At 46.0% G+C, this 286,247-nt stretch overlaps 7 protein-coding genes across 13 annotated transcripts; 5 read left to right on the top strand and 2 right to left on the bottom strand.

Moving 5' to 3' along the window:
- Positions 1 to 2,396: 2,396 nt before the first annotated feature.
- LOC136644709 (deoxyribodipyrimidine photo-lyase-like) lies at positions 2,397 to 17,455 on the top strand. 2 transcript variants are annotated; one of them, XM_066620792.1, is made up of 10 exons: positions 2,397 to 2,468; positions 3,704 to 4,142; positions 4,751 to 4,896; positions 6,372 to 6,554; positions 7,175 to 7,333; positions 7,878 to 8,076; positions 9,446 to 9,598; positions 11,311 to 11,432; positions 13,541 to 13,700; positions 15,211 to 17,455. In XM_066620792.1, exons 2-10 carry the CDS (start codon positions 3,815 to 3,817, stop codon positions 15,348 to 15,350), a joined length of 1,590 nt encoding a protein of 529 aa, XP_066476889.1. In that variant the 5' UTR covers positions 2,397 to 2,468; positions 3,704 to 3,814; the 3' UTR covers positions 15,351 to 17,455. The 2 variants fall into 2 exon arrangements, with proteins under 2 accessions (XP_066476889.1, XP_066476890.1); XM_066620793.1 differs by having other exon boundaries at positions 2,429 to 2,491.
- Positions 17,456 to 18,207: 752 nt separating this feature from the next.
- On the bottom strand, positions 18,208 to 74,341 carry RUBCN (rubicon autophagy regulator). Of its 4 annotated transcripts, none has more exons than XM_066621682.1 (21): positions 74,222 to 74,341; positions 64,663 to 64,816; positions 60,276 to 60,359; positions 57,461 to 57,620; positions 50,124 to 50,230; positions 49,016 to 49,163; positions 47,717 to 48,286; positions 44,042 to 44,137; positions 42,478 to 42,593; positions 40,777 to 40,978; positions 40,214 to 40,315; positions 36,540 to 36,614; positions 33,482 to 33,542; positions 32,344 to 32,479; positions 29,132 to 29,277; positions 28,373 to 28,437; positions 27,901 to 28,139; positions 27,474 to 27,535; positions 23,561 to 23,714; positions 22,322 to 22,415; positions 18,208 to 21,505 (listed from the first exon to the last, which is right to left on the bottom strand). In XM_066621682.1, exons 1-21 carry the CDS (start codon positions 74,248 to 74,250, stop codon positions 21,333 to 21,335), a joined length of 2,973 nt encoding a protein of 990 aa, XP_066477779.1. In that variant the 5' UTR covers positions 74,251 to 74,341; the 3' UTR covers positions 18,208 to 21,332. The 4 variants fall into 4 exon arrangements, with proteins under 4 accessions (XP_066477779.1, XP_066477780.1, XP_066477781.1 ...); XM_066621683.1 differs by having other exon boundaries at positions 32,344 to 32,476; XM_066621684.1 differs by lacking the exon at positions 36,540 to 36,614.
- A 14,116-nt stretch (positions 74,342 to 88,457) lies between these two features.
- On the top strand, positions 88,458 to 115,692 carry FYTTD1 (forty-two-three domain containing 1). The gene is made up of 9 exons (XM_066620865.1): positions 88,458 to 88,577; positions 97,979 to 98,110; positions 99,306 to 99,451; positions 105,616 to 105,728; positions 107,359 to 107,455; positions 109,952 to 110,013; positions 110,807 to 110,881; positions 111,164 to 111,287; positions 113,970 to 115,692. The coding sequence occupies exons 1-9, from the start codon at positions 88,511 to 88,513 to the stop codon at positions 114,063 to 114,065; spliced, it is 912 nt and encodes a 303-aa protein (XP_066476962.1). The 5' UTR covers positions 88,458 to 88,510; the 3' UTR covers positions 114,066 to 115,692.
- Positions 115,693 to 159,455: 43,763 nt separating this feature from the next.
- Positions 159,456 to 238,304, top strand: LRCH3 (leucine rich repeats and calponin homology domain containing 3). Of its 3 annotated transcripts, none has more exons than XM_066622611.1 (19): positions 159,456 to 159,538; positions 163,113 to 163,218; positions 163,348 to 163,484; positions 164,222 to 164,331; positions 177,735 to 177,828; positions 179,898 to 180,018; positions 181,625 to 181,689; positions 191,104 to 191,180; positions 197,704 to 197,799; positions 198,446 to 198,497; positions 198,608 to 198,757; positions 201,868 to 201,915; positions 203,853 to 203,906; positions 213,525 to 213,573; positions 215,788 to 215,901; positions 217,584 to 217,702; positions 219,378 to 219,515; positions 220,407 to 220,484; positions 235,170 to 238,304. In XM_066622611.1, the coding sequence occupies exons 1-19, from the start codon at positions 159,530 to 159,532 to the stop codon at positions 235,323 to 235,325; spliced, it is 1,773 nt and encodes a 590-aa protein (XP_066478708.1). In that variant the 5' UTR covers positions 159,456 to 159,529; the 3' UTR covers positions 235,326 to 238,304. The 3 variants fall into 3 exon arrangements, with proteins under 3 accessions (XP_066478708.1, XP_066478706.1, XP_066478707.1); XM_066622609.1 differs by having other exon boundaries at positions 181,625 to 181,773; XM_066622610.1 differs by lacking the exon at positions 203,853 to 203,906 and having other exon boundaries at positions 181,625 to 181,773.
- Positions 238,305 to 241,326: 3,022 nt separating this feature from the next.
- Positions 241,327 to 258,050, bottom strand: IQCG (IQ motif containing G). Its single transcript, XM_066622613.1, has 10 exons — positions 257,950 to 258,050; positions 256,775 to 256,907; positions 255,919 to 256,166; positions 255,256 to 255,384; positions 251,891 to 251,972; positions 249,058 to 249,219; positions 246,678 to 246,752; positions 245,812 to 245,943; positions 244,155 to 244,256; positions 241,327 to 242,732 (listed from the first exon to the last, which is right to left on the bottom strand). Exons 1-10 carry the CDS (start codon positions 257,982 to 257,984, stop codon positions 242,586 to 242,588), a joined length of 1,245 nt encoding a protein of 414 aa, XP_066478710.1. The 5' UTR covers positions 257,985 to 258,050; the 3' UTR covers positions 241,327 to 242,585.
- Positions 258,051 to 258,084: 34 nt separating this feature from the next.
- On the top strand, positions 258,085 to 264,586 carry RPL35A (ribosomal protein L35a). Its single transcript, XM_066622614.1, has 5 exons — positions 258,085 to 258,149; positions 260,108 to 260,150; positions 261,466 to 261,618; positions 262,990 to 263,134; positions 264,528 to 264,586. The coding sequence occupies exons 2-5, from the start codon at positions 260,140 to 260,142 to the stop codon at positions 264,549 to 264,551; spliced, it is 333 nt and encodes a 110-aa protein (XP_066478711.1). The 5' UTR covers positions 258,085 to 258,149; positions 260,108 to 260,139; the 3' UTR covers positions 264,552 to 264,586.
- A 6,816-nt stretch (positions 264,587 to 271,402) lies between these two features.
- C3H2orf72 (chromosome 3 C2orf72 homolog) lies at positions 271,403 to 280,323 on the top strand. The gene is made up of 3 exons (XM_066621578.1): positions 271,403 to 271,982; positions 275,037 to 275,177; positions 278,552 to 280,323. The coding sequence occupies exons 1-3, from the start codon at positions 271,403 to 271,405 to the stop codon at positions 278,614 to 278,616; spliced, it is 786 nt and encodes a 261-aa protein (XP_066477675.1). The 3' UTR covers positions 278,617 to 280,323.
- Positions 280,324 to 286,247: the final 5,924 nt, after the last annotated feature.

The following is a 286,247-nucleotide window of genomic DNA, read 5'->3' as shown; positions in this document are numbered from 1 at the left end:
ATTTGCAAAGCTGTCTAACTGGTGGCCATCACGACATCTTGTGGTGGTGAGTTCCAAAAGTTCGTTATAGAGCGTCCCTTCACTGTCTGGAGTTCTTCTGTTTCTGGCCATTCTAACAATGCATAATGATGATGTGAAGGTCTGTGGGCAGGCCCCAGCGTACATTTTGCCTGCCAGCCTTTCACTGGCAAGCATGGCACAGATCAGGACAGTATTTATTTATTGAACTAATTATGTCTCACCTTTTCTGCCAAACCACTCCAAGGTGGCTCACAACATGGAAAAAACTATACTAAAAACAATGCTTTAGCCTCTCCCCACAAGCAGTAAAACCACAACACAGTCAACCCACATGGGGGCTCCCTTTTCTAACATACAGTATTCTCTGACACTGTGGTCATAAGAACATAAGAACAGCCCCACTGGATCAGGCCATAGGCCCATCTAGTCCAGCTTCTTATATCTCACAGCGGCCCACCAAATGCCCCAGGGAGCACACCAGATAACAAGAGACCTCATCCTGGTGCCCTCCCGTCCATCTGGCCTTCTGACATAATCCATAACATGGTCACATGTTAGTCCTCCACTTCTGCACTCTGGTTACAACACACTTTAACCTAAATTAAGTAACAAGGCTTGGGAAGTCCATGGAGAGCTGCTTGCAGTGCCCCTGGCCTGTGCAGACTGCATGCACTCAGTCATGCCCTGACAGAGCACAGCTTGGGCTGGAGGAGCATCATCCACCTTGCAGTCCACATGGCAGCAGAACAGGGGCCAGAGAAGGCCTGCAGTCAGCTGCACCAGCGCCAAGAGTGGCACAGTAGCATCCTCTGCACTGCAAAAGGGACCATTCAGTACTGCATAATTAAGCTCCACTGAGCAGAGCAGCACTTACTTCTGATCAGGAGCTGTGCATAGGATCAGGCTAGGGGGCTGCAACCCTATGCACACATTCTTAGGGTAGGATAGGAGTATAGCCATAGACCTATTAAATCTAAAGGGATAGGTGTGGATGAGTCAAAGGAGGGAATAAATTTAAATGGATCCTTTGGAAGCAGCCAAGCCAGTTGCCAGATTATCAATAAAGAATCCTCCAATTCCTGGTTTTCCTTGGAAGTCCTCACCATGTGGGCACCTGAGGGGGGACATGACTGAGACATACAAAATTGTGCAGGGGCTGGACAGAGCGGAGAGAGATGTTCTTTTCCCTGTCACATTACACCAGAACCAGGGGACATCCACTAAAGCTGAGTGTTGGGAGAGTTAGGACAACATATTTCTTTAACAGCTTGTAAACTCCTGCCACAGGAAGTAGTGATGGCAACTTACCTTTAAAAGGGTTTTGAACAAATTTCTGGAGGAAAAGTTCAGCACGGGTTACAAATTATGGTAGGTATGTGCAAGGTAGAGGTAGGCTGCCTCTGATTGCCAGATGCAGGGGAGGGCACCAGGACGCAGGTTGTGTCTGTTGTCTAGTGTGGTCCTTGAAGCATTTGGTGGGCCACTGTGAGATACAGGAAGCTGGACTAGATGGGTCTTTGGCCTGATCCAACAAGGGTCTTCTTTTGTTCTTATGTTTGTTCCTTGAATGGGGCTGGAGGATGTGGGGTGGAGAGGAACCCCACCCATTGCAGCCTCCAACACTTTCACCCACCCCTCTTTCAAGAGACTGCCAGGCCTCTGCACTGAATGAGGTTTCTAGGCGCAGACAGAGACCCTTCGCTGCTCCCACGCTTGCAAACATGAAAGATGCCCGGTAAGCATCACTCCCCCCCTTGAGTCTGTTTCAGACCCACCTCCCCAGAAAAAAGGAAGCTGCATTGCCAGAGATTGTCCTTGCAAGCCACCTGAGAGGGAGGGGGGGGGGACTTAGCACCACCATCATTTTTTTGGTAGGAAGAGCAGAGCCCCCCTATCCCCCCCCCCGGTCCTTCTGCACATTCACTCTCTTGCTTGGAACTGGCTGGCTGGTTGCACCAGGAGAGGCTGCCCTGTGGCAGCCCCAGTGTTGCGAAGGAGCCCCGTGGCGTAGCTGGAGGGGGGCCTCCCCTTCGGAGCCATTCAGGGACGCCTCCGCTTTGCTCCCTCCTCCCTGAATGGCTCCGAAGGGGAGGGGCCGTTTGCACGCCCTGATGCAAAACTGAGGCTCCCCGCAAAACTTAGTGCTTTGCTCCCCCTCTAGCTACGCCACTGCTCCACAGTCCCAGACCCCGGGCTTTCCCCTGGCAGAGGCGGGGCTGCAGCTGGGTCCTTCCCCTGAGCATCCTCTGGGCTGGCCGCACCAGGATCGGGCCCGGGCGACTCTCCCACGGCTGCCAGCCGGCCGCCTGCGGAGCGCTCCTTCCGGAGGGAGGGCTGGAGGAGGAGCTGTGCTGGTCCCCGCCCGCCCTCCTGCCCGGCGTTGTGTAAGCGGGGCCTGGCGAGCAGCGGGCCGCCTCCGGAGCAGACCTCTGCGCTCTCCACCGCTGGTGCGCAACACTGCAGGGCTGTCGTGAGGCTCAGTGAGGGCAGCTGGGCGGAGGGGCTCTGGGGAGGGGGGAGCCCGCTGCTCGGAGACGCAGCAGCCCGGGACGCACCTCTCGCAGCTCCCTGGCCAGAGGTCTCCTCGGTCCGCCGCCGCCTGCAGGCGAAGCGCGGAGCGGCCCCCTTGGCTTCACCCGCAGCATCCTTCCTCTCCGTCGCCCCGCGCAGAACCCACACCCCCTTCTGGCCTCTCTGCCGCCTCTCTGGAGGCTCCCAGCACAACCCTATGCGGGTCTACTCAGAAGTAAGTCCCATTGTGTTCAATAAGGCCTACTCCTGGGAAAGGGTGCATAGGATTGTAGCCTGACAGCCCAGTCCTAGCCACACTTTCCTGGGAGTAAGCCCCATCGATTCTAATGGGACTTACTTCTGAGTAGACATGTGTAGGATGGAACTGACAGTGGCATAAGAACTTTTATCTCAGCCATTCCCCCCCCCCCCCAAAAAACCAAGCAGGAAGGAGGTGATGCCTTGATGCACAGTAGCAGGTAGAGAAACCATGGGGCAAGCACCTTGGGGCGTGTGTAGAGCGCCTTTCCTGCAACAGAGCTGATGCTACATCGATCCCAATGTTTCCAATAAATCAGTCCAAAAGGCTGCACATTTTAAGTGGTCAGTCGCGTGGATTGGCCTTTTAATGCAACCCTTTTAAAGAGTGCGATACCATAGTCTTTCGAGACTGAAGGTTGCCAATACAATTTAAAGAGCAGCTCTTCAAGTGTGAGCTTAGGTTGGTATCCCCTCTCTAATCCTATTCTCCATAAGCAGAGGTTGTTAGTCAAGGTAACGAAATGGAACCTGCCTGCAGTGTCATAGCTAGAGGGGGTGCTAAGCACTAAGTTGTGCAGGGAGCCTCACTGCAGTGTGTAAGGCCTCCCCCCCCCCAGCCAGGTGTCTGCCTCTGTTTTGCTCCCACTGCCTGGAATGACTCCATAGGGGAGGGGCCCCTTGCACGCTGCAGGGTGGCTCCCTGCAAAACTTAGTGCTTTGCACCCCCCTCTAACTATGCCACTGCCCGTCCGTTTACCAGTGTATCACTGAGTACCATTTGCTAGGGAAAACAAGGGGGGGTTGCCTCATGCCTTGCTTGTGGGTTTACTGGCTGACGACTGTTGGAAACAGGATGCTAGGCTGGATGGACGCCGGGCCTCCCCTAATGGATTTCTTCTTATAATTATAGGCTGCTTCCTGCTCCCAAAGAGCTGCATCAAAGGTTTGCAGTTATTTCCAGTTCCATTTGGGTTTGTGCTCACTGCGCACACTCTTTGGAATCCAAGGGGTGGCACTGACCATGCCTCTGAAGAAGCAGAAGCGGAAGACACCTGGGGCCGTGGACTCCAAAAACCAAGCTGCAGAAGATGGAGCTGCGTCTGATGGGTCAAAAAGCAATGGAGAGGCGTTGGGTGGAGAAAAAAGGAAGAAGATGGAAGAGGCAGCTGGGAGCAGGGGTCCTGGGGTCCTGGCTGAGGCCCTGAAGCAAGCCCGCCTGAAGGCAGCGCTATCCGTGGCAGAGTTCAAGTACAACAAGAGACGGGTCCGCCTGATCTCGAATGACTCTGATCTCAAGGAGGGGGCTCAGGGCATCCTCTACTGGATGTCACGAGATCAGAGAGTGCAAGGTGAGAGGTTGCCTGGGAGACCTGCCTGCAGCAGGTTCATGCCCTCATCTACTTGTTTGGGAAAGATAGCCAAGCACATGTGTAGTGTTATGGGTGAAGCAGACAATGTTTAGGACAGCCGTTTTCAACCACTGTGCCGTGGCACATTGGTGTGCTGTGAGTGACTCACAGCTGTGCCACAGGAATTTGGGGGAAGGTCATTTGTTAGATGGGCCAATGGGGGATATGAACCTCCACTGGCAGCATGGTGTGCCTTGGCAATTTTAATGCCTTGTCAGTGTGCCGTGAAATGAAAAAGGTTGAAAATCACTGGTTTAGGAGGAGTGTGGCTGACTTGAAGGTTCTTTCACTGCATTTAGCCCAAATGCACCATTTTCCTCTCCCATAACATGCTCTGAAAATCAGTTCTGCAAAGTTTGAGCTAAGGGCAACCAGCAGCCAGTCAGCTGATGTGACGCGTCTCGCCTGCTCCAGTAAGTAACTAAGATGTTACGTTTTGTACCGGCTGACGCTTCCAGGTAGCCTTCAAGGGCAGAACCTCTGACTTGGTCCTTGCAGCCACTGGCTCCCTGCTGCCTCTTATGTCTTGTCCATTGTTTTCTTTCCAGATAATTGGGCCTTTCTGTACGCCCAGCGTCTGGCCTTGAAACAGAAGCTCCCACTACATGTCTGCTTCTGCCTGGTGCCCAAGTTCCTGGAGGCCACCATCCGCCATTTTGGTTTCATGCTTGGAGGTCTGAAGGAAGTGGCCGAGGTACTGGTGTGGGGGGTTGCCTTACCTGCTTCCTTGCCTGGAAGTAGCTACTTCTCTGGCCTTGCCTCCTTCCAACATGCTTCTACTGGGGACGGGAAATGCTGCCAGATCTCTGCATTGGGTGTGATGGGATTCTTCAGTCACTACAGAGATTTGGTAGAACTGTCTGCCCTCCACAGAGGTCTCTACATGTGCTGGGTTTGACTCCATGCAGCCAGGAAGCCTACTTCTAAGGTCATTCTTGGCCTCTTTTTGCTGTTACCTGCTCTAAAAGTCTGAGTGGGGAAGGCTGAATGTGCAGACCAGTTTAATTTAAAACTAAAGTGTACTTCTACAGTCGGCAGTTTTGGAAACGCTGGTAAGAAGCTTCTAGGAAGCTTTATTTGGGTGTTGAGAGGAGCACAGCAAATTACTACATGCAGTTGTAGCAATGGGAACAATTCTGAGGAGAGTGTTGGTGGGTGGAGAGCGGTGGATCATTGTTTCCATGATCATAGCCCAGGCCAGCATTTGTAGTGAGTTTGGGGAGCAATCGTAGCTCAGCATCAGAGACCTTGCTTTGCCTACAGAATGTCCCAGGTTCAGTCCCTGGAAGCACTTGCAGAGATTCCCACTGCTCCCAGCCTCTGTTGTCAGTCCTGAACCAGATGGGCAGCTGGTCCGATTTGCTGTAAGGCACCTTTCCGTGTTCCTGGTGCCTCCTTTGCACATTTATTGGTTATTTATTATTAAGAAGACTATTTTTATACTGCTTTTCAACAAAAAAGTAGTTTACGTAGCTGAATAAATCAATGAATGGTTTCCTGTCCCCAGAGAGCTTACAATCTAAAAATAAAAATAAAAAGACACCATGCTGGACCAAAGGAGGACAAGTGTTCTCCCCTTGTTAAATGTAAGAGGAGAAAGCCCCTTGGAAAGGTGCCTCCACCCACCGTGTTCCATGTGGCTTCTTCTCAGCTAAGTGCGTGTAGGGCTGCTGCATCCGTAGTTTCTACCCTGGCACTGTTCTCCCCGCACAACCAGGGGCAATGCACTGGGGTGGGGGTTGATCCTGCCACTCTCTGAGCTGCAGAGGATATCAGAGTGCCACTGTGGGGGTGACCTCCCCCGCTCTTCTCCAGTTCTAGATTTGGAGGCAGAGGGAAAGAGTGGGATTCCTTCAGGAGAGGGCAATCCAAATACTGCTGCCACCCATCGCCAAGATGGGCAACCTTAGCCTTCCTCTCCGGTCTGGAGCTGGTGAGTGGGTGAGGATTTTCCACTGCACAGTGGGTGAACAATTTCAATTCCAAGGTGGAGAGAGAGGCCAAGGCTCCTCTGGTCACCCTTGCCAGAGGGACACTTGCCATGTGGAAGGTGATATGTGTGGAACCTGGCACAGGCTGGGTGTCTGTAGGTCATCTGAAGTGTCTGCCCCAGAACAGGTTCTGCCCTGAGCCAGCTAGGCCAGAATTTTCTCTCCTTTCTTCCTCTAGGAGTGTCAGGAGCTCAACATCCCCTTCCACTTACTCATCGGCTTTGCCAAAGACACACTGCCCCCCTTCGTGATGAAGCATAGCATTGGCGGGGTGGTGACAGACTTTGCCCCCCTCCGTGTTCCCCAGCAGTGGGTGCAAGATGTCCGGGAAAGACTGCCACCAGATGTTCCCTTTGCCCAGGTGAGAGGCCCTGCATGCTCCGAGGGTGGAGGTGGAATCCATGCAGAGTAGGACTTCTGACTTCCTTATTTCTGCTCCCAGGTATTCCTTTTCAGAAGGCAGAGACGAGGGAGCAGGACAACCATCCAGGTTGTGGAGGGCATGAGCAGCTCTGGTCCTGCCCCCATCCACCACCTGAACTGACAGCCTCACCTGGCTGTCACCTGATGGGTTGAAGCCCATCCCAGGCTGGCACTGGGCTAGAACACTGCTGTGCCCTCCTGAATGATGTCAGTTGTAAAGAAGGACAATCTCTGCATCCCTGTTCTTTTGCTAACTGAATTACCCATTGGGGGGGAGGGGGGGAGACCACCTGACAATAATAAAGAAGTCTCCTGAAGTCACTTTAGCACAATGGATCCTCTTTGTCATATTGCAACTGTGTTCTTAGCTGAGAAAACACCAAAATCTGCAGTGGTAGAGACACAAATAAAATGAAGGGACTGGGCCCCCCTTTCTTCAGGGGTTTGAAAATCTGTCTTATCAGCATGGGAGTCAGTTGGACTTGCTCAGAAGGTGTGTAGAAGTTTATGAAATCCATCTCATTTTCTTTTCCATTTCCGTTTTCTCTTTTGTGCCAGGTCGATGCCCACAATATTGTGCCTTGCTGGGTTGCCTCAGACAAGCAAGAGTATGGCGCGAGGACAATTCGCCGGAAGATTCATGACCTTCTGCCAGAGTTTCTCACTGACTTTCCCCCTGTGGTTCAGCACCCCTATCCTGCTGCATGTCAGGCAGAGGTAGCAGTTTCCATTACGAAGGGAGGGAGGTACCAAAGGCCTTAGCAAATGTTGCCAAAGGGCTGGAGAAATTCTGAGCAGTTGCCCCAGGCTCCCCTCTGCCACCAGGGAGAACCAGCATTTGTCCTGGGCCACTGGATGATTTCCCCAAGTAATTGCTTTACTGGATAAAAGCAAATGGTGTATCTCGTCCACCATCTTGTGGCCAACATTGGCTGTTCAGATACCTCTGCGTAGCTTACTGGCAAGGCATAAATGCAAAATACACTTTCAAAATTCCTTGATGGAGTTTGCTGACACAAGACGCTCACATAGAACACACAGGCCAGTGGACACATCCCCTTTGGAGGTTCAGCATGACCAAGAGATAGGAGCATCACACTATAACACAACCATGTGGTGCTTCCATCTCTTGGTCATGCTGAACCTCCAAAGGTAGGTGCACACATACATCTATGTGCTTGAGCATCAAAGGACTCAGGATTTGCATGCCTTGGGGAGCCATTCCTTACCCTTAGAATTGCTCTTTTCTCTATTTCTCCAGCCCATCAACTGGGACAGCTGCTCTGCCAGCCTGCAAGTTGACCGCACAGTGAAGGAGGTGGATTGGGCAAAGCCAGGCACAACCTCCGGCCTGAGAGTGTTGGAAGAGTTCATCCAGGAACGGCTGAAGTTCTTTGGCACCGACAGAAACAACCCCAACAAGGCGGCTCTGAGCAACCTCTCGCCCTGGTTCCACTTTGGTGAGCAGGCAGTGGAGTGCAGCTGGCAGCTCCTGGAGGATGGCTGCAAGGGCCATCCTTTCCCCCTCTTTTCCCAACCAGGGGACATCCACTTGAGTTGAGTGTTGGGAGAGTTAGGACAGACAGAAGAAAATATTTCTTGACTCAGCGTGTAATTAGTCTGTGGAACTCCTTGCCACAGGAAGTAGTGATGGCATCTTGCCTAGATGCCTTTAAGAGGGGATTGGATAATTTTTTGGAGGAATTCATTACGGGTTACAAGCCACAGTAGGTCTGTGCAAGCTCTTGGTTTTAGAAGCAGGCTGCCTCTGATTGCCAGATGCAGGGGAGGGCACCGGGACACAGGTTGTGTCGGTTGTCTTGTGTGCTCCCTGGGGCATTTGGTGGGACACTATGAAATACAAGAAGCTGGACTAGATGGGCCTTTGGCCTGATCCAGCGGGGCTCTTCTTATGTCCTTATTCAGGCTGGCATGTTTACCTTTTGGGGGCTGGGGACCATCTGACCCTAAATGGGTCAAGCAGCTGAGCCCTTAAACATTTGGGGTCAGGCAGCTTCATCCCTACACTTTAAAACTTAATGTTTTAATTGCTTTTAATACATATTGTTTTATTTTATGTTGATATTGTTAGCTGCCTTGAGTTCCCTTTGGTGTGGAAGAAAGGCAGGATAAAAATCCTATAAATAAATAAATACTTGAATGCTCTAGTTGAGACATTCACTTTAAAAAGTGAGTAAGGAACCAGTTCACTTTTGAACCAATTTATATCTATTCCATACAAAATGATATCAACCTGTTGCTTGCACCATACCTCTATGAAATGAATGCAGTGAGGACTATTTAACTTCGAAAAACCTTTTAAGACTGTTTTTGAATTTCAAAGAGGTTTTTACAGGGAAAAAATAATAGCACAGGGTTTTTAAACTCCTGGAAATGCAGGAAAATAAAACTTTAATCATCCAGTGGAAAGATGAGTCCATTTTTCAGCCACTTACTTGGAAGCTCAGTTCAGGTTCAAGGCAACCTGCAGATATTAGGTTTGGGTTCCATTCTGGTTCAGTAAAATCTCTCTCTGATGAACCAGTTTTTGGGGTTCAGTTCAGCTCTCTTGCACAGAGATAAAGTGTTCACTCCATCCTCAAGATTTTAGGGCTGGTAGCCATCTTCACATATACAAAAAGTGCAATACTTAAGATACCTAATATTAAAAATCATGATGGAAGAGGAGATGAAGACATACAGAGCCCAAGGATTTGTAGACTTCAGGAGTCCAAAGCTGTGGGTCAGTCTAATCGGTGTGTGCTGGCTGCAGGGAGGTCAGAAGGTCTTTGGGGAGGCAAGTAGTGATGCCGGTCCCTCCTCCCACAGGTCAGGTTTCCGTTCAGCGAGCCATCTTGGAAGTGCGGAAGCACCGCAGCAGATATAAGGAGTCAGTCGAAGCCTTCATTGAGGAGGCCGTGGTACGGAGAGAGCTGGCAGACAACTTTTGCTATTACAACCAGAACTATGACAAGGTTGAAGGTAACAGATCCCCTGAGTGGCCTTGCTTTCCTTGCATGGAAGTAGCAGTAGTTGTTGTGCGGAGCACTTTGCAAAATAATTTTATTTCTAATTTATTTTATTTATTTGTAATCCCACTCTTGTACAAACAGATGCTCTCAAAACAAATATTAAAAAGTATCACTAGATAGCAGTCAGCAGAGCAGCAGTAAAATAGCAGAAGTCTTGTTTATATTCTTATGGGGTTCCTCTGTAGCAAGGCAGTTCCAGTGATGTGGCTAGAGGAGGTACAATGCGCTAAGCTTTTCAGGGACCTCACCGCAGTGTGCAAGCGGCCCCTCCCCTTCGGAGCCATTTCAGGCAGTGGGTGCAAACCCGAGGCGTATGCCTGACTCCAAAGGGGAAGGGGACGAGCTCCTTGCACGCTGCAGTGAGGCTCGCTGCAAAACTTAGTGCTTTGCACCCCCTCTAGCTATGCCACTGGACAGTCCTTAAAGCAAATGATTGTTTGCATCAGTGCCATCACTGCACATGTCCTTTACAGGGTGGCTTTAGTGAGAGGCAGGTCCTGGCTCAAGATCTTTACAGTAGGAGGGCCAAACTGTGTTGTGTGGCTGTATTAATCTTGTCTGATCTCGGAAGCTAAGCAGGGTCAGGCCTGGTTAGTACTTGGATGGGAGACTGCCTGGGAATACCGGGTGCTGTAGGCTTATACCATGATCTCGGAAGCTAAGCAGGGTCAGGCCTGGTTAGTACTTGGATGGGAGACCGCCTGGGAATACCGGGTGCTGTAGGCTTATACCATGATCTCGGAAGCTAAGCAGGGTCAGGCCTGGTTAGTACTTGGATGGGAGACCGCCTGGGAATACCGGGTGCTGTAGCTTATACCATGATCTCGGAAGCTAAGCAGGGTCAGGCCTGGTTAGTACTTGGATGGGAGACCGCCTGGGAATACCGGGTACTGTAGGCTTATACCATAGTCTTTCGAGACTGAAGGTTGTCAACTAGGAAGCTGCTGATAGGATTGCCTGACACTTGCAATGAAGTGGGGCAGGTGCTACCAATTTGATTGGAGCTTAGGGAGGGGGGTGTTGACCCTTTCTTACCACTCTGTTTTCAGTCTTAAAATTGTACTCTCCAAGCTGCAATTTGCCCCCTACTGGTATTTTTCCCCATGGGCAAACTACGGCTTCGGGGTGGGGAAAGGCTTTTGATCAGGAAAATATAGCAGAAGGAAGAGGTTAAACATCCCCCCTTCAGCTGTGATTGGCAACTCCACCCACCTGCATTTAATAAAAGAAAAGCAAGACAGAATGTCAGGAGATCTAGTCATGGATCTGGTGCAGAAGAACTTCCTGCTGGGCTGTGACACCTGTTAACTCATGTACGGTGTGGGTAGGGGGGCTTTTGAGGATGTCTGCTTCATGCCAGCCTCCAGCACAGCTTGGGGTGGTCCTTGCCATGACACCATCACTTCAACGCTTTCTTACTTTGAAAGAACTCAAGGATTGGCTCCTGGGTTTTAAGTGTGCAGCTGCAGCTTATTGGAACACCTTCATTCCTGTGAGAGATCTAGACTCTACAGTGAGCTCCAGGTTGGGTTCCTGATGTGCAACTTCTCTGTTGCTTTCGTTTCTAGTGGGATTTCTTTTCTCTCATTTCCTTTTGGGGTCTTTTATTAAGTAGTTCTCTGTGTAAACTATGCTGCTAAACCTGGTCATTGCCTCTTGTAGGTGCTTATGATTGGGCTAAGACCACCCTCAAGCTCCACGCTAAGGACAAGAGGCCTCATCTGTACACACTGAAGCAGCTGGAAGAAGGGAAGACGCATGACCCTCTTTGGAATGCTGCACAGGTAGCCAGAGCATCAAAGTCCTTGTCTTCATGGTGGGCATCTGTTGGTGAGGTGTCTTTTGGCTAAGGCCTTCAGCCAGTACATGCCCACTGCGTCATTGAAGATATTTGCCTCCTCTTCAGAGAGGTTACATCTTTATCTTCTCCTATAATACTAGAACCCAGGATCACACAATTAATTGATTGGCCATAGGAACAAAATAAAACACTGTCTCACAAAATAAACTAACTTTTTGAAATCATTGCTGTGGCATGTGCTATCAACAGCCAGGAGCTTAGATGGCTTAAAAGAGGTTTAGACAAATTCATGAATAATCTTAGCACTGTGATCATTAAATGGAAGCTCCAGGTTCAAAGGCAGTACATATCTGACCACTTATGGGTGAGGGCTTCTTACTTCATGTTCACCTGGTAGGTTTCACAGACAAACCTGGCTGAACATTGTTGGAGACAGGATGCTGGGCTGGGTTGCCTCTTCTGTTCTGACATGTTCGCTACAGTAAATAGCAATAAGAACATAAGAACATAAGAACAGCCCCACTGGATCAGGCCATAGGCCCATCTAGTCCAGCTTCCTGTATCTCTCAGCGGCCCACCAAATGCCCCAGGGAAAACACCAGATAACAAGAGACCTCATCCTGGTGCTCTCCCCTACATCTGGCATTCTGACTTAACCCATTCCTAAAATCAGGAGGTTGCGCATACACATCATCGCTTGTACCCCATAATGGATTTTTCCTCCAGAAACTCGTCCAATCCCCTTTTAAAGGCGTCTAGGCTAGACGCCAGCACCACATCCTGTGGCAAGGAGTTCCACAGACCGACCACGCGCTGAGTAAAGAAATATTTTCTTTTGTCTGTCCTAACCCACCCAACACTCAATTTTAGTGGATGTCCCCTGGTTCTGGTATTATGTGAGAGTGTAAAGAGCATCTCCCTATCCACTCTGTCCATCCCCTGCATAATTTTGTATGTCTCAATCATGTCCCCCCTCAGGCGTCTCTTTTCTAGGCTGAAGAGGCCCAAACGCCGTAGCCTTTCCTCATAAGGAAGGTGCCCCAGCCCCGTAATCATCTTAGTTGCTCTCTTTTGCACCTTTTCCATTTCCACTATGTCTTTTTTGAGATGCGGCGACCAGAACTGGACACAATACTCCAGGTGTGGCCTTACCATAGATTTGTACAACGGCATTATAATATTAGCTGTTTTGTTCTCAATACCCTTCCTAATGATCCCAAGCATAGAATTGGCCTTCTTCACTGCCACCGCACATTGGGTCGACACTTTCATCGACCTGTCCACCACCACCCCAAGATCTCTCTCCTGATCTGTCACAGACAGCTCAGAACCCATCAGCCTATATCGAAAGTTTTGATTTTTTGCCCCAATGTGCATGACTTTACACTTACTGACATTGAAGCGCATCTGCCATTTTGCTGCCCATTCTGCCAGTCTGGAGAGATCCTTCTGGAGCTCCTCACAATCACTTCTGGTCTTTACGACTCGGAAAAGTTTGGTGTCGTCTGCAAACTTAGCCACTTCACTGCTCAACCCTGTCTCTAGGTCATTTATGAAGAGGTTGAAAAGCACCGGTCCCAGGACAGATCCTTGGGGCACACCGCTTTTCACCTCTCTCCATTGTGAAAATTGCCCATTGACACCCACTCTCTGCTTCCTGGCCTCCAACCAGTTCTCAATCCACGAGAGGACCTGTCCTCTAATTCCCTGACTATGGAGTTTTTTCAGTAGCCTTTGGTGAGGGACCGGGTAGATCTACGGGGATCTACGGTAGATCTACGGTAGATCTACGGGGCCATGCAGAGTTGACACAGTCCTCAGAAACATGCTGTCTTAGTAGCATGGCCTTTCCCAGTTTGAAGAGACACTTGGCCAACAGGCTGAGGCAAAGAAGGAAGGCCCATAGCCAGGGAGACAGACCAGGGACAGACTGCACTTGCTCCCAGTGTGGAAGGGATTGTCACTCCTGAATCGGCCTTTTCAGCCACACTAGACGCTGTGCCAGAACCACCATCCAGAGCGCGATACCAGAGTCTTCCGAGACTGAAGGTTGCCAACTTATGAGTAACTTTTCCACTTTCTCCCCCTCAGCTCCAGATGGTTCGTGAAGGGAAGATGCATGGCTTTCTGCGAATGTATTGGGCCAAGAAAATCCTGGAATGGACCAGTTCCCCTGATGAGGCCTTGAAATTTGCCATCTACCTCAACGATCGCTATGAACTGGATGGCAGGGATCCCAACGGCTATGTGGGTCAGTAACAGGGGGAGTCTGAAAAGTAATCTAAAGAGCTGGTGTATTCATCAGGGACATGCATGAATGGGGAGGCAGAGCCTCCCCACCCACCACACATCCCTGGGATTCATTGATGGCCAGTCACCACCAGAGTATGGCTGTTGGCCCTCCATGGGTTCTTGGGTGGAGCCATCATTGTAGCCAACACTTTCATATTTTGGTCTTTGGTTCGTCAGGAGGGATCAGTCCCGCAGAAGCTGCCTTCCCCTACCCATATTAGGAAGTATACTATGCTGAGCTTAGTATATGCTAAGCTGAGTATGCTTAGCTCAGCTTAGCTTAGCTGAGTATGTAAACTGAGCTATGCTGAGTATAGCTATGCTGAGCTGGAACAAGCTGGAATCTCTAGCATGTATGCACTGCTGAAACAGACACTTGTGTTGGCTTGGTCATGTCGTGAGAATGGATGATGGGCGGATCCAAAAGGATCTCCTCTATGGAGAACTCGTGCAAGGAAAGTGCCCTACAGGTAGACCACAACTGCGATACAAAGACATCCGCAAGAGGGATCTGAAGGCCTTAGGAGTGGACCTCAACAGGTGGGAAACCCTGGCCTCTGAGTGGCCCGCTTGGAGGCAGGCTGTGCAGCATGGCCTTTCCCACTTTGAAGAGACACTTGGCCAACAGTCTGAGGCTAAGAGGCAAAGAAGGAAGGCCCATAGCCAGGGAGACAGACCAGGGACAGACTGCACTTGCTCCCAGTGTGGAAGGGATTGTCACTCCCGAATTGGCCTCTTCAGCCACACTAGACGCTGTTCCAGAACCACCATTCAGAGTGTGATACCATAGTCTTTCGAGACTGAAGGTTTCCAACTATGCTGAGCTTACAGCAGCAAGCCTACTCCAAAGCTCAGCACAAAGGAGCAAGCCTTCTCTTCCCCCTGCCCAAGGTTATTAGTGCACATAAATTTTAAAGGGCATCTATGCAACCATAAAGGCTAGAAACTTTAAAAAAGAAAATGGAAATTCTTAGGAAGTAGAATTAATGCACCCAGCACTACAAGCTGTGGTTCTTTTCTGCACCCATTAGAATGCATACTCATAATTACTTAATTTTGAGAATGAGAGTGTATGAGTAGTAGCAGATAAAGAAACCAAAGATGGTTGGACAAGAATTCTTCTCAAACCAAAGGGTGGAAATTCTAGATCCTGGTCAGCTCCCTTCTATTCATCCAGGCTTTCATCTTTTGGCCAGTGTTCCTTTAAGTCCGGGGCCTCCAAACTATGGGGTTTCTGCAAAGACAGGAGGTGACAGGGCACACTGCAGCCCTGAGAGGATTTTCTCCATGCACCACAGGCCATAGCTTGGAGGCCCCTACTTTAAGCTATCTTTTTCCCTTTATGACATCTGCCCCCACCCCATTTGTCTTTTTCCATTAGCTAGCTTGGTTGACCACATCTATGCTTGTGCACTGCAATGAGGAAAGGAAATCCAAGACCTTTGTGTTTGTTTTTGTGTGTCCACCAGGTTGCATGTGGTCCATTTGTGGTATCCATGATCAAGGCTGGGCTGAACGGGCTGTGTTTGGTAAAATCCGCTACATGAACTACGCCGGCTGCAAGAGGAAGTTTGATGTTGGCCAGTTTGAGCACAAGTTCTCTCAGTAGCCACTACAGACAGAAATCCAAAGCTGGAAATGCTACTCTAAATCCAGGGACACTGTGGATTTAACTGTATGCAACTGCTTTCTTTGACCCTCTTAAATATTGAGGAAAAAACCCCTACCATTGTGCCTTGCTAGATGCATCTGAACTAAGGGCAACCACTTCAGAAAAACCTACCCTTCATAGAGTTTTGTTGGGGGGCAGGCAGGATGGATGTGTATTTCTGACTGCTGCCTGGCTCTCAGATATTATTGACCATCTAACTGGGGCAGTGCTCTTCACATACTCATGATCTGTTCAGCACAGGATTGGGCAATAGGCTCATGTTGTCTGGATTGACCCAAAGAACCAACATTTCAACTGGCTGCTGGTTTAAGCAGTGATCAGTGTATGCCAGGTGGCAATTTTAGCTGCCAAAAGTGCCTGCGCTACAGAAGCTTAATTCATTTTTGCCTGGCCCACAAGTGTACACATTTGGTTGCTGTCGCATATAATGCAACATTGGGCAGAAATGGCTTAAACCAGTGTTTCTCAAACTGTGGGTCGAGACCCAGTAGGTGGGTCATGATCTAATTTCAGGTGGGTCCCCATTCATCTCAATATTTTATTTTTAATGTATTTGATTTGATGCTACCATGGAATGTGACTGCATTTGGGGAAATGTTACAGACCCGTACTTTTAACAAGCTACTATGTATATTCTTTTAACATGATAGTAAATGGGACTTACCCCTGAATAAATGTGGGTAGGATTGCAGGCTAGGGTTGTTAAAACATTTTCTGCTTGATGATGTCACTTCTGGTCATGAAATCACTTCCAATGGGTCCTGACAGGTTCTCACTCTAAATAGTGGGTCCTGATGCAAAATGTGCGAGAACCACTGGTATAAACCAATATAAATATCATGGCCTCTTCCAGGAAGCCTGGGAACTGCAGTGATGCTATGTCATCTCACTTCTTAGTGAGATGGCTCTGGTTGCGAACAGAAGGTGAGCCAGTTAAGTCTGTCACTCAGGTGTGTGATATGGTCCAGTCTGTGCTAGCCTCCCCTTGGTTAATAGCCTTTAGGGAAGCAGCATCTCAGGTACAGTCCCACCTGGTTGGCCTCCTGTACTGAAAAAGGTGCATCCCTATTTCTCTGTGTAAACCGTGGTCTGGCAGTTACTGACAAAACTGCAGTTTCCCAGAACAGCATGGCACTCCAACCTGTATATACACTGTATGTATTACACTGAACTAAGATTCAAGCCCCCCTGCTTCCATCGCTCTGCTCCAAAGGAATTTCACCCTACCTCACTTCCTCCAGGTTTTTTGGGGGGAAAGTAGTTAATAGCAGCTCAGCCTGGTGGTCCAATTGCTTCGGAATTTCTTTTAAGGGAAGGGTCCACTTTGAGATCCTTTGACCCAAATCTTAACCAACTTTCCAGCACTGGCATAGCAGTGCCAATGGGACACGTGCTGCATGCTGCAGTTGGGTGGCACTCACAGAGGCGTCCTCAAAGTAAGGGAATGTTTGTGCCCTTACCTCAGAGCTGCATTGCCCACATTCCAGTGCTGGAAAGTGGGTTAGGATTGTGCCCTTTGCCACCTCCAGCACTAGCCACAGGGTCCTACACCCACCCACACTTTGGTTCCCAGGATAGATGTTGCTTGCAAGGAGAGGATGCTAGTTACAATCCTTGCATTAGCTCCACAGGAGAGCCCATGGCAGGGATCAAAGAGGTAAGCAGCTCCAGGCACCAGGATGTTAAGCTGGAAACAAGGACAGAGGGTAGCTGCTTGCTTTAGAGAGTGAGCAAAGGGGCTTTGCACGTGGAAGGCTGCTGGTTTCAGGGTTTAAGAAACATCAGGCTATCACGCCTTATTTCTTGAAGGGAAGAAGAGGTGTTGCCACTCCCACCTGCCCCAAAAGGCTGCACAGTTGTTTTTTTACTTACTGTTTTCCACGTTCCTGAATTTGGGGGCTAGCATTTGAGGGTCCCAGCCTCTGCCAGTGGCAGAAGCAGCAGGATGAGACTGTTACAGAACTGCCTTTTTCTATGAATTTGTGGTATTTTGTAGTAAAACATTTCAGTAAAAAAAAATAAAACACTGTTGTGAATCCGTATCTTTGAGAGCACCTCACACTTTGGCAGCTTCACATCACATAATGGGAGTGGGGTGCAAAATGTCGTGTTCACTTTCAGGCCAAACTACAGACAATTTATGGATGCTGAGTGTGCTTGGCAGAGGATGCTTTACACCAAAGATGAGGTGGTATGACAAGGCTCTTGGCCTTGCATTATGTGCCCCCTGCAGCGTGGCTCTTGCTAGTGTGTTAGAAGAGACAGAAGCCAGAAGCCTTACTATATACACACCAACTCCAAAAATGGCTACCATTACAATTCAGAACAGTATGCCAAGTGACAGGGCCTGAGGAAATGAAATGCTGGTGCCTACGCATTTAAGGAAGACTTGTACAGACAAGTGTTGGATTAACTTCTAAAAAACACCTTGATATCTCCCTCCCACCCTCCCTGCAAATGTTCCAACTAAGGGTCAAAACTTCTTGACCTCGTGTACGCAGAGTGCTAATAATTGTACCAATTTTCATACAAGTCAGATAGCACAAGTGTTATCCTTATATTGCAGCTGAGACTTGAGAGGAAGCAACTTGCCTAAGGCTACCTAATAAGTTCTTCAGAGTCAAGATTTGAAGTAGGGAAGTCCTGATTCACAGCTGAGTTTTAGCCACTACCAGCTCTAAATAATAATAAAAAATAAACACACCTGGGCAAAACCATGTGTATCTCGTGTGGCGGCTAGTTTGGCCCCAAGGCTAGCGCCTCAGAATGGAGAGATTATTCAAACACAACAGCATGCTTATTAATGTGATTTATTTTGGACGGCATTTCCAATGTTCTGCTGTGCAATGGAACAGCAAAAGGCTCTTCAGTTCCAATACTCTTCTTGTACAAAGCACTTCCGCAAACCATTCACAACATTACAGAGAGCAGCCCTTCTGCAGCACCCTGGCAAACTGAGCAGCGACAGCTTCATCGGTGTTGGCCACAGTTTGGCTTTGTAACCCCTCGGCTGTACACAAGTCTCCCTGTTGGGGCTTTCTGGCTGGCCAAGAAAAGTCCCTCCAGAATGCAACACAAAACAATCTGCAGGCTCTTCCCAAAATTAAATCAGTGCTTCTAGAAAACAGCTTTTACCAGGGCTTTGCCAGCAAACAAAAGGGGTATTCTGGAATCCCCAAAGTGCTTACAAAAGTACTTAAACTCCTTGAAAAGGCAGCGCCAGAGGCAGCACACTGGAGGGAATCAGTTAAATGGCTGCCGGGCAGACTTACAATCTTCTGAACATTTTAAACACAAATCTCAAAAGGAGGAAAGTCTGAAACAAACGAGAGATTTCTCAGGGGAGGGGAGGGGAACTCACCCACCCAGCACACAACACACACACACACACACACACAACTGTCCTTGTTTTTGTCAGTTATACGAGCCAATGAACATTATCAGGAAAACGGACACCATTTTGAGACAAATGGAAAGCGCTTGGGTGAAGTGGTGGGAGACTGGAGGAAAGAGAGGGAGGGGCCCTGGTAGAAAACCAAGGAATCCATAACCGCCGCAAGCTGTTCACTATCTGGGCTTTTTCTAAAAGCCGTAGACATCTGGGAAACCGGCTTTTTAACACTTCCATTCAGACCACACATTTTGATCTCTAGGGAACAGCCACAGGAATCTTGGAAGACACAGAAGCAATGGGCTGCAGAGTGAACGGTCCCCTCAAAGGCAAAGGTTGTCTCTCTCAGAGGCAAAGAAGATCCTGCATTTGAGGGGGGGGGGTGGACTGATCACTCTGCTGCCATCGAAGCACAAATACCAAGGATCATCTCACAAGAACACCCAACACACATACCCAAAGTGCTCCACCAGCATTGCTCGCCTCCATCCCCATCAAGCAAGTGTCTCTCCTGCTGAGAGTTTCATTTGCACCAGTGTCTCTAGCTCTTTGTTCCTCTGCCATAGCCAGCTATTTCAGCTCTTCTAATTCTGGATGTAGACATCATAGACTCTGCATTTCTCTGAGCCACACCACTTGTTGAATGAGGACACAGTAGATCTCTTAGTCCTACCAAAAGCACCAATTATGGCCAAGATGGAAAAGTTCCAGTGCAGCAGCAGCATCTTCCAAGGAGAAAGCAGAAAGGGACAGCTTCCCTAAGGAGTTAAAGCAACAGCTCTTGTCCTCAAAAAGACCCCCTTTCCCTTCAGATTCCATTCACCAATTAGCACAAGTGTCAAGATCCCACCTATGTCACTTTTGCATGGCTAACTGACACTTCTACTGGACCTCAGTCAAAGGGTTTCCTGCTGTGCCCTGTGTCATAAAACAGAATGTCAAAAGTTACAAAGCCACTGATCTTTAGAAACAGGTTTTGCCATTTGTGCCAATGACACACAAGCCAAAGAAGCCTTCAGTAGATTCCTGTTTTGTACACCAGACATTCCACCCTCCTCTGGTCTTTTGTACATATGGAGCATGGCATGTTCACCTTCAGCCCACACGCTGACCTTTCCACACCTCCACAAACCCTCTCTTCCTTCCCGCAGAGACTCTAGGGGTTGGCTCAGGTGTTCGCATCTGGCTGTATTCCAAGAGACACACCCCAAGCCTCTGAAAAGCACAACATAAACAAGTACCCTGAAGAGGTGATAAAAAAAGAACACACAGTCCATCATGGTGCTGTCTGCTCCTTAGAGCATGAACAGTCAGAAGACACCCTCAGATGTCCATTCTCTCCCAACTCTGGAACTAGAAACACACCTACTGCAGGGTGACTAAATGGGATCAGGTCGTTCAGTCAATCACACAGCTCACCTCTAGTGCAAGGAACATCTTCGGCAAGCAAAGTCAAAGCACTTTTCACCAAGACAAAAGGCCAAGACTTGCAAAAGAGAAGAACAATCCCCTAAAGCAGCACAACGCAAGAACTGTGGACAGGCCAGCCTGCCCCATCCCTGATCTCTCTGCTTCAGCAACCAGCACCGGCCTGCTTCTGCTCCCAGGGCTGCTGGCATCTTTCACTGATGCAAGGAAGCATCTAAAAGCATCTAATTGTCTACCACAATGCAAGATCCAGGATTTATTTCTACAGGGTCAAGGTCAGAACCAGGGCCTGAGAAAAGGGGTGTCTAGCCTGCAGGGTGCCAACCAATGCTTCTTTTGCTAGAAACAAGACAGTCCAGGCAGCTGGGAAAGTGAGAAAGAGACCTGGAAGAAGCTGGGGAGGATGAAAGGGCTGCAGGGTCTCCAATGTATGTGTATTGTAGGCAAATCATCTGGATCCATCAAACCCTTTCCACAGGAGTTTTTCTGGAAGGCCATCAGCTCCCAACAGAGGAAGGGCAAGGTGTCCACTGCTTCCTGTTCCCTCTCTTCCCCACCTTCTGCATGCATCCTTTAGGCACTAAACAAGGGTTGAAGGACTGAAGTTCAGCAGTAAGCTATTCAGGATTCTAGGCATGGTTTTGGGTGAATAAAAACCAAAGCAGCTGCCTCTGCTGGCACTCAGCAGCCAAACAGTGGATAGGAGTGTTTTGGTACTTCTCTGGGAAGCCCACCAGGTAGTCTCAACTCGCGAGTCACCATCGTTGTCCTACAGCTACTCCAAGACGGAACAGAGCAAGGTTCAGGCATGTAAGTCTGAATACAGACAAAACCTGCTCTTCTAACCTTCATGGTGGTGGGGAAGCTTAGCTTTGCAGTGCGCCAAAGCTGGTGGGAGAAGTAGCAACCAAACCATTTTGCTCCCCAGTGCTGTGACTCAAACAGAAAGGAACGCTGCATCTTCTGAGCCAAGTGCAGCAGACCCCAGTGGGCTCCCACCATCTCATAGGCGTCACGGCTACAGAAGAATCAGTTTAAGTCCACTGTCAGTTCAGACTCTTGAGGCAGAGGCCATGCACCAAAGTGCAGCCAGTCACCTGTCACGTGGCAGCTGCCACCTCCTCCTCTTCCTCCTGCTCCTCCTCTTCATCATAATCCGAGATGTCAGCTTCCATACTCTGCTTTGCCAGCAACTCTCTCCGTGCTTGCAAACGCTCACACTTGGGACAGGGTCCTGACCGGAAACAGGTCTTGTGATAACAAGCTTTGCATTCTGTGTGGGGAAAGACAAACCACAGCTAAGAACTGAAATTCAGGAAGATGCAAACTGCACTGACCTCAAAGTCTCCATCGGTTTCACAGCAGCTGCATGTTTAAAGAACAGGGGAAGCGCTCTGGACAAACCCAGACCACACACACCGCATAATCAAACCAAGCGGTCCCACTGGTGGCAGACGAGCACATGACCAGGGAGGTAATCCAGGATCTCTTGCAAGATCACAGAAGATGCTCATGCAATTCAAGAGCTCGATTACAGCGTCCGCTGGTCTGCAATACTGCAAGAGAGCCTCTCAGCCTGTGCAATGCCACCACTAGGAGTAGCAGCAAAGCAAGAGACAAAAAGATGGCTTCACAGTTATGTCTTCTTTTCAGGAAAGTCTGAGGCTGGGGGAGGCAAGGTCTAGGGATGGCTGCAGAAATGTTAACACCCGTTTTGGTGAGGCTTCATTTAACGCCATACAGACGTGGCCATGAGTTACATCTGCCTGCAGTTCTGGCCACAAGGCCTCTAAGGAGCACAGAGCCATCAATGACTGGGAGTTACCACAGCTAGATGTAGCTTTCATTTTCAGAAGCAGCCTACCTCCGATTACCAGGCACTACAGGCAGTCAACAGGGGACGGCTCTTGCATTCATGCCCCTGCTTGTGGCTTTCCAACAGGCACTGATCCCCAATAGGATTCTTCTTATGCCAGAATCAAGCCTCAACATCCCACTCCAGATTCCCAAAATCAGGAGACTATTTCCCCCAACCTGAACTACCCGGCATCCTGCCATGGGTAACCGTGGCTCCTGCTCAACGGCCTACCTTCGCATGTCCTGCATTTGTTCAGCTCAAAGGGGAAGATGATGTCCTCCTCGTTTTGGCAGAATTCACAGATGAAGCCCTTGGCCTGGCACAGCTGTGAAAAACAAAAGCAATGGAAGGAAGTAACCAAAAGAGGGCCAGTCAAAGCTGCCGTCACTCTTGTGCTCCACCTCTGAAGAGTCCAGCAGCCCTCAATCCAAAAGAACACTCACCTTCCTTCGGTCCCCAGGCCTTGTGGGAGATTTTCTCCTCTTGTGTCCTTGATGCCCCAGCTGCCCAAACAGCCACCACCCTCAGCTCATCCCTCTCCTTGTTTAACTGCCATGGGCTTCTAAGTAAGGAACTCAGTAGTTTCATAAAAGAGACTAGAAATCTCTAGTAAGAGTCTCATCAGCCTCAGTAATTATCACTGCCATTGGTGTGCTGCACAGCACAGTGGTCAAGGCTGCATTCCTATACACACTTTCGACCGTAATTCCCATTGAACTCATGGGACTTACTTCCAAGTAGACACACATAAGATTGCGCTGCAAGAAACTGGACTACCAATCAGGGAGTCCTCAGCCATGAACTCAGCTGGCAGCCTGAGGCAAACCTTCTCCCTGCTTCTCCCCTTCAGTCTCAGTAACTGCAATATGGGAATAGCAGCACTGGTAACTCTACAAGGCTGTTAAGATTACCCAAAAAACTACCCATGTCGTTCAGGACATCCATCATTTTGTCATTCTTACAACCACCTTGTAAGTCTAATAAGGCTTTGTAATTCAAATCACTATTGATACAATTCCCAGAGTTCTTTGCAGGAAAGCTGCAACTGTCTTGTTTCAGACTGACCAATTTTTAAAAGTCACTACTAATAAGGTAGCTTACTATTGGTGATGGCGTTTGTGTTTTTTTTAAACTTGTACAGCTGATTCCAGGACCTTTGGCTGAAAAGCAGTGAATAAAATTGTAAATAAATAGAATAAAAAACATGCAGCTACCTTTCACCCCCTGGTGCAGAATCAAAGCCTGTAGGACTCTCAATGAGATCTGATCCAAGATGCTGAACAACAAGGAAGGGCTCAGTTATCCCAGGATATTCACACACACACACATCCCACCCAGCTGACTTTCTAGTGCTCAGATCTTCTTATGTGTAGCACATGCATCTTCTGCATTACAATCTGGCCTCACTGAGAGAGAAATAAAAGTAATACAAACAGAAGAACTGAAAGGAGACAAAAAAAGATTACCCACCATGCATTTCTCCACGTGCAGGGTGCCTGCCCTGAGGAGCTCCGTCAAGCGGGGAACGATCTCTCCCTTCTTGGTGGCACTCAGGTCATTTAGGGAGTAGAGGTGGAGATCCTCCGTCAGGTGGCCTGGCACAGCGTCGAAGGCATCCAGAAGCCTGTAGGGACAAAAGAATTGTTCCATCGATGTGCATGGCGCTTTACAGAGAGTGGAAACTTTTACAGGGCGCTTTATAGGGAGTGGACCTCCCTTGGAGGTCTCTGCTCCAAGGGACTTGCAATCTAAACTGACGCAAGGGAGACAGTAGAGGGAGGGAAGAGGGATGGAGACAGGCTAGGCAGAAGAAGCACATACACCTCTTTCAATCACACCAAGCTGAATTACAGCAAGGAATGGGGACTGTGGCACAGTGCCTGGAACTCAGAACTCTGATAAAGCTGCCTGCATTCTGTGTTAAACATCCCTTGTCTCCGTAAGTTCTGCAGCCAGAATCACTTATGCAAACATAAGGAGTCTGCAGAACACTGAATGCTTTTCACACCTCCCCAAACATGATCCTGCTGACTGGTCTTCCATTCCTTTCCTCCCAACAGCTGCTGTTTTTCATTTATCTACAATCCTCTCCAAACGCTTTAAAAGTTTTCTTCGCCTTCGTCCTCACAACAACTCCAGTCAGGCTCCTGTTCTGCCCACTTGTCCCCGAGACCGTGTGTTTCACTTGTAAAGCGACCCTGGCTGCCTGGCACTGGATATGTGTCTCCTTTTGCCTTTGCTTTCATTTGCACACTAGGATGGGGCGGGGAGGGGATTTCTGCCATACAGAAGTCCATTTTGGCTACAGTACACTTGCTAGGAAACAGCTGGCAGCTTAATTTCTCTAGCTGTTTTTCAGACAAAGCTCTCAAAACCTTTCAAATACAAGGGACATGACAGAACAACAGACAAAAATTCCAAATCAAAGCCACATGCTCTAAGAAATATAGATGGCACCAGGCAAACTTCTTTGGGGGAGAAATTCCAAAGGCGGGCACCACAATTCAGTCCTGTTTCTCGTCACCACACATCTCAACTTAGACACCTGCATGAACTCATGTTGTTGGCAACCTTCAGTCTCGAAAGACTCTGGTTATCGCGCTCTGAATGGTGGTTCTGGCACAGCATCTAGTGTGGCTGTAAAGCCCAATTCGGGAGTGACAATCCCTTCCACACCGGGAGCAAGTGCAGTCTGTCCCTGGTCTGTCTCCCTGGCTATGGGCCTTCCTTCTTTGCCTCAGTCTGTTGGCCAAGTGTCTCTTCAAAGTGGGAAAGGCCATGCTGCACAGCCTGCCTCCAAGCGGGCCACTCAGAGGCCAGGGTTTCCCACTTGTTGAGGTCCATTCCTAAGGCCTTCAGATCCCTCTTGCAGATGTCCTTGTATCGCAGCTGTGGTCTACCTGTAGGGCACTTTCCTTGCACGAGTTCTCCATAGAGGAGATCCTTTGGGATCCAACCATCGCCCATTCTCATGACATGACCAAGCCAACACAGGCGTCTCTGTTTCAGCAGTGCATACACATTGGGGATTCCAGCTCATTCCAGGACCGTGCTGTTTGGAACTTTGTCCTGCCAGGTGATACCGAGGATGCGTTGGAGGCAGCGCATGTGGAAAGCATTCAGCTTCTTCTCCTGTTGTGTGCGAAGAGTCCATGACTCACTGCAGTACAGAAGTGTGCTCAGGACGCAAGCTCTGTAGACCTGGATCTTGGTATGTTCCGTCAGTTTCTTGTTGGACCAGACTCTCTTTGCAAGTCTGGAAAACGTGGTAGCTGCTTTACCAATGCGTTTGTTTAGCTCGGTATCGAGAGAAAGAGTGTCGGAGTTAGTTGAGCCAAGGTACACAAAGTCATGGACAACCTCCAGTTCATGTGCAGAAATTGTAATGCAGGGAGGCGAGTCCACATCCTGAACCATGACCTGTGTTTTCTTCAGGCTGATTGTCAGTCCAAAGTCTTGGCAGGCCTTGCTAAAATGAATCATGAGCTGCTGGATATCTTTGGGAGAGTGGGCGGTGACAGCTGCATCGTCAGCAAAGAGGAAGTCACACAGACATTTCAGCTGGACTTTGGACTTTGCTCTCAGTCTGGAGAGGTTGAAGAGCTTTCTGTCTGATCTGGTCCGGAGATAGATGCCTTCTGTTGCAGTTCCAAAGGCCTGCTTCAGCAGGACTGCGAAGAAAATCCCAAACAAAGTTGGCGCAAGAACACAGCCCTACTTCACTCCACTTTGGATGTCAAAGGGGTCTGATGTGGAGCCATCAAAGACAACAGTGCCCTTCATGTCCTCGTGGAAAGACCTAATGATGCTGAGGAGCCTGGGTGGACATCCGATCTTGGGGAGAATCTTGAAGAGGCCGTCCCTGCTGACCAGGTCGAAAGCCTTTGTGAGATCTATGAAGGCTATAAAGAGTGGCAGTCGTTCTCTGCATTTCTCCTGCAGCTGTCTAAGGGAGAATACCAAATCGGTGGTGGACCTGTTGGCTTGGAATCCGCACTGCGATTCTGGATAGACACTCTCTCTAAGTACCTGGAGCCTCTTCAGTGCAACTCGGGCAGCTTTCCTACAACGCTAAGGAGAGAGATGCCGTGGTAGTTATTGCAGTCACCTGTCGCCTTTGTTCTTGTACAGCGTGACAATGTTTGCATCCCTCATGTCCTGTGGTACTCCACCTTCTCTCCAGCAGAGGATTTCATGCAGCTCAGGGGCAATGATCTCTCTGCAGCACTTTAGGACTTCAGCAGGGATGCTGTCTTTCCCAGGTGCCTTGCCAGAGGCAAGGGAGTCCAGGGCCACGCGAAGTTCTGCTAGGGTTGGTTCACTGTCAAGCTCCTCCAACATAGGCAGGCACTCAATGTTGTTCAGTGCTTTCTCGGTTACTACATTTTCTTGGGAATACAGCTCAGAGTAGTGCTGCACCCAGTCCTGGATGACCTCGCCTGTGGCAGGCTTCAGAGGGGCAATTTTCTTCTGCGCTGGATCTAGGGCCTGCTTGATACCGTCATACATCCCCTTGATGTTGCCCGTGTCAGCTGCTATCTGTATCTGGGAGCAGAGCTGGAGCCAGTTGTCGTTAGCACATCTCCTGGCAGTCTGCTGGACTTTGCTGCAAGCAGCTTGGAGGACCTGCAGGTTGTGCTCACTGAGATAGGCTTTGTATGCTGCTAGAGCTCTCCTCTTTTCCTCAATGACTTGCGTCAACTGCTCAGAGTGGGCTTCAAACCAGTCTGCCGTCTTGTTGGTCTTCTTGTCTTAGACACCTGCATGAACTACACACATGACAACATGCACACATACCCATGGCATGCTAGTGCATAGAAAATACTTCCTACTGCCAGGACAGTAGAGGCTGGGGGAAAGGAGAGTTTCAACACTTGAAACTTGACACTTGAGTGTCCTGGCTTGAAAGCTCAAGACTTTACCCAGAGACAGCTGCTAAACATGGCCAGAAGAGCACGCCTTCTAGTCAGTATCAGAAGGATGGGGCATCCAACAGACTGAAAGCAGGAAGTCTGACATGCTCAATGATGACAGATGCCCAATGATGGGCTTGCTCATCATGCCCATGATGAGAGGCTGCTGTCGGGATGGATTGTGTCAAACGATGAGCTGCTGCTTCTAGTCTGCCCAGAGGTCATGAAACTGAAAGTGCAGATTAGGTTATGTGCCTGAAGGATTAAACAAACTGCCACTTGGTGGGGGGGAGACACTGCTGCCTAATCACCATTATAGCCACACCCCTTGGCATTTATAAATCAGGCAGCAGCCCCTAGGGCCTCTAAAAAGTTTGGGAACTGCTGGCCTGTCCAAACTAGACAACCCATCTGCCTCTTCTGCCCTTATTAGACCTTGGTAACCCTGCTGGCAGACCTATAGTACTTACGCTTTAGCTAAGCGGCAGGTCTTGAACATGTTCTTCATGTGGTACAACTGGATTCTCAACAGCTGGAAAAGATGATCCAGGAGATAATATTCAGGTTGGAAGATTTATTTCACAGCAGACTGATTATTTCAAAAGATTGGATATGTACATTCCAGTATAGAGAGAGAGAGAGACAGACAGACAGACAGACAGGACCCTCCCTCAAAAGAAACTCTTGGTCTTCACAACTCAGTGGAATAGATAGTTACAAAGGAAAGGGAAATACTTGGCACTGATTGCAGGAAAAGATCCTAATTCAGAATACCCGACGTTACAGATCCCACAACCGTTTGGGACAAACCACGGTAGCAAAATGGTATAAAACCCACATCCACCTGTAGGGCAGAAAGGGTCACAATGGAAGTCCAGGACTGACACGCTGACTTACCCTGACTTGGTTGAGAGGCTTGACCTTGCGGTAGAGGGCAGCATTGATGTCCTGCATGTTGAACAGAGGGTCGCTCCAGATCTTGCTCAGCAGATCCTTGGAGAAATTGCTGACGTAGTATTTGCTGAAGTCCCATTTGCGCAAGATGCGGCTGGGGATGACCATCTGAGAGTTCTCATGGCAGCACTGACAAAAGTATTTGCCCAGGTACTCACAGTAGCGCATGCGCTTGATGTAGTCTGAAGACCGCAGGGGAAGACAGAGAAGGGAATGTTTAGCCTCCTCCAGGGATGTACGGCCAAGAAAAATGCAACACCCAAGAAAGCTATGTCCAAATCCCCATTCCAAACAGTGCATGTACAGAAAGAGATGGACTCGTCAGGTTGTCCCTGCCTGCTCAGACCTGAGACATGTATAAACCTTGAAGCTGAGAGCAAGCCCTGAATCTTCAAGACAAGTCTACAGCACTCACCAGGATCTGTCCTGATACCACAACCTGCACAGCGGTAGTTCTGCTTGGCCACTGCCACCTTCCTCCTGCAAAGAGACAAAACCAGGAGGAAAAAACACAAACACGGACCCCACTACCAGTCACTTCCTTCAATACTCTCCTATCCAAGCACGCAAGGAAACTAATATAAGGACTTCAGTCCACATAGCATCTGAATTCATACTCAGAAATCCCCTAAGACATGGTCTCCACGCAGGCAGGCAAACACTGTCAATGGGGAGACACCATCGACAGCTGCCGTATTCCAGCTCAATTCTAAACAGCAGCAGCTTGGATTATGACATCCCCCATATGACAAAGAAAAAGCAGAACTCCTGAGAGCCAATGTAGCACCTTAACTAAATCTGCTCAGCTGGGAGGCCCTCCACATGGAGAACACATGGGCAGAATCTGGGGCTCGACCACAATGACTCAGTGCCACGGAGATAGCTGGGGATCACAACATTTCCAACCCAAGGGCTATGGATGAGAGCCACCACATCGTTTTGACTACAGGAACGAACTATCAGGAGTCACCACCTTCTCTGACCCTCTAATTCACAGGCAGAAGGAACAGCCCTTCCATTCTTATCTCCACCTTCCAGGTGGCACTTAAGCCTTTGACCAGATAACTATTCCACCTGCTGGTGACAGTTTCCGGAAAGGCATGTTCAGACAACTTGGAGCAGAGGAGGAGATGTACACAGAACACTGAAGGCTTGAAACAGTCCATCTCCTTACGTTGGTGCTGGATGGATATTGAAGATGATCTGCGGCCGTGGTGGTGCCCATTCCAGGTTCCCACGGACCCGGATGCGAAGTTTGTAGATATCTGCATGTTCCCCATCATCTGGGGAGATGGGCACAGAATCTGGAATTGGCAACAGCTACAAGAGAAGAACAAGGCAGAGACAATGCAGTGTGTAAAAGGATGACTTCAAGTGGGACCAGAGGGTCTCCTTCCCCCTCCCCCACCAGACCCAAAGCCTTTTGCAAAGCATTTTTCCATTTCAGATCCTCCAAGAAGGAAAAAGGAAGAACAGTTCCTCATATAAAGCTTGAAATAGCTGCACAGCAACATTTATTTAAAATAAATAAAAATACGGCCCACATTTCCATCAACATCTAAAGTCATGTACAGCAATTTTTAAAAGGCACATTCCACAACTAAAATATACTAAAAACAGAGGAAAAACAAGCCAACCTGACTTGGTAGTAAAACATGCAGGAGTCTCCAACTGACCTCAAAGTGTGGACAGACTCCGATGGTGGTGGTGGGGGAGCAGTCCTTCAGGTACTTTGGGCCCTGGTCATCTAGGGTCTAACAAATAACCAGGACACATGGACAGCCAGTGCAGCTGGTGCAGTCTTGTTCACTTGACCAGCCTTGTGCACTATGCTTTATATAGATTTTTTAAAACGCACTATCCCCTCAAGTTATGACTGAATTAGTGCTGTTCTTCTCTGCTGTGGTACAATGGCTGAGAAGTGAAGGTGCGGCCCTTGCCCATGTTCCATCATGCAATGCCAGGTGGCATGGAGGATATTGCCTTTGAATACAGGCCAGCTCTTTCTGCCAAGTGCACTGTGATCCTCACTATCCACACTCCTGGCCCATAAACTGCCTTTAGAGGGGGACCATTCTGAGGAGGGAACGCAGCATAGGGGTTGCACTCTTCTCACATCCTGGCAGGAAAGCAAGCTATCAGCATCTCCCACGGTTAGATCTGGTCCATGCATGCAGTTGATGATTCCTCCTTTACATTTCCTTGTTCAAGTGTCCAAAGGGAAACAGCAGCTGCAGCAGGGGATGCTTGTGGTACCCAATGACCACACTGCGCAGGCACAAGAAGGTGCTGTTAGTCACTTTCAGCAATCCTGAAACAAATTCCTCTTCTCGGCAAACAGCTCTCCTTATGGGTGGGTCCTTATAAACAGCCTCCTGATTTTTGGCAGCCCCACACCGCTGGTGCATTCCGCAATGGCCTGCATTCCTAGCAGGGACATCCGGTGGGTGGGGAGGCAGGTGCGGTGCAGTCTCTCCACCGAGTCCTTTGAAAAGCTCCATCTTCATATGAGGCACACAAGCACTCACAACCCATGCGCTCCCATGCATGGATTGCAAGCGCTTGTGCACCTCACACTGCAGTGGTGCTTTCCGAAAGACTTCAGTGGAGAGGGTCTGCCTGCCTCCCCACCCACCACACATCCCTGCTTTCTAGAGGGACCTGCACTCAGGGGTACTCTGCAGCACTGAAATCAAACTATACATTTTAAAAATGTATCTTTGCTTGCTTTGCATAAATTTATTCCATGTCTGTTAACAGCAGGGGGAGGGGCAAAGAGCTATGCTAAACTCAACCCCCTGATCACACTGAGCTCAGCCTCTGCCTAACTTCTGACACTTCTCCAAACTTGGCCTGCACAGTTAAGTCTATTTCTGCAGCCATAAGGGCTGAAAATCTGCCTGATAAACAACAACAAAAATCCTATCCTGTACTAAGTATCATGCTCTGTAGCTGGAATGTAAGCATGCCAAATACACACAAGCCCATAATCTAACTATAACCCCCACCTTTCTTTCTACCATTGCACAACAAATGGTACCCCTCGTAATCCTCAAAGATGCAGTGGAGGCTGAAGTGGGCTACTTGAACCGATTCAAGAGTCACTGTACATCACTCATCCTGGATTGTCCTTGCAGTATTTTGGCTTCAGGCAGAAACAGCCTTGGCTACAAATCCAATTTCCTACCGACTTCTGTACTGGAGTTCTCTATACTCCAAACCAAGCCCTTCCACCCAGGGAGGGCAGCCACATGCATCCTTTGGCATTCCAGCTGGGCAGCTCATAAAGGTTGTTAGAGCACACAGTAAACACACACACACTGTGTACACTCGCAGCTTGGGACATACCAGCAATAGTTTTTTTGAAAGCTGCTTTTTCTTATACCAGTTGGGCCTCTTAAGGAGTTTTTTAAGAGACAGTCTTGAGCCCTGCAAACCAACAGCAAATCAAGGGGGCTTTTTAAGCTACTGAATTTGCTACAGAGATGTGTGCTGGTGAAAACAACAGGGTGTCAACACTACTGGGGCTGTGAATTCAGGCTTCCAAGTCCCACAAAGCTCCTCTGGCCTTTCAGTCATGCAGGCACAGAACCACTTATTGCACAGGTGGCATTAAAACAAGTTCGTGGGAGATAAATCCAACAAGGACTACTAGTCAGGACGGTTGCTTAGGTACTACCCCTGGGTTCAGCTGGAGTCTGCTTCTGAATATCAGATGTAGGAGAGCTGTGTACTGTTCCCCCTGCTTGTGAACTCCCCAGAGGCCAATGGTGGATCATTGTGGGTAACAAAGTGCTGGGCCAGGTAGGCCTTTGGCTTGATCTGGCAGAGCTTTTTTTGTGTCCTAGTGCCCTGTGGCCCCTCACCTACCCCTTTAAAATGTGCCCTGTAAAGCTGAGTACACCTCCTGCTCCATCCTGCAAGAAGTCCAGGTATCTTGGTACCCTGGAGAGCTTTTGCAGTTCCTTGGCTCCTGCTCACCCATGGATCCCAGGACCAGCAAGAGAGCACATCCCCATCTCCAGGACAGCAAGGCAATCCCACCCTGCTTGAAGCCATCGCTCTACTGCCACCATCAGACAGGCCCATGACGACTCAGGCAGCCAGGTCACCTTGCCCTCCTGTTCCAAAACATCACAATCACCACCCCACAAGGGTCCCTCCCCATTCCTCACTTAGGCCAAGCAACCTGTTCAATACCATGACATGCCAGTCATCACCAGCCTCCATGACAGGAACCACTACTAAAATAGCAGCAAGAGCAGGAGGAAGGAGAGGATGGCCTGTATCTCAACCATTCTGCTCTCTGGGGAGAGGCTTCTACTCAGAGTAAGGAAGGTTGCACTCAGAGCTGGTCAGACAGGAGAAGCTTAGCAGAAATCCTACCTTCTGTGGGGCATCGTGCTCTGCCACCAGCCACTCCAGTTCCGAGGCGGCAGGCAGCTGCATCCCTTCAAACTGCTTCAGCAAGCCCATGGCCACAGCCTCTGCTGAGGTGGAGTGGAGAAAGGAGTGGAAGCTGCTAAACAGAGCGGGAGAGATGGGTTCCAACACAGAGAAATGAATCCTTTTCCCCTTCCTTCAAACCTCCCCTGGAAACCCACCTATTCTGTGAAGTTTTTAGCGGAACACCCCACACCACATCATCCCTGCTGAAATGAAGCCTCCAAGGCATGCAACTGCATCTGCTCACATTCATCCCATGCTACTGTTCTCTCCCTCTAGGAGAGAGGCTAGAGAGGCTCCCTCTAGGATCTAGGCTTAGAACTACTGAGTGTGTGTGTGTGGGGAGGAGCTTATGTTTCTATGTAGATGGCACCGAGTAAATAATAAGTAGGGTGTCAGTTCCTTCAACACTGTCAGGAGATCATGCAATTTGTGGCTGCGTGACCTAAACCTCCACCCACTCCTGAGTGCAGACACTTGCTGTCTCAAGCCCTGTGAGTTTGCTCTGCTGCTTAAAAATGCGCAGTATAAAAAATGGGTAGTATAAAATGTGAACACGAACGAACGAACTACCTTGCTAGGACGCTCCAATCAGTTCTGCCCCACGAGGGCTCTTTATCAGAGCAGTCAGTCTCTCAGCAAGTCTTTGCTGAAGGACCTGAGCCCACACCTTCCACCTGCTGGCTTCTGATTTTGATTCACTTTCCTGTCCAGGCCACTCACTCCATTTACAGGCAGCCAGTCTACTTTGAACCAGTCACTGGACCCCAAGAACGAGACTTAACCCTGCCAGGATCTCTACAACCTGCTGTCTGCCCCTAACTTTCTTCACACTTCTGGGCTGCCCTTTTAGGAAGTCAACCTGGAAAATAAGTCTGAGACCTGATCCTGCCTGAACTGATCCAAATGGTCCAGATTTTGGCTCTCCCTTAGCCCTTAACAGCTTTTAGGTGCATCACTGACAGGTGAAGCCTACTGAAGCCTTCATTAAAGCCACAGACCTTCTCCTGCCCCAACTACTGCTGCTCTCCTTCCAGCTTAAAGTTTCCCAGTATTGGGGGGGGGGGCAGGTACATACGTGGAGCCAGAAGAGAGGAAGGACTTCTTGCTGGGAGTTGCATTCCTCTTGATGTCTGCATCTGTTACAGTGTGGGGAGGAAGGGGGGGAAAAACAAATGTAGCAATTACCTTCTCGGACAGGCACTGATTGGGATGCACACACACCATGCTGTTTCAGCAAGGAATTGGTCTAGAATTGGAAAAGGCAACTTTGGCAGTAAGCCAGGGGCGCTGCTTCTTCTTCTTCTACTTAACATAACAGGTCAACAGAAAGACTGCACAAAACTCTGTCCACTGTCGGTGTCACCCCTAATGAGTTCCTCGACAAGGATGCCAGAGTGTGGTTCAAGGTTTCCAGCAGAAAGTGGGTGGCACAATAGTGGAGGCCTTACATGAGAAGTAGGTAAGTGGTGCCCCTTGGGTCTCACCAGCTCCTGCCTCCAATTTTATCTTCTCAGCCTGCCCCAACTTGTACCAGGTTGCAAGTTGAGGCACCATTTCTTAGCGGGTACTTTGAAAATTTTTGGCCAGTGCAAAGGCCTCATCAGGCAGTGCAGAGGCCTCCCAGATCACCCAGTGACTCTATGGGAGTGGCAACTCCCAGGTACAGAGTGGTGCTTATGGTCTGGGTGGTGCTATTTTCTGGACAGACCAAAAGAAGTGAGTGGGTCCTGCCCTTCTTTTCTCACTGGTAGGAGCCACTCTCACTGGGAAATGAGCAAGTCACTTCCTGAAAGGAAGAGCGAATGCCAGATCCATCAGCTATGATGTAAGGAGCATTCTGACCTCTCCCTGACTAAACTTTTTGGCTTCTGTCCCCCAAGCTGCTTGAACAGGCAGAGCCTGGATCAGTTGCCTCTTACTGGTTTAAGTCACAATGCAGTCACATCAAACTCCATTTTGCAGTAGTCGCTAGGATAAATGGCTTTTTAAAAACCACATGGATGACAGGACAACTGATAGCCAGAACCACCACCTCCATTTGAACAATGCAGAATCACTGACTGCAGGATACTGTGGGAGAGCAAAGTGGAACAGAATCACAGTTTTGCCCTGCTTGTCACAGTGCCTGAGCACTGCTGGCAGACAAGATGCTGAGCAAGCCACGTCATCAGTCTGACCTCACATGCTAATTCTTAAGGTCTAAGGTGGCTTTGTTGTCCTCTAGTTGTTCACCCTGAACAATGCCATCTATTGCTACCAGCAATGAGCAGCTAAGAGGCCTAGAGCCACAGGAAATAAGCAAGACTACAGGAGCATTAGGATAGCAAGCTTACAAGCCACACCAGGGTCTAGTCACTAAATTGTTACTCACTGCAAAAAGCACAGACATGCGGATATAAGTTAGTTACATAGAATTAGTAAAGAGGTTTAGTCAGTGTGTGAGAAAATATTTCAGCATGACTAGGCCATTCTGTACTCAAGTGTGACAACTCACCAGGTACTCAATAATACACCTTGATTTTAAGGCTTTGGATGAACTTATGATGAAGTACCTGGTGGGCTGCAACACATCACAGCACTTTCCTAATGGACCCCATGGAGTAGGTGTGCCTTCCTGGCTGGCATGAATGTGCTGCAGGACACGGGATGGAAAACAGACTTCTCTCTCTCTCACCCACTTCCCTCTACAAGCCCTCACTGTACCTATGAAGAGGAAGCAAGGAAAGCCAGCTCTTAAAGGGTCATATCACCTGGGTGGCCAAACCATCTGAAGCCAGCAGTTGCGGCATCAGTCTCCCCAAGACTATAAGGGAGAAAAACCCAGACTACACAAGACACCTGCATTCCACTCACAAGACAAATTCTTGAGGGAACACAGCAAGCAGAGATGAAATCATTTGCAAGACTGAAAACTGAAGGCCCACACTGGACATGCCAAGTCTTGGCTTCATTTCCCCACCCCACCCCCCACAGCACGCTCATGGCATCATGAGAGAATATGGCAGCGTGGAACTCCAGCAGCCACTGATTGTAAAAGCCCACAGCCTAAGGAAAGGTACTTATGGCCACAGATGAGGGTGTGGATGGCGTTTCTGTCATTTGTGAGTGAGCTTGTATCACCACAGTATAAGTGCTCATGAGATTTAGGCCTCATTCTCTCAGAGGTGGCAAACCTAAACCTGGGTTAGATTTTTACTGTGGGTGGGAACTCAAGTGACTGAAAGCTCTTCCATGCCAAAAACAAATTTTTCCACATAGAAACTGCCATGGTAGCCTAGCCTCTTCCATTACATGCTAGTTAGTGCACTTGGTGGGGGGGGGGAGTATGGAAAAGCCTTCCAGTCCATCAGTTGCCACCTGCAGTCTGAAATGGTACAGCCCAAACGTAGTTATGACCTCAGTAAGAACTAGACAGAATGAAACTCACTAGTAAGGCAGCTGGGTCTTCAGTGACACATACAGGCACATGCTTCCAGATGTGTACACTCTCAGCAAAACAAACATTCATGTTACGTTTATATGAGGAAAGTGTATGCCACCCTGTCCCCCTTATATTAACACGTACACCCATCTGGGAAATGTGCCACATGTGAAATGGACATGATCTCCTCAAGTCATGGGTAGCGAGTTTCTCAGAGGCACCTGGCTGACCACTCTTGGAGACAGAATTCTGGATTAGGTGGACCCTCATGGCTGAATGCAGCAAGGAAATTGTTACTCAAACTTGGAAGGCCACTAAACCTGAGCAACTACTGAGGCAACAGGGGAAGCTGAAACAAAGGCATTCTCTACTATACCTTTGCCAAAGGACTAGCCATAAAGTTGAGATTTGCGTAAGCAACAAACTTAAAATGGAGGTTTACAATAGTTGCACCTTCATACTGATGCTGTACTATTTGTGATGTTCCTATGAGAACTCATGCTAAAACTACAGAAGCTCCTTGCAGTCCTGTAGGGCTGGCCTTTATAATGACAGAAGGGAGAGAAGCCAGGGGAATTCTGTAATGTGAACACTACAGGAAAGCTTTGAGGTTAAATGCGGCATATCCCAAAAGGGATCTAACCAGATGTGCCCGGAGGACGCACAGACTGACTGACACGCACATGTACACACTTGGGAGTTGTGTTACTACCTGAAAACAAGGAAGCCATTGAGACGGACAGGCCGTTCTTGGACATTTGAATCAGGTTAGATCCATCGTTACCATCTGCATGATACGGTGATGACAAAATATGGCATGTCAGCAGGAGGAGGGGGGGTACAAGCACAACACAAGTGAGGATAGGAGAGCCCCAAGAGCACGGGACCATCCTTCCGCCAGACCAGTGGTTTTCAAACTCTCTGCCTTGAGGGAACCCTTTCTGTGTTGACTTGTATGCCAGATGTCTGTGCATTGCAGAGGATTCTGGGGCATATTCTCAGGTCCACACAGGGCACTGGCCAGGCCAGCAGGGTCTCATCTTGTCATCCTGTGTACACTATATGTGCACCCTAACACAACCAACACCCCCCACAGTTGTACATTATAGGGGAATATCAGCAGTGGTAGGCAAGGTGCCCTTCAAAAAGCTTATTTGCCATTACTGATCTTAAGAAGGGGGCCCCAAAATACGTTTGTAAACCACTGATCTAGGTGGGGGAAGAAGAGTCCACTCACCTGCAGCTCTTGACACTCCCCAAAACACAGTATTCCAGAAACAACCTGACACCTCACAGCTTCCCTCTTTGTGGCTCTTGAAATACTTAGACATTTGGTTGGCTTAAAAATGATGTTGAAACATCAAGTCAACTTTTTGAAGTGGCTCAATGCTAAAAAAAGACCAATCCCAACACCTCTGGTTCTCTAAACATTTGACAAAGCAGAACCAAAAGCATGAAAACCTGCACTTCTGACACACTCAGAGGAATGGAGCCACTGCAAGACAGTTGCAAAGTTGAGACACCCCTCCTAGAGGTCTCTGCTTCTGATGATGCCACACCAGCCCCTTCTGTTCTTGGCAGAGCACATCATGGAGTGTGAGAGAGTGAGGGTGAGGCAAGGAGAGAAGAGCAAAGAAAAGGCAGCCTCTGCAGCCAATAGCAGCACATCTTCTCATTGCTCAGACCAGGGAATAGCACCTGACCCGTTCTGGGCCATTAGTGCAAGGTGGCTTCCTCAGGTGATGTCTGTGCAGCTCTTTTCTTTGGCCAGAGACAGGGCACACAGGTTAAATCTCTGAAGTCACCAATTCAACATCCACTGCAGGTTCCAGTCCCAATAAGCTTGTTTGGTCATATGGAACCTATGTTCTTACCTTTCACTTGAGCCAGACCCTTGGTCCATCTGGTTCAATGATGTCTACACTGACTGGCACTGCCTCGCCAAGACAGGGAGAGACAGGGTTCTGTTTCAGAAAGGGGTCTTTCCCACCATACCTAGAGACGCCAGGGATGGAACTTGGGACCTCCTGAACGCAAAGCAGGTGCTGTACCCACTGAGTTACACTCTAGCCTTTCCAGTGCTGGCACTGGCTGAGTGGTCCACATCAGCATCCAATTTTTGACAAGAGGAAAAGTGTGGATCTCCATACTTCCAACTTTTTAAATTTACATTCCATCTTTCTTTTTGGAGGCTATCACATTTCCTCCCCCCCCCACACACACACACAAAACCTGTCTTTAAAGGGGCTGCATTACAACAGCTTCAAGATGTAATAAGCTTGCCACAAGCAAGTCTGTTTTCAAATTTGACAAGGTTTGACATCACTGAAAAGAACCAATTCATGATGGAAACTTTGGTACATCAATAAAATTCACAATCACACTGCAAAAAAAAAAAACAACCCACCTCTGAAACCATCACTTGCTCCTTCCCATTTTGCCTGCTACTTTGGCAGCCAAGGACCAAAATACTGCTAGTCAGTGAAGGCAGGTAAAGACACCTCTATCAGTGGCATAGCTAGAGGGGAGGTAAAGCACTAAGTTTTGCAGGGAGCCTCACTACAGCATGCAAGCAATCCCTCCCCCTGACCTTTGGAGCCATTCTGGGCAGGGGAGTGTCATGGATATGTACATGTTAGGCCTTGGTTAGCATGTGGAGCCTGAACCAAACCAAGTCAGTAACGGAGAAGCGGCTTGCAGCTCGTAGCTGCAAGAATGTGAGTAAACAAACAAAAAGATTATTGTCTCTCCTTTGCTGGCCAGAAAGGACAGACAAGAATTACAACCCATTGGAATGTTAGCACCGCTGCAGACAGAAAGGCACCTTATCAAGCTGGTGAAGTGCAGCTGTGGATCTCCAGTTTGGGGGGGGGGGGTAAGAACTAGGAGGGCTAGCAACCAAGCCAACTTCGGGAAGTTTCTGTCCTCAAAAGTTTCTGATTGGACAGTCTAAATAAGTATGAAGTCACCTCAGTGCTATTAGCATAAGAAGTATAATAATGAGTGCCCCAAAGGGTGTGTCTGCTCCTTCTTAGACAGAGGTTTTGGGTGCAACATCCTGCACGCTGGAGCTCCATTGTCCACCGTGGGCATCTGGCCTCACCGGTAGCCTGGAGCTAAAAGATCTACAAGAGAAGCTGACCCAGGTGAGAGTTAGGAATTAATAATGATAGCCAGCTAGCTTTATTATTTTGTTGCTGATATGTTTCCTAGATGTTTATGCCTCTAGCATTTGCTGCCTTATGTAACTGTATGTACTTAATAAACTGAAACCTCTTTTACCAAGTTGTTTCATTGTCTGTTGGAGACAAAGGTTCAGAATCCTGCCTAGCTGTTCAGCAAGCTACCAAGTGCTCATTGAGGTCTAGTAACTTGAGGACTGAAGCTTTAATTGGAGAAGGAGCTCAGTGCCTGCAAGGGATAGAGTTAAGCCTAGAGGGTCTCAGTGTCCCTGGACTGAGGCACTGGCACATACAGGGTGGTGGCAGTACTACTGGACAGGGGGGCCTTGAGGGCTTTAGGGTTCGAGAACCAATAACTCTGAGCACCCCAAACCCCCCTAAGTTTGCGACAGGGAGCAAAACAGAGGCATACAACTCCGTTTTGCTCCCCTCACCCAGAATGGCTCTGAAGGGCAGGGCCACTTGTACGCTGCAGTGAGGCTCCCTGCAAAACTTAGTGATTTGCACCCCCTCTAGCTACGCCACTGACCTCTTGTTGTTGGCAACCTTCAGTCTTGAAAGACTCTGATACCGCGCTCTGAATGGTGGTTCTGGCACAGCGTCTAGTGTGGCTGAAAAGGCCGATTTGGGAGTGACAATCCCTTCCACACTGGGAGCAAGTGCAGTCTGTCCCTGGTCTGTCTCCCTGGCTATGGGCCTTCCTTCTTTGCCTCTTAGCCTCAGACTGCTGGCCAAGTGTCTCTTCAAACTGGGAAAGGCCATGCTACTAAGACAGCATGTTTCTGAGGGCTGTGTCAACTCTGCCTGGCCCCGTAGGTCTACTGCTATTTACTGTAGCGAACATGTCAGAACAAAAGAGGCAACCCAGCCTAGCATCCTGTCTCCAACAAGTGTCTCTTCAAACTGGGAGAGGCCATGCTGCACAGCCTGCCTCCAAGTGGCATGCTCAGAGGCCCCTTCAGAACTGTATAGAGGCCTACCAACAAGGGGGTCACAGCTCAGTGCCAGAACATACAGTAGGTAGAAAGTTCTAAGTTCAGCCTCCAGTATCTCCAGTTACTCAGACAGCAGGGCCTTTGAGATACACTACCAGTCTGAGTGGGTAATCCCAGCGAGATGAAATAATGACCTAAGTACAAGGCAGCTTCATACATTCAGAGGAAGAAGCAGAAGCTGAGGACTCACTCTAGCTATTCCGACTTACCTCGAATCTCATATTCATCCACCTCTTCTGCAGAACCCGAATCAGACAGGTGTGTTGAGTCTCGAGAGCTGAAATGGGACCCACTGTCTGTTGCCATAAGACCTGAGAGAACAGGGCAGAGTGAGAAACGCTGTAGGACCCAATCATGAAGGTTCCCCAACTACATCACTGAGAATTCAAAATCAATGAAAAAAAACAAGTGAGGATCCTTCAAGTTTCTCTGACTTCCATACTGAGGGCCCAACTTTTCAGAATCCCTCCTCGTGAGACATATTTAAAGGTAAGTCACCCTCAGATAATTCATCAGTACACAACACTTTCCAACAGATAAGTGTTAATGACAGAGACAAGGAAAGCACACAGACTCAACAGAGCCCATGTCAGGTTCACAGCCCACCTTTTTATAAGCTGATTGCTAGAATAGGACAATCATAGCAGCATTTGCATTTGTTGTGCTCTTTACTTTGAGGCCAAGCGCAAGATGACAAGACACAAATCTTACAAACAGACATGCAGCAAGAGGGACGCACGGTAGGCAGCCTGCTCTAGAAGGAAGCACTCACTGTCCAAGCCCATCTCCCGGTACGCTGGGTGAAGGTGCCGGGTCCTGATCTGCTGCCGCCGGATGCGGATCTTTTGCTTGAGCTCCTGGATCTCCTTGTCGCTGTCCTCTTCCTCCTCATCCAACTGCCGGCTCATCATGTTGCACTTCATTAGTTCAATGGCCGCGATGAGCGACTCGGAGATACTGAAGTGAGCATTTTCCTGGGGTGGAAAAAGAGGACAAGCCAAATCAAAGCTTTGCGCAGGAGGCAGCAGCAAAGAGGGACTCTCTATTTACCAAGGAAGCAGTTACGCATTTGCCAAGAAATTGACAAGGGATTTTAGCAGAGGCTGGGTGAAGCGACAGCCATCTTGATCTCCTTCATCCCTCCAGCCCAACAAAACTCATGAAGCCCTATCAGCAGAATTTGGTATCCAGCACAGAAATCAGTATCCTCACAAAGTGTTACTGTTTTTCCTAAAAGAGCACCCCCGCTAAGCCAAAGACCCATCTAGTCCAACACTGTGTTTCCCAAAGAGACCTACCAGTTACCCTCTGGGAAGCCCACAACCAGGAGGGAAAGGCACAATTCTTCACCATCACTGCTCCCCTGCAACTGGTACTGATAAGCTTTTGGAGGTTTGAACTTTGTCCAGTCAGACGACAGACTATTTGTCCCCAACAGTACTTAGAGGCATACTTCCTCTGGACTTTAAGGTAGCATACAGCCATCATGACTAGTAGCCAGTGATAATTTCCATGAATTTGTCCAATTTCTTTTTAAATTAGTCTTCCAAACTAATTGCTATCACCACATCTTGTGATGGAGAATTCCATAGGTTAATTACACAACTACTTCTACCTCCTATGGTTGGGGACATGTTAAAAGATACAAAGGTTTTAGAACACACACATCAAAGGAGAGCCCGGTGGCTTTTATCTTTGTAATTTTGGGCAGATCAATCCTCTTCTTCGGACCACTTCTATAATGTACACCAATACCCCCCTCGTTCATGATCCTCATTTTGCTCCTTCCATCTCAAAGCTAAACTAGACATGACAGAATTTCCCAGAGGTTTTTCTTTTAGATGAAAACAGTTGCACGCAACATCTCACCCCCCCTCCCAATCTGAATCAGGACGGTGGTGCTAGCTGAGGAGGTGGGAGAAAGATACACGTAGCAAACTGGCACCTCTGTTCCACCCCCACAAGGCAACCAGCAGTTGTGAGTGGGGGGAAGGCAGGATTTCACAGCAAAACACACTTCTACAATGCAAGATACGCATCCTATCAAACTGTTCTCACTTGGGAAACAACTGGAAAATGCAGACAGCGCATGGCTCAGTCTCAGGATAAAAAATACAGCTGGAGGCTGAGCAGGATTTTATCTGCTGGGGGTGGGTTCCCCATCTCACACAATGATCACCCCAAACAGAGCAAATTATGCAAATAAGTAGATGTATGCAAAGTGGCATAATGTAATCAAAGCACACATTTCATGTTACTGCAACACAGAATTTGGAGGGTGTTTAATGCAGAATACATTCAGACTTGCTTTAAGGTGAAGGTATTTCTAAAACAGAGCAAAAACATGTAAAGAATTGCTGGGAAAGGTAAGCATGTTGTGAGCCCTTTTCCATCCTTGCTTGCGCTGCTTAACCTTTAGTAGATACAGTGGGCACATTCATGCAGGTTAAGTTTAATTCCTTCCAACACCTACCTTTTCCAAGTCTGCGCAGCTGCCAAAATCTTGCTCTGACAAGTAACTTATCAGAGACTGGCCTTCTGAGGGTCTCCGGAACATCCCTTCACCAGAGTTCAGATACTGCCCGGTATCTGGAGAAAAGAAAATTGTTCTTCAAACTGCAACAACTTTATGCCAGGAATAAAGTGTCAGGAATGGACTCCTGCAAACATGGAGGAACCAGAGCTCAAGCACCTGGTGGCAGAAGCAACAAGTCAGCTGAAAAGATTTGCAAGGACCACTGAGTACTGGCCTTGGCAAGTGCTTCTCTGCCATTCTACAGGGCATAACAGATCTCAATTGGCTGAAAGAGAGGTCATATGGGTAGAGAGTTACAGGTTCAATCCCTTGCACTTCTAGTTAAAAGGATCTCAAGAAGCAGAACTGGGAAAGTCCTCTGCTTGTGGTTTTGAACAGCCAGCTTCACACAGAGAAGACAGTATTGGGCTGGGAGGACCAAGGGAACTTCTCTATATTATCCCATTGCAACCAGTAGGTAATTGGGCCCCATGTCTCAACAGGAAAAAAACACCAGTTTGGCTCCTGACATCCAGTTCCTTCCAATGCACTTCTTGTGCTCAGTATTTGTTTTCCCCCTTGTTGTGTTGCAGTTTGGCTCATCCGCCGTTCTCCCTACATTCTTGGCCTGTACTCATTTTTGCCTTGGTTAGAAGGGTGTTTTAATGCCTTTTTTCTTAAAAGACTTGCATGCAGAGAGGCTCCTGTCAGATTTGGCACTCTTAACATTGTTGGAGAAAATGACTCCAACATGACATCTCCAAATGTCATGTTTTAGAACTTTCTGGTCACCACGCAAAGCCCCACATTCTGTCACTTGTACACATTCCCAACTTTAGCATCAGGTTCTAGCAACTCCTACAAAGTCACGCAATACTTCTACTCAAAACCTGCAGATCCAAAGAATGGTTTTCATTGGACTTAAACTGGTGGCTGAGTTTGAAGTTGCTTCTTGTGATACTTTGGGTCTAGGGCTGCAGAATTCATAGGTGACAAGTTCCCTATTGAGCAGGACCCTTAACTGTTACAAACAGGTGGGCTTCTTTAGGTTTTTCTTGCCTGGAACCCAGCAGCCTGCAGTGATCCTGCAGTCACACACACCCCTTGTTGTTGGCAGGGTAGGACCAAGGCAACATTTGATGCATTACATTTGATCTGAAAAGATCTTTGCAGACACATTAAGCAGAGTGCTCAAGCACCATTCCACTCCCAGGAGCTTCTGGCGTTCATAGCTGCCCTGAAGCCTGAGCTCTGGTCTTGCTTTTGTGCCATGACCCCCTTGAGCCCCAGAATCTTTATCAGAGCTCTGCTGAATCTTATTTTTAGCAAAGTATTTAGCTTTGGTGACAGTTCTAGTGTCTGGCTCTGACAGCTAGTAGTCACTGACAACACATCTCCAACCAAGACTGTCTGCTACAGCTACACAACCTCTTATTTCTCCATGCTGCCAGCCTCAACATGGATGGCTGGATGAATTTGTTAACCCCACAAACCAGGCATGTAAAAGACCTACTGTGCTCACCATATTCCATGTAGACAGAACCAGGTGTGGTCACTTCACTGCTCTGCACTGAGTATGTCATGCTGCCTTTCAGCCTGGAGAGGTCTCCATTAGACTCTAAGCAAAAATGAATGGAGGTCATCAACTGCTGTGATCAGAAACACCCTCAAACAAGAGACAACAAAGCTTCATGAAATAAAATTATGCATCATGGAAAGTTATGAAAAAAAACATCAACAGGCAGGAGGGAACAAGAACATTTAGGCCACCAGGTAGTGAAAAAGAAACATGGCAAACACCAGCACTGTGGGGCAAACTTCCAAGGAGATGAGGGAAATCATGCAGAAGAGATACTCAGAACGCTACTCCAGCTGTCATTCTACAAGTTGTAACCGTGGAGCTTGGGACTGGGAAAGTAAACTTTCAGCCTAGAGAGTCACAGGTAAGTTGCCCTCTCGGCCTCTGTGGTGTCCACTGTAGAAGAGCAATGGCATCGACCCTTCCAAACAAACAAGGCAAAGGACAGAAGCAACAGGTTGGAAGCATTATATGGCTAGTGGCTGCCTGCTGGTAGTCATTTGCATCTTTTTAGATTGTGAGCCCTTTTGGGACAGGGAGCCATTGAGTTATTTGATTTTTCTCTGTAAACCGCTTTGTGAACTTTTAGTTGAAAAGCGGTATATAAATACTGTTAATAATAATAATTATTATTATATAAAATGATTCTCAGCCAGTGGCGCTGGCTGAAAAATGGCTACACCCAATGAGGAAACCAGAATCCCTTGATCCACTATTAAGAATCCATCTACAGATGTAGCAGGAATATGTGATGCTGGTTTTCCTGAACTGGACCACATCACTCTCCAGGTGGGGAAACAATATGTAAACACCTACCCTAGAACCCTTCTTGACAAGCCAGTTTCCTATCTGTAGTTCCCCCTCACCCCACAAAGGAGCTCAACGTCCCTGCCAACAGCATAACAGTATGCTCCAAGAAAAACAGCACCATGAGATACTTCTGCAGGGGTAGACTGGCTTGATAAAGGGGGGCCCAAACCAAGTCAGCTTAGAGGAGCTTATGCAGCTGAAAGGAGCAAGCTTAATTTAGGCTCCATAAGAAAAACCTCAGTAATGCACTCTTAGTATGGAGCTTCTCTTGATAACTGTGATGAAACTTCTGCTAGTACAGCAGTATTAAACTACAAAGTCCTAAATGGTTTGAAACCAACAAACCAAAGATTGCCTTCTCTCTTCCTGAAACATCTAGACCAAGTCACTGCTAGAGCTCTAACCCAGTTGGACCATAGAGTGGCTGGTCTCCAGCATTCTCCTAGCACACAAGATTTGCCCTGAGTATGGACTACTATGGAACAAATATGAAAACAAAGCTGTCTTTGAGGTACACTGGGAAAGCATCACAGTCAGATCTGAGCATGAACTAGGCCTCCATCATACCCCATGTTCCAAGAATAACAGATTCTACTGGAAAGCAGTTGGTTTTAGCCCTTTAACACAGCTGCTGTTTGAATGACGAGGAGGAGGAGGGGAACGAGGAGGAGGTGATGGTGAAAAACCAAGATGAGTCAGAATATGCATCTAGAACATGCAATGGCAATCAAGAGTAGAGAACAAGGCAATGGGGACACTGGTGTCAACTCCAAGAACTCATAACATCAGGCTCAAGTAAGGCCCAATTCATGGGTTAAATTTTTCCCACATGGGAAGGCTCCTCTCTGCAAACTACATGCAATAACTACATGTGTGTGTATTTTGCTGTGTGTACATGTAGTATGCATGTACTGGGAAACAGTGATCAATTGCAATACCCCAAGGTGTACAAACACACGCAAGTGTTAGACTCAATAGTCTTTGTAGGAAGTTGCAAGTGATAATCTATACGGAATTGCTTTTTATGTAGGAAAAACCTAATGGATAAAGCAGCCTTTACAGCAAAGAGAAACCAATACAGTAAGCTGACATTTTTTGATGTTGTAACCAGTCTTGTGAATACTCCAAGATGGGTCAAGATTTTGTTACTGCAAAATCTTTGCCATAAAGATTATGTAAAGGAGTGATAGGACATGGTCTTTGAACTTGTTGAGATGCACATTGGAGCATTTCCTGTACCAGAAAACCAAGTTATGATGGCTTCATATGTCAAGGTGATTGTAGGGACCAACTCAAAAAGTAGCACACAAATACTCTTCCCTCCTTTACTATATATTACTGTTCCTCTCCTGTTTGTGGAAGCCTCAACCTCTCCAAGTGAGGAAGGCCAGCATGCAATGTCTTGCCAGCAGGCCTGAAGTCACTGAGTTGGAATTTAATGTTTGCTGCTGCTCAAATCAAGGACGGCAGATCTCTTCCAAATTCGACAACTCAAAAGGCCTTGAGGAAGGCCACTGGGCTGAGCATTCTCAACATGCAAATTCTCAATTTTTCCAGCAGATGCTTTTTGGTCTTGACACCAGAGTTCTCATGGAAGGCCTTGAGCTCAGCGCGGCAGATGTAGATGAGGGGAGTTTGCAACAGCTGCCTCCCAAACCTGCTATGGGCTCTTCCATTATAATGCTGATGTCCCTGTGCTCTCCTGAGAGCAGGCAGCAAAGCAGAAGAGAAGGGAAGGAAATTAGAGAGGATAGTTATTTACCAAAGGAGAACCCCACTCATTCCCTGGGGGAGACAATACCTTTGCCTCACCTTTCTAAGACCCAGCCATTGCCCAAACCTCAGAGAACACTTAGGATGGAAATTCCCAGATCCTTAGAGCACTTTCCTTCAAAGGGAAGTTGTGTTCAAGAGCTAGAGGACTCCAGGCAGACTGGTGAGAGTGGTGGAACTAGAGGACCAAGGGCAGAATGGCTGTGAATCAGCCAATGGTTGAAATCTCATCTCTGCCTAGAGCTCTCTAGGTGGTCTCAGACAAGCCACTCTCCTCAGCTGTGCTATAAACAACACCATAAGGAAACCATGCCCAAGGAAGCATTACGAGAGCCACTGCTGCATATAAATGCTAACTGGTATTATTAGTAAGGGGAAACAAAGATAGAAAAATAGGATAAGCAGGTGCTATGGAGAGCTTTAAAAAGAACAGCCAAAGAGGTTATATGAGACACGGAATAGGATGGGAAGCCAGCAAAGGCATTTGAGGAGTGGCACCCTGTAATCTGAATGGTGGGAGAAATGAATTATTTTGGCGAATATCAGAGAGAACAGAGTCAAGATATAGCTCAACTTGGGGCCCCACAACTTTTTAGTCAACATCAACTCTGCGTTTTAGCCAACAGTTCTGGAGGTCCAGCTTTTCTGATCTTTTCGCTTGCATTGCTTTCACCCCTCCTCAGTCTGTATACAATCTCAGCTCTTAAACAATCTCCTCCTACCACACTGTTTCTTAAGGCCTGCTTGTAAAATACATCCACGCATCAAGGAAGCGGGATCACCAAGTTGGGTACCAGTTAAAGGGGGAAACTTGGGACACTTCTGCTACCCATTATGACCTCTCCCACGCAACTCCTATCTTCTGGGTCAGTCCCCTGCACAGGCACCCTATTCCACATGACACAGGCAGCACCTAATACAGTGCGGGGGCTATCAATGGTTTCAGCACTGGCAGCTAAACCCACGGTCCATAATAGCAGTGCCTACCATAGCAGGTGAAAGCTTAAATTCACATTACCCCCACGCCAGCCTTACCGTGAGATTTCCCAAAAGCCACATTGGTGTCTGAGTGGGAGCGCACGTGACTCCCCTTGAGCATCCTTTGGGGGGCTGACGTTTGTCCCTCTGAAAAACTGGATCTGCGCAAGAGGCCCATTCCTCGGGCGCTCCCACCGTGACCACCATCGCCACTTGTTCCCGGTTCCCCCAAGGAGGAAACAGACCCCTGCTTCTGAGAGCTGCTGGATGAGAACAGATTGGAGGTGCTGCTCTCAACACTGTTGGTGGTGGTCGTGCTGGATCCGCTCTGGCTGCTGCAGGTTCGGCTGGGCCGGCCCAAGTTCCCAATTGCCAGGTACTCTGGGCCGTCCGTGTCATCCTGGCCGGTTGCCCAGGGGTCACTGGCTTGGTCACCTGATGCGCCGGCACTCATCTCATCAGCAGGAGAAGAGGAGTCTTTTGGGCAAGAGACAGTGAGGTGAGGAAGAGGGGTGGCGAGGCATTGGGGGAACCTGCCCTCCAGCTGCCAATGGGATGAGGCACACAGGGCATTTTCCTGAGGCTGGTTGGCACTGCTGCAAACCAAAGTGCTTGACAGTCTCCTGTCTGGAAAGAGGCAGAGAAAGAAAAGTTTAGAAACCTCAGGGGTGAAATGGGACACAAAAGCCTGACTTGACCAGTGCAAGCTCTGGAGCTCTTAGGAATCTGTGATGTTCCAAATTTCAGACTACCACACAAGCTACGATTTTTAAAAATTTATCTTAGTATATACTTTTTTCCCATTCCCTCCAATATTTCAATCCCATGTCAGGGAAATCAGTCTGCCCCCAATCGGCCAGCCCTACTATATCAACCCACCTAGCCTAGTGATTTTCAACCCTTTTTATTTCAAGGCGCACTGACAAGGTGCCAGAACTGTCAAGACACGCCATCAATTTTTTTGACACTTATTTTGACTAATAAATGACCCTCCTTCAAACTCCTACAGCACACTTGCATACCATTTGCGGCACACCAATGTGCCGCAGCACATGGGTTGAAAATTGCTGATCTAGCCCTTCATCCTGTTTCCAGCAGAGGTAAGTGACTGGTCCTCCTCTAGGAAACACACAAGTAGACCATGAAGGCAACAACCCTCTCCTTGTGTGGCCCTTCAGCAAATGGCATTCAGCAACTGTGCATGGCTTCTGAAGACCAAGTCAAACACACAGCTGAGGTCTTATGGAAACAATTCATATTGAAACCGGCTTTGCAAGACCACAATTAAAGTAAACACCTTCTCTTTGGGGAACATTTCCCCCCCAGCAAAGAAGGAGGCAGCTTGTCTCTTTTTACCTTGGATACTGGCAGATGCTGAGCGAAGACCTGAGAAGGAGCCAAAATACCGGTGGGTTGTGCACTCAGCAGGAGGGGTGCATACAGGCCCAGGAAGCGCAGTGAGACTTTGGCTCTTTGTCACAGGAGCCTCGCTTTTCCTGGCAAACTGAAGCAAGAAAGACCTGGTCAACATGACAGACGGGAACCAAGTCATGGAACCAGAGCCAGAGGGTATCCAAAGCATCATCTGAACCTATCGAGGAACATCTTCTGCACTGTCTGCCTGGGAACTCCAGAGCATCTGCCAAAGAAGCCTCCTGCGTTAGCAGAGGATTCCAAGGAATATTCAAGCACCCCAATCCCAGGGGCATGCCTCAGTGGCCACAAGTACTGGAGAACACTCCCCGTCATCTGTGCTGTGGGGGAAGGGGAGCAGGGGTGGGCAGGCTGCCTTTCAAGTAAGAGATCGCTGGTCATTATTGATCTTCTCAGTGAAGAAACCTAAATAAGCGTCTGAGGAATTTCAGAGTTCCCCATCACACAGTTTGAAACGCACCAGTTAAATCTACATCCCCAGAGATTGTGTGTCTAAAGAATCCCTGACATCAATCCAAGTTTCTTTTTAAAAACTCCAAGGAAACAGCAGCCTTCCCAGCTCACCAAGGGGCAAGTTTAGCTTATTCCACTGCTTTTCTGAAGGGTTAGCCTATCAGCCTCTTTGCAGATTAACGGCCTCTTGTCTGATCCTCAGTAAACAGCATGAACAAGGACACCTTCTTTTCCACCTGAAAATGGGTTTAGCAAGTAACTCACCCTGGAGGCATTTTTACATGTCATAGGCATGTGGCTAACTGCAAGGCTAGAGACAATTGAAGAAAGCTCCCTGGGCTCCATCTGCAGGACCAACACTTCTAACCCCTTTGCAGCTAGCTAAGCAGTTCCTCCAAGCCAGATGTTTTGCCATGCTCTCCCCAACTGCTCTGGGGCATTTAGCTTCCAAACAATCAGACAGCTTCTTCAGAAGGAGATACTATGTGAAGGCCTACCAGAAAGCAACACCGGGCAAAAGGAGGGAAGAAGTGTCCAGCAAGAGACACAGACTAATAAGAGAGAAGGACACTCTCACCATCGATGTATCTATTTGAGCCAGCAGCCGGGGATTGTTCTGTTCCACAGACTCCAAGCACTGTAGCATGACTGCAACGTGGGCATCACTAAGTAGAAAAGCTGAGTCTGCAAAAGAAAAGGGGGGAAGGGAGGGAAACTCAGATACAGTCTATGGTTTTCAGAGTGACCCACTGAATGTTTTCCAGTGATCCAATCCTCTGAGCTTGTATTGGAGAATGCAAGGGAGGGGGTCAGAAGAGAACAGCAGTACAGGAGACTTTCAGGGGGAAGAAGGGCTCTTGCTAAAGGTCGCAGATCTACTTATTCAGATTGCCACCCTGATCTATAAAAAAAATGTTTGCTAAGACCACAAGTTTTGTTTAAACCTTTGCAAAAATAGGAAATACTGAATTGGAATCTAAAGAGTCGCTGCAACTGCTCAACTCTGGATGCAAAGCCAGTCACACACTACACATTCCAGGTGTTGGAGTCTCCAGCAAGAAACAGACCCATCACAGCAAACAGCCTACCAGATCCCCTCTTTCTGAGTGATCAGCAGGAGATTCAAAGCAGATAAAAGAAAGCCTTCCTCCGGACCATGCATAATTCATTTACGGAATTCACCCCCAATGACTGCACGGTTTTAAAAAGGAATGAGACAGGTTCTTGGAGGAGAGGTCTACCAGTGGCTGCCAGCTATGAACGTTCTGTAAAGCCTCCAGGTTCAAGAGCAGACTAGATTGGACTAGATGGACCTATGCCCTGATCCAGTGGGGCTGTTCTTATGTTCTTAGATTCGTGGGAAGACAGACTGCCTCCATCAATTGCTTGTGGGCTTTCTAGAGACAACCATCTGGCCACCTGAAAAACCAAATGCTGGACAAGGTAGGCCTTAGGCTGGATAACAGGATGGCGTAATGCAGAGAAATTCCCTTTTGCTTAAAGAGGAGACTGAGAGAAAGAAAACTTTCAATAAGAGGTTATGGTTTTATTACAAAGGAACAAAGGTAAAAATAATGCACAAGGAGAAATAATAAAGGTATGTTTCCTGGTCCTAATGACTGGATACAGTGTACCTAGCTTTCATGGCGGCTGCATGTGAAGAGTATTTGGTGCTTCCAAGGAAATCAGAAAAAGGAAGGGGGTTGTAGGGAAGGATATTAGGGGTCCCTGCTGTGCCAACCCCATAGCTAAAGATGGGAAGAGAAGGGGAGAAAGGGGAGGGAGAAATGAAAGAGTTCAAGGCGCAAGATAGTTACTTGTCCTGTAGAGCAGTTGGGGGGGAAGTCCCGTGGAGAGGACCTTCTGACACAACATACTGTAGATACTCGCCTATAGGGCAATAAATTTGTCCCAGCAGATCGCTCCTGAATCTACCCTTTGCCTTATCTGCGGGGCCACTAGGGGTCAGGGCTGTTTCAGGCACACTGCTGAGCAGCTGCGGTGCTGCTGGGGAGGGTGACGTGCCACCCACTCCCCCACCCCCACTATGCGGGGAGCCTGATGGAGCTGCTGCTCGCACCTCAAGCGCCTCTCCCTCCTTCCCACCTCCTTCCCACCTGGAGCAGGGAGACTGACAGAACTGCTCCACTCGCCTGCTGCTCCCTCCTTCCCAAGTGGAGTGGGGAGCTTGCCCGTTGCTGCTCCTGGGCATTGCAGTCCCACCAGCTCAGGCTCCCCAGCCTGGTCTCCTTGGCTCTGACTTCCTCCTCCTCCACCCCTGCTCATCTTCACAAGGACAGGAAAAGGGAACAGGAGTCTGGAGCATGTCCCATGCGTGCCCTCAGTGGGGCTTACTCCCAGGAAAGTGCGCATAGGATGGCAGCCTTTGAGCCCAAGCCAGTGCATGCCTACTCAGAAGTAAGTTCCATTATTGTCAATGGAGCTTACTCCCAGGAAAAGATTGTAGCTTGAAGATGGGGAGAGAAATGGGAGGGCTGCTTCTTCCTGCAGAGTCTACAGCTCTGCATCTGCTTCTTCCAAGCAAAAGGGAGGAGGGGAGCCCCCCACATAGCCAGCCAGCCTCCCGCCCGCCCACCCCCACTCCAGCACTGCCTGCTTCTCTCTGCCCTTCAGCCCCAGCCCCTCTCTTCCCTCCATCAGCCTTCACTCTGTTGTACTGTTTTCTCCCCCTTCTCTTCTCCCTTCCCCACTATCTCTGCCCCCTATTTACAAGCCATGCAATCAGGGAAACTGACCAGGAAACCCCCTGACAGCCTTGATCCTGCTGTAAATCAAGAGGAGGAAACAGCCCTCAGACCAGGTGAGGGTGGGCTTGTTGCAGCTTCAGGATGCACCTTCCCTGAAAGTGGGAACACTCCCATCAGATGTCTCACAAACTACAATTCAGAGCACCATTACTTAGGAATAACACCCAGGAAAGCAATGGGTCTGCTTCTGAGTAAATAGGGTTTCAGCTGTGTGCAGCTGCACTTGGTCACAGCCATTTGCTGTTGCTTGTCTCTGCTGTGAATTGAATTGCACACTCCCAGTTGTGTTCTGAGTTGTATGTTATATGTAGAGCTTCTGGCTTAAGAGCAGAACACTCTGCATTGTTTTGCATCAGAAGTGTCCTGAGAAATTCGAGTGATAGCTCACTTTTTTATGTTTTAGTTTTTTTCCTGTGCTGGTCTTCAATCACTGGTTCAAACATGAATTGATCACCAAAAATTAGCTATTGGTGGGGCTTTCACAGTCAACTAGCTGCCTCCCTTCCTGCCTTGCTGGCCCTGCAAGGCATTTTGGAGCACTGCCATTATTCCATCCTCTTTCAAGTACCCCTAAAGGTCCTGTTGAGTGCCCCTGGGGGTACATGAACGCCAGGTTGGGAACCACTGTTCTATTAGTATGTTGTTTACAGTGCAGTTACTCTTTGATAGTGTTTACAAAAAGATGGTGAAGACCAGAATTTAAAAGTTCATGAATAAAAATGAATCTTATGATCTGTTACTATATTTTTAATAAATTAGAGACTGTCAGTTCTTAGGTAACAATTACTGGGAGGTTATTTTTCAGGATCTGGCCTAGGGTAAAATCAGACAAAACTATAATCAGACACACACACCCCAAGTTAATGACCCCGACTTATCCGAGGGTCATAGAAAATTCTATGATTCTTGCCTCAAAACCTGCCCTGGAGTTATCTGTGAGATCGACTTATAGGCGGGTGCCTGCAGTAGATGGGCCTTGGAGAGAGAGGGAGAGAGGAAGACCTCTCTTATAAGGGCTTGGGAGATAAGTGCCTATGTGCTGAGCTGGAAGGTAGCTTTATTGCTGGTTGCTTAACACAATGCTGGGTGCTTGGAGTACTGCTTTCATATGTACAAGCATCCTGAAGTTTGAATGGGGATCAGGTATCAGTTATCAGCAAAAATCAATCAGGCGGTTGATGACTGGCTTCCTAGAAATGGGAACTTAACAAAGACTGTGTGGAAAAAATACAGGATGCGTTATTAATTATATTATATTATTATTATTATTAACTTTATTTATATCCCGCCTTTCTCCTCAAAGGGACCCAAGGCGGCTTACAACAATAATTTAAAACACACATTAAAAACAGAATTTAAAACTAGGTAAAAACATTAACAAACATGTTAATATGTAGGTACAATACGATGAATCAGAAAGAGAATTTCAACACTAAAATCATGGAAGGCAGTTCAAGTTTGCATACAGTAATGTAGGAGATGCTTAAACAGTGATTGGATTAACACAAGAATTCCTCCCATAAGGTGTGACTATGGAGGTTGTGTAAACTAACAATGAGCTTGTGGCTTGTCCAAAGTCCTGGAAATGTGGCCTGTATGCTGGAAGAACAGTTTAGCTTGCACGAAATTATAGTCCATAATAGAGCATAATCAGGTATAGAAAAAGAGAATCAAAGCTAAGAGACAAAGGGGGCATTTTCACATAACAGAGGCACACTCTGGCCTCTGGACCAGTGTCCTGCTCTGCTCTAGGCCAAGCACCAGTACAGGCTGCTCCTCCTCCACTGCTTGCCTGCCCGCCCCCACTCAGTTTTGCATAGCAGTTTACATTATTGTGGGGACTTGCCCTTGTCCAAGTCACTTGCGCCATATCGATTACATTCATTGTGTGTTTTGGATTTTTCAATCGCAATTTCACAGTTTTTGCGTGAGACACCATGGGGCAAAAGGCAAGTTACACACTGAAAAATACGTACCCACAGACGCATAAGCATTTCCCTGGAAAACGCAATGAGACAGTCTCATTTACTTTTGAAGGAACATGTCTCTAGTACGTTCTATGAATAGGGACAACACACACATCCCATCTCAACAGAGTAGTAGCAAAACAGACTCCACAGCTGTCTTCTGACAACAAAGGGGCTCTCAGACATGACCCTTCAGGGCGTGCCGGTTGGGCAGGGAACCCTAGCCAATTATGGTACCAGCTCCAGACACTGGAGGCTTTATACTCCAAGAATCAACAGCCTGTGATCATTAGAATACAAGAACAAAGAAGTTTTTTAATCTGCAAGAGTCAAGTAATAAACACCAAAAGGACACTTATTGTACTCCTTGCCATAAAGGCAGGATACTACAGAACTGGTTCTCACTAAGGCAGCAAACTTTGCCTGGACTATACCATGTTGGACTACAAGTGGAGGTTCATGACTGAAAGCTCCTCCATTATTTATTTTTAAAAATTCTTTCTCCTGCTCCCCCTCCTATTAGGGAGGCAGTACAAAGCAGCTAAAACAAATACTAACAATAAAGTACAAAGATTAAAACACAGAGATAAAGCAGAAAAATGGTGTCTAAAAGCAAGCAAAAACTGCAGCGACAAAACAGAAACACCCAACAGCGCCAGAAATCATGGAGGGGGCTAATGGAAATAAAAAGATTTCCAGCCAACGCCTGAACGGCAACAGTGACGGGCTGACCTCACCTCCTGGGGGAGGGAATTCCATAGTCTGGGGGCAACAGTCCTTTCATGCACCACCACTAGACCAGTAGTATTTCCATCAGTGGAGGGACACACAAGATGCCAGATCATAAGAACATAAGAGCCCTGCTGGATCAGGCCAAAGGCCCATCTAGTCTATCTTCCTGTGTCTCACAGTGGCCCACCAAGGTCACTTGGTCAATTTTGGGACAGACAGTTTCACATGAAGTTTCACATATGCCCCATCTCAACAGAATAAATTGCAAAATAAATTCTGCAGCTGTCTTATGATAACAAAGAGCTCTCCGATTTCAGTCTTATAAATAAACTAACACCCTCCATGTAGAAAACAAGCATGTCTAGGAGAAGGTGGGATAACAGTCCTTCTCACCAACATGCTAGTTTTCCATGCAAAAGCAGTAGGTGTTTTAATGGCGGCATATGCCCATCACACAAGCCCCACCTACCGCAGCCTCAGGGATTAGGCTCAAGTCCCTATGAGAAGTTCAACAGGGAAGACACATCCTTTCTTGCCTGAGATATGGCTATATCTAAGAAACGCATATTAAGTAAATGTTTTTAACTGTAGCTTTGCACCTCATGGGGAGTGAGTGAGCATTCACATACACGCCCACTGAACCCTCAATTTAACAGACTTCAGAAACAACCAGTGTTTTCTACTCCATTAAAAACCAGTCATATACGTTTTGAGCATGCACACCTACCTGCATTGACTTGAATGCATTCAGATTTAACGTGCTCTTGGCATTAATGGACAGCCCTTCCACCCATCTGAGGATTCACTGTGTACATGCATATAAAAATTACATGGTTTTTTCCCCAGTGTTACCTGGATAATGTGCTCTGTACAGTGGTTCTTTGTTGTAAAAGATACATTGCATTTTGACATGGCCAATGGCTGAAGTCTGTTATGTTACATAACCCCGCATGGCTCAGGTGACTGCACAGGGAAATAGAGAAGGAGCTTCCCTTCCTTCTTGCCCCAGGGAACTCAGCGTGCCAGACAGTCAGTCTCCCTACAGGCTCCAGTGTCCGCCAAACCAAGCCACTAGAAAGGGCAGCTCGGCTGCCATTCATCAGAGAGGTTACTACAGGATGCTTCACACTGCCAATTTCAACTTGACATTCAAAACTTAGAGAGCAGCATGAGCACTCCCCTGGTGGCTTTCTCCCTGGTGATGTCAAGCTTCCCAAAAGATGCTTCCCTACATCATCCTTTTGTTTCAAGCAACTGTCCAGACCTTTTACTGTTGAAGCTCTTCTGCACTTTCATTGTCATCACTGAAGACAGTTGCTTGGCGTTTTATAATCATTTATTTCTTTTATCCTTAAAACTGTTTTTGAATATTTGTATTGTCCGGAAAGACAGATGTTTGAGTTTATAAACAAATTGTACTCCTAAGCATGAAACCATCAAGGCGTTTGACTACAATTGTGCCACAACAGTCAAAGCTAAACAACAGGGGAACCCAGGATCGGCCTGTGAATCAGAAAACAGCGAGGCCTATTGGACTGACTTAACACACACGCATTCTGTGCAGTTCTCTGTGTCCTACATTCCTAAAGCCTGCCAAGGCCAAAGCAGTAGCTGGCAACAATGAGTGGCCAGGGGGACAAGGACTCCAGCCCCCTATTTCAGAAAAGAGCCCCTGCACTTAGTATCTTGCTAACCATTCCAGTCTAAGCCAGTTGAGGCATGAAGTACCAGATCAACCTGCTGCTTAGTTTGTGCAGCAGGATAGGGAGGACAAAAGAAAAGAGATTGCAGGGAGACACCTGGCTGGCACCATCCAACACCGCTGCCCCACTGCAACCACAGAGAACAGGCACCTTCAAAAATATTTCTCTAAGGATTCATACACTGCCCTTCAATAGAAATGCTTCTAGGGCAGCTGGAAACACACCACACAGTCATTAACAAACAAGGAGACCCTCTCCCTGTTCACCACCTGTCTCACATCAGGCAGTGGGGCACCCACAGAAGGGCCTCCAGAGAGTATCTCTGCACATGACCAGCTTGGCAAGGAATAGGTGCCCCACCCCACAGCCCAGCGCAAGCCATTTAGGCTTTCAAAAAGTACCAGTGCTGTGAATTGTGCTCAGAAATGGATGGGTGGTCCGTGAAGCTGCCTGAGCACAGGTCAGATACATTTCAGTTAATAGCCTAACGGCTGTGTTTTGATACATGATCAGTCTGGGGCTTTTAGCCTCGGCTGGCCAGAAACAGGCCCACAGAGCATGTGGGGGGAGGGGAGGGGAGAGACGCAAGCTGCGGTTGCCTGCAAACCATATTTGCCAGCAAGTGGCCAGTTGCTTACTGAGCGTATACAACATCTCAAAGCAGATTTCCTAACAGGAGAGAAGAGTGCCCAAATCATACGGATGGTAGAGGGGAAGAACAGCCGAGTGCCGCTTCTTTCTCACCTGCATAGAATTTCCGGATGTGCTGCTTGTTCCCCAGCAGCGGCTTCAGTTGAGCAGATAGGCAGTGGAACTGCAGGCTGTGCTGGAGCCACAGCTCTGCAACGGCTCGATTGTTGATGCCATCGGTGCCACACTGTCCATTCTCATGCAGGCTGATAAACTGGAAGACAGACGGCACTTCTGTGACAAAACAGGCAGCAACAGGCAGCAGTGTACACAGAACATGGTTGATAAACGCCCCTCACCTAGTAGCCTCTCACAGGCTCTCAGAAAGGATTAGCAGAAAACATCGCCTGAACATGCTGCTTCAGGCGACGTCTGACAAACCAGAGGCAGGGTGGTCTAAGCTGCCGGAAGCCACCATCTTTCAGTTTTAGTTCCCCATCTGTCAAATGGAGGGGAAATGATGATCTCATCTCACAGGGATGGTCTGACTTTGGAAGACACGGCCTCCTTTGTCTTTGGCCAGGTCCAAGCAACTCTCCAGCATGCTGCTTGGGAAGGCTAGTACTCGGTCTAAGCTGAGCCTATGTTCCACAGAAGCAGAGCTGTGCCAGAGAAATGGAGCGCACTGACAACACACTGCTGCTCCAGTTTGCAGGCAGCCCAGAAAGGTCTGGCCACCTCCAAAGTGGTCACAGGCACCCGAAGGGCCAGGCTTCTGCTGAAGCTCACGTTGGAGCTGCCTGTGTCATATACCAGCAGCAGCCGCTGGCCAGAAGGAGGAGCACCTTAGGGAGTGAACTTGGAGGGCACCCATCAATTTGCCCATTCCTCAATAGCCAGCTGCTGTGCTGTTTTTTTTTTCACTATTGTTTCCACTTGTTGGGCTACTTGTCAGGCCACCCATCTCTATTTAAGGGGGAGGGGGAGGGCCAGAGGTCTTGGAGTACAGCACCAGATACCCCCAACCAGTAACCATCTAAAATGGGGCAGAGGCACTAGCAGTTTGGGCAATAACACAGCAGCAGTAGGCACATTGTTGCCAGCAGCACAGGAGGAGAGCTCAGTCACTGGCAAGGGAACCTTACCCCTTCCAGGAGTGTTTCTGAGGTCGTGGGTGCCTGCAGGGGTGGGTCATCACCAAGGGGGACAACACCAAAGAGGTGGACTTTGGTGGCGAATGAAGGAGAGAACCATTTTTTCCCCTTATTGGTTACCCTTGCTGAGAGCTGGGCAGTGACCTGCTTTGGGAGGGGTGCCTTTTGGGTGGAAGTTCATTGGTGGATGGTGGCCTAGGTGAGAGCCACTCCACCTGAAAGTTAGAATTTTCTTTGGCTATTTTCTTTCCCTTGCTATTTTTGGCAAAATAGTGGGTAAAGGCAGAGTGGGAGAGTAGAAGGGGGCTAGGAAGGCAGGTGGGGCTTGAATGTGACAGTAGTGAGTGAGTGGGTGGCTCAAAATATTTGTGGAATAGGTCCCTGCTGGTGATGGGGTGGGGAGGAGAAAGCCATCAAGAGGGTGATGGGCCAAGAACCATATGAAGATTGGACTGGCTGTTACAGGCAAAGAAGGGCTAGTCATAGACAGACTAGCCCTTCTTTCAACCCTAGGGCCACTAGTAGCTCTAGCTGTGACTGCTCCAGCTTGAAAATACTGCTGTGAAATGCCAGGTAAGTTAATGATAAGATCACCTTGATTCAGGATTTAATCCAAGAGGCGGGCACTGACCTGGCACGTATCACAGAATCCTGGCTGGAGTAGGAGAGAGGAGTTGGCCACTCCCCAACCATGTCCCACCAGATCTCTGTGGCCAGCAGCAGTCATGGTTACAGGAGCAGGGAGGCAGAACTGCAACCGTCCGTCTATCAGAAGAACAGCCCCCTTGCCAGGTACCCTGTCCAAGTTGCAAGGTTAATTGATTTATGTGGGTTCTGACTTAGTAGTTACATTGCTGTTTTAATTATAATTGGTCTATGCTGCTAAGGGGTGAGTGGGGCTCAGGTTAGGTTCTGTGCATTGGTGGTTTGTGAATGTTAGCGATTATGTGACTTTTATTGTAATACATTTTCATATGTACTGATAATTTCATTCTTTGACATTATGAATTTTGTTAGCTACCTTGAGCTTTTGGAAAGGTGGAATATAAATCTTGAAATAAATGCTTGTCAGGCAAAACTCCTCAGAATCATCCCCCATGGTACGTGAAAGGACAAATCTGGAACGGATTGGGATCTAGAGGAGTGTCAGCTGGGGGCTCAGTCTGTGTTTCACCCTCTAGCTGAAGCCATTGGGTGGGGGGGGGAACTACAGGAAGACCCACCAGACAGGTTCGTAACAAGAGGCGGCACCTATTAAAGCTTAGAGGCCAAAGGGCTGAGCAACACCGATTTTGACTGCTGAGGGAAACCATGCTCCCTTCTGCCACTGCAACTACCGCCACCCCCCACCATCACCACTTGAGAGAAGCTGGGTGCAGCACCCAACTGAAAACAGCTGTCTCCCCTCCCCAGCATCCCCAAGGGTCTTCATTCCCTGAGGGTAAGTGAGTAGCTGCAGCCAAAGCTGTCAGGATAAGGTCTGCTTTCAAGTTCCTCTGGAGATTGCCTGCTGCTCTCTCTTCCTGGCTGCAACACCGGAGTCAAGAGACAGCCGGGAGCTTTCCTCGGCTCCCCTCTGCATCCCTTCATCCCCTTTTCCTCTGAACTTCCCATCCCTGCACAGTTTGCCTTTTAGACCCAGCATAAAGATTAAGCAAACAGAGAGGCAACTGCCCCAGCTCACCAAACCAATTTCAGCAGCCCAGCTTCACCACTGTTCCTTCATGTCGTCCTCCCTCACACCCCCAACCAGATCCAAGCTTTGCTTCTCTCACCTTCTCAACATGCTGGGCAGCATGTGGACTCAGCCGGCGGACGTCCTTCACAAACTGCCAGTAATCCTTCTGCCTGCAGCAAACCTGCCCAGAAAACACATAATCAAAACCCTCCTAGCAGCAGAAGAGACTGAAGGGAGCTCAATCATCCCAGCTCCACCCAAACCCACAGAGGGAGGAGTCAGCTCATGAAAGCATTCTCACAGCCAGCTTTGCACTACTTAACGGGTGTTGTACAGACAACAATTAAAAGCACATGGATTCTACTGGTTATATTTCAAGACAAAGTGATACAACTCCATAGGCACAGGCAAGGAGAAAATGCCAAGGGAGAAATACTGCAAAAATAGTCACGCAACAAGGAGTTCCCTGGGTTATCCCAATCCAAGATAGGTTCAAAGTGTACATACCTGGAAATTGGCTGCTGGGCTATATATATGCGCAAGCCAAAACACAACACATACTGTGAGTGCAAGAGAGGACTGGGGGCCATTATACTATCGCCTTCTGGACATGAGTTTGCCCCAGGCCTATTCCAAAGCCCTTATTACGCTGGTGTCTAACAGAATCAAAGCAACACCTTATGCTCAGATTGTTTTCTTTCTAACCACAGCATTTCTCTCGGCAAGACTGCACAGACAACTTGCATTCAGGTTAAACAACAGCATATTTAACACGCCTACAGAGACACAGAATGGGTTCATGGCCATTGCACTTGGGCTGGCAGCATCTCCTGCAAGGCAGGCTGCCAGAGGAGGACAACAACTGAACAGCTGAGAAATTTTGCACTGCAGCAGGATGCCCCAAAGCAGACCAGCAACAACCCCTTTCGTATAAAAAGGACTGTCCAAAGAAGAAACAGGTTGGGGTCTGAAGCTTCAGTAAAACTCAGTCACCCCCAAGTAGCAAGCATGGTGGAGGAGGTCCCACAACCTCACTCTTGCTGGAAGCAACTGGGACAGAATCAAGAGCAGACTTCTGAGCCACCAGCCCTCCTGACTCCTCGCCACCATTCTACAAGGCAGAATACTGCCTCACAGAGCTAACCGGCTCATCTGTAGTTCTTGACAAGGGAGGCAGTTTGAGGAATCCTGCTTCACTAGCGGAGACTGAGCATCATCAAGCAGGGGCTGTCTCGTGGACTCATCAACTGGGAAATGGTCACTCCCCACCTCCCTCTTCTGCTGGGTTTAGGACAGAACTTTCCGTGCCCCAGTGCAAGCAAGAGATGATTTCCTTGGGTCTTTTCCTCTCAGACAAGCTGGACAGGCACAGACAGGAGTTGTCAGGGCTGAAGAAACAGCACTCACCCCCCACCCACCTTCTCCTGGAACTCTTTTCTCAGACTGAAGCAGTCAGTGCGCATTCCCCTTGGCCCTCTGCTCAGCCCCAGGAAGTGACACACAACCTTCAGTCTGCATTCTGTCTGTCCAGGAAGGCACATTTTGTTTCCCAAGACAGCCGCAGCCTACTTCCCTTCTTAGTCCTTCAACTTGAAGCTAAGCTCCACCTTTGGGACAGCCATGAGTTCACACTTGTAGGGTTAAATTTTTGAACCCAAGGCCACCAATTGCTTGGCTGCCAAAGACTAAACTGTCATAGGCAAAAGCAAGTCACTTCTGTTCTCTCTGGTCACTGACCTAAAGGCTCACCTGGTGCTGCCTGGGGATTCCTTCTGGACAGAATCACAATACTTGCAGAACCCCAACAGTTGCTGTAGGGGTTTGTGCCCAAAAGCAACTCCGGGAACACGACTTATGAGATGCCCCTCCAGCACCTTGCAGAGTCAATTTAATCTCTTTTTACAGGCTTGTTGCATTAAAAAGTTATTTCTGGAATTGAGACCTCTGGCTGCTTTTCTACGTGTAGATGTGAAGGGGTGTGGCATGCCTGCTTGGGTGACTGCCTCCAGGTGCCAGCTTTGGGGCATGATTCTATGCCTGCTTGCTCAGAAGGAAGCCCCAAGGAGTGGCCAGAGATTTGCTTCTGCACAAGTGGGTCAGCCCTCCATGCAGGCTGGCACTGGAAACAAACACAGAAAACCAGAGACACATGGATCCTGCAGTCACTTGCAGGAGCAGAAAACGTACTGCCCTCAGAAGGGCAAATCCTCAGGGGGAATTCCCACGCAGTTGGCAAGTGCTGATGGGATACAAGCATGCAGACACAGAACGTCTACCGAAGCACGACGGATGGTACTGGAGGAAGGCCTGGCAAGGCTTCCTCCAACTAAAACCCCTGGGACTGTGGCGAACACATGGTTGCAAATCCCACATGAGCTGAAACTCATAGATATGTTCACAGATGTCATTTCCCACAGATTAACTGTACATCTGGTAGGGGCCTAAGAAGGTCCAGAATGTCTGCTCCAGAAGAGTTGCTGTGCTGGGCTGTAGCAGATCCCTTGCAGCCCTTACACATTTTATCACGTGTCAAACTTTCACAGGCCAAGCCTACATTACATAGACTGAGAAGGTTGACAGGACACACAGGTGTGCGGTGTCTAAGTCCTGTATTAAGTTGAGGTGATTGTGTTTCTGTGACAGAGGAAGACTCCATTTCAGTTCATTATTTAATGCTTGGCCACTTAGGATACTTTGTTATGGTTTTTATTATGTTGTATTTAGTGAGATAAAAACGTTTTTACTGCCCTTCCTCTTCCCTCTTCTCTAGAATGTTACTGATTAGTGGACTGAAAGGGAGCAAAACTGTGCCTGGCCAGCTGGCTGGCTAGAGAAAAGATTAAGTGCTGACCAAGGACAACAGAAGGCAGATAAAGCAGGGCTCCTCTACTGGGAGAACAAAGGGATCCCTGAAGAAACAGGAGGAGAAGCACTTCCTTATCAGTTCCTTGTGTGGAGCTGGGAGGCCCGGAGTGCAGCTCTGGCAACTGGGCACTCCTTGCACCTCTCCTGTTGGGAGCAAACAAGCCGAGATGAGATTTCCAGCCCAGGAGACAAAGACATGGGGCAGAAGCAGCCCACCCCACGGGGAAAACTCTTCAGGAGAAAAAGCCCCAAGGGGTGAACACTGCCACAGAGTGGCTCCACTCAGGATATGGGAGCCTGACATACTCAGCTGAGTCAAAACAATTTGCCCTTGTAGCATCTCATCATTACATCCCATCATTACAGCCTGAAAATCCTAATTATCATAAAATTAAGACAATTAATCTACCTGCAGGAATTTGACAAGGACATCCTACCTTGTGAAGATATCATCTGACCAAATTTCAAGAAGTTTTGATGAGAAATGGCTGAGTTATAGCATCCTCACTTTTAATTACAAGCATTTTTGGTCCTTCAAAAACATACTTTAAAATTTATCCTTTCGGCAGTTCAGAAGTCAAAAATTCAAGTATAATATAAGGGTGCACTTTTAGCTTGGAGAAAATTTTTCAGAGATTGCAAGATTTTAAACTTTCAATTTTAAATCATTCATTTAACTAAGGACACAATCTTGTATCTTGTGCCTGTTTGGTAGATTGCATCTGCCCAGGTAAATCCAGCTTCCCAGAACAAAAATGGCTGCTGAACTTTTTATTTTAATGCATCCAGAATACACAAATGTGCACACATGTGTGTCTGCCAGAAGACAATGGTCCAGGCCAGTAATGTGATACTAGTTCCAGATGCTGCACCCAATGACTCTGTGCCAAGAAAAGTGGAGTCAATCTACAATCTAGGGCGAAAAATGACTGATTTGTGTTCTTTGCATGATTTACTATTTTCCTGCCAGTTACAGAAAAGGTAAAAGACGTATAAGAATACTCAAGTCCAATCTGTTCAGTGCTGAAAATCACCCTCAGTCTTCTCCCACTTCTCCAAATGTGCAAAGATGGAAAAATCCCTGCTTGTTTTAACCATTGCTACAAACAAGTCAGGGTATGAAACTGAGATCCAATGATTCCCCCTGACATCTGAACCAGGATAGGAAAGCCCTGCAACATAAATATCAACTCTTATCTCAAAAGGACAATATTCCAGCCACAAGATGATCACGGCAAGTTAATGATTTATTCTTGTGGCCCACAAAGGCAAAGAGAAACTGAATGTTGTAGGAAAGAAGAAATTTTAGCTATTCAACATCGAAATTTAAAATCATGACTGGCACAGAGAGACTCAGTCGCTACACTACATCTGCTCTCATTTTTAAAAACTAGTTGGGACCAAGTCTCAGGTGCTCCATGCGTCTCGTCCTAGTACCTTGCTGATTAAAATTGTAACCTACCATCTCTCAGTACAACTGCAGTAAAGGGCTGGACTAGGTGATCTAGGAGTTCCTTTCTGTTCTGCCATTATATGATTATCCCAGGTTATAAGGATGCCACCTACTGGACCAGCAACATGAGCATGAATACCAGAGCAAGCCACTCAGGGAAACCTACCTTATCAGGGATGAGTCCATGGTACAGGATACTGTGCATGTCCCTGGAGATTCGTTCCAAGCCACCATACTTAGACCAGACATTGGGATTGTTGATCGACACCAGACCCTCCACAGTAGTCTTCAGGTTACCCAGCAGCTTCCAGTGCTCCTTCCTGAAAGTGCAAACAAGCACCCAAGCAAGCCATTAGTTACACAGCACAAATGACGCTTCCATTGACCAAAGGTCTGGTTGTCCTGGACAGTTGAGCAACATAAGCAGAGTGCAGTCTTGTTCATTCACTTTCAAGGGAAACCACATCCATGCTGCACCTCCTCACTGTCAGTATTCAGCACACATTTCCTTCTGTGATCTTCACTCACCCAGCTCTACCACCTTCAGCAGCCCAAGGATGTCCTGCTCCCTCACTCCATCCTTTATTCTTGCCATCCCTTATACCTGGAAGCCCTTCCCAGAATCCTTCCATGGTGCAAGCCCTCCTCAAAACCAAGTACCCTTTGACCCAACCCCCTGGCTCTGTTCTATAGTGCAAAGAAACCCAGGGAAGTATACAGTCAACTGCATCGTCTGCTTCAGTCTTTCCCCTTGTCTGTCTCTCTATTGCCTCTTTTTGACTCCAAGCCCTTCAGGACCTTGTCTTCTCGCCATATGCAAACTGCCATGCATATGGAAGGTGTTAGATAGCAACAGCAGCTAACATGCTGTGGTCTTGATTACCAAGCTTCCCCACAAAAATTTTCCTCACTCATTCAGCCTTTAAATTAGAAGCTCCTATTTAAGACCAACAAGCAAAAATTACTAAGCGGGAGGGAATGAAAGAGGGTTATAAAAATTGGTCTGAAGAAAACACAGAGGAAAATTGGCTCTCTCAGGACACAAGAATCAATTAAATTTATGGGCAGCAGATTCAGGGCAGCCACAAGAATGAATTTAAGCACACAACACAGAATGTACGAAATTCCCTGCCACCAACCTAAAAGGAGAGTAGCCAGATTGGTGGAAGGGGGGACAAGCAAGCAAGGACTACAAGCCTTGTTCAGCAGCTCTGAATACTCGCTGCTGGAGGGGGTCACCAGTCAAGGGCTGCTGCCATTATGCCTTGCTTACAGGCTTCTCTACAGGATCCAGTTGGACACTCTGGAAACAGGATGCTACAGTAAATGAAACTTAAGTCTGATTCAGCAAAAGTCAAAGACTTCTTGCTCCTTAAGATAGTTTGTCCAACTTGCCAAAAGGAGGAATAGTTCACAGAATCCTAGACTAAAGATGATCTCCAAAGGTTTTTAATAAAAGGGTTGTGATTCAGAGAGCTCCTGCAAAGGCTTGTGTATTAAGTGATTACTACATCAAGACTACCACTCATTTACGTGGCACTTCACAAAATAAGCAAAAGACGGGTCTGTGCCTAAAGACGCTTGCGGTCTACATTTTGCTAGCAGAAGAGACAGACAGAGGGAGGAAAGGCTCATGCTGATAAACATTCACAAGTACCATTGCTGGCATATAAGGTTTTGTTTAAATTGGCATGAGAAGTTAAGGCAAAGGTTTGACAGGAGGCAAACGACTGGAAGTGAGCAGGGGGCACACATGTGGTATTCTAGGAATTTCCAGGCATAGTGGACAGAAAAGAAGAATGGATGAAAGTTTAGGAAAGCAGGAGAGTTTGAGCAGCAGAGGATAGTATAGCCTGTTGTTGAGGTCTTAAGCCTGAGAACAGAAACAAAGGCCGGCAGGCTGCGAGCCCAGACTTATATTTAGAAGCCTCTTCTTGTTTCCGTGCACATCAGAGAAACAGCTTTGCATATCAAGACAGAACTGCACCCTCATGGCCATCAAAACCAGAGGATACTGGAGGATCTAGCAGCTGTCTTTGTTCACTGCCTTTAAGAACACAGAAGCTGATCAAAGTCTGAGCAAATGCCCAGCTGCAGGGAAAGTCCTCTCGCCTCTCTGTCAAGCTCTCTCTCTCTTTCTTAAGGACATTTCACAAAGACACTGAAGGAAAAACCTTTTTTAAATAGTATCTACAGCACATTTTGAGATTCTTGTAATGACATCCCATGTCTTGTGAATAACATTCTTTACCTGGAGGCAGCTGCCATCAACCCCACTGATTTACTGCTATGAATGCAGCACTATTGCGGCTTTGTGAGTTCCCCAATCCCTATCCCCAACAGCAAGAAGCAGAGCAGCACAGAAAACCTGGACAACACCATGTCATATGATGTACAAATGTGCATGAGGGCAGCCATGAGCTGGATACAGGTGAGTTCATCTTCTGTGCCTGGTCAGTCTCCCTGGCTATGGGCCTTCCTTCCTTGCCTCGGTCTGTTGGCCAATATCTCTTCAAACTGGGAGAGGCCATGCTGCACAGCCTGCCTCCAAGCGGGCCGCTCAGAGGCCAGGGTTTCCCAACTGTTGAGGTCCATCCCTAAGGCCTTCAAGTCCCCCTTGCAGATATTCTTGTATCGCAGCTGTGATCTACCTGTAGGGCGCTTTCCCTGCACTAGTTCTCCATTTTGTTTTCTGTTGCATGGTGCAGAGTTGTTGACCAGCTTATCGGTTTTCACTCTAAACCCCACGCACCCCATGAGGTTAACGGACTGTGGCAAGGCAGCACCTTACTGGCTGGGGACTGCCCAGCTTAAGGTGGGCAGTAGCTGCCCAATGAGATGCAATGATCTCTCCCACTGTCGGAAACAGCCCCTGACGTCACGCTCTACGCCAATTGAGCGAAGACTTATAACTGGTAAACTGCTGCTTCCCGTGTTGTGCTCACACCGTATGGCAAAGTTGGAGTGTCCTCTCCAGGGCATGAAGCCTGGGTAAAGTAGGTATGGAGGGCAGGCTGTTACCCATGCAGCAAATCCCCCCTCTCCACGTCACTGGAATAGTCCAATGGAAAGGCAGAACCCAATATGGTTGGTTCCAGCGGTGTCACAGGAGTTGCCAGAGCGTGACTGTATACAGCATATGAACATATGATGCTAATTATACTGTCAGGCCATTCACTGGTCCATCTAACCCATTATTTATCTTCTCCAACAACTCTGTGGCCAGGATCTTTCCTAACTCTGCTACCAAAGAGCCTTTAAACAGGAGATACAAAAAACTGAACCTGGAAGCTTGTGAACGCAAAGCACATGCTCTACTGCTAAGTTATGAACCCTCCGACAATTAATGGATCCCTAGCAACTGAGACAGCAGGGTAAAAACCCTACAAAACCCTTTGCCCAATTCCCCACCCCCTGCCATTGTTTTCCAAAGCCAGAGGCAGAAGCCCTGTTCAACAATACTAGCCAAGATTCTTTCAACAGAAGATCTTTCAATAGAAGATCCTTCCAATGTCAAGAGAATGCATCTGGAACCTTCTGCACATGTAGCTACAGTCTGCTCCCAAAATGGAGGTGGCCAGTGGAAGCAATAAGCGACCCCATTGGTTCCTCCTACTGACTGCGATGACTGCACTGCCACAGGCACAGGTGCTAGATTACGCAGCCTCAGTTACCAGAAGCAAGAGGAATGAAGCCCAGCATCTTAGGCTCATGTAGCACATGCCATTCCTCCTGTGCAAATAGTTCCTCCTATTTAAATTCAAAGTGGGGACGCCCACAATGAACACTTAAATAAATGCACAGTTAAATAAATACGGCACTGCATGAAAACAATTTGAGAGGCACCCTCTTTTCAGGAACATGCCAGATATTCTCCAGCTCCCATCAGGAGAAACACAATTAAGTTAGCCACAGTGACTCACAACACACCCAGGATGCGTTGCTACCAGAAACAAAACTTTGTCTGAGAAGCAATTCCTCTTTCAAAACCTAAAGTGCCAAAATAAAATACAAAGTGAGACTCAGCTTTCCAAGTAAGCAACCCATTAGAAAAAACCCCAAATAAGCAGAACTGGCTCTGAAAGTAAAAAACCAGCAGGGGTGGGTACTTTTCCAGCAATACCGCACAGAGTGCCATGTATAGGACCATCAGACTGGGGCAGAAGTCATGGGCGTGCCCATGGCAGAGTGAGTTCCTGGCGTGTGGGGAACAGGTTCATTCTGTTGAAGACAATGTCGCTGACCTGGAGAAGTATGTGGGCGAGACCTTCACAGACACGAGAGAGACATCGCACACCCAGGCTGACAATTCTGCTGTTGCCACAGAGAGTGAGAGCGCCAAGAAAGGAAACTTTCTGAGGACGTGATAAATTATCCTTTAAAAAGCGACCCATTCCCTGGACTAATCCATGCCCTCTCAAACCAAGGACAGTCCTCTGCAGTTGGGGGGCTCCTAGTAATGAGCGATGGGTTTGTGAGGGGCCATAATCTTCTCCTGTATGCAGGGATTCCACAGCGAGCAAATGGATGCAGGTGGGGTCTCTGAAGATAGAACATTTGAAGACCACTGCGTCAGGTGAATGAAACAGGTATTTTAGGAAGACGGTGCTTTTCATGGGCCTTGCAACCAGCTCAGAGTCCTTAAAACGTTGAAGCTTGGTGGGGTCTATGCTATCCACTGAGGGCTAGCTAGTCAGCAACAGGCAGGGGGGGGGGAGAACAACTCATTCCATCCAGTTTTCCTCCTTGCTAGAGAGGTTCCTCCTGCTTCTTGTCCTGCAACACCTGAAACGTGTTTGGGCATGCAGACCAAATTCACATTCAGAACATCCCAATGCCTACTCTCAGCACTGAAAAGGCTCTTTCTGCACTGAAAAATAAGTGTGTCCTCCTTGGTTCATTTAATGGAAGCAGAAAAGGCATCCATCAGTCACTGTTGTGGGCTACCTGCTAGGAATTCTGAAAAGCCCTTTCCTCTGCTTGCTTCCCAACTTAAGAACATAAGAACAGCCCCACTGGATCAGGCCATAGGCCCATCTAGTCCAACTTCCTGTATCTCACAACGGCCCACCAAATGCCTCAGGGAGCACACCAGATAACAAGAGACCTGCATCCTGGTGCCCTCCCCTGCATCTGGCATTCTGACATAACCCATTTCTAAAATCAGGAGGTTGCACATACACAACATGACTTGTAACCTGTAATGGATTTTTCCTCCAGAAACTTGTCCAATCCCCTTTTAAAGGCGTCCAGGCCAGACACCATCACCACATCCTGTGGCAAGGAGTTCCACAGAGCAACCACAGGCTGAGTAAAGAAATATTTTCTTTTGTCTGTCCTAACCCTCCCAACACTCAATTTTAGTGGATGTTGCCTGGTTCAGGTGTTATGTGAGAGTGTAAAGAGCATCTCTCTATCCACTTGAAAAGGTGTTCTGGGAAACAGTGACTTCAATGTAGACTGCTCTGAAGGCAAAGAACTGTTTCCTAGAACACACACAGCAAATTGGCTTATGTCATCAGCCTTGTTGTTCCTGACATAAAGTTGTCTCTCCTGGGAAACTGAAACTGTAGCCCCAAGCAAAGGATCTCAAGTGACATGAATCAGGGTAGAGGCCTTTTTTGCTGCAGAAGTTGCCAGGGAAGGAAGGCAGTTGGTTGGCAGAACCCAGTCCCTAAACCAGGCTGTACAAAGCCTAGGCTCAGGCCTGCGCAAAGAGGCAACATCCAGCTACTGGCTTCTGGTTGGTTCCAATCTAGGTAGAAGCTGCACAGAACAGGAGGGGATGTGTGAATGTGCTCCTCTCTGACTTTAAAACTTTTGGTGCTAAAGCCTGCTGCTTGAACTGGGCGCTTTTCACTTCTTGGGATATAACTGCTCATTAAGAAAACAAAAAATCACCAGGAAAGTTTCATGTCATCAGCTTCCTCAAGGAGAAAGAATGGGGAGCTGTCTGGGCAGGTTAAGGAGCTTGGCAGGATTAAGTTCCCAGCAATAAACTGGGTCAGGCCTAGACAGAAGCCAAGCCAAGCACTAACCCATGGCTCTGTACCAGACTAATAGCCCACTGACTTGCAACACTGTCAGCAGGGCCAACATGGGAGCGCAGCTGAGGAATTGCCAGAGAAAGAAACCAGAAAAGCAGGCTGTGGGGCACAAAATAGAAGGACAAGCCAAGAAGGGCTGCTACCAGGAAGAGCATCATTCAGAGGCCTCAGGGTCACCTGGTCCAGCCACAGGAAGAGGCAGCCTAAGGAAGAAAACTGTCCTTCACCAGATGCTGCCACCAGCCCAGATAGCCACAGTGCAAGATTGCTTGGCCCTGTACGTGAAGAACTTGTGAGCGCTAAAGAAACAAAGCATCTGCTCGTGAACCTTGCCAGCAGCAGATTCCAAGCCAAGGTCCTTGATCTAAGACTACAACCCTTCTTCAGCCTTGAACAAGAGGGGAAGACCAAAGCAGCATGCAAGAAAATGGTCCTAAGTTCAGTTCCCAGCATCTCCAGTTAAAGGACTAGGATAGGGAGGAATAGTACAGTGAACAGAACCAAGAGCCTCAAACCAAGAACTCCGGCAGCAGTACTCAAGCGCTCTACTCTTTAGTACTACCAAGACAGCTTGTAGGGAGAGCTTTGCTGCTACACTGCACCCCATACACTGCACTGGGTCCCTTTAGGGAGAAGGGCGGGATATAAATAAAGTTTATTGTTATTATTATTATTGTTATTATTATTCACGACAGCAGCCAGGAGGAAAAGTATACCCAGCAACCCAAAAGGAATCAGGTGACCTGGGGAGCTAACAGGGACCTAAATAATAACTTTGATCAGCTCAGATCCCCAATCTGGGCTTCTTGCCTAAGAGAGAAGGTGCTGAACGCAGTCTGCCTTGCCTTGCGCTTTCTGACTGACCATTCTGGAACCTGATCTGCACCTTGTTCTTGAGCCTCTGGCCCTTAGATCTCTATTAGCCTGTAACAGAACCTGACACAAGCACCTTAGACGGCACCATCTGTCTGCTCTGAAACTACCAGTCCATTTTCCCACAGTCAGATCACAGTAGGCCTTGACAGGAGATCTGCCAGAGGAAACACTACAGGGCTAGATGGACCTAGGGCCTGACTCTGAATAAGAGCGCTTCCTATTGTCATTATTTGCCACATTCAAGCAGTTGAAGTGCATTAAGAAAAAAGCCACAATCCCTAGCCAAGATCAGGGATTTGACTCTCCTCTCGACGTTTCAAGATAAAATCACCAACACAATACAAAGGTTGTTTGTCCTGGTGGGCAAAGTCAGCAGGACATCATGGTTTCTCCTAACCAGATTCAGGGTGTGGGCAGCAACGTGCTCTGTTTTGATCAACCAGGTGCTCTGTTGTGTCCATGCCACCGTCCCAGATCTCCCACACCATTTGTTTTCCTGCTGCCAAGGTGCCACTTCTTCAGAGTCATTGCTTGCATTTACTACTAGCTTCTGGCCCAGCAAATGACTCAGCCAAGCCACAGCCATCAGGGTCACCTGATGCAAAACAACTTCCAGGACAAAACAGGCAGTGTTTCAGGAGAGCTGCAACCAGGTAACAGATTCAGGCTAAAAATATACTACTCTGAACAGCTATCCTGTATACAGTACAGTATATAAGCAGTGCTAAGCTGGTCAACAAATTGTCCAGGTTCATCCTTTAGACCAGGGGTCTCTAAACTTTTCAGCCAAAGGGCTGCATCAAATACCTGGCACAGTGGTGAGGGCCGGAAAAAAAATTAAATAAAAAATTTAAATAAATGCATTAGAGATGGAACTTAGATGAATGAATAAATGAATGGGCTCAAATGTCCAGAACTTCTCCAAGCACGAACACAGCCCAAGAAATAAAGCACACACTTAAATGGACCCCCATTCCCCCACCCCCAAAAGCACAACTCTGGTTCTGTTTGGTCAACTCGGCCAGAGGCTCTCAGGGGATCAGAGGCAGGCTGCAGCCGGACAGAGGCTCTCTGCAGGCCGCATCTGGCCCCAAGGCCGGGGTTGGGAGACCCCTGCTTTAGGCAGAGGCTGCAACAAGGAGTATCAGACCTTGGCAGCAGCTGAAGTGAGTGGAAGACAACACACCACCACTCAGGCATGGAGAGCGTTTTGTTTCCACTTGCTTGGTTTGTGCCTGATGCTGTCAAAGCAGCTAGAAATGTCAGTAGCTTTGCAATGCAAATCAAGCGGGTTTGAAATATTGGAAAGTCTATGAACAGCTACTTACAAAATAAGGAAGTCGAGGGGAGATCTCAGCTAGGCCCACCTGCTTTCCTATCATGCCCCTGCCATGCCCAATCAATCACACAAACCAGGTAAGGTGTACTAGAGTAACATCTACTAGTATAATAGCGAGCAAATTTTGAGGTACACAGAACTATTCAGCAGAGGTGTGAGGGTTACACAAACTATCCAAAAAGACTTTAAATATATATATACATGTATTAACATTGCCCACTTGTGGCTGAGAATTACAAGTGCTCACATTTCAGGGTGTATATGAAACACACAGTACGTTCACACTCCTAAAGCTGTAACACTTGAAACACATAAGCACATCAAACACACATCCCTGCGGGGAAGGAAATGATGATCATTATAGCCATCATTCAGTTTTGTCCGATGATGTGTTCTGCGTACCTCAGAAACTGACATCATGCTGCCTGACTTCACATGCTCCTGAAAAATGGATTTCCACCACAGCCATCTCCACACACAACTAGTTAGCAGCCTGCCATTTCCCAATTCAGCCAGCTAGCCCTTATGAATCTTCCAAAGGGACACCATTCTGTCCAGTACCAAGCCCAAGGAAGAGTCCAGTGTGACTTGAAGCATGACACTCCTCGCCTCCAGGGGTGGTGAGTTCGGGGCTACCCACCACTGTTCTTGTTTGGTGGTCTCTCTCTTGGGTATCCAGAGAGGCAAACCCCCGCTGGCACCAGCAAGGCCCTTCAGCTGCCCAGCCCCATAAGAACATCAGCCCTGCTGGAGCAGGATAAGGGGGCACATCTAGTCCAGCTTCCTGTATCTTACAATGTCCTGCTAGATGTCTCAGGGAGCACACAAGACAACAACAGGGATGTGCGGCGGATGGGGAGGTGGGTGAGGCAGAGCCTCCCTGCCGGAGCCCTTTGAAAAGTGCCCCCAGGTGTGAGGTGTGCAAGCTGTGCGCCTGGGTTGTGAGTGCTTGCACACCTCACACGCACTTTTCAAAGGGCTCCAGCAGGGAGGCTCTGCCTCACATGTCTCCCCTGGACAACAAGACACATCCCTGGACAACAAGACACCTGCATCCCGGTGCTCTGCCTTGCCTGGCATTCAGCCTACATCTAAAACCAGGTGGTGGCACAGGCCCATCCCGCCTTGTAACCTGTGATGGACTTTCCCCCCCGGAAATCTGTCCCATCTCTTTCTCAAGGCATCCAGGCCAGGTGCCATCTCCACATCCAGTGGCAGGGAGTTCCACAGAGTATCAACACGCTGGGACAATAAATATTTTTCCTCTATCAGTCTTTCAAAGGCGCCAGACCAGATGCCACCCCACATCCAGTGGCAGGGAGTTACACAAGCTAATGACATGCTGGGTCAGGAAATGGTCTGTGTGCCTGCCCTCACCCCCCAGCCCTCAACGGTGGTGGCTATGGGGCTATGGGGGGGGGGGAAGGCCTCCCCCCCTGCATGGGGGCCCCCCCAGCGCTGACCTGCTCTCCTCCAGCTCCCCGACCTCCATCCCTGGAGGGGGAGCGGCAGTCAGAGGGCCGCGGCGGCCTCCATCCACGCCCCGTCGACGCCCACTTCCGGCGCAGCCCCTCCGCTGTCCATCACCCGAGCGAAGCGTGACCAGAACCGGCGCCGCCTACCGCCCACTTCGCCCTCCCCCTTCCTTCCTTCCGCGCCTTGAACTACAACTCCCGAAATCCTCCGCCCCAAAACTACAACTCCCAGCAGGCACCCCACCAAACCCGCACACTCTCCGAGTTCTGCCTCTCGCGCAACCAAGGCACTACGACTCCCAAGATGCACAGCGAGGCAGGCGTGGCAACCATTTCCTCCTCCCATTCGTTTCAGCTCCTCTGGGAACTACAGTCCCCAGCATGCAAGAGCATTGAGTTAATCAACCCCTGTATTGCCAGATAGATTTTTGAGGGGTGTTTCCACCTTCTGGGCCAGTCTTTTGATGGTAGTGCTTTGCAAACACGGAATGCAAATTTATATTGCAAATATATTTTGATGACAGCGTTTTGCAAATATTATATATAGAGAGATAAAATTGTGTGTGTATTGGCAACCTTCAGTCTCGAAAGACTATGGTATCGCGCTCTGAAAGGTGGTTCTGGCACAGCGTCTAGTGTGGCTGAAAAGGCCAATCCGGGAGTGACAATCCCTTCCACACCGGGAGCAAGTGCAGTCTGTCCCTGGTCTGTCTCCCTGGCTATGGGCCTTCCTTCTTTGCCTCTTAGCCTCAGACTGTTGGCAAAGTGTCTCTTCAAACTGGGAAAGGCCATGCTGCACAGCCTGCCTCCAAGCGGGCCGCTCAGAGGCCAGGGTTTCCCACTTGTTGAGGTCCATCCCTAAGGCCTTCAGATCCCTCTTGCAGATGTCCTTGTATCGCAGCTGTGGTCTACCTGTAGGGCGCTTTCCTTGCACGAGTTCTCCATAGAGGAGATCCTTTGGGATCCGGCCATCATCCATTCTCACGACATGACCAAGCCAACGCAGGCGTCTCTGTTTCAGCAGTGAATACATGCTAGGGATTCCAGCACGTTCCAGGACTGTGTTGTTTGGAACTTTGTCCTGCCAGGTGATGCCGAGGATGCGTCGGAGGCAGCGCATGTGGAAAGCGCTCAGTTTCCTCTCCTGTTGTGAGCGAAGAGTCCATGACTCGCTGCAGTACAGAAGTGTACTCAGGACGCAAGCTCTGTAGACCTGGATCTTGGTATGTTCCGTCAGCTTCTTGTTGGACCAGACTCTCTTTGTGAGTCTGGAAAACGTGGTAGCTGCTTTACCGATGCGCTTGTTTAGCTCGGTATCGAGAGAATGAGTGTCGGAGATCGTTGAGCCAAGGTACACAAAGTCATGGACAACCTCCAGTTCATGCTCAGAGATTGTAATGCAGGGAGGTGAGTCCACATCCTGAACCATGACCTGTGTTTTCTTCAGGCTGATTGTCAGTCCAAAATCTTGGCAGGCCTTGCTAAAACGATCCATGAGCTGCTGGAGATCTTTGGCAGAGTGGGTAGTGACAGCTGCATCGTCGGCAAAGAGGAAGTCACGCAGACATTTCAGCTGGACTTTGGATTTTGCTCTCAGTCTGGAGAGGTTGAAGAGCTTTCCGTCTGATCTGGTCCGGAGATAGATGCCTTCTGTTGCAGTTCCAAAGGCCTGCTTCAGCAGGACAGCGAAGAAAATCCCAAACAAGGTTGGTGCAAGAACACAGCCCTGCTTCACTCCGCTTCGGATGTCAAAAGGGTCTGATGTGGAGCCATCGAAGACAACAGTGCCCTTCATGTCCTTGTGGAAAGATCTGATGATGCTGAGGAGCCTGGGTGGACATCCAATCTTGGGGAGAATCTTGAAGAGGCCGTCTCTGCTGACCAGGTCGAAAGCCTTTGTGAGATCTATGAAGGCTATAAAGAGTGGCTGTCGTTGTTCCCTGCATTTCTCCTGCAGTTGTCTAAGGGAGAATACCATATCAGTGGTGGACCTGTTGGCTTGGAATCCACACTGCGATTCTGGATAGACGCTCTCTGCAAGTACCTGGAGCCTCTTTAGTACAACTTGGGCAAACAGCTTTCCTACAACGCTAAGGAGAGAGATGCCGAGGTAGTTGTTGCAGTCACCCCTGTCACCTTTGTTCTTGTACAGCGTGATGATGTTTGCATCCCTCATGTCTTGAGGTACTCCACCTTCTCTCCAGCAGAGACAGAGGATTTCATGCAGCTCAGTGATGATTCTCAGTGATGATTCTCAGTGATGATCTTTTCTCAGCTCAGCTCGGAAAAGACCAACAAGGCGGCAGACTGGTTTGAAGCCCACTCTGAGGAGTTGACACCAGTCATTGAGGAAAAGAGGAGAGCTCAAGCAGCATACAAGGCCTGTCCCAGTGAGCGCAACCTGCAGGTCCTCCGAACTGCTCGCAGCAAAGTCCAACAGACTGCCAGGAGATGTGCTAACGACTACTGGCTCCAGCTCTGTTCCGAGATACAGATAGCAGCTGACACGGGCAACATCAAGGGGATGTATGATGGTATCAAGCAGGCCCTAGGTCCAACACAGAAGAAAATTGCCCCTCTGAAGTCTGCCACAGGCGAGGTCATCCAGGATCGGGCGCAGCAGATGGAACGCTGGGTGCAGCACTACTCTGAGCTATATTCCAGAGAAAATGTAGTCACCGAAGAAGCACTGAACAACATTGAGTGCCTGCCTGTGCTGGAAGAGCTTGACAGTGAACCAACCCTAGAAGAACTTCACGTGGCCCTGGACTCCCTTGCCTTTGGCAAGGCACCTGGAAAAGACAGCATCCCTGCTGAAGTCCTAAAATGCTGCAAAGAGATCATCATCACTGAGCTGCAATTGTGTGTGTATGTATATTATATTATTATGTATATTATATATATAGATAGATGTTAATGGATAATGTTAAGAATAGAGAGAGAAAAATACAGTATATATATATACAGTATATATTAATATATGTATTATATAGATAGATAATTTATAGATGATAGATAATGTTAAGAATATATAGATAGATAAAAATACAGTATATGCAGTGTATATGCATAAGTATATGGAGGAGGTCTGGTCTAGAGGGCAGGAGGTCTGGTCTAGAGGGTAGAGCCTCCGTCTGCCTGAAGATAACATCCACAAGGTCGCCAGTTCGTCGCCAGTTCGAGGCCATCGGCACCGTGCGACCTTGAAGCAGCTGACAAGCTGAAGCTGAGCCATTCCATCTGCTCTGAGCATGGGAGGATGGAGGCCAGAATGTGAAGCCAGATCGGAACGAAACACCTTGAATGTAGTCGTTCTTGAAAGAAAGAACCTTCTTTGAAATTGTAAAAATCCCTATTTAATAAGGAATTTAAATAAAAGCCTGCCTATGTAAACCGCCTTGAATAAAGTCTTGAATAAAGACCAAGAAAGGCGGTATATAAATACCTGTTATTATTATTATTATTATTATTATATACTGTATGTGTGTATATATAATATATTACCTAAAGTATAAAATATATATATATATTTTATGTATTATATAAATTTAAATTTATTAAATAAATATATATAATATATAATTTTCCTTTTTCTAATAATAATTATATTATTTTATTTTTATGAAATATATATGTATATTTCCTAACAACAATAATAATAATAGTAATAGTAAATAGTATTTAGATTCCACTTTTCAGTGAAAAGTTCACAGAGATAAGTTAACAAAGTGGTTTACAGAGAAAATCAGATATCTAATGGCTCTTTGTTCCTTAAAGGGCTCACAATCTAAAAAGATGACAAAGAAAACCAGCAAACAGAAAGTAGATAAGACACTGCTGGGGTGCCTTTGAAAGTGAATTGGACAGATTGATGGAGCAAAAATATTGCTTGATCCAGCGTGTTGATAACTCCTTGCCATTGGATGTGGAGATTGCACCAGGCCTGGATGCCTTTAAAAGCAGATTGGACAAATTTCTGGGGGGGGAAGTCTATCGAAGGTTACAAGCCGGGATGGGCATGTGCCACCACCTAACATAAGAACATAAGAACACCCCACTGGATCAGGCCATAGGCCCATCTAGTCCAGCTTCCTGTATCTCACAGCGGCCCACCAAATGCCCCAGGGAGCACACCAGATAACAAGAGACCTCATCCTGGTGCCCTCCCTTGCATCTGGCATTCTGACATAACCCATTTCTAAAATCAGGAGGTTGCACATGCACATCATGGCTTGTACCCCATAATGGATTTTTCCTCCAGAAACTTGTCCAATCCCCTTTTAAAGGTATCTAGGGTAGACGCCAGCACCCCATCCTGTGGCAAGGAGTTCCACAGACTGACCACACACTGAGTAAAAAAATGTTTTCTTTTGTCTGTCCTAACCCGCCCAACACTCAATTTTAGTGGATGTCCCCTGGTTCTGGTATTATGTGAGAGTGTAAAGAGCATCTCCCTATCCACTCTGTCCATCCCCTGCATAATTTTGTATGTCTCAATCATGTCCCCCCTCAGGCGTCTCTTTTCTAGACTGAAGAAGCCCAAACGCCGTAGCCTTTCCTCATAAGGAAGGTGCCCCAGCCCCGTAATCATCTTAGTCGCTCTCTTTTGCACCTTTTCCATTTCCACTATGTCTTTTTTGAGATGCGGCGACCAGAACTGGACACAATACTCCAGGTGTGGCCTTACCATCGATTTGTACAACGGCATTATAATACTAGCTGTTTTGTTCTCAATACCCTTCCTAATGATCCCAAGCATAGAATTGGCCTTCTTCACTGCCGCCGCACATTGGGTCGACACTTTCATCGACCTGTCCACCACCACCCCAAGATCTCTCTCCTGATCTGTAACAGACAGCTCAGAACCCATCAGCCTATATCTAAAGTTTTGATTTTTTGCCCCAATGTGCATGACTTTACACTTACTGACATTGAAGCGCATCTGCCATTTTGCTGCCCATTCTGCCAGTCTGGAGAGATCCTTCTGGAGCTCCTCACAATCACTTCTGGTCTTCACCACTCGGAAAAGTTTGGTGTCGTCTGCAAACTTAGCCACTTCACTGCTCAACCCTGTCTCCAGGTCATTTATGAAGAGGTTGAAAAGCACCGGACCCAGGACAGATCCTTGGGGCACACCGCTTTTCACCTCTCTCCATTGTGAAAATTGCCCATTGACACCCACTCTCTGCTTTCTGGCCTCCAACCAGTTCTCAATCCATGAGAGGACCTGTCCTCTAATTCCCTGACTGTGGAGTTTTTTCAGTAGCCTTTGGTGAGGGACCGTGTCAAATGCCTTCTGAAAGTCCAGATTCATAATGTCCACGGGTTCTCCCGCATCCACATGCCTGTTGACCTTTTCAAAGAATTCTATAAGGTTCGTGAGGCAAGACTTACCCTTACAGAAGCCATGCTGACTCTCCCTCAGCAAGGCCTGTTCGTCTATGTGTTTTGAGATCCTATCTTTGATGAGGCATTCCACCATCTTACCCGGTATGGATGTTAGGCTGACCGGCCTATAGTTTCCCGGGTCCCCCCCTTTCCCTTTTTAAAGATAGGTGTGACATTTGCTATCCTCCAATCTTCTGGCACCGTGGCCGTTTTGAGGGACAAGTTGCATACCTTAGTCAAGAGATCTGCAACTTCATTCTTCAATTTCTTAATAACCCTTGGGTGGATGCCATCAGGGCCCGGTGACTTATTGATCTTTAATTTATCAATGAGGTCTGAAACATCTTCTCTTTTAACCTCTATCTGACTTAACTCCTCGGTCAGGAGGGGCCGTTCGGGCAGCGGTATCTGCCCGAGGTCTTCTGCCGTGAAGACAGATGCAAAGAACTCATTTAATTTCTCTGCCATCTCTAAGTCTCCTTTTATCTTCCCTTTCCCTCCCTCACCATCCAGGGGGCCAACCGCTTCTCTGGCGGGTTTCCTGCTTCTAACATATTTGAAGAAGCTTTTATTATTCCCCTTAATGTTGCTGGCCATGCGTTCCTCATAGTCTCGCTTGGCCTCCCGTATCACCCTCTTACATTTCTTTTGCCACAGTTTATGTTCCTTTTTATTCTCCTCATTAGGGCAAGACTTCCATTTATGGAAGGAAGCTTCCTTGCCCTTCACAGCCTCTCTAATTTGGCTGGTTAGCCATGCGGGCACCCTCCTGGATTTAGTGGAACCCTTCTTTCTTTGCGGTATACACCTCTGCTGGGCCTCTATTACTGTTGTTTTAAGCAGCCTCCATGCACTCTGGAGAGATTGGACTCTTTTTACCCTCCCTTTCAACCTCCTTCTAACCAGCCTCCTCATTTGGGGGAAATCTGCCCGTCGGAAGTCAAGGGTTTTTGTGAGAGATTTGCCTGGTATTCTTCCCCCAACGTGCATGTCAAAACGGATCGCAGCATGATCACTGTTCCCCAATGGCTCAGTAAAGTTTACTTCTCTAACCAGGTCCTGCATACCGCACAATATTAAATCCAGAGTCACCTATCCTCTGGTGGGCTCCGTGACTAGCTGCTCTAAGCCACAGCCATTTAGCACGTCAAGAAATCCGGTTTCCTTATCGTGACCAGAACACAAATTGACCCAGTCTATATGAGGATAATTGAAGTCCCCCATGATTACAACCCTGTCCCTCCTTGTCACCTCCCTGATCTGTTTCCTCATTTCAAGGTCCCCATCCGATTTCTGGTCTGGAGGACGATAGCACGCCCCCAGTATTACATCGCTGCACAAGCCTGGTAATTTAACCCACAGAGATTCTACGGTGGAGTCGGACCCACCTTCAATCTCTACTTTGCTGGATTCTATCCCTTCCTTAACATAAAGGGCCACCCCACCTCCAACACGCCCCTGCCTGTCCCTCCTGTAGAGTTTATAGCCCGGGATTGCGGTATCCCACTGATTCTCCGCATTCCACTAGGTTTTCGTTATGCCCACTATGTCAATGTTTTCCCTTGTCACCAAACATTCCAGTTCTCCCATCTTTGCTCAGAGACTTCGGGCATTTGCATAGAAGCATTTGTACATGGAATGCTTATTTGCTCCTTTGTCCCTGCATCCTCTCATTGTGCCCAACCATCTATCACATTCCATCATGCTACCATTCCCAATTTCTTCTCCAACTCTGCTTTTACCTTGTTGTTATCTAACCTCCCCATCCTTGTCCCATAGGAATGAGGAGTCCCAAACCGGATGCCCCTCGGCTCCTGTTGGCCTTCCCCCAGGGATCAGTTTAAAAGCTGCTCTGCCACCTTTTTAATGTTATGCGCCAGCAGTCTGGTTCCATTCTGGTTCAAGTGGAGCCCGTCCCTCTTGTACAGGCCCCGCTTGTCCCAAAACGTTCCCCAGTGCCTAACGAATCTAAACCCCTCCTCCCCACACCACCGTCTCATCCACGCATTGAGACCCCTGATCTCCGCCTGCCTAGCTGGTTTTAAATGTAGGCTGTCTCTGAATGCCAGGTGCAGGGCAGAGCACCGGGATGCAGGTGTCTTGTTGTCCAGGGATGGGCGGTAGGTGGGGAGGCAGGTGAGGCAGAGCCTCCCCACCGGAGTCCTTCGAAAAGTGCTGCCACTAAGTAAAAGAGGGGCACCCACTTGAAAAGGTGCCTCTTGCCCAGTTCGCAGGGAAAATTACTAATATTAGCATAAATTGGCAAGAACGTGTTTCATTCGCATGTAAATACATTAATTTTACATCTGGAAAAATCAAACACGGGCAATATTAAGGCAATTAAATATAAACCAATAACTGAGCTGAGGTGCTGTTCTAACTCAGTCATGATTGTGAACAGGGCCACCCCCCCATGACAGCAACTTAGGGCCCAATCCTATCCAACTGTCCAGCACCGGTGCAGCTGCAATGCAGCCGCGAGGTAAGGGAATAAATGTTCCCCTACCTTGAGGAGGCCTCTGTGACTGCATCCCCACCATAGGATGCAGCACACACCCCATCAGCAGGGTTGCACCGGCACTGGAAAACTGGATAGGACTGGGCCCTGAAGGGCTCGTATCGAGCAGTGAGTTAAGCATGGCAAACCGAAGAGGGTGCATTGTACCCCACATCTGCTCCCCATTCAATCGGCTTCTCACTATCCCTGCTCTTTAGGGGGTTCCTACCATTCCTTTAATGCTGATCAGGGGGTGCCATTGGGCTAGACTGCCCTTGGAAGACTTCATCCCACTCACTTCAGTCCAGGTCCAACATTTACCACCTTCAAAAGTAAGTGACAGTTGCTGAATGATCTCCTTTCTGACCTCAGGGGAGGGCAAGTGCTCTCGAAATCCTCAGCATAGTGAGCAATTTGTCCTCCAGACCAGTGTTTTTCAATTTGTGGGTTGGGACCCCAATGGGGTCACGAAGTCTCATTTGGGGGTCCTGGCAACCTTTCAAAGCCTGTGCAAGAGAGCGCAAAATCTGGGCTTGGTCAAGGACTTTCTAATCAACAAATGTGCATTTTCCTGTCCATTGTGGGTCTCAGCAATTGCAAGGCCATTTCCCTCACTAGAGCATGAGGCCAAACCGGCCCTTGTATTGCAGGGACCTACATTTGTAGGGCAGGAGGTCTGCTCTAGAGGGTTGAGCCTCCATTTGCCTGAAGATAACATCTGCAGGTCGCCAGTTTGAGGCCACCGGCACCGTGTGACCTTGAAGTAGCTGACAAGTTGAGCCGAGCTATTCCATCTGCTCTGAGCGCAGGAGGATGGAGGCCAGAATGTGCAACCAGATCAAGAAAGAAACATCTGAATGTTGTGGTTTCTTGAAAGATAGAAACCTTCTTTCAAATTGTAAAAATCCCTACGGGGATTTAAATTGCCTGCCTATGTAAACCGCCTTGAATAAAGTCTAAGGAGAAATCTGAGGACCAAGAAAGGCGGTATAGAAATACCTGTATTATTATTATTATTATTTGTGGTAGTTCAAGCTTTTGCTTATTTTGCAATGGTCAAGACAGCTTTCTTTAACTCATCATAGGCCATCACATCCCCTCACTAAACTCTGTTGCCATCTTTGTCTGACCATCTTGCTGTTGCTGCATCACATACTTGATGAGTGTTTGACCAACCACAGACCAAACTGTGACAGACCCATCATATTGGATATTTCAAACAATCACTTTGTGAGGCCAGGTTCTGCCTGCATTCCCCACCACTGTAAATGGCTCTCTGCCCCATGGCCTGTTCACAGGGAACAGTGTTGGGATGGCTCAGACTCAACATCTTGGAAGACAAAAAGAACAGTGTTATCCCATAGCACTCTTTGTCTCTGTCCCCAGGACCTCAGACATGGATATGAGGAGAGGGGGTTAACAGTCCCACCCAGCCTCACCTCCTTTTCTTCTGGCAGCCTCCCAGAATCTGTGATCTGCTGACCAACAGAGCTCTGAGCCATCAGCCTTCCTCATTAGCAATCATTCTGGAGTTTTTCAGCCTAGGCCTAGGGTGACAGTGGCCGCAATCCTAACCCGCTTTCCAGCACTGACATAAGGGCAATGCAACTCCAGGGTCAGGGAACAAACATTGCCCCACCTTGAGGAGGCCTCCATGACTGCCCCCCAACTGCAGGATGCAGCACATGCCCCACTGACACAGCTATGCCCCTGCTGGAAAGTTGGTTAGGACTGCACCCAGTAGCACATTGCACATGCCCCAATGTTCCCTCCTCTCCCATGAGGATCTAGATCTGATATATCACATTTGTTATCACATCTGTTGCTCTGCCAGCAATTTTTATAATATGTGAGACCTCGAACAGTGGCTGAAACAACCAGGGGTTTTATCTCCAGAGTTTGTCTCCCTGCTTCACCTCAATAGGGTCACAGCCAGATCACTGCTGCCTAGATGGTGATGGTGGACAGTTGCTTTGTGTATTCAGTGACCTCTGAGTGACTTTTGCCATTTGGGGGCACAGAGAGAATATTGCTTCTATCTCTCTGTAGATCCTATCTTTTGTTCATTCTTGTGTGTGTGTGTGTGTGTGTGTGTGTGTGTGTGTGTGTTTTGTGGAAGTCCAGTGGCAAGCAGCTGGCTTCTTGGCCTGAATAAAAAAATAGCTACAGGCATACAGCATCTGCCACCCTTAAATTCTGACAAATTTATCCAGAGATTTAAAAAAGTACTTAAGCTCCTGTGTCAGTATGATGTTGATATACAAATCAGAGCTCCAAATATCAGCAAGACCCTATTCCCATAAATTATGCCTTAGGTAATATTATTTTTAAAGGTAATATTTTTATTTTATAGCCCTTTTTTCTCTCTAAAGGAGACCAAAGGCAGCTACTGGTAAAAATAAGAACAAAATGAATTGAACATGACTTTTAAATATATGTTTATCATATATAAAATGCTGCTTTTTATACAGATACAATCTATGATGAATATCTATCTATTTTAACCATCTTCCATACAAGAAACTTGCAGCCCAGGCCAGTTCTATCCACCACCAGTCAGTGTTCCCTGTAAGTGATTCATGCCACTGCAAAGACCCCTTCTGCTGTTGCACAGCATCGTGACTGCATCACAGTGCCATCTCTGGACACTTGCTGATGATGTCATGAGTCGCTGTCAAAGTTTGAGCTGCATGTAGCTTAGTGAGAACAGTGCTGCCAGCCCAGAGCATGCAGCACCGTTGACAGAGCATATGCTGCATTTGGGGGGGGGGGGAACCACCGGCCCAGGAGAGGTAAGTAAACGTATTTTTTACTTACCTCTCCATAGACCATCTGGCCTCCAATAGGTCTCCTCAGACCTACACCAGCTCTTTTCTCAGGGACAGGTCCAGTCCAGGAAGGGGCATCTTGGCATGTTCAGCTGCTCCTCTCCCTCGTGCCTGGCCTGCTTCCCGCCCTAATTCATTATTCTCCCTCACTGCTGAATTTACCAGTGACCGCGAGGGATGCAGGAGTTTCAGTGGGCCCATGACTCACCCACACGTGGCCTCTGGCTGTTTGTGCTGGTGGCCATGGCCCGCTAAACCACAGAGTGGCCGCTCCACCACCACCTAGGGACAGACTGTGGCAGTGGCAGATCATGAGATCCACCACCATAAATCTATCATAGGATTGGCCTGCTGGACTACAACTAGTCATGTGAAATAGACATGCATTTTGTTCCTCTGCAGGTTTGCCCCACAGAGTTCCATAAGACTTATTCCCAAGCTCTGCAGGTTTTCCACACACTCTTATGGGAGTTGCTGCTTGCATGGTACATTCACGCACCTGCAAAACTTAGTGCTTTGCATCCCCTCTAGCTGCGCCACTGGTATAAGGGCTATATGAAACATAACATGAAACATAAAAGATCTTGTTTTTAAGACTTGGGCCCCATCCATTATGAAGCCCTTTATGTATATATTCCAAAATATGGAAAAATCTGATATCCAGAATGCTTCTGGTCCCTCCCAAGTGCTTTGGGTAAGGGATGCCCAACATCCCTCCAGTGATTCTCACGCATTTAACACTGGGGCCCACTTTGTAGAATGAGAATTCGTCAGGACCTACCAGAAGTGATGTCATGACCAGAAGTAACATCACCAGGCAGGGAAATTTTGAACAATCCTAGGCTGCAATCCTACCCACACTTACCCAGGAGTAAGTCCCATTGACTGTAATTGTTAAAAAGTATATACATAGTAGTGACAGCTGCATCGTCAGCAAAGAGGAAGTCACGCAGACATTTCAGCTGGACTTTGGATTTTGCTCTCAGTCTGGAGAGGTTGAAGAGCTTTCCGTCTGATCTGGTCCAGAGATAGATGCCTTCTGTTGCAGCAAAGGCATGCTTCAGCAGGACAGCGAAGAAAATCCCAAACAAGGTTGGCACAAGAACACAGCCCTGCTTCACTCCGCTTCAGATGTCAAAGGGGTCTGATATGGAGCCGTAGAAGACAATAGTGCCCTTCATGTCCTCGTGGAAAGATCTGATGATGCTGAGGAGCCTGGGTGGACATCCAATCTTGGGGAGAATCTTGAAGAGGCCATCCCTGCTGACCAGGTCGAAAGACTTCGTGAGATCTATGAAGGCTATAAAGAGTGGTGTCGTCGTTCCCTGCAATTCTCCTGCAGCGGTCTAAGGGAGAATACCATATCAGTGGTGGACCTGTTGGCTCGGAATCCGCACTGCGATTCTGGATAGACGCTCTCTGCAAGTACCTGGAGCCTCTTTAGTGCAACTCTGGCAAACAGCTTTCCTACAACGCTAAGGAGAGAGATGCCGCGGTAGTTGTTGCAGTCACCCCTGTCGCCTTTGTTCTTGTACAGCGTGATGTTTGCATCCCTCATGTCTTGAGGTACTCCACCTTCTCTCCAGCAGAGACAGAGGATTTCATGCAGCTCAGTTACAATGATCTCTTTGCAACACTTTAGGACTTCACTACCCACTCTCTACCCACTCTGCCAAAGATCTCCAGCAGCTCATGGATCGTTTTAGCAAGGCCTGCCAAGATTGTGGACTGACGATCAGCCTTAAGAAAACACAGGTCATGGTTCAGGATGTGGACTCACCTCCCTGCATTACAATCTCTGCGCATGAACTGGAAGTTGTCCATGACTTTGTGTACCTCGGCTCAACGATCTCCAACACTCTTTCTCTCGATACCGAGCTAAACAAACGCATTGGTAAAGCAGCTACCACGTTTTCCAGACTCACAAAGAGAGTCTGGTCCAACAAGAAGCTGACGGAACATACCAAGATCCAGGTCTACAGAGCTTGCGCCCTGAGCACACTTCTGTACTGCAGCGAGTCATGGACTCTTCGCTCACAACAGGAGAGGAAACTGAACACTTTCCACATGTGCTGCCTCTGATGCATCCTCGGCATCATCTGGCAGGACAAAGTTCCAAACAACACAATCCTGGAATGAGCTGGAATCGCTAGCACGTATGCACTGCTGAAACAGAGACGCCTGCGTTGGCTCAGTCATGTCGTGAGAATGGATGATGGCCGGATCTCAAAGGATCTCCTCTATGGAGAACTCGTACAAGGAAAGCGCCCTATAGGTAGACCACAGCTGCAATACAAAGCCATCTGCAAGAGGGATCTGAAGGCCTTAGGAGTGGACCTCAACAGGTGGGAAACCCTGGCCTCTGAGCGGCCCGCTTGGAAGCAGGCTGTGCAGCATGGCCTTTCCCAGTTTGAAGAGACACTTGTCCAACAGACTGAGGCAAAGAGGCAAAGAAGGAAGGCCCATAGCCAGGAAGACAGACCAGGGACAGACTGCACTTGCTCCCGGTGTGGAAGGGATTGTCACTCCCGGATTGGCCTTTTCAGCCACACTAGACGCTGTGCCAGAACCACCTTTCAGAGCGCGATACCATAGTCTTTCGAGACTGAAGGTTGCCAATACAACATACACTGCATATACTGTATTTTTATCTATTTATATATTCTTATTCCCCTGGGGGCTGGGGATAAGAATAGGCCCTCAGTTTGGCTGTACTTGTCGTAAGAGGTGACTAAACAGCCACCGGGTAGATGGGACTCGTCAGCCTGGGAAGGCAGCTCATCTGAGAGAAGGAAAACTGATCCCAAACCTCCACTCCTTGTGGCTACATCCAGTTATGGAAAAGGCTTCAGGAGTCAACCTGAATTGGACTGGCCTTTTCAGCCACACTAGACGCTGTTCCAGGACCACCATTCAGAGTGCGATACCATAGTCTTTCGAGACTGAAGATTGCCAATTACTACTACACAGTAGCCTGTTCAAAGTACAGGTCTATAACTTTCCCCAAATGCTGTCACATACTATGGTAGAATCAAGTCTAATATATCAAAAATAAAATATTGAAATTAATGGGGACCCACCTGAAATGGGCTTGCGACCCACCTAGTGGGTCCCAACCCACAGTTTGAAAGATACTGAAGCCTGTTCAAAGTACAGATCTGTAACGTGTCCCCAAATGCAGTCACACACCACGCAAGCATCAAGTCTAACAGATTAAAAATAATATATTTAAATGAATGGGGTCCCACCTGAAATGGGCTCGCGACCCACAGTTTGAGAAACAGCGCCAGACACTATTTAGTCCCTGGTGTTCTCTCTACCCACTCCAGGTAGCTAGGAAGGCAGCAGCGGAGGACGCCGCCATACCTCCTCCGCGCCTGCAGGGGGCGCGCGAGAGCGACTGATAGAGCGCTGGGGAGGAAGGAAGAAGCGACGTTCAGGAAGGTGCGCGTGCGCAGAAGATGTCGGTGGCTCACTGAGGCGAGGCAGGCGCATGCGCAGTAGGAAGAGCGTTCTCCTGTGTCTGTGAGGGGAGGTGGCGGCGATAGCGAGCGAGCAGCGGCCATGAACGGCTTTGGTGCCGTCCTCAGGAGCGGCGGCGAGACGCTGGAGAAGATCGACATGTCGCTCGGTGAGGGACGGGCGGGGGGCGTGTGGGCCCGACCGGGGTTAGGCGACCGCGGGAGCGCGCGCGTTCATTCGTTCGTTGGAGTCCGCGAGGAGGGGGGAGGAGCCTCGGCCGGGAGGAGCGGTGGAGAATCCACTCTCAGGTGCAGTCTACCGCTCCAGGCTCCGCCTCTGAGGGTGGGCGAGGAGGGCTGCCGCCGTCCCCCCCCTCCCTTCCTGGGGGCGTTGGGCTGAGCGGACGCCTCAGTGGCAGGGGACTGTAGCAACCGAGTGGAGCCTCCAGGGTGAGGCACAGTCTATCTGCAAGCAGCAAAGATGGGGAAAAACATGGTCTGTGGCTGGTTTGTGACAGGGACGTGTGGCGGGTGGGGAGGCAGGTGAGGCAGAGCCTCCCCACTGGAGCCCTTTGAAAAGCGCTGCCACCGTGTCAGGTGCGTTGTGTTGTGCATGGGTTGAGCGTACTTGAGCACCTGACGCGGCGGCGGCAGGGCTTTTTGAAGGGCTCCAGTGGGAAGGCTCTGCCTCACCTGCTTCCCCACCCGCCGCACGTCCCTACCTCCTTCAGTCAGTTTATCTGCAGGCCGGGAGGCTGTGCCTCACCTGCTTCCCCACTCGCCACACATCGCTGCCTTCTTCAGTCAGTGTATCTACAGTCTGGGAGGCTGTGCCTCACCTGTCTCTCCACCCGCCACACATCCCTGGTTTGTCAATATCCTAGAAAGAGGATTGTTTCTCAGCCAGTGGTGCTTGTGGTGGTGTCTGTGTGACTTGCAGGACCCCTGGATGCCTGCCACCCGGCAGTGAGCGACTTGGCAAGACAGCGATTGGAGGCTCTTCCATCGAAGTGTGCTCTTCCATGCTCGAGGAAGCTGTCTCATCCATCCTGAGCCTCTTACTGATGTTGATTGTGTCGCATCTAGCCAAGGAACACAACAGTGGTCAGAGGCTCCAAAGCATGCTTTTCCACTCTCAAAAAAGCCCTCCTGCCCACCCTGAGCCTCTTGCTGGTGTTAATCACATTGGCCTGTAAATCAGGCCAACACAGAAGTAACTGGCGATGATGTCGTCACCAGTTATTTCCAGGTACAGAAATTATAGGAAGGGTCTCCAACAGTGAGGCTAGGAGAGGTTGTAAGAAGAAGAGTCCCACTGGATCAGACCAAGGGCCCATCTAATCTAGCTTCCTGTAGCTCACAGTGGCCCACCAAATGCCCTAGGGAACACACAAGACACAGACACAACCTGCATCCTGGTGTCCTCCCCTGCATCTGGCAGTCAGAGGCAGCTTGCCTCTAAATCCAAGAGCTTGCACATACCTACTATGACTTGTGACCTGTAATGAACTTTTCCTCCATAAATTTGTTCAATCTCCTCTTAAAGGCATCCAGACAAGCCTTTGACCCTTGAAAGCTGCTGTCAGTTAGAATGCACTGTTAAGAACATAAGAACATAAGAACAGCCCCACTGGATCAGGCCATAGGCCCATCTAGTCCAGCTTCCTGTATCTCACAGCGGCCCACCAAATGCCCCAGGGAGCACACCAGATAACAAGAGACCTCATCCTGGTGCTCTCCCCTACATCTGGCATTCTGACTTAACCCATTCCTAAAATCAGGAGGTTGCGCATACACATCATGGCTTGTACCCCATAATGGATTTTTCCTCCAGAAACTCGTCCAATCCCCTTTTAAAGGCGTCTAGGCTAGACGCCAGCACCACATCCTGTGGCAAGGAGTTCCACAGACCGACCACGCGCTGAGTAAAGAAATATTTTCTTTTGTCTGTCCTAACCCGCCCAACACTCAATTTTAGTGGATGTCCCCTGGTTCTGGTATTATGTGAGAGTGTAAAGAGCATCTCCCTATCCACTCTGTCCATCCCCTGCATAATTTTGTATGTCTCAATCATGTCCCCCCTCAAGCGTCTCTTCTCTAGGCTGAAGAGGCCCAAACGCCGTAGCCTTTCCTCATAAGGAAGGTGCCCCAGCCCCGTAATCATCTTAGTCGCTCTCTTTTGCACCTTTTCCATTTCCACTATGTCTTTTTTGAGATGCGGCGACCAGAACTGGACACAATACTCCAGGTGTGGCCTTACCATAGATTTGTACAACGGCATTATAATACTAACCGTTTTGTTCTCAATACCCTTCCTAATGATCCCAAGCATAGAATTGGCCTTCTTCACTGCCGCCGCACATTGGGTCGACACTTTCATCGACCTGTCCACCACCACCCCAAGATCTCTCTCCTGATCTGTCACAGACAGCTCAGAACCCATCAGCCTATATCTAAAGTTTTGATTTTTTGCCCCAATGTGCATGACTTTACACTTACTGACATTGAAGCGCATCTGCCATTTTGCTGCCCATTCTGCCAGTCTGGAGAGATCCTTCTGGAGCTGCTCACAATCACTTCTGGCCTTTACCACTCGGAAAAGTTTGGTGTCGTCTGCAAACTTAGCCACTTCACTGCTCAACCCTGTCTCCAGGTCATTTATGAAGAGGTTGAAAAGCACCGGTCCCAGGACAGATCCTTGGGGCACACCGCTTTTCACCTCTCTCCATTGTGAAAATTGCCCATTGACACCCACTCTCTGCTTCCTGGCCTCCAACCAGTTCTCAATCCACGAGAGGACCTGTCTTCTAATTCCCTGACTGTGGAGTTTTTTCAGTAGCCTTTGGTGAGGGACCGTGTTCTGGGCTAGATCAGGGGTGTCCAAACATTTTAACAAGAGGGCCACATCATCTCTCTGACACTGTGTCGGGACGAGGAAAAAAAAATTAATTCACATTTAAAATTTGAATAAATTTGCATAAATGAATTTATTAGAGATGCAACTTATATGAATGAATGAAGGTTTTGCAGTAGCTCAAGGCCTATAAATGCTTTGCACAAAGCAAGGCCAGCCTTTCCTTCACTGCTGTTGCTACACCAAGATGTGAAACACTAGGTAGTGGAGAGAGCCCTTGTCCCACAGCTCATGCAAGAGATCAAACAGTTGTCATCATGCTGAGAGCAGTTGCGTCGGGCCAGCACAAGCTCCACCAAGTCTCTGAAGGGCCAGAAGCTCATTGGAGACTGGGGGCTCCCCGAGGGCCAGATTGAGAGCCCCTGAGGGCCGCAAGTGGCCCCTGGGCCGGAGTTTGGACACCCCTAGGCTAGATGAACTAATGGTTTGACTCAATATAAGGTAACCTTATATGTTTAATTTACAGCTCTTTTTGCGTGAAATACATGTTTGTACTCGGGAACCTCATTCACTGTAAATTTCCATAAACGTGTAGTCCCAACATTGATCTTTCTTGACCTACTCTGTCCCCTGTATTGCAGTAGAGGAAAAGTAGCTCCAGAGACTGTAGAAGAGAGCAACCAAAATGATTAGTGGGCTAGGGCACCTCCTTTATAAAGAAAGGCTACAATGTTTGGGGGTTTTCAGGCTAGAAAGAAGGTGCCTGAGAGGGATCATGATTAAGGCATATAAAATTATGCAAGGGATGGATTTCACACAACACCAGAACCAGAGGACATTCACTAAATTTGACTGGTGGGAGAGTTAGAAAGGAGAAAAGGAAATGTTTCCTCACCCAGTGAGGTTAATATGTGGAACTCCTTGCTACATGATTTTGTGCTGGCACCTGGCCTAGATGCCTTTAAAAGGGAATTAGATAAATTTATGGAGTAAAGTCCATCATGGGTTACAAGCCACAAAAACTTTGTGTAGTCTCTTAGAAGTAGCCTGTCTCTGAATACCAGGTGCAAGGGAGTGGCAACAGGATGCAGGTATTTTGTTGTCTTACATGCTCCTTGAGGCATCTGGTGGGCCCTTGTGAAATGCCAGAAGCTGGACTAGATGGGCCTCAGCCTGTTCCAACCAGGCTCTTCTTATGTTTGGTCACTTCTGGCAGCATGCATTTCCAGCTGCCTTGCAGTGCTTTACTCCAGCCTATTCCCTGGCTCAGTAACCCAGAGACAAAGCAACACAAGGCATGAAGGACTGAACAGGTAGTGTAGCAGCCTATAGACTGGCACCTCCTTGTACTTTAGATTTGTAGCACGCTTGCCCAAAAAGCTGGTTAATAGGAATATGAGATTGTTGTACAAGTTCATGCAACAGTAAAAAGAAGGCTACACCTTTAGGAAGGTAGTCTACATTTGGCACATAGAATATCCTTGGTTCAATTTCTGACGACTTCGGTTGCAAGGACAGGAGAAGAATGTGGAGGCTTGACAGAAGGCTGCCCTGAACTAGATGAATGAGTTGTCTAGCTTGTTTTGAGACAGCAGCTCCTTGTAGCCCAAGGGGTAGCCCATAGGAGATGCTTGTTTCCTCTCTTAGGGAGTGGATTGGTTTGTGTGGGAGAGAAATGCATGACTTCTTCATGGTACAGATTTGCATGTTTTAAAGTCAAAGTGGGTCAGATTCCTTCAGTGTCAAATAAATCTTCATTTAGTTCAGTAGAACTGTGGATTGGCCAATCATTAACCTCATTGGGCTTTAGGCTGCAATCCTATATCCACTTTCCTGGGAGTAAACTCTACTGAACGCAGTGGGACTTCTGAGTATAACTTATATAGGATTGCCCTGGTTACAGCCATGTGAGTAACTTGTGTTAATGGAGTAACTAATCCTCGTTACATATACAGGATACATAGACATCATGCTAAACCACATAGCACTAAACCAAGGGTGGCAAAGTTTGCTTAATGCATGCACCAATTTAAATTCTTAAATATATTTAGTCACTGTGACTATTACGCTTTAACTAACTGGACTCTCAGTTTATACCTGGTAAATAATTATAAAGCTTGAATAATTTTTATTTGCTTTTTATATTAATAGTGATCCAAAAAGGAGTTCAGCCAACATGATTCTGCAAGCCGCACATTAGATGTCAAAGAGCTTCATGTGGCTCACGAACCATGGTTTGGCCACCTCTGTGCTAAAGTATCACAGTTTTCAGACTGTGCACTTCTCCCTTGTGTGCAAGTAGAGGAAATTTGCAGTTTTTTGTTCCTACTTTAAAGCAAACTGGGACTTCCACTAAAACTGAGTGTTGAGAGAGTTGGACAGATAAAAGAAAATACAGGTTGGGTCTCGTTATTTGTGAAGATTCTGTTCCCAGAACTTATGTGAATGGCAAAAATCTCATTAAAGCAAATCCATTTAAAAAGCAATGTTCCTTTGCTAGGCGATTTAAAAACAGCCTTGCTGACCTCTGTGATGTAAGATGGCGTCATTAAGCAGACAGTCCATCAATCAGCCTCTCTCCAGGTGCTTAGAAAGGCTTCACTCCACACCAGCGACCCCTCCCTTCACCCAGGGAGGGATCGCTTGCCTTGGAGTGAAGCTGTTTTAAGTGCCTGGAGAAAGAATGATTGATGGATTGTCAGCTGGCTGCCCTCTCTTGCATTAACAAGGCTATTGTTAAACAACTTTTTCCTTTAATTTAAAGGACCCTTCTCATTGTGTTGTGATAAAACTGCAGGTAAAAAATCCATGGATAATTAGGTTATACCTGTATTTCTTTACCCAGCGTGTGGCTAGTCTGTGGAACTCCTTGCCACAGGATGTGGTGATGGTATCTGGCCTTGATGCCTTTAAAAAGGAATTAGACAAATTTCTGTAGGAAAAGTCCATCACAGATTACAAGCTGTGATGGGTATGTGCAACCTCCTGATTTTAGAAGTAGACTAGCTCAGAATGCCAGATGCAGGGGAGGGCACAGGGTGCAGACCTCTTGTTTTCTTGTGTGTTCCCTGAGGCATCTGGTGGGCCACTGTGAGATACAGGAATCTGAACTAGATGGACCTATGGCCTGATCCCTCTTTTTCTTATGTTTTTATTACTTAATCCTGGTGTGATATCCAGATTTGTGATTAAAATAAACTGTGGCTGGAACAAAACAAGATTTACTGGATTTGGACACAGTGGCAAACTTCAGTTTGTTTAAAATCAGAAATAGAAACTTCCTCCCGCACACAGGAAGGGGAAATTGGCGTATGCAAATCCAAGGTTTGTGATAAGAATATTAAACCATGGTTTAGCGGGAGACCTGAAGCTGCCCATGGTATTGAGTGAATACCCAAATAGTGAAACCCAAATAGTCTTGTTGGGTGCTGATGGAAATTATGGATGCTGGGGTGGAGGGAGATATCTGTCAGTAGCTTCACCTGCTATTCCTTTCATGAGTCAGATAGCATGTAGAAGATTTGGAGTTGATCCTCTCTGGTAAGTGTGCGCGCTGACTACTTGTACTTAGAGGACTGATCAGGATAAAACAGTATTCTAGCCATTTGTGTCCCAGTGTTTGGACAGGAACAATTTCCCAACTATAAATCCACCGAGCAAAATTTCAATCCCATTGTTCAGCAGACCTTCCAAAATTGCAGAAGCCATATCTGGTCTCCATTCTTTGATTGTCTTTTCTTCTGCCCTGCCCAATGTTAGTTGTCTTGACGGGTGAATCCTGGCTGTCATACTTTTGTCAGGCCCACATTAGCTTGCCACAGTCATGCTTTAAGTAACCTTAAATGTGCAGTCTTCATGAGACCCAGCACGCAGTGTTGATATTATCTGATGTATATGCTGGATTATCTGATGTATATGCTTGAAATAAGAAGAGAGCACTGTAAGCTGTGGGGCAGATGGTGGCTTGTGGAAGGTCACCCACCAAGTTCTGCTGAACTAGCTCTACTGCTAGGATGTTTTCAGCTACCACTTTGACTCAGTCTTGGCTAAGTTCTTATTAATCATATTCTAATGTGGAATTACCAGTGGGATCACACAAAACTGTTTTGTGAGGGTTTTGTCAGACTTCCTTTGTTAAGGCGGTAGAGAAACTCTAGTTGAGGTATTATGTGATGTGAGCTAGGAGTTTGGCTCATTTGCAAGGTGTTTTCTGGAGTCATGATGCTGTGCTGTGCCCATGAGGAGTCCACAGGTCTGAATAGGGATAACTTTTCTTTTGTGCACTGAAATGTGTGCTAAACTTATTCAGTTTATGTTGGCTAGATTTCCAGCTTCCATGTTGTGTTGTGTCTTTCCAGGGTCCTTTCTTAGATCTGGTACCCAGTAGTGCTTTCCTGTTGGTTTTAATGTGGCTAATCAGCCATTTGTCGCTGAGAAACTTTGATCAGAAATTATTAGGGAAGTTGCATAAATGTAACATTTCTTTAAAATCTGGAATGATCATAAACGGTGGCCTATTGTCAAACAAATTGCAGGTTTGTAATACAGTCTGTAACAGCACAATTGCCTGTTCTATAAATAGTGGACTTTCTAGGTTAGAATAGGTTTTTTTCTCACTGAATAACATTCTGCCAGATTCAGGGCAGCAAGACATAAAGACCCCATAGCCTGGAATGGTGTCCTTTCTTGACTGCCAGGCATAAGCATGCATTATTTTGAACTTGCTTGTCAGTATGAATTTGACAACCAGTGGAAGATCTACAAAGCCTAATTTGGTTGTGAAAAATTTTCTTTTGTGTTCTAAAACTATTACTGTATGTTAAAAAAAATACTATACCATTTTTACCATGCCACAGGCTTATTTACAGATTTACAGATTGGTATGCCAGAGGCTTCCTGGAATATTTGGAGTGTTGAGAAGGCTGTTGAAATTACTGGTGCAATGACTCTTGCAGAATTTCTTCTGGCATTTGTGTCTGTGCTTGCAATAGAGCAGCCATTTTCAACCACTGTGCTGTGGCACACTGGTGTGCCGTGAATGGTCCCCAGGTGTGCCGTGGGAATTTGGTAGAGGGTCATTGATCAATAAGACCATTGGGGGATGTAAGCCCCCATTGACAGCACAGTGTGCTTTGTCGATTGTCAGAGAGCTGATGGTGTGCCTTGCCAGTGTGCCGTGAGATATAAAAGGTTGAAAATCACTGCAATAGAGAGAAGCATCAGTAAAAAAGATCTGCAGGAATGAAGTGATGGAACTGGATGAACCATAACAACTTCTATCAAATTGGGGTACTCTGAATTACTGACAGAGCTCAGGATCTTCATGGTTGTAGAAGCAATGCTGGCTTTCAGAAGACTAAGCAGAAGAAAGAAAAAATACAACAAAAACAGCCTCTGTTTAACCCTTTTCTGCCCAGCCCACAGTTGTACACATTTGATCCCTGTTGCGTATATGCAACGCTGGGCAGAAATGGCTTAAGAACATTTAACTTAAGCACTTTCAAGATACAAACATGCCTGGCCATATGTCCATAGATGGTGTTAGTGCACTATGTATGTCCTGGTTCTCTCCAAAGGTAGCTTACATAAATATTTAAAGAGATAACTATACAGAACATAATAATAAACATAAATATACATAATACAATATTATAGTACATTACTAAACATTGAATCTCTTAATCTGGCCAGCCCCAGCAAGCCCTGTCAGCCCAGTTTTCAGGGTAAGACCACACAATGTATGTGGGTGTACTGTAAATTTCATATTTCACAATGTGTTTGCAATCAGCTGTTATAGTGATGTTGTACTTAAGAATAAAACAACATACAGACAGATTGCAGGAGCCTAACCTTTCTTAAGTAGGACAGCTTCTGTTGCAAGTGTTCACAGGGACTTGCAAGCCTTTGCATGAACTGCACTTAGCCACCAATCTGAAATTGACTTTTAACAGCCCAATCCCACCCACTGCTGCCTCAGAGCATACAGCACCACCAAGAGAGCATGAGCTGTCCAGGACCACATAGCCCAAGAGAGGTAAGTATTTGCCCATAGGCTTCCTGGTCCCCACTGGGTCTCCTCAGATCTTCACAAGCTGGTGTTAAGTCTGAGGAGATTCCTGGGGGTAGGTCTGGGCCAGGAAAGGAGGTTAGGGTCTCAGTGTGCATGGCTGCCACTGACATCCTCCTACTCCCAGCTTGGTCCAATCTGCTCCCTGCTCCACCCTCACCACTGATATACCAATGATGGTGGGGGTACAGCTGGCCACTGTCACCCATGTGTGGACTCTTCATTTCTGCAGGCTGTGGCCGACCACATGGCACAGTGACTTTTGCAGTGTCAACCTGGGACTTGCGGTGGCACCGTAAGGGATTTACAGAGATCTGCCACTGGAAGGACTGGATGGGATTGGGCCATGAATACAGCTTGATTTTCCCTGCACAGTATTTGTCATTTGGGGAAATAGCTGTATGCCAGTGAGAACTTCTGGATCACTACCTGGTTGTGAACTCCTACATGATGCATAACCAGTGCTGGGGATCACCTAACTAGGATCAGAAAATGTATGAAACTGCCTTGAAGCAATGACTTGGGCAGAGTATCTTGCGTGTCTTGGAATTGTTTTAACTGGAGATGCCAAGAACTGAACCTGGGACTTCCTGTAGTGTGCCACTGAGTTATGATTCCTACTAAAGCAGCATATGCAACTTGTTCCACAGATGATATCATTAAACTGAATAAGAAAGAAGAGAGGAAGCAATATTCTCCCAGAATGAAGAAGGGCGTTCAACAGAATGGTGCGCGGCAGTTCAGAATGAGGAGAACCAAATGGGGACTCCAAGAGTACACAGGTAGGCTGGAAACATCCTCAGTGGGCCTCAGCAATGAGCAGGAAAGTTGTTCAAATCCTTTCTTTGCTAATAGTAAAAATGAGGGTTACTGAAGAGTCCTTAATTCCGGAGCTCTTTAAATAGTTATATTTACACAGGCAAATTGTCACAAAATTAGAACTCTTCCTTTCTTGCATATGACATTCCATGTGAAAGTAGATGTCACATATAGGAGTACAGTTTCAGAGAATATCTACTTTTATTGTTTAGAAAGCAAGTTGCTAAACCTCATTGTACAGGTGATAAATTACAATGCAGTCATTGTGCAGTTCTAAAGTGCTTACCAAGAAGGTGTGCTCCATCTAGAGCAGGGGTTCTTAACTTTTTTTACCTTTACAGACCACTCCAATGGATTGCCCAATATGTTCTCACACAACCCGTTTCCCAGATTGTTGAAATCAACATCACTAGTCCTATTAGGTATCAGTATGACTTCAAAAGTTGTCCGTAGCTTGGTTTTACTTTACATAAAGAAGGAACAGAATACCTCAATTCATACTGATAATGGTGATAGTTAATTTATCTAATCTAACAACCTTTTTTTTTTTAGTGCAGAGATCAAGTCCCGTATCCCATCATTTGGTTTCCATACCCCCAGGGAATATGAGTACCCTTGGTTAAGAATCCTTGTTCTAGAGAGGAAGCATATATAAAAATAGAACCTACCAGTCCTTCAAACAGATGCCTATTCACACACATCAATCTTACCTAGGTTATGTGTGGTAAAAGTCCACCAAATTCTAGAGAAGTAACTGTGAGTTAAGGCAGAGGAAGGAAAAAAGAAGCATTTTTGGGGGGGGGGGGAAGAACCCTTCCATTTGGGGGAATTCTTTTCCCATCTTTTCAATGAATTTGCTTCAGTAACACTTGGTATATGTGTAACTATTGCTTGAATAAATAGCTATTGCACTTATACCAAACCGTACAATTTTATGTGCTAAGTTATATATTATATCTTCTATGCTTTTAATGTAGTAAAATAGATTTAGATCTTATAAGAAAAGAAATATGTTCCAAGAATTGTGACGTTTTCAAAAACCAAAGCAAGAAATAAAATTCTGGCAATGTATTGTGGCTAGTTGAAGACTGAGTCTCTAATCGGGCACGTCCTCAGTGTCGTCAATTTCCATAGTGTTGCTTATTTCTCCTATTGCAGGTTTTGGTAAGAACCGGTTGGGACGCAGAAAGCGAGTGGCGGGAAAGAGGCGTCCCTACAGTGTTAAAACTGGATTGGCAGCAAGGAAAGCCTTCGGAGCTCACAAAGGCATCAGCCCTCTGAACAGACCACCTCTCAGTGAAAAGGTGTGTGTGGGATTTGTTGCATTTTATTAGTTTGGTTTTTCTCCACAGTTGTGGGCAAGGGAAGAGAATTGGCCCATCCTGTTTTGTGTTGCATTTTGACAATGTCCTTGCTTGCACCATGAGTTTCTTGGGTGGTATTACTACCTCTCAGAGGGCAAAGTACTTTCCGATCAATTGCATTCATCCCTTATAATTTTGAGGTTACTGCTTCTTGGAACTGCAGGACTGTTGTGTACGACTGAGCTAGAATTTACACCTATATTTCCACAGGCCAAGGCTAGTATTCTGTGACTTGTGTAGTGCAGTCCTATGTATATTTACTCAGAAATACATTTGGCTGTATTCAATGAGTCTAACTCCCTGGTAAGTGTTTATAGGATTGCGGCTTTAGTGTGCTGTGGATGCACACCTCACTTTGACTGGAAATTGGAGTAGCTCCTGGGTTTCCATAGTAAAAGTGTTGTGTATTTGAGACACGCTTTTCTGATTTCTAGTACAAGAAGATAGATGCAGACAAATCTTGTTTTGAACCAAAGATTATGCCATTGTGACTGATGCATGTGAACAGACCTTTCCTTGGCCCCTCCCTGCCCCAGTTGAACATAAGAACAGCCCCACTGGATCAGGCCATAGGCCCATCTAGTCCAGCTTCCTGTATCTCGCAGCGGCCCACCAAATGCCCCAGGGAGCACACCTGATAACAAGAGACCTCATCCTGGTGCCCTCCCTTGCATCTGGCCTTCTGACAGCCCATTTCTAAAATCAGGAGGTTGCACATACACATCATGGCTTGTAACCCGAAATGGATTTTTCCGCCAGAAACTTGTCCAATCCAATTTTAAAGGCATCCAGGCCAGATGCCGTCACCACATCCTGCGGCAAGGAGTTCCACAGAGCAACCACACGCTGAGTAAAGAAATATTTTCTTCTGTCTGTCCTAACTCTCCCAACACTCAATTTTAGTGGATGTCCTCTGGTTCTGGTGTTATGTGAGAGTGTAAAGAGCATCTCTCTATACACTCTGTCCATCCCCTGCATAATTTTGTATGTCTCAATCATGTCCCCCCTCAGGCGCCTCTTTTCTAGACTGAAGAGGCCCAAACGCCGTAGCCTTTCCTCATAAGGAAGGTGCCCCAGCCCCGTAATCATCTTAGTCGCTCTCTTCTGCACCTTTTCCATTTCCACTATGTCTTTTTTGAGATGTGGCGACCAAAACTGGACACAATACTCCAGGTGTAGCCTTACCATCGATTTGTACAACGGCATTATAATATTAGCTGTTTTGTTCTCAATACCTTTTCTAATGATCCCAAGCATAGAATTGGCCTTCTTTACTGCCGCCGCACATTGAGTCAACACTTTCATCGACCTGTCCACGACCACACTCTCTGCTGATCTGTCACAGACAGCTCAGAACCCATTAGCCTATATGTGAAGTTTTGATTTTTTGCCCCAATGTGCATGACTTTACACTTAGTTACTTTGAAACGCATCTGCCATTTTGCGGCCCTTTCTGCCAGTTTGGAGAGTTCCTTCTGGAGCTCCTCACAATCACTTCTGGTCTTCTCCACTTGGAAAAGTTTGGTGTCGTCTTTAATTTATCAATGAGGTCTGAAACATCTTCTCTTTTAACCTCTATCTGACTTAATTCCTCTGTCAGGAGGGGCTGTTTGGGCAGTGGTATCTGCCCGAGGTCTTCTGCCATAAAGACAGATGCAAAGAACTCATTTAATTTCTCTGCCATCTCCAAGTCTCCTTTTATCTCCCCTTTCCTTCCCTCAACATCCAGAGGGCCAACTGCTTCTCTAGCGGGTTTCCTGCTTCTAACATATTTGAAGAAGCTTTTATTATTCCCCTTAATGTTGCTGGCCATGTGTTCCTCATAGTCTCTCTTGGCCTCCCGTATCACCCTTTTACATTTCTTTTGCCACAATTTATGTTCCTTTTTATTTTCCTCCTTAGGGCAAGACTTCCATTTACGGAAGGAAGCTTCCTTGCCCTTTACGGCCTCTCTAATTTGGCTGGTTAGCCATGCGGGCGCCCTCAGGGACTTAGTCAAGCCCTTCTTTCTTTGCGGTATACACTTCCACTGGGCCTCTATTACTGTTGTTTTAAGCAACCTCCATGCACTCTGGAGAGATTGGACTCTTTTTACCTTCCCTTTCAACCTCCTTCTAACCAGCCTCATTTGAGGGAAGTCCGCCCGTCGGAAGTCAAGGGTTTTTGTGAGAGATTTGCCCAGTATTCTTTCCCCGACGTGCATGTCGAAACGGATCGCAGCATGATCACTTTTCCCCAATGGCTCAGTAACATTTACATCTCTAACCAGGTTCTGAGTATCGCACAATATTAAATCCAGAGTCACCTGTCCTCTGGTGGGTTCCATGACTAGCTGCTCTAAGGCGCAGTTATTTAACAAGAAATCCAGTCTCCTTTTTGTGACCAGAGCACAAATTGACCCAGTCAATATGAGGATAATTGAAGTCCCCCATGATTACAACCCTGTCCCTCCTTGTCAGCTCCCTGATCTGCTTCCTCATTTCAAGGTCCCCTTCCAGTTTCTGGTCTGGAGGATGATAGTACGGCCTCAGTATTACATCGCTCCTCAGGCCTGGTAATTTAACCCACAGAGATTCTGTGGTAGATTCTGACTGGCCTTCAATCTCTACATTGCTGGATTCTATCCCTTCCTTAACATAAACGGCCACCCTACCTCCAACACGCCCCTCCCTGTCCCTCCTGTAGAGTTTATAGCCCGGGATTGCAGTATCCCACTGATTTTCCACATTCCACCAGGTTTTCGTTATGCCCACTATGTCAATGTTTTCCCTTGTCACCAAACATTCCAGTTCTCCCATCTTTGCTCAGAGACTTCGGGCATTTGCATAGAAGCATTTGTACATGGAATGCTTATTTGCTCCTTTGTCCCTGCATCCTCTCATTGTGCCCAACCATCTATCACATCCCATCATGCTACCATTCCCAATTTCTTCTCCTACTCTGCTTTTACCTTGTTGTTACCTAACCTCCCCATCCTTGTCCCATAGGGATGAGGAGTCCCAAACCGGATGCCCCTCGGCTCCTGTTGGCTTTCCCCCAGGGATCAGTTTAAAAGCTGCTCTGCCACCTTTTTAATGTTATGCGCCAGCAGTCTGGTTCCATTCTGGTTCAAGTGAAGCCTGTCCCTCTTGTACAGGCCCCGATTGTCCCAAAACGTTCCCCAGTGCCTAACGAATCTAAACCTCTCCTCCCTACACCACCGTCTCATCCACGCATTGAGACCCTTGATCTCCGTCTGCCTAGCTGGTCCTGTGCGTGAAACAGGTAGCACTTCCGAGAACACTACTTTTGAGGTCCTGGCTTTCAACTTCCTACCTAATAGCCTAAATTTGGCCTCCAGGACCTCCTGGCTACACTTGCCCACGTCGTTGGTGCCGACGTGCACCACAACCTCTGTCTCCTCCCCAGCACTGTCTACCAGCCTGTCTAGACGAGAAGTGATGTCTGCAACCTTCGCACTAGGCAGGCACCATGCAGTCCTCACATCCGTCGCAAACCCCCCTCTCTATGTTTCTTATAATCGAATCCCCCACTACAAAAAGCCCCCGACCTGCCTCCCGCCGAGGAGTATCCTGAGTGCGTTTGGATTCGGGCCCGTCCCCTGGAGAAGGGGTCCCCCCTAGGGGATTGTTTCCCTCCTCTCCAGGATGATGTCCTTCAGCCCCGAGACTTCCCACCCCCACAGAACTGAACTCACACAGAGGCTAAACTCGCGGTGCCTTACCTGGCACTTTGTTCACAAGGCACTGGGTTTCCCAGAGGCCACGCGCGCTTCTGCCTGAGAGGTTCACGTGGCGCTAGCTTTATACCCCTAGCTAGCTCCTCCTCCCTCCCTCCTTGCTGATTGAAAGGGGCTGGTCTTCCCAGGTGAGATTACAAAAGATCAGGAAGACAAAAGGCTACCAATGGGCCTATTCTACTCTGCAGGCTGCTGAATAGGGTGCTTGGATTTGCCTAATGGGGCTCTTATCACCTCTTAAAGGACAAGGACTATACTAAATTGCCCTGGCTGGCTGGGAACAGGCCCTTCCTAGTTTCTTACCCTCCTACTTCAGCTCTTTTAGGCTGGACTGTTTTTTAACCTCAAGCTGCTTTTTATTTGAGTTTAAACTGCACTGGTTTAAGAGTTTTTTGGGCTTAGCAGAACGTACACACCAAGGTTTACATCCTGTTTTGCCCTGTTTATAAAATAGACACCAAGTGTGCTTCCCCTCCCCTTACCCTCTTCTTTGTTTAGTTTGAGCTCTAGCTCCCTATCTAAATTATACCTCCTGCTTTTATTATAAAGTGTGCACCTTTATTGATTGATTGATTGCTCTCACCTAGATCTTGTGTCCCAATTTACTGACCCTTTAGATTATGTTCTAATTTAGATTAAGTTTAACGGGTTAAGTATAGGGTTAATTTAAACAAGGTAGAAAACTTGCTTTCCACTTTTTCCTCCTATGTTTTATTTACTTTTCCAAGTGCCTGTACCTTGGGCCCTTACTCACAAGTAGGACTCTGCTCCTGCTCAGAGTACACACCTACTCTGTACACCTACAGAGTACACACCTACGTATTTATTTTTATTGCCCTCACCTAGCTCCTGTGCCCCAACTTGCTGGACCTTAGACTACCTCCCTCTGGTTAGATTAGGTGCTAACTTAGGGAAAGCTAAGCTAAAGGTAAAGCTAAATTTCAATATTGGTTTAAGGTTGATTTAAGGTTTGAAGACAAAGAGTTAGAAAGACAAAGAGTTAGGAAGAGTACACTTACCTTCTCATCGTCTTCCTCTCCTCTTCCCAACTCAGAGTCCTCCCCCTTCTTCTTTAAAACTCAGAGGTCCACTTGCCTTCTCCTCGCACAGAGGCTAAACTTGCAGTGCCTTACCTGGCACTTCGTTTCCAAGGCACTTGGTTTTCCAGAGGCCACACAGCTGAGTGAGTGTATAGTGTGGTGCTTTGTTTTTGGCCTCATTCTTAGCTTTGCAGTCTATTCCTACATGACCATATATTGCTGAGGACCAGATTGGAAGCAGGAATACTCCTGCTTCATCATGTTTCTGGGATGCAGGGATAGAGTCCAGAATGGCAGGGGGAGAGTTAGGGTGAGACGTGGGGTGGGAGCAGTGAGGCGAAGGGTTAACCTCAGAAAGAATAGCAACCTGGTTTTGTTTCCCCATTCAGCATACATAAATCTGATGCTACTGGCATTGCAGGTGCGAAGCATCCTCCAACTTGCCTAGGTACAAAGCCCTGCTTGTGACTATGAGGAATGAGTGGGGGTGGGGGAGGAATCTGAGTCACAGGCAAAAAACAAGTATCCCAGAGTTGAGTGAGGAGGCCTAGGGCAACTGGTTGGAGTGTTGAAGAACTTCAGGGGCTCACTGATTTCAGTAGGGTTTACTTCCAAGTAAAAATGTATAAATTGATTCTTTTTTTTATTTGCTGCTTTGTGCATTCGTATAGCCATACACATTTGCAATATCCTTGCATGGGCATTTGTATATTGCCAAGACTGTTGTGTTGTTCCTGAGCAGCTGCCTAAAAGGGGGGCAGTATAAGGCAGCAAGAGGTTCAGGCTCCCAAAAGGAACCCCATTATTCTGGCAGAACTTGATGTGCTCCAGCACAGGAAATTAGAAAACAAGCCTTATGGGAAGGAACAGTAAGGAAAACCATGTTCCCTGCAATGAGCAAAGTAGAACTGAGAAATACCCGTAAATATCAGTAAAACCGTGAAGTTTGTAATCTCCAACACAATACAAGTGTATCTTACCAAAGACACTCTCGTAACACCTGTGCATGGAAGTGTCTCCAGCTGCTAGAAACACATCTATGTACTGGTGTTACATGAGTGTCTTTGGTAAGATACACTTGTATTGTATCAGACGTTACAAACTTCTCAGTTTTACTGGTCCAGCTTAGCAGAAAATGTCTTCTAGCCTGTTAGAAATCCAGTAACCCAGACTTGCCACTGGTCTCTAGTCCACAAAAGCAGATGCCACCATAAGTGTGTTTGCCACAATACTCTTGCTTTTATTTACTTTGTAAGACTAACACCAGGCTATCTCTGAAAATAAGAAAATGTATTGGCTTAATATTGGTTTCTGTCTTTCTCAAGAACATACAGCGGGACTACTCAGTTTTGAAAAGGAAAATGGCCATCCATAGGCAGGCCGAATTGCAGAGGAAGCCAGGAGCTTTTCTCAGGAGTCCATCCTTGATAAACAGAAGGTGAGATGCCAGGATCTCTTGAAATATCCCCCCTCCAAATGATTTTGAATTTTTGAATTCAAAATCAGATTTTGAATTTAGCCGCCCTGGGTCCCTTTTAGGGAGAAGGGCGGGATATAAATAAAGTTGTTTATTATTATTATTCTGACACTGCTGTCTTAACGAGATACGCTTTAGGAGGAGCAAATGTGCAGTTTTCAGTCAAATGAAAAAGAAATATTTGGTGCAAAACAAAAATCTAACAACTAGAACATGCGCAGATCTGTTATCCAGTGTTTTAATGGAGTAAATTTAATGGAGTAAAGGTTCTGAAAGACAGAACCTTCTTCAATTGTAAAAATCCCTATAGGGATTTAGTATAGTCTGCCTGTGTAAACTGCCTTGAAATCAAGTCTGAGGAGAAATCTGACGACCATGAAAGGCGGTATATAAATACCTGTATTATTATTATTATTATTAAATTTGCTCGTCTATGTTGTTGGATAAGTTTGCTTATCAAATACTGCAGCCTAAGGCTATAGTCCTATACCTTCAGGGATTGGTGGGAGTATTCAGCATGAAACAGCCAGCCTTACTATTTTCTCTCTGTTTCTAATCTTCCCAGAACTACTGTTTTTTGTGAATCTTAAACCTGTATTCCCTTTCACACAGTTTTTTACTTCATTTTAAATGAGTCTATGTGTTTAAAATGTCTTTCTTCCACACTATCCCCATTCTAGGGCAGGAAGAGCCTGTTCCAGTAGACAGTGATGCCTTTCAAGGAATCTAGACTCTATGCCTCTAACCTTTGGTCTTCCAAAGCGACAAATGTTTTGGAACTTGTAATGTTTTATTTTTAAAGTTTCAAACCTCTAGACGTAGAGTACAAAAACCCCTTCCATCATTTTCGTGGGTGTTCCCATTTTGGCTTCGGTCCTATCCACCCAGGCCTGGGGACTTCAGAAATAGAGGAAATGATGTAATTGTCCATTACATGGAGACAATGAATGTCAAGCTACTTGTGGTTGAACTCGGTTAATTTTGCTGCTCATTGGTGTTGATATGATATGGGCTGTTAGAAACAAGAAGTGGGACGAGGAGTGGGGAAGTAGGTATTAACCTTGCAAAAGCTATAGTTTTGTGCAGGCCCTAGTCAGAGTGCCACTGGTGCAGCTTTTTACCACAGGTGATTGCCTGTATTCAGCGGGAATTCATTTTGCATTGCTTCATGCAGCAGAGAGGTGGAGTTGGGACCACTGTGTGGTGTGAGTGAGCAAGCATCCTGCCTATCAACCCTGACTTATTCTCCTCATGCTTGCACCAACCAACCTGCATCCTGCCTTCTTAGCTATGTCATTGGCTTGTCCTTTCACTGGACTGCCTGAGTTGAGGTATTTGCCCAGGTTCCCTGGTATTCTGCATACTGCACTGGCGCTGTTGGAACTCAGTCCAACTCCAAGTGTGTCCAGATGAACTGGCTCATGTTTGTTTTCTTTCCCCATCTTTCCTTTGACCTCCCCTCTGTGTCATAACTTTATATTGTAATTCTCTCATGGCAAGGAACGTCTCTCTTTTGTTGCATCACTCCTTAAAAGTACCGTGTACCTCAACATATAACAAATAATCATTTGGCTGTATAATTTTTTTACAGAACTAATATACAGTCATCGTCTGCCAGAATTGGAAATAAATTATATCAGCAGAAAGACATGCGCCAAGCAACATTCCTTTTCAGGAGGGGCCTGAAGGTACTGTGAGATGCTGAACAATTGTGCTAGGCGACTCCTGCAATTCTGTGATTAAATTATCTGATATCCTAGAAGAAGCTTGAAGAAAACTCTGCAAAAGTGGTTTGATTTTTTTTAAAAATTTCACAGCTGAATCGTGGTTTAGGTAACACTTTACCAAAGGTATTAAGAATCCTGGTCAGTATCACTAGAGCAGTTTGGTACATATCAGTGGTTTATTTTAAATGAGTCTTTAGAATGTATTTTTGGGTCTGTGCTGTGTGTTTAAATCTACAGATGCCGCTCAAGAACGTGGGCGAGATCAATATAATGGTCAGATTCACTGTGGATGACATAGTTGATAACACAAGATTCACAAGGGCTTATTTCTTCATGGTTTAATAAAACTCACACACTGAGCCAGAAAACCAAGAGTTTTCACTGGCTAGAATAGAACAGAAGTTCTTGGCAGTGACAGATAACTTGACACAGCTCTGGCTTTGCTCAGAAAAATGAATATATGCATGTTCAAAGCATGCTTACTCTCAAGAAAAGTAGAGTTGTGAAGGGAGATGAGTGCTGTTAATTCTTGGACTGAAAACAAAGGAGTTTGAATCCAACTCTGGGGCTGAGAGACTCAAAGGAACTCTCACAAGAAAATGTATTCCATGCAGTTTATCGCCAGACATCCAGTCTTGCAGCACAGGGGATTGGAAAAAGCAAGGGGCAGGATAAAAGTCCTGTAGGTAGCAGAAGCCATGGACAGTGGTCACTGATACTGGCTCAGAGTGTTGGGTGTAGAACCTAGTGGGTACTTGAAAGGATAGGACTGTAAAATGGGAAGAAAACTTCCCCTGCTCAGTTGATCTTTCGGATCCACTCATTTTTCAACAGATCCTCCCCAAGGAGAGATGCTTCCTTTTTTTTCTTTTTTAAATAAAAAAGCATTAGAGTTTTAATCCTTATTCTACTGCTCAGCAAGAAAAATAAAGAAAACGTAAATACTATACAAGGGGGGCCCTCATATCCGCAGATCCCATTTCTGCGGATTCACTTACTGCATAGGTGAGGGGAGTGCGGAGGGTCCTCTGAGTCCAGCAGAGGCTGTGCACATCTGTCTGTGGCCTCTGTCGGGCTCAGACTGAGCTTTAAAGTTAAAAATAGTGGCTTCTAATTTCTCTGTGAAACTGGAAGTGACATTTTTAATGCCTTATAAGGCATTTGGGGGCCCCAAGGGAAGCCCCAGAAGGCTTATATGGCTCAGAGTACCCTCTGGAAGTGAAGGGGACTGTTCCCCTCATCTCTGGAGGGTGGGGGGAGCACTGTTCCCTGGTATCCATGATTTCAGAATTCTCCTGGATACTGGGACATGCCTGTATGTAAAACTAACCGAAGGAGACATGCTTTGTGTTGGTGGTTTAGTGATTTTTCAATCCACCTTTTGGTCTAAATCACCTATTCAAAGTACCACAGGAAGTAACTGGTGATGACATCATTGCCAGTTTCTTCTGGATTGGGATGCCAGATGTGATACAACAAACACCAATAATAAACTCAGGGTGGACAGGAGAGCTTTTTCAAGCATGGAAAAACATGCTTTGCAGCCTCCTACCACTGTTTGTTGTGTTGTGTTCCTGGTGTCGCCGCCAGGCAGCAGGTGTCCGGTTCCTATAAGTACCAAACAGATACAGCCCAAGTACCACTGGTGGTATCCGTGCCACTAGTGAGAAACAATGATGATCCCTAAGACAGCTTACAACAGATCATACAATTCAGTACAGAGCTACTAACTTAGTAAGTTTGTAAAAATGTGGCTTCTGGAGGGTCTCTTGGTGCTGGGGAAGTCAACAGGAAGTCTGGGGGAACACGATATTAATGCCTCTTCCGTGGTCTCTGATGTTTCTGTCCTTGGAGACCTGTAGCAGGCCCAGCAGAAATGACCCTCCTTTCAGTAAAGTGCTGCCGGTCAGCACATGAGGGACACCTGCTGATCAGATGGAATCCAGCTCCTGGCTCATCCTTCCAGGTTGGGGCAGTTCAGATGCAAGAGGTTCCATGACGGTTGGATATTTATATCCTCTTTTTCTATCTATTTTCAAAGTGGTTAACAATCATGTCATAAAATGTTTCCACTCACCCCACTATGTTACTGTACCAGTCACCTGTGTTTGCTAAGTAGGCAGTTTTATGGACTCCTGTGAGAACCTCTGCCCTTACAGCTATTGAAAAAGTTGGTTAAAAGCTCTAGTAACTTTGGCAGAGCTCACAGTAGCCTACTGAAATAGATGTCATTCTTTCCTTCAACACTCCCCCCTTTCCAGTGGTCTCTAACTGTAACCTTAGACACACTTACTTACTGGAGAGCAAGTCTCATTGAACTTGGAGGACCTCATTTCTGAATCAAGGTGCTTAGGTCAGTAATGGGGCTTCTCTCACCCAACAAACAATCTTTGGCTTTCTTTCTTTCTTTCTTTCTTAGCTTGTATAACTGGATTCCTTTCCTCCCTGCCCCCATAGGTGCAGGCGCAAGTACATCCAGAGGAAGACCTAAATGGCCAAAGCACGACAAGAACTCCTCCGTAGGTATCCTCATTTAATTAACACAGCAGTCATTAATTCTTTTTTGCATACGTTTAAAACAGCTGCGTAAGTTTGCCATTATCCGTCACAATCAGATCTTAAGGTAGTTATATCCTGAATGTCTAAAGGTGGCTGATTCTGGCAACTGAAAGTTTCTGTCCTGGTGGTTACAATGATGTGCTGGAAGCAGGCGACAGTGTCACTGAGGGTTTTTTGGTCTTGCATTCCTAACATGTGTTTGTAGTATGGTACCAGCATGTCTAGGGTGACAGAAGGCTAGCATGCACATTGCATTAAATGTGCAGTTTGGACCTGCTTTTCTGAAGTTACTCTTTAAAAAAAAAAAAAAATGGGGGCAGAGAATCGGGACCATATGAAGGAGATATTTATTTAACCCTTTCCCTTCATGCTTATCATGGTCCTGAAAACATCATGCCCTCTCCCCAGCTTCCTTATTGAGGCAGATAGCAGTGGGAGAAGGATTTGGGGGGAGAGGAACTGCAGCATGAGAGAAACTGTTGACCTGGTAAAAGACTGAGGAACAGATTGATCGTCTCCATCCATGGAAAGCAGGCAGCCCAGAAAAAAGTGTTTTGGCATTCTAATTCTCTATTCTGTCAATTAACATAAGGTGGGAGCCTGACGCAAAGCTTCTGTACAACTGTATGCCCTCTGGCTTTGCTGGGGCACCTTTCACCCTCAGTCCTGCAGTTCCTTCATACAGCAGCTAGTGAGAACTTTGTGCTGTAGAACACCAGCAAGTTTGTTCTGCATTTTGTGCTTTCCAACCAGATGGCGAACATCCACCACGAAGGGAGGAATTTTGACTGTCTCTATTGACAATCCTGGTGCAGTCCCATCCCCAATGTGAGTAAAACAGCCTCATCTTGCATTAGAACCTACTTAAAAGCCCTGCTGCTGAGAGATTAAGTAGTTGGGAGAAGGAAAATTATGCTCTGGTGGAAGATTTTACTTTCATCACTCAGATCCAGCAGAGGCACTACAACTCTGGCCTGAGTGCTTTTAAGTTTTCCTCCTTTCCCCTTATTAGGGGAAAATTTAGAGTAGATTTCTCTGCTTTAACTTTTGTGGAATGAACACTTTTGTGGATCCTTTCCAATGTACTATTGTAATATATATTTTCTGCAGTTTGAAGCCAAAGCTAACAAGTACTCCTGTGCCTCCCTTTCTCATGAAGAGAGACCAGTCAGAGGAGAAGAAGATTCCTAAAGGTGTTCCACTGCAGTTTGACATTAACAGTGTTGGAAAGCAGGTTGGTTATTCTGAGCAATTCTGTGTCCAAATAAAATGCGTGTGCTCAGTTAACAGTGAAAAGTGCTGTAGTTCCCTGGGGCAGATTAGTTGGACTTGATATTTTGCTAAAGAAAGTATGATTTTCAGCTACTCACAGATTTTGGATGGAAGCTGAGAACAGAAGAAAAGCCCTGCTGGGCCAGGCTAATGCTTGTCTGGTTCAGCATCCTGTTTGTCACAGAGGCCCACCAAATGCCTTTAGGAAGTCCCAGAAGCAGGAGAGAAGGCAGACTTCTGCATTCTGGAATAACTGGAATATCAGTTGTGGGAAAGCAACGGCAGGAGAGAAGGCAGGCCTCTCTCCTGCCATTGCTTTCCCACAACTGATATTTCAAGGCATACAGTTGCTGAACCAGAGGTAGCACATTGTCATCGTGACTGCTAGCCATTGATATACCTGTCCTCCGTGGATAATCTTCTTTCAGAGCCATCCAAACTAGTGAACTAGTGACCCCCTGCACATCTTGTGGCAGTGAAATCGGGTTAGACAAATTAGGGTTCTGAGGCCTCATTTTACAAACCTTTTTGATCCTTGTTCCTGCTTTCAGTGTCCTCCAATTTCCCCCTTTACTCGGCTCAGACACATTCAAATATCTTCATTCTGGAAGAAAGCCACCTCTTTGTCACTCTTTCTTCATCCCACCTCCTTCTCAGTCCCTTGTGAACGTCTTATAAAGTCTGGGTCTTAGTCTTCCGACTTGATGTGACCTCCAGTGTGTGTGTGTTGTGCTGAAGTGAAACTATGGCTAATGGCCCAATCCAATAGAGGGCTTATGGCAGTGGATCCAACATTTCACCATCTTAAGTCCTCTTACAGTGTCATAAAAGCCACTGCACCATTGTGCACCATGAAGCCACTGGCACAAATGACTGTAAGCTCCATGCACATGTTAGCTCCTGGACACCCTGCCAGAGCAAGTAAGGTGGTTTGGGGTGTGGCAAGTAAGTGGGGGGTTTGGGGTGCGGACCATGCTAAACTGAGGGTAGGTTGGGGAGTGGATCATGGCAGCAGCATTGCGTGCCGGGATCCTATCCCCCTTTTTCAACCAGGACCCTGTTCCTTGAGGCTCCTCAGACTTGTGCCAGCTAAATAGTTGGCATAGGTCTGAGGAGGCCCATTTGCAATCAGGCAGCTTCCTGGGGGTAAGCAAAAAATATTGTTATGTAAAATATTTTTATTTCCTCTCCTGGGAAACCTGGTTGTCCCCCATATGTTGCAGCATGGCTGTATCCTGTAGGATGGTGGGGATAGGATTGCGGCACAGGACTTATAATTACTTCTCCCTTTTTCTCCAGTCCAGTCTGGAGCTCCTCACAATCACTTCTGGTCTTCACCACTCAGAAAACTTTGGTGTCGTCTGCAAACTTTGCCACCTCACTGCTCAACCCTGCTTCCAGTTCATTTATGAAGAGGTTGAAGAGCACCGGTCCCAGGACAGATCCTTGGGGCACATCGCTTTTCACCTCTCTGTATTGTGAAAATTGCCCATTGACACCCACTCTCTGTTTCCTGGTCTTCAACCAGGTCAATCCAGGAGAGAACCTGCCCTCTAATTCCCTGACTGTGGAGTTTTCTCACATAGCCTTTGGTGAGGGACCGTGTCGAACGCCTTCTGAAAGTCCAGATATATAATGTCCATGGGTTCTCCCACATCTACTTGCCTTTTGACCTTTTCAAAGAATTCTAAAAAGTTCGTGAGGCAAGACTTACCCTTACAGAAGCCATTGCTGATTCTCCCTCAGCAAGGCTTGTTTGTCTGTGTTTTGAGATTCTATCTTTGGTGAGGCATTCCACCATCTTACCCAGTATAGATGTTAGGCTGACTGGCCTATAGTTTCCTGGGTCCCCCCTCTTTCCCTTTTTAAAGATCGGTGTGACATTTACTATCCTCCAATCCTCTGGCACCGTGGCCATTTTGAGGGACAAGTTGCATATTTTAGTCAAGAGATCAGCAACTTCATTCTTCAATTCCTTAATAATTCTAGGGTGGATGCCATCAGGGCCCGGTGACTTATTGATCTTTATCTTGCTCCCTCTCCTGCAAAGATTTCAGGGCAATGTATGTTATGTGTATCCTTTACCCTCACAACAATCCTATGAAGTTGAGAGATGATGTTTGGATCGGAGGTACTCAGTGGCTTTATAGCTAAATGAGATTTTGAACCTGGGCCTGCCTGATCCAAGCCCAGCACTCTTAATACAGGCTCAAGTCCAGCTTGGGTGAATGAGGTGGGTTCAGGCTATTCTAAGTGTTGATGCTGCCTTCTCATCTGGAGGGCCTGGGCAGTGGGAAGGTGAATGAGCCACCCCATCCAAGCCATCGTGTTCCACAAGAGTTGAAAGGAGGGAGTAGGACTCCACAAGCCCATACAAATGGTTTGCTGCAGACTGTGGCTGAAAGTATGTGAACTTAGTGGCTCCTTCCTGCTTGTGGAGTTCCTCCTAACAGTATTGTGTGAGTGCTAAGACACCTTAGGCTGTCTGTATGTGTAAAATGTGAGGAGAAAAAAATAAGCAAACGTATTGATGTAGCAGATTAGTGCTGCTGAAATATTAAGCAGATTTTTTTTCTTGCCCCTCTTCTGCCTTGATTAATACCGTGACTGTTGTAATAATTCATATCCTCCTCTTGTTTTTCAGACAAACATGACTCTCAATGAGCGCTTTGGGATCCTGAAGGAACAGAGAACAGCGCTGTCTCAGAACAAAGGGAGCCGCTTTGTAACTGTGGGCTAGGGGCTATTCAAGAGGGTCCTATTTCTCTAAGAAACTGAACTAGCAGTGGGCAGAAAAGTATCGGATATGTTGGACTTTGTGTCCAGATGCTGATGAAGCTGAATATTGTTTTTGTTTGTTTTACTGTTTTCACTTTTAAATAGTTAAAAGAAACAAAAGTCTGGCATGATACTGGACCCTAAGAAAAGAGAACATTCAGTGTGGTTGGTTTAGACAGCATCATGTTACTCCAGTAGGAAGAGTTCATATAGCCCAACAAGGAGACACAAGACAAATGTACTAATTTTGGTTCCTTATGCAGCCAGTGGATGTTGGCTATTTAAACTAGTGGTCAGTTTTTGCTCCACACACCACTGCAGAAGAGAATGTAGTACCTTTTCATTTCTGTCAAACTTTGTTCCATCATTTGGCATAAAGCCTGAGATGAAGGGCACCTCCCTGCTCCTGGCCACGTCTCTGCTGCGTCAGGTCTATGATCCACCGAACCACTGCACTTCAACTGAGGCTGGAAGTTAGCAGTTGTTTGGAAATTGAGAAGGCGAAATAGAGTTCAAGATTTCGTGGAGAGGTTTGGCTTGGCAACTAGACCATTGTCACTCTTGCAAGTGACAATCAAGAATGAGGCCTCCAGGAGTGGTCAGTCTCTGTGTCAGTCTCTGTCGGGTAATAAAAAATTAAATCAACCCAAGTAAAAAAAAAAATTTTTTTAAGCTGCCTGTTTGCTTAAAATCTTCATTAGCTGAAACTACGGTTTGGTTACCATTTAATGTTACCAGATAAACTTATTTTTGTGGTTGTTGTGTTGTAGAAATTTGCACTCTGTGGCTGCTATACTTAATGTTAGTTTCAACAGGTGAGCATCATGCTTATTAAAGGACCTTCCTGTTGTATCAAGGGATCAGAAGCAGTGGAGTCGACATATCAACACACAAACTTTGTGTGCATACAGATTCTTGAGTTAGAACATGCATAATTTTCAGAATGGGGACAATCTTTGGTCTTGACCCAGAACTCAAGTTAGTTCAACCATGTTCAGAACTAGAGCATGAGTAAGCAATACCATTGCCTGTGAGGATATCATTTGCTTCCTGAACTGAAAATATCCATAGTGGTGTATTTAGATCTACCTAGAAAAAGGACACTACCTGGTTTTCTCATTCTTTAGAAACCTGATATGTTTTGTTTTACCTTGAAATCTCCAGATAAGGTGTTTATCCTGGGATTTCAAAACAAATCTATTTGGCGGCAGCAGGGCTTCCTGAGAGCCATTTTAAAATAGTCATGACCCATGACAATGTTCAACTTCTTCTGTTTTTAATTCTTTGAAATACCTTCTACACCTTTTGCAATGGAAAAAGTTTCCAATATGAATTTTTTTATTTGTTTGTAGGAATTCTGTTGAAGAAGTCTCTGTTAGAGTTGAAGTAGACTGTGTAAGGGATTATCATCCTGTGTTTGGTTTCTACCAGGATGCAGTATAAAAAATCATTTTGCATCAACATGGATGCAAAACATTGATGCAATGCATCTCAAGAGAGCTAGTTTGTATTTAAGGAGAATATGCTTTAAACTGTACCTTTTGGTATTTTTTTTGGAAAAGTTAATACATTTGGATCTATTCTAAAGCTGTTGGACTTTTTAAAAATAAAAAAGTTACAAGTTTTCTGTTATGTGTGCTTAGTGGCTTATTTTACAACAAGAATTGCAAATCATGTTGTTGAAATTATTAATGCGCTTGAATTCATCATATTTTGGTGCAAAGAGATGGGGTAAGTGGCACCTAAATCCCCCTCCCCCACCACCTGAGAACCAGCTAGTGGATGGGTAAGTGCAGTGGCATACCTAGCACCGCTAGTAACGGGCAGGCTGCTCCCTTTGGCAGCTTGAAGCTGGGGTAGACCTAGCTGCCCCTTGAGAGATGGGGTAAGGAAACCCCTACTAGATCAGACTCTTGACCCATTTAGACCAGATTCTGTTTTCCACAGCTGTGTAACCCACCAGGTGCCCTCTGGGAAGCTCACAAGCAGCAGATGAAGACCCTACCCTTCTGCTGCTGTCCCCTGCAACAGGTATTCAGAGACCTGGAAGTTGTAGAAAACCATCATGACCGGTAACCACGATAGACCAACAAATTCATTCATGGATTTGTCCAATCCCTTTTTGAAATCACCCAATCTAGTAGCCATCACCACATCTTGTGGTGGTGAATTCCATAGATTAATTTTGGACCAAACTTTCCATAGATTAATTTTGGAACAAACTTTCTTTGGTTTGTTCTATATCTTCCTCCAATCAGTAGCAATGAATGACTCCAGGATTTAGTGTTGCTCCTTAGCTGCCTTTCCTTTTTTTTTTTTTAACCAAAAACAGCCACTGGAAAGATGCTCTGTTGGGTTGAATACGGACAGTTGCTTTCCCTTGTAAAGTGCATGTTACAAAGGTGCCTCTTACAGCACAATCCTGTGCATGTCTTCTCAGAAGTATGTGTGTTTAGGTTTGCAGCCCATGTCCTGTTAGCAGGGCAACAAGTGAAAGATTTCAATGGAGCCCCGGTAGCATTGTCTTCACACTTATTTTTTTACGTTATCGATTTCCATAATACTCACATTTTCATTTTTCAGTGCTATAAAGCTTTGCTGTCAGAATTTTAAATGCACCATGGTTGGGCCAAAGCAGCATGAGGCTGGTGCGGTTCACAGATAAATTACGATACTAAATCTACGCACCTGCATTGTGAAGAAATAGATGTTATATCTCTGCTACTGGAAAGAAGCCCTAGCCACAGTGGATCAGACCAAAGAGGGTTCATTTGGCCCAATATCTTGTGTTCCTTTGTGACAGATACCTTGGAGAAGCACACATGTAGGCCTTGAAAACCATAAGCTCCTGCTTCCCAACATCAGATTTTTCAGCCATTCTGCCTCTGGACATGAAAGTTCCCCAAGCCATCAGTGTTAAGCACCATAAACCCCATTAAATAACTATTACTCTAAATTACTATGATGCCTGTTGCAAACTTAGGGGGGTTTGGGGTGCTCAGAGTTCTTGGTTCTCGAACCCTAAAGCCCTCAAGCCCCCCCCCCCGTCCAGTAGTACTGCCACCACCCTGTATGTGCCAGTGCCTCAGTCCAAGCACACTGAGACCCTCTAGGCTTAACTCTACCCCTTGCAGGCACTGAGCTCTTTCTCCAATTAAAGCTTCAGTCCTCAAGTTACTAGACCTCAGTGAGCACTTGGTAGCTTGCTGAACAGCTAGGCAGGATTCTGAACCTTTGTCCCCAACAGAAAATGAAACAACTTGGTAAAAGAGGTTTCAGTTTATTACTTACGGTTACATAAGGCAGCAAATGCTAGAGGCATAAACATCTAGGAAACATATCAGCAATAAAATAATAAAGCTAGCTGGCTATCATTATTAATTCCTAACTCTCACCTGGGTCAACTTCTCATGTATATCTTTTAGCTCCAGGCTACCTGTGAGGCCAGATGCCCAAGGTGGATAGTGGAGCTCACCTCGTGTAGGATGTTGCACCCAAAACCTCTGTCCAAGAAGGAGACCGGACACCCCCTTGTGCCCTCATTATTATATTTCTTATGCTAATAGTACTGAGGTGACTTCATACTTATTTAGACTGTCCAATCAGAAACTTTTGAGGACAGAACCTTCTCAAAGTGGGCCTGCTTGCTAACCCGTCATAGTTCTTACCCCTCCCAACTGGAGATCCACAGCTGCATTTCATCAGCTTGATAAGGCGCTGTTGTGACTTGCCAGGCAGTGGCAGGGAAGAGTAGGGGCTGTGGGCTTTTGCTGCTTCAGGTGCAGACTTTTGAGTGCATATGGGCCCCTGCCATGTGCCCCATCAGACCCCCCCCCCTACTTAGAAGCTGGATACTGTTGTGAAACAAATAGAAGAAATTTCACAAACTATCTCAGCAGTTTATTCCACTGAATATTAGGAAACTTAGACCCAAATCCTAACCAAGTTTCCAGCACTGGCAAATTTATGGAGGACAGATCTCTTAGTGGCTACTAGTCATGAGGGCTCTGTGCCCCTGAATACCAGCTGTGGGGAAGTAGTAGTGAGAGAGAAGTGTATCTTCTCTTCTGCTATTGAATTTGGCTTCTGAGAGGCAGCTGGTGGGCCACTGTGAGAAAGAGAATGCTGGATTAGATGAGCCTCTTTGACCTGATCCAGCAGGACTTTCCTTATACTATGTATGCTTTATACACACACAGAAGACAAGACAGGAAGATAGATGTTGCAGAGTGCCAGGGCTCCTTTAACAAGCAACACCTTACCCCCTCCATATGCTTACCCTCTGTTGATGATCTGTTCTACCACCTGTAAAACTTGAAAGTTTGTTAGATTTCATTTGGAACCAGTGTGGGTTCTAATGGACCAATGATATTGAAATTCTTAATATGTTTTCATAGGCTAAGGTTCACTTTGATAGCCAACATAGGGCCCAATCCTATTCAACTTTCCAGTGCTGATGCAGCCTCAATGCAGCCCCCAGGTAAGCGAACAAACAGTCCCACACCTTGAGGAGGTCTCCATGACTGTCCCCCACAGCAGAGTGCAGCATACCTCCCACTGGCACAGCAACATCAGTGCCAGAAAGTTGGATAGGATATGGCCCATATACAAATAAATGTTTGAGTGAATGTTCAGACTGTGATGCTCAGGGAGCAAGACCCATTGGACATACTAAAAGTACCTAGGATTCTTCTGTATATGTATTTGGCTGTATACACTAGTCTAGCCTGGGACGGAAAGCACGTTTTTTCTTTCTAGTAATTCAATACAGACATATGTCACTACTTTTGTGCTTGGTCCTTTGTGGGAAGGAGGGGGAGGTGTATCCACTGCATATGGAGTTCAGTTTATTTTTTTAATATGTGGTGCTTTAAAAAAGTAAAAAAAAACCTCAGCCTAATAAGCCAGGCAAAATGTTTCCAAGAAAATACACTTAGGAGGGGGAAAAACACAGTGTAAAGCACTTCTGGCAGAGTGGAGGAAGCTGCATAAGAACAGGAACTGAGGGGCAGGAGTGACGTGTATTTTGTCATTCCAAAACTATGATTAGAGGAAGCAGCAGCAATTTCTGACAGTCCAATGCTATGCAGGTAAGTGCCTTTAAAGTCAATGGGCTTACTCCCAGGTAAGTGTGCATATGATGGCAGCCTGAGAGCCCCATCTTATACATGTCTACTCAGAAGTAAGTCCCATTCTAGTCAGTGAGACTTACTCAGTCTCAGGCTACCATCCTATGCACACTTACCTGGGATTAAGTCCCATTGATTAGAATGGGACTTACTTCTGAGTAGACTTGGATAGATCTGCTCTCTGAGCCCAGCGCCAAACTAACAAACTGGCTCAGAAGAATGACCCTCCGTCCCTTTCCCGCCTCTGTATCACGCGGTGCATGCGCAGTCCCTCATAGAGCGGCCCTCCCGCGCGCCGCCCATTCAGCCTTCTCCAATCGCGCACGCGCTTTTCCTGGCTCCAGCGGCGCATGCGCAGTCCCTCTTCGCGTGCCCTCCTGTCCACTTCCGCCCTTCCCCGCGAGCGCGTGCGCCGTTCGTGGCTACCGGGTGGCTCCAGTGGCGCATGCGCAGTGGGGCGGGAGCCGCTGAGGGAGGAAGGGGGTGGGGGAAATGGCGGCCGCGGTGTTGGCGGCGGCTGAGGGCGGCGGAGGCGGCAGCGGCTGCTCGAGCGGGGCCGGGGCGGCCATGTCGGGAGCGGCGGGCGCCTGCCAGGCGGCGGGGCCGTCGTCGTGGACGCGCTCCCTGGAGCGGGCGCTGGAGGAGGCGGCGGCAAGCGGCGCCCTCAGCCTCAGCGGCAGGAAGCTGAGGGACTATCCGCGGAGCAGCGCCGCCGGCCACGACCTTAGCGACACCACGCAGGCCGGTGAGCGGCCCTCGGGGTGGCGGCGGCGTAGCCAGTGGGGGGGCGCAGCCAGAGGAGCAGCGGTGGCGTAGCCAGTGGGGGGCGCAGCCGGAGAGGGGCAGCAGTGGCATAGCCAGAGCGGGGCAAAGCTCTAAGTTGGGCAAGCACCTCAAGGGGCCCCCCCTTCGGAGCCATTCCAGGTGGGGGGAGCAAAACGGAGCGGCTCGCCTTGGATTAAAGTCTGAGGAGAAATCTGACGACCAAAGAAACGTGGTATATAAATACCTGTATAAATAGAGCTTTACTCCCTTCTGGCTATGCCACTGAGCAGCACCCCCCACAGCATCAGCCCACCTGAGCCCTCATGGGAGGGGAGGGTTGGGAGTGACAGACAGGTGTCTTCACCCCTCCTCTCGTCTGTCATCTCCATTGGAGCATGGGGGGGGGCAAGGACTGCCGAAACAGAACCGGACTTCATAAGGGGCAGTGTTGATCAGCCTGTTGCATCCCCCCCCCCCACTGTACCACTTTTTTGCACGGTCCTCATTTGGAAGTATGTGTCAGACGGTGGCATCACCAGTTAACACCAGTGGTGTAGCTGGAGGGCTCGGGTCTTACGGCTGCAGACAGCGGGTCCCATATCGGGTCCCGAGACCCACCGCATCTGTCGGGTTCTGTAGAAGAAATGGATGAGTGTGAGATTCGAGGTAAGATGGAATGGCTAGAGCAGCGATTTTCAATCACTGTGCTGTGCCTTGATGTGCCGCAAATGGTTCACAGGTGTGCCATGGGAGTTTGGGGGAGGGTCATTTATTAGTAGGGCCAATGGGGCTGTGAGACCCCCACCAGTAGCATGGTGTGCCTTGTCAATTGTCAAAAAACTGATGATGTGCCTTGAGAGTTTTAGCACTCTGTCAGTATGCCATGAGATGAAAAAGGTTGAAAATCACTAATCTAGAGCGAGCCTCTTCCTGTGAATGTCTGAAGCTGCCTTGTATTTAGTTCATTAGATCATCTTGCTGGTGTTGTCCACTCCGATTGGTAGTGTGTCTCGAAGCCCTTTCTAGGCCCTGCTGTGTGAGTAACTGGAGATCCTGGAGGCTGAACTTTCTACTTACTGGATGTTCTGCCACTGAGCTGTGACCCCTTGTTGGCAGGACTCTATACAGCTTTGGAGGTAATAGAGATCAGTGGCGTAGCTAGAAGATTTGCAGGGAGCCTCACCACAGCATGCAAGCGGCCCTTCCCCTTCGTAACCAGGTGTTCCACCTCTGTGTTGCTCCCACAGCCTGGAACTCGAGGGGAGAGGCCGCTTGCATGCTGTGGTAAGGTTTCCTGCAAAACTTAGTGCTTTGCACCCCATATATTTACACCACTGAATGTGACAAATCCCTACCAGGTTCAAGGTGAACAGGAGGGCTTTTTCAAGCGTGCTTAAAAGTGCAAGCTGGAGCTCTGCCCTCCAAGCTGAGCCTCCTACTGCTGCTTGTCATGTTGTGTTGCTCTTGGCAGGAACTTCTGCCAAGTGACAGGGGTCTGGGGGTCATGTCTGGGGGTCCCGTGGGTACCACCAGTGTGGTACAAGTACCACTGCTTGAGAAATGCTGTGTTAAGGAATTTGTGTGAACAAATGCAGGTTTGTGCATCCAGTTGAGGACTGTGAAAACGATGAGCAGCTATTCTGCTTTAAGATGCGCAGAATGATGTACAACTTCCCCATTTCCTTGTTTAAAATGATGTAAAAGAGTTTTCGAGTCATAAGGGGTGGGGTGGGGTGGGGGTGAAAGGCAGGGTTCCTTAAGGTGCAGTCCTAACCAATATTCTATAGCTGGCATAGCTGTGCCAGTGGGGCATATGCTGTATCCTGCAGTTGGGGTGCAGTCATGGAGACCTCCTCTAGGTAGGGCAACGTTTGTTCCCTTACCTGGAAGTTGTATTGCCCTTATGTCTGTGCTGGAAAGTGGGTTAGGACTGTGGTCCAGGAAAACCAACAGTAGCTTTCCTGTTACTGTTGTGGGGGTGGGGGGGAGAGTGCTGCAGAATGAAGGTGGAATACCTGGGTGGCTGGTGGTGTGGGTAGAACTGGTTTTTGACCCAAGGTTATTTGGAGAATGGCAAAAGCAAACCTTTGAATCGCATTACTAGGGAGGACTTGGGCATTGGGGCTGTGTAGGACCTATTTTATTGCACAAAAATCTGCTGTCATGTGAGCCCATGCTTTTCAATTAGCAGTACCACTGATGATAAACTGCACAGTATCACAGGTGGCTGTTGGCACACTGCCATAGGGACTGTATGACACTGCTCTGCCTGTCATGCCCCCACCAAAAGTGGGACAGCAGTGCACTCGTAGTAAGGTATTAGAAATGCCATCTTTGAAGGGCCAGGGTAGAACAAAAAAACTGCATAGCAGAGGTCAGGAAGTGGCAACAGTGACCAGTGAAACTTTTCCCTCACTGCAGAGGCACCTGCGGGGTAAGCCACCCACTTGTGTGCACAGCAGCCATCTCCATTGGCAGCTAGGTTTGGAAAAGCGGGTCTTTGCAAAAGAGGGATTGAAATCCTCTGGCATATGTTACTGCTGTATGTTGTACAGTTGAATGTTTCATTCTAAATATGGGCTTGGCAAATTCAGATTATTATAAAAAGGCCTGGTAGCTGCCAATTTCATAAAAACACTTACACAAGCGAATAAAGAGGCTGAATATGGAAGCCAGCAGTTAAGAAAGGTTAATAAATGCAAAGTGTGTGTATTTACAGACATATGTAAATTAGAACAAGCTGTCAAACTGGACAGAGGGATGAACAGAATGCAGATGGATCCAGATGAATAGTCAAAAAGCCTGGAAGGAAGGAATATAATTCAGTGGCTGGAAGTGTAGTGTTTATTTCATATGATTTGTCTTATAATTTGATTTGTTTATTACAAATATGAGTCAGCTTAGTGAATAGTTTTCTCCATTGTTAAATGGACTAATGCATTACTATCCACGACTGCAAACTTCTGAAACTGCTACAACTTTGTTGAAAAATTTAATTGAAAAATCTACTATAAGGAAAAGATTCTTCTGAAGAGCTTCTAGATGTGAGTCTGAGGCTCAAGCTCACTGTCAGATCTGCTCTGGATTTGCTGAGTGACCTTGGACAGGTGAACAAAATTGTGAAGGATAGGGACTTGCATGATAGTTGATCAACTTGAATGTTGTACGGTACTGTATTGCATTTTATCATTTAAAACGCTATGGAATTAGTGATATAATATAACCAGCCGCATCTTTATTATGTTGTAATTGCAGTTCTCTTGTTTTTCTGGTGATAAAAAAAATGTTTGATGAGTCTAATTCTGTTTAAAAAATATTCAGTCGATAAGCTTGTGGTGAAAGAGATTAATACTGGAAGTGCTTTAGATAAACTCTTAGTAACCCTATAGAATTGGCCAAAAGAATTCAGTTACAGCTGTGGACCGAGGCTGAGAGTGGCTTAACTAAGGCCATCTAGTGAGTTGACCTGGCTGAGGCCAAAATCTTATTTACACTTTAATGGAAGTAAGCTACATTGACTATAGTGGGACTTACTTCTAAGTAGATACATACAGAATTGGGCTCTGAATTGAAATTTTTTATCTGGGACTTTCAGGTTTATCATTCATTCTCTAATGACAACACTTTCAAAATGTGGCTGTTTCCTAAAACTCAGAAAACAAATGAAATGACTATGCAGCTGCAACCTTGAACACATTTACCTGGACATTCTATTAGAATAATGGTGCTTAGGATCCTGATTTAAATGTATTCAGGATACAAAAAATAGAATTCTATTCAGAGGTATGAATAATAGAATTCTAGAGTTTGGAAGGGGCCTTGGCGACTTAGTCCAAGCCACTGCTTGACACAAGAAAATCGCTCTAGAGCATCTCCATAAGGTGTGTCTCAAACCTCTCTTTGGAGACCTCCTGCGAGGGAGTACCCACTGCTTCCCTCAGTAATTGGTTCCATAGTTTAAACTGCTCTTACTGTTAAGAATGTTTTTCCTGATGGCCAACCTAAATCTCATCCCCTGCCTCTTAAGCCCATTTGATCTAGTTCTGCTCTGAGAGGCAGCAGAGAACAAACCTTTGCCTGCTTCCATGTGTCTCCCATTTGAAGAGGTCTATCATGTTCTCTCAGCCTTCCCTTCTCCAGGCTAAATGTATTGAACTTCCAAGACAGAGCTCCAGGGTTCTCCACCTGAAATTGTCCTCCAGATTGGTAAGGAGCCATTGATGAGCATTCTTTGTGTATGGTTATCCAACCAGTTGTGCATCTATTTAGTGGTTGTATTATCTAGTCCAATGTTTCTCAAAGTGTGCTCCTAGGAGCCCTGGGTCTCCCTGAGGTCCCTTCAAGGGTTCTGTGAGCACACCGTGGTCGCCGTCTAACTCCTGGTAGGTTTGCTTATCCATTCCTTTCTCCTCACCTGTTTGTTGCTTTCAGTCCTCATTCCCTTCCTGTTCCGGTTCTTCTCCTGTACTCAATGTTGGTCTTGGTGCTGTGCCACTCTGTGCATATGTTAGCACTCTGGGGCTCCCCAAGACTCTGTGTATGTTCTGGCAAGACTCCTGTTAGGAGTCTTCAGAGGAGACTGAATGCTTCAGAGACTGAAAAGTTTGAGAACCGCTGATCTAGCCCAGTGTTTCTCAAATTGTGGGTCGGGACACACTAGGTGGGTGGTGAGCCAATTTCAAATGGGTTCCCATTCATGACAATATTTTATTTTTAATATATTAGACTTGATGCTACCATAGTATATGACAGCATTTGGGGAACTGTACTTTTAACAGGCTACTCTATATGCTTTTAACAATGATAGTAAATGGGATTTACTCCTGGGTAAAAATGGTTAGGATTGTTAAAAAATTGTCCTGCTTGATGATGTCACTTCTGGTCATGACATCACTTCCAGTGGGTCCTGATAGATTCTCACTCTAAAAAGTGGGTCCCAGTGCTAAAAGTGTGAAAACCACTGATCTAGCCCATATTTTAGTCGTTTGCTAGCCAAGATGTTGTGGGGAAGGGAACTATGTTGAGTTCTTTACTGAAATCAAGATAAATGACATTTTTAGCATTCTCACCATTCGTTAAGCTAGTAACCCCATCAAATAGGAGGATGAGATTTGTCTGGCAAGATTTATTTTTGACAAATCCATGTTGACTTCTGATAATAGTTGCACTGATAGCCAGATGTTTACAGATTGTTTTATGATTTGTTGTAATATCTTTCCTGGTTTTGAAGTCAGACTGACAGACCTATAATTTCCTGAGTCGTCCTGTCTTTCTAGAGAGAAATGAAAGAGAGGAATGTCAGCAATGGTTAAACAACTTTCAATTATTGTATAGTGGTTAGAGTGATGGATAAGGAAGTTCTGGGTTCAGTGTGCTTCTTAGCCATGAAGCTTCCTGGGTGACCTTGGGCCTAACCTATCTTAAGGATGCTGTGAAGTTAAAAGGATGTGGAGGAGCAGTGTACATCACCCAGAGCTTCTTAGAAGAATGGCAGTCTAGTCTACAAATATGAAAAATAATAAATAAATAGTGCATGACTGTGAACTGACAGAGAATAGAATTAAATCTCTTGCCCCACGTTTACTTCTTCATTATAATGTCCTGGCTTGTGTGTGTGAAATTGGGGAACTTCTGTGTGGATAGAAACTGTGTTGGACAGTGATGCAAAGGAAACATCCAGTACTGTAGGATTAATACAGCATTCTGCAGTAAATAAAATAGTGAAAGCCTTAGTAAAAATAGCGTTTGTTTACATAAGTACTTGAATCCAGCCATTCTTATTACAGGTTACTTGCTTTCCTTAAACTCTGTGTATCTTCTTATCACCTTTAAAACAACTAAAGCATATACTAGGTTGCAAATTGAGCTTGTTGTACCTGGTTGCCTGTGGCCAGTAAAGATTGCCTTCAGGCGATTAGGTAGAGAAACTTTTCACAAGTAGGTTCTTCTCACCTGGGTTATAAATGACAAAAAGTTGTAGGTGAATACTTGGTATGGAAATTTTTAAGGCTGTTACAGCTGGTCTGGAATTGAACCGATGAGGGCTGTAGTGTTACAGAGATATTTAGCACTATCATACTTTGTTACCAGATAAATTATTTGTAAACTTCTAATAGTTGTGTTCACTCTTTTGGTTGTGATAAGGTGACAGTCTCAGCACAGTGTGTTGATTTCTTATATCAGATGCAGATATTTGCATCGTCATCCTAATTTCCTGTTTTGAGATCCAGCAAAAGCGCATCTTGTTAAAGGTTATGACAACAAAAAGCATTTAATTCATTGTGACTGTGCTTATCCCCAAGGTAAATTTTGCTATTAGTTACTCAACATAAGTTGATTCAAAACAGTTGTGGCTACGAAGGCAAGAGTTCTGGCCCTGTATACCTTGCAAGTTCAGGGACCCTGTGAAGTTAGTTTTCCTTCCCATATGTAGCCAAAATTAACCATGACTAAATAGATTGTGAAGTCATTGCCTTTTTTCAAAAAACAAGTTAGTATGAAGCCATGCCAGGTTAATGGTTCTGTAGTTAATGTGAAGATTTCCTTTTTCACGTTGGTTGCTGTGCTGCTCTTCTGCCCTTCCTCTGAAGACTTCAGAGTGGCATTCATGGAGTTATCCTATTTTTGCAGTTACTTCGTGAGGTAGACTAGGCTGAAAGAAGAGAATTTGCCCAAGTCAAGCACTCCAACCCACTGTATACTTCCTAGTCTCTGAAATAGACTTGTATATCAAACAATTGTTTAAAAATACTTTAAAATTGTTTATAGTATTACTTTTAATCAATACATGCTATAAATAGCACCCCTTATTGCCATAGGACAGATAGATTCTATATGAATAAGAATAGCCCCACAGGATCAGGCCATAGGCCCATCTAGTCCAGCTTCCTGTATCTCACAGTGGCCCACCAAATGCCTCAGGGCGTGCTCACCAGATAACAAGAGACCTCATCCTGTTGCTCTCCCTTGCATCTGGCATTCTGACATAGCCCATTTCTAAAAGCCGGAGGTTGCACATACACATCATGGCTTGTAGCCTGTAATGGATTTTTTTCTTCAGAAACTTGTCCAATCCCCTTTGAAAGGCGTCCAGGCCAGACGCCATCACCACATCCTGCGGCAAGGAGTTGCACAGACCAACCACACGCTGTGTAAAGAAATATTTTCTTTTGTCTGTTCTAACTCTCCCAACACTCAATTTTAGTGGATGTCCCCTGGTTCTGGTGTTACGTGAGAGTGTAAAGAGCATCTCTCTATCCACTCTGTCCATCCCCTGCATAATTTTGTATGTCTCAATCATGTCCCCCCTCAGGCGTCTCTTTTCTAGGCTGAAGAGGCCCAAACGCTGTAGCCTTTCCTCATAAGGAAATAGCATCTGTACAAAATTGTCAGCACCATGAATTAACAGTTGGCTAAAATGATTAACTACAATCTCTTTGGTCTGTTATGGTCAACTTTGTTCATTTATTGTACTTTTGTGGCAGTTCATGGGAATACTTGTCACTCAGATTCTCATCTTTAGTAACTGCTTTGATTGTAATTGTTCAGGAGCGCTCAAATGGAACAATTTGCTCCATATAGCATCATGATAATGAAACATGGAATGTAATTACAACTTGGGTGCGGGTGGGGGGGTAGTTTTTCCCCCCACATTGTTGAATTATATAAAATTACACTTTGGGGAGAAAAAACCTGTGTTGGTTCAAGTTACTGTAAGAAAGCACACAACCTTTTTCTCTACTAATCTCTGTTTGAAAGTACTAATATGGATTCACTTCAATTTCTCTCACACAGTTCCTTTATTTAATCCAGGTGAAAGGCACATATCCCTATTTATAAATTATTGGTGGACATTTGAAGCAAGGAACTGGTGAACATTTCACGTACTCTGTCTTCTTGGCTGTCTGTCAGGATCAGTCAGTGAGAGGGAGTTCTCTCTGTCCTTTCAAATTTCAGATGTATAGAGGAGAGCTGGCTGGTGTTTAATGCAAATCTACAGGTAACATGTGAACTAGCCCAGGAATTTATGTTCATAGTTAGTTCTGATGGTATAGTATAGTTAGTATAAGGTATGGCAAGGACCAAAAGTACATGAAGTCTAACCACCCAGCTGCAAGGCAGAATCCTCTGCATTAGATTAGGGCCTTGGTTCTCAAACTCCTTGGGAACCCTGCCACTGACCCCTTAAGTGGTAGAGGAACGGGGAAGTCAGTGATGTGATCCCCAGGATGGTGCTGCTGTCAGGTATGGGAGAGTTTTTAAAACTTACCTGAAAGCAACTCTGTGAGATTACTCTGTGAGATTCTTCAGTAAGACTGAGAATAAAATAAAAACTCACTCTTAAGAGTTTTTAAAACTTACCTGCAGCCAGCACTGGAGTCCTGGGGGGTCTGGGGAGCCCTCCACAGGGCTCCAGACATATCAAAATAACAAACAAGGGCACTTCTAGTTTTGCAGTGAAAACTGGAAGTGCCCATTTTTTTTTTTGTTTTTGAGTTGCCATCCTGGGGATGGCACATCCTTTGAGTGCCATCCTGGGGATCGCATCGCTGTTTGTGGATAGTGGGAAACTTGGGGGGGAGAGGAGTTTGTCTTTTTTGTGTGTGGGTTTTTTGTGTTTTTTTGTGTTGGTTTTGCAGAAGGTATAAGCAGCGGAAGAGGTTCATGGTGTTTCAACTTTTGGTAAAAGACTTTTTGTGAAATTAATCAAGATCCAGCCCCCCTGCTCAATCCAATACCTGTAGAGACAAGGTTATGTTCCAAAGAGACAAGAAGTACAGTTGTGGCTTTGGTATCTGCAAGGAATCTGTTCTTGGAACCACTGTGGATAACAAAAACAGCAGATAACAAAATCTGTAGTTTGGCCCCTTTAGGGTTCAATCCGGGGTCACCCTTGGACTGGTGCAAGTCCCTTGTGCCAGCCCAGGAGGTTTGCAAATGTGCCGTAAAGAATGTTTGTGCCTCCTCTGGAAGAAGCAGTACCAATGCAAGGAGGTGCGCTGGAGCACAGAGGCTCCATCCAACCTCTGCAGCAGCTTCCCCCAGGTAAGTTGCCTCGGCCAAGCTCGGCCAACGCAGGGGTCTGGGGAGGAGGCAGTGGGGCGACGCCAGGGGCAGGGAACACAAGGTGAGGCTGGGACCCAGCTGTTATGGGGTCTGGAGTGCATGGAGGCTGCTTAAAACAACAGTAATAGAGGCCCAGCAGAGGTGTATACCGCAAAGAAAGAAGGGTTCCACTAAATCCAGGAGAGTGCCCGCATGGCTAACCAGCCAAGTTAGAGAGGCTGTGAAGGGCAAGGAAGCTTCCTTCCGTAAATGGAAGTCTTGCCCTAATGAAGAGAATAAAAAGGAACATAAACTGTGGCAAAAGAAATGTAAGAAGGTGATAGGGGAGGCCAAGCGAGACTATGAGGAACGCATGGCCAGCAACATTAAGGGGAATAATAAAAGCTTCTTCAAATATGTTAGAAGCAGGAAACCCGCCAGAGAAGTGGTTGGCCCTCTGGATGGTGAGGGAGGGAAAGGGGAGATAAAAGGAGACTTAGAGATGGCAGAGAAATTAAATGAGTTCTTTGCATCTGTCTTCACGGCAGAAGACCTCGGGCAGATACCGCTGCCCGAACGGCCCCTCCTAACCGAGGAGTTAAGTCAGATAGAGGTTAAAAGAGAAGATGTTTCAGACCTCATTGATAAATTAAAGATCAATAAGTCACCGGGCCCTGATGGCATACACCCAAGGGTTATTAAGGAATTGAAGAATGAAGTTGCAGATCTCTTGACTAAGGTATGCAACTTGTCCCTCAAAACGGCCACGGTACCAGAAGATTGGAGGATAGCAAATGTCACGCCTATTTTTAAAAAGGGAAAGAGGGGGGACCCGGGAAACTATAGGCCGGTCAGCCTAACATCCATACCGGGTAAGATGGTGGAATGCCTCATCAAAGATAGGATCTCAAAACACATAGATGAACAGGCCTTGCTGAGGGAGAGTCAGCATGGCTTCTGTAAGGGTAAGTCTTGCCTCACGAACCTTATAGAATTCTTTGAAAAGGTCAACAGGCATGTGGATGCGGGAGAACCCGTGGACATTATATATCTGGACTTTCAGAAGGCGTTTGACACGGTCCCTCACCAAAGGCTACTGAAAAAACTCCACAGTCAGGGAATTAGAGGACAGGTCCTCTCGTGGATTGAGAACTGGTTGGAGGCCAGGAAGCAGAGAGTGGGTGTCAATGGGCAATTTTCACAATGGAGAGAGGTGAAAAGCGGTGTGCCCCAAGGATCTGTCCTGGGACCGGTGCTTTTCAACCTCTTCATAAATGACCTGGAGACAGGGTTGAGCAGTGAAGTGGCTAAGTTTGCAGACGACACCAAACTTTTCCGAGTGGTAAAGACCAGAAGTGATTGTGAGGAGCTCCAGAAGGATCTCTCCAGACTGGCAGAATGGGCAGCAAAATGGCAGATGCGCTTCAATGTCAGTAAGTGTAAAGTCATGCACATTGGGGCAAAAAATCAAAACTTTAGATATAGGCTGATGGGTTCTGAGCTGTCTGTGACAGATCAGGAGAGAGATCTTGGGGTGGTGGTGGACAGGTCGATGAAAGTGTCGACCCAATGTGCGGCGGCAGTGAAGAAGGCCAATTCTATGCTTGGGATCATTAGGAAGGGTATTGAGAACAAAACGGCTAATATTATAATGCCGTTGTACAAATCGATGGTAAGGCCACACCTGGAGTATTGTGTCCAGTTCTGGTCGCCGCATCTCAAAAAAGACATAGTGGAAATGGAAAAGGTGCAAAAGAGAGCGACTAAGCTGATTACGGGGCTGGGGCACCTTCCTTATGAGGAAAGGCTACGGCGTTTGGGCCTCTTCAGCCTAGAAAAGAGACGCTTGAGGGGGGACATGATTGAGACATACAAAATTATGCAGGGGATGGACAGAGTGGATAGGGAGATGCTCTTTACACTCTCACATAATACCAGAACCAGGGGACATCCACTCAAATTGAGTGTTGGGCGGGTTAGGACAGACAAAAGAAAATATTTCTTTACTCAGCGCGTGGTCAGTCTGTGGAACTCCTTGCCACAGGATGTGGTGCTGGCGTCTAGCCTAGACGCCTTTAAAAGGGGATTGGACGAGTTTCTGGAGGAAAAATCCATTATGGGGTACAAGCCATGATGTGTATGCGCAACCTCCTGATTTTAGGAATGGGTTAAGTCAGAATGCCAGATGTAGGGGAGAGCACCAGGACGAGGTCTCTTGTTATCTGGTGTGCTCCCTGGGGCATTTGGTGGGCCGCTGTGAGATACAGGAAGCTGGACTAGATGGGCCTATGGCCTGATCCAGTGGGGCTGTTCTTATGTTCTTATGTTCTTATGTTGGATCCTAGCCCCCATACCTGAGCAGCACAGAGCAGCTTGAAGCTGCTCTGCTGTCCTTGAACTTATGCCACTTCAGGATGTGACGCAAATCCGAGGAGACCCATTGGGGCTGTGCAGTGGCTTACCCAGGGGTAAGGAGAAGAGTTTTCCTTTACCCTACCTCTGACTGAGCCACTTTAGGGCCCTGTCTTGTGCTGGATACAGCGCAGGCCTCCTGGCCTGCCTATTCCAGCACAAGATAGAATTGTGCTGTTAAACTCTCTGAAAGCAACAGAGCTGTGTTCCGGTTGCTTCCAGAAGGCTTTCTGAAGCCTGCAGAGACTGTTCATGTTTGCCCACAGCCTCTGCGGGCTTCGGAAATGTCCAAATACACACTACTTAGGGGCAGTAGGGGCAGGAGTTCTGGTCTAGAGGGTAGAGCCTCCGTCTGCCTGAAGATAACATCCACAAGGTCGCCAGTTCAAGGCCACTGGCACCTTGCGACCTTGGAGCAGCTGACAAGCTGAAGCCAAGCAATTCCATCTGCTCGGAGCGTGGGAGGATGGAGGCCAGAATGTGAAGCCAGATCGGAATGAAACACCTTGAATGTAGTCGTTCTTGAAAGAAAGAACCTTCTTTGAAATTGTAAAAATCCCTATTTAAATAGGGATTTAGATAAAGCCTGCCTATGTAAACCGCCTTGAATAAAGTCTTGAATAAAGACCAAGAAAGGCAGTATATAAGTACCTGTTATTATTATTTATTATTATTACTTCTGGAGGGAAACTGGAAGTGATGTTTTTATGTCTTATAAGGTATTCCGACACGTGTCAGAAAGCTCCCCAGGGGCAACCAGAGCACAGCTCCAATTGTCTTTGGAGGGCTCAGTTTGGGCCAAGTCTGGCTCAGCGTGGGTCCGGGGGACCTGCGTTGAGCCAGATCCGTGATTATAAAATCTGTGGATAAACAGTCTCCACCTGTAGTGTGAAGAGTTGGTGGGAGCACAGAGAACTGGGGGGGGGGGAAGGATTGATAAAGACACAGATTGTATAGACTAGTGAGCCAAAGCAAAATTTGTGGATCCTTGCTGTGACACCAAAATAACGAAGCACGCTTTCAAAAGTTCTCCATTTTAAACTGGTGGGGTATGTTGTTCCCACAACTGTTCTTGAGCAACTGCTGTGCTCAGAGTGCAACGTTCTTAGTAGTTGACCCCCATAAGGTTTGTATTCAGAGTTCACAGTGGAGAATTGAATTACTGTACAGAGAGAGATTTGTCTGTCCTGAACCTCCATTTGAGTTCAGGGTTCCAGGTCCAAAACTGCATCTAGTCACAACTTTTTGAATGAGTGCGACTTCTATTGATCCTTGATAGTAAAGACAAAAACAAAAGCATGATGTTACACACATTTACTGTAACATGATGTTACACAAATATTTACTTGAATACTCAGCCTATCTTCTAAAGGAGGTAGGCTTATCTAATCAAATCATTTGTAATCCTTGATAAATCTCTGTGCATGAGGTTAATTGACACTGTAAAAGCCCTGAGTCATTAATGACCTCCAAGTAAACAGAACATGGTGATAATAAATTACTTTCCTCTGTGTTTGAGCTGTTCAAACATTTTATCAACTTTTGTAAGAAGATGTTACAAGCTTGATGTCACCTTGATGTTGACATAATGTCCTAATATTCCAAAAGGGGAGGAGTCACGAGTATCATACTTGTTCATCTCTTTTTGGTAAACTTTGAGGCTCGCAGGGAAAAAAATGAGTTGATTCGTTTATTTGCTTGTAAGAACAGAGCTTTTTTGTCAGTTGCAGTCGCTTGCATGATTTGTAATGGTTACGATGTAATTAGTATTTTTCTTTATAGAGAGACTCTTATGCTTTTATGTGTTTAAAATCTAAAGCAGTTCTTGATGTCATTGTGTATGTCAGCAAGCTTGAGTCTTAAATTGGGCAGTCTGCACAGATGGTTAAAGGGGTAAAGAGGAAGGGTAACAGTGGATAAAGCTGTAATCAATTTAGCAATATACAGTTGGACAAAGTGGATTTTAAAAGATTTGGAGAAGCAACGATTTTGACATATGGCAGACTGGGTTTTCGGCATAGTATTTTAATCAGCATCATTTCACACCAAAGTGGTACACTCTGTTTGCAGCTTTGAAACTACCTTTAAAATGTTCTCTTTCCAAGTGGTTGTTTCCTCTGAAAAAATACAGTGCAGTAGACAGGGAGTACAACTACCCCTTGACAAAACAGTGGGTCTGACAACACAAAGGAAATGAACTAGAAATGATTGCTGAGTCCTGCAAAAGAGCATTTGCAGTTGGCGAACAATTACCATATCTGTCCTGAGGCATTTGCTACTGTGAGCTCATCTTATCCCCACCACAGTTTTGCAGCCATGTCATAAGAATTGGGGGGCTGGGGGATCAGAATAGGGTTCAGTTTGGCTGTACTTGTCGTAAGAGGCGACTAAACAGCCACCGGGTAGATGGGACTCGTTAGCCTGAGAAGGCAGAGAAGGAAAACTCCCATCCCAAACCTCCACTTCCTTGTGGCTACATCCAGTTATGGAAAAGGCTTCGGGAATCAACCTCGAGGCAAAATCCGGAGTCGGAGTCCCTGAGGCAGTTCGTGGCTGAACACAGTCACGTTCTGGCAACTCCTGCGACGCCACTGGAACCAACCGTATTGGCTTCTGCCTTCCCTTTGGACCATTCCAGCGATGTGGAGAGAGGGGATTTGCTGCATGGGAAACAGTCTATCCTCCATATCTACTTTACCCAGGCTTCGCACACTGGAGAGGACGCTCTGTTCCAGAACCACTATTCAGAGCGCGATACCATAGTCTTCTGAGACTGAACGATGCCAACATAAGAATTGGTGCTGAGTGCCTTGGGGCTTGAGGAACCTGAGAGTCAGGAGCTGACTCTCTTTGCTAGCTCCTGGACCCTTGACTGGGGGAAGGAGCCTCTATCATATCCCAAACCTTCCAGGAGAATCAGTGTCTTCTGTTCTTCCTTAGTTTGGTCAGTTTATCACTGAGAGTACTTATGTGACTGTCCTCCTTCATTTCCAACTGCTCTTGCTGCTGCCTACCTCTTGATGTCTTTGAAACTTCCTTTTGTCCAGACGTGCTGCATCTTCTGGACCCTACAGGCATAGTAACAGCTCTGGCTTCACATCTCTATCTCCGCTCTCTACTCCTCCATTATCTGCAGACTTGCTAGTTGCTGGGTCCTGATCTTACCAGCTCAACAAGAACTGAATATTTGTATAGATGGCCCATATTATCTGCAGATTTGGAACCCACAATTTCTTCATCTGCGGCTTTTGAACCTGTGGGGAAGGGCCCACCTGCACTCTCTGAAGGTGACTGGAACAGTGTTCTGGTGTATTGAATTGACATAATAGTGGGTCTGCTAATATGGTGAAAGATCCAAGAATGCAAGGAGAGCCCTCCTGGATCAGACCAATCTAGACTAGCATTCTATTTCCCTCAGTGGCCCACTAGTTGCTTGATCATGGGAGACCTGACTTCAAAGTCTCACAGAAGAGTAAACCCTTTGGGATGGTTTAAGTAAATAATTTGTCCTTAGTCGAGTCCCTGTTGGTGTAATTAAAGTGTGACTTCCATTACAGGAGATGTACCAGGGCATAGCATGTTATTAGTGGGACTCTGTGCATGATGAAGGTTGTGATGTGCTAAAGAAAATACTAATTCAAATTTTTGGTGTGTTAGGAATGTTTGTGATTAACAGAGTAGCAAGTCAATTCCTGGGTCCCTCCCTCTGTTAATTAGCAAAATACTGGGGCCTCCAAAAGTCCAGAAGTGTTTGTATAGGCACCCACGCAACAGTGTCAGGGTATAGGACATGTCTCTCCCTTGAATAGTTTGTCCCAAACTTCAGCTTGTTTACTTTGCCCCATAGAAATCAGACTGAGTTATTGAGAGTAGGTCCTACTTCTGTCAACAGGACCCTACCATCAATTATTTTTGTTGGTTTGCAAGACAAAATCAGCCAACTGGCCTGCTCCTGTATGCTTTCTCCTGCTTGCCTATAACCTTGCTTTAGATATCATGGTTTATGACAGGGGTCTCCAGACATTTTGGCCATTTTGACATGAAATATCTGGCACAGTGCTGAGGGCTGGAAAAATTTAAATAAATTAGAGATGGAACTTAGATGAATGAATAAATGAATGAGTGAACTCATTCACTCAGACTCTCTGGCCCTCAGAACACCCTCCAGATGCAATCAGAGCACAGCTCTGGTCATGTTCAGTCGAGTGGGCCAGAGGCTTTCAGGGGACAAGAGGCTGACTGTGGGCCTGATAGAGGCTCGCTGCAGTTTGCATCTGGCCCCCCGGGCCGGGGTTTGGAGACCCCTGGTTTAGAACAAGGGTCAGCACTGATAGCATTAGCACATCTGCCTCTTGGATAATATATAAAACTGCTTATCTACCTAAAGAAAGCACAGGTCATGGTTCAGGATGTGGACTCACATCTCTGCGCATGAACTGGAGGTTGTCCATGACTTTGTGTACCTTGGCTCAATGATGTCCGACACTCTTTCTCTCGATACTGAGCTAAACAAACGCATTGGTAAAGCAGCTACCACGTTTTCCAGACTCACAAAGAGAGTCTGGTCCAACAAGAAGCTGATGGAACATACCAAGATCCAGGTCTACAGAGCTTGCGTCCTGAGTACACTTCTGTACTGCAGCGAGTCATGGACTCTCCGCTCACAATAGGAGAGGAAACTGAATGCTTTCCACATGCGCTGCCTCCGGCGCATTCTCGGCATCACCTGGCAGGACAAAGTTCCTAACAACACAGTCCTGGAACGTGCTGGAATCCCTAGCATGTATGCACTGCTGAAACAGAGACGCCTGCGTTGGCTCGGTCATGTTGTGAGAATGGATGATGGCCGGATCCCAAAGGATCTCTTCTATGAAGAACTCGTGCAAGGAAAGCGCCCTATAGGTAGACCACAGCTGCGATACAAGGACATCTGCAAGAGGGATCTGAAGGCCTTAGGGATGGACCTCAACAAGTGGGAAACCCTGGCCTCTGAGCAGTCCGCTTGGAGGCAGGTTGTGCAGCATGGCCTTTCCCAGTTTGAAGAGACACTTTGCCAGCAGTCTGAGGCTAAGAGGCAAAGCCCATAGCCAGGGAGACAGACCAGGGACAGACTGCACTTGCTCCCGGTGTGGAAGGGATTGTCACTCCCGGATTGGCCTTTTCAGCCACACTAGACGCTGCTCCAGAACCACCATTCAGAGCGCGATACCATAGTCTTTCGAGACTGAAGGTTGCCAATACAATTATCTACCATTTGTAAAAGATTTCAGATAATTTCTGATGAAGTGAATTTAGTCAACGGGAGCTTATGCTGAAATTTGGTAGTCTTTAAGGTGCTAATGCTATCAGTTGTGTTACCTGCAGTAGATTAAAACTGCTCCCTCTCTGGAACTTCTGAAAGCTGTCTTCATGTATGTGTCAGCTTCTTAAAATTTAGACTTCGGAACTAGAACAAATAATCAAACTTGGTCCCTCTGTTTTTTCAAAATATGAGGCAGAAACTGCTTTAGCATTTTTCTATGTTTTTGGTACTGTCGCAGCAAAATAAAATTACTTATTTCAAGTACTTTCTGCCGCACTGTCTTCTTAAAGGTGTGAAAGAGAATGAATGTGTTGCTGCTTTTCCTGTTTCTGGAGTTGTTCTTCCTTTTTGCTGTTGAAAGGTACATCCTGCTTCCTGTCTGTTGTTGCTGTGCCACAAAGTTCATGTGTTAAATGTTCAAAAAGAGGCAGGCTTTGTGTTTGAGACAGAAATGTTGGGTTTGTCACCTTTGATTGTTACAGTACAAGAAGGGTGAATGTAAGTGACAATTTCTTCGAAAAACAGCATGCATTCATGTTGTCATGCAAAGTTTTTCTTCCTATATAAAAATATAGGGGGCCTGGGCTCAGGGTGCCTGAAGAGACACTTCCGTATGAACTTATTTTGTCCATTTGGATCATTAGAGGCCTTTCTTTGTTCCCTCTGCTTTTGGAGGTGAGTTGGGTGATTGTTTAGAGAGAGAGAGAGCGAGCGTGAGCTTTTTTCCGGCATGGTACTGCATCCTTGGAACAACCTCCCCAAAAGGGTCTGCTTCTGGTACCTTGGTTAGCATTTGGTCATTCAGCAAATACCCCTTGTCTGGTTTCTCTTGAATCAAGTTGTTTTGGTCTAGAGTTGATGGTTATTCTGCTGTTGTTCTGCTTCTCTTGGTGTGGTAATTTTAATGAGATTTTTGTATTGGTTTTATAGTGGAAATTGTCAGCCGCTTTGAACATATTTTGTGGTAATGCAGGATGTACATAATAAAACTATTTTTAATATGCTGTTTTTTGAGTAGAAAATTGTAGCGATGTTACCTTAATGTAGTGTTATCTAGGTTTGCATAAACAGAGTAAAAGCTGACTGGCATGTGGATGGGAGAGCATGCAAAGTGTTGTAAAAGATATGGCTTTTGTGTCATTAATTCCTGTGTCTTATGACTTGGAAGTACTGTTCCTTCTAAGCCATGCAACTGTGCAGTTAGAATTGGAGCTCTGCACAGCTTCCTTCATGGTGCTCCAGAGCTCCACAAACACTGTAATTTTTACAGAGAACACTGTTTGGGAGTCTGTTTGGTCAGGGAAATAATTGTGTATATTCATTGTTGCAAAATGTAGACAGTTTTATAGATAAGGCATAGTAAAATTTGAATGAGTTTGCTGGAGGTCATTTATTTATTAAAAGTATTTATTAGTTGGGCTCAAGGTGGCTCAGAATTGTAAACGAAAAACCAAAAAAAGGCGGCACTACTGGCCAAAAATAAGTAAAGAAATAGCCAGCCAAACCAAAACAGGATACATTTTGCACCCCCTCCAAAAGACCACTGAAGAAGAGGAAATATGCACCTCTGGAGAGCAAATTCGTTTCACTGCCATGTTGTAGAAGTCCTGCTTTTCTCTGCAGTGGTTTTCACTTTACATAAAATTGGAATACAAAGCCTGTGAAGATGAATAAAGCCACTGTAGGGTAGGTGCCCTCTGAGATACATGGGCCTTAAGCCTGACTTCAGTCATGCCAGTGAAACAAAACTTAAGGTTTCTTGGTTTATAGACCTGTCTTCTCCAAAAGCGAACCATTCTTGTTTGTAGGTTACAACTTTTAATGCGCTTTCTAATTATGTGATAATATCCTTTCTGTAGTTATTTTGCAAGGGATTAAGAACAGCAGACCAGTCCCCTTCTCCTTCCCCTGTGTCTTTTTCTTCTTTGGCAGGGGTGTGGTGGTAAACAAGGAAACTTGCTGGTTTCATCTCTTCCTTTTGCTCACCTTTGTTACTGAGCACTGCCACTTTTTGTAAAAAATAAAACAAAACCCAATTTTTTTTTCCATTGCCATCTACAGTGCTTCTCAAACAGATGGTAGAATTTGGTATTGACAGATTATGACATTTTCTCGGTTGGATGCCACCAGCTTAGAGTCAATGGGATACAGTGTTCCTCACTTCCTGGTCTGCAGATGTTACATAATGCTTTTGTGCTCTTTTGAGAGAGTTGCTTCCGCCCTGCATGTGATTGCTGTTTGGTAAGGGTCAAGAGAGTGCGGTATTTTTTCAGAGTTTGAAAAGTATCAAGTATGTACATGAAAGTTATCTAACAAATGGTTATGCCTGTGTTTGCTTTGTGACTTGGTAGAGAGCTGTGGCTTGCTACTTATGCCTAGTTCTTTCAAATGGCAGATGAGGTTGTAAACCTGTTTCTAGACTGTACAACTTGAGATTGCAAGTGTACACTTACATGACTTATTGCTGCTCCGTTAACAACAACAAAATCTTAGCACATAGAAAACAAGCCTATCGGAGAGAAGATGCCTTGCCTAGCTATCTCCATTTGTTATGGAAAAGGAATTGTGTTTTATTCAAAGGAGTACTCTGAGCTTCCATCTGAAGTAATGTCTAGACACCATTCTCACCTTGCCTACTTTTAGTAAAAACTAGGCCTCTAAAATTGTGTAGAAAGTGAAGCTTTAAGAATTTTCCTCTATTCTTTACAATACCTGTAATAGAATTCTGTAACTGACTATAGAAATTAAAATCCTGTATTGTGATTTAAAGTAAGAATTTCGCCTAGCTACCACTCTTTTTAAAGAGTGCAGCCCAAATTTAAACCTTTGATTGGTGTGGTGTTGCTTCCTTATCATTTGATATTGTTGCAGATATAGTTTATTGTTGGTTTTAATTTTAGGGTCTGATTAACTGTTTTCATCCCTTGCCATAACAGACCAGTAATGGTTCCCCCATCCCAGAAAATGGTGTGAGGAATCCTGTCAGAACAGTAGGTGGAACTTGGGCTGATGATTAGAACAAGGTGTGAATACTAAGTCAGGAAAACTGAGCTTATAAGTGGGTCAGGATTGGAACTCAATGCATGCTTCAACCTCACAATCCACAACTTTGAATTGAGGGTCACATTCATTGTTGGCATCCTTCAGTCTCGGAAGACTATGGTGTCACGCTCTGAATGGTGGTTCTGGAACAGAGTGTCCTCTCCAGTGCGTGAAGCCTGGGTAAAGTAGGTATGGAGGATAGGCTGTTACCCATGCAGCAAATCCCCCCTCTCCACGTCGCTGAAATGGTCCAATGGAAAGGCAGAGGCCAATACGGTTGGTTCCAGCGGCGTCGCAGGAGTTGCCAGAACGTGACTGTGTTCAGCCACGAACTGCCTCAGAGACTCCGACTCCGGATTTTGCCTCAAGGTTGACTCCTGAAGCCTTTTCCATAACTGGATGTAGCCACAAGGCAGTGGAGGTTTGGGATCAGAGTTTTCCTTCTCTCAGAGGGTCACAATACAGTCCAAAGTACTCCTGAGTAATTCATAGCTTCTTCAAAGAGCTACAGCAAGATCCATGGATTAAACCAGGAATGGGCAAACATTTTGGAAGGAGGGTCTCATCATCTCTCTGACACTGTGTTGGGGGCTGGGGAAAAAAGAATTTACATTTCAAATTTGAATAAATTTACATAAATGAATTCATTAGAGATGGAACTTATATGAATGAATGAATTTTACTGAGTTTATTTATAATACACATGAGAACTATAGTACAACCATGTAGAACCACATGAGGACTATGAATTGTTTGCCACGCACCTCTTGCAGAGTGAAAACATACAGACCAAGCCAGCAACATATGGAGACATAAGTTGTTCAGAGACAATGGGGGGTTGAAAACACATGGAGACACATGAAAACAATCATAGATGTGTTTTCACCAGAAATGCAGACTAAGGGGCCAATCCTATCCAATTTTTAAGTGCTGGTGCTGTTGTGCCAGTGGGGTGAGCACTGCATCCTGTGGTAGAGGGGCAGTCATTGGGGCTGGTAACTGGGAACAGGTGTTCTCTTATCAAGGGGCTGCATTGTGGCTACACTAGAGCTGGAAAATTGGATAGAATTGGGCTCTAAGCCAGAAAAGTGAAGGGGGGGGGTATAAATAACTCCTGAGCACAGATTGGGACAAAACTGTATCAGAGGCAAGGAAAAGCAAACCTTGCTCTATTTCAGCCCGCAGCTTGCATCTGGTGCGGTCTCCAAAAGTCTCTGACAGGCCAGAGGCTCATTGGAGACTGGGGGCTCCCTGTGGGCTGAATTGGGGGTCCCCAAAGGCCACAAATGGTCTGTGTGTTGGGGTTTGCCCTCCCCTGGATTAAACTGACGCAAAGGATGCACATGAAGACCTCTAAAAGGAAAATGGCTACACTTGTAACCCACGATGAATGTAGATGCTGTATATGGGTATATGCTTATGGGTGTGTTCAACCTTCTGATTTGGCTATCTCTGGATGCCAGATGCAAAGGAGTGGCAACAGGGTACAGCTACCTTGTCTTGAGTGCACCTTGAGGATCTGGTGGGCCACTGGTAACATATAGGAAGTTGGACTTGATGGACCTTTGACTTGATCCAGTGGGGCTCTTATGTCATGCCGGTGTAGTAGGAGCCCCAAGCCAAGCTATCCTATTTCCAAGAGATAGGCTAAGATCGTGCAAACCAGATCCCACCGGTTGTGTTAGAAGTCATTTCTCTCATTTTCTATCTCCAGTTGTGTATTGTGGAAGTGTTGCTGCTGCAAAAAGGCACCTTTTTAAAGTGGTGTCCTCTAATATTTAGAGAGCAACTGTCTCTTTTTACCACAACATGGTGTCTTTTTCCAGTGGCTGTTGCTAGTGTCTCTTCTGTATTTTTTTTTTAATTGTGAGCCCTTTGGGGACAGGGAACCATTGATTTATTTTATTATGTAAGCTGCTTTGTGAACTACTCAGGTTGAAAGCATTATATGAATATTCTTAATAAGGTTTTAATGATAATAATAGGTTTGGTTTGACCCAATATGACTTTTTCCTGGGGTTAACAGTTGAATGTATTTATAGCAAACTTGTCATCACATAAACATTCTTTTAAAAAATGAAATCTTGTATGACTTCACAATGGCAGTCCTGGCCTGGTACCTCCTGTGGCCATGACAATAAGCTGCCATGCCCCCCACCGCTGGGATGCTACCTCCTGCCTCCCTTCGGGGGGGTCTGGGTAAGGCACACACTGCCTTCCCAACCCTCCAAAGGACTTGTAAAGCCGAAAAAAACCTCACTTCCAGTTTTGCTGAGGGAACAGAATTTGTGTTTTTATGCCCTTAGAGACGCTTCCCTTACCCTCAGAATGCCTTCTAAGTGCATAAAAATGTGATTTTTTGGCTCTTGGAGGGCTTTACATGGCCTTCAGATTGTAGGGGAGGCGGCACGCTGGCTTCCCCAGCTCTCAAAATGCCTCTGGGCAAAAGGGGTGGCCTCTGGGGGCGGCCCTCAGATTGGCACGCTGGCCAACTGAGTGCCCTGGGGAGGTGGATTTCGGCACAGCAGTGTCCCACAAGCCTGTTGCCCGGGGCATTTTTCCCCCTTGCCCCCTCAGGTACACCCCAGCTACTTCAGTATAAACTAGTATTTTTCTACAACTGAAAGAAGATAGGCTGTTGACTTGGTGAGGAACATTTGTTTGCTGGGCCACTGTAAGATAGAGGAAGCTGAACTAAATGGGCCTTTGGCCTGATCCACGGGGCTTTTCTTACGTTCTTATGTTTGCTTTTCTGAAATGTCATTGATGCCACAAGTTTAAATACATTAGCTTTTCTTTCTGTTTTTCTTGTGATGCTGTATTCTTGCTTAGTTTTCTAACAGATTTGCAAACACCACTTTGTCAGAAGATGGTTTTTTTTTTGTTCAGAAATGTTTAAATGAGGATGAAGATTATGATTTTTTTTTTCTGGGAACTTTGGAGACAACAACTCCAGAGTAGATAATAGATAATAGTACTTTGTATATGTGAAATCAAGAGAAGGAACTTTTGTTTATCAAAAGATAGAACTCTGTGTACCCTTGTGTTTATTTCTTTGTGCTTGTGTGCTCAATACTATTGAGTATTGGCTCCCCCCCCCCCCGTAAGGAACCAAAGCACCACTGCTGGCCAACTTCACACACCTGTCACCCTAAGGTTAATATCCTACATAATGGGTCTGGAAGCAGGTTTGTGCTGTTTTCTTTCTGTATAGAACATAACCTAAGAGCAGCCCACTGGATCAGGCCAAAGGCTCATCTAGTCCAACCTCCTGTATCTCACAGTGGCCCACCAAATGCCTTGGGGAGTACACAAGACAACAACGGAACTGCATCCTGGTGCCATCCCTTGCGTCTGGCATTCTGAGCGAACCCACTTCTAAAATCAGGAAGTAGCACATACGCATCATGGCTTATAACCTGTGATGAACTTTTCCTCCAGAAACTTGTCCAATCCTCTTTTAAAGGCATCTAAGCCAGATGCCATCACCACATCCTGTGGCAAGGAGTTCCACAGACTAACTACATGCTGAGTCTTTTGTCTGTCATAACTCTCCCAACACTCAATTTTAACAGATATCCCCGGGTTCTGGTGTTGTGAGAGGGAAAAGAGCATCTTTCTATCCATCCCCAGCATAGTCTTGTAGAGCTTACCTGCATGTGCAAAAGGAGAGAGAAAACATATAGTAACCCACCTCCATGTGCCACATGAATGAAACATGCCCTCCTCTGTTACTTTCTTGCTGCCTCTATGCATACTTCCATGTAGTAGAGAGCAGCAGGCAAAGAGAGTAGGTCTAAAATTGTGGTCAAAATCAGCCCCTCTTTTACTAGTTGGCAACCTTCAGTCTCGAAAGACTATGGTATCGCGCTCTGAAAGGTGGTTCTGGAGCAGCGTCTAGTGTGGCTGAAAAGGCTGATTCGGGAGTGACAATCCCTTCCACACTGGGAGCAAGTGCAGTCTGTCCCTGGCCTGTCTCCCTGGCTATGGGCCTTCCTTCTTTGCCTCTTAGCCTCAGACTGTTGGCCAAGTGTCTCTTCAAACTGGGAAAGGCCATGTTGCACAGCCTGCCTCCAAGCGGGCCGCTCAGAGGCCAGGGTTTCCCACTTGTTGAGGTCCACTCCTAAGGCCTTCAGATCCCTCTTGCAGATGTCCTTGTATCGGAGCTGTGGTCTACCTGTAGGGCGCTTTCCTTGCACAAGTTCTCCATAGAGGAGATCCTTTGGGATCCGGCCATCATCCATTCTCACAACATGACCGAGCCAACGCAGGCGTCTCTGTTTCAGTAGTGCATACATGCTAGGGATTCCAGCACGTTCCAGGACTGTGTTGTTTGAAACTTTGTCCTGCCAGGTGATGCCGAGAATACGTCGGAGGCAGCGCATGTGGAAAGCATTCAGTTTCCTCTCCTGTTGTGAGTGAAGAGTCCATGACTCGCTGCAGTACAGAAGTGTACTCAGGACGCAAGCTCTGTAGACCTGGATCTTGGTATGTTCCGTCAGCTTCTTGTTGGACCAGACTCTCTTTGTGAGTCTGGAAAACGTGGTAGCTGCTTTACCGATGCGTTTGTTTAGCTCGGTATCGAGAGAAAGAGTGTCGGAGATCGTTGAGCCAAGGTACACAAAGTCATGGACAACCTCCAGTTCATGCGCAGAGAGTGTAATGCAGGGAGGTAAGTCCACATCCTGATCCATGACCTGTGTTTTCTTCGGGCTGATTGTCAGTCCAAAATCTTGGCAGGCCTTGCTAAAACGATCCATGAGCTGCTGGAGATCTTTGGCAGAGTGGGTAGTGATAGCTGCATCGTCGGCAAAGAGGAAGTCACGCAGACATTTCAGCTGGACTTTGGACTTTGCTCTCAGTCTGGAGAGGTTGAAGAGCTTTCCATCTGATCTGGTTCGGAGATAGATGCCTTCTGTTGTAGTTCCAAAGGCCTGCTTCAGCAGGACAGCGAAGAAGATCCCAAACAAGGTTGGTGCAAGAACACAGCCCTGCTTCACGCCGCTTCGGATGTCAAAGGGGTGTGATGTGGAGCCATCAAAGACAACAGTGCCCTTCATGTCCTTGTGGAAGGATCTGATGATGCTGAGGAGCCTGGGTGGACATCCAATCTTGGGGAGAATCTTGAAGAGGCCATCCCTGCTGACCAGGTCGAAAGCCTTTGTGAGATCTATGAAGGCTATAAAGAGTGGCTGTCGTTGTTCCCTGCATTTCTCCTGCAGTTGTCTAAGGGAGAATACCATATCAGTGGTGGACCTGTTGGCTCGGAATCCACACTGTGATTCTGGATAAACGCTCTCTGCAAGTACCTGGAGCCTCTTTAGTGCAACTCTTTTGTGCATTTGCACAATTAAGATGAAGTTGCATTATTTGATCCTGAACCTTTGATTTCTTTCTTGAAATCTGTTCTATGGGGGAAGTAGTCTCTAGCAGGGAAAACAAGCCTCTAATGAGGCAGACTATAGTCAGCAAAAGGTTATGCTATAATAAATGTGTCAGGCTTGTATCCTAGGTATCATGAGCACAATAGAGCCTGTGCTCCTTATCTTCTCTACCCCCCTTCTTCTCTAATCAGACTGGCTACCCCAGGCAGGAAAGAATGTTCCTGAATCTACATGTGGCTCATTGGCAATGGAGTTTCAAGCAAGAACAAAATTGCTGCTGGAGGATTTTCCATCAGCGTTTAAGACTGCTGAGGCTGCATAGGAGCTTCTGGAAAATAGTATCCAGAAATAAGGAAAAATAGGGGGAATAACAGGGTTTTCTTTGCAAATTATATTGCATGCTGTAGCCAACGATAGTAGAGCATGACTTTTCCTCAGAACTTACAAACCTGCCGACATGCATCTGTTTATCATTTGTGGCCTAAGAATGATGAGAAGCAAACTTAAATTAAGATTTCTTGCATGGTATCTCGGAGGTGGTATGGAGATGGCAGTTGGGACAACAGCTCAGGAGCATGTGACAGACTATGCAGAGATAATTGCCCAGTATAGGAGTGGGCTCCTAACCCTTAAGTAGAAGTGGGAAAGCTGGAATGCAATCTTGGTGAAAATTTCTGTTAAGTCCCAGTCTGATTTTTAAGCAAGGTTTGTTGGGAACTGAGCCACCTGACTGACCCAGAGCTGGATTGGTGAAGGTGTCACAACTACATCAAGCCTTGTTAAGGGAGAATGGCTTCTGTAAGGGTAAGTCTTGCCTCACAAACCTTGTAGAATTCTTTGAAAAGGTCAGCAGGCTTATGGATGCAGAAAGATCTCTCCAAACTGGGAGACTGGGCAGCAAAATGGCAGATGCGTTTCAATGTAAGTAAACATAAAGTCATGCACATTGGGGGAAAAGAATCAAAACTTTACATATTGGCTAATAAGTTCTGAGCTGTCTGTGACATACCAGGAGAAAATCTTGGCGTTCTGGTGGACAGCTCGATGAAAGTGTTGACCCAATGTGCGGCAGTGGTAAAGAAGACTAATTCCATGCTTGGGATCATTAGGAAAGGCATTGGGAATAAGACAGCTAATATTGTAAAGCCATTGTACAAATCAATGGTAAAGCCACACCTGTAGTATTGCATCCAGCTCTGGTTGCTGCATCTCAAAAAGGATATAGTGGAAATGGAAAAGGTGCAGAGCAACCAAAATGATCACTGGGCTGGGGCACCTCCCTTATGAGGAAAGGCTACAGCGTTTGAGGCTCTTCAGCCTAGAAAAGAGGCCCCTGAGGGGGGACATGATTGAGACATACAAAATTATGCAGGGAATAGATAGAGTGGATAGAGAGATGCTCTTTTCCCTCTCACATAACACCAGAACCAGGGGACATCCACTAAAATTGAGTGTTGGGAGAGTTAGGACAAAAGAAAATATTTCTTTACTCAGCATGTATTAGTCTGTGGAACTCCTTACCACATGAAGTCGTAATGGCATCTTGTCTAGATGCCTTTAAGAGGGGATTGGACACATTTCTGGATGAAAGGTTCATCATAGGTTACAAGTCATGGTAGATATGTGCAAGCTCCTGGTTTTAGAGGTAGGCGACCACAGTTTGCCAGATGCAAGGAAGGGCACCAGGATGCAGGTTGTGTCTTGTTGTCTTGTGTGCTCCCTGAAGGATTTGGTGCGTCACTGAGATACAGGAAGCTGGCCTAGATGGTCCTTTGTCCTAATCCAGTGGGGCTTTTCTTATGTTCTTAAAGAGTGATGATGTCAGTGTAGAACGTTTATGTAGAGTCATTGTTGAAGGTTTATGTAGGGCTCGTAGCCAATCATGAAGTTGGATTCAGTTGAAAGCTTTCATGGCTTCCCAAGTATTCCATTTTGAATGACAGACAACTAAACGTCTCTATCCTTTAACCCACAGTCTTTTGGGCTCTGGTTCTGCAATAATTTTAGGCTCACTACAGTTTATGGAAAAGCAGCTGTGAGTGTCATTTGTTGCTCTGAAATGTATGCATCAAACTTTGTTACAAACAGCTGTTCATTAATAATTGAAATTACTGGTTTCTATTATAGCATTTTAAAGGCAAATCAGTGTTGAGCTCAAGACAAGAGACTTCTACTGACCAGAATCTTGTAGCTTCTACTTGAGTGTATCTTATTCAGGCTGAAGGTGACGAAATTTTTAACTTATGGAATTTAAATTTATACTTCTAATAGGAATCTGTCTTCTTTGGATGGTCTCTTGGGCAGGATTTTCTTGATGCCTGTGCTATATTGTTAATTCATGTCTCAACATTGATTTGTTTTGTACTAAACCAGTAAATTGGCACAATTCCAGTTTTTCTAGTAGTCTGGTAATTGTCCTGTTCAAAATTCAAGTATGTATTTAAAAAAGAGAGAAAGAAAAACCTATAATGGGCTCCATTTGTTAAGGATGATGTCAGCATAAAGGATAATCCTTAAAAGAACTTTAGACTCCAGGCCAATAATGTTGCTTTTCAATAGATACCATTCTCTTGAAGACATGACGTAGGGTCTACAGTTGAACATGGCAATTTGGTGACCTTGCTATGTCACCAAGCACTGTTATATAGGGTAGTTGTTCAATGATGGGGAATTACATTCCAGTATCTTCAATCAGTCTCTTCATTTGACACTTTTGCACAGCATATATGTGAAGAAACATGAGATTATGTAATAGGCTGACCCAGACTTTTGAAACCTGGGGCATTGTTTGGTTTTTCCTGAATTAAAATTTGAAGCACTTCAGTTCCCATAATATTGAGCAGGTGTCCTGCCTGCAGCTGGTGGGGTAATGCAGTAAATATTGCATTATTGCACAAAGGGAGGTCCCAAAGGGCATATGCTGGAAGCTTTTGGCCTCCGAAGTGGTAGGCCGTTCGCAAAAGACAGCCTGAAAACCTAGAGTTATTTGGTGAATGTCTTAACTCTGTGCAAGTTGCGTATAGAGTTATGGAAATCCAGAACTACAGCACTTAAGGTTGTCATATTTGCCCATGGTACGTACATGGTACCCAGCAACGAGTGTCTCAGAGCCCAGCATAATAATAATAATAATAATAATAATAATAATAATAATAATAATAAAAATAAAACTTTATTTTTATCCCGCCCTTCTCCCAAAAAGGGACTCTAAAACTGGCCCTGATATTGCCTCTTGTCCCCCTTGTCCAAGCATTTGGGGCAGCGGGAATAGAACTGTGCTTTCTGGTACGGTTTCTGTGTGCAGCCCATTTTATAACTGACAGGTAAAGGGGAATCCCAAAAACTTCACTACTGCTCAACATGTGACCTTTCTTGTGAACACACTATGTTGTATGCATGGTGGCTTTGAATTTTGGCCCATCCAGCCCATAGAATTCCTCACTTCACAATTGTGTAAACAGGCCCTCAATCTATAAGTGCGTCAGTGAGTGAACACTGGAAGCTGGCAAAGTTTCAGGAAAGGGACTAAGAACTTCCTTCTCGATATTTTGTGAATGTAGGAGGCTAACTGAAGCCAGGTGGAGAAGTTGGGTAAAGCAAACTGTCATCTGCCATTTGAAGTGGAGGCCACAGGCAGGCATGAGAATCAGAGTGGCAGTGACAGACCCCCTCTGGTGGCTGGTATGGGACAGCCCACACACAGATATTTCATTTGAGGGAACTTGAAACATTCTTCATCAGTAGCCTGTAGGACTGCATCAGAATCTCAAAGTTTGATTGGCCAGCCAGTCTTCTTCCTCTCACCCTGTCCCTTGTTGCTGTTGCAGCTTTTCCTGCTACTGTGGATGGATGATCCACGTGCCTGATGTGCATGTGCATCTCAAGGCATGTCTAAAAATAGCTACTGTGTGGTATAGTTCCCATGGTACTGTCATGTTGGATTCATGTTGGTTTTTTGTGCACAAAAAAGGAAATGCACGACATGGTTCTGGATTACTGACAATAACTCTGTGCAGCAAGACAGTGTCACAGTTTTCTTGCTTGAGTGAATTGATTGGTGATGGCCTGACCTACAGACCGATGAAGCAAGTGTCTTAAATATGAGGGGAAAGACCTTGAACTTCCACACTAAGAGCCATTGACAATCCAGGTTCCATGGCATTTGTAGCATTCAGTTTGGAACATAGTTATGTAGGCAAACTGATGAATTCTTTCTAAGTAGGCAGGATTTAAAAAAAGAAAAAAGACCACAGCTGCCCTTATATACCCTCTACTTCTGTTATGCGCAGGGCCTCTGGACCCTTTTTCTCAGAATGACAATTTCATTTTATTTTCTGGTGGAGTTTTTTTAACAGTAGCAGAGACTAACTTTAAACCTGTTCCCTAAAACCTTGAACTTTTTCAGTTTATCAAAACTTGAAAGCCAAGAGAGCAAGGCACCTTATTCACTTCTCAGCATAACCATCTTGCAGCATTTATTTATTTAGTTCAGCCTATTTTAGTCATCTTGGCTCAGTGCTTTATGTTTACTTGAACAAGGAACTTACTTAAGCTTTTGGCTGGGACCCTGAAGTGAAGGGAAAGAATAAAAGATTATTCAGCTGCTACGAAGAAGGGAGTTTTGCTGGAATTCTGCAAGAAGTTAGAGCTCACACGAGCGAGCAGAAGCGCTAGGCTTTAACTTATGGAACAAGAGGATAGTTATATGTCACCGATGTTCTCTGTTGTAGAGAATGTGAGAAGGTCAGAAAAAGCTTTCCTTGGGTGTCGCCTGTGTCTTATCAGTTCATTGACTCGATTTTGCTTATAAATGAGACTTCCAGAACTATTTTATACCATTCCCTCTTGAGAGTTAAACTAAACTTTGTGTTCCATGCTTCTCAATTGTTACATTTATACAGTCAACCAAACATTCATTTGTTGCCTGCTTATTGATAGCAGAATTAGACTGGAATCTGGCAATGCCCAGATTTTCTGTTCTTCGTTATGTTCGTATACCTGTCTTGTAATACAGTATTCATGTAGTGGTTGAATATAGCTTCCTGTTGTCCTCCTTTCTTAGGCTTTAAAGACAGGGAACCAACCTTATGTCCATGATCCTTAGGACAGCATGAAGTGTTTCGAGGCTGAGATTTCGAGACTTCAAGATTGAGAAGTCAGATGGAAAAAAATGGGCCTATCAGTGGGTTTTAGTCATGATAACTAAAATAACCCTCAGGTTCAGGAGTGATATTTTGTTGAATAATGGTTGCTAAGGGGTTGCAAGGGCTGTTGCCCACATGCCCTGCTTATGGGCTTGCCGTAAGCACTAGTTTAATGAGGGTGGGAAAGAGAATGCTGCACTTGATGACTCCGTGGTCTGGTCCTGCAGGGCTCTTCTTAAGTAAGTGGGTTTGAGTTATTATACCCCCAATTTTCCCTACTATATGAAAGAACTTGGTGGAGTACAACACTACAGTCCCAGCCCTCCACATAATTTGTTCCTTTAAAAGCAGTTTGCATGAGATTCAGGTTGCTCACTTCAGGATTCAGCCTCCTCTTTCTTGCATCAAAATTGCTTTGACTTACAGGAGAAAAATACTGGAATTAACTATTCATGATTAGTGAGAAATTTTGCTACTGTGCTAGGATAGTCTTGTGCAAGTTGGTATAAACAAAAATCAGTTAAAGATTACTTGCTTTCAGCTGGAGCAGAAAAAATTGGAAGCCTATTAAAAATAGTCTTTTCCTTATAAGGAGCACAGTTCTTGCTTGCGTGCCGTCATGATAGCAGTCGTAGGAACTGTGCAGCACTATAGATTTTCCATTTTACTTATTTTAACAAACAGGAACACTGTTTGTAAGAAAGAGCATTTCTAGAACTCTTTTAGAAAACTTACCCTTTCTAATTTGTGGTAATAATATAGGTGGCTTGTTAAATGAAAACCACATCAGTTTTAAATTACTGTTGTGCTTCAGATTGCTGGGTGACTTGCGTACAATTCCAAAAAATACATAGTAATGACTAACTCTTGCTTTAGTGTGTAATTCTTGAGGTTTCTGTTAGTAAACAAGGATGTGAAACTGCAGGAAATTGGTAAAAAGATGAATAAAAATTAGTACAAATGTTACAGAGCAATTATTTCTTACTCTTCTGTATTCTGGTATTCTGTTACAACATTATCTTACTTGGAATGGCATGTACTATCATTATCTTTATTAAATTAAGACTACAGTCCTAAACACTCTTACAAGGAAGTAAATGACATTGAACTCAACCTGATTTACATTTGACTAACTATGCATAGGAATATACTGTGCAATTTCTAATAATTTTTTGCATAGGTTTTGTTTAATATGACCGTGTAGGTATAAGGCATGATAGAATGACCTATTAAATTGTTTTTTCAAGTGGTACGTGAAGTGCATACATATACCTAAGTAAATTAAGCTTACATGGGCAAGATTTAATGCAGCATTTTAAATCTTGTAATAGATGTGTTGCTCTACAAAGTTCCAAAGACAATCCACTGTCTAAGTTTTGACAGTTACGGAGAACTCTCCAACAGCAGCTTGCTTCTCACTAGTTGTAGCAATTGCTGCACTCCCCCCACCCACTGTGTGTTATTTTTTAGCCTTAATTTTATTGTAATCCATAACTTAGTTGATTTTCTGTGTAATAATATTGATCTACCCCTGCTTACTGGATAAGAGGCACTTTTTCAAGTGGGTGCTTCTCTTTTTAGCAGGGGGAGAGTAACTGGCCCGCCTCTCCCCAGCAGTGTCTTTCTAGTGGCTGTCTGCTGATGTTTTTTTACATCTTTTAGAATGTGAGCCTTTTTGGGACAGGGAGCCGTGAGTTATTTGATTTTTCTCTGTAAACCGCTTTGTGAACTTCTGTTGAAAAGCGGTATATAAATACTGTCAATAATAATTAATAATCTACAGCAGTTTTTAATATTCAAAATGTCTTGTTCAGCACTGTCAACTGGGTGGAGGCAGTTTTCATCTTTTTCTAAATAGAAACTGTAGTTGGGAAGCAGAGAAACTGAATCTGTATGATAGAGGAGTGATCTTAATCTTCTTGATATCCAGGTCACTGTCCGCTTGCCCAGCAGTAAACACCAGGTCCAGTGTGTGCCCTGCTGCATGTGCTGGGGCTGGAATTACCTGAGACAGGCCCACAGTTTCCATGTTGGCCATGAAATCCTGTGTTGCACCTACAATAGAGCCCCGGTGTGGATATTGAAGTCCCCCACCACAACCAGGGGCAGCCAACACCATGCCAGAGATCTGGTGCTCCCAGTAATGAGCCATGGCCTGTGCAAGCCCTACCGCATCTGTCGACCCATCATCCTCTCAGGGGCGGCAACAACTCTCTCCCCCACCTTTCCTCCCTTCACTGAAAACGCATCCTCCCTCTGGCAAGGCCAAACTCGTCACCGAGATAACCCAACTTAGAGAAAGCCCCCCAGCTCTCCACACACAGAGAAGATCCACATGGCAAAACAAACCCTCACCACCTGCCTATCTCAGGAGGAGCAGAAAGAGGCCCTGAATGTCCCTCTACCGCCTCTCATGAGAACAGCACCCCTAAACTCTCCCTCTCACAAGGGTTTCTGATGGTTCAAAGGAGGAGCATTTGCCATTGTTGCTCTCCAAAGGGGTGACCTCCTTTTCAGATGAACTACCGCACAGGCCTCTGGAAAATGACAGTCCAAGGGAGCAAAGTTTCAACCAGGCTTGGGCAGGTTCTTTCACTCTGCTGCTGTCTTTCCTTCAGTAATTATTTGAGGGTACTGGCAGGGCTCTCTGCTGATGTTCCAGTGCTGGGGGTGACCTGTCCTGTCTGGCTCAGCAGCAGGCTGGACTGGACCAAATACCCCACCCCAGAAGATTATTGTCCGGGGCAGCTTTCGGCTAGGCCAGAACCTTATATTCTGATGAGAGGCACACGTCTGCCTCCATCTTCTGTGTTCATGTCTATAAAACTCCAAAATGCAAAGCAAGCATAATTTGAAATTATTTTATAATGCGTTGATAGCTGTTATATCTTAAGTACACTGCATATTCATATATATCTGTTATTATGCTGATTATGGTGCTATCTTCATACCGATACATAAGAACATAAGAACAGCCCCACTGGATCAGGCCATAGGCCCATCTAGTCCAGCTTCCTGTATCTCACAGCGGCCCACCAAATGCCCCAGGGAGCACACCAGATAACAAGAGACCTCATCCTGGTGCCCTCCCCTACATCTGGCATTCTGACTTAACCCACTCCTAAAATCAGGAGGTTGCGCATACACATCATGGCTTGTACCCCATAATGGATTTTTCCTCCAGAAACTTGTCCAATCCCCTTTTAAAGGCGTCTAGGCTAGACGCCAGCACCACATCCTGTGGCAAGGAGTTCCACAGACCGACCACGCGCTGAGTAAAGAAATATTTTCTTTTGTCTGTCCTAACCCGCCCAACACTCAATTTGAGTGGATGTCCCCTGGTTCTGGTATTATGTGAGAGTGTAAAGAGCATCTCCCTATCCACTCTGTCCATCCCCTGCATAATTTTGTATGTCTCAATCATGTCCCCCCTCAAGCGTCTCTTTTCTAGGCTGAAGAGGCCCAAACGCCGTAGCCTTTCCTCATAAGGAAGGTGCCCCAGCCCCGTAATCATCTTAGTTGCTCTCTTTTGCACCTTTTCCAATTCCTCTATGTCTTTTTTGAGATGTGGCGACCAGAACTGGACACAATACTCCAGGTGTGGCCTTACCATCGATTTGTACAACGGCATTATAATACTAGCCGTTTTGTTCTCAATACCCTTCCTAATGATCCCAAGCATAGAATTGGCCTTCTTTACTGCCGCCGCACATTGGGTCGACACTTTCATCGACCTGTCCACCACCACCCCAAGATCTCTCTCCTGATCTGTCACAGGCAGCTCAGAACCCATCAGCCTATATCTAAAGTTTTGATTTTTTGCCCCAGTGTGCATGACTTTACACTTACTGACATTGAAGCGCATCTGCCATTTTGCTGCCCATTCTGCCAGTCTGGAGAGATCCTTCTGGAGCTCCTCACAATCACTTCTGGTCTTTACCACTCGGAAAAGTTTGGTGTCGTCTGCAAACTTAGCCACTTCACTGCTCAACCCTGTCTCCAGGTCATTTATGAAGAGGTTGAAAAGCACCGGTCCCAGGACAGATCCTTGGGGCACACCGCTTTTCACCTCTCTCCATTGTGAAAATTGCCCATTGACAGCCACTCTCTGCTTCCTGGCCTCCAACCAGTTCTCAATCCAGGAGAGGACCTGTCCTCTAATTCCCTGACTGTGGAGTTTTTTCAGTAGCCTTTGGTGAGGGACCGTGTCAAACGCCTTCTGAAAGTCCAGATATATAATGTCCACGGGTTCTCCCACATCCACATGCCTGTTGACCTTTTCAAAGAATTCTATAAGGTTGGTGAGGCAAGACTTACCCTTACAGAAGCCATGCTGACTCTCCCTCAGCAAGGCCTGTTCGTCTGTGTGTTTTGAGATCCTATCTTTGATGAGGCATTCCACCATCTTACCCGGTATGGATGTTAGGCTGACCTAACACAGCATTCCCATCTCTGTGATGGTGATGGGTGATTCCATTTCTGAGGTGATCCAGTAGCCTCCGTCTTTTTGGTGTGCCTGCTTTTAAGTAGGAGACCTCCGGGATCAACAAGGGAAGATACAGAAAGAAGTACAGAGATGTTGATTTGAAAGCTATCTTTGAAAGATGCTGATTTGGAAGCATGTATGAGCTATTGCGCATACAGTGGACTCTCGGTATCTGTGGGGGATCTGTTCCAAGTCCCCCCCATACCAAATTCCACAAGTAATGAAATATGTGCCGGGGGGGGGGGCTCGTGCAGCTGCATCCAGCCCTCCAGAGGTCGCCCGTAGCCTCCACACAAGGCCTCCTAGACACAACCAAAGGCCTTCTGAGGTTCGGGTAAGCCTCTGAACACCTCCAGGCGTGGCTGGAAGTTGTTGTTGTGAATTGGAAGTGCTGGAGGTGTTCTGCAGGTGCCCTCCAGCTGTGGGTTTGGCATCTGCTGATAAGGAGGGCCCAATGTACTTTTTGTAACAGTTTTTTTTCACTATGACTCACAAGCCTGTTTCTTTCCCCACTTTCCAATTCACTTGCGATTTTTTTTAAATTGACTAATGTGTTCTAACTAAATCTGGTTCTTTTGAGGAGAGAGAGCGAGAGCTTGTTAAACTTCTGAGTTTGGCAATTGGCTAGATATTCAGTAATGGGTGTATTTACTTCTGGTATACTTACTTTCAAACACGTAATTTGTTACCTATTTTTACTCCATTTCTGCAAGTAATTGTGATGTAATTTGATATGTTTCCTCCTTGTTAGATTTCACACTTTCATTTTTTCTCTTTCAGATTTATCACGCAACAGGCTTTCAGAACTGCCTGCGGAAGCTTGTCTCTTTGTTTCCCTAGAGAGCCTTAACTTGTACCAGAACTGTATTCGCTATATTCCAGAAGCTATCCTGAACTTGCAATCATTGACGTTTCTAAATATCAGGTAACCACGAGTCTTATGCAACTCTTGACTCGTCAGATTGAAATATGCTACACCAAGCCAGAGATGATGTATGTACTCTATAGATAGGTCTCTGTTGGATGAGCAAATGGTACTTTACATTGCTAGTGCTCAGTGTTCTTTTCGTAGGCTTAACTTGAATAAAAACATTGGCTGTGATTCAAAGAGTTCTGTGAGCACACCAAGACTCCGGATTTCCTGTTCTGACAGCAGCTACTAATGCTGTATTGAAGGCCATTCCAGAGGGGCTTCTGGCATCTTTTTTTTTGAGGGGGTGTGACATGATGGGAGGCAGGGGAGTGTAGGAATCGGGGTCTTCCTCTTTAAGATAACTTGCATAGTGGTATTGAAAGTTTTCTTAGAATGATGCACAATTGAGCTGCAGTGAATGTAAAAATAAGTCACAGAGTTTGCTTTGGCACCATCCCTTGGCCAGTTCAGTTTGCCTCGCTTCCTTTGGCCTTTTTTACAATGAGTTTAAAAAAAAATATAGGATGTGAGTCAGAGGATAACTTCCTATTGTTGTTCATTTAAAAATATTATATTTTGCCAGCTGATACTGTACAATCTCTGCTGTTTGATGTTGCATTGAACCAGTGGCATAGCTAGAGGGGATACAAAACACTAAGTATTGCCTCAATTTAGCGTGCAAGCTGCTCCTTCCCTTTGGAGGCAAATGCCTCTGTTTTGCTCCCCTGCCTGAAATTACTCTAAAGGGGAGGAGCTACTTGCACACTGCGGTGAGGCTCCCTGCAAAACTTAGTGGTTTGCTCCCCTCTAGCTACGCCGCTGCAGTGAAAATCTTAAGTTTCATGCGCTTTAAAAATTTGACCATGTATTTTATTTTTCTTGAATAGTCTTTCCAAAGTAGGGTTATTCTAATATTTAGCCCTCAGAGAATACAAGACACAGCTTTTTCTACCAATTCTATTTTAATCCAGAAGGTCAGGCTGGGGGAAGGAATTGCCATACTGGTAGTGCTGCGCTGTCCCCAGACAGGCATGGTTCTCAAATCTGGTGTTGGCACTAGAAGTTGGTGTCGTAGACCAGGGGTGCTCACACTTTTTTGGCTCGAGAGCTACTTTGAAACCCAGCAAGGCCCGGAGATCTACCAGAGTTTTTTTTACAATGTTCGCGCCATCATAACATATAACATTTATGTGTACAATGTATGTTGGTGTACCTTGAGCCCCACTGAGTATAACAGGACTTACTCCTGAGTAGACATGCCTAGGATTAGGCTGTGAGGCTGCAATCCTAGCCACACTTACCTGGGAGTAAGCCCCATTGAGTACAGTGGGCCTTACTCCCGGCGTTTCCTCCCAGTGGCACCTGAAGGGGGGGTCGGCACTCCGCGATCTACTCATTTTGCCTCGCGATCTACTGGTAGATCGCGATCCAGCTGTTGAGCACCCCTGTCGTAGACAAAGGGGTGTTTGGGAGCTTGCGGTTCTTGGTTTTCTAACCCTAAAGCCCTCAAGGCCCCTTGCCCAGTAGTACTGAAACCACCCTGTATGTGTCAGTGCCTCAGTCCAGAGACACTGAGACCCTCTAGGCTTAATAATATCCCTTGCAGGCGCTGAGGCTCTTTTTAATCAAAGCCTCAGTCCTCAAGTTAGTGGACCTCAGTGGGTACTTGGTAGCTTGCTGAACGGCTAGGCAGAATTCTGAACCTTTGTTCCCAACAGACAATGAAGCAACTTAGTAAAAGGTATTTTAGTTTATTAAGTACATAAGGTTACACACTCTACAATAAGGCAGCAAATGCTAGAGGCATAAACATCTAGGAAACATATCAGCAATAAAATAATAAAGCTAGCTGGCTATCTCTATTAATAGCTGTCTCTCACCTGGGTCAGTTACTCTTGTAGATCTCTTAGCTCCAGGGCTACCTATGGGGCCAGGTGCCCATGATGGACAATGGAGCCCACATGCTTGCAGGATGTTGCACCCAAAACTCTGTCCAAGAAGGAACCCCTCACACCCCCTGGGCACTCATTATTGTACATCTTATGCTAATAGTACTGAGGTGACTTCATACTTATTAGATTGTCCAATCAGAACCCTTGAGGAACAGAACCTTCTTGAAGTTGGCCTGGTTGCTAACCGCTCATAGTTCTTACCCCTCCCAACTGGAGATCCACAGCTGCACTCAATCACCCTTAAGAACATAAGAACAGCCCCACTGGATCAGGCCATTCTTGATAAGGTGCCTCTCTGTCTGCTAAGGTGCTAAACTTTCCAATTGGTTGTAATTCTTGTTATCTGTCCTTCCTGGCCAGCAAAGGAGAGACAACAAATCCTTTTGTTTATTTACTCACATTCCTGCAGCTGGGAACTGCTAGCAACTTCTCAGTTACACTGTCTTAGTTTGATTCAGGCTTCTTATGCCAACTTAGGCCTAACATGTACTTATTCATGTCAGTTGACACTAGAACACCTGTGGGTTCTTTGGTACTCTTAAAGTTGCTGTCTATCCCTGAACCTTAGCAATCATCTAGAACTGTAGTGCTTCTCAGAGACCAAGTAGCAAATCCTAGAGAACTTGGGTAAGAATGAAACGGGATTAATTTGCTGTAAGCTTCCTGAATACTCTACTATCTTAGCATTCAAACACCATTGAAAGTGTTCCCCAGGTAATGCCATTATACAGAGTAACAGCACAGGCTAGCAGTTCCGATGTTTCTCCTTTGTTAATCTACTCCCAACAACTGTAAGAGATGGATAATTGCAATCAATGATGTTGTAGTATTGAACATCACAATTGCTATCAGCACATCCCCATCTGTAGCAGTTCCTCAAAGGGACATCTCCTCCCCAGCCCTACCAATGATCTCAGGTTTCCTTCATGGGTCTTGAGTAGGAATTAAGCTTAATCTGGCTGTAATGAGTAGCAGATTCTGCATAGTGTCCTTTCATTGCCAATTGAGAGACTGGAAACAGTGTGTAGAAAATAAGAGCATCTCACTTTCTAGCAAATGTGCCACACTGGAACTGTAGTTCCTGTATTTTTGTATTATTTTATGTGTTTATACCCCACTCTTTAAATCATGTTCCCTGGTGATTTACAGCACAAATATAGTGAACCCCTGCTTTATGATGATAGTCTGTTCTGGAAACACCACTGTATTGTAAAAATATTGTAATGTGAACATGGGAACACATTGTTTTTGGTAATTTGTTCCAAGATCTCAGAAGTTGATGATTTGCCACAGAACTAAGCTATTTCCTGCTCTAAAAGTTGATTTAAAATGTGGCTACTGCACTCTTTAGAGGCCATGGTTATCAGTTTATACAATGTTGTAATAATAAAACACAAATGACAAGGTTGTATCCTGCCCTCCACACACACAGTCACAATATTAAAAATGCTGCCGTTGGCTAACATGCAACCAAAAGGTTGCACTCACATAGCTGATTGGCTAACCTATCACCCATGAGGTCTTGTTGGCAGCAGTTGTGACCTTATCGTAAAATGAATAACTTATTGTATAGTGAACCTTGTTTTACTACAGAGAGTCCATTGTAAAGTGATTTGAGAGGTCCACTGTGACACAATATACGTATATTGGCTTTCTCTTGCTACATGTGAGCTTAATAGTTTTCTCTCCTGTTCTGATGACTTTGTTTATACTTTTTCTCCTCTACCTGAAAAGTCGAAATCAGCTCTCAACATTGCCTGTTCACTTGTGCAGCCTCCCCTTGAAGGTTTTAATAGCAAGCAATAATAAACTGGTCTCATTACCTGAAGAAATTGGACAACTTAGACACCTGATGGAACTTGTAAGTTTATAAATATTTTACAACTTCAAATGTTTAATTTCCTAAATCAGTCAATCCTGTGATTTTTAATTTTATAGGTTGAGGCATCTGCTTTTTGTGCACTTTGATTAATGTTGGACAGAAGTCCTTTAGCCTATAGCAATAGTTCTTACACATTTAGCACCAGGACCCACTTTTTAGAATGAGAATCTGTTCAGGACCCACCGGAAGTGATGTCATGACTGGAAGTGACATCATCAAGCAGGAAAATTTTTACAATTCTTGGCTGCAAGCCTACCCACACTTACCCAGGAGTAAGTTCCATATACTGTCGTTAAAATAATATATATAGAAATTTGTTAAAAGTACAGGTCTGTAACTTTCCACAAATGCAGTCACATATCAGGGTAGCATCGTTGTTGGCAACCTTCAGTGTCAAAAAGACTATGGTATCGTTGTTGGCAACCATCAGTCTCGAAAGACTATGGTATCGCGCTCTGAATGGTGGTTCTGGAACAGCGTTTAGTGTGGCTGAAAAGGTAGCATCAAGGGTAGCATCAAGTCTAATATATTAGACTTGATACTACCCTTGGGTAGTTTCAAGGTAGCACCTGGGTACCCCAGGGTAGCATCAAGTCTAATATATTAAAAATAAAATATTTAAATGAATGGGGACCCACCTGAAATTGACTCATGACCCACCTAGTGGGTCCCGACCCATAGTTTGAGGAACACTGGCCTACAGCATATCCTAGTGTATCCAGGATGGCTACAAATTGGACTGTATTTTCAATAATCTGGATAAAAACAATCCGATGAATCTTGGTTCCCACCATTAGTTTGATACAGTTGAAAGTTATCAATATCTTAAATTGTCTCCAAACCCATCTTTTAACATGATAGCAGTGACTACAAAGGGAGCATGCTGGATGTTAATGTGTTTTTGTTTTAAGCTCAACATGCTCAACATGCTTCTTTCTCCAGCTCTCCTTGAAATGAGTGAGATTGCTGCCAAATTCTTGTGGCTTTGGTTTAGTTTTATGGCAAGTTGCAAAAGTGTTGGATTTGTTTAAACAGTGAGATGTGGACACTCAGAAGAGAGCCACAAATGAATTTTGAGTGCATATTCCTTATCCTTTTGGTGAAATCTTTGGACTGATATAGGTTGTAGTGATATTCTTCACTGACTACTTGTAACCTTTATCATCAGTTGTTATCATGGGAAAATTAGGTTGACTGTCAGAGCTGAATACCAGAGGACACATCTCATACAGACACAACAGAAAATCCTCCAAATGATGGCTACTGCCTTGGTCATTTTGTTATTGGGGAGTATTTTGGGGGGCATTTTGATTTAGTGCCCAATCTTTCCAGTGCCGATGCAGCTGTGTGAACAGGCTCCATTAGCCTTTTAAGAAGGGCATTGGCTGGTTGGGGCAGGGCAATCATGGGGGCCTGCTCAACATAAGGGAATGTTTGTTTCTTTATCTCATGGCTGCACTGTGGCTGCATCAACGCCGGAAAGTTGGGTGGGATTGGGCCTTTCAGCTGGCCACGTCTGTACCATTTTCACTAATTCCTTTCTGTATCTTTCTTCACACTTCTATACCTTTCTTCACACTTTCCTTACCCAGTGTGTAATTAGTCTGTGGAACTCTTTGCCACAGGAAGTAGTGATGGCATCTTGCCTAGATGCCTTTAAGAGGGGATTGGACAAATTTCTGGAGGAAAAGTTCATTACGGGTTACAAGTCATAGTAGGTAAGTGCAAACTCTTGGTTTTAGAGACAGGCTGCCTCTGATTGCCAGGTGCAGGGGAGGGCACCATGATGAAAGTTGTGTCTGTTGTCTGGAGTGCTCCCTGAAGCATTTGGTGGACCACTGTGAGATATAGGAAGCTGGACTAGATGGGCCTTTGGCCTGATCCAGCGGGGCTCTTCTTATGTTCTTATGTAACCATTGACAGATGAAGGAATTGCATCTTCTGAAACCACTGAGAAAAGCTGCCTGGCATCTCTTCTGGTGTTCAAATACATAAAGCTTTGGCAGAATGTATACAGTACCTTCTGTTTTCCCCAAGCTTTATGTTGGAAGAGGAACTCGATGATTGTCATTTCATTTATTTGATATGTTTTATTTGCATCATCTTTGATTTTTGTATGATTGCTTTGTGTTTGGGCTCAAGTGCCATAAGCTTTGAAGCTTTCTATTTTAAAAATGTACCTTCAGTACAGAACTCTTTCTGAGCTATACAACTGTTTGCTTCCAAAGTATCACAGCAGTAAATGATTAGCACTTGGAATAACTTATCTTTTGCTGTTTTTAATATGCACATATTACTTATGTAATTAACAGTTTGTTTGGGAGAGCAGGATGTTTATGATCCAGGATAACATGACCCGCCTTACTTTTCAAGCATTGCTGCTACCTATCTTGGAAACTGAATTTTATTTCACCTCTTCTAATGTGTCAATATTGTGTTCATTTTATATATAAAACACAGCTTCTAGTCGCAACGTAAATTCATTCACTGTAGAAGTTCATAAATTTTTAGCCAGGGATGTGCAGTAGGTGGGGAAGTAAGTGAGGCTAGCCTCCCCACTGGAATCCTTTGAAAAACAGTACCGCCGTGTGAGGTACACAAGCACCCACAATCCACTGCACTGCACAACCCCACCCACTGTGTGTCCCTGTATTTAGCAAGAGCTGAGATTTATTTAAGGGCTGGTTTACATAGCCCCTCTTACATACCTGAATAATAACATTTTTTTAAAGCTGATCTTGTGGTGTTGTGGTTATTTGAAAACTTTGGATTGCTGAACAAGGCATGTTGGTGATGTTTGATCAAACACTTTGTCACATAGCCAACTTTAGTAAAAACTGGTAAGCAGACTTACAGGTCTTTCTATGTTGACTGAAAACAGCATCATAGAATTTCAGGCTAAGGCTTTCTCATCCCTACTTCCTGTGATCTTTAGTGGGGAATGCTGAGAACTGAACCAGAACATTATACAGGTCCATCCTTATATTTGCAGGGGATCCATTCCAGGTTTCCCTTCGGATGCAAAAAGCCACACTAACTCAAATGTGGCTAAAAAAAAATCCTGTCCTCTTGAAAATGTTTGAAGAAGGGGGAGGGAGGAAAGGCTTCTGCAATGAATTCTTGGGTGACACAGGGCCGAGGAAAAGGAGGGGGGCCTTGGCACAACCCAGAAATTGCTTTTTGAAGTGCCATTGACAGTCCCCCAGTCCTTGCCAGTGCTAAGGTAAATGGAACTTTTTTTGCTTCCCCACCTTTCTTCAAACTTTTTAAAGGGACTGGATTTGTAAGAAGCTCAACATGGATGACTGTGGCACCAAAATCCAACGATGAAAAGGAATTACTGTACATGCAAAACTATGGTGTCTACCAATTGGCTCTGGCCACTCTCCAAACAGGAATGAACCTGCCTACTTGCAAGAGGAATAAGGCTAATGGCTTCACATTGGCAAGGCTATGCCGGGCTATGAGCTGCTGTGTTTCATTTGATGGTATACAACAACAAAAGTTGGAATTTTTTAAACCCAACTGCTCATGCCACAAACTTGTTTTACAGGATGTAAGCTGTAATGAAATACAGACAATTCCATCACAGATTGGGAGTTTAGATTCTCTACGGGACCTGAACCTTAGAAGGAATCACTTGGTGCATTTACCTGAAGGTAAGAACTGCAGATGTGAAGATGTGCTAATGCCTCTGGACACTCTCTGAAATCAGCTAGTTGTTTCATGTGAACAGCTTTTCTTTTACATTTAGTTAATTGTGATTTCATTCATGTTTACTTCTGCAGAGCTTGCAGAACTGCCTTTGATTCGGTTAGATTTCTCCTGTAATAAAATAACAACAATCCCAGTTTGTTACCGGAACCTCAGGCATTTACAGACAATCACACTAGACAACAACCCACTGCAGTCACCCCCTGCACAGGTAAGGTGTAAACAAATACCAAATCCTCTTTCCTAAATATGTCAAATGTTCAAGAGAGGATGGAGCAGCCTTGCTCAACCAAACAACTGCCAGGATAAAACTGTGTTACAATTTTTCAAAAGGAGTAGCTATTATAGAGCCTTGGAAAACAGCAGTCATGACCTTCTCCTCGCTGTTTATGCTTCTCGCCCTTGTGATGAAGATGGTTAAAGCAGGTTCTGGCTTGCTGACCGCCAGTGATATGCAGACTTGTATGGAGAATGTACACTCCTTAAGGAACCATATGTTTCTCTTCCCCCACCCCCTGAACTCTCATTTCATGTTGCTAAACTGATAAAGGCAGGAGTGGAACCATTTGTCCTGTAACCCCAGTTTTATAAAAATTGTTCCCAGAGCTTGATGCTGCCAGTCATCTGAAAAATCAAAATGTCATTGCTCATTTGTTTGCCTGCGCTTTGCTTTCTGTGTTTATGGTATTACATTTTTTTGTCGCAACAGTGCTTAGTTAATCTTTTTGTGCAAGAAGTGAGTTGAAAGTATTGGATATTTGAGTACATTGTTTTATTATGTTTATGTGTTTCACTTCTTTGCACTTCCTCTAAAGATATCAGGGTAGTTCATGTGTAGCTCTTGGGCAAGACAATAATCCTTTGGTTCAGTACTTTGTAAATCACAACAGATAGTAATTGTTCCCACATCGTGTTCAGATTTTTGTAATGGTTTTTTTCTTGTGTCAGATATGCATAAAAGGAAAAGTCCACATATTTAAGTATCTGAATATGGAAGCATGCAAAGTAGCGCCAGAACTTCCAGATTACGAGAGGCGCCCAATGGGGTTTGGCTCTTGGTAAGTGTGCCTGGATTTCAAATTCACTGTATTTTAAAGGAGTTTTATAAATATATTTTTAGTTCTTTGTTTTTGGTGTTAAGACCTTCTTTTGTGCTTAATAAATCCTGCCAAGTTTTATAAACCTTGTTTTGTGTGTTTAACCTTTTGCACAGGATTTTAAAGCTTTTCTGGTCTAGCCACAGGTGTAAATGCTGAACTTTGATCCATTCATCAAACACCGTTGTTCTTGGCAGGGCCTCCTTTTGGCTTAGCCCAGTAACATACATCACTGGGCAGTCAACCGAATCATGAGTTGCTAAATTAAGATGACAAGCGCTTAGAGTGCTGTTTCTATTTACCTTGCCTCACTTGGCGCTGTATAATAACAGAATGCAGCACTCCTTCTAAAGACGGAATATATGTGCAGTGATCTTGCAAAGTGCTGCTAAATGACAGTTGAAGAGGTGGCACTGAAGTTGGTGCAGAACAAGTTGGAGAAACTTAAATAAGGCAAACTAGTGTGGTTGTGCTAGGAACTGAATGAAAAGAGGAACTTGCATAATAGGTCAGAGAACTCTTTGTCTGGTTTGCTATCTCACATCAGAAAACACACTTAACTGTGCAGTCAACAGAGGCATTTTCTGACAGTCCACTTGGCTTTTCAGAATCCCAGAGCTTTGTACTAGAATTCTTGTTTGTGTGTGAAATAAATATGACTGGGATGTACTATACATAAGTGTTGTCATTAAGGTTTCAGGGGTGGTTTCCTCACCTAGTTGCTTCTACTCCTTCCTCCCTCTCTCCCTCCCCAATCTGTGTGTTGTTGGCAACCTTCAGTCTCGAAAGACTATGGTATCGCGCTCTGAATGGTGGTTCTGGAAGTATCTGACTACTAAAGACATAGTGACCACCAGGAACAACATAGTACAATAAAATGGGGGGGGGATGGAGAATGTGCAATAGACGTTCATAGCTCCATGGAGGGAAGGAATGCTTGCAGTCTTGGCAGGAGAACCAGCCTGAACTTGGTGTGTGTAAGTGTTGCAATAACATCTGTAATGCTTCCTTTCTCTGCTTGCACAGACTTTCCAGTCAAGTCAGATAAAGCACCAGCAGCCAACCCTGCTGCCTAATAGTTTAATCAGCTGTGAGAGATGATGAGCGAATGAGCCCTGGCTACTGCAGCTATTTATTTATCCTTGCTTTCTGTGTTAAATTGTTGAGTGTGATTTTTTTGTGAACTATCTTTATACTGTTATGAGCCTCCTTGGGACTATTTAGTGAAGGCAGGGAAACTCGAGAAGCATCAGGCTTGTGGCAAATGTGCTCATAGTGGTCTCTATTTCTGGCTTTGAATGCTAGGTTCTTGAAACCATCAGCTAGCTGGTCTTCCCCCATCCAGTACAGGTTATTGAAGGAGAGCTTCATAAGGGGTACTTGGTCCTTGTCTCAGGCTAGTAGATAGAGGCAAATTATATGACAGCCGTAAGTCTGGAAAGTCAAAGTGGAGGATAGCAGAATGTTTCCAATTTGGACTTGTAAACCTGTCATCCTAGTGGATAAGGACAAAAAAAATCTAATGTGTAATTTCAAAACTGCTTTATTGATTCTTTCCTAACTTTTAACTCTCTTTCAAAGCTGAACAATAATAGACAGAAATCTTTCAATTACGTATAACCACTGGAATATGTGAAAGTATCTGTAAGATTGCTGTAGCTGGGCAGAATCTAGTGTATGCCTGAGAAGAGTTTGGCACTCTTTGTGAAGCTCAGTATTGCTCAGTGAAATCTCAAGCTGTCTATGTGTGCTCTGCTATGTGTGCAGGTGCTCTGTATGGCATCAGTTGGTTGGAGGTGGGACTTGAGTGCTTTTTACATTTCCTTAATTTTTGCTAGTGGCTGCAATTCCATGACCAGCTATGCCTGCACCTTTTAGGAATGTAAGAAGAGCCTTAATGGGTCAGGACCAAGGACTAAGCATAGAATTGGCCTTATTCACAGTCACCGCACACTGGGTTGACTCTTTGCACCCCCCCTTTCCCCTCAGTTATGCCAGTGAGGCATCTGGTGGACCACTGTACAGGAAACTGATACAAGAAACTGGACTAGATGGGCCTTTAACCTTATCCAGCGGGACTCATATGTTCACTGCCATCAGTTTGTACAATGGCATTATAATATTGGCCATTTTGTTCTCAGTTCCTTTTTAAAAATAATCCCAAGCGTGGAATTGGCCTTATTCACAGCCAACGCACACTGAATCGACACTTTATTCGAGCTGTCCACCAGCACCCCAAGATCTCTCTCCTGGTTCCATCACAGAGAACTTAGTATAGCCTATTAGTATAGCCTATAGTGAACTCTTGCTATAATGAATTCATGGGGAAAAGAGGTGTACATTAATGCCAAATATCTGTTAAATCTGCATGTGTTGAGTTCCGTGGATATGTGCATGTGCTGAACATATATGACTAGTTTTTAATAAAGCAGAAAGTGTCCATTGTTTGTGAAGCTTGTTAAATCGGGGTCTGTTAAATTGGTTGTTCACTATATGCTTTATCTTCTCCAGTGGAGGCTCAAGGTATTGAAAGGGAGAAATATTGTAAAAAATACAGCACAAAATAAGTTTCTCAAGGAAACTATATAATTTAGGAGAGTAGCAGCTGTGGGCACATCTGCCTGCATCCTAATGGAATGGGGGAATCGAGATTGGGGTGCTAGGAGTCACCATTAGCTCGCTGAGAGACACGCAGAAGCCTGGGTTTGCTCAGCTTCTAGGCTCTTCTGCTGGACCAGAGACTTAAAGGGATTTTTCAGAACCAATGAGTTCCGCTCAGAAGTTGAGTTGAAAGAACAGAATCAATGAAACAATATAACATGCCCCAGAGGGTGTCTGCAGACTGGGTAACAGAGTGATGCAGTCAGTGGACGTTGATGGAACTAAAACTAATCAGGTTGGACACTTGGTCATTACTGCTTAGGAAGGGAAGCTGTAAGATAGCCTTCGTTGAAGTAAAGTGGAATAGCCCAAAAGGGAAAGGTTTTGTTTCCCCTGGGGGACATTTTTACAGCATTGTTGTAAGAACAAAAGGAAAAAAAAACCACCCAGACCTCCAAATCTGAACTTCCAAGCTGCTGGTTGTACAAAGCTGATAAAATTTGAAAATTAGTAGTTGAGCCCTGTAGTATATTGGCAATCATGACAAATGGTCTTTCTTTTGACCTAGGCCTAAAAATCACTCAGTTCGAAAGGTTGTTTGTTTTTTGGGGTGGGTACATAAGAGAGGTGAAGCATCATCATAGTTGTTGCCAGAAACTTGTTTTTCTCTTGCCAGCATCCCATTTTCCATAGAGAGCAACCCATAGAGTAGTTAGAGGGAAGTTCTTTACCTTCTCGTATAGCACCAGAACCAAGGGACATCAATTAGATTGACTGGCAGGAGAGTTAGAACAGACAAAAGGAAATATTTCTTTATCCAGCATGTAATTAGTCTGTGGAACTCCTTGCCTTAGAATGTTGTGATGGCACCTGGCCTAGATGTTTTTAAAAGGAGATTGAACAGATTTCTGGAGAAAAGTCCATCACAGGTTACAAGCCATGATGACTATATGCAACTTCCAGGTTTTAGAGGTAGCCTGTCTCTGAATACTAGATGCAGGGGAGTGGCAACAGGATGCAGGTATATTGTTGTCTTGAGTGCGTATGCCCTTAGGCATCTGGTGGGCTGCTATGTTCATAGGAAGCTGGACAAGATGGGCCCTTAGCCTGATCCAGCAGGACTCTTCTTATGTTCTTATTGTCTCATTGGCCATGTCATATTCCCTCAAGAAATTAGGGAGGCAAAGAAAATAGCGGCTACAGTGCACTTTACACATGAAATGTGTTCTTAAAAAAAGAAAAGAATGAATCTTGTAGCACCGTAAAGAATAACCAGTTCACAAAAAAAATTGTCTTTGGCTTGGCAGAGTTAATTAGCAGAAGGATTTCTGTATCTGAGAAAGTGGATTGTAGTCCCTGAAAGTTTATGCTGAAATAAATTGGTTGGCTTTTAAAGTGCACTGATTTTGCTACAGCAAAGCCCAGGTGACCTTCGGGAATATTTTACCCAGTGGCATCGCTAGCGGGGTGCAGGGGGTGCTGTTTGCACCGGGTGACACGCACAGGGAGGTGACACCACTGCTGGCCCAAAATTTTTTAGATCCTGTTATTTTTGAATATTATTATTATTGTTATTGAATAATGTTATTATATTATTTGTAATGTTATTTTTGAATATCATATATATCGGTGTTGTGGGTTGGGGCCCACTAGGTGGGTTGTGAGCCAGTTTCAGGTGGGTCCCCATTCATTTCAATATTTCATTTTTAATATATTAGGCTTGATGCTACCATGATATGTGACTGCATTTGGGGAAATGTTATAGACCTGACCTTTTAAGAGGCTACTCTGTGTATGCTTTTAACAATGATAGTAAATGGGACTTACTCCTGGGGAAGTGTGGGGAAGTGTGGGTAGTATTGCAGCCTAGGATTGTTCAAAATATTCCTGCTGGATGATGTCAGTTATGGTTATGACATCACTTCCGGTGAGTCCTGCCAAATTCTCATTCTTAAAAGTGGGTCCCGGTGCTGAATGTGTGAGAACCACTGTTGTATATCATTCAATGTGAAATTTCATACAGAATGCAATGAAACAAATTGTGTTGGAATATTTCTCTTCTATCAAAAGATATAGCCAAAAAAACAGTGGGGTGGTGCAATTTTGCATCATCACGCCCACCACCTGGGGCACTGCCCAACCCACTGCATGGGAGGATGTCCATCATGGAGGAGTCATGCTGGCCTCCCACTCTGGGTGATGCAAATCCGAGTGACACTACTGCTCTTACAATAATGATGACGCAACCCAGGGAATATTTATTTAAATTAAATATCCCACTTTTTGGTCTGAATCAACAGTGTGAATGTAGGGCATGAGAGCCTGAGGATGTCCTGTATTTGTGGTGGGTTCAGGCCTTATTCTGTTTATGTGGTGCTTAGAGATTTAGTACTTAGGTTGCAGCTGTAAACATGCTAACTAGGGAGTAAGCTCAGTTGAAGACAGTAGGTCACTGTGTTAACACAGGGATTGCACAGTTAGGATGCTTAACCAAAGTGAGAAGATTTTCCCTGCCAGAAAACTTACAATTTGCACTCTAATAGAGACAGGGCGGAAAAAAATGAGGAGAAAGGGAAGGATCAAAGCAGACCCAAACGAAAGATGATGAAACGGCAGTAATGTGGAAACGAAGTTAAAAGAAGTGAAGTTGGTTTTTGAAAAATGGAAGCAGATAAAGTTTGCTTTAGAGTTGTTCAAGGAGGAAAAGCAGAACAAGTAAGTTTTAAGACGCTTGTGGGCTGAAGAAACAGCAGAGACATAATGAATGATTGAGTGATCAGAATTCCAGAAAGCTGGAGGAGCTGTGAACACTTGTGTGGAAGAGGAATTGGGCTTGAGTTACAAGGAAACGTGGGTGAGTCAAAGAGAGTAGACGGAGCATGACAGGAAGTTAGAAACTAGAGGGGATTTACCAATAAATCAGACAGAAGTAGAGAGAAGTGTGTACAGAACACAAAAAGGATTAGGTAGCCAGTGAAGAGAGCAGTGAAGTACATTTAGATGATAAGCAATTACAGTGATGCAGAGGAGGAGTTAAGGGCTTGGAATATGCAAGTGTGTCAGGATTATAGAATATAATATGTTAGTGCAGCGAATGTACATTGGCAGAGAGCACTGTGTCTCGGATGTACGTGTGAGTTAGCCCTGTTGGGTGAGAGGGAAGAAAAAGAATATTGTCAACACACAGTTGATACCTGAAGTGAAAGAATGCTAAAATCATCAAAATATAGTAGTCTTATTATGAGTGATCATTTTTTGAAATTTTGCTATAACTAGGGATACAAATTCATGCCTCTTACATTCTTACAAGCACCTTTTTTGCTTTTATGGAATTTCCACTTGTAAAGCATTGCCAGGAACTTGTGCTGGAGAAGATATGAGGGATGAAAGGCTGGTTTTTGACTATGAGATGCAGGCAGTTTGCCCAGTCCTAGTGCCCTTGCCTGGGTTTCTGCAGTCTCAGTGTGTGTGCCTGTGCAGTCCCTCCTTCATGCAGTCAGCCCCCCTTCTCTTACCCCCCTCGTAATGGTTCATGCGTGTGAGCACCGCAGCAGATGAGGAAAGAGGGTGGGGCGCTGTTGCAGCAGGAGGAGGGATTTCAAAAGAAGCCTTCCCTATCTCACACGGTGCATGTGTACTCTTTCCTCCCTCACTCCTGCAACCTGGTCCCCTTTCTCCTACCCATTCCCATCTTGGAGTGGTCCATCTGCTTGGCTGCTGTTCATGTGTGCAAGAGTATTCTAATAGGTGAAGAAATAGGGAGGGGCTGCAGTGATAGGAAGCTGAAGAGGAGACCCCCACATTGGTGAACGTGTTCTTAGCAAAGATTATGACTGCCAATTACTATGTGCTTATCCCTCTGCCCAGCCTATACCCCGCCACTCCTACTTCAGAGATACTACTTTCATATTTAAGTATCATTCTGTGTTCTAGTTGGCTTATTTCTTGGATTTTGGTGGTTAATATTGGGTTTGGGAGCCAATTAGAAATTGCAACATGGGATCCTAGGGAGAATCATTTTCATGCTACAGTACAAGGTTTTGTTGTACGAGCCATTTTCATGGAACAGATTAAGCTTGTATAATGAGAGAGAAATTGGTGAAAAAAATGTGGATAGAACCTTAGAGGAGGCACCAGGAGACTGAAAATTTGAGGGAAAGCTATGAATAGGAGTAGAACAAAAGAAGGACATCACTGTGGAAACCTGGGCTCGCTGGATTAAATCTCTAGCAAGAACATTGCCTCATCCCAAGTGATGGACAAAAGAATTGCTGGGCTGAGGCAGAGGTCTCTTGATTGTGTTAAGATGTATCTCTGGGGCTCACAGGGGTTGTTCAGCTGGGTGGGCAATGCTGTCTAGCACTTGGTAATCAGAATAGACAGAATTTAAACCACTGGTTCCATGGACTAAAGGTGTTCTGCAGGACCCTAGAAGGACCCTTTCTTTATTGGTTTCCTTGGGACCCTCTGTATGACTCCATGTTGTCTTGCTTGCCCAAGCAGGCATGTATCTCAGGTAGAGATGGGAAGGAGAGGTTTGGCTGTGCTTTTATGTAACCATCTGTTGCTGAGATCTGCTGTGTTTAAACTGCAGTCCTCTCTGAGCAGAAGTTTACTATTTACGCATAAGAACAAAAGAACAGTCCCGCAGGATCAGGCACTAGGCCTATCTAGTCCAGCTTCCTGTATCTCACAGCGGCCCACCAAATGCCCCAGGGAGCACACCAGATAACAAGAGACCTGCATTCTGGTGCACTCCCTTGCATCTGGCATTCTGACATAGCCCATTTCTAAAATCAGGAGGTTGCACATGCACATCATGACTTGTAACCCACAATGGATTTTTCCTCCAGAAACTTGTCCAATCCAATTTTAAAGGCATCCAGGCCAGATGCCGTCACCACATCCTGCGGCAAGGTGTTTCACAGACCAACCACATGCTGAGTAAAGAAATATTTTCTTTTGTCTGTCCTAACTCTCCCAACACTCAATTTTAGTGGATGTCCCCTGGTTATGGTGTTATGTGAGAGTGTAAAGAGCATCTCTCTATCCACTCTGTCCACCCCCTGCATAATTTTGTATGTCTCAATCATGTCCCCCCTCAGGTGCCTCTTTTCTAGACTGAAGAGGCCCAAACGCCATAGCCTTTCCTCATAAGGAAGGTGCCCCAGCCCCGTAATCATCTTAGTCGCTCTCTTCTGCACCTTTTCCATTTCCACTATGTCTTTTTTGAGATGCGGCGACCAGAACTGGACACAATACTCCAGGTGTGGCCTTACCATAGATTTGTACAATGGCATTATAATATTAGCTGTTTTGTTCTCAATACCTTTTCTAATGATCCCAAGCATAGAATTGGCCTTCTTCACTGCCGCTGCACATTGGGTCAACACTTTCATTGACCTGTCCACCACCACCCCAAGATCTCTCTCCTGATCTGTCACAGATAGCTCAGAACCCATTAGCCTATATGTGAAGTTTTGATTGTTTGCTCCACTGTGCATGACTTCACACTTTGCATACATGATGCCATATAAATAATGTTGATTAAAAATGGTTTCCCAAGCAAGTGACTTTTTGAAATGACAGCCAGGCACAGAGCGACTTGCAATTAGCACTGCCTGGGTGAAGCCGTCCCTTTGCTGAACTTTCCACTTGCCCATTATTGCTGTCTTACTGCAGATCTCCCTGGGGCATTCAGTGCCAGTAGGACAGCTTTATTCATTTCTAAAAGCCCATTTGCAGCAGGTCAAACAAGTCTCATTGTTGCTGTGTGTGGCACTTGTCAGATATGACATCTGGGGTGGCCACAGTGTTGAGCTGTCTGGTTACTGTGCACACTTGGAAGAGAGGGAGTGCTGCATAGGCCCACCACTCTGTGTCCTTTCACTTGGTTCGAAAGAGCATAGCCATAACAAGACTGTCAGCTTAATGCATGAAAAGTGAACTCTGTCTGCTGGAGGTTTATTTGTAAAACCTCTCAGCTCTTTAAAGGATTAATAATGCAGAATTAAATATGATTTGGGCATCTTTTTATATTTGGTGCTTGCACATTCTAGGCCTTTGTAAATAGCTTGAGAAGTTGTGAAATAGCAGTGAGAAGGCAGTGTAGAAATCAGAAATGAACGAACAGTTTTTTGACTGTGCTGTAAAGCACATAACACACACATCACAGTATCCTATATCAATAGCTAGTTTTGCATGACAGTGTTGATACACAGACATACATAGGTATTTGTATATGGCCTTCCTCTGTTTTTTAGACAGCATTCAAGGTAGTTTACGCGGACAGACTAGACCAAACCACCGTTTTTCAATGGGATTTTTACAGTATGTTCTGTGAAGAGTCACAGACCCCTCGGTCACCAGGTGTTGCCTTCACAGTGTGGTTGTCTTTACTGTGGCTTAGATCAGCTAGTCACGGAGCCCACCAGAGGACTGGTGACTCTGGATTTAATTTTGTGCGGTACGCAGGACCTGGTTAGAGATGTAAACGTTACTGAGCCATTGGGGAACAGTGATCATGCTGCGATCCGTTTTGACGTGCACGTTGGGGGAAGAATACCAGGCAAATCTCTAACAAAAACCCTTGACTTCCGACGGGCAGACTTCCCTCAAATGAGGAGGCTGGTTAGAAGGAGGTTGAAAGGGAGGGTAAAAAGAGTCCAGTCTCTCCAGAGTGCATGGAGGCTGCTTAAAACAACAGTAATAGAGGCCCAGCAGAGGTGTATACCGCAAAGAAAGAAGGGTTCCACTAAATCCAGGAGAGTGCCCGCATGGCTAACCAGCCAAGTTAGAGAGGCTGTGAAGGGCAAGGAAGCTTCCTTCCGTAAATGGAAGTCTTGCCCTAATGAAGAGAATAAAAAGGAACATAAACTGTGGCAAAAGAAATGTAAGAAGGTGATAGGGGAGGCCAAGCGAGACTATGAGGAACGCATGGCCAGCAACATTAAGGGGAATAATAAAAGCTTCTTCAAATATGTTAGAAGCAGGAAACCCGCCAGAGAAGCGGTTGGCCCTCTGGATGGTGAGGGAGGGAAAGGGGAGATAAAAGGAGACTTAGAGATGGCAGAGAAATTAAATGAGTTCTTTGCATCTGTCTTCACGGCAGAAGACCTCGGGCAGATACCGCTGCCCGAACGGCCCCTCCTAACCGAGGAGTTAAGTCAGATAGAGGTTAAAAGAGAAGATGTTTCAGACCTGATTGATAAATTAAAGATCAATAAGTCACCGGGCCCTGATGGCATACACCCAAGGGTTATTAAGGAATTGAAGAATGAAGTTGCAGATCTCTTGACTAAGGTATGCAACTTGTCCCTCAAAACGGCCACGGTACCAGAAGATTGGAGGATAGCAAATGTCACACCTATTTTTAAAAAGGGAAAGAGGGGGGACCCGGGAAACTATAGGCCGGTCAGCCTAACATCCATACCGGGTAAGATGGTGGAATGCCTCATCAAAGATAGGATCTCAAAACACATAGACGAACAGGCCTTGCTGAGGGAGAGTCAGCATGGCTTCTGTAAGGGTAAGTCTTGCCTCACGAACCTTATAGAATTCTTTGAAAAGGTCAACAGGCATGTGGATGCTGGAGAACCCGTGGACATTATATATCTGGACTTTCAGAAGGCGTTTGACACGGTCCCTCACCAAAGGCTACTGAAAAAACTCCACAGTCAGGGAATTAGAGGACAGGTCCTCTCGTGGATTGAGAACTGGTTGGAGGCCAGGAAGCAGAGAGTGGGTGTCAATGGGCAATTTTCACAGTGGAGAGAGGTGAAAAGCGGTGTGCCCCAAGGATCTGTCCTGGGACCGGTGCTTTTCAACCTCTTCATAAATGACCTGGAGACAGGGTTGAGCAGTGAAGTGGCTAAGTTTGCAGACGACACCAAACTTTTCCGAGTGGTAAAGACCAGAAGTGATTGTGAGGAGCTCCAGAAGGATCTCTCCAGACTGGCAGAATGGGCAGCAAAATGGCAGATGCGCTTCAATGTCAGTAAGTGTAAAGTCATGCACATTGGGGCAAAAAATCAAAACTTTAGATATAGGCTGATGGGTTCTGAGCTGTCTGTGACAGATCAGGAGAGAGATCTTGGGGTGGTGGTGGACAGGTCGATGAAAGTGTCGACCCAATGTGCGGCGGCAGTGAAGAAGGCCAATTCTATGCTTGGGATCATTAGGAAGGGTATTGAGAACAAAACGGTTAGTATTATAATGCCGTTGTACAAATCGATGGTAAGGCCACATCTGGAGTATTGTGTCCAGTTCTGGTCGCCGCATCTCAAAAAAGACATAGTGGAAATGGAAAAGGTGCAAAAGAGAGCGACTAAGATGATTACGGGGCTGGGGCACCTTCCTTATGAGGAAAGGCTACGGCGTTTGGGCCTCTTCAGCCTAGAAAAGAGACGCTTGAGGGGGGACATGATTGAGACATACAAAATTATGCAGGGGATGGACAGAGTGGATAGGGAGATGCTCTTTACACTCTCACATAATACCAGAACCAGGGGACATCCACTAAAATTGAGTGTTGGGCGGGTTAGGACAGACAAAAGAAAATATTTCTTTACTCAGCGCGTGGTCAGTCTGTGGAACTCCTTGCCACAGGATGTGGTGCTGGCGTCTAGCCTAGACGCCTTTAAAAGGGGATTGGACGAGTTTCTGGAGGAAAAATCCATTATGGGGTACAAGCCATGATGTGTATGCGCAACCTCCTGATTTTAGGAATGGGTTAAGTCAGAATGCCAGATGTAGGGGAGGGCACCAGGATGAGGTCTCTTGTTATCTGGTGTGCTCCCTGGGGCATTTGGTAGGCCGCTGTGAGATACAGGAAGCTGGACTAGATGGGCCTATGGCCTGATCCAGTGGGGCTGTTCTTATGTTCTTATGTTTATGTTCTTACTGGCTGCTTGCCATTGAGCTTCAGGAGGAATGGTAGATTATAAGCCTGGGCAGGTCTTCGAGATTGTTTCTGTTGTTGCCAGCTGGCCCTTGCAGACACTCCTGCACTCTCACTGTGGCAATCGACTCATTAGCGACATTGTCTTGCCTCAAAGAATACAGCAGCTTTTCATAGCCTGGCATTCCTTCTCCTATCCACACAACCCACAGATTCTCCTGCTTAGCTCTTAGGCAGTACTGGCAGTTCAACCATCAGGTCACACTTCCTGATACCTAGAATTCTGTCTGCCACACAAAACAGAAAGATGAAATAGCATTTTTATAGTTGATCTGTGGTTAGAGATGGCAAGTTTCTGAAATGCAAAATTTTTATCTCTGATGATAAGGCAAAGCACCCTTCTGAAATACTGAATTTTCAGTGCCTTTAGGCTGGAACAAAACAAAGTGTGGAGTTCTTTCAGTATTTAAATAAAATAAACAGATATATTTTGGAACACAGGTGTACTTTAAACAGGCTTTTTCTTAGGAGGTTTTAAACTCCAGTGAAGAAGCAGCTGGGTGACCCCTCTAGGTTTTGCAGAAATGCAAGATGTGCCTCTCAAAATTTCAGGGAAATTGGTGATTGATGGTTAACTGATTTTACCTAAGATCCACATCGTAGTATTCTTACCATGAAATAGAAATATGTGGGAATTTCTACATATTTTTCTGAGGAAAAATCCATTACAGGGTACAAGCCATGATGTGTATGCGCAACCTCCTGATTTTAGAAATGGGTTATGTCAGAATGCCAGGATGGGTGCCAGGTGCCAGGCCAGGGTGCCAGGCAAGGGAGGGCACCAAGATGAGATCTCTTGTTATCTGGTGTGCTCCCTGGGGCATTTGGTGGGCCGCTGTGAGATACAGGAAGCTGGACTAGATAGGCCTATGGCCTGATCCAGTGGGGCTGTTCTTATGTTCTTATGTAGGAAACAGCAAGCAGGTTGTGGGTACAATATATAAGGAGAGCTCTGCTGGATAAGACCATCCAGTCTAGCATCCTGTTGTCTCTGGGAAGCCCACAAACCAAAGAGACAAGCATGCCTGTGTTCTACCATTGCTTTCCTACACAACTAGTAGCCCTTTATAGACCTGTTCTCCATTAATCTGCCAAATCTTTAAAGCCATTCAGGTTAGTGGGGCATTACCATTGCTCTGGAGTGCAGAGTATTGAAGAAACTGTATTTCTTTTTATTGGGTGGGTGCTTTCAATTTGATTTTTATATTGATTTTTCTTCTCTTTCAAGAAGTCCAGAGTAGCTTTTAAAGGACCTCTCCTGTTTTTAGTACACTAAGTATAACAGATATCATAGTCATAACTAAGCTGCTTGTTTTTGGTGAGTAAGATAGGATTACAGTGTATGTCTTACTGAACACAATGGGCTTACTTCTGAGTAAAATAAATAACATCATTTGAAAACACCTCTAGGCAGGACATGGTGCCTCCTGCCTGAAGAGTGTCTCTGTCCAAAGATGAAAAGAAAGGATCTGATGGAATGAAGGGGCCACATGGATGTGGTAGTGGCTGAGGAGACCTTCATGGGCTGAGGATTTACATTTGCTTTTCCCCAACGCTTAAATGCTTTGGCAACCTTCACAGCCCAAAGCAGCTGATCAGAGCCTCAGACAGTTGGCTAGCAGAAAGGAACGTTTCTTAATCTGGAAGAAGAGTGCCTCTTTCACTGAATCTCATTAAGCATGGAAAGTTCGCGATGACTAACAGGTTGAATATGTCCCCTTGTGCTCTGTGATATATAATCTTTCCCAAAGAATGTCTAATCTATGTTTACAGTACAATAACTAAAATTGTATCTCCTTGACAGCCATGAGGAACTGTACTCCAGCCGCCCATATGGAGCTCTGGATTCTGGCTTCAATAGTGTGGATAGTGGAGACAAAAGGTGGTCAGGAAATGAAGTAAGTGTGCTTGCTTTGCTTTTGTTTGGGAGATAATTGCAGTGTACAACAAGAGGAAAAAAAGTCAGACAGAATAGCAGTGAGAGGCACTGGGTTGGTTCAACCATCATGTGAAGCCATAGTTATGTTGTTACTATGGTTTGATTATCCTAACCGGAACTTCCAATTAAGTGTGGTTTATCTCTGACTAACAAATCAGGATTAAACCATTATCTGAATCCATGGTTTGAAGTTGGCTTGTTAAGCACAGTTAGTTCTAACAGTGATTTTATGTGATGTTCAAACAAGAATCCTGGCTTGTTCCAGCAGATTCATCCTCACAGCTCTGGTATCTAGAGAAACACAAGGTGAGATCAGTAGAGGAACCCCTTTGTTTGTCCACCTCTCTCTCACTTTAAAATGCATGGGTAGGCTTAACCACTTCTTGAAACAAAACACATGCAATCAGATGTGAACAGATCAAAGCTATCCCTTCCTCAAGCTGTGGTTTGTAAATAAAGGTATTTTAATCCCTTTTTGGTGCGAGATCAGAGATGGGAAATGGGAAAGAAACAGTGAACTAGTCTTTGTGAATGTTGGCTTACAATCCCTTTTTCATCTTCAGACCAATGGGAATAGTCTGCTATTAGTCTGGAATAGTCTGCAGGGAATTATTCCCTGCTAATTGGGTAAGAGGCACCTTTTCAAGTGGGTGCTCCTTTTTTTAGCAGGGGGAGAGTAACTGGCTCACCTCACCCCAGCACTGTCTGTTCTAGTGGCTGTCTGCTGGTGTTCTTTTTGCATCTTTTTAGATTGTGAGCCCTTTTGGGACAGGGAGCCATTTAGTTATTTGATTTTTCTCCATAAACCGCTTTGTGAACTTTTAGTTGAAAAGCGGTATATAAATACTGTTAATAATAATAATAATAATTAATAATAGTGTAGCTGAAGACATAATAGGAGTACATCAAGCATTCACACTGAAGTATGTGTTGGTTTCTGGGTGTGTTGTAACTGAGATGCATTAATGCAGAAGCGTATCTCCTTGCAGCAGAAACTCCATTTACCATATCAGATTGCCGCCATGTGGTCCTATGAAGCATCCAGAGAGGGTTTTTAGAATTTTATAATCACTCTTCCTACACCTATATTGATCTGTATCTTGGGGAATCATGGGGTGTGATCTGGTATTCCAAAGCTGGCACTAAGTCTGGTCTTGGGATTTGGAAGCGCAGTGGTTTGATTCAGAGTTCACAAGTACAGGAGCAGATGCTGCTGCTGTCTTTTTTGAGTGCAGTATTACAATCCAGTGTTGTCTCGCTATGTGGATATATGGAAAGTGGTGATGTGTCTTTCTTATGCTAGAATATTTCCACAACTGCTTCAAAACTGTACCAAATTTGTGCAACAGAAGTTTTCACCCCCTTTTAAAGTTATCTTTTCTTAAAAAACAAAAAGGGGGCAGGGGCTTTATAAGACAGAGATGCAGAAACTCATCCAAAGCCATTCATTGAATCCATGTTTTCACTGAGATATGATACTATCAGTTCTTTAAAAATGCATATTAGCTGTGGGGGCAAAGGCAGCATAAAAAATAGGCAAGTTCAATTTGTGTTTCCAGGTGTGCGCCACTTAACAATGGGAATACATTCTCCTATCCCCATTATTATGTGATTAGGTAATTAAGTGAACATTTAGTCAAATCTGTTGCCTTTGTTGTGTAAACAGACACTCACTGCCAGACACTAGCTGGCTGCACAGGCTACTGGAGACTGATTGCCTCTTCTTTGCCTCTCTGTGGTGTAAAAATAGACTCTGTTGCAGGCTACAGGAGATGTGATTGCCTCATTAAGAGCATCTTTATTGTGCTTTGACCACTGTCATATATCCGATCCATCGTTAAGCAAATGTTGTTAAGTGGTGCATGCCTGTACTTTCTTTTGGCTACCCTTTAAATCCCTGTAATCAAATTAAGGAGAAGCTATCTCTAGCATGCCATTGAGGTGCTGAGGATTGTTTTAGCAGGCTAAAATAAGAAAAATGTGGGTCAGATGGTGTGTTTCTTTATTATTTCTTTTCTTTTAATGAAGCCTATAGATGAATTTTCTGATCTTCCTCTGCGTGTGGCAGAGATCACAAAAGAACAGAGGATAAGAAGAGAGAGTCAGTATCAGGAGAACAGAGGGAGTGCAGTTGTCACCAATGGTGGAGGTAAATGACATTCCTTTGGGGGCTTTATGCTTAAATGTGTATTTACTTGTTTTCTAAATGGGCAGCTCTGGAAAGACCTCTGGTGCAAACTTCAGAGCAATACTTGTGTGTGAGAAACGTGTATACACCTTAGAACCACATCCTTTTGTGTTTTTCCGAATCATGGTGAGCCACACTGAGATTCTTAGATTTGGTCAGCTACAGAGACTTCAAGTTTGACTTTTCTCCAAATGATGGGCATTTATATTTTCAGGAACATACTGGTTTATTGGCAGTGATACCATGAGAAACTGTCAATGTTAGTTGAACTGAGAAAGAGTGGAACAGTCACCTTTAACGCAGGAAAACTGGGTCTTTTTGTGACTTCTTCCAATATTCCAGGCTCCTTTCTCATCTTGTAATTTATTTCCCAAGTGTACTACTGCCAATGGTAACAGAGGATCAGTTCATGGCTCCCAGGGAATGGGAATCTCTTAAGGTATTCTGGACAGTAGGTTGTGCAGTATTTTTATAAGGTGGTTTGGAGCATTGAGTATGGCAAAGTCTTAACTAGACTTGCAGGAGCAGTGATGAGTAAAAAATGACCCAGTTAACATAATGAGGAGCAAAATCAATGGGAACTCACAGTTCCTCTACTTCGTACACTTGGTCTGATATTTTCCAAACACTTCTGTATTATTTTTTCTCGTTTTCCTTCATTTCTCACTTCGTACTTGAAAGTCATGAACAGCAAGTAAAATGGTGAAGAATTTAATTGCAAAATTCTGTTGCACAGAAACAGAGTGGAGGGGGCAGTATCCAGATTCACTTATCCATGGATCGATCTGTGGGGGCCCCCCCGCGATCTGCTCCCCTCGCTTCTGAAGAGTCCTCTGAGCCCAGCAGAGGCCACAGAGCTCCCTTAGCCTCTGGAGCGTGGAGGAAAGGCTTTTGCTTGTGCAAGAATCCTACAAGCCAAAGGCCATTCTCAATAGCCTTTTTGCAGATTCCAGCTGGTGAGACCTAAAATGGTGTGAACATTTGTCAGTATGTACATCTGGCTCACCCATTAGTTCATGAGACTGATTCTGAGATTTCAGAATTCACAAGGCTAACAGAAATCAAAAATACGTGTAGATCAGAATACCTTTTTTGATGCACCCAGGTAAAGAGAGCCTAATCAACTTGTGTTTGCAAAATACAGCATTTTCATTTACCACTCATTGGTAATTCAAGGCAGGGGAGCCAATGTATAGGTTGCAAAACATTTTTAGGGTAATGGGCGCTAGTTAAGTGAACTGCTGTAAGCCATTAGTCTCTGATTACGTTAGTGAGTAATAAAACCCCTTCATTGGTAGGACTTTTCTTTGTCTCTAATGCATCCAAAAACATTAAACCCCCATTAAGCTAGTATTTAATACCTGTAGATTTATTCCCTACAGTCGATCCTTTTTATAAAGAATTGGTTGCTTGTTTTGCTCATTGGTTGTATAAAACTCATCCAGTCTGCAGTGGCTTTTGTGAGCACTGTACTTGCTCAGACTATGGCTGCAGTGCAATTTAAGTTAGTGTTTCCGCCCTGCTGTTGCACATTCTAATTACTCTTCTTTTCTTTGTATGTGCCAAGTGGAACATGATCTGGATCAGATTGATTTTATTGACAGCTGTGTCACTGAAGAAGAGGAGGAAGAGGTGAGGCAATCCAAGTGCATGGAGTCAGACAGCCTCAGCTCACAGTTCATGGCATATATTGAACAACGGCGAGTCTCTAATGAGGTGGTGCTTTCTTTTAAATTGTGTGTGTGTGTGTGTGTGTGTGTGTGTGTAAGCAAGATCTTTGTATTCATGTTTCCTGTCTCAGAAGGAAAAGGTGATGTGTGTTAGTTGGCTTTGAGGTCTACAAATTCAAATAGTTCTTTGAGCAACTTGGCTCAGCTGACATAAGGTGTCTTTGCTTGTGGCCTGACTTCTTGCTGTCTTCCAGGCACAATTCATGATATTGGTTTTGTGAGGACCATTTACAGCCTAAGTGATATGGGCTCTGAGAGACTACTCTTCCCCTTGTTTTCCCAGTGCTTTGCCCAGTAGCATCTTATTGACTATACAGTGTATTCAGAATCTGTAGGGTGAGGGCAACAGAATTACTTTTGGTGACTGCCCTGTGTTTGAAAATGATTCTGGTGATGATGGTCATGAGTACCTTCCTTATGAGAAGAGGCTTATTAGCATGGGGAGAAAAGTGATTAAGGGAGAACATGATTGAAATTTATAACTTTGGTTGTAAAATTCCCAGCCCTTTAACAATTAGACAACATTGGGGGGGAGGGGAAGGCAGGATATTCCCAAAAATAATTAATGTGCTCTTCCACCCTCAGTGTTAGCTGTGGCAATTTCTGATGCTCCAAGGAAGGAAGAAGGGAAAGCTCGTTTTTCTGTCTTTCTGGAAATCAAGCACATTCAGCTAGTCTTGGGGGTTTATTCTTGGAACATAAGCTTGAATACTGTGCTACTTCTGTCCTGATTCATAACTGCCCTGTGGTGCTGAGCAGAAAGGTTATAAGTTAGAATCCAAGCTAATTTGGACACACCAACATTCTCACTTCAGATGCTCACGTTACTTCGTGGGTCAGACTGTGGAGAAATCAGCCTTCCCCAGAGTGAGAAATATAGGGTTGTGTGTCTTGTTTGACTTGAGATAATTGGTTGCATAACTTTACAGTAGCAAATTAACATAGTAGAGCTGGATTATCATTGTCCTGTTATGGTACTTAAGAACATTCTGGTAGTTAAAATTAAAGTATATTAGCCTGTTTGGCATGAAACAGAACAAAATCTCTTCTATATGGGAAAATGCTGCTCCTTGATAAAAATGCTCAGTCACTTGGAAGGTGAAGAGTGTTGAGCAGCACTTGTAAGGACAGTTAAGCCGGAACTCTATTGAGAAGTACAGTGGGCCCTTGGTATCTGCAGGGAATTCATTCCTGGATTCCCTGTGGATAATGAAATCCATGGAAAACCCTCAAAGGACCTCCTGGATGTGATCAGAAGTGTCATCTATTTGCGCCCAGGAGGTTTCTGAAGCATGTGACCTCCCTGGGCCTCAGAACACCTCCCAGGTGTGACTGGTGGCATCCAGGAAGTCCTTGAAGCCCTTCAGATATGGGATCAGTGCCTGAGTTGAGTCAAATCCACGGGTGCCAAACCCATGAGAGGGGGCTGTTGTACTTGATGGTCCGTGCTGTGCCCTCACCGGTAAGCCTAAATCAGTAAACATTGACCTTTTGGGTGTTTGGTACAAGTGCTACTTTGTGAACCCTTCAGCTTCCATTCAAGTGACTGTTGGGTAGCTGCTTCTCTTTTTCAGAGGAGCTATTTTGAACCAATGAAATTGCAGCTGTTAATAGCAGCCAAAGGCTCTGGCTGATTGCCTTGTCTTTAACCTGAAGTACCGTATTTTTCGCTCCATAAGATGCACCTGACCATAAGACGCACCTAGTTTTTAGAGGAGGAAAACAGGAAAAAAAATATTCTGAACCAAATAGTGTAATAAAATATTTAATAAACTATAACAGAATAACATTTGAACCATGTAAAGTGAACAGCAGTCAACAGTGGCATTAAGAACCATTATCACTGTCATTAACAAATGGAGAGACTTAAAGGTTTGAGTACTCTAGTTTTCTGGAAACCCCAAAAACTCATCATCGCTAGAGTCAGAATTTATGAAGCTCACAAAAGCAGGTGCACACAAATAGGGGATCACATTATCTTTCTGCTACAATGATATTCTGCCAAATCCCAATCCACTGGGCCTTGTGCCCGCTTAAGGCTGATCAGTCCCCCTTGTGCAACTCACTCGTGCAGCAAGCAAAAGTGAGTTCAGTTCCAGTCCACAGATGCCAAGTAAATCAGTTCCATCAATCAGAGTTGCCAAATCAGAGTCCAGAACCAATAAGCCAAATTACAGTCCAAGGTCAGTCAAATCCATCAGGGTATCCAAGTCCAGTCGCAATCCACAGTCAGATTCCAAATTCAATAAACCCAGTCAGTCTCCTCTCCTACCTCCAACCTGCACTCCTTCAAAACCCACAAACCCTTTCTGCCTCAGGTACTCCTTATATCCCTGAGGGCCCTATTGCCTTCCAGTGGCTGCAGCTGTGCAGCACACTCTGCTGAATGCCCAGGCCTTACCCTTAAAGGGGCCACTGCTGACACCACATCTACCTCCTCACCAGTTCTTCCATGATTCCAATACAAATGAACAAGTGGAAAGTCCAACCACAACTTGAATTCTCAAGACACAACAAACCTCTGGATTTATGGTGAGAACCGAGCCTTACTGGGGCTTGTGCAGTAAGCAAACACTGGCATTCTGACCAAGGAGACAGTTTTTTCTTTGTGATGGGGGGGGGGGCTTACATTCAGATGCTGGATGAGGTGAGTGAAATCACCCCTCCCCTGCTGTGTGAGTGTGGGGGGGGGGCAGAGCATCTGTGTGTGTAAGAGAAGAGGGAAGCCTGTGTGTGTGAGAGAGGGGGGAAAGTGTTTGTGTTGCAGAGAAGCTGTGATGCTCTAGGCTTGGGGGGGAAGCAAGAGTCTGTGATGCTCCAGGCTTGGGGGGAGAGAAGATGTGATGCTCCAGGCTTGGGGTGGGGGGAAAGAGAGGCTGTGATGCTCCAGGCTTGGGGGGGGGAGAGAGGCTTTCCTGGGAGTAAGCCCCCCTGACTCTAATGGGACTTACTTCAGAGTAGGCATGCACAGGATTGGGCAGCGAGACTGCCACCCCACCCACGCTTTCCTGGGAGTGAGCCCCAGTGACTCTGAGACTTCTGAGTAGCCTCTGACTGCCCAGGGAAGCAGAGCAGAGCGAGCAGGCAGGGGGCGGGGCCAGGGCTGGGCGGAGTTTTTTTGTTGTTTTTTTGCAGTATTCGCTCCATAAGACGCACACACTTTTCCCCCCACTTTTTTGGGGGGGGAAAAGTGTGTCTTATGGAGCGAAAAATACGGTATGTACAACTCTGTAATTTCCAAGACTGAGTATGTTGTCTTCATTACTCCTTTGCTGTATACCAACTGTGAGCAGGAAAAGCATATAGAAGGATATCTGTGGTTATAGTCTTATTATCAGAATATGTATGTACTGTTTTTTCAAGAAAAAAGTTCTCAAAGCAGTGTGCATAGCAAACAAACTTAAGAATGCATTTTCAAAGAGAGATCCTGTCCCATAGGAGCTCAGTCTTTTTGCACATATGTGAGAGGCACAAACAGTATCTGGAAAAGACATGGTGCTGGAATGAAGTGGGTCACTTTCTCTTCCCTAGTAAAACAGAACACCACTTCAAATATGACTCTGCTCAGTTAACAGCGTAAAATTGTCCCTTTTCAACCCAGCATAGTGCCTTTTCTAGTGGCTGTTGTTGGTGTCACTTCAATGCTAGAGTTGGTGCTGATCACAGTTCATGGCCCACTTGCTTTAGGCAAGTTCGGCACTGGGAGGATGAACGAAAATGGCCAACGCCTGCTAGAACTTTGCTGTCATCATGGTCTCTGTGTCAGCAACACCTTCTTCAACATGAAGCCCCAACATCGAGTCTCTTGGAGACACCCAAGATCAAAGCACTGGCACCAGCTCAACCTGATTCTCACCAGATGCTCCAGCCTTCCCAGCATCAAGGTCACACGTATTTATCAGGGTGCTGCCTGCGACGCTGACCACTCCCTGGTGTGCAGCAGAGTGAAACTGCAAACAAAGCAACTGTATCACACGAAAAAGGAAGAAAGACCTCACATTGATACCAGCAAGACCCGGGATCAGAGAAAAGTGGAGGAATTTACATGAGCGCTTGAGGAATCTCTTCCAGGCCTGGCCGATGCAGATGCATCCAACAGATGGGAACATTTCAAGAATGCCATTTACAACACCGCCTTGTCCATATTTGGCAAGAAGACCAATAAGACGGCAGACTGGTTTGAAGCCCACTCTGAGGAGTTGACACCAGTCATTGAGGAAAAGAGGAGAGCTCTAGCAGCATAAAAGCCTGTCCCAGTGAGTGCAACCTGCAAGTCCTCCGTGCTGCTCGCAGCAAAGTCCAGCAAACTGCCAGGAGATGTGCTAACGACTACTGGCTCCAACTCTGTTCCCAGATACAGATAGCAGCTGACACAGGCAACATCAAGGGGATGTATGACAGTATCAAGCAGGCCCTAGGTCCAACATAGAAGAAAACTGCCCCTCTGAAGTCTGCCACAGGCGAGGTCATCCAGGACCGGGCGCAGCAGATGGAATGCTGGGTGCAGCTGTACTCTGAGCTGTATTCCCGAGAAAATGCAGTAACCAAGGAAGCACTGAACAACGTTGAGTGCCTGCCTGTGTTGGAGGAGCTTGACAGTGAACCAACCCTAGCAGAACTTCACATGGCCCTGGACTCCCTCGCCTCTGGCAAGGCACCTGGGAATGACAGCATCCCTGCTGAAGTCCTAAAGTGCTGCAAAGAGATCATCACCACTGAACTGCATGAAATCCTCTGTCTCTGCTGGAGAGACGGTGGAGTACCTCAAGACATGAGGGATGCAAACATCATCACGCTGTACAAGAACAAAGGCAACAGGGGTGACTGCAATAACTACTGTGGCATCTCTCTCCTTAGCGTTGTAGGAAAGCTGTTTGCCCGAGTTGCACTAAAGAGGCTCCAGATACTTGCAGAGAGCGTCTATCCAGAATCGCAATGCGGATTCCAAGTCAACAGGTCCTCCACTGATATGGTATTCTCCCTTAGACAGCTGCAGGAGAAATACAGAGAACAACGACAGCCACTCTTTGTAGCCTTCATAGATCTCATGAAGGCTTTCGACCTGGTCAGCAGGGATGGCATCTTCAAGATTCTCCCCAAGATCGGATGTCCACCCAGGCTCCTCAGCATCATGAGGTCTTTCCACGAGGACATGAAGGGCACTGTAGACTTTGATGGCTCCATATCAGACCCCTTTGACATCCAAAGCGGAGTGAAGCAGGACTGTGTTCTTGCGCCAACCTTGTTTGGGATTTTCTTCGCTGTCCTGCTGAAGCATGCCTTTGGAACTGCAACAGAAGGCATCTATCTCTGGACCAGATCAGATGGAAAGCTCTTCAACCTCTCCAGACTGAGAGCAAAGTCCAGCTGAAATGTCTGTGTGTCTTCCTCTTTGCCGATGATGCAGCTGTCACCGCCCACTCTGCCAAAGATCTCCAGTAGCTCATGAACTGTTTTAGCAAGGCCTGCCAAGACTTTGGACTGACGATCAGCCTGAAGAAAACACAGGTCATGGTTCAGGATGTGGACTCACCTTCCTGCATTACAATCTCAACTGGAGGTTGTCCATGACTTTGTGTACTTTGGCTCAACGATCTCCAACGCTCTTTCTCTTGATACCGAGCTAAACAAACGCATGGGTAAAGCACCTACCACATTTTCCAGACTCACAAAGAGAGTCTGGTTCAACAAGAAGCTGACAGAACGTACCAAGATCCAGGTCTACAGAGCTTGCATCCTGAGTACACTTCTGTACTGCAGCGAGTCATGGACTCTTCGCTCACAACAGGGGAGCTCACAACAACGCTTTCCGCATGCGCTGCCTCTGATGCATCCTCGGCATCACCTGGCAGGACAAAGTTCCAAACAATACAGTCCTGGAACGAGCTGGAATCCCCAGCGTGTATACACTGCTGAAACAGAGATGCCTGCGTTGGCTTGGTCATGTTGTGAGAATGGGCGATGGTAGGATCCCAAAGGCTCTCCTCTATGGGGAACTTGTGCAGGGAAAGCTCCCTATGGGTAGACCATAGCTGCGGTACAAGGACATCTGCAAGAGGGATCTGAAAGCCTTAGGAATGAATCTCAACAGATGGGAAACCCTGGCCTCTGAGCGTTCTGCTTGGAGGCAGGCTGTGCAGCATGGCCTTTCCCAGTTTGAAGAGACACTTTGCCAACAGACTGAGGCAAAGAGGTAAAGAAGGAAGGCCCATAGCCAGACAGACAGACCAAGGTCACACTATACTTGCTCCCAGTGTGGAAGGGATTGTCACTCCCAAATTGGCTTTTTCGGCAGCACTAGACGCTGTGCCAGAACCACCATTCAGAGCGCGATACCAGAGTCTTTCGAGACTGAAGGTTGCCAACAATATTGAAACAAATAGAACTTTCCTGAATTATGTTTTCTGAACATTGGAGCATGTCGCTTGAAGCTTCATGCTTAATAAAGCGACTGACTTGGGAGTGACTGTGAAACTTTTAAAGGCAGTGTGTAATTTAACGTAGGCTCCAAATACATCATCTTTAAAGTAACTGGGGGATTTTTCTTTGAATAACTTCAGCTTTTGCCTCTTAACAGTTCTGTGCATAAGGAGGGAAAGTCTATTCCCTGCTGTGATGGTCTGGACTGTGGGAAATGAAAGGACTGTTAATAAGCCTAAAATCAAATCCAGGAAGTGTTCATTAATACATTTTCTCCTCTGTGGCCTCTAATCTAAACCCATCCATGTACAAGTTACAAGAGTCTTGCAATAAGGGGCTGCAGCCCATGCAGGGTGAGCAGCCTGCATGGGATAATCTTTTCCTTTGCTTAACAAGTAATGTACCTTGTGGTCAAATCACAATCTGTGCCTTCATATATTTGTTATAATATGGCAGTGAGCTGAAGCTAATTTTGCTTGACTTATCCTCTTCTGGTGAGAAGATTCTCTTTTAGTGTTCTCGCAGTGTCTGCCACACATCCTAAGTACTTGGGCCTAACACAACTACCATTTTTCTCTTGAGGCTAAGCAGCAGTGAGACTTATTGTTCCTTGACATACCCGGATGACCTTCAGATGAAAGCATTGGATTTCCCCTAGGGGCTGAATGTGCTGCTTTTGTGCACTGTGAGAGAATATCTCCATGTCTGTGGGCCAGCTTAATTACTACTAATTTGATGGTTGGCTAAAAAGGTCCTTTCTATGTGCCCTAATTTTCATTCTTGAAATTGTAATGGCTCAAATTTCCCATCACCACATATTAATTCTGCAAGTAAATTCCTAAGTTGTTATTCTTGAAGTAGTATTCAGGGATAATAATAATAAATTATTATAATTTAATGCTACTAATAATCTAATACTAATAATATTATAATAAATTATTATTCCTAAAGCATTAATTCCTAAAGTACACCCTGAGCAGCAGTGCAGTAGACTCGAGTGAATTGCATTGCTGCTCAGGGTGTACTTTAGGAGCAGGTTAACAAATGACAGGCATTTCCTTACCCTTTAAAAAAGTACCCAAGACAGGGCTCAACAAATTTAGGTTGCCATGGCGACTCAACATTTGTTCAAGACTCCTGGGGAAATGCCTGCAAGGCTACAACTGAGGGGCAGTTGTCATGCAGCTTCTTCAGCAGCTGGAGAAGTGGGATTTTGTTGTCCAAAAACCAAGGGCAGCAGTAAAGCTGTAGCTGTAGGACTGGGGAGATGCCACTGCAGGAGGAGCCACTGTAGAATGGAGAAGGAAAAAGGAGAGTGGAGTTAGTTTTAAATGATACTTCTGGCACTCTGCTTAGAGGTGTGTGTCGCATGGAGCCAGCCGTAGTTTGCAAACCCAGTTTGAACCATAGTTTTATATTTATGGGCTTGGCCTTAACCATGGTTAGATGTTCCTATATAACACCAAACCATTGCTGATTATTGGATCTTCTTCAGGGCTTAGAAACTCACCAAACCTGTTGCTGACAGGGGGCACTTAAAATTAAAAAAGTTAATCATTTTTTTTGCAGAAAAGTAGTTAAATTTTAAAATACAGGTGTGTGTCACTTGGGGATATGTTCTTGGATCCCCATTGTTAGTGATTAGATCGTTAAGTGAACATTCAGCCCAATCCAGTGCCTTTGTTCTGCAAACAGACACTCCCTGCCAGATACTCTCTGGCTGGGCAGGCTATTGGAGATAGATTTCCTCCTCTTTGCATTAAGAGCCTCTTTGTTGTGTAAATAGTCACTTTGCTGCAGGCTGTGGGAGACTTGATTGCTTCATTAAGAGCCTCTTTTTTGTACTTTGACTACCATTGTATATGCAGTCTGTCATTAGGTGGAAGGTTGTTAAGCGAATCATGCCTGTATCGTATATCTCCTTTAATCCCACTGAGAATTTATTCTGGCAGATGAGGTTCAAAAACTTCTGTAGGATAACACTGAGCCTTACATATCTGGGAAACTTGTATCAAAGATTGATTAGCCCAGTTTTTTTAAAGCATGACTTTCTTTTCCCTGTTTTCTGACTTGTCTTTGTGGCAGTTGCCAAAGTTTCATTGAGGAGAGATTGTGGAGTATATGCTGTCACCACTCTTTAACTTCTGTGTTCAGAAATCCTGTATAGTTTTGCATTAGTTGTGTCTGTGAACGTCACCCATTCAGTGCTATAGGGTGATCCTGTTTTTAACTAATAGACGCAGCAGTTTACAGTTCATTATATGTGTGCTAGAAAAAAGGTTCCAAGTATTTTGTTGGATCACATTTTTTTTGAGCTAGACCTGGAGTGTCAAACATAAGGCACGCAGGCCAGAAGTGGCCCCGGGAAGCAATTTATCTGGCCCCCGATATAATTGGGCTCTCCTAGCTTGATAATTGTACTCTTTTGAAAGTATGAGCAAGTATTTACAGATTTTCTCTTACATCATTTGCATCTAATGAGTTTCTATATGAGAACTAAGTGCTTATTTCTGGCCATCATCTGTTTAATGATGTCACTTTCTGCTTAATGACATCACTTCCAGCCCTCAGCAGCTACCATGAATGCTAACTTCGCCTCTCTGTATGAAATGAGTTTGACATCCCTGATCTAGACATTGTGAAAACTAATAGTTATAGAATCACTTTGATGGGAATATCACCTTTAATTTGTGAAACCAGTGTGGTGAGTGGTGGGGATTATGACCACTCTCTGCACATTAGAAACACTGGATCATAGCCAAAAGAAAGTGGCAAAGCACATTGGAATTGGTGAAACTTCAGTTAATCACAACTAATTCAATAGTATTTAAGATTCACTTTCTTTGGAGCAGCCCATTGATTTTTATTTTTGTGTTCCGTTTCTTCCTTTGCTAAGGGCTCGCCAGTAAAATTGACACCCATCCGAGAATTTCATAGGACAGAAGATACAAGAAGATTCTTGCATCACAATAGGTGAGTTTTATTTTGTTTCATATACTAAAAACTCCAGAATTCTGCATGATAATTCATGCTGCAGGGTGTGGAATATGCCATTTGATATGTTAGTGCTCAAGTTTTGTGGTAACATCATGTTACATTTCTAGTCCCAGAGTCTTTATATTATTGTTGCATGTGGGCCTGGTGCACATGATACTCCCCCCCCCACACACACACACACATACAAGAAGAGGAGGGTGTTGCAGCACACTGGTGTGCTGAGAATAGTTCAGAGGTGTGTCAAGGGAGCACAGCACTTGGAAATCTCTGGAAAACCCTTCCTGGTTCTGTGTTTCTAGGGCAAGTGTCTGTAGTATTGAATTGTATGTCCCCCCTCCCTTTCCCGGCTCCTTACCCAGCAGCAGTGGGAGGGACATACAATTGCTACTGCAGACAGTTGCCCTAGAAACAGAGTCGCAGAACCAGGAAGAGTCTCCTAGAAGTTGGAAGGGACATCACAAGAGTCGAAGTCCATAGGGAGGTCACTGTGCCATGAGATGAAAGAAAATCGCTGGTGTAAACTGTAGTCCCCAAACTTTAAGCTGCACAGGCCACATCTATCTTGCTCTCAGGTCGCCAGAAGAGGTCAATCATAGAAAACCATATATGCAGATGTGCCCCAGTATCTGTGAGGGTTCTGTTCCAGACCCCCCCCCACAGTTATGTGAAATCTCAGACACCATGAACGCCCCACCCTCTGAGGGGAACTGTGATCTGGAGGGTATTCTCTGAACCGCACAGAGACCATGCGCTTCCGCCCATGGTCTCAGTGAGCCTCAGAATGACAGAGTGGCCAAACCCAGCAGGAATTCCATCTTACAGAAGGAAGATGATGCATGGTGATGAGTGATGTTGGGGAATGCACTTTGCATGGTCCACCTGTTGGAAGTGCCACCAGAAGTAACTGGCGATAAGTGTAAAGTAATGCACATTGGGGCAAAAAAAATTCAAAACTTCACATATTTGCTAATGGGTTCTGAACTGTCTGCAACAGCGCAGGAAAGATATTGGGGTACTGGTGGACAGTTCAGTGAAATTGACGAACCTGTGTGTGGCAATGGTGAAGAAGACTAATTCCATTCTTGGGATAATTAAAAAGAGAATTGAGAATAAAACAGCCAGTGTTATGATGCCATGGTACAAATAGATGGTAAGGCCACACCTGGAGTATTACGTACAGTTCTGGTCACCATATCTCGAAAAGGATATAGTGGAACTACAGAAGGTGCAGAAGAGAGTGACCAAAATGATTAGTAGTCTGGGGTACCTCCTTTATGAGGAAAGGCTGAAGCGTTTGGGGCTCTTCAGTCTAGAAAAAAAGCGCCTGAGGGGGGGACATGATTGCGACACAAAAATATGCATGGGCTGGATAGAGGGATGTTCTTTTCCCTTGCACACAACACCAGGGACAAGAGATATCCACTAAAATGGAGTGTTGGGAGAGTTAGAACTGACAAAGAAAATATTTCTTTACCTAGCATGTAGTTAGTCTGTGGAATTTCTTGCCACAGGATGTGGTGATGGCATCTGGCCTAGATGCCTTTAAAAGGAGATTTGATAGATTTCTGGAGGAAAAGTCCATCACAGGTTACAAGCCATGATGGGTATATGCAACCTCCTGGTTTTAGAAGTAGGCTGTGTCTGAATGCCAGATGCAAGGGAGTGGCACCAGGATGCAGGTCTCTTGTTGTCTTGTGTGTTGCCTGAGGCATCTGGTGGGCCACTGAGATACAGGAAGTTGGACTAGATGGGCCTTTGGTCTAATCCAGTGGGGCTGTTCTTGTTAATGCAACAAACACCAAAAAAAGGTTCATGGCAGACACGAGAGCTTTTTTAGGCATGCAGAAAGTGCATGCTGTAGCTGTGCCTCTGAGCCAAGCCTCCTGCTGCTGCTTGTTGTATTGCATTGCTGGTCTCTCTGCCAGGCAGTGAGGGTCTGGGGGTCCATTGCATACAGCAGGGCACCATGTTAAGTACCACCAATGACACAAATATCACTGGTTGAGAAACACTGCACTAAACCTTGGTTTAGTGTTGCATATGAACTAAACCAGGATGTTCCTTATTAAACTTGGTTAAGAGTGCACTTTCATGTGCCCTTCCCCTCATGCAGATTTCTCCCCCCTCCATTCTTTTTCTTGATCATTGTTACATCAGTACCTTTGTTAACCTAACAGTGTTTAGAAGTGAGTTAAAAAACTTTTGTGGTAACTGTTAGTGCTAACATCAGTGCATAAGTCATGGTGGACAGTTGTCAATGTGGGGAAAATGCTTGAGCAAGAGATGAGACGGAAAGGGAGTCTGCAAGCCTGCAACAGGCGCCTAATTTCATAGATCATTATTTCTGCACTAAGCATTTTACTCTTATAATGCAGTCATCTCATTGAGTTCTTTGATGCAAACTCATTTTGTTTCAATTAAGATGTTATCAGAGTCAGTAGCAGTCTTCCCTCTTTATCATTTATGATAGTATTGCTTCCAATTTTTATATGTATAGGCAGCCTTGTGTATGGATTTTCAGAAGTAATAATCCCTCAATTTTGCCAGAACTGAAGGAGCAACTTGCTGGATTATTACTCTTCAGAGAATAACAGTATATGAAATTTGTGTCTTTAAAAGGTTTTTCAGTTTAACACCTAATCCTAAGTAGCAGAGATTATTGCGTAAAGTAAAATTAACTTCTGAAGAGTTTCATGGGTCATAAGCTTTTTATCACCTAACCAAAAATGGTCATTATGCTCTTGACCTGGAATCTTAGCCGCTTAAATTAGAACAAGACACAAGAAAAGTATGGAAATCAGCCTGGCTTATACGAACAGCACCTGTATTGTTGGTTATCAGTGAAAAATAGATTTGGCTAAACTCAAGCCAACTTTTCAACTGCAGGATTCAGGACATGATTCAAATCAGATTTAAGTTTCACTAGATCTACATTTGGATCCAGCATGGGGTAGGCGCTTTCTGTTTCGTAGTCTGATACAATGGTGTAGCTGGTGGAGGGGGCGACTGCACCAGGTGACATCACCCCTCTGGTCGGGGTGACATCACTAGTGGCCAATATTGTGGAAACCTTGGTATTTATGTATAATACTGTAAAGTTATATATCATTCAACAGGTAATTTAACACTGAATGTAATGAAACAAACTCTTTAAGTGTTCTATCAAAAGATATAGCCAAATAACCAGAAAACAGAAACATAACTGCCTTATGTAACAAAAAGTGGATTTTCTTAACTCAAAACTATTGAGACTGATTGTTTTGATAGCCAACTAGGTGATGTTATGACACAGCATGGAACCAATAAGGTGTTAGTAGGAGTCAGCAGAAAAAATGGGTTTTGTATATATGCAGGTGGAATGTTTGGGTGCTGTTAGTTGTTGGCTTAGCTGACTTTAAAAGTGGATTCTAAATATTTTTGGTGGTCTATAGGTTTATCAGTGGTTATTAACCTTGATGGCTGCACTGAACCATCAGCAAGAAGAAGGGCAGTATGCCACTTAGTACTACATGCAGGGGAGCAACAGCAGGGGAAGACACTCACTTTCATCTCATGCTTGTGTGGGAAATGTCCACTGCATTTTATTTATTATCTGGCAATTACTCATTATTCATTAATTCATTTATGAATTATGTTTATGGTCATATTTATTACTGAAAATAATTTTGTTGTATACTGGGGTGTGTATGGGCCCTGGGTGTCAAATGATCTAGCTACACCTCTGGTCTGATGATGCTTTTTGCTTTGCTTGTTTACTCACTGCTCATTTCCTGTCCGGATGCTGTTCTGCTTCGTTTCCCAGTATTTATAATGTGTCTTTTTGTAAATCAGTATATTAATAGTGAACTTTGGTGTCTCTGTACATATCCAGTTGCGGACAAATAGGTGTACTCTTATTTGATATACACATGTATACCAGTTGGTAAAGTGCCCCTCCCCGCAGGGCCAGTCCAAGATTTCCTGATGCAGGATGCCGAATGCTGTGACCCTTACCCAATGATGTGTGAGGCTCTGCTCCTCCTTCTCTCTAGTGCTCTAGCTCAGCTCCCCTCCACATTTCCTCCTCCTCTCTGTCCTCCTCTTCCTTTTCCAAGGAGTGGAAGAAGGAAGATACAGTAGAGGCAAGTAGGTGGACAGGCACCCCCCACCACTCTGTTGCCACTGGTTCAGTTGGCCTCAAGGATGAGCTGACCCAGTGTCCCCCCATCCCCCGCCCCCTGAAAGCTTGCAGCAGACTTTGCATTCTCAGGGGCCACCAAGAACCATGAAGTGTTGAAGTGGCAATAAAAAATGCATCTATTATAATTCTCCTAAAGAAACACAGTACAAACGTGTTTACAGATGGTACCTGACATCTCAGCAGTTAAGTGAACAGTTTTAAATACTGGAGTTGCAATAACATTGACCCAGATCTATTGCATGCCTGTTGGCTGTGCCCCACTGCTCTGCAATTTTGACAAATGATTCTTTCCTCAGTTGCATATATAACAAGTCAGGGGCTTCCTGTGGGAGTCATTACCATACTTGTAAAATAATTTAGAATAACAATTTCACAGTTTCGCACTTTTGATAACAAACTTGCTAATAGCTTCTACAATAGTCTGGGAAACAAAGTGACAGCTAGCAATAGGAAATGTTCCCAAGGGCTCTTGAGCAGATCAACTTACTGGTTTACTGTGCTGTAAAAACCAGCAGAGGTGCATTTTCTTTAAGAAATGGCAGATATTTATTGTTTACTAGAATTTATTGTATAGTTAGATGAAAGTGGACCAAATGGTCTTCACATAACACTTTGAATCTTTTTTTTATGTTAATATAGTTAAGTAACAATGCTTTACGAGGGAGCCCGTATCCACAGATCCCATATCTGCAGATCAGGTCTGCGGGCCCCCTCCAGAGGACCCCCTCCAGAGGGCTTCCTCAGGCCTCCTAATGCCTTATAAGGCAGTGTTTCTCAGCCACTGGTACCAGTGGTGTTTGGTGGTAGTCTCAGGACCCCTGGACACCTGGTGCCTGGCAATGAAACTGTCAATGCGATGCAACAAGTAGGATAGGAGGCTTGGCTTGGGGGGCACAACTCCAAAGCATGCTTTTCAGCACTTGAAAAACCCTCCCATCCACCCTGAGCCTCTGTTTGTCGAGTCACAGGTGGCCTCCCAACCCAGAAGTATCGGGCAATGATGTCATCGCCAGTTACTTCCGATAGTACTTCAGATAGATGGACCATGTGAAGTGGTATGGTGGAGGACAAACCTTGAGAAACACTGTTATAAGGCATTAGAAATGTCACTTCCAGTTTCACAGAGAAACTGGAAGTCGTGTTTTTTTAAACAAAAAGGCTCTTTAAGCCCCACAGAGGCCGTGGACGGATGTCCTGCTGCTGGGCTCAAAGGATCTTTGGAGGTGAGGAGAACAGAGCTCCCCTCAGCTCCACAGGGTGGGGGGGGGGAGGCATTCACCCATATCTATGCTTAACCTCAGGAGGTTCCAGGATGGAACTCCATGGTTACAGGGGCACGCCTGTATTTTCTATTCCTTCTTTATAGTATTGTACAGTAGTTGTGGGGTATGTGTTTAATCTAAAATAACTGTATTTCTTGAGATTTTTTTTCTTCTGGAATAGGAGAAGAAATTAAGTTCCCATTCTGTTTTTGTTGCATCATAACCTTTATTTTTTTTTGTTATTTATATTAAATTTTTAAAAAATGATTAAATGGGCAAACATGGGGGCAGGGAGAGGGAATTGTCCTGCTTGAACCTATTGGTCTTTAGGGCTGGAAATGGACAACATTTTATTGTATGACCTACCTGTAAACAGATAGCATAGACCTATTATAGTACTCTTCCCTCCTGAGGGAACTAAACTTGTGAAAGAATATCTCCAGAAATTTCTACAGAAGAAGGAATTGGTGGGGGGATGAACCCATATAATTTGTTTAATACAATCTGCACATCTGCCCTAAAGTTAAGGATCTGTTGCTTTTGATAAATGTGTTTCTCCATTTTGCCTTAGAACAATTTGCTTAGTATGTTGGTCTAGTACCAATGCTTTTTTTCTTCATCATAAGAGCATACCAGTGGAATTGTAAAAGTAGGGTATGGTGATTCTTTGTGGCTTACATTCCAAGTAAAAATACACTTTTAAAATGGAACTTGGCCTTGTGCTTTGTATTTACACACTCTCTGTTTCTGGTCAGTTATAGTTAAGGATGATATAACAATTTTTTTGTGACGTTCACTGTGCCAGTAGAAACTCCCATTTTAACAAATGCTGTTCTCAATAGCCCCTGATTCTGTAATTTTTTTCTATATACTGACTTGAATATCATCAGAATTGAATTTAAATGCCATTTAGTCCTAAAACATAGATTTCCTTGATCTGGTTGTTTTAATTTCCCGCTTTTCTAAAGGGGTTTCTTTCGGCTACTCATAAGTTAATACATTTCTTTCATATTATTAAATTTGTTCTTTTTTCCTCACTATTTATGCATGCTTGCAGAGATACGGATGAATTAAGGCGACCTGAGAGTCTGACCTTGATGTATGATAGAGAGAGGCAGCAAGTGTTAAGAAGCTACTTAGACCGGGCAGAGAGGTAAGGAAAAAAGCTGGTGGATGAGCATTGCAACGAGCACTTACGGTTTCGCATAAAGTTATTACTACTACTACTACGAACAGTATTTATATACTGCTTTTCAACTAAGTTCACAAAGCCATTTACAGAGAAAAATAAAGTTCCAATGTTGCATTGAGTCTTGTGCTGGGGGTTGTTTCCAGTGGTTTGTATCTTGAAGACTTGTTGCTACTGTTGAATTTGGTAGTTGGGGCATTTGTTTCAAGACAGGATGGTTGTGCAGGGAGCCCTAGACCACTTGACATGGAATGACCCTAAAGCAAGGAAAAGGAGTTTAGCGATTGTGGGCTATGAGTACCTGGAATGATCCTGAATAGTGAATTGTTAACCATAAGCCCTGGGAAGCCTCCTGTCCCACCACTTCTGGTTTCAAAGCCTTCAGCAGAAACTGTCAAAGAAGGCAAAACATATCACTGCAGACATTAAAGTCAGAAATCTGGTTGTGTTAAAACACCATTGAGTTTACAGTGCAACCATGTGAATGTAGATATTTAGGAAGAAGAGCTTTATTCTGTGGTCAGTCTTAACCTCATTGTTGTAGCATTATATATAGTGAATGAGAAACATTTATTTTATATGCTATAAAGTTTTGTATTTTTGCCCTCAGAGGTTCCAGTGAGTCCTGTAGCATTCTGTCCCTTTCCAACGCACACAATCAGGTAATAGACTCTTTGCTGTTGTGTTGAACAGTTAAGGACCTGTGATCTTTTACTTTGTGTGTGGCTGCTTACACTCTCTTTGATGCATGCCGCAAAACCACTTTTTCCAGGTCTCTCACTCAGATGCAGATCTGCACAGAAGGCGGGAGCATTTAGTGGAGCGCACCAGGAGGGAAGCTCAGCTTGCTGCTCTTCAGTATGAAGAAGAGAAGATGAGGACAAAACAGATCCAAAGGGAAGCTGTACTTGACTTCGTCAAAGTAAGTCCATTTGAGTTTTTACTTCTTGTTTAATGCACAGCTTCCTAGAACCTCCTGAGCAGAGGCTGTGAATGGTTTAGCATTTGCCATTAATGCCAAAGCCCTCAGGTTTCCTTCTCAGGACCATTTATTTTTGCCAAGCAGGATACAACCCTACAATAAAATAGCTACTCTAGTAAAATGAGCATAACTAAAAACCAAATAGTCATAAAACAAGATGAAACAGTAATAGAATTGATAGGCAGTGGATCCCAGGGTGTTCCCACATGCTGAACCTGCCCAGTCCTCCCCACCTCTTTCTCCATCACAGTACATATGAGTATACCTTTCGAAAGGCTGCAGGGGAGCCACCCTCAGCATTAAGTGCCTAACACACACGCATGCACACAAACCTTGGTTTGAGTCATCTGTGTGCCCTGATAAGAAGTAACCCACTTGCAAAGACCTCCCTTGATCATGAGAGCCTCTGCTGGGAGTCTACCATAGCCATGGCAGTGATGGTCTCTGCATCTTGGTGGAAGGAGATGGATGTCATCTGTGTATACAAAGGTCTCTGCTTCCCATCTTCTGCTTAGAAGTTGGATCATGCCCAACTTGTGTTTTAAAAGTTGTCTGAATTGGCAGCAGACACCTAATATGTAGGATGGTTTTTTCTTATCTCTGAAACTTGAAAACCATACAGTTCTGAAAGGGTTTAGACTAGTGGTTCCCAACCTGGGGTACGTGTACCCAGAGTGGTACTTGCCAGGACCTTTAGGGGTACTTGAAAAAAATTGAATAATGGCGGAAAAGGCAGGCCTTCCATGGCTTGCATTAGAATGCCTTGCGGGGCTAATCTGAGGGGCACAATTTATGGAAATGAGCTGCCAAGGGGTAAGCAAGTAAAAAAAGTTGGGAACCACTGATTTAGACAAACTGCATCCTTCTGTTGGCAGTTTCTTAAGGTTCTAAAATTCAGGGCATTTTCACCTGCTTCTGTTATCTCTATTCTTAGGGTTTTCACCACCCTGCACAGTGAATTATTTCAGTGGGCTTAGTCACTATTCACTGGTGGATAATTCAAGCATTTCAGGTTACGCCAGGCCATCGTGGAAGAAGTATAACAGAACACGGTGGAATTACGAATGGTTTTTAAAAAGGGCAAGATATAGTTCTGCCAACTCCATACTTAGGAAAAACATATTGGTAATAAATATTGGTGGTGACCCATGCAGAACTGGGATATTTGTAGACCAACCGACTTTTGCAGTAGATATGGGAGAATAATAATAATAATAAATAATAATAACTTTATTTTTACCCCGCCTTTCTCCCTGAAGGGACTCAAGGCGGCTTACAACATACTAAAAACAATTTAAAAACAAATAAAAACATATTAACACATCATAAAAAACAGCAGTCAGAGTAAAAAAAATAGGTAAAAAGAGCATAGAGCAGCAGCAAGTCATAAAAGAATCAGGCCTGTAAAAAATATTAAAAGATGTTAAAAAGATGTTAAAAGGCCGAGAACTCAGAAGGCCTGTTTAAACAGAAGGGTCTTCAGGCCTTGCCGAAAGGTCTCAAGAGAGGGAGCCATTTTTAAGTCAAGAATACTGGTGTAGCTGAGTACATTTGATGACACTTGTCACAATTATCACCGTTGGGGTCAGGGAGAGATTAGGGGAATTCCCAAACCCTGGCAGGGTGCAACCCACACCCTCCTCCACCAGCCTAATCCAGCTAACCCCTGAAGGATAATGTGGTCTGCTTATTATACCATAAGGACCCTGGTTCTTTTGAAGTACATTCTCTTGATCAATAAAATGCATTGCACGGAATCTTAAAAATAGAAGGAATTTATTATAAAACAGGTTAGACTTTAAGGAAGCTCTAGTTGCTCCATAAACATTAGCATGTGCATTTACAGTAACAGAAAGGCTAGTTAATGAAACAAGAGACTCAGGGCCCAATCCAATCCAGTTTTTCAGCACTGGTGCAACTGCAATGCAGCTCCAAGGTAAAGGAACAAATGTTTCCATACCTTAAGGAGGCCTCTGTGACTGCTGCCCCACCACATGATGCAGTGCATGCCCTATTGATGCAGCTGCTCTGGCACTGGAAAATTGGATAAGATTGGGCCCTAAGTTGCTAACATTACTGGCCAATCAGCCACATAATACTTCTTCCAGCATGCTCTAGCACAAGGATTGCTAACCCAAGCTTCCTTCCTCCTGCTGAGCTCCTGCCTTCTTTCTCTGTGAACCCACATCCAGGTTTTTAATACTCTGAATTACTAATGAACTGCACCTAGACAATTTCGGATCTTCTGCCCAGCAACCAGCTTAAAATCTATTAAAGGAAAAGGTAACTTGACCAACCCTGTGACAACAGTGTTTTGTATGGAATCAGACCACTGGACCATCTAACCCAGTGTTGACTGGCAACTACTATCCAAAAGCTCAGAAAGTTTTTCTAGTCTTGTTATCTAAGACAGTCTTATCAAGAGATGTCAAGATTAAATCTGGACCTTTTGTGTACAAGGCAGGTGCTTTGCTGCTGACCTGTAGCCCCTCCCCTTTGCTCAGACATAACAAAATTTCATCTGTTATGGGATTGTATTTGGAATGCAATTTGCCATCAGTTCATGACTACTTTAATACAGTCTCCTTAGTACTTGAGGAGAAAAATAGGATATTGTAAAATTCTTAGACATCCTCTTGGCCTCACAGAATAGTTTCTGTTTCATATATATGTTCTAACTCCAAGCTGTTCTGGCTCTTTGTGATGTATATATACCGAATGAACAAACTTCTTTGTGCAGTGCCGACTCTGTACTTTTCTCCTAGGCAGGTAGATTTGCAGTCATAGGTCAATACTAGGAGCAGTTTGTGTTTGTGGAACAGGTTCATACCCCTTGTGTTTTTTTGTTCCTTTAGGCTAAAATAGCCACTAAGTTTTTGTATTAATAAAAACTGTGTAGTTTCTGTTTTGGCTGTTCTGTTTCAAAGAAGTACTTTAATGTTCCCATTTTTGCACACACATGCTCTTCCTGTTTTGCCCGCCATTTCTTATACCCTAGTTTGTATGTTCAACTTTTCTCTATTAAACTGTTCCTTTTGATTCTTTTAAAGCAAAAAGCATCCCAGAGTCCTCAGAAGCAAAGTCCTCTGGACAGTGAGGTAAGAATGGACAGTGATAAACTGCCTTTTTTTTTGTAACTTCTCAAATATTTTTGGGGAAATATTTGCTATGTAATGCTGTGAATCTTAATAAGTTCAGATTCTACCCTTATAAATTAGAGATTCCTCCTCTGCCATAGAAGAGTTGTTTTAGTTTCATATTTGTCGTACAGGCTTTTTTCACTTTTACTCAGCTCTGGGTTTATGCCTTGAGTCTTTTGCTTGTAGTAAACATGAGCAGCATGAGCATTTCAAATAATAGCAGGGCAGGCCTGTCAATGGGTACTGGTCAGTGGGTACTGGGTCCCTTTAGGGAGAAGGGCGGGATATAAATAAAGTTTATTATTATTATTATTATTATTATTATTATTATTATTATTATTATTATTATTATTATTATTATTATTATTATTATTACTGGTCGTACATGCTGCCTGGTACTGCTGACAGGATGTTGACAGAGTAGCATATTTGATCAGGACCAAGAAATTGGGAGACCTTCCTGCTTCCCTTTCCTTCCCCCTGCCTGTTTGCTACCTTTTGAAATGGTTGCGCATGATGCAGGCTGGGAAGAACTGAAGCAGTGATTATCCTTGCCGGAGCAGTGTGGCAGCTGTTGTTCTGTCTCCCCTCCCCACTTCTTCCTTCCTTGTGGTTTTGCTGCTCAGTTTGAAACAGGGGCATTGTAGAGTGGGACCAGAATAAGCAAGCATAGAGGAACACCACCCTGCTTCCCAAAAAATGGAAAACTTTGTTTGAAAGTGGGTGGCACATCTCTGGATTCCTTGATCCGGTTCCTTCTTTACCACGCTCCCATTTCAAATAGAGTGGCTGTGACCAGAGCTGCTGGAAAAGCCAGCAAGTGGGGGGGGAGAGAAATGGGGGGAGGAATCCTGAGAGGAAGTATGGTCATGGTCTCCTTTGTACACTGCGGAGGGGAGGAGAACATAGACAGTGGGGGAAGACATGGGGGTAGCATCTCTGGACCTGATCCCAGGTGCCCAGTGAGTCTGAACAGTCAAACCGAAATTACAGCAGCAACTTTTTGTGAAGTACTAAAAGAGCACTCGCATAGTTGCTGTTGCTTGGCTTACTCACAGTTCATCCATTTCATAATTTGTAAGAGACTGAATTCCATGTTGCCCCTAAAAATCAAAGAATATGGCTACCACATGACCAGGCTGTTAAGATTTACTTTGTTGAATCTCATTCGCCAGCCAAGATCTGCTTTTGCGCACTTGTATGTTTACTATGTGTCCCTGTTTCAGAGCAGTCAGTGGATTTGCAGCATGGTCCATTCAGTGGATTATTAGAAACCACATTTTCTTTGTAAGGTAGCAAGATCTCTTTCAGCTGATTCTGGTGCTTCGAAACATAATTTTACTTGGTTGTCAGCTGCTCTCCTCCCATTGGTATTCTCTGTAAGAAGTGTTTGCACAGCACAAGGCTGGATTTCTTGTTTTACAAATGGAAAATATTTTTTACTTAGTGGTCTGCCACTTCACAAGAATTGATACAGTACACGGCAAAATGTATAGAAAAGTGTTTTCCAGTGATCTGCTTTCTGTGAATCTGGACTGGTTTCAAGTAGTTCTGTTGTCTTCATTTGACTGTGCTTCAGTTCCTCAAACTGTTTCTGTGTGTGTTCTTTCCTAAATAATGTTCTCCACTGGAAAGACTACATATTCAATTGTGCTGTTTTGGAGTCAACCCAAAACCAAATCACTGCTGAATCAGCTGCAGATGTTTTAGTTCTTAGATTGGGAGGTGTGTAGGCTTCTTCCTACTCCACCCTATTCTTTCAGTTTTACTTTACGTATTATCGCCATGTTTCTTCTGCATAAAGAAGCTTGCCAATTCCAGAAATCAGTGCCTGTCTGCATATTGTATTGTGCTGTGTTCTGTTCCTGATGTTGCCATCTCTCCCACATTCCCAGTGCCCCTTTCCATCCAGAAGGTCTCAACACACTGATGATAGTGCCTTGCTGGTGGTAAGAATCCTGCACGCAGTGGTCTGTTTAGAGGGCAGCATCCTAGGCAGTAGTTGGCATGACTTTTATGGTTTGCTTAGATTAGGCAGTTTAGTGTACTCCAAGTAAATAAATAGCATAAAACATGGCAATTTTTCTGGCATAACTGTTTTGCTTTGAATTATCACATTACGCTTCTCTTCCTACTGCTTGAAACTGAGTGCCGTCAGTATTTTTCTTGATGTTTTCCTGGGTTTCCTGTTCTGATGTAGCATTTAAAACTTGCAGGATCATTTGCAGAAATCATCTTGTAAGTGTGTGTTTGTGAAAACGTGATGTGAATAAAATATTGTCAGTGAAGGTACCTTTATACAACATACATCTTAAAAAAAAAAAGCGGTTATCGGCAAATAACTTTTCCATGTTTTATGCTATTTCCTTCCTTCATTGTTATCTTTTAAAATAGCAATTGAAATCTAGTTTTTCTGACATTTGTAGAAAGCTCTGACCTGCCTGCTTGCCTTGCATGACTTGCATGTCTCCATTTTATTTGCTCGTGTATATTCTCTTAAGTTATGTGTGTAACACTTCCTACATGTGCCATCTGTGTTGCCGGCACTGAAGATCTAAATGCACAAAAAAGTGCAAGTTCTTGTTATCACATTCTGGTCATGGCTTTCAGCATTTCTGTACATTTTCCTACTCTTGTTATGAAAAAAATATGGTAGGTAAAGGCCAGAAGATGGGTTTCCCATCCTTGACTGACGGAGAAACCCTAGTTAATGTTAACTATATTTAAGGTCAGTGTCAAGTGATACTGTATTACAAATAGGAGACTGGGAGGATTTCATGCCAGAGCATGTGGCATGCATGTGTGTGTAATCCTGGAACTCTCACACACTATGGATTAAGGAACAGGCCACAATGTATCTGTTCTGGCCTTTGGTTGTGATTTTTCTTTCTGTAGCAGTAAGAATAACTACTAGTTAGAAATGGACAAACTTTGTAACTAGACAACCTCTGTCTCTTTGAAAGTAATTGTCATTCAGTAGTTGCTAGACTTAAGCAGTTGCTTCTTAGCAAAGGTGTTACATTGGAAGTTACATTGGAAGTTGTCAACTTCCAGTTATTTGTTCCTTCTTTCTATCATTCATGTAGCTGTGAAGTGTAAACTGCCACGTATCTCTTAATTTTCATAAACTTTGTAAAAGTGGAATTTATGCAGAGTGGGTATTTTATTTGCTTGCCTAGTATAGATTTTTGTGTCTCAGGTCTTAGGGTGAATTGTAATTTTTTTGGTAAGTTCTCCTTGACAAGCTCCATGAAAATGGACGGAACTTGGACAATACTCAGCATACTGTATTCACAGATCCATTTCTGTTAGACTCATTTAAATTATTCTTGCTTTATAAGGGAGTAGTTCTTTAACAATATAATGGAGTATTGTCTAGGACGCTAATAATGAACATTTGTTTGGTACTTCCCTGTTGCACTATAACCAAGTCTGTTTTTGTCTTGCTGTGAACAGTGAACTTGATTCCTGAATTAGGAAACTTCTGGGAGGTAGGCCTGACAAACAGGCACTACTGAATAATCCCTGTGCCCTTTGTATTCAGGACTGCACTGTCTCCTGTAACTTTTTTTTTTGCTTGCATAGCAGTAGAGTCTTCAGTCCTTTTCTTTGCCTCTGAGGTTTTTGCAAGTTTTCCATCTGCTTGCTATAGTTTTATTTGCAGCTGGGATCGAATTCTAGTTTCTGAAGTACTGTAACTGTTCAGCTGCAATTAAGTGCTGTCCGGTTCTGAATTATTAGCAAGAATGTTTATTTTCTGGAAAGCAGAGCACAGCCATCATCAGTGCCTGCATAACACTAACAGTGAACATGTTTTTCTTTTGTGTTTTTCCCATCATTTACATGTGAAATGAGCACATGAGATGAGCATGTTGGAGAGGTAGATATAGGGACTTGGGCTGCATTGGGCTTTCCAGCAGGTGCACAACATGGTCGTAAGCAGGCATGCCGTAGCCGAAAGTGATGTGAATCTGCTGACAGAGGCTAACCGTGTCTTGCGCTGTGCAAAGGGGACAGTGTGGGAGGTGGCAAGAGATTGCTTGCTGCTCTTACTGCTGGAGTGATGACATCACCCCTTTTGAGCCCCCTTCAAAATCATCAAATGGACCTGGAAATTATATTGAAAAGCAGAACATTTTTGTCAATTTTGTTTTGTCTTTGAACAATGCCACCCACTTTCAGATTGACTCTGCAACCATCAGGACCATAATTGGTCACATTTTTCATCAGTGTACTTAACAGTTTCACCAGTGGCCAAGAGGGGAGAAAGAGGGAACAGAGAGAAGGGCAGAATGGCAAGTTGATGGTAACAGGGGGAGGGTATGAGCCAAATACAGCCACACATAGTTGCATTTCATTTTCTTTCAGTTGGAGGTGAGTACAAAGGGGTAAAATAACAAGTTACATAAAAGATAGGTTTGGGGCAGTTTTTTTTTTTTTGAAAGAAGGTTTGGAAGATTTCCTTCATAAATAGCCTTCAGCCATGTTATACTGTAGTGAGAAGTGGGAAGAGTCTTGATGTCAGTTCCCTTCTGTGGTTCACAGAGGGGGTCAACCCTGCCCAGGCACTCACCCCTCCTGCTGGTTTTACTGCTTTACAGGCCAGTCTTGGTAGAACTGCCACCACCCTGTATCAGCCAGTGTCCCAGGCCTGGGGACCTGGGGCCCTCCGGGCTTTGTTCTAGCTCTTGCTGGGCTCCCACCTGCGTTGGGACCCAGTCCTCAAGATTCTAGACTCCAACGGACATTACTTGGTCAAGCTACTAAATGGTTAGGCAGGATTCTGACTCCTATTCCCAGTACACAATAACACAGGCTTGTAAAAGATATTTTAGTTTATGAAGAGATCAATGTTACACAGACTTAAAGGCTTAAAGCAGCAATTGCAAGCATACAGACAACTATGAAATACATCAGTTTAGAATGACAGCTAGCTTCCTAAACTTAACTAATTATTTCTCACCTGGTCAGACGACCACTGAAACACAAGCTGGCTCCCAGGCTACCTATGAGGCCAGTAGCCCATGATGAACAAAGGAACCAGGACATGAGCAGCAGGTCAGGCTGCACCTCAGACTCTGCCTGGTAAAGAACATGCAACACCGCTTGGGGTTTGCTTTTATCCCTTTATGCTAATAATTAATGAGCTGACTGAATAATTACAACACTGACCAACCAGGTTGCTTGATTACTAGAAACTTCTTTTAAGGGGAATAGGTGGGAAAAAATAAAGGGAGCAAGGAGACTGAATTCATCACTTGTGCTAAGAATCCATTATAGCTATTAAAATCTGTACTGTTATTTTTTTTGTTGGACCGGATTGTGGGATCGGCACTATACCAGTTACTTTTAAAACTTACCAAGTTAGCTAGCCAACCTGCTCCTTCTGACTTGGCTGTGTAGTCCACAGTAAAAGATTGCCTTTCTCATTCTTTGTTTCTCCTGTGTCCACTTGTTCTGTTTCATCTTATGTCTACAGCAAGCATTTTGGCATGGGATAATCATAATTTTGCATGCAAATGTCAGGCATAACTGGTACTTACTGCAGCCCTGTGTAATTCTGAAATACCACTATGCTTTTTTAAAAAAAACTTTATTACACAACCAAAGTTTGTGGTATCTTTTGTTGTTTTCATTCTCGGATATCAGTTGTAACCCGAATCCCTAAGAGGAGGCATTCTGCTGTAATGTCTGTAACGTTCCTGCATATTTGACAATTGTTCTTAGTTGCACAGTTCTGGAAGTTTAGTCATTGGCCTTTGGGAGCCAAATCTTCAAATCTCCATTGAAAACACCTTATATGCACATAAGTGAACAAACTTGGAGAAGTTCTATTTATGGGACTGCCTTATGCTATATTCTCAAGCACCCCCAACTGCGATGTTATCACATCATGCATTGTGAATGTTGATGATAGCAACAAGTTCATGTTCTGCAGCTCAACAACATCACAATCAGGGCTTTGGTAGGTTTGCAGCTTGGACCGTATGGCAGATCACTTACTGCCACAGGAAGGCTGATGTTGGTTGTGCTCATGGCTTATTCTGTGTAAGAGCACCCTTCCAAGCAAGTGTGTTGGGGCATACTTCAAATAAGATTTGACCCTTCGTTCAAGTCATGGGAAGGAGTCATGGTGATAGAGCACCTGCTTTGCATTCAGAGAACCTCAAGCTCAGTCCTTGCACTTCCAGTTAGAAAGATCTCAGCAAGACTGAGAAGGGCTGGTCCGTCTGTGACTTTAAAACAGTTACTGCCAGCCAACTGGCGTTGCCATTACTGGGCTTGAGGAATTAGTGGGTTTGACTTGGTATAAAGCAGCTCCATATGCTCGTGTGCAGCACTAAGCCTGTTGCCAAGAGTTGTGTGGGTCTCTTCTGCTTTGCCTTCTCTGTTTTCTACAGGTGATTCTCTGCCTCACTCCCTCTCTTCTCCCCATCTCTCTTCTCTGCCATCCCTCACAGAATGGCTTTGAGCCTGTCTTAGTGTTTGAGATTGACAGTGACACGAACACCATTAAAAGGAGGCCAGGAACACTCAACCAGGTGAAAAGCATGCAGCGTGTGACTGACTTGGCTAGATTGTCCGTCTGTTTTTTCTGCTTATCAGATGCGGTGGGCAGTGTTGATCCTTGTTTCTGACCTGTCCCAGCCTGCCTTGCTTTAAAATGGAGACGCAATGAAAAGTCTCCTTCTGCTTGTCCAGCTGAAGAAACTAATGTGTCTTATTGGGTGACAGTCTTTGAACTTGGAGAGAAATAGTTGTCATGCAAGTTTGCATTGTGTCTGGAGGGGAGGTAGTGGAGATCAGGGCACTGAAGTAAAATACAAGTAAAGTCAGATTTGAGAAAAGAGCCTTGGTAGTTGAGACCAGAGATCCATCTAGCCCAGCTTTTTATTTCCAACAGTGACTGGCCAAAATGCTTCTATGAAGTCTGCAAGCAGGGCTCAAAGGCAGCAGTCTTCCCCTGCTGCATGTCACTAAGAAACTAGGAATGAAAGGCATACCAGTTCTGAACATCAAGGTTCTATTTAGTTATGAATAAAACATCATGGATAGGTCAGTCCTGGATTGTATCTTATTCCCTTTTAAAGGCATCTAAACCAGTGGCTATCACCTATCTTATGGTAGCAAATGTCATAAGATGTGTGAAGATGTGACTAAATCTGAGTTAGCAGTGTGATGCAGCTGCAGGAATGGGTAATATGAGTTTTGGCTGAGTTGTTACAACCATAGTTTCCCAGTTGCAAGAAGTAACATTCTCTGTACTTGTCACCGTCCAGTGGTCCAGGTCTCTAGGGATGTTCTCTGATCCATCAACTTGGAGACATTCTCTTTATGAAAGTATTGGCTGAGGCCAAATTAGGAGATAAAAGTTGAAAAAGCAAACAGAAGTTAAGATAGTAGTAGATCATGTCCCCTTCCATAGGAGACATTAAGATGCAATCCATAACTACTTCTGTTCCTTGCAATTTTGCTCCCCCTTCCCCATTGGAAGCTCTAGGAAGTGGGAATGAGAGTGCTTCCCCAATCTGCAACTCTCAGCCAAGCATGGGGGTATCACCAAAGATAGCCAGCTGAGAAGTCATAATTCCTCTGTATTCTATGCTAGTCAGGGCTTGCTTGGAGCTCTGGGCACTGTGCTTTTAAAATATAGACAAAATAGTGCAGGTTTAGAGAAGGGCAACAGAGAGCCCTGTGAGGAAAGGGTGAAGAAACTGGGTATTTATAGCCTGAAGAAGAGAAGACCAAGAGGGGACATGATAGCACACATCAAATATCTGAAGGGCTGTAACAAAGAAGAGGGTAAAGACCTGTTCTTTGTTGTTGCCCAAAGCAGAACTAGATCCAGTTGGCTTAAGTTACAGGAAGATTTCAGCCGAACATGAGGGGGAGTTTACTAGTGGTAAGGGCAGTTCAACAATGGATCCAGTTACTGGGGAGGAGAGGCCTCCCTTGCTACAGGCTTTCGAGCAGAGGCTTGACAGCCCCCTATTGAGAATTCTCTAGCTCTGTATTTACTACCCTGAGCAGGGAGTTGGACTAGATAACCTACAAGGGTCCTGCTCCACTCTAGTTTCTACAGAATCCTTTTTCTGGTCTGTCTTGAATCTGCTAACAGTCAGTTTCATTCAGTGGCCCCAAGTTCTGGTGTTTTGAAACAAAGCAAAATGTTCCTTCCTCTCTACATCTTCCACTCAGTGTACAGTTGTATAAACCTGGATGATATTTCTCTGTAGCCTTCTTTCTCTCTTTAACTAAAAACCACAAACTGTTAAACCTTTTCTCTGAGGAAAAGATTCTTCAGCCTCTGGAACATTTCTCAAAGTTTCTCAAAGAACTCAGGGTTTTCATTTCTGCTTGTATAGTGCTTGAAACCACCAGTGATGGTTAACCTTATGAATTATTGAGACTTGAAGGTATTGAGGGTTTTAGTTTACTTCATAGATTAATGTACTACCCTTCAATATGAACATTCTCAACGTTGTTCACAAAAGACAATAAAATGATGAAGAGTTGTCAAATAAACTTTCAAAGACAAGCAGGATATTATACTGAAGTGACAACCCATACAGTAATTGATCATAAAAGTCCAGAATTTCATGGTGAAACTTAAATACTACACTACTACTGTGCAACATCTTGGACAACAGATGAGACCAACATTTTCTGACCATCAAAACAGCTTCAGGCCTTCAATTTGTCCGTTCTGTCATTTTGCATCTGATATTTTTCTGTGTTTGCGGGGTTATTTTGCAGAGATGATTCTGATTTTTCATTTTTAAAACTGTCAGATACATTTGCATCTACCTATGTGGTAAATCAACATTCTACTATAATAATTTTCAACCAAACTCCTTAGTTAAAATAAATGACCATATCTACTGTCAGGCTTGGATCCTGGCAGGCCAGAGGTAGAGATGAAGGTAGAATATAACTCCAGGCGTCATAAGAGTAGCAAACCAACCTGATAGGGAAACTGTTTTAGAAGGGAGGAGACCAAGATCAGCCAGGAAGGGCACTGGTTAAATTCATCAGAGGCGTACTGGGTTTGGTTGACCTATGAACCCTCAGTACTGATTGCATTGGTAGCACCATGGAAGTGGGCAGTTTGGGGCTTTATCCCATTGCCCCAGCAACTTGGTACTGATGCTGTCAGGGAATATTGCATGGTTTGTTGTTAGCTTACTGTGCCTGAGCTCAACACATCCAGTTAATCTGGATTCTTTCCCCTCATTTTCCTTGAAATAGAAATTCTTCTGCAGATTCTGTCCACAACCCAAGATCTATTTGGTCTGGTTGGTCTTGTGAACAGTGTCTTTTCCTTTTTTGGCCAGGGCAGAATCATTGCTTGATTATCTTTCAGGTCCCAGAGTGACCTGAAGCAATAGCTTGAATCCTTGTACTGTCATACTGTTGAAACTGGTTCAAGGGATGGTACTCTTGAACCACTTTCTCCTTAGTGTTTGCATTTGTTGGAAACTGAATGTGGGCCACTCAGAAACATGCAACTGTTAAAAAAACAAAACAAAAGCACTTCCAGAAGCATCTGCCCTTAAGCTTTGGGCCAGATATGGGGTTCTTTTTTAGAATAGCAAGCCTTTTTTGAAAGTACACTTGCAAAACAGAATCTGCTTACAAAATCTGCTTACAACAGATTAAAAAACGTAATTTAAAATAAAAACAGCAGTCAGATAAAAAATAGGTAAAAAGAGCATAAAGCAGCAGCAAATCATAAAAGAATCAGGCCTGTAAAAAATATTAAAAGATGGTAAAAAGGCCGAGAACTCAGAAGGCTTGTTTAAACAGAAGGGTCTTCAGGCCTCGCCGAAAGGTCTCAAGAGAGGGAGCCATTCTTAAGTCAAGGGGAAGGGAGTTCCATAGCGTTGGTGCCACTACTGAGAAGGCCCGGCCCCACGTACCTCCCTAGGCGGCGGCACTTGTAAAAAGGCCTTCTCTGATGACCTAAGAGGATGAGCCGGATTGTATGGGAGTAGGCGATCTCTAAGATACCCTGGCCCAGAGCAGTATAGGGCTTTAAAGGTCAAAACCAGCACCTTGAATTGGGCCCGGAAATGAATGGGAAGCCAATGCAGCCGCTGGAGAAGCGGACTGACAGGGTCGAACCGCCTACCTCCAGTAACCACACGGGCCGCTGCATTCTGCACTAGTTGCAGTTTCCGAACCGTCTTCAAGGGCAGCCCCACATAGAGCGTGTTACAGTAATCTAACCTCGATGTCACCGAGGCATGGATCACCGTGGCCAGGTCTGCACGATCCAAGTACGACCACAGCTGGTGCACCAGCCGAAGCTGAGCGAAGGCCCCCCTAGCCACAGCCGCCACCTGGGAATCCAGGAGCAGCTGCGAGTCCAGGTGGACCCCCAAGCTGCGGACCTGCTCCTTCAGAGGGAGTGCAACCCCATTCAGCGCAAGCCGCTAGTCCAGCACCTGCATCGAGGATTTCCTAACCAGGAGAGCCTCTGTCTTATCCGGATTTAATTTCAGCTTGTTAGCCCCCATCCAGATCCTCACTGCCTCCAGACAGCGCTCCAGGCCCTCAACTGCCACCCTGGAGTCTGGAAAAAAGGATAGAGCTGGGTGCCATCGGCATATTGATGGCACCCCACTCCAAACCCCCGGATGACCTCTCCCAGTGGTTTCATGTAGATGTTAAATAGCATGGGGGACAGAATTGAGCCCTGTGGCACCCCGCACCTCAAGGGCCAGGGTGTCAAACAGGCATCCCCCAGCACCACCATCTGGGACCGACCCTCCAAGTAGGAGCGGAACCACCGCAAAACAGTGCCTCCAACTCGGCCAATCGGCCCAGAAGGATACCATGGTCGATGGTATCAAAAGCCGCTGAGAGGTCCAGCAGGACCAACAGGGATGCACTCCCCCTGTCCAGTCCCCGCCGTAGGTCATCCACCAAGGCGGTTTCACATATGTTGTACATATGTGATGGAAACCATAACAATTAATGAAAAGTTATTTGAAGAAATTTTAGAGTAACACTTGGCACCAAGATACTTCTCTGTGATTGAACTTTTATTTGAACTTGTTTGGTTTCAGCAAAGCTCTTGTATATGCTGCATTGGTTAGTGACCTGTTTTTCAATGGCTGGCTTATTGGCAGCTCTTTCTTTTGCAGTGCTTATCCCAAAAGCGTTCAGCTTTCACGATGGTGTAATACTGTTCTCCATTATTGTATTTCCAGAAGACTTTGGCTAATTATGTTAGAGAACTTCTTTGTGGCATAAATAACAAAGAACCTGGTGGTTGTAACATTTTAAAGATGAACAGATGTATTGTGGCAGAACCTTTCATTGACTAGAGTTTGCTTCAGCTGATGAACTCTACTCCACCAAAACTTGTGCCACAGTACATCTGCTAGTCTTGTTTCATTGTAACAGTTTAACCCAGCTTCTACTCTGGAAGTCTTGATGGCATGTGCTGCTTGTTTTAGTGAATTGTCTTGTTCCCCACCCTCATTGCACCCTGAACATACTCTTTAAATGAAACTTTTTTGTGCAGTTTTCTACTATTGCATTTTCTTTTTTATCCACAGAGTGATGACAGATCCACCATCTCGCCAAATTCACCTACATCTCAAACAGGTAAACTGGGAAGGGTTGGAGAAAAAAGAATCAAATGCATCAATTTGCGAAAGCTGTTGGTGTGCAAGCTATGTGTCTATCGGCTGAGAGTTTCAGCCTGATTCCGAGGACCAGCACAACACCTCAGCCTAGCATCTTAGTAACACTGCAAGCAAATTCAAGACTATTCCCCACACTGGGTCAGTGCTGTGCTTGCAGCAATCATTGCTGCCAGGCAGCGACATAACTAGAAGCCCCAGTGCATGGGGCAGCAACGTCATGTGCCATCGTAGCATCCCTTCTGGGTTCTCCCTAGAGGAGGAAGTGCTGATGGCTTCATACCCCACATTCCTTCTCCTGTGGAGCTCCCTTTTGAAGGGGTGCCCACTTCAAAGGAGAGCCTCCACAAGAGAAGGAATGGGGTGCAGAGTTACCACACTGAGCACCTCTCCTTTGGGCGAACTGTAAACAGTGCAAGGCAGTCACTTCTGGGTTGTCCCTGAAGGAGGAGGCACAGGCGGTAAGTGAGCCGTTCTCCCACTAGTAAGTGCTGCATACAAATGGAGAACCAAAATATGACCCACAATTCAGATGAACACACTGTCTTATCACAGCTTGGGAAACCATTGAATTCAAAAATAAAGCACTGAATGAATGGGTCTTATTTATTAACTGCTAGAATATAAATTTTCAAGAAAGAAATTTATATTTTCACCTTTATGAAATGTAATCATTGATATTTCCTTGTTTGCCAAGTTTATGACTTCATACTGTATTTCATTTTTTATGACAGTAAAATTTTAATTAAAAATAAGTACAGGACTATATAGCCCAGATCTCACGCGTATAGCTGATCTACTTTCTCCAACTATCTTGACTTTCTCTCCTCCAATTTTGCTCTTGATGATCTTCAATCTTTCATCTACTTCCCTCTTCTGAGACTTTCTGCATGAAAATCACCAGAGCTCTTACTGTCCAATCAAAGAGTCTCTTTTCTGTCCTCTTCTTCCTTTGCTTACTCTTTTTTGTTTGGTGCAGATTGTCATCATCTGTGACTGCTCCCTTCTTGGCTTAAATCTGTGTTTTTGTCCTCAAATGGTTCTCTTCCTAGCCATCTAACGGCTCATTTGATATTTCCACAGGGGAAATTCCTCTTCCTCTTTCCCTTTCTCTGTTGGGTCCTTTTGGATTCTGTTCTTTTCCTTTTGCTGTTCTTTCTCTGTATGCTGGCCCTGTGTGGCATCCCATAGCTTTCTGTACTACCAAATCCAGTGGCTTTCAGTGGGCTATATGTGGGCAATAGTCAGCAATACCTTTCGAGTCGGTAACTGCCTCCTTCCCTCCAATTCCATATCTCTTAACTACCTCTGACATTTCAGCTTGAATGCTTCATCATTGTCTCAAACGCCATATGTCCAAACTGGTCTTCTCATCATTTCCCCCAAACCTGCCTTTTTTTGCACTGTCTCCTTGTCCACCAACAATGACACCATCTGCCCTGTAGAACAAGCATAAAGTCTTGGTGTTTTCCTTGACTCCCCTCTTCCCCTTACTCCCCATTTTCAGTCTGTGGTTAAATAATCTCAGTTTTCCCTTAACAATGTTATAGGATTTTAGTTCTTCCTCTCTGCCACTTTGGCAAAAACCCTGCTTCATATCTGGTCATCTCTTGCCTCAACTGCTGCATCGTTCTCCTTGCTGGCTTTTCATTGGTTTATCTTAGTCCCCTCATCTCCCTTCAACACTCTGCTGCTGCTAAGGTCATTCATCTTGCTTGTTGCTGTGACCATATGATAGGTCCTCCTTAAAACCCTTCATTGTCTGTCCCTGGATCCAGTGCATGGCCTCACCCCTTCCTACATATGCTTCCCCTGTTCATGGTTGCCTACATACCCTTTCCTCCCTCTGTTGTGTCTGTCTAAATTGAAAACCTCAAGGCAGGGACGCGTCATATGTGTAAAGCACCATACACTTATGATGCTATATAAATCAAATAAGTAGTACAGTCAAATAGGAAAGATTAAATTTCAAGGGTTGTGAGGAATTTATGCGACCCAAAGGCCTCAGTCATGGGCTGCTGTTTATCTTGCATCTTTACAATGCTCACGTGTAAATTGTTTGTTAGCTTACAGTTTCATTCCTCTAATTATTGTTTTCCTGAGCCCATAGAACACTTGAAATAACCTCTTTTCTTCTCCACTGCCCCCACCCCCACCCGTGCCTGTCTACATTCAGTTCACCTTTTTTCTCCATATCCTGGCCCTGCTGTTCCTCCTGCCTACAGAAATCCTCCCCAGCGACCTGAGAGCTTCCTTTTCCGAAACACTGCAAGGGAGGAAATGAACAAAGGTAGGCAGTGCAGCTGGATGTGATACACTGGCCAAATATTCTCAGCATGTCCATTAGCAAACTAAAGCCCAGATGTGTTGCTTAGGCGATTGCTTTGTTAATGGCCTTGATCTAGTTCTTAGAAACAGCAGGCAAGGTGGCCAGGTGGACTGAACTGAATCACTTCAGACTGCAAATGAAAGGATCACATGATTGAATGATCCGCCAGCCAAAAAAAATTAAAATCCCTTCCTATACAAAGTTAGAATTTGGGAGGGGGGGAGAAATGCGTGACTCATTTTCTGCATGTAGGGAATGTTTACATGGAGTAGCATTCAATCACAGGAACCTCCAGTCTGAAGTGAGGTGGTCTAAATATAAACTTACCACTTCATCCACTCTTTTAAGACCTGAACTTTTGCTTGAAAAGGCCTCATTTATGTGTTGGTTTGCTCCTTTCCCCTTTGAACAGCTATCCCATTTCCTAGTTTGGGGGTTGAGAGGGAATGTCTGTTGGCATCCTTACCACCCAAATTCAGCAGATGCAACTCTCCTCCCCCCCCCCAGCTCAGTCTAACTTGCCTGATGGTGCCATGTCAGAAAGTGACCCAGCAGCTGCTCATGGTGCCTGTCCCTGTGGAGTGCCATGATTAGGAAGCTCTTCTCTGACTCCGTAATCCAAACCACTTGGAATCAGATCTTGCTATCTTGGAGTCTGCAGAAAGCAGTGCAGTCTTGCACTCTTGCTCAGTTGGTGCTTTGCTTTGTTAAATAGATTATATATTTGATAATGGTTTTATATCCTGCCTTTCCACTATTTAGATCTTCAAGGCAGCTTGCAAACATGTTGCAATAGGGTTGTTTATGGTCTCTGTAGGGGTAGACTTTCACATGTAGATCTTGCCTCCTAGAGCAAACTCCCTTGCTTTATGTCTGATCCCAACTCAGGTTCTTACTTTCTCAGCCTCAGTGTTAGGGCAAAATGGGTACCCTCGCTGGAAGCTCTGGCCACCCAGACCAAATCCAGGAGTGTAGCAATGTCCAGGTCAGGAAGACGGGGCTGCTCCTGGCCATACTGGGCTCTTCCCACAGTCAGCTATGTACAGCCTGTAGCCTGGTCCAAAAACTGGAAAAGCAGGTTATTCTAAAGGACTGCTGCAGGCAGGGTGGCAAGCTGTATGCTCTGCATGACTTGTTTATTGGCCTAGAACAAGGCCAAGAAGTAAAGGGAGAGAACAACACAGGTTACACAAGCATGTTGCCTCAATGAAGAATGAAGGCTTCTCAAACTCCTGTGAGTTGCATGAGACAGAACAGCATGAAAGGCCTACTTACTGTTGTCCTTATGGTCCAGGGCTGTCCAACCATTTTGGTGTTTGTCCCATCCCCCCCAATACCACTTTTGTGAGTACCACTACTACCAGAAAGAGTGGCTCTGTGCAGGAGTATATGGCTTGCTGCACAGTTGTACTTCTCCAGTTGCTGCTGCTTCCTGAAATCTACTCGACTGACCTAAGCCTCTTTTGAAGGGCCAAATCTTGCACAGCCAGACCTTGTCGCTGGTGCATCCCCACCTCCGCTATCTTCACCTCTGGTGTGGGTCAGGCCAAGCAGAGCAATGCCATGACGTGCCATCAGCCAAACTCCTACCAATGGTTGAAAAGTGCTGGAATGGTCCCTTATTATTTTTTTGCCTTTTCTAGCCATTTCATCACTGCCCTCTTCTGCCTCGGTTCCTGCTAACAGCACTGAAGATCATAGTGAAAACCACAATTCCAAACTGCAGGAAGAAGATGTCGAGCTGATAGAGCAACTGCGGAAAGTACGTAGCAAAAATTTCTCTGTGTTGAAGTTGTAAGAATATACCATCCACCTTGCTACTTAATGCCTCAATGTACATCTAACCTAGACCAACATCTGGTTCCAGTGGCAGCCTGCCAGATGCCTCTGTGAGGCTCACAAATGGAGTGTGATCATGAGGACTGTCCACTCACTCTGTTATCAGGATGCTCTAAGACGCAGCATGAACACAAAAGGGAAACTAACAAGGGTGCAGGGATTGAGTGGCAGTGGCTTATGGTACCAGCTCAGTGGACTGGCTTGAAATGAGGAGAAAGGCAAGAAAGTGTGTGCAACAAATGTGCAGCCTTTATAGTTCGGCTAAAAGTTCAATTACCAGGAGGGGAATCAAAAAGAGTGCAGTGCAGTGTTTGCAACATTCACTCACACATCTGGCCCTAAGTCAGGAATTCTTGACCAGGCATATCCATATCCCTTTGGAACCAAATGATGGGGGTATGGGACATGTCTGAAAAATTAAAAATAAAATTGTTGTCAAGATGCATAGAAACTGCTGCCAGACTTGGCAATCCTCTTAGGAGTGAAGGTTGGTATGGGATGATGAGTGTCCTCAGTGCATTTTTGCAGCCTTTTTTGTTGTTTCTACCTGACCATGCTGCTGTGATTTGATTTTTTAAAATCAAAAATCATAAATGGCTTAGATGCAGGACTGCTGGAATCATGCTTGGAGAGAGGGGTTCTGAGTGAGTTATTTCTAATGGATCCTCAAAACTGGTCATTGCTTTTGTACGTGCAGTTGTAAATTTACTGGGACTATAAGCTTTGGAGTTTACGGATTTGATGTGCATGAACCACAAGGCCAGTCTCGGAAGGGACATACCAAAGTGCTGACAAAGTAGGCTTTTGGCTACCAAAATCTGTCTGTCCAGAACAACCTATTAAGTTTTGCAGAGTTTTAATCATCTTACCTTTCACTGTAGCAGACTAAGGGCCCAATCCTTTCCAACTTTTCAGCACCAGTGCAACTGCAGTGCAGCCCCAAGGTAAGGAAACAAATGTTCCCATACCTTATGTGACTGCCTCCCCACCACAGGATGCAGTGCACGCCCCATTGCACTGCACCAGCACTGGGAAATTGAATAGGATTTGGCCCTAATGTGGCTGCCGCTACGTTGGCTACGCTACATTGATCCTTGAGGGATGAGGTAGATATTGCTGGCATTTTAGAGTAAAAGGCATCACATGCCACAGCCTCAGCAGTGTTTTTGGCCTCATCAAGCATTGTGTGTTGCATCCTTCATTATAATTTTTGTGCATAAGTTTTCTTACCATTTGGCCTCATGACTGAAAAGGAACAAGGGAGGGATAAACATGTCTACTTCTGCACTCTCAGCATACCTACCTGATTCACAACAAGTTAGTTCTTGTATCAGTAATGTATGTGTTAATTATTTTAATGTAGGAAAAAATGCTGGGCTCATTCTTGCACCAAAAATGATAATGCAGAACATGGCCTCAAGGCAGCCAGGTTCTTTGCATTTCAGCAGTATCTGTAGGATATGGTTATTCAGTGTCCTCTTACATCAGTGTCTTTGGTCTTTGCTGTGATTTGCAGTTTGCCCTTTGGCAGAGTGGCCTTTTTTTCTTCCTCCAACTGGTGGAAGTGAATGTCCATCTCATGCATCTCTCCTTTGCAGAACATTGAGTCACGGCTAAAAGTGTCTTTGCCCAGTGATCTTGGAGCAGCACTGACTGACGGCGTGGTGCTCTGCCATCTAGCCAATCATGTGCGGCCTCGTTCTGTTCCTAGTATTCATGTCCCCTCACCAGCTGTTGTAAGTATTCAGTGGGCAACTTTGAGACTGCTTGCAAGAATTGGCACTTATTTCTTACTCTTTATGTGTATTAGTTTACCCCACCTTTCCACTTGAGGGTGGCTTATCAAAACAGTAGCCTACTGTTAACATATAAGAACTTGAAATAAAAACAAAAACTATCAATACAAGCAACAGTATAAAACACACTAGCAATGCACTGTGTTTTCGGTGCTGATGAAATAAAACACCAGCAGGAAATTCTCCAGCAACTTAGTCTTCCCTAAGACTAAGGCATGCATCCCAGAGATCTAAGACTATGCAGACACATAACCCAAACCTATCCACACTTTCTTGGGAGTAAGCCCATTGACAGTAATGGGACTTACTTCTGAGTAGACATGCATAGGATTGGGCTGTAAGACTGCATTCCAGAGATCAGGTGCCACTCAAAAGAAGGCCCTATTCCTAATGGATGTCAGTTTCAAACAAGGAAGATGCTTTTACCAGGCCCTTTCCCTACCTCAGTGACCTCAGGATATGGGGATGTGTATATGGTAAAGAGTCTCTCTCAAGTATTCGTGCACCTTGGTTTTTTGCTCAAATCTTTTGGACACATTTGCCTTTCACATTTCTCTGAAATGCACCAATACACAATGGCCTAAATTGTAAAGGTTAATCTTTACAAGATGGGCTTCTAATTCTTTCTGATTTCGCTGACACTGTTGGTCTGGATGAGCCTTTGCTGTCCTCCAAGGCCCCAAATCTAGAGAGTACTGACTATCCTCTCCTACATTCAAGGCAGTGTACAATTAAACATAAAAATACAGCCAGAAAAACATATTCTTCTGGGTTAGCTTTAAAGCATTGCTAATTAACAATGCCAAGCTTCTTCTCCCTTTTCTCCTGCAGCCTAAATTGACAATGGCCAAGTGTAGACGGAATGTGGAAAATTTCCTGGAAGCTTGCCGAAAGATTGGTGTACCTCAGGTAAGACAGAAATCTTCTAACTTTGTGTGCCACTATATGCAGCATTTCCCCCCCCCCCCCGTTTTATGTGATCAAAATGTTTGCTAATCACAGTAGGCCACTTTTCTCTCACATGGACCAAGCTGAATATGCTGGAGATGCTATTTGCTGTACCACAGGGTGCTCAGAACATATTGTAATATACTGTACTGAAAAAGTCATTTTTTGTTCTGAAGGTTTGCAGTCAAATAAGTATTTATGTATTTCAGTTAATATTTTTCTGTTAAGAAGGTGGCTTACAGCAATTTAGAAAATAGTAAAATATAGTATTAAGCATATAATGAGTTAACAATGCACTATAGCAGAAATACAATATAAAGCAGGAGTCCAAAAGCCAATGTAATTAATTACAAGCCAGGCAAAATAAAACCTACAAATGTAGGGAGTTAAGGGAAAAAGAGCAAAACAGGAAGATAGCTGCACCTTTGTCCTCTTCCAGCTGACTTAAAAACCTTGGGAGTATCCCTCCCCCCCCCAACTACTCAGTATGCTGAGTTGGGAAGTCCAGTGTAAAACCTGAAATCAGGTTTGGTTTTGCTGCAAACAGTTGTTTTTGAAGGAGACATCCTTGAATAGTGGAGTATAAAACTGGGTTCAGTTGACAGTATCTTCCATCTATGAGCATAAATCTGTTACTTATCTATGCAAAATAGAGGGCCACTTTTCATGATATTTGCTCATAGGAGACCCTACCCATGATGAAAATCCTAACATGCACAGGGTTTGTTGTCCTATTTATTTGCATCAGGCATAGTGTACTAAACCATTCTCTAGGCCCTCTTGTGCCTAAAGAGTCAGACCTAGGCAGGACTGGTTTCAGTTTTCAGGGGTCCCTGGCCAAAGGGTCCTTGTGGACCCTCACCTATACTGATTGAACCCCTGTACTCGCAGTGGTGATGGTTAGCTGGGTTTATTGAACAGTGGAAAGATAGTATTAGCAAGAGAGTAAGGAGAGAGTGGCAGACCACAGGTGATCCAAGTGGCAACAATAGGAGGAAGAGGAGCAGTGGGAGTGGAGAGTGCTGGTGATTCAGCATATTCCCTCATCATCCTCATAGCACTCATGCAGCAGACAGCAAAACAGCAGCAATGGCAGGAGGAGATGATGTAGTGACAGTGAAAGAGGTGGGGGAGGGGAAAGTCACCAGTGCCATGCCCTGACCTAGTGTTGCTCTGGTGTGACAGTACATCAGGGGAATTACTGATGTTTGCATTCCAGTCTCTCAGTGCTCAGCACCAGGGGGAAATTTAAATGAGTTTTGGAGAGGTAGGTGGCATGAATGGGCTCTCAGAATTTGTCTAGAGTGCCATGGGCTAACACCTGCTCTGCACCCAAGTTTGCCAGAGAGCCTGGTAATGTTTTAGGACACCATGCCTGGAGTGACACAAAGTTCCACATCATTCTTTGTCCCCTTGGGGAAACTTTCAGGGTCACGTCTACCAACTAAAATCACAGTATAGGATTGTCCAGACATTTGGCAAGCTGAGAGGAAGTGAAATACTCTCTGTCTCTATTTGTGAGTGTGTGCCTTCCTCAGATTTAAATTTACTTTTTTTCCTTCGCCCGGGCTCCTGTGGTTGAGTAACCTTTAAATAAGGGATTGGCAATCTATGATCTGTAGACTGGATTCGGCCTGCCACCCAAAGTCATCCAGCCTGTGCAGACCTCGGCTTGAGAGGCACACCAGACAGGGAATGGCGCCAGAGGGAATGGCGGAGTCGCCTGCCCAGGTTGCCTGGCACAGGGACTCTAGAAACCTGGGCAGACACCTCTGCAGTTTCCCATCTGGCATGCGGCAAACTGGGCAGGAGGCTTCATCTCCCAAGTTGAACTCTGCATAGCCACTTACAGGCGCTCTGCAACCCAGATGTTTGGAAATGACATGATGGCTCCATCGTCTAATGTCCCTTCCCTTTGCCTGAGAAGGTTGCTGACCCTTGCTTTAAATGAGTATTATAAAGAGATTCATTTTCAACTATGTAAAGTGATGCTTGACCTGGTCTCTGATGGTAGGTATCCAAGCATAAGGTCCCACTCAACAGTTGACATCCTAGCTTTAGTTTGTAGTTGACAGTTTGTTTCCCAAGTGACAGAAGCTGATGCAGTTGAGCACATAGTACTTCAGCTATTGGCTCCCTTCTCGCTGTCCTCCAAAGAGCTGCTCAATTGATGCCAAAATCTGTGTGCTGTCATTTGCTGCAGTCTTTTTAGCTGCAAAGTCTTTCAGCGTACAGTGAACCCTCAATTTAATGGTCCTCAATTCATTAGACTTTGGGAATTATGAACTGTTTCCAAGCTCTCAAAGGTCCTTTAACCCACAGCTTTATAGAGGACCCTCAGCAAAGCCAAAGGTGCTCTATAAGGAAGTGAAGAAGTCAGAAAGTGTGGGGACCAGGCTTGCTTTCCTTCCAGGGCTGTTGCTGAAGCTGCGGTTCTTCGTTTTTCCCCAGAACAGCCTTGGGAATAAAAATGTCTCCATATGTTGAGTGCCTGCTCTAAGGAAAAAGGGAGAGTACAACTTCAGCATCAGTCCTGGAAGGTAGATAAGCCTGCCCCCCTCCCAACCATTACCTACCTAGAGATCTCCACTGGTGCTGCAGCTCCTCTCTCCAACGGGGTTTTCCTAGAGCACCCTGGTGGGGAGCAGCACAGAGTGGCAATGCCAGTGGAGCTTTCTGATGTAGGGGCTTAATGGGCTAATGGGGTGGGGTGTCTGGATTTAATGGACTCTCCTTCCCTTCATTATTTTTATTTATTGATGCCACCTTTCCCCAGGAACAAGCTTGGCACTCAATAATAATAATAATAACTAGGTATTTATATACCACCTTTCTGGTCATCGGTTTACTCCTCTGACTTTATTCAAGGCGGTTTACATAGGCAGGCGTTTCTAAATTCCTCAAGGGGATTTTGACAAACATAGAGGTTCTCTCTTTCAAGAACCAACAACATTTCAGATGGATCTTCCTGGTTTTGGTCTCACTTCTGGCCTCCAGTTCTCTCATGCAGTCTGACAAGCAGTTCCATCTCTCACATGGAGGGCAGCCAAGATGCTTCTTGATCATATCAAGAGCAGGTGGAATCACTCAGTTGGGCTTGTCAGCTGCTTCAAGGTCTTGCCATTCTCAGCCGGTCAGGGAGCTGCCGGTGTCCTTGAACTGGCGACCTTCTGATGTTATCTTTGGGCTAACGGAGGCTCTACCCTCTAGACCAGCCCTCCTGCCCAAGGTGGTTTGCAACAAAATATTAAAACATGATACCAGTGGCATAGCTAATGATCATGTAGCCCGGTGCCAAGCTCAAAATGTTGCCCCAGCAGTGATGTCACAACCGGAAGTGACGTCACACCTGGGCTTTTTTAAAAGTGAAAATTGGGAGGAACCCACCTCCTCCCCCCCCCCCCAGCAGCTTGCCACCTACTTGTTCTGCTGCCTCTCCCCAGTCAGTTTCACAGCTAGGGCATCTATCTGCTACCTGGAGTCAAAAAAGATTTGTAGCCCCCCCCCCCACACACACAAAATCAAATTAATAAAGTAAACAAATAAAAAGTGTGCCCCAGATAGGTTCAAGACACTGTACTGGGGTGAAGACAGATTATTATCCTCCCCTTGCTAAATATAAGAGGGGTACCTCTTGAAAAAGTGCCTTTTACCCAGTTAGCAGGGGTAACTGTATTATGATACATGGAAATGAGAGCTGACTCATATTATTGGTTTCATGCTGTATCATGATAACATGTCATTGCAGCATGTCAATAACATCATAATATGTCACTGGTTCTCAGAACAATCAGTCTCATAGGTCGGTTTTGAGTTAAGAAAATTCACTTTTTGTTCCATAAGGCAGTTGTGTTCTCATTTTCTGGTTAATTGACCATAACTTTTGGTAGAATACAGATATTCCAATGCAGATTGTTTCATTGCATTCTGCATTAAATTACCTTTCCAATGATATATAACATGATGGTCTTAAATTATACATACCAAAATTTTTCACAATTTTGGTCACTAGTGTCAAGCTCAGCTTGTTGCCCCCCTAAAGCTTGATGCCCGGTGCAGCTGCTGCCCCCTGCACCACCTTAGTTACGCCACTGCATGATACATAAAATATGATACATACATATTAAAACATGATACATGTATAAAAACAATACTTAAAACCACAGTGGGCTTAAAAGCAGGTTTAAAATATCAAAACATCAAGCAAACAGAAGATTAAAAAGTCCAGCAGGCCTCCAAGATCCTCAGCTACCAAGACTTCCCACCACCCTACCCACCACTAAAAGCTATTTGAAATTAAATAATTTTCAAGCCCCTCAGAAAGTGTCCAGGAAGGGGGTTGATTGTAATTCACCTGGAAGGGATTCCACATTCAGGGAGCCACCACCCAGAAAGCTCTTTCTCTCACTTCTGCCCCCTTGCTTCAATCAAGCGTGGCACACATAAGAAAATGTAGGAAAAGCCCAGCTGGATAAAGCCAAAAGCCCATCTAGTTCACCCTCCTGTATCTCACAGTGGCCCACCAGATATAAGAACATAAGAACAGCCCCACTGGTTCAGGCCATAGGCCCATCTAGTCCAGCTTCCTGTATCTCACAGCGGCCCACCAAATGCCCCAGGGAGCACAACAGATAACAAGAGACCTCATCCTGGTGTCCTCCCTTGCATCTGGCATTCTGACATAGCCCATTTCTAAAATCAGGAGGTTGCACATACACCTCATGGCTTGTAATCCACAATGGATTTTTCCTCCAGAAACTTGTCCAATCCCCTTTTAAAGGCGTCCAGGCCAGATGCCGTCACCACATCCTGCAGCAAGGAGTTCCACAGACCAACCACACACTGAGTAAAGAAATATTTTCTTTTGTCTGTCCTCACCCTCCCAACACTCAGCTCTAGTGGGTGTCCCCTGGTTCTGGTGTTATGTGAGAGGGAAAAGAGCATCTCTCTATCCACTCTGTCCATCCCCTGCATAATTTTGTATGTCTCAGTCATGTCCCCCCTCAGGCGCCTCTTTTCTAGGCTGAAGAGGCCCAAACGCCGTAGCCTTTCCTCATAAGGAAGGTGCCCCAGCCCAGCATCATCTTAGTTGCTCTCTTTTGCACCTTTTCCATTTCCACTATGTCTTTTTTGAGATGCGGCGACCAGAACTGGACACAATACTCCAGGTGTGGCCTTACCATCGATTTGTACAACGGCGTTATAATATTAGCCGTTTTGTTCTCAATACCTTTTCTAATGATCCCAAGCATAGAATTGGCCTTCTTTACTGCTGCCGCACATTGGGTCAACACTTTCATTGACCTGTCCACCACCACCCCAAGATTTCTCTCCTGATCTGTCACAGACAGCTCAGAACCCATCAGCCTATATGTGAAGTTTTGATTTTTTGCCCCAATGTGCATGACTTTACACTTACTGACACTGAAGTGCATCTGCCATTTTGGTGCCCTTTCTGCCAGATGCCATTCTGCCAGATGCCTCAAGGAGCACACAAGACAACAGGAGACACAAAGAAGGGCTCCTTTGAAAGGGACAGGCTGGTCTGTAGGGGAAAAAGCAGAACTTCAGATACTCTGGTGGCCCCAAATCATTAACTCATTAGTCTTTTAAATTGAAGTCCTTTAAATTGATGAAGTGTTAGCTGTTTTTTTTTTTCTTTTGCAAGTTCAACCTCTTTTTAACAACTCTGCATCCCTAATTATTAACTACTATATAACTACTATAAGCAACTGCTTTGGCCAGAGATCTCTAGAGCAATATTTGGAGTGATGAGGGGCAGGTGCTTTGTGTTTGCTTCCTGCCAGTTAGCTGGTACATGATTGACACATGCTACAGTTCTGTATTTTACCAGCGGCAGTCCAAGGGCATGGAACTGCAAGAGTTACAAGACTTCAGACACCACACACCTTCCTCCAATCAGTTCTTCCCTTGGCTTTCCAGTGTAGTTCCAAACAAGCCTCAGGTGGCAACTGGAATGTACAGGAAGGCACATAGGTGTGAAGACGGTCCTTGAGGTATCCAGTTCCAAAACATTTGCAGCTTTAAAAGCTCCAACCAGCACCTTGAATTGAGCCTGGAGAGAGATTGGTAGCCAGTGCAGTTCCTGCAAAATTGGGGTGTCTGTTCATATAGCGTTTTCTTGCCAGATGTAATGGTGCATAATCCATGCTACATGTTCCTAAGCCACAAATGTTGGGGGTGGTTGTGCCAGGAGAACCAAGGACAACATTCATGGTATCAGCAGGATAGGGAGTTAGGGGAGGATACACCTGTTACAAGAAAGAAAGGAACACTGAGAGCACAGCAGGTCTTCAGGAAGTAACCTATGAAGCATCTGTCTGGTTTCACTCATGTTGAAACTCATTCTGTAACCTAGTGCTCTTCACAACTAGGGATGGTGAAGGCTGCTGTTGCCTTCTCTTCTGGAAATAAGGGGACCCTGTTGCTCCTGATTTTAGAAATGGGTTATGTCAGAATGCCAGATGCAAGGGAGGGCACCAGGATGAGGTCTCTTGTTATCTGGTGTGCTCCCTGGGGCATTTGGTGGGCTGCTGTGAGATACAGGAAGCTGGACTAGATGGGCCTATGGCCTGAACCAGTGGGGCTGTTCGTATGTTCTTATGAGGAGCCTGAATTGAATGGCTTCTTTTTAATTTGGTTTGCATGCAATCTGCACACCCAAAAAGACCCAGGTGCTATTAAAAGATGCTTTGAATTCTTCTTCCTGGTGCGCTCTTCAAAAACTTATACTGGTTGTCACCCAGCGTTCGTAAAGGAAGTTTGTGAGCAGCACCTGCCCCATTCTCTGCACTGCTGGGGAATGAGTTAGGTTTATTGAGGAGTGTGCCTTCCCGGATCTACAGATTTGCTTTTAAAGCCACACACACCTACCAGAAATGCTAAACTTGAGGCGGTTGTGTTCCACTTCTTTTGAGCTGGTGTGTGTAAAAAACAGACGTTTCTCAGAGTGGCCATTTGTACAAATAAATACCTTTTGAGACAGCGGATAAGACCTGCTTCCCAAGCAGAGTCATGCACACACCCCAATCTCAGCACAGGAACCTACAACTGAGTGGTTTGGTGTGCAGAAATCCTAAAAGCTAATCTGGATAATGATGTCCTTCAATCCTCTCATCAATTCACCATTAGCAGAAAAGCGAAAAGTCCAAACATGCCAAACTGCTAAGTGCTAAAATGCCATGCTAGGTGGGTCCCTATGCAGGATCCTATTCTCAAAGACCAGCTTTGCATTGCTGAGCAAAATGCAGTGCAGCTTGTGGGCAGCGCCCTTTCATTCCAGTGGGGCTTTTTCTTTCAATACTGTAAAGCCTCTTCCTGAAAAACAAGAGCCTGTTTTCGCTCGACCACTAGAGGCAGTTGGTTTATAAAGTCGTCTGCAAGATCCTTATAATTTATAAGAGGCAGTTTGTTTATTATTCAGTTATGTATAATTGGAGGAAAGACGTTTGGAAGTTTCTGTGTGGAATATGGATGACTTTGAACTGAACTGACTGCGTCGTGGATGCTTGCATGGCTGCTAAGACTGTTGCTAATTTTTTTTTCTGTCTGTTTTCCCTTCCTGCTCACACTTTGGACAGGACAGTCTCTGTTCCCCTTCTGACATTCTTCAGCTAAACCTCAGCGTTAAAAGGACAGTAGAATCTCTTCTTTCTCTGGGGACAGATTCAGAAGAACCCAATCTTGTGTCCCTTTCCACTCAGCTATGTGGCTTTGCGGCGTTTTACTGTGCTCTGATGGCAATGCTCTGTGTGTTCTATCGCTGGGTCTTTTTCTTCTAGCTGAAGCTCAGGGGTGTCATGGACTTGCTTCAACTCTTCCAAGTTATTGGTAAACAATCTGTGTTTCAGCTGAGAACTTTCTGTGTGTCAGTTTTTCCTGGTCCACCAGCAACCTGCTCGGCACAATGCAGAATAGACTCTTTGCAAACCCTGTTGTTAATTGTGACTTCTTCAGTCAGTTAACTAAGTGGTCCAAGGGTTTTGAATTGTGTGGCTTAGTAACAATTCCCTGTATGATTGAAATACTTTATGCAGATGCAAAAAAAATGTCCTATAGACATTAGTTTACTTATTGCACGGTTCTGAATTTTTTTTTTTAGAACAGGAAAGAGCAGAATATCCACTCTTGTGCATGCAAACCCCACTTTCTTGGGGTGGGCAGGTAGATATTAGAATTCATGGACCATTAAAAAAGAAAATCAGGATGCTGTGCTGAAGGAAGAGATTCCATCTCCCTGACTGTAAAATTTTCCACTTGAACCTCCTTTGGTTTCATAAGGATTTAACCAACTATGAAATGCTTTTTCAAAGTCTTCTCCACAAGCACTAAAAATAGAATCAATCCTTTTTAAAAACAGAGAGTGGAGATTGCTCAGGGTTCTTCAGATGCTTCAAGCATATGCATCAGGGACCTCGTTTTCTGTAAACTGTGGTATCGCCCCAGCCATTCTGATTCAGAAGACTCCTTCATGTGGCTGGGTCACTCCTACATTTGCAAAGCAGCGCCAGGCTGTCCAGTAGAACATGAAACTGCAGGTTTTTAGAGCAAGTCCAGCTGTAATTCTGTGTGGCCTTATCCATGCAAAAACCCCTCCCACATGAAGGGTCTGTGGAGGTAACACATGTAAAAGACTGCATCTCTTCTGAGATCAGGAAAGCCACGTAGTTTTTCTGATAATTAAGATAGTAATCTTTGGGAGTCCCTCTCTGACCTCATATTGCTCCAGGGTGAATGATGTGCATGGCCAGATTTTTGTACAGATGACCCAACAGAGTCACATGTGCACCAGCAATTAGTGCTGTATCCAACAACCACTCTTGCTTCACAAGTCCCCCACTTCCTATCCAACTTTGTACAAGTGTGCCAATGTCACTAGTATCCTTTTTCATTAGGATTTCCAATAACTCAAAAAGAATTGCAGGCAACACTTCTAGAATTGGACCTCAGTGCATTTTCATGTACTGCTTAAGAATGTGACTTTCTTCTTTTTAGAAATTGCACATTACTCTCAGCTTGTGTTAAAATATTGGCTTCCCATTAAGAAGTCATCGCCCTGTTGGAGGAGCTGCACCTTATCTGAGATCTTGTCCATACTATTTGTTCGCTATCTCTAGGTTTATTTGCTGCTTTTCTGTTTATCAAAATGATGTACAAATGTTGCATAACCAGTGTACAGCAAACTGGACAATTCCTGTTCTTGTCTTTGTTCTCATTAGGGATGGGAGGAGCTGGGATCCAAACTGTTCTACAGGAACTCACCCAGTTGTTGGGGAGGGAGGGTTGAATGGATCCCTGGTCACTGGAAGTTCTGCTGAGCCCTTTGAGATCTCACCCGACAATTACCCACATGCGTTCAAGCTGATTTCTTCTGTCATAAGGGCTCGAAACATTCTTAAATTGGGCATCATTTCAGGATGCTTGATTCTTGTGATACCAAATTTCCTGCTCCCATGTGTGATCCCTCTTGTTGAATGCACACAACCCAGCTTTAGAATGCTTAAGGTAATTTTAACAACTGTAATGTGAATGCCTCCTTGGCCTACTGGCTATTCAGCAGCTGCCTTGGTTGGTGGGAGCACCAGGACTCCCCTCCTTTCAGCCAGCCTTGCAGAATTGCCTCCTTGACTCTGCAGTCTACATAGCTCAGGAATTGTCCAGACTGAAACTTCAGCCTTTTTTTAGCCTGTCTGTGCACTCTGCTGTGCTTTTCTCAGGGAGACCTTTACTCAGAGCACAGGTGTTTGCCTTTTGCCTGGTGCAGGTGCAGTTGAAAAGGCAACAGCATCAGCATTGCCTTAGCCTGGCAGTTGTCAGCCACCAGCAGGGGCTCTTTAGAACTCCTCCTTTATGCTTCATTGTGGTTATTTGCTGCAAGGAGGTAGCTCAATAGTGCAACATCCAAGAACAAAGCAGGGTTTTCTGTTTTATGCTTTGAGAATGTGCTCTCTTAGCCACTGCTGTAACCAAATGCAAGTTAGGCACACGTCTTGAATTTGGAATGAGTGATGACAGGAACACGTGGCCAAGTTGCACCCATGTTGGAAAATATGGAAGTTGAATGTGTCTAATTATTGGTCTGTGGAAGACATGGACCCCCCTCTCTCTAACCTTGTTGCTGCATGTGTTCCTAGTTCTCAAAACAGGTTCTCCAATAAACATATAACTGACCAGGGTGCTGTAGGACGGTTGATTGGTAGAAGAGGAGGGGTCCTTGGTTGGCACATTGCTAGCAGGACACTTCTGATCCTGAAGTCTGTGGCTGTTGTATTGTGGTGTTGCCTACAGACTCCTTGGCACTCATAATGAGTAAGTGCCTTTCTACACAAGCCACTTCCCTCCAAATTCCAGACTCAATCTTGCAAATTATTATTATTATTATTAACAGTATTTATATACCGCTTTTCAACTAAAAGTTCACAAAGCGGTTTACAGAGAAAAATCAAATAACTAAATGGCTCCCTGTCCCAAAAGGGCTCACAATCTAAAAAGATCCAAAAGAATACCAGCAGACAGCCACCAGAACAAACACTGCTGGGATGAGATGGGCCAGTTACTCTCCCCCTGCTAAAAAAAGGAGCACCCACTTGAAAAAGTAGTTCTTACCCAATTAGCAGGGAAGCAATCCAAATGGGTTGGTTGAAGCAGCCACATCTTTAGCTGGTCTAAACTAGCTCTGCTAAACTTGCCTTGTCTATGCCTTGCACACAAATCTCCAGTCCTGCCAATTTTTAGTTGGGGTTTATGGCAGCAGTTGGCTGGATTCATGTAGCATTCAGGTTGAGTGTCCAGCTTTCAGCCAGGGGGTCTGCTCAGAAGGCCAGAAATCACAAACCTTGTGTACCTTTCTGTATGTGAACAATACCCCATGTAGCCAGGCCGGTACACTGAATGCCTACTGAAGCCACATGCCTTCATGCAGGTCTGTGTTGACTCTGCTCTGAAAATTATTCTGTGCCATGAAAAGCTGAATTCTGCAACCTATATAAATTAAGCAAAATTGGCCTGCTTCTTTCTGGGTTTGTTCACCATGGAGAAGGACAGTAGGTTCTTGGGAGAACTGAAGCACAGGTACTTCCACCAGCCACTGGGATTCAGCTTCAAGAGGCATTGCCCTCCATACTTGCAGGCATATCTTCAGTCATGAGGGCTAGAAACCTCCTTTGTTTTTTAAGTGCAAGCTGAGTTCCTCAGGCACCTGCTTTCAGTGTACTTTTGTACATTCTCTTCCTACAGAGTTAGCATATATTGTACACAGTCCAACGTACCAGGACGGTTTCGTTGAAGTCTGGATGTAGTGATTGAATGCAAACAGTTCTTCGATGCCTGTTAGTTACTGTGGTGATAATTGAACTATTCACTGCTAGTCAAAATGGTAGCTCAAAGAGGGATCACTGTGCCTCACCCAGCCCATAAGTGAATGTTGGGTATATCTTGGCATGGCTTAATACTTTGGGGGGAGGGGGCAGCGCAGGGCACTACTTCCTGTGCTTCTAGTTTGGCACTGCAATAATGAACCTGACATGCCAAAGCTACTGGGAGAGGCTTGCCCACCAAGGATGCACCAAGGAATTGGCTCCCTGCTAGAGGTGCTTCAGTGTGTTGTGAAAGAGAGATGTGGTTAACTTCTGTTTGATCTGACATGCAAGTGCTGAAGCATCTGATCTGACTCCAGCTCACAGTGTTGTCACTGCAGGCTAGATGCATTGATTAGTCGAGCTCTGGTCACAGTCGCTGGACTAGCTGGGTGCCTTCCTGGGGGGCTCTGACATCAAGAGGTGGTGGAGGTGCAGGCACCTGCCCTCTGCTGAACACTGTACCATATCAGTTGCAGTTGCCTCTCAAATAGGGTCATACCAGGAACCCTGCAAATGCCTTTTGCAGTGCCTTCTTTCTGCCTTCCAGTCTGTGCTGCAAGGAAAAAAGGGCATTTGGCATTTCATAATCAGTGGCAGCTCCTTGCTTGGAACAGACACTTGCCTGGAAAGAGTGCTGCCACCAGTGGCTGGCTCCCAGGATTTCCCATGTTGCCTGTCCTTCTGTAGACGGCTGATTGACGCTTTCATGTCTCCGTATTGGCTAAACTTGTTCTTCAGGATTGTCCCACTGGTGTCAAGTTCCAACCTCCAGTGGTGCTTGCCTTTCTTGAATTTTTTTCTGGGGGAGATGTGCCTTTGGAGGCAAGCAAGTGCGGCTGGTTTGTGGACAGTGCAAAGTTTGGGTTCCATTGAGTTCCATTGTGTTGAGTAGCACCTGCTCTTGCATACCTTTCAAGATAAGCACTTGATGCGCTGCCAGTACCAGTCAAGGTGCTAGAGCTTTAGACAGATAATGGGCTCCCTACACTGGGCAGCGCAACGTATGGAGAAGACACAGAACAGGTCACCTGCCTGCAAACTCCCCAGAATTGTTTGACCGTAAGAAGGAATCGGAGAAATATCTTTGCAACTCACAGCATTAGCGCCCCAAAACTTGCTTCTCAGCTTTTGCCCAGAGCTGCAAGTTGAGCAGTTCCGATCACTGAATGTTCTAACTTTCCCCGTCTTCCCTTTCACTGCCCCTCCTGTGGCATCAATCCACCTGTGCTGCTTGTGAGTGTCCTCTCAGCACCCACCCTTCCTACAGTGCCTCCCTTTGCCCCATCCTATACTGGGATTTCTGGGTAGAAAGCTCTTCCCTCTGCCTCTTGGTGCTTAAGATGCATGAGAGAGTGCATGTCCACAGCTGTAGTGTGATCTCTTGGGTTTGAATCCAGCTTAGGCCAGTGCTGCAGTACTCACAGGTGGGATTGTACACCTGAGGATGAAGCAGGTTGCTGCCTGCAAACACCGGCTCAGCTCTCAGTCATCACTAGTCTATTTGGTGCTGCTTTATGCTGCTGCAGGCCAATGCCTGCCACTCTTATGCATTCTGGGAGCATTTTGGGGGGGGGGGCGCAGAGGTGAAGTCCTGGACCTCAACTCTGTACTCCTCTTATCAGAAACGTCTCACATCTTGTCTCAGGACTTCTCTCAACTCAACAGAGTTTTGTTCTTGGGCAAAAGGGTGAGGCGGGGTGGGTCAGCCTCCACCTTGTCAGTTTGCAGGAGTTGATTCTAAACTAGTCAAGGCAACAGAGCGCCTCAGTTATGTGAATAAAATGGCTTGAAACACTATATTTGTATATATATATTTTTAAAAGCTGTTTCTAAATGGGGATATTTTTAGGAATACTTTATGAGTAAAATGAGTGGTTGTGAGAATAATACAGCGGCTCAGAGAAACAGACTTTCCTGATCATGTGTTGATTGAAAGGAAGAGGGAATGTTGTATGTGTTTGAAAAGGAGAAAGCAAAGCAGTCCTTCCTCTGGCATTGACCCCCACGCCCCATCCCAGGCTCATCTGGTCAAAGGCAGATCACTCAGGGAGATCTGATCCTGTTTGGCCATAATAGCATGTTATGTGCTTTTGGAAGTAGCAACACCTGGCAACTAAAGAGAGTGGAGTTTTTTGGGGTCGTTTCTGTCCACCAGTCTCTCCTCATTCTTGTGTTTGTACAATGAAAATGCTTTTTCTGGCTGGTGCTCTACTAATTTTTCATATTAATTCCTCCATTGACTTGGTTTAGTTTAATTTAAGGGGAAAAAACAATGCCTTCCCTTCTTCACTTTGTACTCCTTTTTTAACATTCTCCTTTTTATATTTCTGTGTGTCTGTGTGTGTGTCTGTGTGTGGTTTTTTTTGTAGTGTTGATTTAAATAAAATAACTGCCCCAGAGTCTGACTGGCTATTTATTGTTCACTGTGTCACACATACTGCTGCTTGCTTAATCCAGAGTTAGGCATGTGATGAACCTCAGTTGCATACCATTTTCATGAACATGTTGCCTAATTACATATTGCAGCTACACTGGGATAGTCTTGCTGTCATATTGTGACCTTCAGCTGCTTAAAAGAGTTGGGCCTTGGGTAGGGGGGACAAGCAATCTTGTCATTGGCTGAGCAGCGGCAGGTATTGAAAACCAGACATGATGTTTGCTTCTGTCTGACCCTTTCACATGTTTGACCGTCACATCTTTCAGTGTGTCCCACAAAGGCCCAAAAAAGTGAGTCTAGGATTTTAACAAAATCCTGCAGGCAGGCTCTTTTTGAGACTTGGAACTGAATGTTCACTGGAGGAGGCTGCTTCCTTCCCAGGGCACCCTGTGTTGATGTCACTTTTTTCCCATTCTAGTGTGCTGTTTGTCCATGTAGATACAGCTTCTATCTTGTATGAGGGCATAAAAAGGGCCTGCCTAGACTCTTTAAAAGGGAGAAAAAGCACATAGAGGGCCCTCTTGTCTGTCTCCTTCCCCTGGTATGGAAGTTGCTCTCCAGGATCTCAGGCCAAGGAGACTTTCTCAGCTCAGATATTTGAGATCATGTTAAAGGTTGAGATGCTGGGGACTAAACCTGAGGTCTTCTGCATGTGAAGCACATGATCCACCACTGAGCTGTGCACCCATTTTCTTCATGTTGTTTCACTTTTAGCAAGCAAAAAGCATCATTTAATTCATTTAATTTTGGGTTTCTGTGTTTGTTCAGTTTCTTTTAGCTTTCATTCCTTTTTTCCTTTGTTTTTCTTTTTTGTTGTGTTTTCCGATGTAGGAACGATTATGTTTGCCTCTGCATATTTTAGAAGAGAGAGGGTTGACGCGGGTGGCAGAGACTGTACGGGCGCTTCTGGAGCGTGCCCCCCCCAAACAGCACCACCACCACCACCTCCAGCTGCAGCAGCAGCAGCAGCACTTGGCTGCTGTGTAACGATCCGGAGGCCTTGTTTTTTCCTTGGCAAGCTGAAGAACACCCGGACTGGGCTGCTGGGGCGGCGTGTCCAGACTCTGGCAACATGGGGTTTGAAGAAGGAAATCTGTATCCAGGATTCCTGATGGGAATAATTTTGCTTCTTTTCTCCACTTTTTTTGGAGGTCACAAAAGTTTCCATTGAACTTTAACGAAACAAGCAAAAATAAGTAGAGAAGTTTTTCTGTAGTGGGTGGGCAGGAGTGAGGAGGGTCTCACCAGGAAACCACTGGCTTCATTTTAAGACCTGACTGCAGTACAATTGGGGCAGCTGGGAGAAAACGGTGGGAGGACAGACTTTGATCTCAGAAACGTGCATGTTGGAACACAGTAAGCTCCCTAGTATGATTCATTCGGATAGGAGCAGGCATTTTGCAATGTGCTCGTTTGTTTCAGCAAGACCTGCACATGAAATGGTTTGATAAATTGGGGCCAGTATGAACTTGCATGGACTCTTCAGCCTGGACCACTGAACCATGACAGTACGTATAGTGAGGATGCTCATTTTCTAGTTTCAGCATCATTCCTGTTGGATATCTGGGTAGGAATAGTTCTCAAACATGCAGAGTGGGGCTCTAACTTTTGGTGCCTCTGTCCCTGATGAACGAAGTGACACCATCCTGTTTAAATTAACTGTGAGGTTCCTTGAAGAGTGAGATAGCGGTTTTTGTTGTACAGATATAATGTCCATTGTTGAACTGAAAAGAGCTCTTTTTCTTTTAAAAGTAAAGAAAGCTCTTGACTGGTGGAATTCAAAAGCAGTTTTTATTAACTGAAGGAAGCAGATCACTTTGAAATCAACACAGGCTGCCATTTTCTGTTGTAGAAAACAGATGGTAGTTGAATTTGAAAGAATGGGTTTTTTTGTGGGGGATTCCCTCACCATCTACTCTCCCCCTCTTATCATTTTCCTTTTTGTGTGTACAAAAAAGGTAACTTCTTCAAAGAACCAGGTGAGCACCTTTTTGCTTGAAATTACACCCTGCCTTGACAATACAGAATATAGGAAGCTGGAATATCAGTATCGAGCACAAACAATTCACGAAAGCCAGTCTACAAGTTGGAATCTGCTCATAGCTGCTGTTCTGGCTGGCTGCTGCAGTCCCCCCTGGTGTTTGCTGCCCATCCCACTTCGTTGTCTTGAAGAAATGTGGGCTCAGCCACTTGGGAGAATTGCTACTACCACCTTTTGCCCAAGGCAGATTCCGTGGCATGTACAGCTTTGGAAATTTCCTTTTGAACCAAGCTTCCATATGTCATTACTCACAGGGTACTTCCAAGCTGCACTTATTCTGGGGGTTGCTGGTAGTGTTACTCCCACAGTACAGACCAGTGTTGAAGCCTGCACTAATTTTGCTGGGCATCCACACAATGAGAGGAAGTGTGGTGAGAGTTGTGTAGTAGTCAGTGTGTTGCTGTGTGAGCCATCCATGCAATCATCTCCAGGAGCTATACTTTTTGGGGAGCTTCATTTTTCCCTAAAAGTGGAGCAGCCTGCAATCCAAGAGTTTTTATTGTCACAGAAGATGCTTTCCCAAGTGGTTGCCCTGGATAATCAGAACAGCAAACTCTCTGGTGAATGCACTCTCAGTATTGAGTTCAAGGATGTTCAGATATTGAGGAAGGCATTGCCCTCAGCCTGGATTCCTTTAAGTCCTCTAAAACGAGAAATAAAAAAAGCAAAACGCTCTTTAACAATGGAATTAGGACAGTTTGTATTCCATATCTGGCCTATTCCTAAGAGACCAGAAAATATTGAGGTCAGTTGATGGAAGATGACATGAGGAGGAGAAAGAGTAGATGCTTGAAAATGGCAGGCAGCTGATTTGGGAACAGCACTCCAGACTTGGTTGAGCTTTCTTGGTTGAGAAGTGTGGTTCTCTCCCAAAATGTCTCAGAGCAACCTTGTTAGAATCAGAGCATGAATGTGCTTCCTTGCAGTTCCTGTTTATTCCACTGGTCACCTTGTGCTCTCTCCCCTCACTTGTTTGACACTCCTTTTGGATCCTTTCTCACAAGTGTTTCCCTGCCTGGTTCCTGTTTTAGTGAAAATCTCCTCCGATCTGTGGTTTCCGCTGCTGTCCTTAAACACATGAAGAATATTTTAAGCAAATTAGTAGCATATGGTTGAAATAATTTTCTTTCTGCTCTGGAAGTTTCAGGGTCTGCCTACTCTCGCTCCCCCTTGCAAACATCTTGATCTGGTGTTTTGTGAGTGGAGCTCTGCAGACAAGGAGCACTTAGAAATATTGCATTAGATGAAGGGGAAGCATTGAGGCCATTTCCCTGTTTGCTTGAAAAGGCTCAGGATAGATTTTTGTCCTGCCTGGTTCTGGCAGTGAAGTGGTTCTTCCTCAGGCTTTTGAAGGGGTATAATGGAGTTCTTTTGAATTCTCAATACATGTGCTATTAGGGCGCAATCCTAACCCATTTTCCAGCACTGAGGTAAGGACAAGGTAAGGGAACAAACATTGCTTTACCTTGAGGAGGCCTCCGTGACTGCTCCCCAACTGCAGGGTACAGCATGCGTCCTACTGGCACAGCTATGTCTGTGCTGGAAAGTTGGTTAGGATTGTGCCCTTAGTTACATATTTGTGCAGCTTGTGATATATGTCTTGATGTTCTTTCTCTCTGCTTTACCAGCCTTTAGCAGCCCATTTAATACACATCTCTGATCTTGTGTTATTTATTCAAGCCAGCCCTACTCAAGACGGATAGAAGCAAACTGATGCTTGAGTCCTTTGTATTCTTATCTAGGAATAAGCTCCACTGAAAATGGGGAAACTTCCGTCTGAGTAATGGTGCCTAGGATTGTGCTGTCAGTGTAGCAAAGCTGATAGTAGACAGATACTTAACTAGTTTCCCCCTACCTTGCCTCAGTTTGTAACAGTTTTGGGACTTCATTCCAGTCACCAATAAATGGCAAGTTGATCACCGCCATCTCCTCCCCATTTGTGGTCAGTCCTGCAACTGGTTTTGCACAAGGAGCTTGATCTGTGTGCTGTTTTTGGTTGGAAAGGTGTGTCCAGGCAGCCCAGTTGTGAAGATCAGTTTTTGCTGCTGTGATGCATATAGTAACATGTCCTCCTTCAGTTGGTGTGCCATCCAGTGCTTGCCAGTGGGGCAGAACACCACCCCATCCTCCCTCTTAATCTCTATAAATGCCTGTACCAGAAAATCAAAACATGCTATGCAAGAGGACCTGGAACACTGTCCTGCCACTGACACACAGCTGCCTTTGTGTGGTGTATCTGCACCATGCTGTCAGTGTACAGCCGCCATGGCAACAGCAGCAGCAGCTGCAATCATGCTTAGGATGGTGTTGGGATGGTTCCCATTTTAGCAGCACCTGTTATGTCATCGAGGTGGTGCAGGGCTCTCCCTGGGCACACTGCAGGAAACGAAGATTATAGTTGCATACCGAAGTCTCTCACGAACCTGCATCCATTCTGTTCAGCAGATCTCTAAAAGGCATTCCTGTTCCATGCTGCACTTTGTGTAACTTTGGCAGCTCAACTCTTCGGTTTCATGAGGGCAAAGGGGCCACCTTGAACAGAGGTTAATGGTGTGAATAAATCTGGATCTTTTCAACCTATGGGTTGTCTTTAACGTATTATACCAAAAAGATCACTTAAGTTTTATTGCAAATCTAAATGGCTTGGGAATGTTTGTGTGTTTATATTTATGTGCAATTTTTCCTTGTATTCCGTGAAAAGAAGTGTTTAAGGAAAAGTGTATAGAATTTTATTTTTTGTGTTGAAGCAACAACAGACAGCTATCCTCCTCTCCTGGAAAATTCCTGGAGGGGGAATCCTCTGTTTGGGACACCATGCTTGCTGTTAGATTTATGTAAATCCCTTCACGTTATGACCCAAACAGTTTCAAGCAACTGTGAACACTCTGAAAATCATGGATGCTAAGCAAGGTAGTTTCCCATCCCAGGGCTGGCATCTCTACTTTCATCTAGCAAGAGTTTCATTTTGCTGGATCAAGGCTGTGCCAGCAAAGGACTTGGCTGAATGCTTAGCTTAATCCCCATTTCCTCAACTAATATGAGGGGTAGATAAGTTTGGGCTTAAAAGCTTCTGCAGACATACCAACCTGCTGTTGGGGTAGCAATAACAAAGGTATCTCCTTTCTTTAAGGTGTGTGTATAGTCACTGAATCTTTCATGGAGGGAATTGAGTAGAAGCTTCTGCAACTAGCACCCAGGCAAACCAGTTTATCAGTTTGATTAGTGAGCACTGACTGTGGAGTCTATAATTCATTAGCCCCTGCCCACAGTCTGGATGCACTTAGTTTCCACCATGAAGACCATTTCAGTGATAGGAAACATTTGTGTGGATCAAATATTGATTAGTGGCATGGAAGACACCCACATTGCAACCCCTAGGTGACCCTGTTGATCCAGTTTCTTGCTGGATCAGGCTCAACACATTGGTGACCTTGTTCCTGAGAGTGTTTGCACAGTTGACTGTCCTCTAAAGAGCAGCCAGCCAACCCCCCCCCATTGCTAGTGAGTGGAGTGGGCTTTGTTGTATGTGAACAGCAGCTGCAGAAACCACACTGAGCATTCTCTTGCTCTCCCAAGAAACCACCCAAGAGGGCATTCTCTTGCACTCCATTCTCTCATTTCAGTGAGGCTTTGGCAGGAGCTGTTCCTGGGAATCGGTGTCACCAAATATTTAAGGAAGCATCCCATGGCAGTTCAGTAATGACTGCTGCTATTGTTTCTTGGAATGAGTCTTCTAAAAGCTTTTTATTAGAAGCAGTGGGGAAGCCTAAGTTAATTTGGGTGCTTAAAAAAAAGAAAAATATTAACTATATTCCATGGAGCTTTTGAAAGTCTGTTTTCAGTGCACTCCAACTTACATATGCATTTTCCTTGGGACTGGCACTTGGCAAAACACCCAGAGGATCAAGACTTCATTCTTGTTGTTTCTGCAGACTGTAATTAGTAGTGTAGCTAAAGGATTTTTAAAAGTTATTTCCTGTATTTGTATGTCTGTAAATACATTCCATAGTTTTCAAAGATTAAGTATAAACAGCAGAATATCATGTACTTTATTTTAAATTGCCTGTATGCTACCAGTCAATTTCTAGCACACATGATATTATACATGCCAAACCTGGGTGATTTGAAATAAAGCTAAAGCTTTAAAACTGGCACCTGTGAAAAGAAGTATCTGTTATGAAGCAAGTTGATCCCAGCTCTAAAGTGCCATTTCCATGCTGGGAGTGGGCAGGCAGCTTGCTTTATTGTTGTGAACGTCTGTGGTATCAGACACTTGAATGTTTGTTGTAAGTCCAAGGCCTACAAACTGACTGCAAGAATAAAGTTTGGATCCTCTCCTCCATTTCCAGCAGGTGTGTCTAGTTGGAGTGGCTCTCATATCAACATAAGAACAGCCCCACTGGATCAGGCGCTAGGCCCATCTAGTCCAGCTTCCTGTATCTCACAGCGGCCCACCAAATGCCCCAGGGAGCACACCAGATAACAAGAGACCTCATCCTGATGCCCTCCCTTGCATCTGGCATTCTGACATAGCCCATTTCTAAAATCAGGAGGTTGCACATGCACATCATGGTTTGTACCCCGTAATGGATTTTTCCTCCAGAAACTTGTCCAATCTCCTTTTAAAGGCGTCCAGCCCAGATGCTGTCACCACATCCTGTGGCAAGGAGTTCCACAGACCAACCACACAGAGTAAAGAAATATTTTCTTTTGTCTGTCCTAACTCTCCCAACACTCAATTTTAGTGGATGTCCCCTAGTTCTGGTGTTATGTGAGAGTGTAAAGAGCATCTCCCTATCCACTCTGTCCATCCCCTGCATAATTTTGTATGTCTCAGTCATGTCCCCCCTCAGGCGCCACTTTTCTAGGCTGAAGAGGCCCAAACGCCGTAGCCTTTCCTCATAAGGAAGGTGCCCCAGCCCCGTAATCATCTTAGTCGCTCTCTTTTGCACCTTTTCCATTTCCACTATGTCTTTTTTGAGATGCAGTGACCAGAATACACGGCTTACTTTCTTCAGTCTAAGAGGAGCCTTGCAGACTAGCACCCTGTTCCTCAGAGGTGCCAGGTACTTCCCAAAGTCCAGAAGCAGGACACAAAGGCAAGGACCTTCATGTTGCCCCTGCCCCAGCACCTGGTATTCAGAGGCACACTATCTCTGAACATGGAAGTTCTGCGTAGCACATTGTTATGGACCAGGCCTCCTTGTCACTGAATTTGTTTAATCCCTTGTTAAAGCCATCCCACTCACCATTAACCACATCCTATGGCAATGGATTCCAGAAATTAATTGTGCATTGTTTATTTCTGATGCCTCTACGGTAACTGGTGGCTGTTTTTCAGAGTGAATCTCCAGAAAGTCAGTATCCTGTGGAATTCAATTTGGCATGGGTGAATTCCATCTAGTTGTGTTACAGCAGTGTTTCTCAGCATTTGTCCCCTATCGTACCACTTTACATTGTCCACCCATTCAAAGTACCACTGGAAGTAACTGGTGAAGACAGTTACCTCTGGGTTGGGAGGCCAGATACAACATGCCAGACACCAGTAAGAGGCTCAGGGTGGATGGGAGGGCGTTTTTGAGTGCAGAAAAGCACACTTTGGAGCTCTGCCCACCAATCCTGCCACTGTTGTGTCACATTCCTGATCTCACGGCTGAGCAGCAGGGGGCCAGGACTCCCGTGAGTACCATCAGGCACCACTTCAAGTACCACTGGTGGTATCCATAACACTGGTTAAGAAACACTGTGTTACAGTAGTCTGTTACAGATGCATGTTTATGAGAGAGACGGAAATGCAACCTCCTACCCATAGTGACAGTTCCCTGTTTCATGTCTTGCTCAAACGGAAGATGATGTTCTCAGTAGCCAGAAACATTTATTCTGGCCCTTTGAGCTCCAGACAAGAAACATGGTTCTCTGTAACCTCCCTGGGGAAGAGATAAGATCACACACATTTTTGAGTAATGGATGCAGAATGTCTTCACTTGTTTATGCAGCTTGCTCATTTTCACAACAAGAAAAACAGAACTGCCAACTTCAATGCCCCTTTGCTGGCTAGAATCAAAAACAGCAGCACCATGTTCAAGATCAGAAAGCATTTCTGACCCTCTTGCCAAACACCAGGTTGACCCACTTGCCACCCCACATGCTGCTCTCTTACCCAAACTCTCAGTGTGAACAGGACACTGGAATTGGATTTGTCCCAATCACTTTTTCTTTCCTTTCCCCTTTCCTTTCCCCTTCCCCTTCTTCCCTTTATCTTTGCTGGCTGGCTCTTCTTCCAGAGCTTTTTTGAGGGTCTTGTAAGGGCCAAGGAATCTCCGAACCATCATGCCTCTCCACCAGGCCTGCAGCTAGAAGCAAGGAAGAGAAGAGGGTGAGGAGTGGCAAACTGGAGCACATGCCACCTTCCACTCATTCAGCAAGCTTTGCTAATAATGGACTCCCAGGCCCTACTGCATCTATCCATCTCACTTCTACTGACTCCCATGGCGAGCTGGTGCCACAAGAGCTGGTGCTTGTAGGCTCTTGTGTTGGCCAGAGGCAGAGAAGTTGCGGGCTGAGGAAATACACAGAGACAGTATTTCTGTGGAGAAGGTGGAAGGAAGACTGCCACTAGTGGGGGGGGGGGTGGAAATTTGAAGTGATCAGGGACTGTGGTTACTGGGCCTGTCTCCATCTGTTGGTGCCACTCTTAGGGACAAAAAGAAGAGTCAGTGCCCTGACCCTGTACTTCATCTCTTCCCAGGGATTCTCCCAGGAAAGGGCACAGGAATAGAGCTGAGCACCACTGATGGAGATTTCCCTAGGAGAACCTGGTGGTAGCTTCCTTTATCTTTAGCTATGATGGGGAGGGGCAAGGAGGGAAGGAGCAAAGAAAATGAAGAACTCAACTGTTAAGAACTCAACTGGAGTCCAATTGAGACCCAACTTACTGCTAGCCTGAGGGCCAGTCATCGGCTCCTCCCCTTTCTGTTTCTTCTGCATATGACTTCGGGTGATTTTTGCCTCTGAAAGGGGTCGTGCATGTGCCTATTTTGTATCATGGCAGCACCAATTCTATGTCCTGCAGCACTGTAGTTAGTATAGTTAGGAAGTTGTTAAGTATGTGTGAAGTTTATTCATATACTGCTTTTCACAAAAAAGTTCACAAAGCAGTTTACAGAGAAAATGAAATAACTAAATGACTCCATGTTCCAGAAAGACTCGAATTCTGAAAAGAGGCAAAAGGATCACCACAAACAGCCACTAGAAAAGACACTGTGCTGGACTTAAGAGGAGCAGCCATTACAACCCCAGCAATGCATTTGTCCTCCCTGGACCTTCCCTTGTCCTCCTGGCACTTGTGGCCAGGTCAGTCTCATGACTGACAAAACCTGTGCGTAAACAGGATGGCACAGTCTATGTGGCTGTCTGTTCTGCTGTGCAAGCATAGCTCAAGGAAGAGCCTGCCTCTTGTGTAGCAGGAGACCCACATGGGAAGGGACCCTGGGCAGGGATGCCTCCAGGTTGCTAAACAACTTGAGTTGTGCCAAGGCAACGGTGGGAGGAGCTGCCTCCCAGAAGCACCACCAGCATCACTTACTGCTGATGGAGCTATGTCAAAGGAACACAAGCCATTCCAGAGCTAGGTCCCTGATGGGGGAAGCTCTCAGGTGAGGGCTCTGCAAGAAAATGAGGAAATGCTACACCCCAGCATGACCTCTTGGGGGAAGTTAGAAAAAGTGCTGGGATTCTCTTCTTGCCACTCTGGTCTAGTTCCAGCACTGTCTTACCTTCAGGATACTCTTCATCTCCAGAGCATCCTGTTCCACCTTCTTTCGCGCAGCCTCCTTCTCCTTCCGGTCCTCAATTATCGCTTGCTCACACAACAGGCACTGCAGGAAACAAAAGATGCTTTGGACTACTAAACCCTGAGGGCAGGCTTTAAATATTGAAACCCCAACTGCCTCTCCCACAGATTTCGGCTTCAAGCCTCAATGCATTGTGGAGCTTCCCCCCTTGGCTTCTTCCATTTGCCACTTTCCCCCTGCGCCAAGAGGGAATGCTCTCTATTATATACCATCCCTGATATCCTGCCCTTTGGTGGCACTCTCAGGGCTGCTATCAATTACACCGTAAAAGAGGAAACAACCAGGGAAATGTCAATACAATAACTAGAATTATTTAAAGATGGATGGGAACTTGGAGATCATCTACCCCAGCCCCCTCCTCAGTACAGGGAACTACAATAGTATCCTTGACAGGTGGCCATCAGCCACTGCTTGAAAACCTTGGGTGCAGGAGTGTCCACTAGGGCTGTACAGTTCCTACAATTAGAAAATTCTTCCTCATGTCCAGCCTCAATCTCCTTCCCTGTAGTTTCAGTGTCTTAGTTCCCACTCTGCTGTCAGCAGCCAAAAAGCAGGGCTCAGAAAGAGTGTGACAGCCCTTCATGAAGCTGTCATGTTGCCTCTAAGTCTTCTCTCCCCCTGAGCTAAGCATACCCGGAGCTTGTAACCATTCCTCACAGGACTTAGTTTGAAGAAGCCTTCTCATCTTAGTTGCCATACTCTGAACTGCTCCAGCTTATCAATGTTCTCCTTAAAATGGGAGGGGTTGGCTGAAGGCCCATCTGGCCAATTCCTGAAGACCTCAGCAGCTGCAGGCAGCAGTGGCGCTCAGTGGCTCCCATTGTTGCTGTCTGCTTTCTCCTGTCCTTGCCAGCCACAGCTGGGCTTCCTTAGAGGCACAGAGGAAGCCCATTTGCTGGAGGGTGAAAGAGGCAGCAGCTGCCCCTGGATGCTCCTCAGCACCGCAAGTGCTGCAAGACAGATTTGGCACAATTCACCCCCTTTGCATCTTCCCAGATAGCCTGGAAGAAAAAAACCAAGGCAGATTGTCCACTGGGTGGAGGAAGCACACCTCCCCCCCCCCCCCAGTGGCCAATGGAACTTGTTCCCATTACTGCAGGAAATTGTGGGAAGGAGTGCCAGAGAAGCACAGAGGGAGAAGTGACCATCTTTCCATCCATACTCTCACTAAGTAAGTGGGGAGAGAAAGTGGGGAAGTGGCCTGCAGGGGCCTTAAATGCTTGAATGGTGTACATGCACCGGGGCCCACCACAACCTGGCGCTGTGCTCTCCTTGCCATGGCCACAGTTGGGGAGGCATGTGCTGGTTTGGATGGAAGGAAAGGAAGGGGAGCACCACTGCAGTGACAACTGGCAAGGAAACCTCAAAGTTGCACCACATGTCCCACTTGTTGTTGGCCCAGAGCATTCTGAGAAAACACTTCTTCAGAGGCACCAATCCAGCCAAGCACCCTCCTGTCATCCACTCTGTTTTCACATGTTCATGGCACCTTTGGAGATCCTGAGAGTGCCCTGGCAGTCCTGATCACCTCACTCTCAACAGACTGGTCACCAGCAGCCAAGGATGCAGCTCTCCCTACCTGCCTGGCCAGTTCCTGTAGTGCTGCCTGATCAGCAGCTCTGGACAACTTGATTGCATTCAGCGCCTGCTGCTTGGCCTCGGTATCCTTCTCGTACTTGTCCATCCAATACTCCAGTCTCTCTTCTATGCCCTGTTGGCAACACACACGCACAAGAGCCTCCTTAGCGTTGTGTACCTGTGCTTTGGCATGCCTTGGCCTTCTGATGGGATAACAAGATTGTTGAGCACTTGGGGAATGGGTGCCAGTAGGGAGGGACTTAGGGCTGATTTCTTAGACTGGACAAACCTCTCTCCCTACACTACAATCCTATCCACACTTACCTAGGAGTAAGCCTCATTGACTATAATGGGACTTCTGAGTAGACATGCATAGGATTGGGCTCCCAAGAATGTAATGGTCAGAAAATGCCCTCTGCTATTTAATGTACGAGTCCAGTTCCAAGACCTGCACCTTCTCTAACCTGTGCCCACAGTTCTCCTTTCCCTGCATTGTCAGCAGCATCCTGCACATGTTCACCTGACCTCCTGCTGCTGGAATGGGTGTAGAAGAGATGCAGTTTGCAGCCACCTCAGTTTCTCTTTTTAATCCTGACTGACGTTCATTATAGTTTTTGTTTTTTTCTGAATTAATGGATTTGTGACTGTGGTGGTGCACATCAAAGTTCAGCCTCTGAAGGTCCATCTTTGACATCTCCAGCTAAGAGGTTACATTGAGGGTAAGTAAAATTTTGGGTGAGGAAAAACACAGTCCCCTGTAGCTACCTCGGCAGAATAGGGGAGGTGCATAATCCAAGCTGGCCCTTTTTAAATAGGCTGAAGGGAGCACCAGGGACCCCACCCCCACGCCACCCACCCAGCACCCACCGTTTGCTGCAGTTTGAGGAAATTTTCAATGTCCATGTGGACTCTGATCTCTTGTTCCATTTGATTCCTCAGCTTCTGTGGTGGGGAGAAAGAAAGAATCACACTTTGCCTTGCAGCAAATGTACCTAAAATAACAAGCCGGCAGCCGCTCAAGAAAGCCCAGATACTTTTTATCTTACTTATTGTGCTTTGGAGGACAAGTCAGTCTGTGGCCCAAAGGGTGCAGTTTCGTATATACCTGCAAATTCACCATCATCAAGACAACCTTTCTGCTGGGCTAGTCTTGGCAGTAATGAAGAGTGGGAAGGGGAGGAAGCACAGGAGCTCGAGGCAAGCCCTGACAATAAAGGGTGAGAAAGTTGGATCTGCAAAGCAGAGGGGTGTGTGAGAGTAAGAACATAAGAAGAGCCCCGCTGGATCAAGCCAAAGGCCCATTTAGTCCAGCTTCCTGTATCTCACAGTGGCCCACCAAATGCCCCAGGGAGCACCCAAGACAACAGACACAACCTGTGGCCTTGTGCCCTCCCCTGCATCTGGCAATCGAGGCAGCCTACCTCTAAAACCAGGAGCTTGCATATACCTACCATGGCTTGTAACCTGTGATGAAATTTGTCCAATCCCCTCTTAAAGGCATCTAGGCAAGATGCCATCACTACTTCCTGTGACAAGGAGTTCCACAGACTAATTACACACTGGGTTAAAAAAATTTTTTTTGTCTGTCCCAACTCTCCCAACTATCAATTTTAGTGGATGTCCCCTGGTTCTGGTGTTATGTGAGAGTGTAAAGAGCATCTCCCTATCCACTCTGTCCATCCCCTGCATCATTTTGTATGTCTCAATCATGTCCCCCCTCAGGCACCTCATTTCTAGGCTGAAGAGGCCCAAACATTGTAGCCTTTCCTCATAAGGAAGGTGCCCCAGCACGGTCATTTTGCGGGGAGAGAGAGAGAGAGAGAGAGAGAGAGAGCGTGCTTCTGGCAACAAGGAGGAAGAAAAGCAGAATATTCTTCAGAGGCAAAGACCAGTCCCTCTGACTCCATCACACCCCAAATGGGTTCATGCAGGGAGGAGCAGCTTTGACTGCTCTCAGGGAAGCCCTCCATTATGGGTACCACTCCAGTCTGCGTGCCACTGAGGCCTCACTTGAACCAAGGCTCTGCCCCAGCCAGGCCCTGTTTCCAGTGCCAGGCCTGGAATGTGTGAAGAAACAAGGGTGTCCCTGGAATAGTGCCTCAGGCTCCCCTCGGAAGGTGCCCCCTGCGTGCATCTCTCTCACACAGGATACTGCACAAGCAGTGGAGGCTGCCTCATGACCTCCTTGCGCAGTACCTGGCAAATTCTGCAGGAGGTGCCCCAACCCCCCCCCGCTGCTTCCCTGCCAGGTGTTGCAGGCAACTCAGCTTGTCCTTTGCCAAGGCTGCTGCTTCTGGTGTAGTTCAGGGCTTCATGGTTGCCATGACAATTAATGTCCCAGTATGCGATTGCCCCTATGATGTGGCAGGTCACACTCTTGATGGGGTCTCAGGGCAGGAAAATTGGGGTCTAGATGTGGGGATCTCCCTTTGACTCCCTTGCCCTGCTCAGAACACTCTCTGATGAGGTACAGATACGTAGCAGGGACTCATCCCATTCACATCCCATCCATCTTACAACAATCAACCCCAGAGTCTGGTGGAATCTCAGGAATACTGGAATGCCCTCAAGGAGGTCCCAGGGCTCGTGCTTCTGCCAAAGCCTTTGTCACTCCGTTGGATGCAGAGGTGACCTGGGCAGCAAACAGGATCACTTTTCAGGAGTAAGACAGAAATAACAATGACTTGCCTCACAGGGTGGTTGGGAGGATGAAATTAAAGGTTTTGAAGAGGTTTACTGGAAGTGAAAAAGTTCTATAAATGTGACAGAAAAGAAATGGTTTCCTTCCTGGCAGCAGCCATTGCACTAAATCCCCCAAACTGCTCAAGAATCATGCAGCATCAATTAGTCATAATAGCTAAACAAAAACAGGGGCAATGTAGATCCAAATGCACCTGACAATTAATTTTTACAAATGCCAAGGTCATCTTGCTGCCTGCCATTGAGCACAAGGCTAGATGAACCTTTCATCAGACCCAGCAGGGCTGTTCTTTTAGGGCTTTGTTTGTGGGGGAAGAAGCTGCTGACAGCCAAGACAGAGAGGAGCTCTGAGCCCACAGAGCCTTTTTCAGTCCCTGAAAAGTCCCCCACTGAAATGAATGCCTGAGTGTCAAAGACCAGGCTATGGCACTCCCAAGAGCTTGACAGTGCCTCCCCGCACTCAGCTGGCGTCTGCAACTGGCACAAGAAAACATCTTTCCACTGCTTAGAAGAACGACACACCTGCCCAGTGCAGGTACCTGCTTACCTCAATTTCGTTCTGCATATCATTCTCATTATTGTCGCACTTCTTCTGCACCTGAACCACCTGGAGCTCTGTGTCCTTCTTGACATAGCGGTTCTCCATGTCAGTCTTGGCCTTCATCTCTTGGAGCTGATCTTTCAGGTAGGCAATCATCTCATTACGGTTCTGTGGAACAAGAGAGGAGGTGAGCGCCAGGGTGACTCTAGAAGCAAGGGAGGCTCCAAGCCTGGTTGTGTTCTTCCAGATGAAACTGGCTTCTTCTGGCTTGCCTGGCAGGCTGGGCAGAGGTGGACTTGCTGCTCAGTCAGGTTTCCTATGGAAGACTTGGGCCTGACTGAGGGGGCCAGTGAGGTCTCACACAGTTGAAAGCTCCTCTGTACAACTTCATACAGAAGTGGAATTCAATCTAGCTCTCCTGTAACATGTCTGTTTTCTATGTGCTTGGCATTTGGGAGCAATGATGACTGCTTTCCAATAAAAAGCACACCTAGCAGTTTACATAAGAAATGAAAAGATTGTTGCCTGTCCCAGAGATAGTCATAGTGTTAAACAAAGACAAACCCAAGGGGGACACCAGCCCTGGAAAAGATGCCCTGCTGGGATACAGGAGCCACTGATTCCCCTGAATCTTCAAGCTGAAGCTCACTCCAGACAAGACGGGATGCTCTGGGCTGAGAAGATCACTGACCTGGCGTGATGGTGCTGGGCAATTCTGCTTGAAGGGCTGCACTAGATGGGCTGTAGTCTGGTGGTGCTCCTGTGCCCAGTATTATCCCCGCAGACTGCCCAGGTGACATGAAGGGTAGAAGGGCAACTTTGCAGCCTATTCAGCTGATTCAGGAGTTGCAACCTTACCTGGAGAAGGTGGGTTTAGCCTGTCGCATGTGCATTGGTGACTGGCAAATGGTCTCTGCTGCCAAATGGTTCAGAATCTGCTGCAGCTCCACCCTTTGTGGGGGGGGGGATTACTAGGACAAGAGTCCTGTGAGGGCCACCCAATCGCTTGCTTCTCCCACACTTGGGAAAGTCTCTGTGCATGCCAACTCCACCACCAACACAGGGCCTGGGAGTAGTCCTCCTTTCCCACCACTGTGTTATTTATGGGTGGCGCTGTCAAGGAAGACTTGTCTCCACTGCCCCATTTTCCTCTGATTTGAACCCTGGCTGGCTAAGTGGGTGCTGGTGAGGGGCAGCAGGAGTTATAAAACAGCAATAGGAGGGTCCACTGCCAGCCAGGGTCCCAGAACCAAGTGGGGAGGTTTACTGGGAGGCAATGGAGCAGCCGAAGACTGCCTTCTCCCCTCCCCTGACTCTGCTGAACTGTTCCTGAGTGTCCTGGTTCCCATGCACAGTATGTCAATGAATGATAAAATGGCACTTGATGAAGAAGATGCCCGTCAGCTACTGCTGTTTTGCCCAGCAACTGCTTGGTAGGCATCCCTGTCGGCCCCAGGTCCTTCAACACGATGGTGGGGAGTAGCAGCAGACTGTAACAATTTGAGGGGTGGGCACAGGCATGGGGAGGAGTCCACTGCATGTGCCCTGCCTATGAAGTCACCCCAGTATTGCAGAGTTATGCTCGCAGGATACTAGCTTTGTGTCAGCTGTACTGGCTGCCTGTTAGCTGGTAAGCCCAGCTATTGACCTTTAAAACCTCACACCCTTAGGGGACCTGGCTCTTAAAGACAGCCTCTGCCCACACAAGTCTGCTTGGCTCTTACAATCAGCCTTGCAAGCAGGCCTGGCTCCCTGTGAACTTTTGTTAGACTGGCAGAGATTAGGGTCAGGGCTTTTTCGACAGTGGCACCACAGCTGTGGAATTCGCTCCTGTGAAACGTCTCAGACTCCCACTCTGGCTGCTTTTAAATGAGCTATTAAAACTTTTCTACAAGCCTTTCAGTGGACTCTGCTTTGCTGCTGCTGCTGCTCTTTTATGACTCGTTATATCATTTGCCTGTTGCTGTACTTTGTACAATCTAAAAGGCAGGATTTAAGGCTGCAATCCTAAACACACTTTCCCACTGAACACAATCATAATGGGACTTACTTCTGAGAAGGCATGCGCTGTAAACTGTTTAAATATATAGTAGTCATATACTACCATTCTCATCATCAATGAGATGACATGACAATATCATGTCATCTCAGCATGACAATATCACATCACATTCACCAACCCACATGCAGCCCATTCTCTGTATGTTTGGTTCATCACATGCAGTCTGAACTGGAGCTGAAAATCTCACCTCTGAGATAAGAAAATGAGCAACCAAGCCCTGCCACATGGTGGCAGAAGAGCCCAGCAGCTCAGCTTGTCCTCCTGTCCTTATAAGTTGCAACCCATGGAACAGCTTTCATAGAGTGCCAGTGAGATCAAATTCTCTGATAAGCCCTGCTGGGCCAGGCCAAGTAGGACCCACTTAGTCCAGCAACCAGATACTTCTGGAAGCCCTCAAGCAGAGCCCTGACATCAGCAGGGATCACCAGGACATCTGGTTCTCTGAGACAGGCTGCCTCTGAATGGGGAATTCAGTTGCAGCTACAGCCACCGACAGTTTTATCCCCCCCTGAATTTGTGCAACCCTATTTCAAAGCCATCTAAGCCCAAATTCTGTAATTGGAGCAGCCATTTGCTTTGTGTCCCTGATGCATTATTCTGGGAGTTTGATCACTTTTGGTGTGCAAGAAATTTCACAGACTGAGCTGTACTCTAAGAGCAACTAGATTTTAGTGAACATTTACATGGCCACTTGTACTCTCTTGTGTGCTGCTTTTATTCTTTCTTTTAAAAAAATAAAATTAAGGGGGGCTAGAGAGATGACTGCCTAAGCCAAACCTGGAGCTCAAACTCCTTTTCTTTTTTGACATCACTGAGTTGCTTCTGGAGAGTCTTTATCTTCTTCCTCCCCAACTCTTCCCTAGAAGGGGAAAAAAGGGAAAATAACATCCAGCAGTTTCCTGGAACACAATAAGACTGGCCACACTTTTAAGTCTATGCCAAGAAGGAAACTTCCTGAGGAGGTGCTCAGAGTTCACAGGGAAAAACAGGCTCCTCCTAAAGGGCAGCAATTTTGTCCACAATAAATGTTAGGAAGGCTATTGTGTTGCACTTCCAGGTTCTTGGAACAGTGAGAAACTGCAAGGGCAGCAGCTCAGGCTTAGTTTCCTTTGAATGAGAGCAAGGAGACTTAAGGTGTCCTTACAATATTTGCTTTAGCTATAAATAGACAAGCAGCACACCATGGACGCAGACACTCCAGCTGGCAACAGATCCCCCCCAAGGCTGATCTCCTCCCAGTTCCACCAAGCTCCACCTAGAAATGCTTGGACATTAATAATCAGCCTAACAGAGCCACAACAGAATAGTCCTGCTGTGCCAGGCGAAAGGCCTGTTCTGTGCAGCATCCTGCATCTCCCAGTGGCCCACTAGATGCCTTTGGGAAGTCCACGTACAGGTAAGAACAGCACACCTCTCTCCTGGAAGTTGAGAAAAACCCCACTCTCTCCATGCCATGCATAAGTATATAGGTATCGATCGTGTCTTCCCTTAATCACCTTTTTCCAAGCTAGATAACCCAAACACTGTAGCCTTGTCTCCAGTCAATTCCATGCTTGGGATCATTAAAAAAAGGGATTGTGAATAAACCATATTGAGAGCCAATATTATATTGCCTTCATACAAACTGCTGGTAAGGCAACATCTGGATGATTAATGGGCTGGGGCACATCCCTTATGAGGAAAGGCTACGACGTTTGAGGCTCTTAAGTCTAAAGAAGGTGCCTGAGAGGGGGACATGATTGGGGACAATTAGATGATAGAGAGATGCTCTTTTCCCTCTCATATACCAGAACCAGGGGGCATCCACTAAAATTGACTGTTGGGAGACTTAGGACAGGCAAAATATTTCTTTACCCAGTGTGTAATTAGTCTGTGGAACTCCTTGCCACAGGATGTGGGGGTGGCATCTGGCCTGGATGCCTTTAAAAGGGGATTGAACAAATATTGGGAGGAAAAGTCCATCACAGATTACAAGTCATGATGGGTATGTTCAGTTTGAGATTAGCTGGTTGCTCGTCATGAGGGCCGGGTAGGAATTTTTTTCTGTCATCCTAATTGGGCGTGGATAGCAGATTTTCACCTACCCAGATTGGCGAGGGAGGGAAGGTGTGTTCAGTAGTTTCATGTTTTCAAACTTGGTCACTTATGTTTCATAAAATAAACCCAAGCCGCAGTCTGGTGTCTTTGTTGGGGTGTGTGAGGGTAAACAGAATGCCAGGTGCAGGGAAGTGGCAGCAAGATGCAGGTCTCGTATTTATGTATTTATTTATTGAATTTGTAATCTGCCTTTCTCCCTGGAGAGCACCCAAGGTGGCTAACAATATTTAAACGTCATAAAATACAACAATAAAATAGATAATAAAACAACCAGCAGCAGTAAAACCAGCAGTAAAAACAATTGTTAAAAGTAGCCCCCATGCCCTCCATCAGGCATCAAAGGCTTTCTGAAATAAAAACAACTTCAGGCCTCGCGGGAAGGTTAATAATGAAGGAGCTGTTCGCAACTCTAAGGGGAGGGAATTCCACAATACAGGTGCCACGACCAAGAAGGCCCTATTTCTGGCCGCCATCCCCCTCACCTCTCTTGATGAACAGCACAACCAACAGAAATGATGACCTTTCCCTCTGGCCAGGATTGGGACTTCATGATACGCATTCAAACTTAAAGCACTTTTTTGAGGTCTCAGCTTTTCTCACTTGGAAAGAATCCAAAAATCAGGGCACTCATGTAGGCAGATAAGATAAAGGATGAGGTGTGGATTGTACCTTGTATGGCTTTCACAGATAGGCTGTATGATAATGAACTCCTGGAGACAGAGATCCAGAGATTGTGGATCTCACCTTTCTTTTTCAAGAAGGACATGGATAGGCTGGAGCAAGTTCAGAGGGAGGGAATTATGATGGTGGGAGGCCTGGAAGCCAAGGCAAAAAGAGCTTGGGAAGCTTATTCTGAAGAAGAGAAGACCTAGGGCAGATATGATAGTTGTCTTTAAGTACTTAGAAGGGCTGTCACACAGAAGAATGAGGGGGTGGGGGAGTTTGCTTTCTGTGGTTCCTGAAGACAGGACTGAAATTGGCTGAAAATTCAGAGCAGTCGGTTGAGGCTAGACATGAGGAAGAATTTCCTCACTGTAAGAGCTGTCCAGCACTGGAACAGCCTGCCTCCTGCAGTGGTGGGCTGGGTGGCCTCCTGTCAGGGATGTTGTAGTTGCTTGTGCTGAGCAGAGATTGGACCAGGTAACCTCCAACTCTATCATGCTGTGATTCTAATCCCTTATTCCAGAATACCAGAATTTACAGAGTGTCACAGAAGCCTCATTGCACCTTGGGAAGTGAACCCCAAAGCAGGTTTGGGAGCTCAGAGACATCTAGCATTTCAAGCAACAGTCACGTTTGCCATGATGTGACTTTTTCAGTGCAAACACAGGACAGGGAGATGCATGTCCCCAGATGCACACACGGTTGAGCTCCAGCAGGAAACTCTGCTTGGCTACACCTCCCTGATGCACGTTCCTAGGGATGTAAGGTCTGCCCTTCATACTGGATATGCTCACCACAGGAAACACCAGCATAGCCACAGCAAATACAGTGCTGTGTGAAATGCGGAGCATGTAATGGGAATAAGCTTTGCATGGAGGAAAGCCCAGATTTAGGCTGACTTCTCTGTTTAACAAGGGTTTCCAGTAGAAGTGAGGGGCCCCTGCCCCAAAGTTTGGAGATGACTGTTCAGACCTGATGGGAAGAGTTCCAGGACAGCGCCTAATGCCTTTTTCTTTCCCCCAAAACAGCTGTGGAACCTGTGTGGATCACAGCTTGGGGGGGAGGGGGGAATCTTATATTCCAGCCCTTATGGAAATCACACCCATAAGTTTCCTTCTCTGCAGCTAACAGGAACAAGGGAAGTTGGGTATAAGGGCAATGGAGAGATTTGTCTCTGCACCACAGTCCCATTCCAAATTGCCCATCACTTGGCTGTTGCTTGCTTGCTTGCTTTCTTTTAAATATTTTCAAAGAAGAAAGGAAACTTTGGGTGCTCCAGTTAGAATTCCCACATCATGCCTGCTTTGGCCCTCAGTCAGAGCCCAGCATCCTCTGTTGACCTGACTGTTTATAAGGCAGCTGCTTATATTTCAATTACTAACCTGAGAATAAGGTTGTGGAGGTGGTTCTTCTGTGCCTTTTCTTTGTCCATGGCAAACTTCAGGGTCTGAAAAGTACCCAGAGTCAGCATTTCGTCGGTTGTTTCTTCAATCACATCACATGCATATTGCCTACCAGGGAAGAAACCAGTGACCAAGAAGACATGTTTATTTCTTTTTTCGCTTCCTTCTGTAATGGGCTTAATGAAACCAGCCCTTTCACCCCCAGCCCTCCTTATGTGTAGGAAGCTGCCACAACTGCCCTGGCTGCAGACCTGATGGACCTCATAGTCCTGCAGGCAGAAGGAGAAGCCTTACTCTACTTAAGGCTCCCTGCTGGCCTGAGAGGAAGGAGAAACCGGGGGGGGGGGCAGGGGCTCCAGAGAGAATCTTTTGGTGAGGGCTGCACAAGAGTGCACAAAATCCCTTTAATAAAGACTCAGAGTCAACCAAAGTGTCCTGGGTCACTCTCCTATGTCTCTGTTGCTGCCATCTGTGAACCCCTGACATAATTAAATGGAACCCAAGAGGTTCTCCCAGAGCAGCCCAGGGATTTAGCAGGTCATCCTCTGGGGTTCCCCTAGTAGTCTCCAGATTCACAGCAGCAGGAGAACCCTGTTCCTGCAATATCATTTCTGCAAGTGCCGTGTGGCTTGCATGTTTCACCTGTCAGCTTGGATCTTTCTGATGTTATCTACAGACAAGGCGCTCTGCTTTGTGGCATTGCTAAAAAGGTGGTTGGCCCTCTTCAGCTCCCAGCTGGTGTCCTGCAGTTGACGCCCAAGTTCTGCGATCTTGCCAAGCTCAATGGGAATTTTTGCTTGGCTCTCAGCCCGAGAATTCATAAGATGCTTGTACTTTGTGTTCAGCTCCTTCTGGGAATTGAGGATGTCCTTGATTTCCTGGCCATCAAGCTAAACAGGAACAACAGAGATACCAAAGGACAGGAAGGTGAAGGAGAAAAAAAATAAAAACAGTTTTTAAAATCCAATAGAGTAAAACAACAGAATAAAAAGCAATGGATAAAATAACAAATTGCTCCATTAAAAAAGTTAAATATCACAAGAGACCCAGGAGAACAGGATGGACTTTGCCTGGCATCTAAGAGATGGCACCATGCAGACATGCCTGAGGAGGGAGTTTCGTCATTTGGCTGCCACCATAGAAATGGCACCACAGAAAAGCTCTGAGGAAGCCAGAGAAGGACATCTAAAGAAAGACTTGGCTGGTTCATGTGGGAGAGGACTGTCTTTCAGACACCCAAGTCCCAAGCAATGTTGGACTTTAAAGGCCATATTCACCATATTACGAAGACAAAGTTGGCAAGACTGGTACTTATGTGAAAAAGAAGAATAAATTATTGCAAAATAAAATAGTCCTGGAGGAGGAGGCAAGCTACTGAAGAAAGGCAAAGAATGGAAGGTAAGCAGGGCAAGGTCATCCTGAGCATCCTAGAAACAGACCTTATAGGGGGAAAAGAGTCAGTATGAGCACTCCCTCTCCAGAGTTGTGGCTTGCTTACATTGAAGAGGTCTTTCCTGCCCTCGTAGGACACAGGCATGATGTAGCCGAGGATGGCGAGTTGGTCAGTGCAGTCCTCCAGCACGGCAGAAAACCGTACAGCATCCAGGATGGGGAGGATGGCCAAGCCCTCTCTAGGCCAAAGGAACAGAGCATATTTCATACAGGAAGCAAGTAGAATGGGAGAGTCAAGAACTGCCAAGACTAGGTGCGGTGTGGGGACAGTTTTGCAGCTGGGGTAGCACATGCTTTTGGTCTCCAATCTCCATCCCTGGCATGAGCTTAAAACAAATAAAAAAACTGTGTCCAAGACTCTGGAGAATAAATGGTTCTGGGTTAGAAGGATCACTGACAGCCTGTTTTGGCTGGTCCAGACCTCTTCTGTGGGCCAGGAGGGGTCCTCTCCTCCTCTGCCTCTTGCCCTTCCTCCCTGCCTGGTCCTCAATACAAATGGCACCTCACCATGGTGTGTGCTCTCCTCGTACATGAAATGCCTCATTCTGTTTTTTATTTCTACTGTGTGTGTGCTGTCAGACCAAATAAAACCATCTGTAGCCTTAAACGTTAAAGAATTTAAAAATCACTTTGTAAGCAGGCGGTATTTTCTCCTTCCTCTCCAAATCCTTGGGGCATTTGGTGGGCCGCTGTGAGATACAGGAAGCTGGACTAGATGGGCCTATGGCCTGATCCAGTGGGGCTGTTCTTAGGTTCTTAACTGGCAGCCTGGAATGGCTCCAAAGGAGAGGGGGTGGGACCACTTGCATACCCTGCTGAGGCGCTGTGCAAAACTTAGTGCTTTGCACCCCCTCCAGCTACACTACTGCAAAACATTTTGCAAGATACTGTAAGATGAGGGGATACTGTAATACTGTGTGGGGGAGGGGTCGCTTGCACGCCATGGTGAGGTGCTGTGCGAAACTTAGTGCACACCATGGTGAGACTGCAAAATTTTGTGCACACCACTGTGAGGCCCGTGCAAAATTTAGTGCCTGCTGTGGTGAGGCCCCGTGCAAGACAGTGCACACCATGGTGAAGTGCTGCGCACAAGTCAGTGCTCTGCCTCCCCAGCTACCCACTGCACAGGCTGGGGCCTGCCCAGGCAGTTCCCCCCCGCTGGCCGGCCTGGCCTGGCCAAGAGAGGGCCGAGCGCCCCGCACTTCCCGACGGGGGGCTCACCCCTGCAGGACCAGCGGTTGGGAGCTCGTCGCCATGGCAACGCCAAGCGTGGGGCCCTCCGCGGGCAGAGGCGACCAGCGCAGCGCCTGTCGCGCGAGAGCCTCCGGACAGGCGCCAGCAGCGGGTCCCGCCCCGCCCCTTCCCAGGCTGCCCCGCGCGCCTCCCTCTTTCTCTTGGCCATCTTGGGCTGTGCGGCTGAGGTGAGGTGGCGCAGGGCCGCTGGCGGGGAAGGGGGTCGGCGTCAGACGTGCTGGGCGGGCGCGGCGGGGGTCCGGCCGCGGGGGGAGCCCGGTTTGGGGGCGGTGGCGGGCGGGATGGCTCCGATGGCGGCTGGATGCTGCCGTGGCCCGGCCCGGCGCTCAGCTCTCCCTGCCGCTCGCCGGCCCTGCTCCCGACGGAGGCCGCGGTGCTGGCCACGCTTACCCGGGAGGAAGTCCCGCTGGCCAGTCGGGGCCGGCCTTCGGAAAGCAGCACCGCCGTGTGAGGCGAGGCAGAGCCTCCCCGCGTGAGTCCCTGTGGGTGGCGGGCAGGTGAGAAAGAGCCTCCCCACCGGAGTCCTGTGGAAAGCACCACCTTTGCGGCAGTGCTTTCCAGTGCGCTCTGGTGGGGAGGCTCTGCCTCACCTGCCGCCCGCCCACTGCACGCCCCCGGCAGGCGAGGAGGGAATCCTGAACTCCAGAGACTGAGTCCCCAAGCGGGCCGTTTCCTGGGCTGCAGTCTCTGCTGCTCCTTGCTTACTGAGGGATCTTGCAGTTCCTTGGCTTTCCTAGTCTCACATCGGAACAGCCCCACTGGATCAGGCCAAAGGCCCATCTAGTCCAGCTTCCCGTATCTCATAGCGGCCCACCAAATGCCCCAGGGAGCACACAAGATAACAAGAGACCTGCATCCTGGTGCCCTCCCTTGCATCTGACATAGCCCATTTCTAAAATCAGGAAGTTGCACATACACATCATGGCTTGTAACTCGTAGTAGATTTTTCCTCCAGAAACTTGTCCAATCCCCTTTTAAAGGCATCCAGGCCAGATGCTGTCACCACATCCTGTGGCAAGGAGTTCCACAGACCAACCACATGCTGAGTAAAGAAATATTTTCTCTTGTCTGTTCTAACTCTCTCAACACTCAATTTTAGTGGATGTCCCCTGGTTCTGGTGTTATGTGAGAGTGTAAAGAGCATCTCTCTATCCACTCTGTCCATCCCCTGCATAATTTTTTATGTCTCAATCATGTCCCCTCAGGCGTCTCTTTTCTAGGCTGAAGAGGCCCAAACGCCATAGCCTTTCCTCATAAGGAAAGTGCCCCAGCCCCGTAATCATCTTAGTCGCTCTCTTTTGCACCTTTTCCATTTCCACTATGTCTTTTTTGAGATGTGGCAACCAGAACTGGACACAATACTCCAGGTGTGGCCTTACCATCGATTTTGTTCTCCATACCTTTTCTAATGATCCCAAGCATAGAATTGGCCTTCATTACTGTCGCCGCACTTTGGGTCGACACTTTCATTGACCTGTCCACCACCACCCCAAGATTTCTCTCCTGATCTGTCACAGACAGCTCAGAACCCATCAGCCTATATGTGAAGTTTTGATGTTTTGCCCCAATGTGCACGACTTTACACTTACTTACATTGAAACACATCTGCCATTTTGCTGCCCATTCTGCCAGTTTGGAGAGATCCTTCTGGAGCTGTTCACAATCGCTTCTGGTCTTCAGCACTCGGAAAGGTGTCATCTGCAAACTTAGCCACCTAACTGCTCACCCCAGTCTCCAGGTCATTTATGAAGAGGTTGAAGAGCACCGGTCCCAGGACAGATCCTTGGGGCACACCGCTTTTCACCTCTCTCCATTGTGAAAATTGCCCATTGACACCCGCTCTCTGTTTCCTGTTCTTCAACCAGGTCTCAATCCAGGAGAGGACCTGTCCTCTAATTCCCTGACTGGAGTTTTTTCAGTAGCCTTTGGTGAGGGACTGTGTCGAACACCTTCTGAAAGTTCAACACCGTTCGACACAAAGTTCACCTCTCTTTCTCTCTGCGCTTGCTTGCTGAAAGGACAGAGGCTGCGGGAAGATTTAAATTGCCTCTCCCATATCCATCAGGTTTATTTGACTGGTCCTGAGCATATTTCAGCTAATGACTCCTTTTGTTTCCTTCCTTAGGCCTGTTCAGGACAGGACTTCAAAACAGCGCCATGACTGGCAGGTAGGAAAACTTTTTTCCATTGAAATTCTTGCCTGCCTCTGCCATCTCTCCTATATGATTTGTTTGTTGCTCCTTACTTAGTTGTGCAGGCTTTCGCTGTGTTGTACCTATCAGTGTGTTGGCCAGTTTGTGATGGAGCTTGTTGGGGTGGCTGCCAGTTGTTCAGCATGCACCTCTTCCTCTAAATTGTCTTAGTCAGCAATCATATCCACACTTACCAAAGAGTAAGCCACATTGACTAAAATGGGGTTTACTTCTGACATGCATAGGATTGGGCTCCCAGTGTGTTGCAAATTTTATGTCAAGAGAGGCTCCATTTTATTGGGCTGGCTCATCCTTATAAATGCTCTTGAGACAAACAAAAGGCAATGACATTCTGTACAGCTTTTCTGACCCAAAACCTGCAGAGAAGTGACAGCATTGGGCATATGTGCTGTGATTCTTTCATCCTTGGTTGCTTGCTTGTGGTGTAGGCATTCTGTGATCATCTTGACAAAGTGATTTTCTTATAACATTCTGGCAAGAAATAAAGAACGTGCTATTTCAACTCATGGCATCCTCTTTATGTGACATTATGTGGCTTTTATTTAGTTGAGTTTCATTTGTATTGGTAAACACTGAGACATTGATGTGCATGTTGACTGCGGCACATAAAGAGTCCAGGCATGCCACTGTGTTAAGTAGATGGGCAGTTAGCTGCACGGAACTAAGGTTTGTCCATGCAGGCTGTGGCACATTCAGTTGCACACATGCCAACAGCTTCAGTGTATGCTGGAAGATGGCACAGACTGGCTGCCACATACTGATGCAGATACCAGAATAAGTCTTCACTGCATGCCATGTGTACAGTGTATTAGGTGGTAGCCTTCAGAAAAGTGTACTGCAGAAAGAGGGGTCAAGGTCCTTGTCTTCCATGGACCTCTGGTCTGAGGTACCATTTTTTCTGCTCAATTTCTCCATCAGGTGGGGTTAGGAGGGGTTGTTGGGGTGAAAGCAAAGGTAGTAAAATGCTTTTTCAGATCAAACAAATGGTAAGTAGGTTGATTTTGCAACAGTTGCTACTGCAGACTAATAGGCCTGTACTCATAAATATCACCTGAGAACTTCATTGTCTTGCCATGGAATACTGCCCCTCTGCTTACAACCTTCAAAAGAGTTGTCTGTTAAAATGTCCTATCAAAGGAATAGTCTGACTTTCCTCTGCAGTCAGGTGCTTTAGAAGGCGTGCTAGTGATACAGCATCAAACCTGCTTTTCAGTCTGTGTTCTAGTGCAGCGTGCTTGAATGACTGGGTTTTGTGTGCTTTGTTCCCTAGGTTGTGGTCCAAGGCCACTTTTGCTGGCTACAAGCGAGGCCTTCGAAACCAGAGGGAGCACACAGCCCTTCTGAAGATTGAGGGGGTTTATTCCCGCAATGAGACAGAATTCTACTTAGGCAAGAAATGTGCCTATGTGTACAAAGCAAAAAAGTAAGTGCTCAGCACTAGGCATGAATATGTTGGTATTGTGCTTATGCACAGTTCATGTGTTTTGCTGAGAATAAAGCAACTTGCATGCTTATGTGGAATTGCAGAAGTTTTTTTTTTTTCTCATGATGGCTAATCTCGCATTTGGAACAATGTCTTTCAATAACATTAGAGGCTACAAAAGTGAGCAAATTTGGACTTGTTTTTTTCTTTTTTGTGTGTCTGTATACCACTGCATGTGTATAGTGTGATTATAATTATAGTGTGTAAATTATGTATTGTCATGGTTCTGGTTTATTCTGATTTTATGTATGTAGTACTTTGAAATTGTTAGCTCCCTTGATTTCTTTTAGGAAGGCAGGATATAAATTTAAAATTAATAGTTCTGGCTGCACTAATTTAGAAGATTTATAAGTCATTTTCCCCTTTCCAGGCTCAGAGCCTGGATCTCAGTGTGGTTTACAAGTTTACAGCTAATGCAGGTAGTGGTTTTTCAATCATGTGACTGATTGAATTCTTCTCACCTGCAGAATAATCAATTAGAAAAAGAGATGACTTTGTCTGAAGTGAAGATTCTGGTAAAGGGTTGAAATTTGGTAAAATGTTAGAGCTGCTGTAACAAAATATATGTGCAAAATATATTGCGTCTGGTTCTTGTGGGACCAAGAAAGTACAGTTGGCCCTCCTTATCCACAGACAAACACCTGCAGTCTCAGAAAGCCTTCTGGATGCTACTGGAAGTGACTTCTGGTTCACACTGGCAACTTCTGGTTGTGTCCAGAGGTGTTCTGAGTTGTGGGGACTTCCAGTTGCATCCAGGAGGCTTCTGAGAAGGCTTCGAGGTGACCTCCAGAGGGCTGGGCACCCCTCCATGAGTAGATGTAGCAGCGCCCCCCCCCCCCGGCGTGGATTTCAGTATTCACAGGGGGTCCTGGAATGATCTCTGCGGGTGGCGAGGGTTCACTGTAGTGTGTTTCCTACTCATGGCCTGGTCTCGTATTCGGAAAGTGTCATTGTCCTCAGTGGCACTGCAAGCTATGTACTGTTGGAATAAAAGGCACTTTGGCTGAATGACTCTTATTTTGTTAAGTGTATCACCTGGCTGGTTTGCATGGTCAGCAAGTGTAGCATCATGGGATGACTGGCATGTCTGAATTGTTGAAGGTATATTGCCAGAGAGAGCCGGCCCCTCAGTCTACTTGAGCACTGTACTTGGCACTGGAGACAGTTCACGTGTTCTGCTCAGGTCAAGTGACAAGTATGGCTACATTGGAACTGTAGCACTTCAGAAAGTGTTCTGCACTTGTTGATTTTTGTTAGAGGTTGGGGTTGGGTTTTTTTTTGGCTTAACGGTTTCTCTGTTTGCTTTCACAGTAATACAGTGACTCCTGGTGGTAAGCCCAACAGAACCAGAGTCATCTGGGGGAAGGTGACCCGGGCCCACGGAAACAGCGGCATGGTGCGAGCGAAGTTTCGTTCCAACCTGCCTGCCAAAGCCATTGGACATCGAATCCGAGTGGTGAGTGTGGACGACTGTCAAGTCTTTTCTGGAGGGGGGGAAGGGTGTTGAAGAGGAACTGGGTGCTGCCTGCTGGGCATCAGTAGCTTGGCACACGTTTGCATTGCTGTCCCACTTCCCCTCTTGACTGCATGCAGTGTTGGGGGCCGTGCACATTGCCTGGTACTAGGAGCTGCCTAGGATTGCCTGGTGCTGGCTTTGCTTCAAAGGTCCTAACGGTACCATATAGACATGAAAATAAATTTCAGGAGGCGCTTCGTTCCTCTTGGCTCCTAATGAGTGATCTAAAATGTTGCAGCAAGTTTGTGTGGATTGGCTTGGTTGAGCAGCCTCTGTCAAGTACATCTCTCTGTCCATACATTTGCTTCTAATAGCTATAAGAACAAGTGAAAAGGGGGAAATGCTTTTAACCAGTAGTTCCTAAACATAACCTGGTCACAAGGCCCTTAGCTTCACAGGAGGACTAGGACAGCCGCCAGCACTTCCCCATGATCTTGTGAGATTTTACACACAACCTCATGTGGGATATTACACAATTTTGACCCAGCCAAGAATGGTAGCACCACCTCCGTGGGTTTGCCGCAGCACACAGTTGGGGGGACAACTGCCTTAAATCCAGCAGCATCTGTGAACTACATTTCAATGCATTACTTGTGTGTTTGGTCTTTCCATAATGATTCTGACAGTTTTCACTGAAGTTCTAGACTGAGGAGAGTCTACAAATCCTCATAGATGGAGGCTATAATCCATTGTTTCCCAGCCTGGGGGATCATGACCCCCCAGGGCAGACCCAACCAGGAATCCATAAGTGCAATTAGTAGCACTTCTGGGTTTTATTTGCCACATGCAGATAAAAAGCTTTTTTTTTTTCCCTCGCATGTATTCGGCAGCTGCAGCAAAACCTGAAAGTGCCTCACTAATGGCACCTACAGGTTCCTGGTCAGGCTGCTACCATTCTTAAGGGGGTGGCGTCCCAAACAAAGCTTGGGAACCACTGCTGTAATACATGTGCTGTAGGATCTGCTTGCAGGAGTGCCCTGGGCAGTGGTGAGAGGTTGTGCTGTCTCTTGGTAATTTTAAGCCACTGGATTCTGGAGTGGGTATCAAAAGGTGACCACTCTACTGCTGGACTAGATAAAGAGCTTCTAAGCTGGGGCTCATCCTACAAAGAAGGCACTTTCCAGGTTGTCCTGAGAAATTCAGAACTAGAGAAGTGTGGCATCTGTCAAAATCATTGGGGATAGTGTTGCTTTGAACTCCTTAAGACTCCTTTCACTTAACATGTAGGATATAAAGAAAAATCTCAGACTTCCTTCTCTGATTAGAAGTATAATTTGTTACACGCTAGTGTATTTAGAATTTTTAACTTTTGGGGGGTTTGTTCTTTTTACAGATGCTGTATCCATCCAGAGTATAAATTTGGACTGAAAATAAAATTCAGAATATATTGCACTTGGTCTTATCTTGCTGTTTTGTTACTAGCTTCTGGGGTTAAAGTGTTATGCTTCTGCAAACATTAGTAAGTATTTGCTTTTAATAAAGTAGTATTATTTTAAAGTAAGGAACACTTTTAGGAATAATCAGAGCTGAAGGAATCCAAATTCAGTTCCATAAAGGCCATCTTCTGTGGCATAAATGTGTTTGGATAACCAAGTACATTACCTTGGATTATTGCACATCCTGCCTTTGCTGAGATTGGGCAGAAGCTCCATCTGCTGACCACCAAAGTCCTGCTCACCAGTTCCTCTCTGCTATCCACTAGAACGCAGGTACAGGCATGAAATAATCCCTTTGATGTCCTCAGGGCTTAATTGTTGCTTCTTAGGCTGCTGAAAACCCTTTGTTTTCTGGCTGTCTAACTGTGCCACTGTGGGCCTCCAGAATGTACACAGGCTTGGAAGTCAAATTCTGCATTTTAGCAGCTTCAGCATCCTGAACCAAAACTGTCTGCAGTGAGGTGCTGCTGTGCAAGAGAACAGGTCATAGAACCAATGGAACCAGATAGGTTTCACTTGTGGCACTGCAACAGGCCACTATGAAGATGCTTTTAACAATGCTAGTAAATGGAACCTACTCCTGGGTAAGTGTGGGTAGAATTGCAGCCTAGGATTGTTAAAAAAATTCATGCTTGATGATGTCACTTCCTGTCATGACATGACTTCTGAGTCCTGACAGTTTCTCATTCTAAAAAGTGGGTCCTAGTGCTAGAGAACCACAGGCCAAGGTAAATATTGAGGGGATTTAAAGCTCTGCTCTGCTACCAACAGGGGGAGCTGCTTATCCCAGCAGATCTGAACTGCTCCTTGGAGTTATATCAGCTGCATACAGAGGAACCACTCTGTTGCTGCAAAAATGACACCCTAAGACTTGCCAATTTATTTTGGCACAACTGCAATGTTTGGGGCCCACCTTCAGCCCTGACTGGTACAATGGGACCTACTTGAGTGGTATCTGCTTTTGGGGGTACCCTCCCAAATGCAGCTTTGGCACCAGTTGTATGAGCTGCCAGTAATGAACCATTGGCCATTGCAATACTCTCTGAAGTTTAGGGGGGGCACCTTGCCCTCTGCTTCTGATCTTTGCCTACACTGTGCTGCTGGGGGGGAGGCAGCTTTCCCTTCACATATGGCAGTACTAAAACTCAACAGGCCTGCCCAGGGCTTCACAAGCCAGGCATCCCTCAGAACCATGGGGCTTCTGAGCAGACGTGCAGGGGTTTCTTGGCAGATTTGTTCACTGAATGCCAAATGTCTGGTAGCCACTGCTGTATGTCATCACTGGGGGGGGGGGCGGGGAGCTCAGGTCAGCCTTTGCCTAAGTGTGTGCCTTATCTTGGTGAGTCAAGTAAATGAATAACTTGTCCCATCCCAAACAATATAGGAGGAATCACTAAAGTTAAGTGGCTATTGTTGGACAGCTTTTGGCATGAGCAGTCCTCTGCTGAATCCATTGTACGCTGTGCCTACCCTCTCATTTCACATATTGCCTCCAAGGCAGGGTCTGGCCTTGTCTGGCTTCCGTTTCTCCATGAACATACCTGTTCACATCCAGAATGGCCTCCTTTTGAGTGCTAGCTGGCTCCCATGTTTGAAACCAACTGCAGTCTCTGAGTGCTCTTCATAGACAGAACTACCTAGAACATATTGCAGCAATCTCACCTGACTGTTACCAAGACATGGATTGCCATACCAAAGTTATTCCCATAAATAGTCAATAGCTGGCTTCTAGCAGTGAGTATGGCTGCTTTGCTCTCTTTTGTGGATGCTTTGCTGTGACCAGGGAATCACAGCACTCTTGTTTGCAAGCCTGAAGGAATGTCCATGTGCCCAGATGTTTTTCAAATATTTCAGGTATGTGTGCAGGGAAGGAGCTGGAGCCTAGGCCTTCATGAGAGGTGCAAGGCTGGCTTCAGGGGTTGGCATTGTTGGCTGCCTGCCAAGGCCCTGCCTCAGCAAAGGGCCCCCCTCCCTCCCTGTCCACCTGCTTTTTCTGAGCAAGCGAGCAGCAGCACTTCTGCATCCTCTACTATTCCACCTGGACAGTGATATGGATTGGGTCCACAGGGAGAAGGCAAACAAATGAGCAGAGGCAACAGCAGCAGGGGAGGGGGCCCATTGCAGGCATCCTGCCCAAAGACCCCTACTCCCTGTCTGGAACCAACTCAGGGTGTGCAAAACTGCTTCTCTAATTTCGTTGGGTTTTGTGGACATAACTGCTGCTCAGGGCTCTAACAGAAAGGGGAAGATGGACCTTGTCCTGCTGTGTCAGTAAACAGGGGCCAGATCAATAGAGCAAAAGCAGAGAGCTCTGTTGGCAGTTGTAAAACTGGATCCAGTTATTGTGGCTGTGACAGGTCTCTTCTTCCCTCTTCTGCATTAGTGACTGAAACAGTAGTGTTCAAAAGGTCACCATATTTAATGCACATTTCACTTTATCCACGTGCCACTCCGCACATGTGAAATTTGCTTTGAAAAATAATGACATGATTGGGCTCCAACTCATCCCTATATGTCAGGCTGGGAAAAAATCCCTGTAGTGGAATAGCGGAAGATCTGGCGAGGAAGTAGAGTGTGGTGTCCACAGTGCCCCTTGCTCTAAGTAAATGCAGGGTTAAAGCCCAGATGGTAGCCAGAAGGGTGCTGCACACCTGCAGCCACTACTAGAGGCTAAAGTGAACCTGGGAGCATATAAACAGCACCTGGAGGAACTAGTGGTGTGGGTTGTAGGAGGAGTGCAGGTTGGAGAGGAGACTGACTGACTGACCTGGCTTATGGACTTTGGAATCTGACCTTGGACTGGGACTTGGTATATTGACTTTTGGACTTTGACTTGGATACCCTGACTGATTTGACTGACTTACCTGGAACCTGACCTCAGACTGTAACTTGGCTTATTATTGGCTCTGGACTCTGATTTGGCAACTCTCATTGATTGGATTGGTTTACTTGGAATCTGTGGACTGGAACTGAACTCTGACTTTTGCTTGCTGCACTTGTGAGTTTAACAAGGGAAACTAATCAGCCTTAAGCGGGCACAAGTCCCAGTGGATTGGGATTTGGCAGAACAATCCCCCCCCCAAGCTCCAAGTGCTGGTTCTTTTGTGTTCAGCTTTCCTTGCTTGATACACCTGCAATTATTTCCTCTGCTGGCACCTCTGCCTTGCATGTGCTCAGTGTGCATGGTGGAGTAACAACTAAGGAACAGGCAGCAGGTCTTAGCCTAGAAATTTTGCTTGTTGCTTTAAACAAGCTCCAGGTTCCAGGCAGCAGGAAAGAGTGTCAGCTTTCTGCCTCTCCTCAGCCATCTTCGGCTACCCGGTAAAACTGGAGTCCACTTGCTCCAGCAGAGCAGGGAGACCTGGGGAGGAGAGAAGCAGCAGGAGAACCTCACAGGAAGGGCAGCAGCAACTTTATCCTTGAGTGTTGCCTTGAAAGGGGCTAAAGTGGCAGTGCTGGATCCCAGTTCCCAGCAACACCCTCTAATCCCCCCCCCCCAGTGCACAGAGCCCTATGGTGGCTGTGTGGGTGTGGCTATGATGTGATCATCTGCACTGAGAAGGAAGCTGTGTGGGGCTTTGATTAGAGATTTGCAACTGCACACTGGGGAAGGCTGGTTTATGAGGTGATCAGATTTAGTAAATTGTGTAGGTCTTTTCTAGCCATTTTTTGCCATTTTTCCCAGTAGACCGGCAGTCATGGGAAAAGGTTAATGTGATCAGCCTGCCCACATGTCTACAGTATTATTCACACACACACACTCTCTGTCTCTCCTCCCCCCCAAGGTGTTGGATTGCACAAGGAGACAGTGTGCAGACCGCTAGATGCACATGCATACAAAGGGTTGTGTGAGTGTCTCAACCATGTTTGACCTGTTAAAACAAGCAGTTCTGAGTCCAGCTAGTTGTGACTAAGGGCCCAGTCCTATCCAACGTTCCAGCACCAATGCAGCTGTGCCAACAGGGCAGGCGCTGCATCTTGCTGTTGGGGGGGGGGTGCGGCAATCATGGAGGCCTCAAGGTCAAGGAGCATTTGTTTCCTTACCTTGGAGCTGCATTGCTGCTGAAAAGTTGGATAGGATTGATCCCTTACGCCCTTCAACTGAGCACTATAAAATAAGTTTGCTGGTGGGGAAAAACTTGTTCAGTGTGGCTCAGGGCACTGCACTCCTAAAGTGCTTTCCTAACCATGCCTGGGGAATATGGACCAGTATCCTTTTTCCTTCTGATGGAAAAGTATCTTCAGGGGAAATGCTGATTGAAAAATGGCCTACAGGAAAGCATTATACATAATGTTTAAATCATAGGGAAGGGCCAGAGGGCCTGCCCCCTTCCCCTTTTATGCTCCTCCATCCAGCTACTGTTTCTAGAACAGTGGTTCTCACACATTTAGCATTGGGACCCACTTTTTAGAATGAGAATCTATCCGGACCCACTGGGAGTGATGTCATGGCTGGAACTGACATCAAGCAAGAAAATTTTGAACAATCCAAGGCTGCAATCCTACCCAGGAGTAAGTCCCATTGACTATCATTCTTAAAAGAATATACATAGCAGCTTGTTCAAAGTATAGGTCTATAACATTTCCCCAAAAGCAGTCACATCCCATGGAAGTATCAAGTCTAATATATTAAAAATAAAATATTGAAATGAATGAGGACCAACCTGAAATTGGTTTGCGACGCACAGTTTGAGAGACACTGCTCTAGAAGATTAGTGTGGGTGGGTGTCCTGATTTCAGTAAAATTAGATTAAGTCAGGGTGGAGCTTGTGGATTTCATTATCTCCCCCAGCCCCATTTGAGCCCTACTTAAGTATTCCTTTCTACCCTCCTAGTTCTCCACTGAAAATTTCAGCCCCCCACAGGTGCTTTCCATTTATATTTTTTAGAAAAGTTGGAAGAATCACTGAAGGGCATATCCTATGTAGTGTCTGGTCCTTAGGCATGACTAACTTTAGTTGGATCTGATCATGGTGTGCTGAATGAACATACACCTTCCAGTGAGGGGCTGTTTGGTTCAATGGGTTGAGCAGCCCCCACTGGAAGGCTTCCAACACCAGTGGAAGACAAACACTAACTAGTGCATGTCCTCACTCTCAAGCCTTGACATACTGTGATTGCTAAATGATCCCCCACTTTTAAAAATCTATGTTTGTTTGGCTTGGGGCCAATATCTCCCTTTCTCTAGATAGTGAGCAGGAAAAGAAAACCCTGGGGGAAGGTGAGAGTCCTTATCTTAGTTAATAAATAAAGAAAGATAAACATGCTTCATGTGTACATTGTGGGTTATGTTCACATATCCAGCCAGGCTTCTTTTGTCATCAGCACACCACAGGAAAGAAAAAGCGAGGCCACAAGATGTTGGTGAAAGGGGGCCAAGCAGGAGTTCACCATTAGGGAACAATTCTTAGTGAGCAGTTTTCCATGTGGGCACTAACCTTACCAAGGGGTGGGGCCATGCAATGCTCCCTCCACAACCATTCAAAAAATCCTGTCCTAACTGCTTTGGGTTCTGGTGCAAGAGAAGAAAAGCACAGGAGCCAGGTCACTAGACATAAGGGTCTGGCTCGCGCAGGATATATGCTGTGATCCTATGGGGTAGAGGCAGGCAACCAGGATTCCACTTCCTGAGCATCTCAGCCTTTAAAACCATGAGCTCAGCAAGGCAGCTGAATCATGTGCCTTCAGGCCATTGCATGGTAACACCACACAGTGTGTCAGGTTGCAGGCACCCTTAGCATAACTCTCATCCACCTAATGCTATCCATTTTTGCTCAAAGCTCCTTTTTTCACTCAGCTACATGGCCAGAGGGAGCCGCAGCCCAGGGCCAGTGCCCAGGTTCATGGGGACCCTGTGTGTGTGCCAGGCAGGAGCACTGCAAATCTTCCCCATGCAGCCATTGACCGGCCCCTCACCTGTGCATGAGTACTATGCCCTTGCTGGACTTCCCTGTGTGTGGATGGGGAAGCTGATGGGAGAAGGCAAAGGGGGCAGGAGGCTGCCTGGAGAGGTGTGGCACTTGCCTACAAGTGGAGGGTGCCTTAGCAGCAGTGGCAGCGCCTCATTTGCACTCCAAGTGCCGATGCTGCCGTCCTATCCCCCCCTTTGAGGATGGGGAGTTGCAGCGGTGCCCCACTCCGAAACAGCACCCCCACTGTCCCTCCTGGCACGTGCCCTGAATGCCTTGGCCCCACAAGCAGGAATCCCCTCCTCCAGTGGGCTTCGCTGCGATCAGTGGCGGAGCTGGAGAGGGGCAAAGCGCTAAGTTTGGCAGGGAGCCTCCCCGGAGCGTGCGAGCGGCCCCCCCTTTGGAGCCATTCCTGGAGGGGGGAGCGAAACTTCTTGCTTTGCCCGCCCTCCAGCTACGCCACTGCCTGCAGCGAGCCCTTCCCCAGGGCTGGCGTGTCTGCCCTGCCCTGCCTGCCCAGGTCCAGCAGGACGCGTGTCGCCCTGCCCGCCCTCCACGTGCACGTGATGGGGGCCACAATCCTCTCCACACTTCCCTGGGAGTAAGCGCCACTGCCTAGAATGGACTTACTTCCGAGTAGGCGTGCGTGGACTGGGCTCCGAGCCACTTCCCCGGGAGTCAGCGCCACTGTCTAGCACGGCCTTCCTTCCGAGCCGGGCTCCGGCCGGGAGCGGGCGCCGCTGACCAGAACGGCCTCCCCAGCAGAAGTGCCGGGCGGAGGCGGGGCGCGGCGCTGCCTCCCTCCCTCCCTCCCCCCCCCGCGGGGCTACAAGAGCGGGGCGCGCGGCGCGGCGCGCGCGTCGATGGAGGCGTTCCGGGCGCTGGTGGAGCGCGCCGGCGGCCGGCAGCGGGTGCTGCTGGTGGGCGAGGCGCGGGCCGGGGAGCCGCCGGGGCGGGCGCGGGCGCTGCTGGAGGGCTTCGGCCGAGAGCTGTTCGCGGAGAGCGGGCCGGGGCCGGGGCCCGGGCCGGCGGGGGCGCGACGCGTGCGGGTGCGCGTGGGCGACGGGCGCGGGCGGCGCCTGCTGCCCTCCGGCCCGCGGCTGCTGCTGGTGCTCTTCGCCGCCCGCTCCCTGCTGCAGCCCGGCGGGCGGGCGCGGGCGCGCCTGCGCGAGATCCTGCGCGACGTGCGGGGCCGCCTGCCCTCCTCGCAGGCGCCCGCCGCCGTGGTCGGAGTGGCGGTGCTGGAGGAGCCGCCGCCGGAGCCGGGGGAAGCCCTGCGGCCGCTGGAGGCGCTGCTGCGCGAAGCCTTCCCGGAGCGGGCGCCGGAGCGGGCGCGCGACACGCTGCAGGCGGCCCAGTACCTGCCCGGAGGCGCCGGCGGAGCCGCCGAGGTGCGCGCCGCCGCCTGCCGCGCGCTGGGAGCCGCCCTCAAGCTCCAGGCAGGTGCGTGCGGGCGGGCTGGCGCCTTGCACGTCTACTCGGAAGCAAGTCCCGTTGTGGTCAGTGGGGCTTCCTCCCAGGTAAGTGTGCGCGGGGTGGCAGCCTCCACCCCTGCCTGGGAGGAAGCCCCGCTGAGTGCAGTGGACACGCACAGGGTGGGGCTGTCGGGCTGCAGAAGCGGAGCGGGTGGCAGCTGCCCCTGTTCCTGCAGTGCCTCTCCTGGGGCGGAAGGGCCTTTGGCCTTGGGCTGCAGCCCTACCTGGTGGCGTAGCTGGAGGGGGAGCGGAGCAGCGCCGCTCGGAGCCATTCCCATAAGGCTCCGTTTTGCCCGGCCGGGAATGGCTCCGAAGGGATGGGCCGCTTTCCCGCAGCGCTGCCCCGCTCCCCCCACCAGCTACGCCACCGGCCCTACCCACACTCTCCTGGGAATAAGCCCCACTGAACACAATCGGACTTACTTCTAAGTACACATGTGTAGGATTGGGCCCCAAATCTCTTCCAAGGGTCCTTTCTGCTCTGCCCCAGGAAGCAACTCAATCCAAATTAATCCTTCCCTGTACCATGAATTCCTTTCCCCGTAACTGCCTTTCCATAAGGAGTCCCTGCATTCACTTTTGGACTTTTTTAATCCTCTCCTACAGCACATTCCTGTGTATATCTGCTCAGAAGTGAGCCTCATTTAGTTCAGTGGGACTTACTTCCCACTCAGTTTGGATAGATGTGCAGAAACCAGACCTTGCCCAGCGGATATGGCTTCCTATGAGGCTGCCAACATCTTCTGCTCGCCTTGCTTCTGTGTCTCTCTCACTCTCCTTACACTCTGAAACAGAGCAGATTTTCTGGGCATTGAAACAAGTGCTGGACAATCTGTGCTTGCTCTGTTGACGGGTGCCTGGCTGCAGTTCAAGGTCCAGGAACAGGCCAAGGAGAAAAGGTGACAATCTGTGTGATTTGCATTGACTCTAAGGCATTTATTGAAAATGCTAGTTGAGGGGGGGGGGAGAGAGGAGGATGTGGGCTAGAGATGGGAATGGTGCAAACCAGAGAGGAAACAGATCCTTCTCCAGGTGATCTGCAGAGCCTGTTTCCAGGCCTGCTGGACTCCTTCACACCTGACCTGCCCTGCCGCCCCACTGCCAGCCATTCTAATCCCCCTGGATCAGCCTGCCTAATTGATCATGTATTATGCTTGAGGTCATCACAGGCTTTCTTGGCTGAAGAGTGAAAGGGAGGGGTATATATGTGTGTGTGAGTGAGAGAGGGGAAGATATATATATATATATATATATATATCACAGCTGCATAACCCAGTGTTTCTCAAACTGTGAGTTGGGACCCACTAGGTGGGTTGCGAGCCAATTTCAGGTGGGTCCCCATTCATTTCAATATTTTATTTTTAATATATTAGACTTGAAGCTACCATAGCATGTGACTGCATTTGGAGAAATGTTACAGACTTGTACTTTTAACAGACTACTATGCATTTGTTTTTAACAATGATAGTAAATAAGACTTACTCCTGGGTAAGTGTGGGTAGGATTGCAGCCTAGGATTGTTAAAAGTTTTCCTGCTTGATGGTGTCACTTCCGGTCATGACATCATTTCCGGTGGGTCCTGACAAGATTCTTTTTCTAAAGAGTGGGTCCCAATGCTAAATGTTTGAGAACCACTGGAGTAACCAGCACCTCTGTCCTATGCATAGTTCCATGAAGTGTTGCACACAAGTATGTGTGCATAAAAGTGCAGCATAAACTATAGTAGGTAGCTGTGATATAGCATGTGTCAGGTTGCACTTGTATTTGTGTAACAAAGGCCCACAGTGAGATTGATGGCCCACAGTGTGATAATCTTCAAATGAAAACAAGGTAGTGTAGTCTTCAGCAGAAGCCAAAAAGGTGTGTGCATGGGGGGGGGGATATTTAACCACCTCCCTGCTGACTGTTTTTACACTCACTTGCTCTCTCCCTGTGAGAACGAATGGTTTGTGTCCTTAGGAGCCTTAGGGCTCAGTCCTATCCAGCTTAACAGCACTGATGCAGCCCCAAGGTAAGGGAACAAACATTCCCTTACCTTGAGGAGGCCTCTGTGACTACCCCACCACCACAGGGTGCAGTGCATGCCCTGTTGGCACAGCTGCACCAGCACTGGAAAATTGGATAGGCTTGGGCCCTTAATTTACATCACAGTCCTGGGCTTGTTGACTCAAAAGTTACATTGTGTTAAATGTTAACTTCCTAGTAAGTGTGCTTAGGGTTGAGGCTCCTATGTAGTCTGGCACACTCCTGGCTGGGAATCACTGGCTTGGAAAACAACATTTAGAGATCAGATGTTGGCAAGAGGCAGGGTGGATAAAAATTGACTATTTAAGTGGATTTTTTTTAAAGGTTTGGGGCCCAATCCTATCTGACTTTCCAGGTCCAATGCAGCTGCATTGCAACCCCAAGTAAGGTAACAAACAATTCTTTACCTTGAGTTAAAGACTCTGTGACTGCTTCTCCACCATAGGATGCAGCACACACCCCATTGCCATAGCTGCATCAGGCTGGAACGCTAGATAGGCAGTGGGCTTGGTTATAATATCACTTTAGAAAATAATGTGGCTTGTAATGATATGTGAATTTTAATGCAAACATATCTTAAAGCTGGACTTGTAAGCCTCTTATGGAAAGCTGTCTTTCTTTGTAAAGCAAGATTTATGGGAGCATTGCCTCTGTTTTGCTGTAGCGGCCTGGAATGGCTCTGAAGGAAAGGGGCCGGGCCACTTGCACAGAGCAGTGAGGCTCCCTGCAAAACTTAGTGCTTTGTACCCTCTAGCTATACCACTGCTGCCTAGGAGCTACCTGATCCTTGCAACAGGTTCAGAGTCAAAACTGTAGGGATAAATACTTCTGGCCAGCTGGAGAACAGGGATGCTTCCCTTCCTCTGGAAAACACTGAGATGGTTTTTGTTTTTGTTTTCTTGGCAAGTTTAAATCACCTAAATTTAAAGCAAGCCCCCTGCTGCCAGCAGGCAAGAAGAGTGTGCTGCTGATGTTGTGCCCTCTTTCTGTTTCAAAGACAGAGCCGAAGTCAAGAAGGTGCAGCTGCCTGCCTTCCTGCAGTGCATCCCCTGGGGCAGAAGGAGCCAGAAGAGGAAAGGGCATTTGGGTAAAGCTGCAAACAATTTGAATGATGGTAATGCTGACAGTGAAATGACAGGTAAGGGGACAGTGAAAGAGGTTGCAGGGGGCAAGCATACATGCCAGGTGCAATGATATGATTAGAGTTTATCTTGAGAGAATGTGAGTGATTAGAGTTTATCACTGAGAATGTGAGGGTGGAAGTGTGTGTCTTCCTGCCTCTTATGAAAGGCTTGTGTGGGCAGGGGAAACCAGGATCTGACTATATGGTCATGATAAAAAGCCTGATGGGGGGGAGGAGCTAGAGCACTGAGATCAGTCCCTTTCTTTGCAGTCCCTCCAGTTAGGCCTGTTCTCATTGAGCCCCATATGCCCTTGAAAAAGGAGCACAGAGATGCTGGAAACCAGTTCCTATCTGCAGCAGCTCCTTCCTTTGAATTTCCTTCCCAGGCTTCCCCATGACCCATCCCAGTAAGGTTCTGACTATTGCTGCTTGCTCATACTTTGACTGACCTGAGCTACCTCTTGCTTTTGCCTCTTATTCTGGGGCTGATCCTACAAAGACTTTGTGGATCAGCTTCCTGAGTTCCAGGGAAAGTGACTCCCAGGAGCAGGTCAGCTAGCAAGGGGAGTAGTGGCTCATTCCTGCTCCCCGCTTTCCCTTTACTGGACCAGCAGCTGAACAAGGAAAAACCTTGGTAGTTCGTATCTGCTGCCATAATCTCAGCCTACAGAGACCAGGCAGAAGAGGATCTCTTGGAAAAACTCTCCCAGGAGAGTACTAAACCTCAGAGGTTCTTAGGAACAATCAAATCCACAGTAGCGTCTGCAGGGCAGACATGTGGCAGTCTTCCAAGGAATGGGTTGCTCTGTTGACTGTCAAACAATGAACACTTCCTGGAGGCTGGAAATAGCTTTGCTTTCATAAAGTTCTGTGATTGGAGGAGTGGAGCCCACCTGTCTATCCCACTGCTTGGATGTAGACAGACAGGTTTGCTACATAATAGGCAAGTACTATTGCCTATTGCCTAATAGCAGAACTGTTGCTAAGTACAGTGGAATAAGTGTCCCAGCAAAGAGTGCCCAGCAAAGGATGCCCCAGCAGCTTTTTGGGTTGTTAAACCAGTAGAGTAGCTTCTGTGCAGTGTAGTGTCCCAAAACACAGAAAAATAAGCAAACAACTTATGGGGGGGGAAATGGGGTAATCATCACAAAAGCCTCTCATGCTCTTGTCTTGTAGGCTCCGTCCCTGAAAAGTACGATGTGGGTTTTTCCATTTAAAAACCATGTGGTGTAGTTTATGGTCTTGGGTTTCTAATTTCCTTGGCCTTGATGCTCCCTAGGAAATTGTCATAAAGGTTCTCTCAATCACCTCACTGTTGCTGTGAAGATAAGCAAGCAAAGAATTGTGGCACATTTTGTGGAACATTTTTAATAGTGAGCAAGCCTTTTTCAGGGATGCCCTATCCATTTTGGATCCTTACTAAGCTTCTTCTGCATGCTTCTTTCCTCAGATTGATGGGGAGTTCCAGGGGCTAAGTTGCCAGGTTTACTTTCACATGGACCAGAGAGCATGGAACTGATTCCTCAAAACCCTTTGGCACTATCCCCAGATCCCATTTGCTCCTGTAGGCATGTGTCAGTGAACTGAATATCCCCCCCGTTTAACCCCTTCTTAACTTCCGTCCCCTTTCTGTGTTGAATTTTAGATTGGAAGTGCCTTGGGGAATGATGGTCCTATGTCAGTGATAGATGCAGTGCTAGCCATTAACATGGATGACTTTGAGGCAGATTAGGAAAATATAGGGAAGAAAGAGGCCACCACTCATGATGATTATCAGAGGCTACCAGTCATCATGATGATGATGATGATGATGATGATGATGATGATGATAACAACAGGTATTTATATACCGCCTTTCTTGGTCTTTATTCAAGGCGGTTTACATAGGCAGGCTTTTTATTTAAATCCCTTATTAAATAGGGATTTTTACAATTGAAAGAAGGTTCTTTCTTTCAAGAACCACTACATTCAAGGTGTTACATTCCTATCTGGCTTCACATTCTGGCCTCCATCCTCCCACGCTCGGAGCAGATAGAAATAGCTCAGCTTCAGCTTGTCAGCTGCTTCAAGGTGCCGGTGGTCTCGAACTGGCGACCTTTTGGATGTTATCTTCAGGCAGACGGAGGCTCTACCCTCTAGACCAGACCTCCTGCCCAGACCTCCTGCCTCCATGATTATATGGAACCTCCAGGTTCAGGCAGTATTCCTCTGAATACCACTTGCTGGAGTGTAGCAGTGGAGTCAGGGAGGAAAATTATTTGCCTTTTTGCCTTGCTTGTGGGGTTCCCAGAGGCATCTCCTTGGCCTTTGTGATCTCATCTGATCTCGGAAGCTAAGCAGGGTCAGGCCTGGTTAGTACTTGGATGGGAGACCGCCTGGGAATACCGGGTGCTGTAGGTTTATACCATAGTCTTTCGAGACTGAAGGTTGCCAACCATCAGGATGTTGAAGATCTAGATGGAAACTAATTAGATAGAGACTTTGTAACTACATTTGCTCCCAGTGTGGAAGGGATTGCCACTCCCAAATTGGCCTTTTTAGCCACACTAGACGCTGTTCCAGAACCACTTTTCAGAGCACAATACCAGAGTCCTCCGAGACCGAAGGATGCCAATGAAATGTACAGAGTATGAATGGAGGCAAACAAGCAGCTGTATAAGGCAGGTGATTCCCCTCAAGAGCAACCTGAGCAGTGCCCTCCCCACTTTCTGGCTAACTCTAGGTAGAAATGTCACACCTTCAGTGATTCTCATGGTGGTGTAGCTGGAGGGGGGCGGAGCAGCATGGCAGGCAAGTGGCCCCTCCCTTCGGAGCCATTCCTGGCGGGGGGGCAAAACGGAGCCGTATGGCTCTAGTCCGGAATGGCTCCGAAGGGAGGGGCCGCTTGCCTGCCATGCTGCTCCGCCCCCCTCCAGCTACACCACCGGATTCTCACTTGCCTGATGCAGTGACTGATTCCTTGTTGTCTTTGCGACTTCACCCTGTTTGGGAGCCAACAAAGAAAAGGCTGCTGAGAAATGGTCTCTATCTGTACTAAGAAATTAATGTGTTGAATGCACTTGTTTTGTTCACACAAATGCAGCAGGTAGTCCCAAGGTGGTCAGGAGAGAGACGTCTCCTGTAAGTTGTTCATATATCAGAAGGCTTTTTTAAAGTTGCGGAAATGGGGAAGTCGCTGTCTTTCTTTCAGGAACCTGATTGGAGCCACAGCTTCCATTAAAGAATCCTGAGAAGTTCCATGAAAGAATCCTGAGAACTGCACACACAGCTGAGGAATTCTGTAAAAATTCCTAGATGCAGCATTGAATTAACAATGTTTAAACCTGTTTTGAAACTGGCATCAAATGTTTAACAGACATATTCTAAGTCATTTTTTCTTGTTAACCTAGACAGCCTGCAAGATGCAGAAGAAGGAGTAGCTTTGACCAACATGGCACTGAATGGGGAATTGTGAAGGAGACGGTGGAGAAGTGGGCACCCAGGGCTTCAGGGGGAGTCCCCTCAGATCCTGCTGCTGCATTGGGTGGATGGAATCTCCCTTTTGCTTCCGTGTCTTTGTAAGAGAGAGAAGGACAGAGATCTTCTTAACGTGCTGTTGGAGAAGGCACTTCTGAACAAGCTGTTGGCCTTTCTTTGTTACCAGGAGCCTCTTGGGATAAAGACACCCATCTGGACAGACCTTCAGTGCAAGGCCATAGAAGTAGCTCTGCATACTCTACTCAAATAAGGACAAGTGATGTCTGTGCGTCAAGGATTGCACTGGAAGTACCTGAGTGTTTGAGAGGTTTTCTGATGGGCATGTTGCTGTTATCTCCTACCCCAATTGTCATAGTCTGGAATCGCTCCCTTCCAATGTGGGGAACATATTTTTGAACCTAGAAGTTCTAGTACTTGGGAGGAAACTCTTTTGAATGTGTTAAAATGCTTGCTTCCCTGTTTTCCACCTGGAATTGAGTTTGCCATCACACATAAATTCATGAGCTCTGTAGTCCTACGAGTTAGAGGCTTGCTAAAAAAAATGGGAGATTCTGCTCATGTTCTTCAAGTACCTTGCAGAGCTATGTAGAGTAAGTTGAGTGTGCGACTTGCTGCTTTTCTACTGTTATTTTAAGCACCCAGAAAGTATTTCAACTTTCTATCTGGCTTGTAATGCATTTCCTAGAATAACAGTGGTCAAAACAGATGGTGCACCTCCTTTGTCCTCCTGAGTCTTGTTTCACACATCTCCTCTTCATGACTGACTTGAATGTTGGTGGGCTGAAGAATCCTAGAGAGCAGCAAAAAGGAGCAGGGTCTCCTGTAACCTGTCCATGGTGGCAACCATCTGCAGCGTAGAACAGTATTTGCAGGATGCTTGGAAGGCCAAAAAAACTGTCCTCCATCCTAGCACCTGGTCTTTGAGAAGGAAACAGTGGTCTTCTGAACAAAATCATTTAAGGGGACACCAGTTGGACTTCCTGCTTATTTGCTGTGATGAGACTATTGACATTTATTTTCCTTCAGTCAGCAGTCTGCTTGACTAAGTGTCTCTGTACCTCCTGCCTTCTCTGACATGGAGTTTAAGCTGATAGGTAAATGAACAAGCAAATAGAAGGGAACATAATAGATTCTGGTTGAGATAATAGCTGACTTGCTTGTCTCCATGTATGGGAACTGTGACCGGGCAGTTCAGTCACTGGATTGTGATGAAGTCTAGAATGCACTGCTTTTTATTATTTTAAATATTCCATTGTTCAGACACCTGTGTGAACATCATGGGCTTTTTAACAGAATTTTGTACATGCTCTAGTTTTATACAAGTATTGGATCAAGCTAAATTGAGTCACGGAATCTCTTGCCAATAATCCTCAGTGATTTACAGTGTGTGGCACAGTGAATGTGTCTTTGCACCAGAACTCAGTTTTTTTCACCCAATAGGCTTTGCAGAATTAATCCTCAATTCAACTAATATGACAAGTTTGTTAGAGTAGCTGCTGGTTGGCCTTCATCTAGGTTATGTAGAACCTGAGCAGCCCTGGAGATTGCGTGTTAAATCTACTTCTGTTTAGCCATTTTAATTAGTTCAGTTAGCAAATGGGCAGCCCTATACCCAGCAATGGTGCCAGGTGCAGTGGTGCCAAAATGGTGACTGCTGCATCCAGCAGTACTGCTGCTGGCGGTCGTCTTCGGGGAAGGGGGTTTTGTCCCCCTCCCCTGGGAAAGCCCCAGGCCCTGCAATGGAGCTTCTCAAGTGTGTGCTGGCTGTTTTGCCAGCACAGACTTGAGAACTTCTGGGTTGGGCTTTGCAGCCTGACGTGGAGAAAAGGATCCGGTGGAGCAGGACACTGCTGGTGAAAACTCTCCTGCCTTTCCCCACCCTAAAACTACTCACCACTGGCTGCAGGAGCACCAACCGTCCATCCACACAGTGCTGAGGCCCAGCACCAGCAGCCCCTCCTCTCTGGGTGCCACAGATATGTCTTAACAGCATGTTTGCAACGCCAGGTAATGGAGCTCATTGCTGGTGCTAGGCCCGTTTAGGATGGGGCTCTCAGGTGAGACAGCTAAGAGGGGAGAGAAATTTGTCAAGTTGTGGGCAAAGCGCAGTGTGTAACTTAGGAAGCAGCCTGCCCAATCTGGTCTGTTGGACTGTATTTGACTTGCTAGTTTGCAAATTATGTAAGGCAACCTGAAGCCAGTCTTTTAGTTAATCCATTTTTGCCTGGCCCGCAGTTGTACACATTTGGTTCGTGTTGTGTATATGCAGTGTTGGGCAGAAATGGCTTAAGTAGGGTGGAAGCAGTTGGATCTCCCCACTCTTCCAGTTGCTTTGTGCCTTGGCTATGTTAACACATGATGCAAGTCCATCTCTAGCAGCACTTTTCTGGGCTTGAAATGGGTTCTTCTTAACCAGCCCCACCTGGAGATGCTGCACCTGAGACCTTGTGCATTCAAAGCAGGTGCTCTGCTACTGAGCCAGGACCCCCTCCCATCTGGTTAAGGTGAAATTTTCCTACCTCAAATTAATTACCAGCTAATTACTCCTTTCCACCAGCGTCTCTGTGATGTTTCATGAGCTTAGTTGGGTGCTTGTGTGTGGTTAAGAACTTTGCTTGGTATTGATTCTTCTGTGGTAATCTTGTGATGATGCAAGAACTGCCACTTGGTAGAACTTTTCCTTCCTGTGTAGTGTTGGGCCCTCTTGTGAGAAGAACCCTCTTGGAAGAAATGATTGAACAGTTCCTTTTTTGAATTAGCATTGCATTGAGACACTTTAACTGACACAACCCCTGACTTTGCCAAGTCTTCCTCTGCCCCAATTGCCATGTGGCTGGATGAAGGCAGGGAGGAAGTTTCCACCTGTCTTTTCATTCTAACAGGGCTCTGGGGCTTTGAACTGTTGCATGAGGTAGAATAATCAACAGGTAGAGCTCCTCTAATTTCTCAATCTCCATGGTCAGGAAAGCTATACCTGTGAATTCTGTTTTTCTTGTAGGTGTTAAACTCACAGGCCCCTTGCCTGTGGGGAAAAAGTGGGAACTGTAAAATTACCTCCTCTGGAGTGGCTGATGCCACTTTGGCTACGCTCTGAAGCAGAACCTCGAGGAAAGCTCTCTGCTGTGACTAATGCATTTTGGAGTGCTAGTCAAGTGAAAGCCAGAGTCCTGTGGTACTTTGAGAAAAAAAAACACTAACAGATTTATTGTGGCTTTTGTTTTGATGGAAGAGGGCTCTAGTCCACAGATATTCGGTGAGCAAGCACAGCAAGACCAGTAGGACAAATACCCTACTTTGTTGCTGGAGTAAGTCGCATATCCATGTTGGTCAAATCTTGTGTTCATCTGAGTGGATTCATTTGTATGCTGAGTCACCTGCTGCCCTCAGTTGCATTGCTGGCTTCTTGGCCTCAGGGTGTTGAAAAATGTTTGCCAGCTCTCTACTTGGGGTGTGTGTGAGGATTCCATGTGCTAGTTGAATAATCTGAGGTGACCATTTATTTGGCAAAAGGGACAGTAGCCTCAAAACCTGTGTATGCAGAGTGTGCGTGTGCCAGTTAAGTGAGGGGCCAAGTGTTTAATTCTCTCTTCCCAGCTGGGCAAATGGCACTCTGTTTTTCAAAGGGTTCTGAGCAAGCACGATAAAGTGGATGAAGGCTGAGAGGACAGCTTTGTGGAGACGGACACTCTGTTCCCCCTACCACAAGCCTACCTCCAGCACAGGCCTATCTGGGCTTCCTCCTGTGCTTTTTACAAAAGGTGTGCCACACCAAAAATAAGCAGGTGACCGTAAAGACATCTTTTGATTGGAAAAAAGAATGCACTTCCAGAGTACTGTGGGTGTAACTTGATGGACCAATGTGATTGGAAGCAAATGTTTGAAATAAGGAGTAATGTAATAAAACATTTTAAAGCTGGAGCATGGAGACTTCAGAGTTCATTTCTGCCAGCAGTAACTGTCTCAGGGATCCTAATGAACAAAACATGCAGTATAGTATTAAACAAGTGTGTTTGAGGCTCTCTTCCAGACTTCATCACTGTTAGGTGGATTGGGCGGTGACCTCAGTTCCTGCTAATCAAAGTAGCCCTAGATTTCTGGTTGTGGGGAAGCTGGCCTTAATGCAGAGTACTGACACTCTTCCATTGGTCAAGTACTTCCAGTTTCAAATCTGTCAGTTGAGCAGAAAGGACTGCTGGGTCCTTTGCCATAATCTTTCAAACCTTGGTGGATGGTGAAGCTTCTTACACTATGGGTAGAAGCAGAATGTACTGATTTCTGTACCTCCACCTACTCTTCTGTCCTATATAAAGCAGCAGTGAACCCACAATACTCCTCGAAACCCTATATATTACTCTGGCTTCTTAAAGTTGGCATTTTAGGGTTACCATTCTTTCTTACTAGCTTTGTTCTTATGCCTTTAGCACCAACCTACACAGGAGTCATTGATGCTGAGGAAAGTTTCCCTTAATGGATTTAGAAATTGGGCTGCTGCAGGCTTGGGGAGTGGGTCCTGCAGTGTGTGATAATGCTAAGTCCCAACCCCCTCCACTGCAGGGAAGATTTCAGTTTTGTGGAGAGGTAAATTGACCTTTCCAGGGCAGACTGATGAATCCAGCAAAGGGAAAGAGCAGTGGAAGAATGGCAGGTAGAATGACATGTCTAGCAGGCCAGTCCATGTTGAACAGATTTGCAGCCCAATCCTATCCAACTTTCCAGCACTGATGCAGACATGCTAATGGGGTGCACACTGCTTTGTGGTGGGAGAGGGGAGTTGCAGAGGCCTCTCAAGGTAAAGGAACATTTGCTCCCTTACATCAGGGCTGCACTGTGGCTACATTGGTGCTGAAGAATTGGATAGGATTGAGCTGTCATGCAGCTCTACTACTGCGTCTCCAACTGTAGCCACATATGCATTAATCTAGTAGGTCATGGTTCAGGATGTGGACTCACCTCCCTGCATTACAATCTCTGAGCATGAACTGGAGGTTGTCCATGACTTTGTGTACCTTGGCTCAACGATCTCCGACACTCTTTCTCTCGATACCGAGCTAAACAAGCGCATCGGTAAAGCAGCTACCACGTTTTCCAGACTCACAAAGAGAGTCTGGTCCAACAAGAAGCTGACGGAACATACCAAGATCCAGGTCTACAGAGCTTGCGTCCTGAGTACACTTCTGTACTGCAGCGAGTCATGGACTCTTCGCTCACAACAGGAGAGGAAACTGAGCGCTTTCCACATGCGCTGCCTCCGACGCATCCTCGGCATCACCTGGCAGGACAAAGTTCCAAACAACACAGTCCTGGAACGTGCTGGAATCCCTAGCATGTATTCACTGCTGAAACAGAGACGCCTGCGTTGGCTTGGTCATGTCGTGAGAATGGATGATGGCCGGATCCCAAAGGATCTCCTCTATGGAGAACTCGTGCAAGGAAAGTGCCCTACAGGTAGACCACAGCTGCGATACAAGGACATCTGCAAGAGGGATCTGAAGGCCTTAGGGATGGACCTCAACAAGTGGGAAACCCTGGCCTCTGAGCGGCCTGCTTGGAGGCAGGCTGTGCAGCATGGCCTTTCCCAGTTTGAAGAGACACTGCCAACAGTCTGAGGCTAAGAGGCAAAGAAGGAAGGCCCATAGCCAGGGAGACAGACCAGGGACAGACTGCACTTGCTCCCGGTGTGGAAGGGATTGTCACTCCCGGATTGGCCTTTTCAGCCACACTAGACACTGTGCCAGAACCACCTTTCAGAGCGCGATACCAGAGTCTTTCGAGACTGAAGGTTGCCAATACAATATAGTAGGTGATGCTGTTCTGAGATGGAGATGAGTGGAAGGGACAAAGCCTCCCTGCTCTTTTCCTGGGTGTATGACTGCTGGAAAGAAAAAGGTGATGAATGAGGGAGGGGGAAAGATAGCAACACTGGCAGTCTAGCACAGGGGTATCAAACATAAGGCCTAGGGGCCGAATGTGGCCCATGGAAGCTTTTTATCCAACCCTCAGGCTCTCATCTGCTGAGCAGGGCTGTGGTGTTACTGCTGAAAGGGCAGCCCACATGAAAATTGGGGTCTCATATCTTGAATATGGTCAAGGTTTGCATATTTTCTTTGTTTGCAGCTAATGAGTTCCTAAGTAAGAAAAATGTGCTTATTTTTGTTTATGACCTGTTTAATGACATCAATTCCTGCCTAATGACATCACTTCTGGCCCTCAGCAGGCATCACGAATGCTATTCAGCCCTCGGTATGAAATAAGTTTGACACCCCTGGTCTAGCACATGCCACAAATGTCTGAAAGGGTTTACAAGCCCTACCAGTACTGCTTAAGCTAGCATTTCGCAACATTTGTCCTGTACTGTACCACTTCACATAGTTCATGTATTGTAAGTACCCCCACCCTAGTAGTAACCCCCCACCCCAACAGTGTCTGTTCTAGTGGCTGTCTGCTGGTGCTCTTTTGCATCTTTTTAGATCTTGAACCCTTTTGGGACAGGGAGCCATTTAGTTATTTGATTTTTCTCTGTAAACCTCCTCGTGAACTTTTTGTTGAAAAGCGGTATATAAATACTGTTAATAACTGGGGATGATGTGATCACCAGTTACGTCTGGAGTGGGAGGCCAGACAAGAACCACTGGGAAGCTGCCCCATCCAAATATTCCAACTCCCTTCTAATGCCCACTTTTTGGCTAATTAACACCCTCCTTTTCCAAGAACAGCTGTGGTGTGCAAAGAAATGCAGAACTCCTTATCAGTTGAGCAATTAACAAAATTTATTGCTACAAACACATACACTCCCTGCAAGTCATCTTGTCCAGAGGCTTTCCCTCCCCACAACTCAGTGGGTGAAGGTCTGAAGCCTCCAGTCCAAGTCCAATTCAGTCTCCAAAGCACAGTCTAGTCTTCAGCAGAGTGTCTCCTCCAGCAGAGTCCTGGCAGTTCCCTTATCCTGTAGGTATGGGGTCCCTCTGGTCAGGTAGCATCTCCCTCTGGGTCAGAGTAGCTCTGTCTCCTTTTGAAGCTGCCTTTTATCCTTGGATGTCTCATAATCCAAAATGCAGCTCAGCTGTGAGCTACCTTGTAAGTCCAAATTAGGCTCAGGTGAGCCATCTCTTCAGTCCATGTCCATTCAAAGTCCCATCAAGGTCAAATGAAGCTCAGGTGTCCATTGGAGTCTCCATTGGCCTTGATTGATTACAGCTGTGGAGCCAGCCCTGCCCTTCCCAGAGCTGTCAACCAGCTGTCAAAACATGGAATCACAGTCAACACCACATCATCCACCTGATGATCTTCTGATCTTCCATTACAGAAGCCAGTGACAAAAAGTAGTATGAGGCTCAGGGTGGATGGGAGGGCTTCTGAACAGCCCAAAAACTCATGCTGAAGCTCTGCCACTGAACCGAGCACCTTCTGCAGTTTGCTGTGTTGCACTACTGGTCTGGGGGGTGGGTGGGGCGGCAGAGCCTCCCCTCCACAGTCCTTTGGAAAGTGCCACTGCTTTGGGAGGTGCCCAGGCAGCCACAAGCCAGGTGCTCCGTGTGAAGGGAGGCAGAGCCTCCCCCCTGGAGTGCTCTGGAAACCACTGCTGCTGTGGGAGGCACCCAGGTACCCCTA

The sequence above is a fragment of the Tiliqua scincoides genome, chromosome 3 (assembly GCF_035046505.1).
Source record: "Tiliqua scincoides isolate rTilSci1 chromosome 3, rTilSci1.hap2, whole genome shotgun sequence".
Lineage (NCBI taxonomy): Eukaryota > Metazoa > Chordata > Lepidosauria > Squamata > Scincidae > Tiliqua > Tiliqua scincoides.
Note: the sequence above shows the minus strand (reverse complement) of the source record. Positions and strands in the feature narration are given on the sequence as shown.

Coding starts and splice junctions, on each gene's coding strand:
- FYTTD1 (XM_066620865.1), top strand. CDS start 88,511: ATGAACGGCTTTGGTGCCGTCCTCAGGAGCGGCGGCGAGACGCTGGAG. Junction 99,452..105,615: donor GACCACCTCTCAGTGAAAAG/GTGTGTGTGGGA, acceptor GTCTTTCTCAAG/AACATACAGCGGGACTACTC. Junction 110,014..110,806: donor AGCACGACAAGAACTCCTCC/GTAGGTATCCTC, acceptor CTTTCCAACCAG/ATGGCGAACATCCACCACGA.
- C3H2orf72 (XM_066621578.1), top strand. CDS start 271,403: ATGGAGGCGTTCCGGGCGCTGGTGGAGCGCGCCGGCGGCCGGCAGCGG. Junction 271,983..275,036: donor CGCCCTCAAGCTCCAGGCAG/GTGCGTGCGGGC, acceptor TCTGTTTCAAAG/ACAGAGCCGAAGTCAAGAAG. Junction 275,178..278,551: donor TGCTGACAGTGAAATGACAG/GTAAGGGGACAG, acceptor TTGTTAACCTAG/ACAGCCTGCAAGATGCAGAA.
- IQCG (XM_066622613.1), bottom strand. CDS start 257,984: ATGGCGACGAGCTCCCAACCGCTGGTCCTGCAGGG. Junction 246,753..249,057: donor ATATGCAGAACGAAATTGAG/GTAAGCAGGTAC, acceptor TCCCCACCACAG/AAGCTGAGGAATCAAATGGA. Junction 245,944..246,677: donor TCCTCAAACTGCAGCAAACG/GTGGGTGCTGGG, acceptor TGTTGCCAACAG/GGCATAGAAGAGAGACTGGA.
- LOC136644709 (XM_066620792.1), top strand. CDS start 3,815: ATGCCTCTGAAGAAGCAGAAGCGGAAGACACCTGGGGCCGTGGACTCC. Junction 4,143..4,750: donor ACGAGATCAGAGAGTGCAAG/GTGAGAGGTTGC, acceptor TTTTCTTTCCAG/ATAATTGGGCCTTTCTGTAC. Junction 4,897..6,371: donor GTCTGAAGGAAGTGGCCGAG/GTACTGGTGTGG, acceptor TTCTTCCTCTAG/GAGTGTCAGGAGCTCAACAT.
- LRCH3 (XM_066622609.1), top strand. Junction 198,758..201,867: donor CTGTACTTGACTTCGTCAAA/GTAAGTCCATTT, acceptor ATTCTTTTAAAG/CAAAAAGCATCCCAGAGTCC. Junction 215,902..217,583: donor AAGGGAGGAAATGAACAAAG/GTAGGCAGTGCA, acceptor TGCCTTTTCTAG/CCATTTCATCACTGCCCTCT.
- RPL35A (XM_066622614.1), top strand. Junction 261,619..262,989: donor TATGTGTACAAAGCAAAAAA/GTAAGTGCTCAG, acceptor TTGCTTTCACAG/TAATACAGTGACTCCTGGTG. Junction 263,135..264,527: donor TTGGACATCGAATCCGAGTG/GTGAGTGTGGAC, acceptor TTCTTTTTACAG/ATGCTGTATCCATCCAGAGT.
- RUBCN (XM_066621682.1), bottom strand. CDS start 74,250: ATGGAGGTCGGGGAGCTGGAGGAGAGCAG. Junction 60,360..64,662: donor ATGGACTCATCCCTGATAAG/GTAGGTTTCCCT, acceptor TTTTCTGGGCAG/GTTTGCTGCAGGCAGAAGGA. Junction 57,621..60,275: donor CTGCCCAGCATGTTGAGAAG/GTGAGAGAAGCA, acceptor TCTGTCTTCCAG/TTTATCAGCCTGCATGAGAA.